We start from the raw sequence: 284,124 nt of genomic DNA on the forward strand, positions 1-284,124 counted from the left end.
GAGCCAGGCACCCAGGGAAGACCCGGTCATGGCCCCAGACCTTTCCCACCCAGCCACTCTCTTCCAACACCCACACATACTACACGCATGTGCATGCACACCTTCAAGATCAGTCAGAATGTCTTTTTGGCCTAAACCAGTTTAGCTCAGTGGATAGAGCGTCGGCCTGTGGACTGAAAGGTCCCTCTTTCGATTCTGGTCAAGGGCATGTACCTTGGTTGCAGGCACATCCTCAGTAGGGGATGTGCAAGAGGCAGCTGATCGATGATTCTCTTTCATTGATGTTTCTAACTCTCTATCCTTCTCTCTTCCTCTCTGTAAAAAATCAATAAAATATATATATATATATTTTTTTATAAAAAGCACACACACACACACAAAAAGAATGTCTTGTTGAATTTCAAATTCACATATTATCAGCTCCAGAGACCTTTTAACCCATGGTATGCCATAAGCATCTTCAGGACCTTCCCCACATGCCACGTGCATCTATAAAAAAAAAAAATGTTTCCCCTAAGTGGCAGCCCTGACCAACTTTAAAATCATTTGTCGTGAGCATTTTCAGCTGAAAACATTCATGAACACCCGAATGGTGAGTGAGATATTTATCTTTATAATATTCATGGCAAATTGATTTTTTAAAATTAAATTCAAAATATCGTGGCGTGTGGGGATGGTTTCCATTCTGGACACGTGGCAGTTAACTGGTTAACCAAGCCCCCCTTTTACAGGTTGGGGGGGAATGAACTTACCCGAAGTCACATGACCAGGAAGTCCCTCTGAGCCCAGCCAGCCCTCCCCTCCCGGGGGGCCTCCCTCAGAGCCCCCACCAGCCCCACGCCTCTTCCCGGCCTCTCCAGGTTCTCCTGGCCACCAGCTCACCTGTGCCTCCGGCCTGGCCAATGGCAGGGCCTCGAAGTTAATAAATCAAGGTGACTTTAGGGACAAGAACGGGCCTCCTTCTCCCCTGTCCCTCCCATTTGCATAATCCTGGCTGGCAATATGATAATGATGTTTGTTAAAGACAGAGCACAATAAATTAATACCGTTAAGTTGTTGCTGCAAAATGCAAAGCAGGTAATTTACTGCCAGCGAGGAACAGAGCCTTTAAACTGTAATGGATTAACTTTCTCAGCAGCAAATGTGTCCCTGGAGGGGGAGCGCTGGGAGGCAGGGGCGGGGCGGGGCCGGTGCTAGGGGGCGCCTGCTGGCTTCCCAGATCGGGTCTGGGGTGTCCAGGCCCCACCTTAGGACAGGGCTGCAGGAGACATGGGGACCAGGGACTTCCTGGGACAGCCCAGGCCCCTCTAGAGGAGGGGCCGAGTCGTCCCATTTGTGTACCCCTCCGTGACCCTCAGGAGGCGCTCCTGTTTGGACCCTTCTTTCTTGAGGATGACAAGAGAGCCCCCCCCCACCCCCACCCCCAGTGACTGAGCCCTCAGCCCCAGAGTCTGCCCAGGCGCAGGCCCTGCTCCTCTTTGGTCCAGACATGGCCAGGAAGGAAGGGCCCTGGGTTTGGTGAGGGGAAGGGGTGCGCCAGGAACTGAGGGTGCGCCAGGACACGATGCCCTCCCAGCTCCTCCCCCTCTCCCCCCCAGGTACTGGAAGGGGAGGGGGAGCCAAGAGAGAAGAGGTTAACTCTGTCTGCGGGGGAGAGAGGGGGTGGCTGAGGGATGGGGAGGGGCTGAGGTGGGAAGGCAGCCCGAGGGAGAAGCTGGGTGTGGACAGAACCCTCGCCAGCACCTCTCAAGGGGCAGCCCCTCCATTGCGGCTCAGACAGCCATGCCTTCCCCTGGAGAACTGCAGCCCCAGCGCAGGGCGGCCCCAGGCCGGTCTGGAAGACCCCGGCAGAATTCTAATTTCCCTTTTATCTCTGCAGCTTCCGCAGCGATGTTAAAGGGGAATGCTCCACCGTTGGCTCCCGGGCTAATTGGATCTGGGCCTCCTCTCTCTCCTGGGCAAGGTAGGTGGGGGGTGGGTGGGGGGAAGGATGGGCTGAGGCAGCCCTGCCCGGAGGAGGTGCCGGGGCCTGGAGGGGCTGGCTCAGCGTTGGTGGCTGTGGTCTTGGAGTCCAGACCCCTGGTCACGGTGACTGCCACGTGGCCTTGAGCAAGCCTCGGCCCCTCTCTGGACGCCCGTATTCCCTCCATCTGACATGATGATGATGAAGAAGATGAAGATCACAATGATGACATCAACAGCACACCCAGTGCTCACCAGCATTTCCTAGGCCCAAGCACTATGCTAAGTGTGACTCCTGTCAGCTCTCCTCGATCCCCGCAGCAGCCCGGTGCGGGACGTGCTATGCTCCATTGTACAGATGCGTGAACTGAGGCATGGAGGCATCGGTAGCCTGCCCACCGTTAGACAGGGCCCACCAGGAATCCTTCAAAGTGCCCAGAGTCCCAACTTTTATTTATTTATTTTTATTTATTTATTTTAAAATATATTTTTATTGATTTTACACAGAGAGGAATTGAGAGGGACAGAGAGTTAGAAACGTCGATGAGAGAGAAACATCGACCAGCTGCCTCTTGCACACTCCCCACTGGGGATGTGCCTGCAACCAAGGTACATGCCCCTGACCGGAATCGAACCCGGGATCTTTCAGTCCCCAGGCCGATGCTCTATCCACTGAGCCAAACCGGTCCAGCCAGAGTCCCAACTTTTAAATCCTAGTTACGCCCTTACAGAGCCAGGTGGGCTGTGGAGAGAGCTCTGGGCCGTTTCTCAAACAGGGACCCCGAGGCCCAGTCCACAGCCACTTTACGTGTTAGTAGGATGCTCCTCCCCGAAGGCTCCCTGCCAGTCCCTCCCACCTCAGGGCCCAGGGCAGCAGGCTGGGTTTGCAGACGGTGCATTTGGTGAGAGGATCTGAGGTGGGACAGGGGTCCATGCCCCCAACACCTGCCTTTCCTCCATCAGCCGGGCCGCTCTCCCTGCCTCAGGCCTCACCCTGGCATCTGCTAGGCCTGCTGGGGCTCCTTGCCCCACAGATGCTGAGCTGGAGGGAGGGCCTCACTTCCTGAGCACAAACCCATCCCTAGGTGACTCCCCAGATGCAAATCCCACGCCTCTACAGGACCAGAGTGGAAAGACAGAGGAGAGAGAGCCAACCTCCATTTGAGCCTGTTCCCCAGCGACCCCAGAAGCAGGCCCATTTTACAGACAAAGAAACGGAGGCTCCGATGCAGTGCTTAGGATAAGGCCTCACGGTGAGGACCTGGGTGTGCTGGGATTCAAACCCAGGTTTGTCTGATTCCGTCAGCCTGAGCTCTTCATAGCGTGCTCTCCTGTGCAAGAGGGAAGTCAGGACTTGGGAGTTCCAGCAATGGCGGCCCTGGACCACGGCCCCTAGGACGTGGCTGCAGTGGAAGGAGTTCTGGGCTGGACACCAGGGGACCTGGAATTAAATCTCTACTCCGCCCAAACTCCCTGTGAGATTTCACTTCTCTGAGATCAGAGACAAATGGAGATAATAACAGTACTTACCTGGTGGGTGTTTGTACGGAATATTACAGGAACTGTAAACAAAGCACTTATCACGGTGCCTGACACACAGTAGGTGTTCAGTCCGGGCTTGTCATCGTTTCCCTGGGCGAATCCCACACCAGCTTCCCAAGACTGCTGGAGCAGCACGTGGGAAAGCACCACGGGCGGCGCCCTCTCCTCTCCGATGGGGAAACTGAGGCCGGGGCTGCAGTGAGTTGGAGTGAGTGGCAGGGCCAGGACTCAGCCGGGGTCTCCCAGCAGCCTCGCTGCCCGGCGGGTTGATGGTTCTCCTTCCAGTCTCCTTCGGCCCCGTGTGTCCCCATCTGTCTGGCGGGGCGTCCCTCCCCTAGGGGGCCAGCTGGATGGCTGACCCTGGCAGCCCGTTCTCGCCCAGCTGCTGGCAGGAACCAGCCTGAGCGAATGCAAAGAGGCCCCCTCTGGAGGCCGCTCTTGCTGTGTCCCCTGTCCTAATGTTAATGTTGCCGGGGCCTTGATAAATCTTCCTGTCGCCTCCACCCGCCCGAGACATAGATCTCATCTCATAGAGAGGTGACACTTCTGCCCTTTGGGACCAGCTATCAATTTCAGGCGGTGACCGGAGTGGAGAGCAATGAAGAGCCAGGCAGGCCCTTCTCACCCCTCCGCCCCCTGAGCCTTCCCTTCCCCCGGGGAGCAGCCCTCTGGAGCAGCCCTCACCTGTCCTTCAGAAGAGGTGCGGGACCAACCCTGGCTCTCAGCATCCCCTGCGCCTCCTCACCTGAGGCCTGTCCGGCTTCCAGAACCGCTGACAGGCTGCGGGAGCCACGGAATAACGTCCAGGGAGCAGCTCTTACCTGCAGACTCTTCGGAGCTGGGGTACCCCAGCTCCCACTCACCCTTTGGGTGAGATGTGAGTTCTTCACCGGCTCCCAGAATTCCCCAGTGGAGTTAAGCATTAGTTGTTAAGGGCCTCGATCCTGTACCCCTCACTGGCTGTCTTTCTGTCCCCATCATTCCCCACCTGACTAGGGGCATCTCCCAAATAAGCCGTTTGCCCTGGATCCCTTTTCCGTGGGTCCCTTCTGCAGAACCCTGACCGGGACACTCACAAAACCCTTGTTGGCAGCTCGCGATGTAATGCACTCTAGTCGGCACTGGAGATACAGCAGGAGGTTTGGCGTGTGTGTTTCCTGCTCCTGGGTCAACTTTCATTCAAGCTGGGACACTTGCCCCAGTTGTACCGATGAGGAAACAGATTCTCAGAGAGGTGCAGTGACTTGCCCAAGGTCACACAGCCAGCAAACAAAAGAGTCACTTTTCAAACTCAGGCAGCACACACAATCTTATTCCCTCGACTCTCCCATCCGGGTAGAGGCATGCATGCAGCCAGGGTTCACCTCCACAGGTGACCATCAGCTCAGTGGACCTGGTGATCTAGTGAATCTTACTGCTGGGCAGCCTTCTGCAGGATGCTCAGGACACCGCAATAAAAAGCTGCAGTTCCTGATCTCCCAGGGTCGAGATCTGGTGGGGAAGAGGGTGGGGTGGGGATGGATGCAAGAAAGATAGCATGGCTGGGGCCCCTCCCAGAATGCACTGCGGTATCTTTCCTACACTACCCTCTCTTAGAATTTTGGGAGATTTGTGCTGGGGGGGCAGCTGAGAGATTGTCTGTTTCAACACCATTATTTTATAGACGAGTCCACTGAAGCCTAAAAGAGAGAGGGACTCCCTGAAGATCATACTCCAGGGCCAGGGCTCTTGTCTGGGAATTCTGCTGTGCATCGCCCGCCATACCCCCTAAGCCTTTGCTGTGGTCTTGTCCTGCAACCCCCCAAGACAGCCGGAGGCCCCAGAAGCCTCCACATTAAAATAAATAAATTTAAAAAAGGAACAGATTTTAACTCATAAAATGTTTAAGTTTTTGTACAACCTAAGGCGGGGGGGGGGGGGGGGTGGTACAGACGTATGTGAAAATATTGGCATATAGCAGATAAAGGGTTAATAGCCTTAACATACAAAGAGCTTTTACCAATCAATAAGAGAAAGACAAACATTCATTTTTCCAAAGTGGACAAAGGAGAAGAGCAGGGGATGCCAACCTAAGGAGATCTAAGGAGTTGGTGCCAGGGCTTTGAACCTCGGCGGCTCCGGAGGGTGGTAAAACTGTTATTACTTGTTAAATAAATGCTTATTCATTATTAAAAGATCCATTTGTGGTGTGGGTCGCACATTACTGCTTGTTAAACCCGTTAAAGTGCTGGAAACCCTCCCAGATGCTTTATTTACAGTTACAATAGCAGAAGAAGGTGGCCAGATGCCAGAGCCAGGCCCCATGGTGGGACCCACTTCCTGCCCATCCCCCAGCCCTGTGCCTCTGGTCCCTCAGCCCCATGCCAGGGACCTGAAAACCAAATTGCCTCTGCAGCTTGGATGGGGCAGACCAAGGAGGAGCATGGCTGGGAAGGGGCTGGGCTGGGATCCTGCCCCTGCCCCTGACTGTCCCTGTGAACTCTGCTAATGCTGGGGGTGAGGAGTGGAGAGGTGAGGGATTGGGGGAGTGGCAGTGGGAGATTTGGCACCTACCATCCTCGATGCCCCACCCCTATTAGGAAGGGCGGCTGCTGACCTCATTAACTGGAACTCAACTAAGGAGGCCTTTGAAGTGACTCAGGACAAAGATCCACTTTACAGATAGAAAGTCAGAGGCTCAGACAGGAGCAGGGACGTCACCCCGCCCGGACAGGACTAGAACTCAGGTCACTGCATTCCTCCTCTTTCTCCCTGGAAGAAGCAGAGGCCAGGACAGCTGCCGAGCTGGGGTCCTGCCTGTGTTTCAGGAGTTCTCTGCCTCAGCGGCCTCACTGTCCTCACGTCCCAGTCTCTTTCTCCTCCTCCTTGATTCCATGCAGGTCCTTCCCCTCGGGGCGGTCTCACCTTGCAGGAGGCAGTCTGGTCCAGCCAGCAGTGTCCTCCAGCCAGCTGGACACCCTTGTCTCTGCTCTGAAGACAGCCCGGGCCCTGAGGGAGCAGCTGGACGCTCTACACTCCTGCCTGACCTATCGGCCCCTGGCCCTCGGCGGCAGCACTGCCCTCTTCAGGAAGTGCCTAAGTACTACTGACACCTGCTCCATTTCACCACGTGCTTGACATCCTTTATCTTTTAAAACAATATTTGTATTGATTTCAGAGAGGAATGGAGAGGGAGAGAGAGAGAAACATCAGTGATGAGAGAGAACCATCGATAGGCTGCCTCCTGCACACCCCATACGTGGGATTGAGCCTGCAATCTAGGCACATGCCCCAACCGGCATCTAATCAGAGGTGGACGCTCAGCCACTGAGTCACACCGGCTGGGCTACATCCTTTATCTGAATGACGCCTCTCCTGTGGCTCAGAGCTGGAGCCTGTGAGCCAGTGAGCAGGTCAGGGTTTGGGCCAGATTCCGCCACTTCCTGTGAGACTCCAAGCAAGCCATGGGACCGCTCTGAGTGTTTCGGTAAACCGGGGTGTGGTGAGCAAACAATTACTAATCCATGAAAAGTACCAGCACAGTTCCGAGGACATGGGGAGGCCAATCAAGAGTAGCTGCTATTTAATTTGTTTTAGGAGAGCACTGCTATTATGACCTGAAAAGTGGGCTTCATCGTGCCTGCCTGAGGAGGGAATGGCACAGTGCGCCTGAAGCACTCGGCAAAAGAGAAGGGCCGCCCTGGGTGAGATCAAACATGGCAGCCTCGACACAGTTCATTGGTGGACAAGGGGCCCACCTGGTGGCTCCCAGTCCCCACCATGGCTATGGCCACCTATTAAGACCCCACCTGGGGTGTGGCTCAAGCTGGGGACCCGGGCACGGCGGCATCCAGAATGGGTGGGAGCCGGGAGCCCTGGAAGACACACATGATCGATACTAAGCCAATCTCTTACAAGATTACCCGGCCTCCGGTATCCAGTCATAAAGAAAATCACTCAGCACGCTGGGGAGATGTGAAGAATGCCGTGGATTACAGTCTGGGATGTTCCAAGTGAGAGTAAGTGAGTCCGGGATTGTTTCCTGCAGTAAATAATTCATCCACTTTAAATTTCGGGGTTTTTTCTTGCCAATGCCCTTCCCCCCTCCTCTGCCTCACTGTCTCTCTGAGCAGCTCCCTCTCAAGCCTGCTCTCTCCCCGAGGCTCCCACCCCTACTTCTGTCCAGGGCACCCCCGCAGCCAGCGAGGAGCTCATAACGCAAATGTTTTGAGTCTGTTAATGACACTAATCGTCTTTCCCAGCTAATTAGCAACGCTGCCAAGAAACACTCCTTTGTTACCAAGGCCAAGGGCCACCCAGGCCGGAGAGAGCTCCGCGGGGCAGCCCTGGAAGAGCCGGAGCCATGCTGGGGAGTCGGCGGGAGCCGGGCGTGGCTGCGGCACCACGAAGGGTCTGCCTGCAGGACTGAGAGCAGCCTGGCCAGGGACGGCTCCTGCCATGGAGGACCCTGTCCTCTGCCCCCTGGCTACAGCGTTCAGGGGTGCTGGGACCAGGCTGTGAACTCAGGGGATCGGAAGCCCCCATGTTTTAACCACAAAAACCTCTAACAGAGAAATGAAAAGATCATTTTAATTCTGTGTGAGCCATGTGGGAATAGGTACTTTTGGGAACCCAGGGAAAGCAGGCCACGTGGTCTTGGTGATCACGAAAGGCTTCCAGGAGGAGGCGGGCTTGGAGGGAGCCTGGAAGGGTGCATTGGTGTTCGCTAAGGGAAGGAAGAGATAGAAAGGAATTGCAAAAGGGCAGGTTCTTGTGAGCAAAGCACAGAGAGAGGTAAGAAAGGGCAGAATTCAAGGGCTAGAGGTGACTGAGGTAAGAGGAACCATGAGAGGCCCAGCTGGGGAGACCGCAAGGACTGGATGTCATGTGGGGGCCATGGGAGCCATGCAGGAAGGGCCCTCCCCTTCTCCCCTCCCCCTCCCCTGGCAGGCACAGGTTGAAGGAGGAGTGGAGTGGGAGACACGGGTGACTGGTCTAGGGAAGGTGCCTAGGCCAGGGAAGGGCTGGCCAGGGGTTGCGCTCAGGCCTGTGCTGCTGGGGTTGGAGAGGAGGCGAATCCTTAGGTGATTGGGAGGTGAGGGTGGGCAGAACTGATGATGGACTGGAAGAGGGGGAGGGAGAGGAGGGACCCAGGAGGGAGGACCCAGCAGGGCCCAGGGGGCCGGGAGGAGGCTGCTCTCCTCCCAGGCACAGAGGAGGCACCTCCAGCGTGGGCGGCAGGGCCCAGCCACCAGGAGCTGATAAGGCAAGACGTGCCCACGCCTGAAAGGCCCCTCAATCCCACCATCCCAGCATGTTCCCCGGGGAAAGCGCTGCCTGCCCTCTGACGGGAGATCGGATTATGCCTGGAACTTCTCTTACTCGGCATTGAAGGCTCAAATTACATATAATCTTTTTTCAGGGGCAGCTTTCCGGGGCCCTCCGGGCAGAATGAACGGCTCCCTCTCCTCTGTGGTAACCGAGCGCCTCGTATGTTTGCACAGTTCTGAGGATGTTAGAATGAGGGTGCTGTTCCTTTGGTGCTGTTTTTCAGTCTGTCCCCTGCTTAGCTTGGGAGCTCCTGGAGGGGCAAGGTGACAAGAAGTCCTTTGCTTATATGTGTTTTACAAATGAGGATAACTGCACGAATGCATTTTTATAGTAATGTTGCCTCTTTTTTTTTTTTTTGCTTCTTTTTTTAAATTTCTTTATTGACTAAGGTATCACTATTTGTTCTCAACCCCCCATTCCAAACCTCCCCCCAATCATGCCCCCACCCTATTGTCCTTGACCACTGGTTAGGCTCTTTTTTTTTTTTTTTGTCTTCAGCTCTGTTTCAACACATATATACATTCCTGTAACCATCTGAATGCACGTGGAATCCACATAAATAGAATTGTGCTATAGATCCCCATCGGTTTCTGACTCCTTTCATTCCACGTTTTAAAGACACCGCTCTCACTGTGTACATGTCTGTTGCACCAACAGCTGCCCAGACCTCCATGGCGTGTCCCCACATCTTCCCTGGGAGGACACCGGAGTCCCCTCCAGCTTCCCTGCCATAGACAACGTTGAGATGAGCGCCCCAGACTTGTCCCCGGGAGTCGTGCCAAACACCTCGCTGGAACTGATACCCAGGAGCAGGATCCCTGGGGCTTAGGGTCCATGCATACGTGATGGTCTCCAAATCCCACTCACAGGAGTCATAGCTATGTAAGGCTGTCCCAGGTGTTCAGATGCTGACACCCTTCCTCTCTGGTGGTAAATAGCTGCTTCTCTGTCATCCAGGTCTCCTGAGGACTCCACCCAACTCCTTGACCCCAGCTCCTCCCGGAACCCCTGGCTTTTCCCAGGATCCAGCAAGGAACGGGTTACATCGGACCCGGCAAGGCCTTCCAGGGTCCTGCTCCAGTTCCCAGCGTCCATTCTTTTTCTTAAAAAAAAAAAAAAAAAAAAAAAAAAATATATATATATATATATATATATATATATATATATATATATATATATATATTATTGATTTTTTACAGAGAGGGAGAGGGATAGAGAGTTAGAAACATCGATGAGAGAGAATCATCGATTAGCTGTCTCCTGCACACCCCCTATTGGGGATGTGCCCACAATCAAGGTACATGCTCTTGATTGGAATCCAACCTGGGACCTTTCAGTCTGCAGGCCAACGCTCTATCCACTGAGCCAAACCGGTTCCGGCCCAGCATTCATTCTTGACGGTGACACATTTTGAATATGATCCTTGTACATGACCCTGTGTAAGGGAACTCGCTGGAAAAGGGCTCCAGGGGTTAAGGTCAAGTCCACCACAGCCAGTCTCTGGCAAGTGCTCCCCCCTTACTATTATAGATTCCCACACAGGAGACCAGCACTTACGGGCCTGCCATGCCATCTGGAAATAGGCTTTCATAATCCTGAGAGCTAGGCAGTGGTTCTCCCCATTTGATAGAAGAAGAAACTGAGGCCCAGGGAGTGACTGTAATTTGCCCAACGTCACAGAGTGAGTGAGGAGCAGAGCTGGGACCCAAGAAAGTCTGAGGGGACTCCACTTCACACCATACCACATGCAGAAAAATGCGCCAACCCCCCACTTCACACATCTTTTATGCATGAGTACGGGAAAGATGAGCTGAATTGCACTTGACTAGTTGGCACAGCGCTGTGTTGTGTAGATATTTAAACACTCAATAATTTAGATTTTGCCGTTTCTTTTTGTAGTTTGGAGCTAATCTTTTTTTTTTTTCCCCCCGTTCGCATCTCGAACTTTTTTTAGATAGGGACTTGACAAGAAGATTTAGGGCTATTCTGAATACCTGAATGTCACACATGGGTCTGGTCCCTGCCGGTCTCTGGGCCAAGGCTGTCCCTCTGTCTCAATGATAAGCCCTGGTGGCCCCAGCTGCAGTCCATTGGGGAGGAGAGGGACACAGAGGTCTGTCAACCTGGGGTCTGGCCCTCTCCGGGCTCCCAGGTCTGCCCTTGAGGCTCAAGATGCCCAAAGGCCCAGGTCCTGCAGCTCCCATGGCCCCGAGCTCAGGCAGGCTGGGCCGAGCGTGCAGGGGAGACTCCTGGTGGAGGCTGAAAGCTATAGGTGGGTGTTTGTTTGTTTTTTGCTTGTTTATTTATTGTCTGTTTTTAAGGTGGAGAAGCAGAGGGAAGAGTGGTGGCCTGGAATGCCAGGATGCCAGGCTTAGAAACCTGGTCCAAGTAAATAATAGTGGCGGCCACTGCCCACATCTGTGGGGCATCGTGCAGACACTAGGCACTAGATTCCCCAGATCTCATTTCACCTCCTTCGGGTGCAGGCAGGGCGGAGCGCACACCATGTCGGAGCCAGTAGAGCATGTGGGGTCCATCAGAACATGCAGGCCCTCGAGGCCGCCTGAGGGGTCACCTTCAGGTTTTGCCTCATAGCGATGGGAGGGGCCCCCAAGAGGGACAGGGGTGGTCACAGGAAAGAGGCTGGACCCACTGGCCATTTGCCGACCACCATGAAAGCATTTACAACAAACATTTAACACGCCGGCGGAACACCATTCACAATAACAGCACTGGCAGCGCTGTGTCCACTTCATAGGCAGGAAACTGAGGCTCGGGGAGAAAGTGGTGACCTGCCCCCTCTCGTCAGAGGAGGCTACCCGACTTCAGGCTCATCCTTTTCATTATTAGGCTCCTAATGTTTAACTCCCCCGTCCCCGCCCAGGGGACTCACGTTCTGAGCATGTCCATTGCCCCAAATGCCTTGACATAGTCCTTCCAGCTACAGCCTCCAGCTCAGAGGTCGGCAGCTTGGGTGGGAGGAAGAGAAGAGCGAATTGGGCCGCAGCCCAGGACAGTCATGGCACCACTCTCAGCCTGGCAGCCGTGGGCACCTGGCTAGCCTCTCCTCTCCCTGGGCGCCAGGTGGAAGGCGATGGAGCCAGGCCCTCCAGGGACCGGGCAGCCTGGCTCCCTTCGACTCCCTACAGGCTGCCTGCTGTGAGCACAGAACTATGAGCACGAGGATGGCCAGTGCTCCGGGGTCCCCAGGATGGCAGCCTCGAGCTGCCCACTCCCAGCTGCCCAGCCTGGGCCTCTGCCAGGGCTAACCCCCGGCCCAGCTCCCAGGCCGGGCCAGAGCAGGAGAGAAGCTGAGGAGGCGCTGGGCCACGGGGAGGAGGGATAACAATGTAAAACCAGGGCACCTGGTACTCAGCCCCAAAGAGGGCCAGGGGTGGGGATGGGGCCCCAGGACTCTGGGGTGGGCAGAGAGCGGGCGCCCTGAAAAGCACAGAGCTTGCACGTGTCCTCTCCCTGAGGGAGGTGCCATCCGGTGGGGTTCAGGTCTCAAGGTGAGAGCTGCGGGGGGCCGGCGAGGAAAAGCAATGAATTTAAAAGGAATTAGTCAGGAGGAGGTGACAGGCCCATTCTGAAGCAAGATGAATGGGTTTCAGTTGGCGAAAATGATTCTAATTTATAATCTGCTTCTTGCTGCCGCTCGCCAATTAATTCTCTATAGATACATAAATAGGCCGCGTGTTTGCTTTGCTTCAAACGTAATAAACATTACACTCTGTCCGCTTCTTTTGTGCCGGTTTCTGTCACGGCATTAGTCCCCACAGCTAATTCCTCACACCTGTCTCCGCCACTCAGGGGAGCGGGGCTGAGCGGGGAGGAAGTGCCCGGCTCCAGACGCTCCTGGCACCAGGAGATAAATGACCAGCCCCGACGCAGTGGGCACACGCAGGGAGCCTGCCCACCCCCTGGCTTAGAAGACGCCCCGGGAGGGAGGGAAGGGGAGTCCCCCAGCCTCCTCTGGGGCTTTCTGTGCCACACTTGGGCACCGCCTCCCAGCAGGGAAGGAGGGGCAGGCAGACCTGCCTTCATTTCTCTTGGTCCTTCCATCATCTGGCCCCAGCTCACCCGCGCCACCCAGCCTGACACACTTCCCTCCCTCCGGCTCTTCCTCAAACACAGCTGGCCCGCCCTGCTCCTGGCTTTGGCACCTGCTGTTCCCACTGCCTGGACAGCGTTTTCATTTTCTTTCTTTTGATATATATTTTTATTGATTTCATAGAGGAAGACAGAGATAGAAAGATTGACGTTGAGAGAGACCCAATGATTGGCTGCCTCCTGCACACACCCTACGGGGGTGGGGGTGGAGCCCGCAACCTGGGCACGTGTCTTTGACTGGAATCCAACCCGGGACCCTTGAGTCCAGAGGCTGATGCTCTATCCACTGAGCCAAACTGGCGAGGGCCAAGGTTTTTTTTCCTTTAAAAGCCATCTCCTTCGTGCCTTTCTTTATATATCGTACCTTGTCGTGCAATATTTTCCTGACCCCCTTCCCCAAACATGGACTCTTTCTTGGAAACTCTGTGCCCCTTTCCTGCTTTAAATGTCTCCTTAGCACTGTCACCGCCGAATGTGCTAATTGTTTTACTAGTTCATCTTGTTGTCTTCCCCACGTGGAATGGCAGTCCATGGGCCATCTATCCCTGTGTTCACTGCCGTATCCTCAGGGCCTGGCACACAGCAGATGCTCAGTAAATATTTGCTGAATGAATGGATGAATGAAAAAGGGGGGATGGGACGGGAGAATGCACCCGATGGAGCCCAGAGATGGATGTGACATCTCACTCCAGCTCATCAGCTCACCAGACCCCTGAGAGGCAGGCAACACTGAGGTGCAGGGAGTTGGGGTTGACGTGCCCAGGTGACACCCGAGTTAATGATGGTGAGGGGCCTAGGATCCCCTCCACCCAGGCAGAATGTTGGGGACACTGAAACTCGGGGAGATGGTGTGCCTCGCCCAAGGTCATACAATTATTTATTCAGTGAAGTGATTGAGTGCCTACCCTGTGCCAGACTCAGTTCTAGGTGAGGATGCACCAGTGACCAAGGCAGGTGAGATCCCTGCCCTCACAGAACTCACAGTCCAGAGGGAGGCCTGGGTATTGGACAAACTAACAAATCAGTGGAAGTGTCAAGTGCTAATCAAGAGCTAAGGAGAGAAATTGACCAGGTGCAAAGACAGAGAGCTAAGTCCGGGGTGAGGAGGAGTGGGGGGGATGCGGGAGGCATAATTTTACTTGAGTGTCCAGGGAAGCCCCTGTAGGGAGGAGCCTGAGCAGAGACCCCACTGACAGAACAAAGCCTTGTGGACACAGAACAGTATGTCCATTCACATCAGTCTGCTCCGAAGTGTGTGATCTCCCTGAACTGTGTTGTCACTGAAAATGAGCATTCAGTGAGGAGTGAGGTGACAGTGAGGAGACTATCAAGGGAAGTCAGAGGCAGTCGCTTTCAGTGGATGACACGAGTTGAGGCCTGAAACCTGGGGGGAGGGGGAGGAAGGGGCGGGGAGAGATAACCAATAGCAAGAGCCTCTCACATAGGGGCCGGCATAGGAGCAAAGGCCTGGAGGTGGGGGCGGGGAGGTCCAGGCAGAGGTAAACTGGCTCTGAGGGAGGGAGGGGAGAAGCACTGATTTGTAGTGTGTGCCAATTTTCATGGTGTAAATACTCTCAACAGGGCCAATTTCAAGGGCTTGGAAAACTGGCTTGGAAAATTCCTGAAAAATCCAATAATTGGCTTTGATGAGCCAGTTCAAGCCAGCTCCAGCAGGGATGGGTATCAAATAAGGGTGCTGGCCAGATGGCATCTGTGTAGGGGAAGAGCAAGAAGTGGTTGGAAGAAGTATGTATGGAGCAGAGAATTTCTGGACTCTACTAACCAGAAGGTCCTCAGCCGTTATGAATTTGCCACTTCTCTTGGACTTCACAGAATAGAAAGCCGATGCCAACAGAGAGCCAGGGACTTATCCCAAAAACATGCAGAGCATTGGAGCCAGAGCCAGGACTGGGAGGCAAACTCAGACTCCTCAGGTTAACCTCTCTGCTGCTGCTGCTCCTTTTCCTAATTTTATTTTCCAATTATAGTTTGCATTCAATATTGTTTTGTGTTAGTTTCAGGTGTGCAGCACAGTGGTTAGACAATCATATACTTTACAAAGTGGTCCCCCCGAGTATTTCAAGTACCCATCTGTCACCATCCATAGTTATTACAATATTATTGACTGTATTCCCTATGCTGTACTTTACCTCCCCGTGACTATCGTGTAACTACCCGTTTTTACTTCTTAATCCCGTCACCCAGCTCCCCAGCCCCTCTCTGCTGCTTCTTTAAGGATCACGATCCTTGATGGCTCCATCGGGCCTGACAGCCAGGGACTCTGCCACCATACGGGGCAGGAAGAGGGGAGCAATAAGGGACATGCATCTCAGGTCCAGTGAAGGGCAGAGGTGGGAGGGAGAGCTGAATGCCATCCGAAGGAGTGATACTTAGGCTGGGTTTTGAAGGATAAATAGGAGTTTTCCAGCAAGAGAAAGGGAGGAGGAGATCTCTGAGGGGCAGGAGTGGCATTATAAAAGCTCAGCGTGTGATGAGCAGACTGAAAGCATTTGGCATTGCCGGGATGTGAGGGGCAAGAAGAAAGCAGCGGGAAATGCAGCCAGGGAGGTGAGGCCCTGCTCCTCGCGCTGAAGCAGTAATGGCGGGCTTTCAGGCAGCCTCCGGGAAGCGATTTCCAGATGCGTCCTCCCGTCTCCTCAGAAGCAGGCGAGCGAGGTCCTCTCCCTGGTGGGTGAGGGCCTGCCATGAGGGAAGGCCAGGTTCCCAGCACCAGGGCCCTTCCCTGCGGGGACTCAGCGAGTCACTCCTCCCAGGGCAGGTCTCTCCCTCCCGGGCCCCTGCGGATGCCCCTGCCCCTCCTGCTGGCTGCTCCTCTCCAGGCCAGGAATAGAACCTCACATCTGACAATCTCCGTGGTGTTTAAATTTAATGGGCCCTCCTCCCTCCTTCCTCCTCAGCACCTGGGCTGGGTGCTCTGCAGCAGCCTGGGAAGAGGCAGTTGAATAATGCAGGGAGAGAGGAGTGTTTGAAGTGTTGGGGGGGCGGGGGGTTGTGGGTGACAAGACTGACTCACACCTTGCACCCCGGGGAAGGGGGTTCAGGAGGGATGGTCCGGGTGCTCAGGGCCTGCTCCCCTCTCGTTGAGTCTGTAGGGCCCTTTAAGAATGACCCAGGAGCCCTACTTGCATCTCCACGCAGCCACCTGAGGGTGAGACTCGGCTGAGGGGAAGGGACGGGAAGAAGGGGAAGGCATGCCTTTCCCAGCGGACTGCCCATGGCTTTGGACTTGGATCCTGCAGAGAGAGAAGAGGGGCAGAGTGTGTGTGGGAGGCAGAAGGTTGGGGAGCCTGTGAGGTTGAGTAAAGCCAGAATGCAGTATTTTATGACAAACATTAAAGCAAGGCGAGGTTCCGAGGGAGGTTTGATCCTGTAGGTACAACATCTCATGATACTCATCTCATGATGACCAACCTGACCGCTGTGGAATGTACCTTCCGGGAACAGACCAGCCTGACCTGTAATTACAGGAGATGACCACCCGACCATCTGGGAGATGCTGCAACGGCAAGAGAGGATTTACGCAAGGGAACGGGGAGGGGGAGCAAAGGGTGCTTGCCTGCATAGCTGGGTTGGAGTATAAAACTTGGGAAAGAAGCTTGGAGCGGGGTCCGAGTTTGGAATGGGGGAGTGCCACTGCGCTGGTGCCCCAGCTCGGACCCTTACCCGGGCTAGAATTGATAAAGACTTTCTGCCTTTGCATTGGACTCTGCTCCCTGGTGGTCTGTGAGTTCCAGAATCTACCGGGCACAACAAGCCCAGCCAGGGAGGTGGGATGTAGGGAGAGGTGGAGGGCTGGGTGCTCCAGCCGCTGGGTGGCTCCAGGTATAAAACTGGGCGCCCTGCCTGGGGCTGTGCCCGCTGTCCATGGTGCTGCCACAGCTTGGGTCCTAGATGGCCACGCCGGACTTGCCCTCCCTGACCTAGAAGTTCCCTAAGCCTGGGCTCCTTCTCCCACCTCAGCCCACTACACTTCTGAAAACTAAGCAGCCTTTCAGTTTTGTAGCTTTGGTGCCTTTTCAGCCATTTTCTTTCCTTCCTTCACACATTCATTCAACAAGTTTTTACTGAGCATCTACTATGTGCCGTACCCACAGGACACAGCAGTGAACAAAACAGACTCAGTCCTTATCCCCCTTAACTGTGTTTCCATCCCTGTGCCCACAGCCTGGAGGAGAAAGATGGAGCACTGGGAGGATCCAGGCTTTTATTATTATTATTATTATTATTATTATTTGAAAGAGAGATTTGCTATTCCACTTAATTTATGCATTCATTGGTTGATTCCTGTGTGATTCCCAATGGGGGATTGAACCCACAACCTTGGTGTATCTGGACGATGCTCCAACCAACTGAGCTACTTGACCAAAAGGGGACCCAGGCTTTAATCCCTGTTCTGAGTTCTCTGGTATGCCCCCCTCCCCCCACTAAATCTGGGTGTCTTACCTGGAACACGGGGCTAATAAGCCCACTTTGTGACGTTGTTATTCTTTTTTAAAATATATTTTTTATTGGTTTCAGAGGGGAAGAGAGAGGGAGAGAGAAAAACATCACTGATGAGAGAGAATCATTGATTGGCTGTGTCCTGCACACCTCCCCTGGGGATGGAGCCTGCAACCTGGGCCTGTGCCCTGACTGGGAATCGAACTGTGATCTCCTGGCTCATAAATCAACACTCAACCACAGAGCCATGCTGGCTGGGCTGGAGTTGTTATTCTTATTGAGGACAGTAGACACTCATTCTAAGTGTCCTACATCGATTCACCCATTCAGTCCTCACCCAGCACTTGGATGGATGTAGGCACTGTAATCATTACCCCACTTTATCTTTGAGGGACTGAGAGGTAAAGTCGCTTGCCCAGGATGACACAGTTGGTAAATGGGTGATGGGATTTGAACCCAGACTGTCTGGCTCCAGAATGCACGCGATGTGTTTAGGCCAGCCGAGAGCGGGGCTCTGGCAGCAGGTGGTTCCCTGCAGGCTGGCTGCTCCCCTCCCTCTGCCCCCTCTTCTGGCAGCCGGTGGGATCGCTCTGGGGCTGGGCAGTCCCCTCTCCCCCAGGGGTTCCGCTGTCCTCGGCACCCCTGTGCTCGGATTCCCAGGGTAGGAAGAAGCCAGGGTTGGCAGAGGTGAGAGCCCCTTGGGGGGGACCTCCATCCTTGTCTCTCTCCCTGGCCCCTTCCTGGGAGGGACTGGGGTGCGCCCTGACTGCCCCCCACTACCCCCCGGCGGGCTGGCGGTCCAGTTCCTGCGCTGACATTTCTTTGGTTGTTCATGTCACTGGCCCTTCAGCCTTCGCGGTTTTACAAATGTGCTGGCTAGATGAAAGCACCGGGAGAGCAAGTTCGGAAAAGCTTTTAACTTCCAGCTCCCACAGACCAAGGGGGAGGAGGGGAGGAAGCAGAGAGAGGAGGGAAAATGCAGGGAGGAGAATAGAGGAGGGGGGGGGGGGAGAGAAAGAAGGGAGAGAGGTGGAGGGAAGGAACAGAGAAGGAAGGGGGAAGGAAGTAGAAGGGAGTGTGGGGAGAAGAAGGTACACAGGGAACAGGGAGGGAGAGAGAGCAGGAGGAGAGGATGGGGGAGGAAAGGGGCAGAGAGAGCAGTAGTAGGACAGGCACTGGAGAGACTTCAGGAGAGAACAGAAATAGGAAGACACAGAGAGGGAGACAGAGAATGGGGAAAGGCAGGCAAATGGAGAAGGAAATAGATGAAGATGGAGAGAGAAGAATGGAGGGACACAGAAAGAGCAAAGTGAGAAGACAGACCCTCAGAGAGGAAGGGCCAGAGGAACCCTGAAACGCTGAGGGCGGAAAGGAGACTGAGGAGGAGGAAGAAGTTGAGACAAGCAGACAGCGGGTGAGAGGGCCACAGACGGGGGGGGGGGCAAAGAGAAGAACAAGGAGCCGAAAGGCAGAGACAGGGCTGCTTGGAGGACGGAGTGAGAGCAAGGGGTAGAAGAGGGGAGAGGAACAAGGAGGGCGGCAGGGCATGGAGCTGTGAGAAGCCACCCATCCATGCCCTTCAGGGATACCTCGTCTAACTCTCAAGGTGACCTGGAGCAGCCCTGCTATTCAAGCGGTCAGGCTATAGCAGGGGTTCTTCATGGAGGAATGTGTGTGTGGGGGGTGGTGGTGGTGGTGGTGGTGGTGGTGGTGGTGGTATGTGTGTGATTTTGCCTCTGCAGGGACACATGGCACTGTTTGGACACATTTTTGGTTGTCACAGCTGTGTATGTCTCTGTGTGTGTGTGTGTGTGTGTGTGTGTGTGTGTGTATGATCTAGTGGGTAGAGGCCAGGGATGCCACCATGAACTGTATAGGGCAGTGCCCCCCAAGCAAAGGATTGGCCCCAGATGCCCATAGTGCCACGGGGGAAAGCCTGGCTAGAGGAAGGGAAACACCCATGGGCCAGGTGACGCTCAAAGGAAGAACATGTCAGAGCATCAGAACGGAGCTGGACTCCCTCCAATGGAGGCGAAAGAGGGACAGAAGCCCCTTCTCCAGAACCATTCTAGCCAAGCCCCCTATCCTTCCTCACCCCACCCCCACCCCTGGAAGAGCAGGGTCTCCCTTACCTGTGCACCCACGCTGCTAACACAGAATTGTGCACAGGTCCAGGCCTCTAAGCTCCTGCAATGTCCCAGGCCCGGTACTTGCCCAGGGGCAGTATTGCACACGGGTTCCGTGTGCAGGCTCCGGCCGCAGCCTGCCTCCGTTTGAATCTCAGCCGTGCCACAAACTGCTCGTGTGACCTTGGGCAAGTTCATGGCCTGTGCCTCAGTTTCCCCATGTATACATATGTGTGAGTTGGTTACTATGAGGATCAAATGAAGTAATCCATGTAAGACACTGAACACATGGTTTGACACATGGCATGTGCTTGCTAAATGCTAATTATGGCTATTATCCTATCATTTTATCTGCACACCAACCCCGAGGGAAGTGGCTTGCCTGATGTCACAGAGCCCGCGTGGAGGCAACGCTGCCCTCAGCCCAGTTCCGCCCGGCGCTTCCCCTGTCACACCACACGGCCCCTGCTGCCCCTGCCACCCTGCCACAGAAGTCTCACTCACCTCTCCCAGACCAGAGGGCAAGGTCAGGCCCACTGGCCACGTACCAGCCTGACCCCACCTCCTGCCAGCTCTGTGATCTTGACATGTCAACCCTCCATGCCTCACTTTTTTTCCATTTGTAAAGAGGGGCTCACACCAGTGTCTGATTGCTGTGAGGACGTACATGGCATACAGCAGGTGCCCAATAATTGTGGGTTCTGAGCCTCACACAGTGCCTCGCACAGTGCCTCGCACAGCGCGGACACTCAGAGAAGGCTCCTTGGAGGAAGGGAGAATGAGAGACAATGATGGAAGTGAGTCTGAGAAGAGGAGATGTTGAGAGGGGAAAATCAAGGGATCTAAAGAGTCGCAGGGAGACGAGCAAAAGAGATATGTGTGTTGTTCATTCAACACACATTTATTGAACACCTACTGTGTGTATGCAGATGCGAGAGCAGCAGTGTCCCAGCCAGAACAGCCTGTGGACCACAAGCAGGTGTGACACCGAAGGTGCACAGCACACTTCCTGGCTGGAGGGAGAGGGCGGGGAGGAGGGAGAGCTGGAGCGATGGCCAGAGTGAGTCGGAGGGGAGGGAGAGAGCAGAAAGTGAGGACATGCATCTGGAAGGGCTGGCCTCCAAAAGCATGAAAGAGTGGAAGCTAAGAATAGAGAGGGGAGGGGAGGAGAGAGGCCGGGAGGAGGAGGACCTGGATACAAATGCAGGGCTGGGAGAGATCAATGAAGGGGAATAAACCCAGAGAAGGACTGAGGGGAGGGAACAGGCTGGCACATGGAGAATGAATCTCAAAATAAATATAAGAGTGATGGAGTTTGGTGGGAGGGCCAGAGGGGCACCCAGCAGGAGAGGAGAGTGTAATCATCCAGGAGAAAGAGAGAAGGACTGGGTGTGGGAACGCAGAGGGAAGTTAGGGGCTGAGGAGGAGCAGGATGGGGTGAGGTAGGGGCTGGGTCCCTGAGAAATCCCAGGAGTCCTGGGCCTGCTCCCTCTTTGCTGTGAACGGCAGCGCTGACCAGGCTTCGCCTTGTGTCGGGTCAGTCCCAGCAGAGCAGGCCGGAGGGACACGACAGTCCTGTCTCCTCTGCTACTTCACCCACCTCCCCGCAGCCCTTGGGGGGCTCCTAAGGGGACTTCCACCCCAAGACAAAGGGTTGGTCTGTGGAAGTCACAAGTCCTAGCCCACCAGCAAAAACTTCGCACAGGAGTCAAGGATCTTCTCCATTAGGCCTCGTCCTAAAGACTGAAGAGGAAGCCATGTGGCCAAGAGAAAGAAACTGGGCCCCTCGGGAAAGACCCCAGGCATCTGGTTGGCTGGGTTTTAAAGGGAATGGAAAACCAGCTGGAAGGTGTTTCTGGGAAGTGGGGAGGGAGGGAAGGACCCTAGTGGGAGGCTCTGTGGGCCGAGGCGGCACTGGGTTTGGGATGGGGCTGTTGTGCCTGCTTACTTTGCTGGCTGCAGGGATGTCCAGAATGACTCCCCCATTCCCCCCACATGAAAAGCCTACACGGTTCTTTTTGGGGGACACCTAATCTGGAAACTCTCTAGAGACCTGCGGTCCTCTTGCGCCCCCCCCCCCCCCTACCTTCCTTCCCTCCCCTCGCAGTGATTGCTTCTGACACCGGGGGTTTGTACAGAGGCCTTTCTGCGCAGCCCCTGGAGAAGCCCGCCCCCACCCTCTCCTGTGTCCCCCTCTCCTAAAGCCAGGTTCCCATGGTGGTGAGGGGGGCGGGGGTAGGGGACCTTAGACGCAGTAAATCCATGCGGCGAAGGGTCTGGAGTCTCCTGGGAAGCTGCCAAGCAGGGAGGGAGCCGGTCCCCCTCCTGGAGGCGCTCCCTTTGTGAGGGTCTGGGGTTGCAGGAAGGAGGGGCACCCCGCCGCGCTGGGTTTCCTGGGACTGGGCCGCTGGTGGGACCCAGAGGCGGACTCCCTCCCGCGGGGGAGGAGCGGGGCCGGGGTGCCCGGCTGCGGCGGCGTCCTGGGGCCCAGCGGCCGCCTGTGGCTGCGCGGCGCCCGTGCCCGGCGGGCGCTGCATTCTCCGAGTCTCCACCAGAGGCTGCGGAGGAGGAAGGAAGGGATCCGTCCCTCGCACGCTCCCCCCCAGCCAGACACGCACCCTCCCCGCTCCGCTCGCTCGCTCCCCGCTCTCTCTCTCGCGCTCGCTCTCTCGCTCACACACGCGCGCACCCGCCGCCGCGGCTCCCGCTCTCGCGCCCGCTCTCCCTCCGGCTCCTCCGGGCGCCGCCGGCTCCGGACTCGCCCGCCCGCCCGCCCGCCGGCGCCGGGGGCCCCCGCCCCGCGCAGCGCCCCGAGGCCACAGGACCGGGGAGCCCCAGGCCGCTCCCCGAGGTAAGCGCGCCGGGGGCCGCGGGAGGGGCGGCCGGATCGCCGCGAGGGGAGGCTGCCCGGCCGGAGGGAGCCCCCTGGCCCGCGGAGCGGCGGGGCGGGCGGCGCGGGGGGCGAGCCTCCGGCCGCAGGGGGAGCCGGGGTGCCCGCGCCCGGCCCCGTGCGCCCCTTCCCCTCGGCGGGGCGGGCGGGGAGGGAGTTCCCCACGTCCAAACTTTCCCCGGCGCGGAGCCCAGCCGCCTCCCGGCCCGGAGCCCGCCCCCCCCCCGGCCCCCCCCCCTTCCCGCCCGCCCGCCCGCGCCCCGGAGCCTCCGGGACCCCCGCGGGCCGAGGGGAAAGCACGGGGGGCCAAGCCCACGCGCCGAACGGGGCTGGGAAGGGGCGCACGGCTCCGACTCGGGCCGGGACCCGGCGTTCCGGGCGCCCCCGCTCCGTGCCGCCCGGGCCCGCGGCGGCCCCTCCCAGAGGCGGGGTCCCGGCCGGGAAACACCGCGGCGCGGGCGTGTGCGCGCGTGTGTGTGCGAGGTCGTGCGGTCCGGGGACACCCGAGGCCGGCACGCGCGGCTGCGGCCCCTCGGGGGCAGCGGGGAGCCGGCCTACGAGGACCCTGCTGCCCGCGGGCCGTCCGGTGGGCCGGTGGACGGGCGGCCGGCGAGGGGCAGCGCCGCCCGCTCCCAGCCCCGGGCTCCGGGAGCTCTGCCCTCCGCCGAAGGATCGGGCCCGACGGCGGCCGCCCGTCCAAAGGCAGCGCCGCCTGGGACCTGCTCTCCGGGGCCGGACGCCGAGGTCGGGGGCATGGGTGTGTGGGCGCGCTGAGTGCGGGGCGCCGCCCGGGGGGCGCTGTCCGGACCCGTCTCTCCTGCGCACTGGCCTGGACTTCCCCTCTCCCCTTCTCTGGCCCGAAGACACCTCCACTTACCCCCTCTCCACCCTCCCCCTCCCTGGCGGGCTAAGACCTGAGTTCCTGGAGGTCTCCCCGAGCCGCAGGGGCACCCCCTGGTGGCGGGTACAGGAGCGCCGCCTGAAGCCCTCGAAGGCTTCGACCCTCCCGCTTCTGGGAACCCTGGTCTGAGTCTGACTCCAGCCCTCTCCGTCCAGGTGCCCGGACTGGCTAAGGTGCCCACAGCAAGCCTTTGGCTCGCTGCCAGCCCTCCGTGGGCCCCTCCAGCTGGATTCCAACCTTCCTCCCACACTAGTCTGCCCACCACCCTCTCCCCTATCTCAGCATCACCATTGCCTCCCTAACCATCATGCCCTCTGTCCCTCTTTAGTTTCCCCTGTATTCGTCCCTCAGTGATCACTCTGTCACCCTTAACTACCCCAGTTCCACAGCCCCCTCTGAATGTGGCCTCCTTTGGTCTTTGCCATCTCCTCCTCCGCTCTCCCATCCTGCCTGCCTCGGTTTCTTTCTGTGGCAGTTGCCTCTCCCCGACCCGTTCCCTGCCCCAGCTACTTCTCCCCTCCACCTCACCGGTCTCTCTTCCTTCCCCAGAGCCTGGGGCGCTCCTCTCCCATCCCTCTGAAAGGAAAGGCCGCTGGACGTTGAAACACGGCTTCCTGGGGCCGTCTGCCTGCCCTTCTGGGCCAGGCGTTTTGCAAAGCCAGCCACGGCTCTCTCAGCCAAGGGACAGCTGCCCCTCCTGAGTGGCCCTCTGGAGATGAGGCACCTCCTCCCCCATCCCTGACTGCGAGGCCATTAGCAGCCACCTGGGCTGGGCTGACGCTGGGCAGGGACCCCAGGAGGGCCAGTCTCCTCCAGAGTTAGCAAAGTTTGAAGCAGCCAGTTGTTTACCACATGGGCTGCAGGAGTCGGCCAATTAAATCTCTCCTCTCTCTGTCTTTGTTTTTTTTCCCTTCCCCTTTTTCTTCCATCAGGAAGCTCCACTCGGAAATGCAGCCTCAGGTATTCCGAGAGAGGATGGTTCCTGTTTATATAACTCGGGCAGCAGCCAGCACAGCTCAGCCTGGGAAGGGGTGGGCACCAAGGATGGAGTCAGGAGCCTCGGGGAGGAGAGGAGACCCTCAGGAGGAGGCTCGGCTGGGGTCTCAGGCCTGGGGTCTCTCCCGTCCTGCCCCAGAGCTAACTCAAGGTGGACAGGAAGGGGACTCGACCCGTGTCAGGCTGAGAGGAGACCCAGGCCTCGGGCCAGCCTCAGGGAGGGAAGCTTCATGTCCCCATTGCGGGTGGCCGTACCCTCACCCCCCTGAATTCCTCAGAGTGCCCTTAAGATGGAGCTCTTGGCTAGAGGCCTCTGCCTCCTGGAACCTTGTGTTTTGGTACAGGCCTCTCTAGAGAAAGCCTCCGTTTCCCCCCACACACCCCCACCCCCATCATCAGGAAAGGCTCTGACCACAACTTCTTCATCAGAACAATGGGCATACCAGGATTTCGACCTTTCTCCCGTGGCAGAAGCAAGGACTAACAAGAAACCTGAGTCTGAGGAAGCGTCTGTGTATCTACCTGAGGGGACACTTTCTCTTTGAGGATGAGGCAGAGGGGCTGCAGGGGGGCAGGTGGACAGGCATGGGGCTGGAGGCAGGGCTGGCGTGTCCAGTTGGGCAGGGTATTGGCTGTCCAGGAGCGCTCAGGGCAGAAGGAACGCAGGGGCTGGGATCCACTGAAGCTCCACGCAACTAATCAGATGCCCTGAAGCAGCCTATGTCCTCCCAGAGGCGGTTTTTCTAATTGGCCAAAAAAGTTCCTTATGCTTCCAGCCACGGGCCTGTGGGGGTGCATGTCCCCAGAGGGGGATGGCTTTCCTTCATTCCCACAGAGGTGAGTTCTACACGCTGCTCGCGCCTTAGCCCAGTTCTCTCACAGCGGGGACACGCCTCCCGGAATAGGCAAGTCTGGGTCTGAACGCACCGGGTCCAGGGACCGGAAGGAATACCCTTCCCCCTCTCCATTTCCTCTGTGCCCCCATCCGCTGGCCGCTTCCCGTGGTGCCACTAGGATTAGGCTGAAAACTTCCTGCTTCCTCATCGGCCACCCGCCTGCCACCGCCTCCCTCCTTTGTGTACGATGAATAACTGGCTGAGAGCATGGGCATTAGGGTTTGTGACTTGAAGGCTGTGTGACTTTGGGCAAGTTACACTGTCTCTCTGAGCCTCAGTTTCCTCCTCTGTGAAATGGGATGTGCGTGAGCATGTGTGGTGCTGAGCACAGTGCCTGGCACACCGGACTCTCCAGAGGGTATCTCCACAGCATGGTTATGGTTATTACCCCTCTACTTGCCTCCTTTGGGCGCTGTTCCTGTTTGGTTTTGCTGCCTGCACCCCCGGCAGGAGAGCGGGGTTGAGTCAGGACCACCAGAATCTGTCTGTGACCTCAGGCCTTTTCAAGGGACTTCCCAGTTCCTGCACGCAGCTGGGGAGTGAGAGCACGTTCTAGAATCCCAGATTCATGTCATCTTCGACTCTTCCTCTAGTCCCCTCCCAGCCACCCCACGATCCCTCCTCTGCTTAGACCTCACCGGCTTTGCCAAAAGCCTGTGGCGGCCTCCTCCCTGGCCTCCCAGCCTCTGGTCCCCTCCCCTCCACAATCCTGCTGCAGCCAGAGCCATCGTTCTCTGACGCAGGTGGGATCATGTCACTTGCTTGATTAAAACCCTTCCATGGCTCCCCATCGCCTACTGAATTAAGTCCGGACTCCGCAACCGTGACATTCAAGGTCCTTGTAATCCGTCTGCGTCCTCCTTTATCGCCCACCGTGCCTCCAGCCCGACTCCCGCCTTCAGCCACCCCTGCCTTCCACCTGAACGTCCTTTCCCCGGAGATCTCTCAGTGCCCTGAAGACCCGGCCCAAGGAGTCCCTGCTCTGTGCACCCACGCTCCCGTCTGCCTGACCGTCCATTCGTTTTCCGGTTTAGAGTATAGATTTACACGGGCGTATTAAGTGTTTACTAGGTGCTAAGCATGGTGCTAAATGAGCAGGCAGCATCCCAGCCGACAGGAGCCCGGTGTTCCTGGGAAGGAGACAATTGAGCAATTCATAAGCCGCGAAAGCACGCGTGCGAGCGGAGGGCCCAGCAGAGGCTGCCTGGAGGAAGTGCTGCAGGTGGAGTGGCAACTGTCTCAGGGGTGAAGTGGGTGAGGAGGATGGCAGCAGGGAAGGAGGCTCCAGGCCAAGGGGTTTGCAGGACCACGGCCCCGAGGTGAGGGCAGGTATTAGAGGAACCTCAGGTTTAGTTGGCTGAAGTGGGGCCCATAGAGCCTGGGGTGCGGGTTGGGAGTTACCGGAAACCAGGCCAGCAAGATGGGTGGACACCGGGTCCTTGGAGTCTTGGAGGCTACAGGAGGAGCTTGGACTTCATCCTGAGAGCAGTGGGAGCCACCGGAGGGCTTTAGGCAGGGGAGAGGCATGGCATGGTTTGCCTGTAGACTCTTCACCCTGCTGCTGGGTGGAGGATGGATGGGTGGGGAAGATGGGGCCCAGCTCCTCTGGGGGCCAAGAGGAGGCCTGTGAGGGTTGGAATAGAATGGGCAGAGCTGGGAGATCCTGTGGGTGTGAGGATTGTGGCGGGGGGGGGGGGGGGGAGGTCTCTGTTTCTGACTTGGGAGGCTGTGTGGGCGGTTTGAGGAGCGGGGCTTTTGAGGGGAGGTGGAGACCAGCTGCGCACAGAGGGCATGCAAGATGCTGGTGGGACACGCCGTGGGGCTTTAGGCAGGGGAGAGGCATGGCGTGCAGCAGAGCTGGGCCCACCCTGAGAGCTCTAGGCCAGAAACAGATCGTGGGAGTGACAGGATGGATGAGATCACCCAGGATAATTCTAGGGAATGAAGAGAACCGGCGAGTTTCAAGGACAGGTGCATCCCAGGAAGCCTCCTCTGGCCCATTCAGGCACACGTGACTGTCTACTCAGCCTGTAGTAATTAGTTTAGGTTTTTTTTGTTTTTTTCCTTTTTTACTGCCTGCCTTTTATCACCCACCAGATCCATGGTTCTCAATGAGAGGCAGTTTTGCCCCCTAGGAGACATCTGCGAAGTCTAGAGACGTTTCCATTGTCACGACTGGGTGGGAAGCTGCTGCTGGCATCTAGTGGGTAGAGGCCAGGGATGTTGGTAAACCTACAGGGCACAGGACAGTCCCACAGCAGAGAATTACGCAGCCCAAAATGTTGATTGTGTGGAGGTTGAGAAACCCAGTCCTGGGTGAGAAGACCCTGAAGGCAGGCCTTGGGTTTTGTTGTGTTTTTGGTCTTTTTCATTTTGGCCTCCCCACAAAGCAAGTACTTGTTGAATTAAATGTGGGCTGGAGGAGGGGACTTCAGACATTGAAGCCTTTAATACCAAAGGCCCCGCCCTCCCCAGTGTTGCCCTGCCCCTCCCCAGCAGGCTGGACCAGCCGCATAGCCAGTGTAGGCCCATGAAGGGAGGGATGACCAGAAGGAGGGCTGGAGGGGCCCATGGAGAAAACCTGCTGAAAAGCTGCCAAACACCCAGGGGTTGAGGACACGTTGCTGCATGCAGTTCGCCCGCCTCATTTTTTCCCATGCCTGTTAACTTCTGTCACTTCTTTATCACCCAAGTAAATATGTTATTTTTTTTTTTAAAAAAATAGGCAAGTTACAGATAAACAAAATGAGAAATGCGACAACCTACTGATTAAGAGTGTGGGCTCAGGAGTCAGAGAGAGCGAGCGAGTGGAAATCCCGGCTCTGCCACTTAGGAGGCTGGTGCGCCTCTGTTTTCTCATCTGTCAAATGGTTTTCATGGACCCACCTTGTAGGATCATGGGAAAGAGTAAATGAGGTTAGAGAGACACACGGCTGAGCGTAGGTGTGTAAATGAGGTGAGCACGGGGCTCGTAGGAAGTGTTCAATCCAGAATGACTACATATGTGTATATGTGTGTAAATTTATATTCATGCATATATATGTGTCTTTTTATATATGAGAGCATTTTTAATTAGCCATAATCCCACCTCCACTTGGCTACCACTTCGGTGCATATCCTTCCTGACATATACAGCTTTTTAAAAAAATAAAAATGGCATCTTGCTTTATATATATGCCTTTGTAACCTGTTTCTTTTCACTCGATAATATATTGTGAATGTCTCGCCATTTCAATAAATATACATCTACATCATCATTTTTTAAGAGCTGCATGCTTCTCCATTGTGTGGCTGGGCCGTAATTTATTTCACCAGCCCCCTCGGTCGGACAGTTGGGCTGTTTCCAATCCTCTGCGATTACAAACAATTCTGTGATGAACATCCTTGTACACACATCTCCACGCTCTTGTCCGATGATTTCCTCGGGGACCACTTGGACATTTTTTGGCAGGAGGCATGTGACCCTGACCAGATTCCTCAAGTAGAAGCCTTTGAGCCGAGGGAGGAGGAGGATTGGGGGGAGGGGAATCCCTGGAGGAGGGAGAGGGTGCTGAATGGCAGAGAATTGTTTTGGCTCCTGGAAAGCAGGTTCTGATGCTAAGAGTGGACTTCCCTGAAATCGAAAAAGGGGAAGGCCCCACCTCGTCTTTCTGTTGTCGTTGTGGTGCGTGCAAAGTAGGGACCCAGGGATGGGGATTCTGCGTGCGTGATGGGCAGAGTGACAGACACCAGGCAGGCGGGAGACACGAGGTGGATGGGCCCAGGCAGACTGATGGATGGGTAGCAGAGGCAGATGGATCCAGGTCAGTGGGCAGACAAGATGATGGGCAGTGATGAGCCCGACAGATTCAGGTGACCAGATAGACGTGGGACAGCTGCACAGTGGGGCCCGCAGGAACCTGGGGCTAAGATGCCGTAATCACAGACTACAGGGAGTTTCTGGGACATGCAGCCAGGCCCCGGGGCCAAGAGGCTCTGAGCTTCTGTCTTCTATCACGGAGCAGCTGTGTGGAGGATTATGCATTTTAGAGCTGAAAGGGCCTTTGGGGGTTGATGGGCCCAGCCATCAATAGAAGCGTTTATATATATAGCTACGTAGATTGATGGGGAACAGAGGCCCGGGGGAAGAAGGGAACTCGCCCAGGACACTATAGTGTCTCAGCAGCACACTGAGTCCTTTGCCCCTATTTTAGTCTCTTTTCATTTCCATTTTTTCCCAAGAAGCCTCTCACCTGGGCTTGAGGGGAAGGGGACAGGGTTGGGAGATTACAGCACCGGAGGGGCGGGGCGCTGGGCAATCTGGAAGAGGCCTGACATGAATTTCTCTGCATACCTCCCTCTGGTTTTATTTATACCACACTATCGAGTACTGCACAGACCCATGGACAAAACTGCCACTACCTTGCGGAGTGATCCAAGGTAGGTTGCCAAACCCCGTGCCTCAGTTGCCTCATCTGTACCTATCTAATAGGTTTGTTAAATGTGTTACTTCTTTTAAATAATTTAATCATTTTATGATTAAATTATTTAAAAGAAGTAGCACATTTAGAACAGTACCTGGCCCGTCGCCACACTCTATAACTATTGTCATTACACTATTTTACCCTGAATGTGTCCTTTGAATTCTGTACGGGTGTGTGCATGCTCGCTCACACCTACGTAGCAAGCTGTCCCTTTGAAGACAGAGATCGTGTCTTTCTAATTTCCTCCCTCTTCCGCCATCAGGGCCCTCTAGCCAGTAGGGCACATAGTAGGTGCTCAATAAATGTGCCTTGATGAAGTGGCTCGCTTGATTACATCTGGTTGAGGGGTTAGGGTAAGTTGCACTGGGGAGGTGGCATTTGAGCTGTGCTGATGTCTACAATGGCATTGTCACGGCTGGAGGTGAGGGGGCATTCCAGGTAGTAGAGATAGCATGGCCAGAAGGGGAGAAGCTAGTGTCTGGTTTGACCACAGCACAGAATAAATGAAGGGAAGGAATGAGAGGCCCAGAAAGGGGAGGGTCAGCTGAATTCAGAAGTGTGGGACTCCATGCTGAGGAACGCAGGCAATAGGGAGCCATGGAAGGTTGCTGACTAGAGTGGAGCTTTAGGAAGATCATGCTGGTGGAACTCTTTTAGGATTGACTTGAAGGAAGGAGAAAGGAACAGTGAGCAGGGGCAGCTGAAATCATCCAGGAGGTAAGTAGAGAATAGAGGCCAGAGGGAAAGGGCACCAAGGAGACAGAAGCAAGAGGACTCAAGCTTGAGGGAGATGAGGAAGAGGGAGGAGTGAAATATGACCAGGTGTTAAGCCTGGATGTCTAGGACAACTTGGGTGCCATTAGCCAAGTTAGAGGACTCTACACTTGGGAAATGTAGGAAAAAGTTGAGGTGCTAGTTGAGATTATTCATCCATCCAACATCCTATCTATTGTAAACCATCCATCCATCATCCAATCCATTCAGCCAACATTTATCCATCATCCAATCCATCCTCCTCCTCCTCATCCACCTTCATTTAAACATATATCTACCCACAGTCCACCTCTCCTTCGCCCACCTCCACCCCTCCATCCATTCACCTGTCAGCCACTACCATGTACCACTGCCTTTCTTTCCGTTTTCTTGCTGCCCATCTGCCCACTCTCATTCATGCATGAAGCCACCAACTTAATATCCATCCAGGATACATTTCTTGTGAGCCTACAGTGTTTGAGATTCTGGTGAGATCTTGCCGCAAGCATTTGGAGATGCCTGATAATAAATATAGTCATTTGAAAAGCCAGTGTGGGGACCAGAATTATTTTTACCTAGAAGGAGACATTTGAGAGGAGACTGTATGTCTCTAAAGCTATGACAGAAGCCCTGATGGAAGGTGGCCTGCGGATCTGCCTGTTCTATTCCCAGGACAGAACAAGGAAATTGGCTGCAATGGCAGCTGGAGGATTGAGGTTAGCTTGGAGGGAGGACTCCCTTACTGATCATCTCTGGTGGCTGACGTGCCTACCTGATCATGTGTTTGGGCTGTAGTGGGATACAAAATCTATAGGGGTGGTTTAGCGGGAATGGATGTAGACTGGGGCCTTCATGAGGTAGTTAGTGGAGGACTTGAGGCTTAGTCTTGAAGGAATGTGGGGGTGGGTGAGTGGAGGAGCAGAGGGACCTCTCGGGGAACAGGTCTGTGTGGGCAAAGGAGACAAGCCTATGGCTAGAATGAGCCAGGCTAAAATAGGGCTCCCAGGTGATGGGCTGGGAAGAAATAGCCTTAGGAGGGGGCCCCTCCATTCTCCTCACTGAGCTCCCATCCCTTCAGAAGCCAGCATGGCTCTCTGAGCCGATCTCTTTCACAGCCTTGGTCTCCTCACTGAACCCACGTTCTCTCCTCTGAGCCTTTGTGCCCTCAAGCCCCCCACGCACATCACAAATGCCAGGCGCCCAGCTGAGCCCCTGCCACACTCCCACTCCCTCCCAGAGCCCACACCTCTCCCCTGGGCCCCTCTCCTGTGGGCCTCTTTTCTCCTGGTGGGGAGCCTCCATTCCCCAGAATCCCCAACAGAGCTCTTGCTCCCCTTTACAAGAGCCCTGGGCCCCTGCAGAGCCCCTAGCTCCCCTCTTCCCCCTACTCCTCCAAGCTCCTCTCAGAGCACCCAGCCTGTCCCCTTTCTGGGAAGCACTTCCCTTCCAGAGCCTCTGCTCCCACAGAGGCTGCCTCTTCCCTGAGCCCTCATCTCCCTGCGCCCTGTTCCCTCACGGAGCCCTCCTCCCTCCTGAGTGCCCCAGACCTCTCACAGAACCTCATGCCGCCTGCTCCCAGGGACCAGACCTTGCTGTCCCCCAAGTGCTGCCAGCCAGCAGGCCGTGGCTCCAGCTCTAAAGCCATCCCTGTGTCTCTACATCAGCCCATTCGTCCCCCAAGACTCTCCTGGCAGCCTGGGGGGCCCTTGGGATGAGCAGATGCATAGGCCCCCCAGTGGGCTAGACTCGGGGGTGGAGACCAGCAGCTTTGGCAGCTCCGTGCCCCTTGTGGGCTGGGAGAAGCTGGAGACTCGCCGCTTCTGGGTTAGGAAAACAATCACAAATTAGAGAGAACGCTTCGGGAAATTGCTCTGCTGTGTGAGAGGGAGGCCGCCTCCGGAGGGAAGGAAAGGTGCTCCTGAGCCAGCAATCGCTCCCCGTGGCCTCACCCATCCACTCTAAACCATCTGCTTGGCATTCGAGGCCCCATCATCCGACATGGTCACCCGCCGAGCCCTGACACACCTGCTCCCACTCAGCCGTTGCTCTCAGGGTCTTTCCTGCCTGCCGAGATTGGCTCAGCTGGGCTGCGCTCTTCCGTCCTTTAGGTCTGAGAGCCCCCTTTCAGCCCTTCAGGGGCCACTGTTACCTGTCTGGTCCCTTTGGAGGTCCCTCCAGGACAGGAACCACCTCTTACACCAATGACGGACAGATCTGGGCACCATATTGGCTGGGTGGCCTTGGGCAGATCCCTTTGACTTTCTGAGCCTGTTTCTTCATCTGAGTTGTTTGTGGGAACAAGTGAGGTCACGGGCTCACAGTGTCCTGCTCAGAGTAGGCATGAAATTTATGAAGTCGTGCCCCCCCCCCCCCCCCACACACACACACACATAAAGAGGCCCAATGAGCTTCAGGGCTGCTGATGCGAGAAGATGCAGCGATAAAAGTTGTGTTTTTATGAGTCTTTGGGCCATGAGGCAAGATTCAAGCCAGACCACCTCCTGTCAGCCCAGAGCTTGGACTCTCCAGCCAGACTGCCTGGGTTCAAGTGCCTGTGCTGCCCCTCCCTTGTCTGACTTCACGCAAGTTGCTTAACCACTTCAGTTTCCTAATCTATAAAATGGGATAATCATCACAGTACCCGCTTCACCAGATTGTGGTGACTATTACACAAACTAATATTTAGGAACTGCTTTAGCACAGTGCCTGGCAACTAGTGAACCCCATATAAGGATTTGTCAAATAAACTTGATGAGATATTTGGGTCACAAGAGTGGACAGCAGGGGAGCTCAAGCAAGATAAGAAAGGGGCTTTCAGATTTGGAATTTCACAGCACTGGAGTCCAGCTAGCTGCCCGTCAAATTGCCCTCATTTTGAATAAGGAGAGCATGGAATGTTGTCAAAGAAAAAAAAATGCTTTTTTTCTGGAGGCCACTAGGGTGCCTCGTTTGGAGAGGGAGGGGCCCGGCGGCGAGGCTGCACGCAGAGGCAGCTTCTGCAGAGAGCAGCAGGGGAAAGGGCCCAGGGTTCGCAGGGGCAACTTCAAGTCCCCACAGTTCTCACCTGCCCCTTCTCTGCCCCAGCAGAGCTCCCGCCATTAACTGTTCTCTCCCTGTCACTGAAAGGTGAGGCTGATTGCCGAAAGGAGACCAAGCCTCCTCTTTGTCGGGGGGTCTCAGAGTATGCCTCCCACAGTCTGGCAGAGCAGGGAGAGAGAGAGAGAGAGAGAGAGAGAGAGAGAGAGAGTGTGTGTGTGTGTGTGTGTGTGTGTCCTGGAACCTCCTCCTCAGCTGCAGCAGAACCTGGAACTAGCCCTGGTCCTGCGTGTCTGCTCTGTGTCCACCACGTTGTCAGGAGGGTACAATGGAATGAACACGGTCCCTGCCATTGAGGAATCTGGGAGAAGTAGCCAATTCCTGGAGTCCCTCTTCTCCTTCGGCCTCAGTTTCCTCGTTTGTCCTCTTCCTTTCTGCCAGGTGATCCTTCCACCTGCACTTCCTTTCCCTTCTCCTCCCAAGGCCCCTCTCCAAGCAGAGGATGGGAGGGGCCCCACGGAGGAGGGAGAGTTTGTACAAACTGGGGGCATGACTGGAACTTCTGATTGGCTGGTCAGACCCATTCTTTTCCCTGGTTGCCATAGCAGCCATTTCCTGGAGTTGTCAGTGATGAAACTCATAACATTGTTTTCAAATAATCCGTGTAATTGAAACAACAATTGAGCTGTTAACTCGTCTCTCACATCCAGGCTAGGACAGATCCTCCTCCCCGAGCACCCAGCCCCAGGACCCTTCCCACCCTCTCTCTGAGCTCGGCTCCAGCCCCTTCCTTGGGTTGGAGGGGGAAAGAGGAGGTGGCTTAATGATAGAATCCTGGAAACTCAGGCCCCTGGAGCCGAACCAGAACTTAGAAACCAGAGCCCCCTCCTTTTGCAACCGGAGGTGCCGAGAAGGAAGGGACTTCACTAGGGTGGCACAGCAAGGAGGCCGCTGAACTGGAACACGCCATTCTGTTTCCCCATAGAAGCTGGAGTTGATGTGTTGCCTTGTAGGGCTGACAGAAAACCATGCAGCTGCTCCCTCTAAGGACTTGATCCTGTATGAGTCCTTACCCACCCAGTTTACAGGTGAATAAACTGAGGCCCTGAGAGGTTACGTCTAACACTAGTGTTCTTATAACTGCTCTGAAAATACCTGTTGAACGGATGGATCCCAAAGAGCAGAGACCGCCTTTTTCTCTCTTCACTCCGCCTTTTCTCCCACCAGGAACTGAGGCCTGTTTTTTTCAGAGTTCTTCCTGGAAGAGGGGATGAGGGCAATTCGGGGTCATGTGGCTAGAGAAAGAGGAGGAGGGATTCCTGGAGGAGATAAGAGAGGGAATGAATGCCAAAGTACTGATCCCCCTGACCCTCAGCTTGGGTCGGAGGCTGCCTAGTCAGAGGCATAAATGTGAACAATGCAGATCCCTGCCCAGTCCTCCTCCAGGGGTGGATTGAAAAATGAAAGAGGCAAGGCCCCTCCCACGACTACATGTCTCTGAGCACACGTGGAAATGCAGGTCTGCACAGACAGCTCCCTGGAGTGGCAGCTCCACGGAGGATAAAAGCATTCTGTAAAAACTGTCTGGTCGCTGTCCAAGGTACTCACTGGGTCCGCAGATTGTGTGGGTGGCAGGGACGGCAGGTGTTTGCTGGGATTGGGGGTGGGAGCAGTCCTTTTCATGTGAGACTGGGTGATGGTGGCAAGAGGTTGGCTTTCTTCCCTGGAGTCTAGAGTGCTGGAACCACTAAGGTCTTAGATTCTTGGCAATCATCTACTCTCCCTCATTCATTCATTCATTCTTATTCAACATTTATTGAGCGCCTACTTGATGCTAGGCACTGTGTGGGCCATGAGGGTATGAGCATTAGGGAGACCCGATCTCTATCTTCAAGGACCCTTTCAGTCTATAGGACTGAAACACACACACACACACACACACACACACACACACACACACCAGTGGCCATCAGTCTTGCAGAGGGTTAAAGGGCGGTCGATACTAAGGGAGCACAGAGAGGGAGTGATTGCCTGCCTGCAGGAATAAAGAAGGTATCCTGGAACAAATGGCTTGGGCTCAGTCTTGAAGGATGAATAGGAGTTCTCCAGGTGGTTAATGAGGGAGAATAACACTTCAGAGGGGACAGTGTAAGCAAAGACAGGGACGTCCTCATTGTTAGGGAGCAGTGAGAAGTTCTGTGTGGCTCCAGTGCCTTTGAGGAGACCAGGTCCTGGAGAGAAACTAACTTGCTTAAGGTGCCACCTTGAGTTGGGGCACCATTAAGACTGAAACACAAGATAATTTACTTTGTCAGAAAAGCAGAAAGATTTTTTAATCAGATTAAAAAACAAACAAAAAACAACGCACACACACACAAAGAGATTTCTTTCTAGTCCAAACTGCCCGTTTTTCAGATGGGAAAACAGAGGGCCAGAGATGATCAGTGCTGCGCCCGGGATGTGGCCGAGTGGGATGTGAAGTCCGGTCTGTCTGACATCAAAGCCTAACCTGTGCTCACGGCACCAGAGCTGGGAGCAGGGGGAGCTGGAGAGCAGAGGGCGCCGGCAAGGACAGGCTGCCCGGTGGAGCCATGAGGTGGGACAGGCAGCCCGGCCAGCTTCCTGTCACGTTGCTGGCACTCGGCACTCGCACAGGAGGAGCACGGCTCCGGCAGGAAGGCTCTTGGCTGCAGTGGACCTGAGTCCTGCTTGCAGTCCTGCCCCGATTCTCAGAGTGACCTTGGGCAAGACACACTCCTCTCCCGGCCTCCATTTCCACAACGATCGGTGTCATAGGGGCATCTTCCGTGCCTGTTCTCTGGGGCAGTTGTTCTTAATTGGGGGGTGGGGGTGACAATTTGGGCCCCTGAGGACACTTGGCAGTGTCCGGACACAGTTTGGATGGCCACCATTGGGAGACACGGGTGCCAGCGGCATTTAGTGGGAGAGGCCAGGGGTGCTGCTGACCATCTTACAGGGAGCAGAACAGGCCCACCGCAGTGCTACCCAGTCAGTGTCCATGGTGCCACGGAGGTGTCCATGGTGCAGCCTGGCGGTCTGCACGTGTGTGTGAAGATCAAGCGAGGGCTGTGCAGAGGTGGTCCCCGCGCGGGAACGCAGAGAAGCAGAGTGGCCTTGGTGTCAGGTGGACCGGCTGTGCTGAGAGGTACTTAACCTCTCTGGGCCTTGGCTGCTTCGTCACTGGAACAGGGCAGCAGTGCGAGCACCTATTCAGAGAGCGCTGAGAGGGTGTGATGAGATAGCGCACATGCAGGTGGAGAACAAGACAGCGCCACGGGGCATCCGGGGACCCCCACGGGTAGCCCCTCTGCTGCCTGGGAGCTGGGAGCCTGTACGCGCAGGCTCCGGAGCCAGCTCTGCCGTTCAGAGCTATTGGATCTCAGACAATGCACTTACCCTCTTTGTGCCTTAATTCCTCCTCTGTATTATAAACGGTGCTCACCGCACAGGGTTGGTGGGAAGATGTAAAATGAGTTAACAGACTTAAAGCATTAGAGTGGCATGGAAGAAGTGCTATGCAAACGTTGGCGACTACTGTTGCTATTATTGATTATTGTTATCGATTCTGTTTCGAACAAGGCACTCACACAAGTCGTCTTAGACACTGGCCTCTCCCGGTGCCATCTCTCTATAGCTCTCCGCCAGTCTTTCCCCCAACCTCATGCATTCCATCTCCGCCCTCACCCTCCTCCTCTCCCATGGAGTCTGCCAGGACCAGAGAGAGCACCGGAAGCTGAACTCATGGAGAGGGGACGTGTGGGCACCCACACCTCACTCTGTGACTCCGGCCCCATCACCCCAGCTCTCAGCCCGGAGCATTCATGTCCTAAGCCCTGGCCCACCTGCACTGGCCCTTGGGTAACCCTTCGGAGAATCACGGGTCAGCACTATTGGCATTGGGGCCCAGGTAATCCTTCGCTGGGGAGGGCTTTTCTGTGCATTACAACATGTTTACCAGCATCTCTGGCCTCTTCCCACTGGATACCGAGAGCTCCCCTCCTTCAGTTGCATCAACCAACAATGTGTCCAGACATTGCCAATGTCCCGTTTGGAACTGGGCTATACGATGTCCGTTTCTGTCGTATGGTGTCCCAGCGGAGAGGCTTTTAAAACCCAATGAATGCCCTCAGCTTGGCCCCCCTGATGCTCCCCTCCACTCCATCCCATTTTCTTACCCAGGTTCTGACCCATTCTCCAAACCAGTTGGCCACGAGCATCAGGCCCAACTGCCAACCTTTCAGCCCGAACCAGAAACCCCGAATCATACCCTTACATCCAAAATGCCGATCTCTTCCCCAAACTCAAGCTTTCATTCAGTCCTCATCCTAAATCCTTGACTTGTTTCCAAACTTCAGATTCATTAACCTCAAAGAGAATTCTAAATCCGAAGGTTAGCCTCAAAGGAAACCTGCACTTCCAGATCCTCCCAGCGCCAGCTCCCCATCCCCATCCCTGTCCCTTCTGGTCTGTGGAGATCCCCGGGCTCAGGCTTCCTGCCTCCTCCCCTCCAAGGCAGCTCCAGGCCCCCCGGGAGAGGCAGGAAGGGCCTGGAGGAGGCCACTCTGCTTCTCTCACCACCCGTTCCCTCACACCACCCCAGGCGGCCCATCTGGAAATTCTGTCATTTATTCCTTGTGGACTCAGACGTTTAATGAGCACACGGAGTGCGGGCTCTGTGTGGGACAGACACCAGGAAACCAGTTGAGAGTTGGACCCAGTTGCCACCTACCGTCTACTGGGGGAGACAGATACATTGACAAGTAGGCAAACACTTAACCACAATGATTTCAGCGTCATCCGAGAAACAGCCACTGAGCAGCCAATTATATGCCGAGCACAAAAGACAAGCCCCTACACACGGAGCTCCCCTTGAAGGCCAAGGAGGCAACACTAAGGAAGCGTATGATATATCAGACAGGGATGAGTCCATGGGGGAGCAGTGAGAGGGGAGGCAGGACTGGCGGAAGGAGGAGCTGTTCTCTCTCAGGTGGTCAGGGAAAGCCTTCCGGGCTCAGCCCTCCAAGGGAGGGGAGCGAGGGAGCCAGGCAGAGATCAGGGGCGAGAGGACCAGCAGATGCAAAGGCCCTGAGGTGGGAACATGCCTGTTGTATTTAAAGAGCCAGAAGCCAGCGTGGCTGGAAGGACTGGATGGGAAGGCTGGTAGGAAGAGGTCAGAGAAAGAATGAGAAGCTGGGTCATAGTGAATCTTATGAGCCGTTTTACTCTGAGTAAGACGAGGAGCTGAAGGAGTTTTGAGAGGAAGCGTGTTATGATCTGATTTATGTTTTAGCACCACCACTGAGAACGTTCTGTAGGGGGCAAAGGCAGAAGCCGGAGACGCGAGAGGAGGCTGCTGCAATAACCCAGTGAGATGACGGTGGCTCGGACCAGGTTGTTAATAACAAAGGTGGTGAGAATGGTCTGGATCTATTTTAAGTTAGAGCTGGCGTGATTTGCTGACGGATCTGACATGGCGTGTGAGATAGAGTGAAGTCAAGGATGATTCCAAGGCCTTTGGCAGAAGCAGTTGGGATAATGGAGCTGCCAGGTACTGAAATGGAGGAAGTGGGGAGAGGAGCCGTTTTAACTTTATTTTATCTCATTGTTACTGGTGTGTGTTGGGAGGGATGCAGAAGCCAGGAGTTCGGTTCTGGACATGATGAGACTGAAGTGCATTTCAGACATCCGGGTGGAGATGCCCGCAGGCCAGTGGATACGGCACCTGGGGCTGCAGGGAGGGAGCCGAGTGGGACCTACACACCGGCTGTAATCAGCAAGCGGATGGGCTTGCCCGTGGCCACCGAGTGAGTGAGTGAGTGTAGACAGAAAAGAGGAGTGACCTAGGACAAAGCTCTGGGACCCTCCAACATACAGGAGGAGCTGAGGTGGACACAGCAGAGGAGACTGAAGGAGCCACGGGGTCAGTGAAGTACGGGGTGCTGGGTGGGGGCACAGGATGTTCCCTTACTCCTGATTTTTTTTTTTTTCAGTTTATCATACCTTTTAATAAGTCATGAGTTAATACAGAGAAGAAGATGCAGAGAGGGGAGCGAGACCCAATCTGGGAGAGCCAAGGCAGGCTTCGTGGAGGTGACGTTGGAGCCTGGCTTTGAGTGCTCACTAAAGAGATGCCCCATCATACACGACCAGGAAGGGCGTTCCAGGGAGAGGGAACAGTACATACAAAGACTCAGAGCCCTGTGACCACGAGGGCACGCAGACTGAGTTCATGGTCCCAGACCCTCCAAATCTGCTCCTCCCCCTCTGTTCCCACGTCACCACCTTGGCACCCCCCTCAACAGGCCCCTCTTTCTCACCTCCCCAGAGCACTCCGCTGTGCCCTCAGGATTCTACCTCCTGCAAAGCTCTAGGGACAGCCCTCGCCTTCCACCCTCCTGCCCCCACCCAGGCCCAGGCCACAGGTACCACTCACCTGGACAACAGCCTCTTCTCCCACCTCCTGCTTCTCTCTCAGCCTCCCTGCGGGGGCCCTGGCACAACGGGGGATCTGTCTGCCTCACACATACAGCGGCCCGGGTGAGTTCAAATATAAAATAAGCTCCATGCCACTCCGCTGCTCCAGGAGCTCGCCACAGCTTCCCATCGCTTTCCAGACAAAATTAAAAATGTAACAAGGCCCACGGGGCCCTGCACGTGGCCCCCTGCCTGCTCCTCCAGCCTCAGTCCCCCTTCACCTCCACTTCTGACCACCAGCCTCCTGCTGCCCTGCGGGTTTCTCAGCTCCACAGCCCATCCAGCCTCGGGGCCTTTCCCAGTGCTGTTCCCTCCATGGGACATGCTCTTCCCTCCCCCTCCAATTCTGTTAGCGCCCACTCATCCCTCTGATCTGAGAAAACGGGACTTCCTCAGGGAACCCTTCCCAGAGGCACAGATTGGGCCAGCCCCCCCCCTCCCCCCCCCCGCCTCCCCCGTTTAAGACTCCCCTAGCTCCCCTGTTCCTTTTCTTGTGGTCATTATCGCAATCTTTAATGAAGTCATTAGTTAATGATAATAATAGCTATTGAGTACGTCATGATCAATAGTAAGTGAAATAAGCATATTATATGTGTTTTTATATATTTTTAGCCACTTAATTCCTTACACAACCCTATGAGATACAGACTATTCATATTCCCATTTTGCAGAGGAGGACACTGAGGCCCAGAAGAGGTTAGACCTTGCACCCAAGGTTGCACAAATAAAGAGCAAGCTGGGGATGTGGACCCGGGGCAGCCTGGTTCAGAACCCATACTCACCTGTCTTTTCCAGTTGATGCTAAACCCCATGGAACCAGGGAGGACGTCTGTCTGGTCCACAGCTTCATCCCCTGCATCATTCAGAAGGCTCAGTAAAGAATGAATGAATGAATGAATGAATGAATGGGAGGAGTTTGAGCAGTATAGGGTTGGTGGTGTGGGGGTGCAAGCACGGAGGCTGGAGCAATAGGATGAGACATGAAGGGCCCTAAATGGCAGCCAGATGAGTCCGGACTTGGCCCTGGGCCGCAGGAACCTCGGGGCCTTCTTGAGCAGAGGAGGGTGGAGCTCAGGGAACGCTCCGGCTGCTGGCTGCGGTGGAGGAGGGCCAGAGGTGGGCTCCCTCCCTGCCCGGCAGCCAGGCAAGACTGGCACCAGCCCCCGCCCACTTGGCCCCATTAGCATTCCACATGTGACTTGGGCTCCACAATTAGCACAAAGGTACAGTCATTCATTCTGACTGGTGGACTCCGGGGATCAGCCGGCCGGGGCTGGCTTCGCGGGGCTTCTGCTGGGAAGGCATGTCACAGCACAGCGGCCACCGAAATGAAAAGCTATTAATAATGATCCTGGAACTTCACTCCCATCAGCTGTTTGTTTAAAGGTGTTCCGTACTCGGAGCCGCCTGATTTATGTGGGCAATAATGTGCCCTGGTCGGTCTGCACTTTTTAAAGTAGCGCTAATGGGGTGAGACCAAGACCCCAGGGGATGCTGGGGAATAAGGCGTGAAAGCCAGACCTGGTCAGGCTCAGACCTCCACTCCTTTAAAAGGCCCCCGAGAGGGCAAAGGGGAGAGCAGGAAGAGCCGGGGGAGCTGGGTCCGGTCCCCGCAGCGCCGCTTGACCGGCTGAAGGATGTCTCTTTCCTCGTCTGCACTTTGAGCAGAAGGACACCTGCGTCACAGGGTTAATGGGAGCACCCGTGAGGAGTAAATGCTCGATAGGGTCTTAGTTTTCTTCCCTTCTCTTTTCTCAGTGGAGAGGCATCCCCACCACCTGCCCAGCCTGCTCCAAAAAGAAGCAGCCACTCCACTCCAATGTTATTGAGGATCTGCAGTTGTAGCTAACATTTACATTTTTGAAGGCCTCACAGCAACACAGTATTGGGCCCATTTTAGAGATGAGAAAACTGAGGCTTGGAGAGAGAGAGAGAGAGAAAGACAAATCTAAGGGGACCTAGCTCAAAGTCCACTACCCTGTGAGTTGCAAATGGGCAGAGATTGGGTCTATTTTGTCCACTACTGTAGACCCAGCACCTTGCTCCATACCTGGCACACGATAGGAGCACAATACAGGTTTGTTGAATTAAAAAAAAAAAGTGTCAGAACCTAGAGTCTTGACTTGGAGGCCCAATGCCCTTTTCACTGTGTAGTCCCAAGGGTAGACACAGTCAGAAGTTAGATACGTAAGCTAAGTGGGGACATTGGGTCAGATGACTCCAGGGAGGTGTCAATGGCACCTCTGACATCTTGGGTCAGATAATCCTCTGTTAGGGGCCATCCTGAGCACAGGAGGATGGTTAGTAGTGTCCCTGGCCTCCACACACCAGACGCCCACAGCCTCTCCCCAGGTGTGACCAGCAGAAAATGTCACATGTGCCGCTGGTCGGGAACCACTGCTCTGAGGGCTCTCTCCACATGCCGCACACATTCTGTTGTGGTCGGAGGTAGGGGGGATTCAAAACTTGAATGCATGACCTGGCCCATGACCCAAGGGGAAATGTCATATTGACATTTTCACAAAGTTCCATTTTCCTGCTTGGCCTATTAGAGAGCAGCTCTTGTCCTTGCCAGGGCCAATCACCTGGCAGCTTCTGCCGATGACACTGACACGGAAGGTCACTGGACATGCAAGGTTGGGCTTCCCAGAATGCACTGCAGCTAAAAGCAGGGACCACGGGGTCCCTACAGAGTTCAGAGGTGAGGGAGAGATCAGAGGCTCTTTGGGGTGAAGCCCAGGGCTGAGCTCCGGGGATGCTCCGGAGAATTTAAAGAGGAAAGAGGAAGCAAGAGGCAGGTGTGGGGTCGGTGCCACCGAAGCAGAGATGAGGAGGCAGGAGGGAGGGGGGATTGGCCTGTGCAGGCTCCAGAAGGACAAACACCAGGACAGCCTCCCATGTTCCCACCTGGGATGACCCCTTTCGGCAGGGGACACCGTTTCTTCTGGCTCCAAGCCATTCCCTTTAAGCCCCCTTCCCTCAGGGACTCGTGACACGGAGGCAGCTGGAGGGGCAGAAGTGGTGTATGTTCTGGAGTGAGGCACCATGGGCTCCAACGCATGCTGGCACTTATGGCCCTGTGGTCCTGGCCAGTCCCATGGCCAAGGGCAATGTTGAAGATAGTTTACCACCAGCACAGCACAGGCACTGATGGGTCACAAGAGACCACTCCTGAGAACAAGCAGTAGGGCTAACTGAGCCTGGAGCAGCCCGGCCACCGAGCCTTCGTCTCCACGTCTATAAAAGTGGCCACACTTGCCGAAACTGGTTTGGCTCAGTGGATAGAGCATCAGCCTGTGGACTGAAAGGTCCCAGGTTCGATTCCGGTTAAGGGCATGTACCTTGGTTGCGGGCACATCCCCAGTAGGGGGTGTGCAGGAGGCAGCTGATCGATGTTTCTCTCTCATTGAGGTTTCTAACTCTCTATCCCTCTCTCTTCCTTTCTGTAAAAAAAAAAAAAAAAAAAATCAATAAAATATATATTTTTTAAAAGTGGCCACACTCGCATCCACCCCATGGGGCGAGGGGGTGAAATGACAGTGAGGTACCCAACAGGCACCTTGCATACTGCAAGCAACCAACAAATGCTCTTTAACTTCCCCAGAGTACCCAGAAGGTGCTCAGTTCTGCATTCCCTGCCGTGGGCCCTGGACCTCAGAAAAGACCTCTCTCTTCCCAGACGTTGAAGAAAGTTGTCTAACAAGCGGCCTCCCTCTGGCCAGGCTGGAGGAGCACAGAGGCTGGTAGGGGTGCCCTGGACCCCGCGTGCATGGAGGAACTGCTCTGCAGAGGCCCCCGCCGAGGCTGCCCCCCATCCCGGGAGGACCTGGATCTGTCCCTCCGTCCTGGCTCGGCCAGGCCCCCTCTCGGTGTGTTTAGGCAGCTTGTCATCACAAAATCTATTTTCTTATCTCCTACCATATCTATTTTACTAATTCTTACTTAACAAGCTCCCCTGAAAATAAGAAAATCATTGGAACAATTTCCCTAAGTGTGAAAGATTAGTCTGAAATCGGCATCAAGGGGACTAATTGCCTCCATTCTCCCACCCTTCCGACGGACGTGTGTTAGCTGAGAGGATTCATTCGTCTGGGGCTCAGCGAAGTCGGTGGGCACCAGGCTGTGGTGGGTTCCCCACTCCGGCTTCCACTCACGGGGTGTGTGTGTGGGGGGGGGGGGAGGGATCCAATTCAGAGTCAGGGTGAGTGGGTCCCAGATTGTGCTGGTGTGAGCTTCCCTGCCTGACTCACAGAATGACTTTGGGGAAGTCACTTTGTCTCTGTGGGCCTCAGTTTCCTGGTCGGTAAAACGAGGGTGGTTTTTCTGAGTTCATGTGTACCGCGATGCCAGCTCCGGGGAGCCCAGGCACTGCACCGCTGACCCCACCAGCTCTTCACCGGCACAGTGGCCCCCAGGGCAGCTATTATCCTTAGCGCCGTGTACACAACAGGAAGCAGAGGATCGGACCGGTTAGGGGACATGCTTCCGTCACGCAGACAGCGAGTGCCCCAGCATGGCACTCCCTGTGAACACGGAGTCTGAAGACCTGGGCTCCAACCCCAACTCAAGCTCATGCCAGTGGTGTGACTAGAGGCACATCCCGGCACCTCTCTGAGCCTCAGTTTTCCCTTCTGTAAATTGGGGACAGTTACCAGGCTTCCTGCTATAGACGAGTGTGGGGAGGCCCGCAGGTTGGAATGCGCTCTGAACATGACTGAAGTGAGGTGGCAAAGCAAGGGTGGCAACGTTGAAGCTCAGGAGGACCCGGGGGAGGGGATGGCGGGGGGGGGGGGGGGGGGTGGCAGAGACTTGCACAGAGCATGCTCGGAGCCTGTGGAAGCAGGACAAGAACCCAGGTACCTGGACAATAGCTCCTCTGGACCTGGCTAGCTGGCCCCACTCCCGTCCTCAGCACGAGGGGCCTCTTTCCTGAACGAGGCTTTGGGAGGCATGGAGGCTTGTAACAAAGGAGCAAGTTGACAAATAGTGACGCCCAGAGCGAGGCCAGGATGAGGGGCTCTGGAGCCGGGGCTTGTGAACTCGGTGTGGGGGAGGGGCCGTCTCCTGGGGGAGAACTCATCGGGGGAGGCGGATAAGCTCCGAGAACATCCTCCATTTTCCATTTAACCACCCAGTATTGAATTATAAATAATTCATACACCTGCCAAACATTTGATTAAAAGAACCCAATTCGCACTGCATTTGTCAAGGGGTAAGAATTGCATTTGGTGTTTTTATTTTAATCTGTCCTTTAACTCTTTTACGAATATTTATTTATACTTGGCTGTCAGGTTTTATTCTATTTGCCCTGATTTTATTCTGGCTGTAGCTGGCATTTTTTCCTCTCCCTTTTTATTTTGTCACTTCTGCCTGGTAGTCTTGCACCGGAGAGCCCAGAGGTAATAAATAAGGAAGCAAGACTCCTTCTTGGCCCTCTCTCTGTACACGAGTGCCCCACCCCCACCCCCGCCCACCGTTTATAGACCCCTCACTCCCCACCGCTGCTCCCCACCCACCAGGCTCATCGACTCGGGGTCTCATCTGCCAAGTCCGGGGTCTCCTGGGCGCACACATCTCTGCCTCCCGACCCCTGCACCTGCCTTTCCCCTTCCAGCCTCCTTCCTCGTTGCCAGCCACGGAGTACGCGCTCCGTAACGATCTTGTGAATGAATAAGTGAAGAAGCGTCATTAAAATCATCAGTGTCAGTGTCTTTGGGGACAAAAGGGAAGTGTTGGCATTCATCAAGTCTGGCGATGAGAATAGGTTGTCACAGTGGACCTGAGAGCTAAGACAAGCCTTAAGCCCCAGCTCTGCCCCTCGCCAGCTGTGTGGGGTTTGGATAAGCGACTCCAGCTCCCTGAGTCTGCGTCCCCCCTGCCGGTAAAAGGCATCTGTAAAAACAGCACCCGCGTCAGAGATTAATGTAAGAATGAGTGCACGTGCCCAGCACGTAGGAAGTATTCAAAACATGGCAGCTGTGATTTTTTTAAGATAAAAACCCCCTCTCTCACGCTGTTTGTATCCCCACCTGCCCTTCCCGCTTCTCCCTGGAATCTGAAGCTTGGGGCCCAGGGGATACGATCTTGAATGCCAGGTGTGGGTCGACAGAGGAGCGTGTGGCAGACCGGGAAAGGCAGAACTGGCCCTTCCCTCGTGCTGGCCGCCTGCTTTCCCAGGAACGCTCCGTGCTTGTCAGAGGGCTTACACGGGTCGGCCCATGAATTGACAGGAAAGCTTGTTTCTGCCAAGCGATTCAGGGGAGCCGTGAGTTAACTTGAGACGTGTGTCAGTCCACGCTCTCGGCACACAAAGGGGCAGGGGCGTAGTTGCCCAAGAAAGGTGTGTATGCGGTTTCTTGGTTTGTTTGTTTACCCAACACATTCCTATATGCCTCGTGTGTGTTTTGTGTCTCAGTCTCCTCTAAAACCCTAGCAGCTTTCAAAATCCAGTCCAGTTTCCTCCAGTTCCCCAGGTATCTCACCAGATTAGAAGGCACCTCGGGGCCCCCTGTGTCACCTGAGCTACCCACCACGGCCTCATCACAGGTCTCCCAGCCTCTCTCCCAAAGCCACGCTTCATGCAGCATCCTCTCTAGGGAGCCACGCTCCTGCTTAAACCTTCAGTGGCTCCTCACTGCCCTAGAGGTCACGTTCAAGATGGCCCCAGGGAACTAACACGGGATCAAGAGGCCCCTGGCTTGTGGGTGGGGTCTGCCACCCCAGCTAGACTGTGGTGACATCTCCTGCTGTTATTGATCATTGTGGGGATACAAACTGCGGCTCGTGAGCCACACGCAGCTCTTTGGCCCCTTGAGTGTGGCTCTTCCACAAAATACCATGGCTTGGGCAAGTCTATTTTGAATAAGTGGCGTTAGAAGAAGTTTAAGTTTAAAAAATTTGGCTCTCAAAAGAAACTTGAATCGTTGTACTGTTGACATTTGGCTCTGTTGACTAGTGAGTTTGCCGACCACTGACTTAAGCCAAGCCAGACTTTGCTGGGCACCTACTTTATGTTGGGTGCTGTGCCTAGTGCAGGTTCTGGGTTGAGTCTGGCCCCTGCTTAGAGTAACAGCTGTGAGATGAGGAATGAGCAGGAACCAACGTTCACGGAGCGCTTACCGTGTACACTTTGCCCACAGCAACCTACAAACTAGGTGTTATTTTGCAGAACAAGGAAGTGGCTTGCTCAAGGTCACCAGCTGGTATCCAAGGTCTATCCTTAGCAACATACTGCCTCCCAGAAGCCAGTGAGGGAGGGTCTCCAGAGAAAGGACGGCCTCCAGGCCATGTGGCCGAGGCCTTCAGGGCCAGCCCAAGTGGGGCTGTGGGACGCCTGCCTGAGGAGGGAAGGCGCTCCTGGGGGGAGCTCAGAGGCGGGTGGAGCCCCTAATGACAGCAGTGGCTCGGAAATGGTTTAAAGGAGCCCGAAGCAGTAGACAGAAGGGCCTGGGCTACTGAACCAGACAGGCCCAAGTGTGACTCCCAGCTCCGTGGCCACACACGTGTGACCTGGGAAAAATCGCGTCCCCTCTCTGCACCCCATTTTCCTCCTCAGATGAACAGAAAATAAAACCCATCCCTCAAAGTCTCTTTGAAAGGATGGAGTCAGGTCACATGGGCAAAAAATACGCCGTCGTCTAGAAAATGAATTACACATTCTCTATGCACATATAATTCAGTCCTCCAAACCGGTGAAATGGGAAAGGCAGGAATTTTTTAAAGTTGATTTCATTTAAGAAATTAATTTTTAATTTTGTAAGAAATACATGAATCGGGACACTTTTCAATGAAGCTTGAGCCTCTTTTCCCTCCTCTCCAGGCTGGTCTCTTCCCCCTTCCTCAGCAGTCACGTGGCCATGCGCTTTGGTGTGCATGATTGCGTACCATTTTTATACTTGAGCATACATTATACATACCCACCGAAAATAAGCAGCATTGTTTTTTTAAAGATGTAAATGGATTCATACGAGATGTTTCATCACTCTGCAACTTGCTTTTTTCTCTCCAACAATGTTTTTGAAAGCTATCATGTTGATATATATAGCGCCGGTTCATTCCATTTAAGTGCTGTATTCCATCGTGTGAGCATTCTCCATTTTTATGCGTCCAGTCCCTTCCTGGCAGATACGGAGGCTGTTTCCCCTTTCCCCTTATCACCAGCCCTGCGTGGTGACTGTCGGTGCACACACCTCCGGATCGCAGGCCGATGTCTCCCTAGCGGAGATTTCCAGGTCCGGTGATAGACCAGGGTGGGGCTTACTAATAATGATAATAGTTATCAGATGCTGAGCTTTGCCCGGGTACTAGGAGCATCCTTTCATCGAACCCTGGAAGTAAAACCACGTGGGAACAATGAGCATGTCCAGTTTTCAGATGAGAAGGCCAAGGCCCAGAGGCATGCAGGATTCACTGGGAGCCACACAGCAGGGTTGGCCAGAGTCTGGACCAGGACCTGGCTTTTCTTAGCCCAGCACACCCCCTACCCCAGCCGTAGTCTCTCCCTCCGCACATGGGGGTTTAGGGCAAGAATATCTGGATAAACGAACCAGACCATTCTGGACCTAGAGTCCAGAACTTATAAAATTCCAAATGGCTCGTGTCCTCTGGGGATAGAAAGGTGTCCATGTCATCTCTGGGCCAGGGCACTCACTGTGTCAGCTGGGAGGACCACCTCTTGAATTTTCCTTGAGGCAGACATCTGGGGCTGAGGCAGCAGAGGCGGGAACCGGCAGGGGCATTGAACCATGGGATCCCAGGATCCTGAGCTGGCCCCACCTATGAGGAGAAGCTGAGGCCCAGGGTAGGGTGGGGTGGGGAGGCTGCACAGTCAGCCAGGGGATGATCAGGGTTGGAGGCTGCCTTGCCCCTGTCCAGGGTCCTGAGCAGTTGAGCAAAGGAGCCTGGAATCCTGGTCCAGAGTTGGTGGCCGGCACAAGAAGCAAAGCCAGGCGCTGTCCCGAAGGCCACAGCCGGACAGGAAAGGGAAGGAGGGATGTATCCTGGGAGCTTCAGCCATCCCCCTGTCCTCAGCACCGGTGATGGCAGAGGAGCCATACTGGTCCCCTTTCTACCTGGGCTCTGGACCCCTGCTCTCCACTTCTGCACCCTCTTCCTGCTGTGCCAGCTCCTTCCCATCAGCACCGAACACAGTCCTCTCTCCTTTCAGAAGTCCCTCCTTCACCCCCACATTCCTCTCCAGCAGGCCCCCTCCCTCCTTCCCTTCTCATCCCAACTTATCAACGTGCCTCCTTTCATTCCCTCCCACTCACTCCTCAGCCTACGCCGATCTGGTGTCCGCCCCCCTCCCCATTACAACTCTCACAGGCGCCACCATGGTCTGTGCTGCACCACGATGCTTCTGTTCCTCCACTCTGGTCCCTGCACTCTGAGGTCACCACCCTTGGTCTCTTACAGCATCAGAAACCTTGGGGTCACTCCATCCTTCGAATCCCTCTTCTCTCATCTCCGTGACCCCTCCCCTGTCTCCTGCTTCTCTTCTGCCTCCTTGATCGCCCATTCGCCATTGCTGTTGCCATTGCCTCCTCCACCTGTTTAATTTATTTAAAAACACATTATTAAGTTAAAAATTACAAAGAGGTATTGAGAGAAAAATGAACACAAATGCCTTTCAATTTCACCAACCAGTTATCCCTCCTCTGATAAGAAACAGATGTGGCACGTGTCTCACATGTGCTCTGGGTACAGACTCCCAGGACCCTCACCCTGCCAGCTACTCTCCAGAGGGAAACCCTGTTTATGATTTCCCATAATTCCTTCTAGAAAATGTTTTGCTCCTACTCCAGCACGTGTGTGTGCTTGTGCATGTGTGTGTGCGCGTGTGTGTGCGTGTGTGTGCGTGTGTGTGTGTGTGTGTGTGTGTGTGTGTTCTTTTTATTTTCCAGGAAGAAATCCTACCAACAGCCTTCCTGCAGTCCCCATTCTTGTCTCAAGCCACAGTGGTGTTTTTGTGGGCATGACGCCCACATCACTTGTTGCCAGCTTGAATTTCTCCTCTGGGTTCCAGACCTACATCTTCAGCTGCCTGGTTGGCATCTCCACTTGGGTGGCTTCCAGAGCCTCACACTTTTGGGGGGTGTCTAGCATCTTCCCTCGCAAACCAGCTCTACCTCTTACTCCTCCTGGCTCCGCCCACCCCTGTCTCCCCAAAAGGCTCTACTACTCACCCACGGTAGCAGCCTGAGAGTCACCCCTGAAAGATGAAGGCCACCCGTAGTCTGTCTGAGTCCAGGATGTACTCAGGTCATAGAGCCCCCTGCTTCAGACTCCTGGGGAGTTCTTGTTGAGTGACAGCATCTGCTGGTGGTCAGAGCCCTTCCTGGCACACAGTATCCTCTCCGCAAATGCTGGCTGTGGTCATTAGTGCTACCCATGACCCCTCCCTTGCCCAACAACCTATATTCAGTCAATCGCCTGCGACTGTCCATTCCCTCAGCCTCCTGGCCAGCCTCCCCCAGTCCTCACAAGCCCCTCCGTTCTGTTCTGCGCTTGGTATCTGGCATGATCCTAAATCCACACTGTCACCCCCCTGGCATAGGGCACAGCAGAGATCCAGCAGGAATGTCCCGGCTGTTTATGACCAGTGTCTTTCCTGATGGGCTGGTGCCCTGCTGAACTGGCCCATCGTATTTTTGACGGGCCCAAGGTTCTGTGCAGTCTGCCACCAGCCTCCTCACCAACCTCTTCTCTCTTTGGTCCCTGATGGCTCATATTTCAACCGGAGCCAACATCTTTCATGTCTCCTAACAGGACACTTCCTCCCTAACCTCTGGGCTCTCACACATACTGTTCCCTGGCCGGAAGCTCTTCCTTCCCTCCTCCCCAGCTGGTTAAGTCCTACTTACCCCTCAGGTCATGGTTCGAAAGGACCCTCGCTCCCGCTGCTCCCACAACAGCCTCTTGTAAAGTTGATCGCATGCCCAATTTCTTGGTGCGGGGTTTCCCTCCATTTCTGGCTTAAAATTCATTCTTGCCTATGTTTTCCTACCACTAAAATGCAAGCCATCCACGGGGCAAGAGGCCTCTCACCCAGTTTACGGCTGTGTGCTCAGCTCCTGGCTGCAGAAAACATTTGTTGATTCACTTATTAGCTCAGCCACTCAACAAACATTTGTCAATCACCTTTCTGCGCCAGGTACACCAGTGAATCAAACGGTCGTGAATTCCCATCCCTGTGAAGCATATATGCGAGGGAAGAGAGAGACCAACAATAAGGGCGCTAAATAAGAAAACTGTGTGTTAGAAAGTGATAAACGCTGTGGGAAAACCAGGAGACGAGAAAAGGGGGTTGGTAGAGCCTCGGAGAGGGGCCGCAGTTTTAGATGGAGTGATATTTGAACAAATATATTACAATGGTCAGGGAGGGAGCTCCGCAGATGTCTAGGGATGCACATTCCAGGCAGAAGGAACAGCCAAGGCAAAGACTGTCAGGCAGGAGCACGTGGGCTGTGCTCAAGGAAAACCCAGAAGGCCAGTGAGCTGGAGCAGAGAGAGGGAGGAGGAGAGTGTGTGTGTGCGGGGAGGGGGGGTAAGTGGGGGAGGGGGTCGCGGGGGGGCAGGGGGGAGATGAGGCCAAAGAGGCGGGGACTCAGATCATGTAAGGCCTTGTAGAAATGCTGGCTTTTATTCTCAGAGAAATGAGAGCCATTTCTTTTGACAGCTTTACTGAGATGTAATTTACATACTATAAAATTCACTTGTTGTAAGCATACAATTCAATGATTTTTAGTAAATTACAGAGTGGTGCAGCCGCCATCACTAGCCAGCTTTAACGTTTATTTTACCCCAGAAAGATCCTTTATGCCATCCGCCGTCCGTCTCCATTCCCACTGCCAGCCCCTGCCAACCGCTCATCGGTTCTCTCTATATATGGCTTGCCTTTTTCTGGACATTTTACATAAACAAAGTCATATAATATGTGCTTTTCCCCCCCATCTAGCTTTCTTCATTGAGTATAATGGTTTTTGAGATGTGTTCATATTACAGCATATATCAGCAGAGTGTTCCTTTTTATTGCTTAATAGTATTCCGTTGTGTGGACATATGTTTTCATTTCTCTTGGGGAGATATCTAGGAGTGGGATTGCTGGATTATATGGTAAATTTATGTTTCCTTTTTAAAGAAACTACCAAACTGTTTTTCCAAATGGGCTGCCATGTGGAGAATAGTCTACAGTGGAGCAGGAATGGAAGCTGAGAGACCAGTTGTTTAATTAACATAATTAATTAAATAAACCCATTTGGTTCGGAGAGAAAGGAGTTAGGATTGTCACCAGGTTGGCACCAAAGACCCTCATGGGGAACCCAGGCCAAGGAACCCCCACCTGCAAACCCAGCCCTCCCAGCTCCCGAAGGCTCAGAGGGCCTGTCTCACCCCCACCCTGCCCTCCGCACCACCCAACCCCCAGACAGCTTCCACGCAGCCGGAGCGTGAAAATCCCCAGTTTGGAGAAGAATCGGCATCAAGCATGACTGTTCGAAGCCACTGAGCCCTCTCCCCTCGGGGAGAAGACAAAATTTTCTTTGCAATTAAAATTCCTTTGAAACTGGGACCCAGGAAAATGCAGAGGAGAAAGCCTTTTAAACCAGGGGAAAGACTCTTCTTAGCAATTACCATGTGTGCATTTCAACAAAAGCAGTTTCTCCTCCCCCCTCCTCAGAAACTGCCCCTGTCTGAGTTCTGCCTCTGCATTCACAGAGGGCCCAAGGGCCTCCCTTGGCTTTCAAAACTTTCCCATGGCTAGTCCTTACTTCTCTGCCCACTCTTAGCTCTTAGATTCTTCATGCATTCCAGCCTTCACTTCGGGCGATTACTTACAATGTGACTTCTTGGGAATCCTTCCTTCCCGATCCAATGGCTCTTCCACTAAGATGCAAGTCCATCTTTGTGCTCACTCTAGTCCTCTCCACTACCTCTGGCCATTGTCCCGGCCACCTCACAGGGTTTTTTCTGTCCTCTGAGCTCACAGCCAGCCTCTCTGCACAGCTCACTGGGCTCTTACCTCAGTGCTTTGTTAGAATCTTGGCCTGGGAATCTGATGTGCAATGCATTAGGAAAAGCAGGGATGTTGGAGACCTGGGTTCACTTCATCCATTCAGTCCACAAAGATTCATTGAGCCATACATTTGCTAAACCCTAGGGATTAGCAATTTCTATGCTTAGAAATAGGAGGCTACGTTTTTTTGGACCAACACTTCAGCTGAAAAGAGCTAAGACTGCTGGATGAAATAGAAAAAGCATCTTATTAAAGCATCAAAGAGCTGACAAGTAGGCTGTTTGTAAGGAATTACCAGGAATTATTAGGTCAAAACTGAAGGGAAAACAGAAACCCAGAGAAGTTACAGAACACAGAATCTGCTTTTGTCCTGAGGGTGTTTGCTGAACTTGGAGATTTTGAATTTGTTTTTGATGATCTCACAGCAAAAAGGGAATCAAAATCAAAGTCCATAGCCTGCAAATGGTATGCAATCAAGTACGAGACCCTCAGTGACATAAGTTGGACTCCAGAGGACTTCACCCTTAGGGTAAGGGTGAACCAGAGGTAACCCAGTCTTGAATAATAGATTGGCAGCCTCATCCACACTACTTGAGATTGTCAGTAAACCTCAAGTCTTGAATTTCTTTTTTCACTTCCAACCTTAAATTTTGTCCAAAACAATAACCCCTCAGCCCAGTCAAATCCTTGTTAGGAGAAAATACCTTCATCCTGGGCTTGAAATTCTTCCTAAATAAATAAATGATCCAGGAACAATGGCCAACACACAGTCAAAGATAACCAGACATTCCAGAAAACAATGAGCTAAGCACTAGAGATATATTGTAAGCAAACAAATGAAACATCCCTTGCTTCATGGGGCTTCATGGGCCTTATATCAAGGCCACTAACAACCCCTGCATTGCTCAGCTGAGTCACTTCTCCATCTTTAATTTACTTGCCTCTCAGCAGCTTATAACATGTTGACCTCTAGTTCCGCTCTTGGTTTCCATGACACCGCAGTCTCTTGGATGGCCTCCAACCTCTCTGGCAGTTTCCTTTCTGCTTCCTTCTCCTCCTCTATTTCATCTTGACGTTGGAATGCCCCAAGGATCACTTCTGGGCCTGCCCTCTATCTCTCCCCAAGTGATCTCATTCATTTCCTCAGCATTAAATATCACCTACAAGCTGATGAACCTCAGATTTATATCCCCTCTCCTTGGAATTTCAGACTATGCCATCCAACTGCTGTGCCGAGCTGGCAAGACCATGGGTGAACCTGAGCGGGGGCAGTGAAGGATGGAGAAAAGACAGACAAGAGAACAAAGCTGGGGCTAGGTGGGATGCTACCTCTCTTGATGGAGAGACAGTGCCATGGCCTGCAAGCTGAGTCTTTATTTTATAGCCAGACTCCACAAGGCAAAGTAAGGGCATGGTCAAGATGTTTATAATGTTCTCACGAATTTCGAATCTACTCAATTATATGCACCTGAACAAGCTTTGTTTACTAGCTGCAGCCTACATCACTTAGCCACATGGGACCACAGGTTCAGACCATAAGGTCATGCTTACAACTATATAGCCTTTGACTATAATTGTGCCGGAATTTGCACGTGGGACTTTGTCACGAGAGGAGCGTGCCCTCTTCATTAGTCCCAGGCTTGAACCTGTCCGAACGCTGTAGCTGCTCTCCACAAACTGCCTGCTACACATCCCTGCTTTCATGTCCCATGAATGTCTTAAACATAACATGCCTGAAAAGCTATTCTTGTTTCCTCCCCCAACCTTTTCTTCCCCAATTCACTCCATGATGGTGTCATACCATCCAGTGTCAATCCAAAAATCTGAATCATCCTGAATCTCTGGTTTGAAGTCAGGTGGTGATAGATATGATCCAGAGTCAATGTAGAGAGTTATTTAAGAATTAAAGTGAACTAGACTTGTGGGGTGCAGGATTGAAGAGCTGTCAAGCATGACTTCCAGCCACTGGTTGGGCCATCTGACAGATATGGTCACTGAGATGGGCACCCTAGAGAAAAGGCAAGTTCTGAGGAAGAAGAGCATATGTTTGACTTTGGATATGTTGGGTTGGAGGTTTCCCAGAGGCATCTCAGTGGGGGTGTTAAGGGGATAACATCTGAGCTTCAGAAGGGAGGTTGAGACTAACTTTGGGAGTTACCATAGCATTGATGGTCATTGAAGCCATTGGCATGGCAGAGATTTCCCAGAAAAGACTGAGGAGTTTGTAGGAGGAATAGGGGAGGATGAGCCTACAAAAGAGCTCCAGAAGGCATTATTACACTGGTAGGAAAAAAAACAGTTGTCTAGTTTTGTGATTCAAATGCTGCTGAGAGGTTGAGGATAAGGAAGGGTGGAGAACATCCATTGAGTGTAGCAAGATGGCGGTCATCAGTGACCTCTGTGAGCCATCTTGATGCCGTGTTGGGGATGAAAGCCAGGTGGCAGCCGGGGGACAAATAGAAGAGATAGTGAGTGCAACCAGTCTTCAAAGAAGTTCTGCTATTAAGAGAAGGGGCTGGGAACTGTCAGGAGGTATGTGCTTCTTTTCTGTTTTGTTTTGTTTTTTTAAGATGGAGTCTACATGAGCACATGCAAATTCTGATGCTCAAGAGCCCATTAGAGAGAGGTGAAAGTCACACAGGAGAAGGGACAGTCAATAGTGTGAATTATCTCAGATGCCAGAAGGCGTCCTCAGGCTCCTGAGCGCAGACAGGGGACTGTTCTCTGACAAGAGAAGGGACATTTTCTTTGTTGCAAAGAGCGAGGATGGAGGCCGGACACAGATGTGTTTCCTCATCTATAAAATGGGGATAATAGTGCGTGCGTCAGGCATTGGGGTAGGGATTTGATGAATGGGTGCTGATAATGGGCTCAGCCCAGGGTGATAATCACAGGTGGCAAAAGCTCTACAAACAGCAGCTGCTGTTATTATCTTTCATTCTCACAGCTCTGATCCACTCTCACTTGTGGATCATAATAAACAAGCCTCACCTGGTTACAGCACTTGATTCTATCCAGAGGATTACTTTCACATTCGTCATCTACCCGAGCCTCACAATAAACCTGGGAAGATTTATTTTCCCCGTCTTATGGACGAGAACAGTGAGGCTCAGAGAGGGGAAGCGCCTTGACCACAGTCACACAGCCGATAGGAGGAGAGTCAGGAGTCCAGCCCAGGTCCCGCTCCCAAGCCCACGCTCTCCCATGCCTTCTCCGTAGAGGGATGCAGAGTGCAGCCTCCCCAACCCTGTGCGGCCCCTGCAGTACAGTTCAGTATGTGAACTCCATTTTCCTCAATATTCACAGTGTCCCTGGATAAAAGGATCGAGGGATCCAAGACTAGAAGCTATCGCTTTAAATTCAGGAAGGTGCGGATTACGGTTCGCATGAGGTGCTTGCCTTCCTGTTCCAGCCTGAGGCGGGAGATTAGGGAAGAAGATGCCCTACCTGCCAGCTCCATTGCTTGTCAGGAGGGAGAATAAAGGCCTGCCAGCAGTTGCTGCCTATCTGTCACCCAGACGGGGCCCTGCTCCATCTTGGGGGACAGTTTGGCCAAACGAGTCTGCAGCCTGCAGCCCCAGCTGTTCTGACCTAAGGATGTAAAACTGTGAGGAATATTCTCTCCCTCCATTCTCCCACCTATTCCAGCAAAATTAGTTCACAATGAGTGTTCCCACCTCCAAAGTAAGACCTAGCTCCTACCCAAGGTGCTCAACATGGCCACACCCTCCTTTCTACCATCTTCCCCGTCTCCTTTACCCTCCTCACCGCATCCACCTGCACTCTGAGTATGTCTTCCTCCAAAACTCAGCTCAAGCAGTTCCTTCAGTCCGGCATTCCCTACCCCCTTCGCTCTATGTGGTGAGCCCCTTCCAGGAGCAGTTCAAGCGTCACCTGTTGCAGGAAGCCCTACTGACTCCCTGAGATAAAGCAAAGCCTTTACTGAGCACCTACTATGTGTTGGTCCCTGGGTTAGGCTCTGGGGTATAGCTATGCATCAGATCCTGGCCCTGACTCCAGAGGTTCAGGATTGCAATCCAGGAGGAAGAAGTGACCAAGCCTGAGCACCCTGGGGGGTGTGGATGGGAAGCTGCAGAGGAAGTGGGTAGTGATTACTCCTGATGGGCAGGCTTGGGGCAGGGCAAGTGCTGACCTCTGGCCCCAGGCCCAAGCACACAAGTGACAGGCAGTTTCCCTGGCCGCCCTCATGTCTCCCTGGTATGTTAACTAGTCTGTCTGCACATCTAACCAAGACACATGGGCTGAGAGAGGCAGCATGGAGCAGGGAGAGCACCGAGTTAGGAGCATGGCTGTGGATAATAATAATCAAGCCTCACTGGTTACAGCACTTGATTCTATCCGGATTGCCTGTGTGACGTTGGGCAAGGCACCTGACCTCTCTGTGCCGCATCTCCCCCACAGAATGTTACTAGAACTGAGACCTGCCTCATTCGGGTTGCTCATAAATTAAGCGGACTTCACATGTGAGATGCTCAGAATGGTGGTATCAAGCATTCAATAGATGTTAGCCATTTTATTACTATGTTTTAATTTACTTGGCAGAAGATTTGGGCCCATTATCAGCTCCCCTGTTCACTAGGAAAATTCATCCCCTCTCTGAGCCTGTCTCCATCAGAAAATGAGGCAAGTAGCAGATTTCCAGCTCTGACATTCAGGGCCAGGAATGACTGGGGGTGGGCAATTGTAAGGTGGTGGGGAATGATACAAGAACCCAATGGCAAGGATGTGGAGAAAAGGGAACCCTCGTGCACTGCTGGTGGGAATGCAGACGGGTGCAGCCACTGTGGAGAACAGTATGGAGGTTCTTCAAAAAATTAAAAATGGGACTGCCGTTTGAACCAGTGGTCCCACTTCTGGGAATATAGCCTGAGAAATCAGAAACACCAGTTAGAAAGAATATATGCACCCTTATGTTCATTGCAGTGTAATTAATGATAACTAAGATCTGGAAACAGCCCAAGTGCCCATCAATAGATGAGTGGATAAAAAAGCTGTGGTACATTACACAATGGAATACTAGGGGGCTGTGAAAAAGAAGGAGCTCTTGTCCTTTGAGACAGCGTGGGGGGTATTATGCGAAGGGAAATAAGCCAGTCAGAGAAAGACATGATCTCACTTACAGGTGGAATCCAATGAACAAAACAGACTGACAAACAAAATAGGTTAGAGGTGTGGATGCACGGGACAGAATAACTGACCTCGGGTGGGGGGACAGGAAGAGATGAACCAAAGAACATACATGTATATATGCATAACCCATGGACACAGACCGCAGTGTGGAGAAGGCCTGGGGTGGGGCAGGGATTAGGGGACAAAAAGAGAGAAAATGGGAGAATCTGTAATACTGTCAGCAATAAAAAAAAAAAAAAAAAAAAAAAAAAGAGGAAGAAGGAAAGAAAGAGGAAGAAAGAGGAAGAAAGAAAGAAAGAGAAAAAGAAAAAGAAAGGAAGGAAGAGGGGAAAGACCCAGGGCAGAGCTGGGCACTGAGTGGGAAGGAGACCTCCCACAGCCTGAGTGTCGATGAACCTCGAAAGGTCAGTTTGTAGAAGGGAGTTAGCGGCTGCATCGTGGAGGACCTTAGATGACAAAACAACGCCTCTGAGGGGTGACAGGGCTGGACCAATATTCACAGACTGTGTCCACTCCTTAGAGAGAGACTGGGCCCCGCTGCTGCGGCAGTGACCTCCCCATCACTGAAGGAATGCAAGCAGAGGTTGAGGCCCAAGAGAGAATTCAGACGTCGGCTGGGTGGGCTAAGGCCTTAGGAGGTCTGAAACCCTCCAAGAGACTCTAGAACCCTCCAAAAGCAGCGGCTGGAGGAAGAGGCAGTGGCTTACATGGGACTTAGGTGCTCCAGCCCTGAAATCAGCTGCTTCCTCCGTGTGTGACCTTGGTGGTTAACCTTGGCCCCAGTTTGCCCATCTACAACATGGGGCTGATGACAGAGTCCGCTTCATGCTGAGCGTGAGGAATAGATGTGACAGCATCCACACGCTTGTAATTGCTGGGGTTGCTATTACCTCTCTGCCTTGGCCTCCGGAAACCCCTCCCTCTGTCTTAGCCTCTCCTCTCTCCCATCCTAGGAGGAAATGGAAATGGACACACTGGAGTCTGGGGCTCATGAGGCTCCAGCCCAAAGCCTCCCTAAGGAGCTTGCCATGGTTACCAGCCTGAAAGGAGAGGCCATAAATCCTGAGCCTGGGTGGCGGGAGGGAGCGAGCCCGTCTGAGGGGCGGGAAGTGGGGCAGCTAAGTGGAATTGAATCTTATTTAAGGAGGAGGCCCACGCCTTCGCGGGGTCTGTAATTTACTGCGAGGTTGACAACATGAAAGCAGAATTTTCAGTGGCATAATCGCTTGGACCTCGGGGAACCGTGGGAGATGAGCCGAGAGGCAGGCGGTGGCAGCCAGGCTTTCAGCCGAGATCCCAGGGCTGATCGGCTGTGATCACAGCAGGTGGCAGCCAGGGGCACAGGGCTCAGAGCAGGGGCCAGGGCCCGGCTTGCTAAGCCCAGGGCTCAGGCCTCAGCTTGTCTGCTGTTGTCTCCAGGGTCGAGGTCAGGCTCTGATTTTTCCAGCAGATTTTATGTAGTGGAGCATGCTGCCTGCTTGAGACAGCGGTGACAGTGGCCGCTGACAGCCCTCAGCCGACCCCTTCTGGGGGATTGCACTCAGCCGGAGTGAGCTGTCTCGCACCAGGCACGCCTCCTGGATGGGGTGAGGGTAACTGGGTTGGGGAGGGGTCTGGAAGCTTGGGGATTCAAAGGCTGGGCCCCTTGCCTGAAAGCTGCAGAGCGCCCCCTGGGACCAGCGGAGGCCTCACAGCTCAGCTTCTCCCTCTGCACAGCCCTGCCTCCCTTGCCCCTTCCATGGTGTGGTCCAGCCTCTCCTCAGTGAGCCCCTGGGAGGCAGGTCTCTGTCCAGGAACCTTTTCCAGGGAGCCAGATGGAAGGCCTTCCATCATCAGGAAGCTGCTGCTGTTGTTGTTAATCCTCACTGGAGGATATTTTCCCATTGATTTTTATTTTCATTTTTGGGGGGGTTTTTAGAGAGAGTGGAAAGGAGAGGGAGACACACCCAGAGAGAAACATCGATGTGAGAGAGACACATTGATTGGTTCCTCCCACACGTGCCTGACCAGGTCCGGGGATCGAACTTGCAACTGAGGTACATGCCCTTAATTGGGATCGAACCTGGGACCCTTCTGTCCGCAGTCGATGCTCTTATCTACTGAGCCAAACCGGCTAGGGCAGGAGGCTTGTTTTAAAGCATCATTTGCATGTCATGCTGGGTCAGGGTCACAAAGTCTTCTTTCCTGGTGGGGAGACTGAGGCGCAGAGAAGGAAGCCCATGATGTCAGGAGCAGACGCAGGAATGTCAGACTCCGGCCCACTCGTCCAGCTCCTCCAATTTACAGATGGGAAGACCAAAGGCCCAGAGGGCTGGGGAGGGGTGTGATCCACCGGGTGTGACGAGGTGCAGGGCAGAGTCGGCAATGAAGGCAGTGTGCTGGGGTGAAAGCTCACAGCTTTGGGGTCGGGTCCCAGCCAGTGGTCTCCGGCCTCTGTTTTCCATCTGGTAGTCGCTGGAAAGACTACCAGACAAGCCCATCTCTGGAGGGTGGTGTGAGGGTTGCCTAAAACAGTGGTCGGCAAACTCATTAGTCAACAGAGCCAAATATCAACAGTACTATGATCAAAATTTCTTTTGAGAGCCAAAATTTTTAACGCCACTTCTTCAAAATAGACTCGCCCAGGCTGTGGTATTTTGTGGAAGAGCCACACTCGAGGGGCCAAAGAGCCCCATGGGGCTCGAGAGCCGCAGTTTGCCGACCACGGGCCTAAACTAATGACAATAAGACCTCTCACTGGCTGTGTGGAAGGAGAGCTTCACATCCCCCTTGATGAATCACTACAAAGACGGATTGCTCATAGCAGGTGCCCAGTGCTTGATCTCCGTTTTACAACTTCCTGACCTCCTAGTCTAGGGGCTCCCCTGTGCATGGGAGTCTGTGAGGGAGCTCTTCCAGACTCGGGGCGGGCTCCGGGCCAGACTTTCCTAGTTCGAGTCCTGGACTCCCACTTTCTGGCAGTCACCTTGGTGAATTACTATACCCCTCGGTGCCCCGTTCCTTCATCTGTAAAATAAGAATAATAATAAAACAGACCGTGATGCAGACGGAACAAGGTAACTCCTGTAAATTGCTTAGTGCTGTGGTTAACAAGCACAGCCTCTTCCTTTGAGCTCATCAGATGCATGAGTCTTAACACAAAGAAGCACCTGTAAATGTGCTTATTAGTATTATCATTGTTCCTGAGTCGGATGCTCCGGGGACCTGGGGACATGCGTTTTGAAAAAGCCCCCCCTTGCAATGCTGCCAGCAGGACCCTGGTCCTCTGACAGTCTCAGGAACCATGGTTTGACCTCCCATTGTACAGAAGCCCAGCCCAGTGAGGGAGGGGTCTGGCCCAAGGTCACCCAGCATGGCTGGATCAGAGCCAAGCTTCAACCTGTCTCCTTGCTTTCCAGCCTAGAGAGCTTTCTCCTGGACCGCAAAGGGACGGATCCCTAATGTCATCTGCTCAGGTTGCAATAAAAATTAATTACCCTGAATATGAGCATCATCAACGCAGCTCCAAGAAAAGGGACTAAGGGAGACAAGTGAAATGTGTGACACCTGCTCCTGGGGTATCCACGCAGGCTCTCCAATGACTCTGGAGGGCCCCCACCCTCTTAGGACCCCCACCCAGCCTGCTGGTGTTCTCTGCTGGGGCCTGGGTGAGACCTGATGCTCAAGATGGGTGCTCCACCAGACTGAGTGAGCAGGGCTGAGGGTGGGGCTTGGCCCTTGTCCAGCCCACGTTCCCGTTTCCCCTCCCCACTCATTTGCGTGTCTAACAGATGCCTGCAGGGCCACTGGAATGTTGTGTTTTACCCTCTGAGGTAATGGTGAGGGGTGAGGCCTTCTCCCCAAGTTTGCTAGGGGCAGAGGGCTCTGCTGACGACCCTCAATCTCTGTCCCCAGGGATCATCTGCACAGATAAGCTTTAATAGACTCAAGTCCGGGGGACCCTCCCTCTGGCGGGAGCTAAGTATTCCAGGAGCTTGGTCAGGGAGGAAGAGGCCCAGAGGGGGCATCCAAGAGCTGGGAGAGAGAGAGAGAGAGAGAGAGAGAGAGAGAGAGAGAGAGAGAGAGAGAGAGAGAGAGAGAGAGAGGTGTGAGCAGATGCAGCAGACAGGACAATGGGAGACAGACAACCAAGGAGTCAGGACAGGGGAGAAGAAGATGGAAGGAAAGGAAGAGACTGACTAGAAGGAAAAGCAGGAGACAGGGAAAGAAGAGGAAAAGGGAGAACGGATACAATCGGCACATCAATTGTGGCGTAGTCATGCAATGGAATACAACACAGCAGTGAAAAGGAATGCAGGCAAGAACAAATCCGAATCTCAAAAGCATAATGCAAACAAGAGGCAACAGAGTGCATGCAGTATGGTTCTCGCTATATCAGGCTCTAACACAAGCATAACTGTATTAAGACTTTAGGAATACATAATTAGGTGGTTAACTGTAAAGAAAGGCCAGGCAATGGGGAGCATCAAAGCCAGGATGGAGGGAAGCAGTAGGTTTTGGTCAAGAAGGGACGTGGTGGGGCACCTCTGAAGAGGAACTGGTTTTCAGTGTTTTGCTCAAAGGGTGGATCTGTGGGGTCCATCTTGTAATTATTTGTTAAAATCTGCATTTATGACTTATGCACTTTCCATTATGAATGTTGAATTTTACAATTCTAACTGATCACAAAAAAAAAAAGTCCAGAAAGAGGAGGAAGGGGAGGGGAGGGAGCGGTGAGAGGGAGAAGGGCCTCCTGGGGTTCTGCTTGGCTGGCAACACAGCGGCCCTGCCCCCCATTCGGCCACGTTTGTAAAATGGAATAAATATTGACACGGCCAGGATGGTATTCAATTTGTCCTGATCACTGGGCTGCAGTGAGTTCTGACAGGGCGCGGTGTAAAACAGCAGCTCGGGATGTAATTTCTACTGTCAACATGATGTACAGCGGGCTCTGCCTGCGGCACGGCAGGCAGGCAGGGCGGGGGCAGGGCTGGGAGACAGGTACAGGCTGGGGGCACCTGGGGTGCAGGGTTCTAGGCGGCCCACCTCTGGGCAGGTGAGCAGTGGCAGTCAAAGGATGTGAGTATGTGCGTGAGTGTGTGTGTGTGTGTGTGTGTGTGTGCATATGCATGTGCATGTATACACATGTGTGTTCATAGCGTGCGTGGGAGGTCAGGCCCAGGAGCAGTGTCAAGAGGTGTTGCAGGAGGGGCATGGCTCATGCTCAGAGCCCAGTGTAGGCCATTCCTTCCTAGCAGCCATTAAGCACCTCTTTGCTTTATCCTCATTGCCCTCCTCCTGCCACAGCCTGTGTGGATGGTCAGAGCCACCGCCAACTGGCTGTGTGACCTTGGGCAAATCCTGCAACCTCTCTGAGCCACTGCCCCTTCTTCTGTAACAGAAATGTGAAGAAGAGCTGTTGTGAGAATTCAGATCTTTGATAGAAAGCGCCCTGCATGGAACGAAGTGTTACCTCTTACGATGAGCTAATTGGATGGCACCATGCCTGGCACACGGAAAGGCTCTATAGATGTTACCTGTCTCACTGATGCAGAATCAGCTCAGTGTACGCAGCCGGCCTCCCTTCCCTCCTCCTCTGTGCCTTTGATCTGCCAAGGCTGTTCCCCGAAGGAACAAAGCTCAGGACAAACCCCACTGTGTCCCACTGCCCCGGCATTCTTATTCAGGTGAAACGGAGTTGTGATGGGGTGACAAACACGTACCTTGGGGGGCTATCATTGTGAGGTGCAAGCAGGGCAGTGCACAGAGAGTGCTCGAACAGTGCCCGGCTCTGAGCAGGTGCTCAGTCCCTGTCAGCTAAGACCAGCCCCCAAACAAGGCCGCCATTCTCGGTGTCACTCCCCCTCATTCCCTCCATCTGATTCATCGCCAAGTCCTGTCCATTTTGCTTCCTAAATATATCAAACCTGTCACCTTTTCTCCTTCCCACGGCTGCCTTCCTGATCTGAGCCACCACCACTCTCTCTGTCTCCCAGACACCGCCACCACCTCCTCACTGGCCTCTGCTTCCGGTCCTGCGAGTAGCGTCTGTTCTCTAAGTGGCAAGCACAGTGATCTCCTTAAAAACACCAATCCGATCACCTCTCCTTTGCTAAAAACCCCTCAATGCCTTCCTACTGTTATTGAGCCAAAATCTACATCTGTAAGCCTCTTTGTAACAGCCTCTCCCCCTCATTCTCTGAACTCCAGCCTTCGGACATTCAGTCCCTTGAGTGTGGCTTTGCACATTCATTACCTGTGTCTCTCACCCTTTTGGTTTCAGTTCCAAAACCCTTTCTCAGGAAATTGCCCCTCACTGACCGCACCCATCCCTCCCTAGTGAGGTGTGTCTCCTATTAAGTCTGGGGTCCCTGGTACTTTCTCCTTGTGGAACTTGGCCTGTTGGTAACTGTACATTTACTTGTGATGTTATTGGACTAATAAATGTATCTCTCCCCCTTGTATGTGTGTGTGCAAAGGAACAGAGAAGGAGGAAAGGGAGGCAAGCTGCATACACACACACACACACACACACACACACACACACACACACAGAATGGAAGGCCTTGGGGGCAGGGACTGTACATCCTCAGCTTCTAGCAGAGTGCCGGCATACAGTAGGTGCTCAATAAATATTTGATGAGTCAGTAAATGGAACAAGCAGGAGGAAGTGATACCAAAGAAAGACATTACAGTTGCAGTAACCAGGCAACTCCATCACCTGTCCTCCATCCACCCATCCTTCTGTCCATCACTCACACATTCAGTAGCACCCACTCTGAGCACGGCATGGACGTGTGAGCTGAAGGCAGAGAGCAGCATGGAGGGGCTCACAGCCAGCACCTCCGTGCTGGGTGCTGAGACCAAGCCCAGGGAGAGCGTGGTTCTGAGCCATGGCTCGTGAGCGAGCTCACTGGGGTCACAGGGAGGAGGCAGAGAGACTAACGGAGGAGAGGGCAGTTGGCCTGGTCCGAGAGCAGGGTCAGGGTTGGAAGTGGGGCAACAGGGAGAAGGACATTCATGGCAGAGGGAACAGCAGGAGCAGAGGCCAAGAGGCATGAGTGGCAAACAGTCTGTAGCCCCATCTGCCCGGAGAGATGGGCACAGGAAAAGAGGGGGTGACAGAAAACAGTGGGCAGGCCCACATCTCGCAGGGCCTTGAGCAGCAGTGGGGGTAGTAGCTAACAGCACTGGCTTTGGAACTCCACAGCCCAGGATTCAAATCCTGGCTCCACACTTACAGTTCGTGTGACCTTGGGCAAGTCACATGAACTCTTTGTGCCTCGGTTTCCTCATTTGGAAAATGAGGGCAAATAACAGTACCCACTCAAAGGACTGTATGTGCAGTCATTGAGCATGCTGCTCTGAATGGTAACTAAGGAAGGCCAGGTTCAAATCTGGACTCTGTCTTGAAGCTGAAAGGGAGCCTAGAAGATTTTAAACAGAAGAACATTACAGATCGAGCGGGGCTTCGTGAAGGCACACCTGACAGTATGCTCAGTGTAGACGGGGCAGGACTGGGAGCCTCGGACAGGCCTTGGCAGGTGGGATAACTGTATATGGGTGTGTATGGCCCCAGTCTGCACATCCCCTCTCCCCTGAACTCCCCCTTTGTCTCCCTGGGTAGTGGTTCAGCTATCAAGCTCATAAGCTATGGCAGATATATCCTGACCGCCACACACAGACACACTCAGAGATGGAAAGCCCATATGGCACAAGGCCCCAAGCAGATACTCTACCCTTACTGAGCACCTGCTATGTGCGGGGAGTTGTTCTAGGTACTGGGATACAGGGCACATGTGTGCTGCCTCTAAAGACATCTCTAGTGACGCGAATGCACACATGCTCAGGCGCACATGAGCTTGTGCATGTTGAGGCACGCCCAGGTAGTGACTGGGGGCAGGGCAATGAGAGGAGAGCAGAGACAGGTGCCTCTGCTCAGCATCCCTCCAAACCCCCACAATCCCATACGGGTTCCTTCTGGCCTGGAGGGAGAAAGCATGGTCCCCCAGGGAGAAGGCAGCAGCCACGCACAGTGAGCTCTGGGCTCAGGATCCAGCGGGCACAGTGCCCTTGGGGCTCAGATGGGGCAGACAGGAGCCAGACTGCCAGGCACGGCTCCCACTGGCAGGCCTGGGAGCCAGGTGAGCATGGAGACATGACCTGCATGTGCCAAGCTAGTATACAGGGAGGGAGTGAATGAACAAATGAATGAACAAATGAATGAACTGCCTCTTCCTGCATCACCCTCCCCCTCAGGCACCAGCACAGCACCAGAGCAGGAGGCAACCACATGGTAAGTCCTATACAAGTCTTCACTCTGCTGGGATGAGGTGCACTCATGTTAGATAAATACATGACCGGATAAATGCATGCCTGAGTAGACAAATATCTGTGAGTCCCTTTCCCCTGGTCACAATACTTTGCACTTAATATCCAATAATATTTGTGATCAGAAATAATAATAACACCAGGAATCATTATCCTTCCAGCAGCTAACGTTTATTGCCAAACACTGAAGGCTCCCTCACACGCATCATCTCCTTTAGTTCTCACATTGGCCCTAGGAGGTGAGCACTATTATTATCCCCCTTTTTCAGGTGAGAAAACTGAGGCTCAGAGAAATGGAACAAATTACCAAGATCACACGTATATACAGTCAAACAGTGGAACTTGGACTCAAATCCTGGTCTGACTTTGGACCCCATCCCATGGTCTTAAGTCCCCTGAATGTTAAATCCTGCCCCAGAGATACAGCTAGGAAGATTACCAGGAAGTTGGCAGAAGGCAGGGATGAGACGCTCCAGTTCTACCATAAAGTCTTTCCTGCCTGGGGGTTCCTCTGCCCAACCCCTCTCTTGGTCTTGGCAGAGAGAGAGGCTGGGAGACCAATGTGGAATGGCTGGGATAAGAAGCCCTTCCTTTGTCCCCAGGGAGACAGCCAAATGACAAAGGAGGGCCTGGAGCCACCGAGCTGGCACTCAGACAGCCTTGGCAGCAGTGGTACCAAGGCACCGAGAAATCAAGAAAGGACATGCTGGCTATCCAGCCCAGACTCTGGAAGGACACAGTGTGGGCAGTGGCGGTGATGCCCAGAGCATGGGCGGGGCCACAGCAAGTCAGCAAGGCTGGCAGCTTCTCGGTGTCAGGGGAGACACGTTGCCCAAGCAGCTCCCCAGATTTGTCTGAGGCAAGACCATTCTGCATCCCTCACAGGCCCCAGCTCTGTGCGCGGCTCTGCCAGGTCAGTGCGGGAAGGAGTGGGGAGAGAGGGAAGAAGGAAGAGGCATGGTCTCTGTCCTCCACAAGCTTCTCATCACAGATGGCAGGGCCCCAGAGGAAGACCCAGCCAGGTCTGAGGCCATTCAGAGGAAAGAGAGGAAGATTCTGCAGGAAGTGGGGCCTGGGACTGAATCTTCAAGGCCCAGACTGGGTCATTTCAGTTGTCCAATAGCGTCATCAAGGACACAGATGGTCCATCTTTTCTTGCTAGGCTCTTTTGGCCTCTTGGAATGGTTCCCTTCATTGTCCCCAAATGGCTGCTGTAGCTCCAATTATCACCTCCTCACACATGAAAAAAAATGTTTCTTCTCAAGATATCTCTTTTTAAAAAGTAGAAAACTTTCCCAAAAGCTTCCCAACAATTATCCCTTTATATTTCACTAGAGGCCCAGTGCACAAAATTCATGCACTGGAGGAGGGGGGCAGTCCCTCAGCCTGGCCTGTGCCCTCATGTAGTCCAGGAACCCTGCAATCAATTGCCCTAAAGAGGTAAGCCCCGCCCACCTGGCCAGCACTCCGTGATGAATTGCCCCTGCAGAGAGAGGCTCTACCCATCCATCACAATGCCACTGCAAGGTAGCCTGATCCTCCCTCTTTGGGGTGATCATGAAGGCCCCCCTGCCAATTGATTGCCCTGCCAGCCAGGGGCCTGGGCCTCCCTCTGTAGGGTGATCATGGGGCGATGGTGGGGCCCCCAACCAATCACATTGCACCCTCCTTGGCTGGCCTGATGCCAGTGGGTGCCATAGCGTGGTCATCCAGATGGTCGTTCTGCTGCTCAGCCATTCAGTCGATTTGCATATTACGCTTTTATTATTGTAGACTAGTGGCCCAATGCATAAATGAAGATTCATGTAAGAATGAGCCTTTAACCGAAACCGGTTTGGCTCAGCGGTAGAGCGTCGGTCTGCGGACTGAAAGGTCCCAGGTTCGATTCCAGTCAGGAGCATGTAGGTTGGTTGGGGGAAAACATCCCCAGTAGGAGGTGTGCAAGAGGCAGCTGGTCGATGATTCTCTCTCATTGACGTTTCTAGCTCGCTCTCTCTCTCCCTTCCTCTCTGTAAAAAATCAATAAAATATATTAAAAAAGAAAAAGAAAAAAAAGAATAGGCCTTTGTTCTCCAGGCTGCCAGCACCGCCTTCGCTCTGGCTGGAGCAGCCTTTCCACTATATCCCAGAGCCACCTTTCTGCCTTCCCATGCTGCCCAGAGGCCTGGAGCTGGCTGGGGTGGTGCGGAATGCCTGCGTCATTGCCATGGCAACAAGGCAAGTGTCCCATCCCATGCTTAGAGCCTATGTATGCAAATTAACTCACCATCTTTGTTGGGTTAATTTGCATACTCGCTCCTGATTGGCTGGTGGGCATCTTGAATGTACGGTCAATTGGCATGTTACTCTTTTATGGTCAGAACTGTCACATGATACTTTCTAATCCAATCACTGGTGAGGAGAGGGGAATGGCTCTTATTGGTTTAAAATTCAGTGTTTCCCAAACTTTTGACATATGTGTACCCCTTCTTAATTTTTGTAACACTGAGTACCCCTCGTACTCATGAGAATGTAGAATTAAGTGCAACTAAGCATGGTGCAGTGCATATCCCCACCAAACTCCGGTGCAACACGTACCCCCACCATACTCTTCCTGTACCCCTGGGGGTACGCGTACCACACTTTGGGAAACACTGGCATTGTTTACAAGGGAGGGGCTGAGCACATGACTAAGCTGAGGTAGAATGAACTGAAAGGAGAAAGAAGATGGGTGATGAATTGGCTGTTTGCCAATCTTTTATGTTTCCCTTCACTCTTACACACCACGAAAGTCAGCTGCACTGTTCAGTGCTCCTGTTCAGGCCCTGAGATTTCCTCTGCTTTCCTCATGTAATTCCCTACCTCATCTTCCCATGTCCAATCCTCCTCACCTTTTAAGAATCACCTCCTGTGCCTCTCTTCCAGGCAGCCTGCCATGGTTACCCAGCTAGACACGAGCTCCTCGGAGTCTTTGTTCATGTTTTCATACTTTATTTTGGCTTGTTTGTTTTTATATATTAGTTTCTCCTGTTCATCTGTGGGAATGTGCATTTAATTCACAGGGCCTGGCACACAGTAGGTCTCCATTGGATGTTGGTCCACTGGGTGAATGGGAGACTTCAGAGATTTCTCTCATTAGAATCTGGTGACTTTGCCACAGGCCTGTTAAGAGCAGGGCAGCAACCTTGGCTTATTAGAACACCAAACCTGCCCACAGCCCAGCACGGGATTTGGCACACAGTAGGAGCTCAACAAATGTTAATTGAATAGATAAATGGGTAAATGGCACATACCAGGTTTTTGTAGTAAGTCCCAAATGAATATTGTCACTATCAGGGGTGGGGAACATCCCGAGAAATCATTTGGTCTGGCCCTGCCAAGGCATTAGGGGTGAGTTAATTAAACGTTTGGCCAAATATAGCAGGCTAATGTTTAAGTTGATGATTTTGTATGGCCCATAACTGATGCATAAATATCCAAATGGCCCTTGGCAGAAAAAGGGTTCCCCACCCCTGCTGGATGGTGAGCCCTAGAGGGAGGAATGATGTCTTTACCTCTCTATCACCCCCAGAGTATCTAGCTCCTTGTCTGGCCCAGGGTGGATGCCCTCTGAGGGTCTGTGGAATGAATGCATGTCTCTACCCGGGCTGTGAGCACCTTGATAACAGGGATCACATCAGGCCTGCCTCTGGGCTGGTGGGCAGCACTTACACATGGTGCTGCTGCCATGCACACGGAAATGTGGCATCACTAGCTGAGAAGTAGCCGCCGCCCCAATTGCCTGAAGTCCATCCAACCCTGGCCACCTGCCACCCTTCCGCAGGGACCCCTGGTCATCCCCGGGTTCCAGCACCCAAAGGGGTAACCCCTGGCTCCTCAGGGGGGCCTCTCAAACCTGCTTCTGTAGCCACGGGGATTGGTGTCCAGGCTGTACCGAGCTGTTCTGTTTCCCACGTTGTCCCTGCACATTGTGTGTACCCACCAGAGCAGCAGAGCCTCCGTGGGGCCCAGAGCACAGCAGGTAACCGAGGACTTCCTGAAGGCTGGCGCTGTGGGGGATTCTCCCTCGGGCTATGTGGGAGCTGGAAGGCAGGTGAGCACAGGCAGGTGGGGACTGGAGTTGAGCCCTCCTTCTCAGGTCCTCCAGCAGAACTCACTGCCAAGCTGCACCTGTTCCGCTTGGGGGCTCAGGGTCCAGTGGTCCTTGGAGGATGGTGGCAGCCGTGTCCCAGCCCCAAGGCAGGAGCAATGAGGAGGGTGGAGGATGGGGTTCCGAGGTGGTGTCTTGCTCACTCATCCAATGCAGCTGGTAGCATTCCTTGGTCACCAATGTGTGTCCTGCACTTCTGTCTTGACCCTCCCTGCTGGTAGGGGTGGGAGTCAGGGAATCAGGCAAAACAAACCTTGACAGATCCCTGGAGGGCCTGGCACCCACCCACACGTAGGTCTCCACCACTTTCCTCCCAGTCTCTCTTGATCACACTGCAATCAAATGGCACACCCACCATTCCACCAAAATAGCTTTCATCAAGGCCACTGACGACCTCTGTGTTGCTAATGTGATGGCCAGTTCAAAGTCCGCATCTAACTTGATGTCTCGGGAGGGTGACCGTATAATTTATCATCCAAGCTGGGACTAAAAGGGGGTGGGACACTCTTAATAGTTACGCCAGACAATAGATGCAAAGTAGAACCATCACAGGCGAAGCTGGACTCCCAGTCCCCCACCTCACAGAGCACTCAACACAGCTGCTGGCGTCCAGGACAGCTCCTCCCCGCCCCGCTCTCCAGTCACTTTTAGTTTCCTTCCCCCTTTCCTCCTCAGCCCCCAACCCATGTCTATAAGCTGAGCCTCTTCTTCATCTAGGCTCACTCCTTGGTGAGCTCAGCCCGTCTCAGCTCCAAATCCCACCAAATCCCCAGATTTATATCTGCAGCCAGGACCTCGACCTTGAGCTCCTGACAGTCGGCTCTGTGGCCTGCTTGGCTTCTCCAGTGGATGTCTGACCGGCATTGGAATGTTGTCATGTCTAAATCTTGATTGTAACATGACCCAACGAGTCCCTGGTCTCCTCAGATCGGCTCTGCCCGCCCTTGCTTTCCACTGGGCAAAAGGAAACCCTGTCATTCCCGGACATTCCGGTTGCTCAGGCTGCAGGCATGGTCACTTCTGACCCATCAACATGTACTTCGGTTCAGCCTCACTTCTCAGCACCTGCGCAGGCCCCCCTTGGACCAAGCCACCGTTACTTCTCACCTGAATGATTGGAATCACCCCCTAGCCGCCATCCAGCTCCAGCCTCCCTCTGTTGTGTGCACCGTAGCCAGTCAGAGCGATCTTTTACAGCAGAACTCAGATCAAGTCATTCGTTTGCTCAAACCTGCTTCAGGGTCCCATGTCCCTTGCAGAAAAACCCAAAGGAGGCCCTGACACTCACCTCCATCTCTCTAACCTCGTCTGCTGTCCCCTGCACTCACTCCACTTCCGCGGCCCTGTGCCTTTGCCATTCCTCCTGCACGCCAAGCAGGTGCTGACCCCAGGACCTTTGCACGTGCGGTTCCCTCAGCTGGGAATGTGCACAGCTCCCTTCTTCCCTCCTCCAGATCGCTGCTCAAATGTCATCTTAGCCATGACGCCTTCCCTTAAAGCCGCACTTACAATAGGTGATGGAGAAAGAAAATCCCCCCATGTCAGCATTTCCTATGCCCCTTGCCCTGCTTTGTTCTTCTCCGTAGCTCTTAGCATCTACTGACATGCTACTCATTTGTTTGTTTGTTATCTGTGTCCCCCTCTAGACTTGCAAGGTCAAGGACTCTTCCTGTTTCCACTGTGCCCAGAACAGCACAGAGGGGAAACTCACAAATATCTGTGGAATGAGTGAATGGGCACCAGGCACACACACACTCATGCTGTTATCTCTGATTGCAGGCACATGCCAGCATGCACATAGAAACCACATGCAGATGCATGGACCTGAGGGCACATGGATTATAGGAGGTGAGGCTGCAGTGTGGGCAGGGCAAAACCAACATTGACTGGTTTGGGCTGCGACTCGGTCTGTAATCCCATTTGGGATTAAACAGCCATGTGGTCCGTGGAGACCTGTGGCCCAGAGAAGGCCACCAACATGCCCAAACCTCATGGCAATGCCCAGCAGAGCCAAAAGCAGCCGCGTCCCCTGAACCACTCTGAACTGAACCTCAGGCCTGGGTCCTGTCATTGACACCCACTCGGGAAAAGCAGCTGGAGCAGGAAAGGGAGGAAGGGAGGAGAGAGGAGGCCGAAGCCTCTGCGGCAGAGCGGTGAGGAGTTGGCACAGGGCCAGGAAGCCCAGCCAGCATGCCCAGGGGAGGACCTGGTGGGCTGCGGCAGGAGAGCCTGCGTGGGAGGAGACATGGGGGCTGTGAGGGCCCCGCCCTCAGACGTAGTGCAGGACGTTCCCTGTGCAGGGGTGCCTGGCCAAGGGGCAGGGAGGCTGAGACACAGCCCCTTTATCCTGCCAAGCATGTCCCCTGGCACCAGGCTGCGTTCCCTCTGGAGGGCATCTTTCCCTGTTCCCCAAGGTTCCCCGGGTTTGAAGTTCTGCTCCATCACCACGTGTGCCGTGCAACCTTGAACAGCACTCTTGGTCTCTGCCCTTCTAAAGTGGGATCTGGCCGCAAGCCTTTGCCCCAGGCAGCCTTTCCCCAGAGCGCTCCCTCTTCCCCCCAGCACCCCAAATTCCCTGTGTCCAAATCCTTTCTGTGCTTCCACATCATGAAGTCCCCGGTTGGCTCTGTACCATTTCAGTCTCCCGTGGCTTTGACTATAAAAAATTCCTCCAAGGGCTTCTCAAAACACAAGGAAATGGAAGCTGCCTTCCCTCCTCCAGGTCCCTCCTGATCTGCCCCAGACCCCTCTCTCCTGCCTCATCTTCAGCCGCTCCCTCCCGCACTCTCTGCCAGCTCCAGGGGCCCCCTTGCTGTTCCTCAGCTGGCTCCAGCCTCTGGATCTTTACCCAGCCGTTCCCTCTGTGTGTGGAACTATTTTGTGCTCAGCTCCTCCTCCTCCTTTCGGATCTGCTAAGTGTCACCTCCTCTGAGAGGCCCTCCCTGATGTCCTGTAACATCACCCCCAACCCAGCCCTTTCGTCCCTTCGCCTCCCTTTTCCCTGCTTTATGCTCCTTCTTAACACTTATTACTCCCTGAAATTATGTTGTTAGATTTCTTCCCTTCGTTACCAAAATATCAGCTCCACGAGGGCCAGGACTTTATGGCGTTTATTGCTTTGTCCCCCGTGCCCAGGGAAGTGGCTGGCATCAGGGAGCTGCTGGTACATATTTGTAGAAAGAGTAAACGAACAACAGAAGAAATGCATCTCTCTCCTGATACAAAGCTGATTGCATCTCGCTGTCTTTCACAGAGAGATTATTCTTAAAGTTGAATAAATGAGTGAAATGCATTTCTGTCTCCCCAATGATAGAATATGATAATGTTTGATGAATGAATGAATGATTGAATCTTAGTGTGGTGCGCACCCCTCCCCCTTGTAAAAGGTGCCACAAAGAAAAAAGAAGGCAGAGAGGGAAGAAGAGAGGACAACAATGGGTGCCTGCAAACACTGGTTCCCACCTCCTGCCCCCCCCCTTGGTGCCTATCCCCCCACAGCCCCCTTCCCATCAGCCCCTCCCCTCTGCATCCCTGCAGGGCTGTGATGAGGCCTGGAACTGCCTGACAGAGTCAGGGGAACAGTTCCCGCCGCACGCAGGGAAGTCATAAGCTCCAGGAAATGAAGGCTCCGGAGCAGTGCCTCCTCCTCACCCATAACTCCAGCCTCATTATGACCGTTCCAGGCCATAATGTGGAGAATCAGAGCCGGATCTCGGGAGGCCCCAGCACAGCTCCAGGACTCTGACAGGGGCCACCAAGGTGGGGGAGGGTCTGTCAACATGCCTTGGTTCTGTCATTTCGCCAGGCCCCTCAGCGTTGGCAAGAGGAGCGGGGAGAGGAGGGGAGAGACGGGTGATGGAGACTCTCACAACAGGGTCGCAGGTGGTCCTGACCTCCATCAGTTCAGGGGCCTGAAGGGAAGGGGGAACAGGCTGCTCAGGACTCCTCCCCTCATCCCCACGGACTGGGCTGTTGGTGTTTCCTCACTGTCATTGCCCTGAAAGGCAGGTTTAACCCCTTGACTTCCAACGGATGACTCCCTACCTCAAAGCCCCTTCCAAAAAGAAGTTCTGGAGCCACTACTGGGAAAGAGCACTGAGTAGTCACACATCCACAAAATGGGTACAAGACACTAACTTTCAGCTCTGACTCACATGTGTTAGTGAGTTAAAATAGTCAAGAGAGCCGAAGCCAGTTTGGCTCAGTGGATAGAGCATAGGCCTACAGATTGAAGGGTCCCAGGTTCGATTCCGATCAAGGGCATGTACCTTGGTTGCGGGCACATCCCCAGTAGGGGCTGTGCAAGAGGCAGCTGATCGATGATTCTCTCTCATCGATGTTTCTAACTCTCTATCCCTCTCTCTTCCTCTCTATAAAAAATCAATAAAATATATTTTAAAATAAATAAAAATAAAATAAAATAGTCAAGAGAATTGCCCACTGTGGCATCCAGTCCAAGGAGGTGCCCTAAGTTTCTTCTGCCACCCCTACCCCCAAATTCCAGCACTTCCTTTGTCCACGGGAGGACCTTGCTGGGCCCAGATCGGTTCCTCCCACGTCCCCTGCCCAGCCGCACACCTCATATGCCTCACGGAACTCCTCAAACCGGCCAAACTGCTGCCCACTCCTTCCTTTGCTGGATGCCCATGCCTTTCTTGCCACCCACTCAGGTGCCCCTTCCTCAAGAGGCAGCCCTGATTCCTCCCACCCACCTGTTCCTTCCAGACACCTGTGCCCACTCTCTTCCCTGTGCCCTGTACGTCTCAGGTGGCACCCCTTTGATAGCCCTGATCACTCTCCACCTGGCGTTTAGGTTGTTATTGGGGGGTCTTGTCTCCCATCCCACTAAACCGAGCTTCCTTATCTCTGTCCTAGCCTCCTGCCCAAATCGGCCACAGAGTCAAAACTCAGAGGAACTGAGCTGTTGAACTGAGCTGAACTGGCGTGGGGAGAGGAGGAGGGGGGTTGAGCCCCTCGCCTCCACTCTTCCCGGTGCCTGAAATTCCTCCGTGAAAGCAGCGTGGCTGTCCCCTGTAAACACCCACACGGAGCTATTATTCATCATTATTGCTTGAGTAGGAGTTAGTCCCTCAGATCCTCGCTTGCCTTGCCGAGAGCAGGATCTGACGGAGGGAGGGGAGGAGAGAGATGGATTGATCTGGGGCCTGCGCGCTGGTCCGGGAGAGAGGGGTGGAGGGGTGTGGAGGCTCTGGGAAAGGGTTTCTGGGAGAATGTGGAGACACCAAAGGCGAGTTCAGAGGGGCTGTGACCCCCAAAGTCGCATGAGGGGCCTCCAACAAGGCCCTGCGGGCCTCTGGTGCCTCGCCCCTGAGGGGGTGTGCGGAGGGACTCCCATAAGATCCGAGGACCCCTGGGCTCCGTTTCAGAAGGAGTGACCTCTCCGTGCTGCCTGCCTGCCGGTGGGGGGGCACAGAGGTGGGCAGCCGGCTGAGAGCCGGACTCTGTGCCCCAGGAGTCTGGTCCGGGAGCCCCTGAGGACCCCTACTAGAGGCCTGCTCCTTTTCGGGGGTGAGGGACTTAGCGGGTGAGGCTCGGCCAGAGACAGGGCAGCAGCTCATAAGGTCCCTGCTCCTGTGGGCCCGGGGCTAGTGCGGGACCCCTGAGAAGGAGCCCGCCAGGGGGCTGGAGAAAGGGGTGGGGGTGGAAGCTGGGAGGGGGAGGGGGAGGGGTGGGGAGGGGAGGGGAGAGGTGTGTGATGGGAGCTGAAAGGAAGGGCTGGGGCTGGGGTGGGGAGGAGGCAGGATTGCCTCACCGTGGTCCCAAGAAGGCAGGGCCCCTATGGGTCTCTGTTGTGCAGCGTTTGAACCCTCTGCACAGTGCCAGGCACACAGTAGGTGTGCAATCAGTGCCTGTGGACAAAAGGTAGGCTCAGCCTGCCCCGCCCTCACACAGAGCCTCCTCTGATGGTCTCCTTTCTCTTCCAGGCTCTCGGACGGGCCGGCCCCTCTGCACAAGGAGCATGGCGCACACCGGCCTCGGGAGCTGCGGAGGCGCTGCCTGGTGACCCCGCCTCGGAGGCTCCAGGGGGGCGCGGGCGGGACCCTGGGGACTGTCCATGCCCAGGGTGCGGCCGCGCCCCCGCCCCCTCCAGCCGGGCGCCCCGGAGGCCTGGGTGAGGCCACCATGTGATGTGGCCCCGCTTGGGGGTGCCACCCGAGCTGCGCGCCTCCAGTCGTTCGTGCTCCCGGGCCCCCGCGCAGGCCAAGCATGAGGCTGCGCCCTGATGGCCGGGCGCTGGGAGCTGCGCTGCCTCCGGTGCTGCTGTTGCTGCTGCTGCTGCCCCCGCCACCGCCGCTGCCCGGGCGCCTGTGGGCGGCGGGCACCCCCGCACCGGCCGCGCCCGGGGCCCCGCAGGAAGGCGCGCTGGGCACCGGCCGCGTGAAGCGGGGCTGGGTGTGGAACCAGTTCTTCGTGGTGGAGGAGTACACGGGCACCGAGCCCCTCTACGTGGGCAAGGTAAAGGGGGGCCCTGCCCAGGACCCTGAGACACCCCAGTTCCCCTACCCCCTAAGTGCCTGGTCTCAACTGCCTTGGCCCGGTGCGGCGAGGAGGGGGGTGTTTGGGGGGAATGAAGGGGGGTACGTGGGAAGGGGAAGTAGAAGGGGGGAGGAGGCAGACACCAGGGCCCCGCACTCTCCTTTCCCCCCCCCCTCCCTTCTCTAGTCCCTCTTCCTGGAGACTTGCAGCACAGAGGGCTGGTAGGGGAGCCCCGTCCATCCTGGAGCTAGATGTATCTAGAATTGAGAAACACATTTGCCAATCATCTGAACATCCCACACATGCTCTCCCCACTCTGCTTAAAATTCTTCCAGAGCTTCCCATGCCCTTGGGGGCAAATCCAGATTCCACCCCACTGCCTGCCAAGATTGGCTCCCCTCTCTGAGATTCAGCCCAGGCCCTGGTGCCCCAAACACTCCTGAGGCACCTACCCCCCACCACCACTTCCTAGGATGCTCCCCTGAGCTGCACCCCCCGCTGCTCCGACTGATTACTGTGTGCTCACCCCAGCTCTCTGCCCAGTGGCCACTTCCTCAGAGAGGCCGCCCCTCCCACACCAGGCGGGGAGAGGCCCGCGTAAGTGACCATCCTCCCTGCTCCAGGCCCTCCCATGTGAGGTGTCTTTCCTTCATAGCACTTCACTATGCATGTGCTTGTTTGGTTGTGCATTTAACGCGTGTCTCTCCTCTTGGGTTGTGTTTGTTTTGCTCCCCATTAAATCCCAAGGGCTCAATGCAGACATTGCTCACAAACCGTTGAATGAATGAATGAATGAATGAGCGAAAGCTATTGTCTCAAACTCTGATGGTTAATGTGCCTGAAGATCTGTGCCCAAGGAGTATAAAGAGCTGAGGTCTTTGTTCACCCATTCAATGCCTAAGCCTCTCATACTTATGCTGGAGAGTCAGAGGCAAGTAAGATCCAGCCTCTGCCATTTGGGAGCTCCCCTGAGTGGCAAAGACAGCCTGGTGCATAAAATACTTCACAGGGTGGCACCCCGGCACCAAGTAGGCATTCAATAAATAGTATCAGTTGGCTGGCTTTATAGAGGAGAAAGCACCTGAGCTGGGTTTTGATGTACAGGTAGGAGTTCATCAGCCTGCCGGGAAAGAGGCCATACCCTATGCACAGGCTGGGAGTCCCGAAGGAGCCCCACTAATTAGTCCTCTAAGTTTGGAGACTTGTCAGTAGCTGAGGTGTTGAGGTGGGAGGTGCCTGTAGGGCATGAAAAGCAGAGTGGTACCCAGGGAGAGTTCTCTGGCCTCTGCCATGGCCAATCAGCTTTCCTGGAAGTTTTGGTCAGCAGAGATGGGGGGAGACCAACTCTGGAGTTTCCCGTGTGTTGAGATACGGGTCTGAGAATTGGCTGCTCAGTTCGGAGCTCAGGGATCAGGACCCTGGACAAGGACGGGAGGACTGCCTTGATAGTAATCTTTCAATTTGCCTGGCAGGAAACCCAGATTTTCTCCCTTCTTGACAGTCATCCCTGGTCCTTGGCTGCTTTCCCCCTCCATACGTGTGGCTGAAGTGGATCTGTGCAACTCAGCAAATGAGGATTTGACAGATAGAGCTCAGAGAGGTTCATGCCCTCGCTCAAGCCAACGAGTGGCAGAACCAACGCTCCTGACTGCTAGCCAGTGCAGTGCAATGGTGGGTCTGGTAGGATGGGGTGAAGGGATGGGGAAAGAGGAACCGGTGCCAGCCTGACAATCGCTGAGGGTGAGGCAGCCAGGGATACAGGCTTTGGAGCAGACACACCTGACGCCGAGGCCTGGCTCTGCTAACCCATGAACCACATTACCTTAATCAAGTCACTTCACCTCCCTAGACCTCAGTCTCTTCATCTGTGAGAGTGGGGCTAAGTAAGCTCAGCTTCCTAGGGTTGTTGAGAGGATTAAAGAAGAAAGCTGAGCACAGAAAGTGTTTTGCCTGCAGCCTGGTTGCTTGTCTATTGTTTTTTATCTTTTCTATATGAAGCACTTAACTCTCGAACTGCAAGATAGAAATCATTGTTCCCTTAGGTAGGCAAGGAAACCGAGGTTCAGAGAGGACAGATTCATAGAGGGGCCAAGTGGCTTGGCCAGGATTTGTGTTGTGTGTTGGAGGCCAGTCCCAGCTGGATTCTCCAGTCCTCTGGGCCTGGGAGAAGGGCTTCGGGAAACCCCAGAGAAAGGGGAAGAGTCTGACACATCTGCCTAAATGTCAGTGGTGGTGGTCTCAGGCACCCTCCCCCTGTTGTCTGCCCAGCAGCTGGGGCTCTGAGAAGGCCTCCCAGCCCAGCCACTCACATCCTGAAAAGATCAGAGAAACCGCTGACTCACGGCTGCATCCATCCAGCCGTACCAGCAACTCAGCAGCATGGGCCAAACCCCACCCATCTCTTAGAACCAGTCCGTCAGTGATGGGAGGGCCCTAGTAAGTTCATTCATTATAAAATGGGGAAACTGAGGCCAGGGGTGGGGACTATCATGCCAAGGCCACAGCAGCACAGTGACAGAATCAAGCCATTGGCCAGACCGCCTGACACCGGCTCCTGGCCCCATGAGGTTTAACTTTTCTGTAGGAACATCTATTATGCTGCAGGCATGTGCCCAGCCAGGGGGTCTTTGCCTCACAGCGACCTCTCCCAGTGTCCCCGCTGCTGTCAGGACTATTTCATCCTCTCCCTTCGTCATCTGCACCCAGAGCCCTCCTCTCTCTCTCTCTCTCTCTCTCTCTCTCTCTCTCTCTCTCTCTCTCTTAAATATATTTTATTGATTTTTTACAGAGAGGAAGAGAGAAGGATAGAATTAGAAACATCGATGAGAGAGAATCATCAATGAGCTGCCTCTTGCACACCCCCCACTGGGGATGTGTCCCCAACCAAGGTACATGCCCTTAACCGGAATCGAACCTGGGACCTCTCAGTCCTCAGGCTGACGCTCTATCCACTGAGCCAAACCGGCTTCGGCAAACCCTCCTCTCTTGCTTTCAAGGCCACCTCCAGAAAAGCACTCTGTGCACGGAGGAAAGAGAACTTTCCATCTGTTGGCAAACCGTTGCCCAGAGCGCACTTTCTTGTGGAAGGTGGTATAGTGTGTGGTTCCAGGGGGCCAACGGGAGCCAGACTGCCAGAACTCAAACCCACGCTCTGCCGCTGGTTACCTCTGACGGTCGGCACGCTGTTTAATGTATCTGTGCCTCAGTTTCCTTATCTGTGGAGTGAGGGCCTAGTATCTCCCCAAAGGATTGTGATGAGGGTTCAGTGAGTCAGCCTATGTCAAGATCCTGGCATGTGCTCATATGCATTTTCATCATCATAGGGCTCAGCCGATATTTCCGCCACATTGAGAAAAAAAACAAATCATCTACACGGACACTGTGAGCCCTGCTCTAAACCCTGAAAGCCTCTTCGCCCCCTGATGGTCTTTCTGGTTTCTCACCAGCGTGGGGGCAGGTGGTCTCTAGCTCAAGGAATATGAGCTTGGGCTTTTAAAAACCCACCTGTCCTTTTTCTAGTCGAATCCCGTGTTTGTACAAGTGGCTGTGTGCATGCATGCACGCATGCGCGCGCGCTCACACTCACACACACTCATGCTACGCTCTCTCGCTCTTCTGGGAGAAAGGACTTCTCCACGGTTTCAGTTAATTCACTGCTTCCAGGTCCCCTGCCCCAGGGAGCCACTGGGAGCATCTGTCCTTGTCGAATTCCAAAGGTAGCTTAGCAACAGCACCATCTCCAGTGAACCCTGGCCCCAGCTGTAACCTATTTTACAACCGCCTCCTCCATCACTCACGCCAGGCTCCTGTCAGCACCCACAGGAAGCACTGGGCTCCGAGGCTGTCACCAGAGCCCCGTGCAGGCCGCTCCCTTCGCCGTCCTGCCCCCTTGGCAGCCTAGTCCACTTCTTCCATCCCACCTTCTCACAAGACCCACCTTAAAGCAACCTCCCCACATTTCCATACAATCTGGGTGCGTGGACTAATCCCTTTTCCAAACTGTAATTTCCCCGGAGGCCTCTTGTCAGTTGCATGTGGATTTTGTAGGATTTTTAATTCTTTTTTTAAAAAAAGCTAGAATTATGGGGTCAGCCCTTACGACTGGCTCCTGTGGGCGGTGAGATCTATTTTAGATATACGGCAGGATTAAAGTGGGAAGGAGAGCAGATTTAATTAAGTTGCTAATATTTAAAGAAAATTGATGAACTCCTGGTTTACGAGTAGCACGGGCGTGAACAGACCCCTTATTCTGGGAGAGGCTTTTTATTTGATTTGCTTTCCGTTTAAATCCTGGACTCGTTCTATTTGCGTAGCTGCACTGTCCATTTAATTGTCTTTAATAAGGAAAACGTACCTCTGCTCGCATTTAATTTTGATTTAATTAGGAGGAAGTAATTAATGGCCTCATAAATCCTGTTTTCAGCCTCCCCCCGCCCCCGGGGAGAAGCACTTACTCTTGTGTGTTTGTGTTGTTTACGATCTGAGGCTGGGGCTGGGGAGAGGCAGTCCCCGCCCGGGCTATCCACACTCAGTGCAGTGGGAAGAACCCAGGATGGGGAGTAGGACAGGCCTTGGGGCTGCCTCTTGTTAGCTGTGGCCTTAGGTAGGCTATGGGCCCTCTCTGAGCCTCAGTTTGCCAATCTATGCAACGGGGAGAGAGTAATCGCTGATTCACTAGACCAGTGTCTCCCAACCTTCTCTCATGATGAGAATCACCTGATGGAGTTGTTAAAACACAGATTCCTGAATCCCAACTAAGAAGTGCTAAACTAGAATTTTTGGGAACATATAGGTAAAATTGTATACTTAACTAGTGCTCTAAGACAGATTTTATATACAGAGCACTAAGTTAGGTATGCAATTTTACCTATATGTTCCCAAAAATTCTAGTTTAGCACTTCTTAGTTGGGATTCAGGAATCTGTGTTTTAACAACTCCACCAGGTGATTCTCATCATGAGAGAAGGTTGGGAAACACTGCACTAGACCACTATGAGATATCAGTGAGGTCATGGTCAAGGGCCTGGAAGTGTGCCCGGTGACTCCCCTCCCTCGTCCACCTCGTGCGCACCTGCATTTTAATGGAGTGCTTGGACCTTCCAGAAAGCCCGGAAGACACCCGGGAAGTCTAATGACAGCTGTTTATTTCATTATTCATTTATCGAGTGTGTTTGGTGCTGTGCCCTGTGCCAGATGCTTGACCCTCAAGGAGCTTGAAATCTCACACTCTCATGTGCGTGCATACTTACACACAGAAACACATTCCACTTTCCCATCTCTGCAGGCATTGTCAGGGCACTAGTGTGTGCCAGGCCTGGGAGTTCAGACAGAGAGTAACCAGTTAGTCCGTGCCCCTGAGGCCCATGGCAGCTGGGGAGACACGTGTGCAGCATTGAGGTGTTACAGAGAGGTGTGCATGGGACAGGGGACAGGGCAGGGTGAGGGTTCTGCGACCAAATTGGAGGGCATCAGAGAGGGCTGACTGAAGAGGAAACAAGCTGCGTTTAAAAGACTCCAAGCAGATAATGCATGGTGGCCCCTGTGTCTCCAATGGGTCAGGATTTTAGCGACCCTCAAATCCTCCTGAGAGTACGGTGGGAAAGGGAAAGGAAGTGAATTTGCATTGAGCACCTACTATGTGCCAGGAGCTTCCACATAGGATCATATGAATCTTTGAAATCTATGGGAAGATTAAATCAGCCCAATGTACAGATGGGAAAACTGAGGCTCAGAGAAGGATTGCCTCTTACCCAGGGTTATGCAATAGGTCCGTGACAAAGCTGAAGCTGGCACCCAACCAATCCAGAAGCCAAAGCTTATCACCCTTCCTGACTTGTGATTCGAAGTCCTTTTCCAAATGATGAAATAGAGGCTCAGACTGAAGAGGCCACCATTGACTGGCCTGCCGAGTACAGGGCAAAAGACTGGCGTCCTGGCCTCCCCCACAAGCCATGCAGCCCAGTGACTGCCCTGCAGCCCACGCCCTCCTCCTTTGTCCCTCTTCCTCAGCCAGAAGCATTGTAAGTGGACTCACCTGATCCCCAGAGGCTGCACAGGAGTCAAACAAATCAGGGCCCATGTCAGTCTCTTCACCTAGAAAACAGGGTACATTCATGTACACCAGGAAGTTAAATGACATTACCACGGAGGCCTGTAGCACACATCTGACGTGTAGAAGGTGCTCAATAAATGAGAGCACCATCCTGCAGCTTCCGTTCACAGCCAGAGTCTTGAGAAATGTCCTCCTCAGGTGGGGCCACAGGCACTCCCTCCCACTCCACTGCAGAGCAGGGCCAGGGCAAGCAGGGCAGGCAGCCCCAGGCCAGCCGGAATCCTCAGCTCCACGCTCCTGCCCGGGCCGACCAGCCCTGTCTGACTCTACAGTCCCCAGTGGGTAGCCACTGGGCCCCAGTGTGAACTCTGTGTCATTCTTCATGGGAAAACATCGATGACATCACCGCTGAGTTCCGCTGATCCCTGTCCGGGGTCTGAGTGAGCATGTCAAGGGCTGCAGAGACATGAGGAAAACCCGGGAGAAAGATAGAGAAGAAAACAGCCATTTTAGTGTTTAGGTCATTACATGTTCTCGTTTAAGCTTCACCACACCTGCACCAGGCGGGGCTGGACCTGATTTCTCAGGGGAGAGGGGAACGGGCCCAGAGAGGTAACATTAACAAGCCCGTGGTCACAAGTCATGGGATCAGGAACTGGCTCCCCTGTCTGTGCCTCAGTTTTCCTATCTGAGAAATGGAAGGATAATAGCGTTCCATGTGGCAGTGACAAAAACGAATAAGAGAATAGCTGTTCAGCACCCCCCCAAGTGGTAAGGAACTATAGGCACACCTTGTTTTGTTGCACTTCGCTTCCCAGATGCTGGTCTTGGTGGGTTTGTTGTTGTTGTTGTTTTACAAATTGAAGGCAAGACCCTTCACCAGCAAAAACAGGTGATTTGCTTCATTGCGAAACTCACCGTAGTGTGGTGTCTGGAACCGAACCCGCCCTGTCTCTGCGGTATGCTTGCATTCTGCATGCCGCTCAGACACGTTGGCGATGAAGGAGGCAGGTGCCAGGGCTGACGGGAACGTGGGTGCAGGCACTCTCAGATGGAGCAGGCCCGCCCTCTCCTGTGGCCAGGTCCCCCGGGCCGAGGTGGAGGAAAAGCATAAACAGCAACAGGAGAGACGGGTCTCCGCATCCCCGCACTGCCGATGATTCAGGGCCGCCGTTCTGGGATAATTTTATGGGGGGCATTAAACTGAGTTATGAGGTTTTTACAATCCAGCCACTTATGAGAAATCTATTAACAGTAACTGGACAGGAAGAAGGCTTCTTGGTGGAGCCCAGGACAGGCATTAATTGGGGCAATCTATAACAGGATAGGGACCCGGAAAGGTTCCACCAGCCGCCTCCATTTACTCCCCGCAATTTCTGCTGAGAATCAGCAGACTCGCCAAAAAGAGAGAGATGCCCATTAATCGGCTAATGAAATATGAAAATGTTTATGGGCCATTCAATCTTCCAAATGGCACTTCTATAATCCACCTTTCAGACACAAAGTTCCACCAGCAGAATTTATTCCCCGGCTCCTCCTGCGTGGCCGGGGCCGGGCTTGCGTCCCCCTCTGTGATGACTTGATCTGGCACCTGTTACCCCACTGAGTGGGCTGCAGGGCACGGGGTTCTGGCCAGAGAAGGGACTTGGGGGTTCTCTCCTTCACACCCCATCCCTGTGGAAGCTCAGAGAGGACTGGGGATCCCCCAAGGTCACCAGCTTCAGGGGATGCGTTTTCTTCTGCTCGGCGCTGGGGAGTGGGACACCGGAGGGTGCGGGCTCCGGTGTTTCTGTTTGGGAGAACAGCCTGCTGGCGGGTGGCTTGCCCAGGGGACCTCAGTGCAGAGAGAAGAGGCTGGGATCTGGAGCCTCGGAGGGCCTGGACTACATCCCAGTTATATATAGCCAGCATTTTGTAATAACATAATAATACGATAGCGGCCATTTACTGGACACTTATTATGTCTCAGGCAGGGCTGATTTTCAGTTCGCACATGCCAGTGCGGTCGTGTGGCTGTGGAGATAGTGAGAAAGCTCCCTGCCTGCAGTAAGCAGTCTCTCCCTGCCCCCGGCTCCCTCAGCCCCGTGAGCCTCGCTGGTCGAGCAGCCACGCGGGTTCCTGCCTGGCCCCTCAGGGTCCTCCTGTGGTACCATCCCTTGGACGGCCCCTCTGCCATGCTGGCAGTTAAATACTGTGCCATGTGGTGCCAGGCAGGTGCTAAGGACCTTGTGTGATGTCAACTCAACTATCCCCAACACCTGCAGGAGAGAGGTGCTATTACGACCCGTGTTACAGAGGAGGCAGCTGAGGCCCAGAGAGGGGCCGTGGCCACACGGGGATGCTGCTCCTCCGCCCGGGCTCCTCCCTAGAGGCTGGAGGATGGAGGGAGAAGGCCAGGCTGTGGACCAGGCCAGGTCCCCCAAGGAGCACATCATCCCGTTTCGCTAATTCTCTATGGGAAACTAAAATAAATAAATAAATCTATAATATCTCTAGCAAAACCTACTCAAGTACTATTTTTTAAATAAAGAACCCTGAACTAGATAAATATGTAAATGGCTTAGCATGGTGCCTGGCACACAGTAAGTGCCCCTTCTATTTGCATCGCCCTTTCCCCTCTCCCCCTTTGTGCCCTGTCCCCATGTGTGCCCCGCCCGGAGGCTGGCTCTCAGGGGTGAGTAAGAGGAGGAAGATAGGAGCCCTGACCTCTGGGGGCTCAGAGCCTCCTCCGGAGATTGGACAGCAGCTTGGAATCGTATTAGCAATGCAAACGGAGGCCCCACTCCCAGACCTACTGAGTCAGAATCTGCATTTTAACAAGATCCTCAGGTGATCTGCATGCACATGAGGTTGGAGAATCGCGGGCTGCAGCCATCCCACAAGCTGAACATGATAATGATGGCTCATGTACTGAGCTGCGGAGATGGTGGAAGGGGATGGAGACGGGACCCAGAAAAGCTGGGGGTGGGGGGAGGCGGCATGGAATGGAGCCTGCGGGAGGAGCAGAGCTTAAGTGAGCAGAGACGTAAGGACAAAGTGCTCAAAGCAGGAGCCCGATGGTGTGGAGGTGGCTCTGGAGTTGTTTGTAAAGGCAACGGGGAGCCACGGGAGAGTTGCAAGCAGAGAAGGCTGGGAGTCCCAGCTGCAGAGGAAAAGTAGATGATGGGGGCAGGGCTGGCACAGGGAGAGCGTGGAGGGCTGGTGAGGCCCAGACAGGGGTGAGGCATGGCTTCCCAGGCCTGTGTTTTCCCTGAAGGATGGGTGTGTTAGAGAAGGGACATGCTCAGGAACAGGCCCCTGGCGGGATTCCCAGGGAGAGGCCTAGAGGACCTTCCTCCCCACCTCCACGCTGTCTTCCTCCCTGCCTCTCCAGATCCACTCGGACTCTGACGAGGGTGACGGGGCCATCAAGTACACCATCTCCGGCGAGGGCGCGGGCACCATCTTCCTGATCGATGAGCTGACGGGTGACATCCATGCCATGGAGCGGCTGGACCGTGAACAGAAAACCTTCTACACGCTGCGGGCCCAGGCTCGGGACCGTGCCACCAACCGCCTGCTGGAGCCCGAGTCGGAGTTCATCATCAAGGTGCAGGACATCAACGACAGCGAGCCCCGCTTCCTGCACGGCCCCTACATTGGCAGTGTGGCCGAACTCTCCCCCACAGGTGGGCTGCGGGATCCTGGGGGGCTGGGGGGGGCCAGGTGAGGAGGGAAGGGAGCTGAGCAGGAGCCCGGTGTGGGGGGGGGGGGGGAGCTGAATCTGCGGGGAGGCACAGGAGCAACAGGATCTGCTAACCCAGGGCAAAGGGCACTGGTGTTAGCCAGGGGACCACACAGGCTCAGGCATAGAAACTGACACAGTCACAGAGGCATGCATGCATGTGACCTCAGGCACACACATGGACATCGTCCCCACATGGACATGGGTCTCCATGTGGACTCAGAGGCACACTCAGACATGGTCTTACACCCACACATAGACCCAGCCTCACGTACACAAGCTCAGCTGTCCACCCACCCCCAGCCCTTCACCAGAGCTGAACTGCACACACACTGTACAGCCGTTGGTTACAATCCCCACCCTGACGCAGGTACAGCAGGACACGGGTACACCGACAACCAAAGACAACAATTGGGCTCTGAGAGTGAGACACAGAGTGAGACACAGCCAAGACAAGGACCAGCCACACAACCAGGCACAGCCCAACAGCCAACATAGCCACATACAACCCTGCCCAGAGAACAGCCCTTCACACAGATGGAGCTGATGCGCAGACACAGTCACCTACACACACACAAGGAATAGCCACACCGAGTGTTACCATCTGGGCCCACTCCACTGGAGGGTGGCTGTGGACAGGCCTGGCCAGCCGGGGGCAGCAGCATTCAGACAGCTCCCTTCACTGCCCTCCGGAGGCCCCTGTGCACCAACATGCAGCCCCCTGGGGACACAGTTCACAGAGACTCTGAGCCCCCGACCCAGGTTCAGGTGCCTGTGCCTGGCAGGCTGCAAACACGCAGGACGCCGGGTGCATGCAGAAAAGGGAGCACACACATCAGAAATCCCATCTGCAAGGAGACCTCAGACGTGGCCACACCAGAAACGCGCATTTGCCCAGCAGGGAGCACAGACGCTAACGGTTGGATGGATCTGCCCTCTCCCTCCATGGGGCCCACATACAGTTGGCTGACCACGAAGACTCCCCATGGCCTAGGGCTCCCCATAAAGCCAGTAGTTGCCATCTCCTTCCCCGCTGTGCTAACCTAAGCACCTGCCAGCCAGGCGGGGCCCAGAGCAGCGACCCTCGGTCCTAGACCCTGGCCCATCCCTGAATGCTGTGGGCTCAGTGCCGCTTCTCTCTGGGTCTTCCAGCTCCTCGGCTGCATGTCAGATGCCAGGGTATTTGAGTTCTTGGAGGAAAGTGCAGTCAACCCCAGCTTCCCCAGATGGAGCTAAACTGGCAGATTGGCAGAGAATGAGCAGGCAGCCAGGAACTGAAGAGGAGGAAGGGAACCAGAGAAAATGATGGGCACAAAGGGATGGTGGGAGAACAGGGAAAAGTGAGGGTGTGAATGTGGGTGCCAGCAGGGATGCACACACACACACACACACACAGTAGGTCCACATGTGTCCCTGGTGAGCACATTCGTGGCTGGTCAAATGGCACTTTAAGGCCTGTGCATCCATGTGACGTGCTGTGTGTCTGTTTGAGTGTCTTCTTTCATTCGTTTAAGAAATATGTGTGAGGATCTGCTATGTGCTAGGCACTGGGGACACGGCAATGAAAAGGCAGCCAGGCCTCCCTGCTCTCAGTAAGCAAATAAGCAAGTTAACGTCCAGGTCTCTGATCTGGGAAGGCTTCTCTCTGAGGAGGTGACGTTGAGCAGAGACCTGATGGGAAGCATGGGCCCTGGGAGGTGACATGAGGAGGTGACATTGAGGAGGAGACATTGAGGAGGTGACGTTGAGCAGAGACCTGCTGGGAAGCATGGGCCCTGGGAGGTGACATGAGGAGGTGACATTGAGGAGGAGACATTGAGGAGGTGACGTTGAGCAGAGACCTGATGGGAAGCATGGGCCCTGGGAGGTGACATGAGGAGGTGACATTGAGGAGGAGACATTGAGGAGGTGACGTTGAGCAGAGACCTGATGGGAAGCATGGGCCCTGGGAGGTGACATGAGGAGGTGACATTGAGGAGGAGACATTGAGGAGGTGACATTGAGCAGAGACCTGATGGGAAGCATGGGCCCTGGGGTAGAGCATTCCAGGCGAGGGGACTGTACATGCAAAATCCCTGAGGAGAGATGGAGCGGCAACCAGGTCTGGCAGCCATGTAGACCATAGTCGGGGCTTTGCCTTTTATGCTCAGCAAGCTGGGAAGTCAGCAGATGGGCTTGTTCAGAAGAGTGACATGATCTTAGTTTTAATGGAATCCCCTGGCTGTTCTGTGATGGTTAGGTGTCGGGGGATGGGGGAGGGCCGGAAAGGGAAGGGGGAGGGCAGAGGCAGAGTGCCCATTGAGGAGAACACTGCAATTACCTAGACAGGAAATGATGGTAGCATGGAACAAGGTGGTATCAGTGAGGGTATTGAAGAGAGGTCGACTTATGGATAGATTTTGAAAGTAGAGCTGAAAGCATTTGCTAATGGATCAGATGTGGGCTGTGAGCAAAAGAAAATTCAAGGATCGCCACTGAGATTTTGACCTGGGCAATTAAATAGATGGAATTTCCATTTGCCAAGGTGGAAGGGGCAGATTTGGAGGGTGGAGGGAAACCAGAAGTTTGGTTTCAGACGTGCAAAGTTGGAAGTCCTCATCAGCTTACCAGGTGGAGATCTTGGGAAAGGCAGTTCCATATACAGGCTCAGGGAGAAGTCTGGGCCACAGAGATAAATCTGGAAGTTGTCAGTAGCAAAGACCCCCTGGACTCTCAGAGCCCAGCAAGGACTTAGAAATCAATTTTGAAAATGGGGGAAACTGAGGCTCAGAGGGGCAGTAATGTGTCCAAGGTCACACAGCAAGTCAGAGGTGGCTCAGGCCCCTGACTTCCCAGGTCCAGCAGCTCCTACTACTGGATTCAAACTCTGGCCTAAGAAAGTGTATGGCCCTGTCTCTCTTCACCCAAAACTGACCTCTTCATTCCCAAATGCAAAAGACTGTAAAGGAGGCTGGAGAAGGAAGCAGGAGCCATATCCCAAGGACCTGAGGGAAGGACGGAGCCTGGGAAGGCTTAAGCAAGAAAGTAACATGGGCAGACTTGTGTTCTAGACAGCTCCCCAGCTGCTACATGGAGAATGGATGGGGATGGTGGGGTGGGGGCTCCAGAGGGAGGCCCAGCCCCGTATCCACCGGGATGGCTCGTCCATCATTACTTCACTCTCTCTTCAACCCAAAGAGGCAGCAGGACCGATGGTAGCACCCCCGTTACACAAACCGGAACACCAAGGCTCAGAGAGGAGAAAGTGTGCTCACAGTCACATCACAAGGCAGTGGCCGAGCAAGTCGCTGAGCTTGGCTCCCAGGCTGTCGGAGTGGCACGGGTCCTGAAACTGAGATGAAACTGAGACCAAGAGAAGGGCAAGGACTCTTTCAAGGTCGCCCAGCCAGTACGAGGCAAGAGCCAGCCCCCAACTTCACAAGCACGGATCTAAGGAGCCCCAGCCCTGCCTCACCTCCCTCTCCCAGCCACTCACTCTGACATTCCACTCGGGGGAGAAAGTCAGGCAGGGGACTCAGCCAGCCAGGGACCCCAGGAGGGGGCGGGAAGAGGCAGAAATTAAACGCGTTTATTTTATTTGAGCAACTTTTTGAAGGGGAAGCGAATCTGACACCGGGCGCTTGCGGAAACTCCAGGCGGCTTTGAAAATCAGTCACAATTACCGAGCCTCCTGTTCTGGGCCAACGGGGGCGGGGCGGACACGCGGCACCGGGTCCGGGCAGCTCCGGAGATCAGAAGGAGCAGGGACGCAGATTGGGACATGAAAGGCAGCAGAGCTCGCACATTAAACCACTCACAGCTTAAAAGGGAAGGAGAGTGTGCCGGGGGCCTCCCACACGCCGCCACGCTTCTGCTCCCTCCCAATGAGGGGCACGCCAGCCCAACCGAGCCCCGGAACAGGTCCTGCAGCTGAGTCAGGAGGCCTGGCTCTCCTCATGACCTTGGCCAGGTTTCTGCCCCGTTCTGGGCCCCCAAGTTTTGTTCTGAGCATTGAGGGGTTTCGTTCATGCCACAGATATTTATTGAGGGCCTGCTCTGTGCCAGGCACTGGGGATTCTTAGGAAGCCTGTGCATAGAGCAGGGAGAGAGTCAGGAAACAAATAAACAAGCCAATATATTATATTCCCAGTGGCATAAGTGCTGTAAAGAATAGGGGATTGGGAATTACACAGGGTGGGACAAAAGTAGATGTAATTAATAAATAAGAAAACAATAAATTCTGTGTTTCTGTGTTCCTGCAAACCTACTTGTGTCCCACCCTGTATTGGGAGAGTGCTATTTTAGAGAGAGTTAGGGAAGGCCTTTATATCTATATCAATATCGATATCGATATAGATATAGATATAGATATAGATATTTCAAAGAGGAAGGGAGAGGGAGAAATATAAACATCAATGATGAGAGAGAATCATCCATCAGCTGCCTCCTGCATGGGGGTCTAGCCCACAACCAGGGCATGTGCCCTTGACCAGAATTGAACCCAGGACCCTTCAATCCGCAGACCGACACTCTATCCACTGAGCCAAACCGACTAAGGCAGCCCTTCTTTTTTAAGATGACATTTGAACAAAGATCTGAAGGAACCAAGGGAGTGAGCCAAGAAGCCATGTAAAACAGTAGTTTTCATGCTGTATTGTGCGTCCACATTGCCTGAAGGGCAAAACACAGATGGCTGCCTTCCCCCCAGGCTTTCTGATTCAGTAGGACTGGGCTACTAGAAAGGTGCGCATCTTTTAAAACAAATCCTGAGGTGATGCTGCTAGTTTAGGGACCACACTTGGAGAAACACTACACTGGGGGAAGAATGTTCCAGATTGTGAACAGCAAATGCAAAGGTCCTGAGGCAGAGTGTGTTTGTCTTGTTTGAGGAATAGCAAGAAGGTCAGTGTGGGCGAAGAGAGGAATAAGGGAGGAGGAGAGTGTCCAACGAGATCAGAAGAGGTACCAGGGCAGGGTCGCTTAGGACTCTGCAGCCACTGAAAGGTTTTTAGTTGCACTCTGAGAGAGATAGGGAGTAGAACAGTGACATGACCCAGCTTACATACTTACACGATGAGTGTTGGCCACCATGTTGAAAATAGGCTGTAGGAAGCGAGGTTGGAAATGGGAAGATTAGTGAGGGGGCAATTGCAGTCCTGCGGGCAAGAGGTGATGGTGAATTGGCCCCGTGTAGGCGGTAAGAAGATACAGGTTTATGGGTGGATGTTGAAGGTAAAGCCAGCAGGGTTTATGAGGGATTGGATGTGGGGAGTGAGAGATGAGACAAGGATGATGTTTTTGGTCTGAGCCTCTGGATGGATGCAGCTGCTTTGCTGAGGTTGGGAATGCTCCAGAAAAGAGCAGGTTCCCAGTGCGAAATTAAGAATTTGTTACTGGTCAGGTTAGGATGGAGATGTCCGCAGAAATCTGAGTGGAGTTGGGTCTCTGAGTCTGAAGGTCAGGAACAAGATCGGGGCTAGAGACACAATGTTGAAAGTCATCCACACACACAGGACATTTCAGGCTTCAGGCTGGACGAAATTAACAAGTTTTGAGGAGAAGAATTGGACTAGATAATCCCTTGATGTCGGGGCACCAGCCCCCTTCCCCAGAGTGTCAGACCTGACCCGTGGGCAGCAAGAGTATTTCATAGGGCTCCTGTGCCCAGCTCCACCCCACCTACTTACTAATGCCAACTGTACAAGACAATATACTTGGCACTGCTGAGGATACAGAAATGGGAAGTTCAATCCAACACACATCTATTAGCTACTACTTTATTCTGGGCACTGCCGGGGACATAAAGATAAGTAATTGAATTAAACCCACGAATGTTTATTAGCACCCGTTCTATACAAGGACCCCCATGTACTTGGCCCTGTAGAGGTTGCAACTATGAGTCACCCAACTTAGCAAACATTTATTAGCATCTATTTTATATAGAGCCCCAAGGGGATAAAGAAATAAGAGGTTGCTTTCAATTCAATTAAACACAGACCCATGCCCACTATGTGGGGGTGCAAAGAGAAGCGCGACACGGCTGCTGACCTCGAAGTGGTGGCAGATCCGTTTCATTTCTGGTGACAACCCTAATCAATTGGTAGTGACTGTGGGGCTGTGTGAAGAAGGAGTCTGCAGGTTCGTTCAGGCTCAGCAGAAAAGGAAGCCGCAACTGATTAGTGATGTCTGCCGTGAGCAGAGGCAGGAGGACGTGGTGGCTTATGCGCCATAGGCTTGACATCGCTGGACCGTGGAACTGGGGCTCCGCAGATGGGCAGGGGCCCTGCCACAATGAGTTCCCGTTCCTCTGCGTGCAGCATCTCTAATAGATGGGGAAAGACTGTTCTGTAGGCGAGTTTGCACTGGGATGCTCACTAAATAATAGCTATCAGCCAAGACTGCTTTCACGGAGCTATTTTCCTTGATTCTCACAATCCTGGGGGACAAACAAGGCAGATATTATTTGTCCTCGTTTTACCAGGGAGGAAATAAATTTAGAGGAAGATAAAGTAACTTGCCTGAGGTTCCAGGGGAAGAACTAGAGCCAGACCCTGAAACCAGACTCTGAGCGACTTCCCTTGGCCGGCCTCACAAACTGCCACGACTGTTTCTTTAGCTGGCAAAGCACTTCTTTCCCAGCCCTCATCTCATGTCACCCTCCCGGGTACTCTCTTGGGTTAAGTGTTGACACCTCCGTTTTACAGCTGAGGAAACTGAGGTTCAGGAGAGGGAGAGGAATAACATTGGGATCGCGTACTGTCTGATTGCTGAATCCAGTGCTGGGGCAGAGAGGACGGGGGAGGGCAGGAGGCAGCGTGTTCCCCAGGGCCCCATTGGGGAGGATAGCAGCAGGCTGGGAGCTTCCGAGTGTCCCATCTGCAGCCGAGAGAGTGCAGCTCAGCAGCCCTCAGGCCCAAGCCAAGAATCAATCGCTGGCCTCTGCAGAGACAACTTCTAAAGATGTTTTTAATTAAAGTCCAGGAAGATCTATATGTGCAATATCTCCTTGCCTAGCAACGGCACTGGCTCTCTCCACCCGGATGGGGATGGGCATAGGGGGACGGGACAGGAGGTTTCTGCTGGGAAGAGGTGGCAGCGAGGAGCAGAGGCCCTGGCCCTCAGGAGCGCCCCGCAGCCCCGGTGATCCGGACAGGAAGGAGTGTACCAGTGTCTATCTCTGTCTTTTCCATCAACAAATCGCTCAACAGGCACGAGCACACTCCCTGTGCCAGGCCCTGTGCCCACTGTGGCAGGGGGTACAAAGGTGATAGAGCCGCCATCCTGCCCTCAAGGACCCAGCACACAAAGGGGGCTCTGTGGGTGTTGGGGGACTGGATGGAACTGAATTATAAGCAAAGACAAATGTTCGCTTTCTGCAACTGGCAGAGGGATGCTCTTGCAGAAACTTAGAATGTCACCAGACAACTTAACCGAGCGCCTCCTTTAAATGTGGAGACAACCGAAGGGTGTACTGGTCTCAATTTAGGGTGGCAGGAGAGACCTTTCTCTCTGGGGGATGGCTTGGACTCTCTCTCTCTCTCTCTCTCTCTCTCTCTCTCACACACACACACACACACACACACACACACACACACACACACCAATTGCCTACACGGTTGAGTTCATGGCTGGGACCCATGAGCAGAGAAAGAGTAAGGGGACAGTGTTTGGAGTCCCCTGGAGACTCTGGAGAAATGTTTGTGACATGGGCCGGGGGGGGGGGGGGGGGGGGAGGGGGGGGGCGGAGGCCTCACCCCATCAAGCCAAAAATCTCCTTTCTTCTCCTTTCTTCTTATCCCCTTCCCACTCTCTCCTACTCTCCTCCTGCTTCATATGGGTCTCCGTCTGTCTCTGCTTCTATATAACTTGACTTTCCAACTTTATCTCTGTATTTCTACCTCTTTCTGTCACACGGTCTCTGTCCCACTTCTATCTCTGCCTCCCCAAACCTCACCTCTCTGTCTCTGTCCTCATTTCTCCCTCTGCGTCTGGGTATCTCTGTCTTCCCACTTTTTCTCTGTCCATCTCTCTGAATCTCTGCCCCTCTGTCCCTTGTCTCTCTGTCTCTGACCCACTTTCTTGTCCCATCACTTTGTGCCACGTTCTCTGTCAGTCGTCCCTGGGCCTGCCTCCTCCCCCTCCCTGCTGTGACCTCCCCCTCCTGGGCAGTCAGTTCCCCGCATCTCCAAGGCATCATTCATCTGCATTAGGCTGCCCTGGCTGGGCAGCGGAAGCCGGTTTGGGGCCAGCCCAGCAAGTGCATTATAAGTGATGATCAAAGGTGGAGCTGGGGGGGTGAAGGGGGGCAGTTTGAGAAAGGCCTTGTTTCCTGTGTAATCTGAGCCTTCCCAGGGACTTGACAAGTGGTTTTTAATTTTTAATAGAAAGCATTCCGAGCAGTTCTGGCAGCAGCAGGGGGTGGGACTCATTTTTTATAAATGTTTGAGAAGCTAAATGTGAGCCTAGGGTTTCCCAGGCCCAGCAGGGAAGTGCAGGGAGGGAGGAGGAGGCAGGATAATCATAATTACAAACATCTTCATAATAATGACACTCGGTCATCTCCATGGAGGACTCCGTTCTTTTCCAAAGGGTTTCATCTCTTTCATCTCATTATGGCGTCTCCCTCATCCGGTGAGGCAGGGAGGATAAAGCCTTATCTCCATTTCACAGAAGGGGAACTGAGGCCCAGTTAGCTCAGACGGTTTTTCCACACCCGAGGACAGGGCTAGAGTGAGAGTTTATGTCTTCAATCCCTGAGCTCCACTCCCCATACCTCCTTCCTCCTCCCTGAGCCACCTGGGGCTTCTTCTGAGGGCCCTGGAGCACAAGTTTGGGTCTCCGTTGAACCCCATAATAGCAAAGGTTAAGTGATAAGAAAGGAAATAATTCTGGCCTGGGAGACAAGACATGGGTTGCAATTCTGACTCCATGAGGAGCTATGTCAGAACCACCCAGGTCAACCAGAGATGAGGGTGGGCAAGCCCCCTCCCTCCTGAAACTGGTGCTCTGGGATATCCTACTCATGGCCAAAGACACGGCCCAGAGACCTTCTGACCAGACAAAGAGGTGAAGGGAGTAACTCTGATTGAGCACCTACTACATGCCCGGCTTCCCCAGGTACTTAAATCCATCACTCTAATCCTCATAGCATCTCTGCACATTTCAGGCAAGGAAACAGATCAAACAGAAGGCAAGACTTGACCAAGGCACAGAGTGAAGAAGTGGTGGGACTAGAACCCAAGGTTCTCTGGTGCCAAAGCCCATACTGTTTCCATGGAGGTGTGAGGGGCATGTCTTCCCAGGATGTCTAACTTCTCCTGCCGATTTTGCCTGGGAGGAACCCAGCGTCATCCTTGCTGCTCCCTTCTGGTGTCAGCCTCAGCACAGGCACAGTGAGTCGTGGAGGGTGACATTAGCTACACAGAGCAGGTCTGAATATCTCCCTTCCACACACTAAGATGTAACCTGGGGAAAGTCACTCAGCCTCTTTGTGACTCCGTTTCCTCACCAGTTCAGTCAGGGATTGTGTCTAGGGCATCAGTTCTTAGCCTTGGATTCTCTTTAGAATCACTGTGCTCCACCCCAAGAGAGTACTTTGCCTGTGCTCCACCCCAAGAGATTCTTACTGTGCTCCACCCCAATTCAGTCTTACTGAATTGGTCTGGGGTGGGGCTCAGCACCCTCTTTGTTTTACAGCTCCTAAGAGGTTAGCATGTGCAGCCAAGCTGAGAACCACTGGTTTCTGTGTTCTCCCAGGACCGGCCTTTCTACATCTAACATTCCACATGGAACCCTGGGCGCTGAGGTGCTGTTGGTCCAAGAATCACTTTGGCAACCCTTCCTATGCCAGCCTAGGTAGCAGAAGGGCTGGCTGGCAGCACCATGGACAGGGGACACTTCATCCTAGCTTCTGGAAGTCTGGAATTGAATTTAACTAGCTATTGGGGTAGGATACATGTGGGTTTTGACATCAGGTCAACCTGGGTTTGAATCCTGCCTTTCGTATGTCCTTGCCAGGTGAATTTAGCCAGATACTGTCCTTAGTTCTGAAAATAGAAATCTGAGTTCTCAGAACAATCCTGAGAGCTTGGTAGTACTATCACCCTCATTTCACCAATGAATGAATTAAGACACACAGTGTTTCATTGCTTTATTTGGCCTCCATTTCCTCAGATGTAAAGTGGAAATTTTAATAGAGCTTACTTCATTCAAGGCTTTATTATATAAATCCCATAAGATAATAAACACACAGGGTTTACCAATATCCAATGAGAAGCATTCAATAAGCACAACATGTCATTATCATCGAATAATGATATATAATGATGGGTTTCATGTTTACTCATTATTAATGTGACATTTTCACTCTTCACTATGCATAGCAGTTTTCTCATCTGTAAAATGGGAATGGTGCAGGATTCTGCTGGAACCATCTCATATCAGCTCACAAGAGCCAAGTATTGATCTTCAGAAGTTTTGTGAGCCTCTTGATATCACATTGGTAGCTTGAAATGGGCCATGGTGGGAGTATTTACACCATGAAAATCAGCCAACACTACAAAGTAGGGCATTCCTTCCCGCCCCTCCACCCCCTGGAGCTGATGGTTAAACATAAACCAGCACACCACTGCATCACATCACAGAGGGCGTGAGGACTGTAGGAGGGAGTGGACTTAATGGTGCATTGTAAACTGCAGGCTTCTGAACCTAGAAGGGATGACCTGAAGGTGGTCCCCCAGCAACTACCAGCCTGGCACCCTCTGTCAGTTCTGGGGAGCTGCTGACTTGTGAAGAAGCTAGGAGGGGTGTGGGTCCTGGGGAACCAGTTGTGAATCACTGACCCTTCACTATCCCCACATGTTGGCATTAACTGTAATGGCTGCAATAAAGAATCCCAGATTGGGGAAATGATTCTATCATCCCCGTGGGAATCCCTGGGATGCAGCCAGGGAGAGAGAGAGAGAGAGAGAGAGAGAGAGAGAGAGAGAGAGAGAGAGAGAGAGAGAGAGAGAGAGAGAAGGAGAGAGAGAAGTCAGCCATATCCATGGGGAGCCACTTGCCCAGAGGGTGGAGGGAAACATGCAGAGGGGAGGGACAAGGGGACCCTCTCTGATAACAGTTACAACAGCCAGTATCTATTGAGCACCCACCGTGAGCCTGATGCTTTATGTATCATCTTCCATCTCAGTATGCCCACGAGGGGGGGCGTAATTGTGCCATTGTGTACTGGCATGCAGTGCCTCCTGACTCGGCAACAACCTGCATTTATTGAGTCCTTAGCATGGGCCAGACACTCTGTGCTGAAAAATTGAAATCTATTTGAATTCTCAAACCAATCCCAAGAGCTTGGTAGTACTATCACCCTAATCTCACAAATAAGAAAATTGAGGTACAAATGGTTTTGTGCTATAGCCAAAGTCAAACTGGTAATAAGTGGCGGAGTCGTACAGATTGTGATTCACCAGGCCACCATCCCCAGAGTCACCGTGCCGATGCTGCCTCTGACAACCAGAAGGTCTTCGGCCTCCAAGTACCCTGAGGTCAAATCTCACTCCTTCCTCAGTCTGTGCCTTCAGTCACGTCTTTTCTGTTCTTTTGCCTGTTTCCTCACCTGTAATTATGAGGGGCCCATTCCGCCTCTCAAGAGATGCCTTGAGAATTAGAGATGATGAATGTAAGTGGCTGGTGAAGCCAGGCGTGTAATAGGTACTCAATAGTTTATTCCTCTCTCCTCTCTGTAGAGTGGGGTGGAGGTGCCTGGGACCGTGCTCTTGGCCCTGAGCAGGAAACCCCTGAGCACCGAGCACCAGGATGGAGGGGGTTTGCCCAGACCCCTTCCCCAGCTTCTCCCGGGAACTCTGGCATGGATGGCGTGGAGCTGGAGCCACCAAAGAAAGAGGCGCATTGCAGAGCAGGCTTAGGAGGCTTGTGGGCGGGAGGGCGGGAGAGGGAAATGAGAAATGCAAAAGAGTGAAAAATAAATACACGTGTCTGTCTGGAATGATGGAGGGCCCCGGGCTGGAGGCGGAGAGGCTGGGCTTAGCAGAATTGCTGCAGTAGCATTTCCAAAGCCTCCTTCATTAGCCAGGCAGTGAGCTGGCCTCCCCTCCCAGCACACTGCCCTACTGGCCCAGAGAGCCGAGCCCAGGCCCAGGAGGACCCCACTCAGAACCCCGGGAGGCCCTGGCCTCTTCCCCTCACCAGCATGACACTCAGAAGAGGGCATCTCCTTGCAGGGAGGTCTGAGTCTTATCCCCCTTGGGTCATATCCTAGGCCCCCTCGCCTCCCTCTTGGGTCTTTCACCTCACCCCCTCCTTCCTGAAAAGGTTCAGAGAGACCAGATGGCTTTTCTGTCCCCCCCCCTTAAACCCTTCCTTCCCACCCTAACCCTCAACCCCCAACCTGTCCAGCCTCACGTCCCAAGCCCTGCTCTTGTCAAATTGAACATGATGTCAAATTAGAGCCATCTCTGGGACAGGCCGAGAGAAGCTCCCAGTTTAATGAGGCAGCGTCGAAAATCAATAACTTAATTGCCACTGTTTGATGGACTTTTATCCAATTTATACTCTCCCCAGCAGCCTACGTGCGGAGCATGAGGAGAAGCGCGTGTGTGTCTGGGGGTGGGGACCATCTGCACCGGGCCTGGGGAGGGGCAAGGAAGGCACCAGGGCCCACAGCCAACGATTTCCCAAAGGGGAGGCTGGGCAATGCCGTTCTCCGTCCACAGGGGCCAAGGGACAGACACTGGCCTCCGAGTCCCAGTGAACTTGGTTGTCCTTCTGAGCTGCCCCTCATCCTGCCACAGAATGGGGGGTGAGGGAAGTGGGGGGTGAAGGCATGGGGAGGAAGGAGGCAGAGTTCCCTTGAGAAGTACAGAGTCTGTACAAACCAGGTGCCTGGTTTCCAGTCCGAGCTCTGACTCTGACTGCTGTGGCCTTCCCTGGTGACAATGACATGACCACACCCACTGAGCTGAGCAACAGCTCTGAGCTGTTCTGAACTTGGAGTTTAGAATGCATTCCTTCATGAACCAAGGACTAGGATCCCCCCATTTGGCTGAAGAGGAAACGGATTCAGAGGGGCTGCCTTCTGTTGCCAAAGGCCCACAGCTGGGAACCAGGGACCGGAGGTTTGACTAGAGGTCTGACTCCATGTTCCTTGTGCCAGTCACGAGGGAGGCCCTTGATCAGGAGGCAGGTCGGGACTCAGTGAGGGGATGGGGCCTGGTTTCGCTGTTCCCTGGCCTGGGCCTCCTCTCCCAGAGTCCTTCGGGGGAGGGAAAGGTGGGGAGGATGAGTTCAGCGGCCCCCGGTGACCCCTGTATCGCTTGGTCCCCCGGGCCCAGGCACATCGGTGATGCAGGTGATGGCCTCGGACGCGGATGACCCGACGTACGGCAGCAGCGCTCAGCTGGTGTACAGCGTGCTGGATGGAGAGCACCACTTCACAGTGGACCCCAAGACCGGTGAGGGCCCGGGCCAGGCCAACAAGGGGCGGGGCCTGGAGGGACCAGAGGAGGGACGCAAAGTGGGGGCCAGAGGGGTGGGCCTGGGCCGAGGACCACACCGTGTTGTGTGCTCTCTGCCTTCTAACCACAGGGTGCTGAGGGTGGGATGGAGGACACGGAAGCCTTTTGCCAGCTCCAGGACCCAAGGGAGGGGGAAAGGGGCAGCCAGACAGGAAGAAACAGAAAGGAATGGGGCGGAGGGCACCTGCAGGACTGGCAGGAAAACAAAAAGCCCACTGTGGGCGCCCAGAAAGGACTTGGGAGGTCTGAGCAAAGCAGCCCCTTGTCCTGGGAGCTAAACTGAGGCAGGTGTGTCATAGTGGGCTGGTGAGGACACCTTTTCAGCACCTGGGAGAGCTCTCTTCAGATGGCAGTCTTTAAGGATCAGACGAAAGACAGAAACACACTGTTAAGGAAGAAAAGGTTCTCTGCCCTTGACCCTCCTCCAACCACACCAGATGATGCCCCCCTTCACTCTGAGGTCAGAGCCTGGCTCCTTCTCTGAGGGGCCAGAAGGAGGAGACTGCGGCTCCCAGGTGGCTCGCTGGGGGTGGCTGCCAGTTCCAGGATTGGGGCCGGCACTGTCCCTGGGATAGGAGGGGACAAGTGCTATCATGGGGGTGACAGTCGGGTTGGGACAGGGCCACAGGCATATGCACAATGAAGATGTAAGATACAAGGTTCCTGGAGGTGGTAGCGGCATCTCCAAAGGATGAGAAGGTCTTGGCCAGACGGAGACTCGGAGAAGGGCATGCCAGGCAGAGGGCATGGAGCAGGCACAGCTCGAAGGAAGAGAACAGCCTGAGGCGTGAGAGGAATTGTAAGCAACTGCCGACTGGAGACCGGGAGGGCGTGTTGAGAAGTGATGTGAGAGGCTGGCAGGGACCTGATGGCGCCGTGTAAGCAGGTTGGAGAGCTGGGATTTTAGTCTCCGGGCAATGGGGAAGGGACGGGTATTTGATGGATTTGCATTTTGGGTTTTTGTTTGTATTTTTGTTTTGTTGTGTTTAAAGAGGGTTGAGTAGTCCAGTCCGTGAGCACAGTTATAATTGTATTTTCTTACACATAAAATCCTTATTATTTTCCTCCTTGCAAAGCTAATACATTTTAGAGAACATTCGAATATTAAGAAACGTTTTAAAAAAGAAAGTGCGTCCTACCCCCACCCCCAACAATTTCAGCCCCAAAGGAAGCCACTCAGTGTGTAGACCCTACAAGATTCTAGACTCATTCTTTTGAAAACTACGCTATTTTTTAAATAGAAAATGTGTCAAGGTTCAAAATTCAAAAAGTCCAAATGGATATTTAGTGGAAATTCTTTACCCCTTCCAGTTCCCCAGCTACCCAGTCTGTGTCTCCAAGGCAACCAATGTAATTTTCTTGTGTATCTTTCCAGAGCTATTCTATACATGTACAAGAAAATAAGTACATGGATTTGTTTTATTTATTTATTTTTTTTACACAAATGGTAGCTATAACACACTATACACACTGCTTGTCTTTTTTGCTTACCAATACATCTTGGAGATTATCCCGTGTATCAGTACATAAAGAGCTTTCCCATTCTTTTATTTAACTGCTGTTGTGGATACACAAAAATTTGTTTCACCAGTCCCCTCCTGATGGACACTTATGCTCTTTCCAATCTTCTGCTACAACGAATAATGCTACAGTGAGTAACCCCACACATACATCATTCTGGGGGCCGGGGGTTATCGGCAGGATAATTTTCGGGAAGGGGAAAAGCTGGGTCAAGGAGCATATGGATTTATTAGGGATCCGGCTAGATAATGCTGGCATGTACCAGATTGCACTCCTGAGAGCCACATGCAAGGGAACTCAGCTCCCCTCCTCCTCCTCCTCGCCAGCACTGTGGGTTCATTGATGACTTTGAAGCAGGGAAGTGACATGCTCAGGTTTTCATTTTAACAAGATCCCTCAGGCTGCTGCCACAGAGCGTGGCTCGGAAACAGCGATTGAATTCAGGGAGACCCAGGAGCGTGGGGTGCCCAGCAGAGAGCCCCGAAGCACAAACCCCAAAGCCTGCAGCCCTTCTCTGCATTCACCCAGACTCTTCCACCTGCTTCATCTAGCTATGGGGCCAGAGATGACGTAGGATTGGTTGTGGGGGCTAGTTGTGGTGCTGAGGAAAGAGTCTGAGAGTGCGATCCTGAGAAGGGGGCCTAGAAATTATAAGGGACTAGATTGAGGGGGGACCCAGGGGTTCCTAGCTGTGGAGCCTGAGATGGGCAGGGACACAGAGGGAGGAAGGTGGAGTAAGAAAACTATCTAGATGCTGAGGAATTAGTGGATGGCCACTGCAATCCAGTGCAGAGCTAATAAACTCAGTTTTAACCATACTGGCTTTAAGATGAGAGAAAAGGAGAAGAGAAACATCTAGAACCTCTAGCAGATTGTCTGAAATATGGACTTGAAGGTCCAACATGGTTGGGGTTCTGTAGACTTTGATTTCCCTATGTCCACAAGAGGGATAATAATACCCACCTCACATGATTGTTGTGAGGATTCAATGGAGTTCATTCATTCACTCATTCAGTCATTCAACAACTCTTTATGGAGTGCCTGCTGTATGCCCGGCTCTGTTCCAGGCTCTGGGAACACAGCCGTAGGCAAATCCAAGAGCCTCCCCTCATGGAGCGTTTATTCACGTTGGGAATACAGAAAACAAGCACATAAACGTACAATATAACGCCGTGAGTACTAGCAGGGTAAGGGAGAGACTTAGCTGAAGAAATCAGGTCAGGACTTTCTAGGGGCAAAGACCTGGATGAAGTGAGGGTGGGAGCCACTCAGCATGTAGGAGAGAGCTTGCAGGCTGAGGGAACAGTGAGTGCATGAAGACCTCAATGCAATAGTTGGTACATAAATGGAAGCTAAGGGGATGAAGAAGATGATGCTGATGGTAATGATGGTGATGGTAAAACCTGAGGAGGTGGAGCCCTTAGAATTTACCAGCTTTTGTCAGGGAGGGGAGGAAGAGACAAACATGGAAATAAGGGAAGGGCCAAGTCTGAGTCTGGGGGGTGGCAGGGGAGGGTAGGTAAAAACTCAGACTCTAAGAGACCAAGGAGGATGGCCGGGTTCCGAGGAAGAGCACGCCCCGCTGCAGAGGGTCTGGAGGATGGGGCATGGGGGAGCCATGGAGCCTGGAAGGGCAGGAGGAGTTAGTCCCCAAGAAGCCAGAGAGTGGGCACCAGGCAAGGCAGGCGAAGGCGCCCCCGGGTCCTTGTTCGAGGGCCCCTCACCTGGCTTAGCCTGAAAGGGTCTCTGTGGACACTTCCTAGGAAGGGCCGTGTTTGTCCTCCCTTCCCTTTAGCCCCACCGCAGGAGCCACTCGGTGCCTCTCCCAGCCCAGCTCCATCTCCCCAGCCAGGAATATTCCGCTGATGCGGGTCTATATTTAGCAGCTGCTGTGAGGTACAGTCTGTTCTCACTGTGCCGATAGCAGGGAGCAGAGCCCGAACGGGCCTGAGAGGAAGGTGTGAGGGACGGGAGGGGGCGGGGTGCCACAGAGCCCAGTGCCGGAGGAGAAATTAATGTGTGTTTTAAAGGCCAGGCCTGCCAGCAAGCCCCCCACGGGGGCGACAGGGATGGCATTTGCAGTCTAATGAGGCATCACCTGGGTTCCAGGGCCCCTGCTGCAGCATTTGGAGGGGACAACAGGGCAGAGAGAACAGCGGCTGGAACTGGGGGTGAGCAGAAGGCGGCAGGGAGCCGTGGCCGCGTTCTCATTGCCAGCCCCGCCCGTCACAGCCCCAATGAGAATAGAAGGACTTGCTTAGAGACTGGAAGGGACCTGCTGAAAATTCCCCAGTGGGCCAGAGACGTCCGTTTTCCTGGGAAAGAATGAAACTAGTCTTTGCTGAGCACTTCCAGGTGCCAGATGCTGGATCAGGATGAGGAACCAGATCTGGTTTCTGCCCTCATGGGGCGTTTGTTCCAACAGAGAAGCAAGACACAAATAGACAGCCACACCAGGGCACCACGAGGTGGGACCGAGAGTCTGTGGGCAGTCAGAATTGTACTGAACACCTACTGTATGCCAGACCCTATAGATAAGGTGGTGAAGAGGGCCAGGGTGGATTTCTGCCTATATGGAAGTTATTTATGGGACGTCCAACCCAGGACCCGAGGCGGGGGTCAGTGAGGCATCCCCAAAATGTCAGACCTGCTGCTGGAAGCTTCATCTCATTTAATCCTCCCAACAGGATATCAATCCTATCAACTGGATATCCCCACCCATTTTACAGAATAGGAAACTGAGGGTCAGAGAAACCAAGAGCTTGTCCAAGGTCAGATACCACGTAAAAGAAGGAAAGAAATCTCAAGCCATATCTATCTGACTTCAAAGTCCCTTCTTTTTGCACTACCTCGTATCTGACTCTGTAGCCCCTGCACATAGTAGGCCCTCAATAAGGGTTTAATAAATGAATTTGCAGGGTCAGAAGGTTCCAAGAACAACTTCATGGACTGATGGTGCACCAGCCTCCAAGAGATGCTTCTCCCAGCACCAGGAGGCATATGGAGTAGATAGAAAGTGATGTTGTCAACTCCTCCCATCCCTACACTGGCCTCAGAATGAGTGGCTTAGCCATTCCACCCACCCCTTAAACCTGGGTGGGTCCAATAGAATGTGGCAGAAGTGATGTTTCTAAATTCCCAGAGTGGGCTTTGAGAGACCATGAAGCTTTCACGCTCTCTCCTGGAACGTGGTCCAGAGGTCCCCATAAAAGGAAGCCGGCCCAGCCTGCTGGGGCATGGAGAAGGTCACACCACAGAGCCAGGCCAACTGCCAGGCAAGGGCATGAGGCCATTGCGGGCCTTCCAGCAGCTGATCCCAGTTAAATGCATGAGCCAGGGGACTCAATTTCTCTATCCGCTATCTCCTGCTATCTAACAGACTGACCCAAAATAGTTTGGCTTAAAACAGCAGTGGTTTATTACTTGTCATAATCCTGTGGTTTGCTGGGGTCACTCAGGGTGGTGAGCCCCTGATGGCCACCTCATTGCCAATCTGTCCATCAGCTCTCTCTTTTCCTCCCTGCCCCCACCTTTCTTCACTGCTTCCTGTCCCTCTGCCTCGCATTGTCTGGTGGCCTCAGTTCTGAGAGGACAGGCCCCAGCACACATGGCTTATCAAGCCTCTGCCTTAGTCACACTTGCTGATGTCCCATTGGCCACAGCAAGTCAGGTGGCCCAGGCCAGAGTCCATGTGGGAGGGGATGACCCATGGTTGTGGATTCCAGGAGGTATGGTTCATTGGGAGCTGTTACCATAGCAACCTACCATGGAGGGTAACCCTGAGGCAGGGCCCAGAGGCACCATGGGTACCCACCTCCCAGTCACCGAGAGATGGCACCTGATCATACACTCAAGGCTTCATCACCAGTTTCCAAAAGAGAAGAGTGCATATCCTCATTTCTCCTGGAGCTGCAAGTGGCAAGGCCAGCAAGGAGGCGAACCCCGTGCCCATGGCTCCTTACCCACAGGTGCGGACCTCAGCCGGACCCCTGCTCCAAGCCCTTGCTGAGCTCTTTGTAAACAAGCTCATGGGTGAGAGCCCAGATGCAAAGTGACACGCCCAAAGCTTAGCAGACAGTGCTCAGCTGGTCAGCTCCTGGCCCTGCCTTTCCACCTGGTTCACTCAGGGCCCCCCTGTTCTGGCCTGGTGGCCCCTCCACTGTCCACCTGTCCATCTGCCCTCTCTTTTCCTCCCTGCCCCCACCTTTTTACCGCTTCCTATCCCTCTGCCTCACTATGGTCTGTTTCACTGTCTCTATTTTTCTCTCTCTCACTGTCTCCTCCTGGGTGTGATTTCTCTCTGGCTCTACTGCTCCCCTCTGTTCCTGTCTTTATAAGCCCTTCACCGCCCCTTTCTCTGCCTCTGTCTCCGTGTGTGTGTGTGTGTGTGTGTGTGTGTGTGTGTGTCCCTTTCCATGTCTCTTTCCCTCCTGACTCTCACTGGGTTTCTGTCCATCTCTTTCCCCAGGTCCCCTTTTGTCCTCTCCTCCTGTCCTCTTCTCTCCTCTCCTCTCTTTCCCTCTATGCTGCCTTCATTCTTTATCTTCTCCTCTCTTGTCTCTTCTGCTCTTTCCCTCATTCCACAACCCCACCCCCCCGAGGCAAAGGAAACAACAGCCCCTCATGATCAGTGTTGAGATGCAGGAATAGGGGGGTTACGTCAAGAAGGACTTGCTGCCTGACTGAAAAAACAGCTTTCCTGGTTGGGACTGAGAAGAGCAAGAAAGTTCCAGGGGCTTAGACAGGACCACATAAATGGCATCCCTCTATCGGAGGCCTGGGCCCTACCCTGGTGCCATGTGGCAGGGAATGCAAGGCAGGCTGGGTAGGGACCCTCCTTCCTTACTCCGTGCCAGCAGAGCAGGTCAGAGCAGGGACGCGGGCCCGGAGTTCCTGCTTGGATCCTGGCTGTGTGCCTTCTACATGTAAGGCCTTGGTCAAGTGCTTAGCCTCTTTCTGATTCCATTTCCCCTTCTGTAAATTGAGGATAATCACAGCACCTTCCTCCTAGGGTGCTGGAGGATTAAATGGGACAGTTCACTTCAGGTACTTAGTACAGAGCACATGCTCATCGATGGTAGGGACTGGCATTGTCACATGGAATTCTCATGAGATGAAACCCTACACTCGTGGTTCTCAACTGACTGTGTCCTTAGGACCATTTGACAATGTCTGAAGACATTTTTGGGTTTGGTGGGGAGGGTGCTGTTACGGCGTCTAGTAGGTGAATTATCCTGCCAAAACATCCATAGTGCCCCGAGAGGGGGAATCCTGTTCCCTAGGGAGGCTGTCCCACTTTACCGATGAGGAAACTGAGTTTCAGAGAGGTGGAGGGGTTTGCTCAGGTCACATGGCCCAAAAATGGCAGATTGGGGGTTGATCCCAAGATCCTCTGCTTCCAAGACTCCCCTCTCCTCGGGGAGACCTGTTCTGACAGAGAAGTCAGCAGGGGGACTCCTGAGCTGTCTCCAGGCCACGTATAAGGGGTCTGTGTGACCTTTGTTAGAGAGAATACACAGACCATCTCTCCATGTGGTTCCACAAAAACAGGGCCACCCCTCCTCCCCTCCTCCCCCTCTCCCCCCTGTTTCCCCAGCTACACACGCAAACACACAGACACACGCTGCAGCCTCCTCTCCCGTCCCATTGCCTTTATTGGAGTCTGGAGGCTGCTTGGGGACATCAGGACTCGGAGATTGGGTTTTATGGGGCACATCATGGGGCTGCTGGTGCATGACTCCACCTGGCGCTCAGGCCTTGGGTGCCACCTGTCACCACCTGGTGCTCGGCAGGTTGGAGTGAGTCACGGGGGGAGGCTCTGAACGCCTCATCGACTCCCCGCTCCACCCTCGTCTCCACTGGCAGAGAGACAAGAAACTCGGCCTTCCCCTCTGCAGAGGCCATCTTGCAGTCACCCTGTTCCTGCGCCCCTCTACCCCCGCATCCATTAACCGCTTGAAGGGTTGTCTGTTCGGCCATTAGCTGGTGCCTGGACAAAGAATCTGCTGCCAGGCTGGGGGCCAGGGCCTGGGGCTCTGAGGACACAGGATGATGTCATCGTGGAGGGGGAGTGAGAATGAGTGTGTGTTAGTGTGCATGAGTGTATGTGACCATGTATATGTGCTCATGTATGCAGCACATGCGTGGATGAGACATACCGAGTGTGTGACTCCACAGTGAGTGCACCGAGGTGGGGGCGAGTCCAGTTCACTTAAGCACTCACCACGCTGTGGCTCCGAGCCTGGCTCTGGGCGGAGTGCCATGCACAAAGGCCATCAGGCACAGGCCAGGCTCACACAGGGAACAGCAGGGGTCACCCTCACATGGGGAATCTGAGGTCCCGGGAGGGGGGCGCACAGTGGCAGGTTCTAGTCCCTATGCCTCTTTTCAGTAAACCAAATTGACCATTCTGTTACTCTTGTGTTGTGTGTGAGTGTGTGATTATGGATGTGTATGCTTATATGGGTGAGAGTGTGTTTGAAACTATATGTGTGTGTTTGAAAGTAGGTGTGTGACTATGTCTGTATATAAGTGTGTGTGTGTTTGAATATATGTATGAAGCTGAGCTGTGTGTATGTGTGACACTGTTGTGAGTGTGTGGAGTACAGAGTGCGAGTTCACTGTGTGAGCTTGTGAGCATATTTGTGTGAGTGTGTGTGTGTGTGTGTGTGTGCTGAGCTTGCACCTGGACTGTGGCCAGGACTGTGCCTTCTGCACTCCCTGCTGAACCTGAGTGCGCCAGCCGGTGCCTGTGGAGGGGTCTCCATATCAGCTGGCAGCCGATGTGGGCATCCTGGGCCTCACCCTGCCGCGTCCACAGGCGTGATCCGGACCGCGGTGCCTGACCTCGACCGCGAGAGCCAGGAGCGCTACGAGGTGGTGATCCAGGCCACGGACATGGCGGGCCAGCTGGGTGGCCTCTCGGGCTCCACGACGGTCACCATCGTGGTCACCGACGTCAATGACAACCCGCCCCGCTTCCCGCAGAGTGAGTAAGGCCTTCCCAGAAGGAGGCACTATCTGTGCATCTGTCCGTCAGCTCGGCCAAGCCGCCCACTGACCCCAAGTTCCCTTTTGGCTTTCCACCCAAAGAGGGACTCCCATCTATCTGTCTGTCTACCACCCAAGCCAGCCACTTGCCCCATACCCCTTCCCATCATGCTTTGTGCAGAGGAGGGCCCCAAAGTTGTCTGATTTCCCATACATCCAAGTAGCACGGTGACCTCCTCACCCCTCACCTTGGTTCCTGCCGGCGGGGAGTTCCCATCTGTCCACCCACCCAACCCCTCAGGGCCCTTGCACACACCCTATGCTGATTACTGCACACGATCTGCCTCTGACCCAGCTTGCACAGGGGTGGGGGCAGACCTAGGGATATGCAAAGAGGCGGCAGCCGTACCCAGGCCACGGGCCATAGTTGTGCCTGGAGACCCTGAGGTCTGGAGTGGCAGGTCTTCCCTCCTCTGAGCCGGGAGGGCAGGACTCTGTGCTTCTGAATTATGAGGCCTTCTCATTCTCTGCCTCTCCTGGCACAGCAGAGGGTGGGGTTATCTGGCCCAGGCTCCCACCTCCCCATCAGCCCAGCTAGCCCCTCTGTCCCAGGCTCAGGCGAAGAGCTATGCCGGGGAAGCTGGAGCCTGGCAGAGACTAAATGCCGCAGGGAGCCGGGCTGATTCCTATCTGGCGAGTCATTACTCAAGGTCTGCTGCTCTCACATTAGGCCCCGCCACAGGGGACTGACCCCCAGGAGATAAGGGAATCCAATCCCTTAGCTGAGCGTGTGCCGGCGGCTTCTCAGCCCAGACGTGGAGCGGTGGGCACAGTCACCAGGCAGCCTGGCACAGAGCCCAGCCCCACCCTCTATGGGGAAGCTTCGAAGCACCAGGTAGAGGAGTGCGAGTCGCCCAGTCTTCTGCCAGCTGTGCCAGGCTCTGTGCCAGCGCTGAGCTGGAAGGGGTGGGGCAGAGAAAAGAAAGGCACCAGGACCCAGGAAAACTCCTGTTTATTCATCCCTTTATTCATTCTCCATCCATCTTTAGCATTTCTTTGTCGGGAAATAAAGCACACAAACAGAAGGATGTAAAGTAGCAGTGTAAAGCGGACACTCCTGTAACCACCAACCAGGACCCCTGGACCCCCACATGCCCCCTCCTGATCATAACCCCGCCCCTGCCTCCCGCCCCCCCCCCCCGCCTCCTCCAGAATTAACCAGAATCTGTCTGCTCGAGGTCTCTATCGCCTCGCTTTTCCTTGGGGTCAGTGCATCTCCTAACATCAGAGCTCCATTCCACCTGCTTTTAACCTTACCTAAATGGGATCACGCCATACAAAGTGTTTGTCATGCCATTTGCCTCTCGAAATTACATTTATGGAATCATCTGTTGTTACCTATAGCTGTCCTTCATTCGTTTTCATTGCTATACCGTAGTCCGGAGTCTCGCTATTCTACTGCTGATGGACACTGGGGGTGTTTTCCTTCGAGGCTGTTATAGAGGATGCTGCTTGGGACATGGCTGCACAGCTCATCATGCCACTTTGCACACGTGGCTCAGTGAACATACAGAGGAGCAGAATAGCTGGCTCATGAGATATGCTCATCTTCAGCTTTGCTAAATAAAGCCAAACTCTCTTCCCCACGAAGAAATGCCACTGTGGTTCAGTGGATAGAGCCTCTGCCTGCTAACTGAAGGGTCCCAGGTTCAATTTCAGTCAAGGGCACGTGTCTGGGTTTCGTGCTGAATCCCCAGTAGAGGGTGTGCAGGAGTCAGCCAATCAATGATTCTCTCTCATCATAGATGTTCCTATCTCTCTCTCTCCCTCTCCCTTCCTCTCTGAAATCTCAATAAAAAATATTTTTTTAAAAAAAGAAATGCATGTGTCCATTGTACCACATCCTCATTAGCTCTTTGTATTATCAGATTATTTCATTTGTGTTAATCTGGGGAGTCAATACTGGTAACTCACTGCTGCTTTTCATTCATTCACTCACTAGTCACTCACACATTTCTTTTATGTGACAGTCTGGTGTTCTGCCAGGTACTGAGAATGCCTGATGAATAAGAGATGTGGTCCCTGCCCTCTGAGAGAGAGAGAAAGGGAGAGAGAGAGAAAATATGAGAATAAACAGAGAGCAATAAGCAATAGGGAAACACGGTAATCCTTACACTGGGATAAGCTTGGGGGCCCTGGGCACACAGGAGCAGAACCTGGCGGTCTGGGAGTGTTCCCTGAGGAGGCCACATTCTGTGAGACTACAGGGAGAGTGGGAATTGAGGAGGCAAAGGCAGGGAGGAGAATACTGAGCGGAATGCCCGGAGGTGAGACGGAGCAAGTCATAGTCAAGGAATTACAAGGACTGCCGCCTGGCTGAAGCTAGAGTTGGGGTGGGGGAGCAGGGGGGGGAGGCTGCAGGTGTCAGTAGGATCCAGCAGCAAGCTCTGGTAGGGCCAGCCAAGGGACTTACACAACTCCACCCCGAGGCAGGGGGAACTGTGCGAGGGATTAAAGCAGGGAAGTGGCATGGTCAGCTGTGTCTTAGAGAGAGAGAGCCGCCCCCTTTCCACTCCCCCCACCACCACCACCACCACCAGCTACTGTGTGAGAATGAGAGGCACCCAGTTTACACACGGGCTATCCAGACCTGTGTGGGGACCTCAAGAGACAGCGCCCACCTCCACAGGCCCTGCTTCATCTGCTCTGGCCCGTCATTTAGCAGATCACCCTCCCCTCACCCTCAGCTCCGGGGAGAGGACAAGGTGCTGTTTGCATTCCGTCTGACCTCATTCCTTCTGGTTTTTGGTCTGCTTCGCTCCTGTAGCCACAATGGTCATCTCGCCATTCTTCAAGCATCCCGGGCATTGCACCCGCCTCGGGGCCTTGGCACCTGCTGTTTCCTCTGTCTGGGATGCTCTTTCCCAAATATCTCCTCGGCTCGGTGTTTTGCAAAAATGTCACCTTCCCAGAGGAGCCTTTCTTGATCACCCCGTTGGAACACCCACACTCACCCTCATCAGCCCTCCCCCCTCCCCCTGCTTCATCCTTCTCCCACGTACCCATCGCCATCGGACACATGCCTGTATCGCTGATGTGTTTAGTGTCCTTCTCTTTCCATTAAGAGGAAAGCACTGTGAGCACTGGGATGTTGGTCTGTTTTATTTGTTGCTGTAAACCCCGGTGCCTAAAACTGCATCGGGGACATCATAGCCGCTCAATAAATACACAGAAATCAGTGTCAACAGAAAAATCAGCATAAACCCTCCCTGTTCTAATATAATTGGTTCCATTTACTAAGTAGCTACCGTGGGCTAGGCAGTGCAGTACGCACATTGCAGGCATTGCACCTAAGTTCATGGTGATCACAATGCTGCCAGGGAGACACTGTTACTCCTACCCACAGAGGAGGGACTCAAGGTTCAGGACTACACAGCCAGGACTGACCCCAGAACGTTAGCCTTGGCCATGGTTCTCCTCTCTCACCCTCCCCTGGCAGGTGGGGAAGCTGAGGCCCAAAGAACGGCAGGCACATTCCCAACTTAATCAGCAAGTAAACCCAGCGTCCAATTTAGGATCCTCCACTTTGCGCTGTCTCCTGCATTTCTGCAGAGGACATGCCTCTGCCAGCCCCTTCCTGGCCAACCGGGGAGCCCCTTGCAGACATCGCCCTCCCTGGAGCCCATCTGTGTGTGTGTGTGTCTCCCTCCCCCCCCCCCCCCGCTCTCCCCTAAGCTGGTGGAAGCTGCCCCCATCCCTGCTCACAGCCGTATCCCCTACAGAGATGTACCAGTTCAGCATTAAGGAGTCGGCCCCCATCGGCACCGCCGTGGGACGCGTGAAGGCCGAGGACTCGGACGTGGGTGAGAACACGGACATGACTTATCACCTCAAAGAGGAGAGCGGCACCGGCGGCCACGTGTTCAAGGTCACCACGGACAGCGACACGCAGGCGGCCATCATCGTGGTGCAGAAGGTACGGCTGGCTGCCCCGGGAGGGATGGGGAGGCAGGCTGTAGGGCAGGGGTGGGGAATGTCCAGCCCGCAGGCTGTATAAGCCCGGGAAATCATTTGGCCTGGCCCTGCCAAAGCATTAGGGGCGAGTTCATTAAATGTTTAACTAAATATAGCAGGCTAATTTTTTGAGTTGATAATTTTGTATGGCCCGAGAATGATGTTATAAGTATCCAAATGGCCCTTGGCAGGAAAAAGGTTCCCCACCCCTGCTCTAGGGGAAGGAGTAAGGGAGGCCGCTGACAGCCAAATACTCCCACCCCACTCCATTCCGGGGATCAGGTCTTCACCTGGAAAATGCTGGCAGTTTCCTTCCCAGTTTACAGATGAGAAAATGAGGCACAGCAAGGTTAAATGACTTGTCCAAGGTTGCACAGCTAGTAGCCAGGGCCAGGGTTCAATCCAGATTTGAATCAGTGCTTTTCACCACTACTAAGTGCTACTTCAAGTCCACGCCAGGACCGTTACCGGCATCATTTCCTTTCATCCTGGCCTTTCTCGCTGAAGGAGACATCATTAATGTGCAATTTTGCAAGTGAGACGACAGGCTCAGAGGGGTAAAGGGGCTTGTCCAAGGTCCCACCTATAAGGGGTAGAGCTGGGATTTGAACCCAGGTCTTGTGACTCCAAGCTCTCTCTTTCCTGAGTCTAACCGTCTTTCTTGCCCATTGGCTTGTCCAGAAACCAGAAGTCAAAAGTACACCCTCGATGAGTCCTTGAGGAAGATGAAGGTCAAACAAAGAAGCAAAATCCATTTTCCAAGACATGTTCATGGGCGTGGCCATGCAGGCTTGTGCAGGCCTTTGAGACTGTCCACTCCACCCTGCTCCCCCAGGAGGTCTGAATCCCCGCACTGGCTCTTGGGTGGTGGTAGACCTTGGTGCACCTTCAGGGACAGGACACTCACTCCTTGTCGTCCAGCTCTTCCTCCTCCCATTAGCCAGAGCCTGTCTCCCTAAATCTGTTCCTGTCAGCCTGGGCTTTGCCTTCTGGGACCCACAGAAACATCTACCCCTGACAACCCTTCACTCGCTCAATAAGTACATTCAGACCCACTCTCCAGCTGGCCTTGAACATGGAGAAAACGGCCAGTTTCTTCAACTACCTCCCAGAGGATAATAATATGATAGCCGGTATTTACGATAAAGTGTTTACCATGTGCCAGGCACCCTTCTCCTGCTCTCCACGTATTAACTCATTCCATCCCTACAACATCTCTCTGAGGGACTATTGCTGTCCGTTTCATAGGCCCTGAGGCGTTCCGTAATGCACATCCAAGGTCACGCACCTTGCAGAGCAGAGGAAGAGTCCCAGGCAGTCTGGCTCCAGAGTCCACCCTTCCAAACAGCATGTGGTTTTCAGGCTTCTGACCTCACTGTACAGTGAGCGTCCTCACTGTAAGAGGAGCCCATTTCACAGATGGGGAGCTGGAGGCCCAGAGAGACACAGGATCACAGAGCAGTAGGATCAGGCTCCACCCCCAGCCTTGGGGCTTCAGCATATCCCTTGCTTACTCTCACCCCCAGTGCCGCTCCCTGGTCCCCCCCTCGGGGCCCCTCGCACCAGCCCCAGCACTGGCGCCCTAGGTGTCCCTGTGGAGTCGGCGCTGGCTCGGGGAGCAGAGCCCTGCCTGATGGATGACCTGGCTCCAGAGCCCATCGCTCACGCCCAGGCCAGGCCACTGCCTGCCTCCCTGCATCCTGATTTCCCAGGCAACAGGAAGGAGGGAGGACAGAGGTGGCGATTTTTGCTGCTGGAAAAGGTGGGGGTGGGAGGTTCTGAGTGGAAAGTCAGGTCCCTACACACAAGGCTAATCTCCAGGAAGGTCACCCTTGTCCTGGGAGAGCTCCCCCACCACGCAACTGAGGTGCCTGCAGCCCCCTCCCCAACCCGACTCCCCCATTGCAATTTCTCCTCCCACCATTGCAATTTCTCTTTGCTGTAAGGCAGCGATTTCCAGCCTTTTTCATCTCACGGCACACATAAACTAATGACGAAAATTCTGCGGCGTACCACACAGCAACGTATTATAATTTCTGCCGATCTGACAGAAAGATAGGTATACCCTTAATTCATTCACACCGGACGGCTATTGTTGCGATGGCCCTTGTCGTGTTTTCCTTTGACAGTCTAAGGGAAAAGAGGCCGGTGCCCCTGACTAAACAGTCAGGTACTGCCGGCTTTAAAAAATGCTTGCGGCACAGCGGTTGAAAACCACCGCTGTGAGGCATTGTCTTTGAGAAGGCCAGAGCCAACCCAGCCACGGAGCTCATTCATCAGAGGGTCACCCATCAGCACTCCTGGGGAGACGCGGGGCTCAGGGTGGGCTTAGCCGGATCCCCGGGAAAGCTCTAAGGCAGCCTGGCTTAGCCGGCTCAACCCGCATTAGCTGCCGCCGCCGCCTATGTACCAGGGAATAGGGCACCTAATCCTCCCGCCGGAGGCCCAGAGAGGCGAAATACATGCCCGCGAACACACAGCGGGGCGGCAGCAGAGCCACTGTGGCCCCTTCCTCTTGTGGGGTAAGGACTTGGGAGCCGCACTGCCTGGGTTCGAATCCAGCCTCCGCCAGGGACTGCCTCCGTGACCTTGGGCAAGCTACAGAAGTCTAGAGCTCCGTTTCTCCGTGTGTGAAGTGAGATAACAATACAAGCCTCTAGGGGATGTTGTGAAATTAGATGCGTTAACACGTTCAGAGCTCTGACACACAGTAGGTGCTTTGTAAGTTAATAAATAAATGCAATGCCCCAGCATGCCGTGCTGAGTAGTGAAAGCCAGGATGTTAGCACAGCTTAGCCCTGACTGGCTGTGTGTCCCTGGACAAGAGGATCCTGCTGCCGAGTGAATAGAGCGTCAGCCTGCAGACTGAAAGGTCCCAGGTTCGATTCCGGTCAAGGGCATGTGCCTCGGTTGCAAGCACATCCCTAATAGGGGGTGTGCAAGAGGCAGCTGGTCGATGGTTCTCTCTCATCGATGTTTCTAGCTCTCTATCCCTCTCTCTTCCTCTCTATAAAAAAATCAATAAAATATATTTTTTAAAAAAGAGGGTCCTGCAGGGACCTGTAACCAGAGAGCGTGGGTCTGCACGTGGCCCTCTGCGTCCACCTGTGGGGAGGGGGGACGGGGGATACCTCGAGGTCAGCCTCGGGGTCAGCCAGGGCCCATGTGGACCCCGCCCTCTCACGGGCCCACCGCTTCCTCCCCCAGCGCCTGGACTTCGAGTCCCAGCCGGTGCACACGGTGGTCCTGGAGGCGCTCAACAAGTTCGTGGACCCCCGCTTCGCCGACCTGGGCACCTTCCGCGACCAGGCGATCGTGCGCGTGACGGTGACCGACGTGGACGAGCCCCCCGAGTTCCGGCCGCCCTCCGGCCTCCTGGAGGTGCAGGAGGACGCGCAGGTGGGCTCCCTGGTCGGCGTGGTGACTGCGCGGGACCCCGACGCCGCCAACCGGCCCGTCCGGTGAGACCCCCGCCCGGGGCCACGCCTGCTGCCTGCTCTCCAGCCGTCGCCCCTGCGCCCGTGGGCCGCGTGGGAGGGGGGCCGGGCGGGAGGGAAGGAGGCGCGCTGGGTGGGGAAGGGGGAGAGAGGGGCACAGCTGGAGCTCTGAGACAGAGGAAGCCGTGTGAGATCCGTCACAGACAGGCAAGGAACTCAGGACCCCGTGGAGCTGCCCCTGAGTCCCGGCTCCACTGCCTTGCCCCACCTCTCCCTCTCAGCAGCTCCCTGGTTGCCCCTAGACACCTCAGGGAACTGAACTCTGGGCTGCTCCCTGAAAAAACTAAAAATAGCAAAAAACCCACTCCTTCCTTCCCGTTCCATCAACACCCTCCACTCCAGTCCTTCTCATCGCCCTGCAAGCCATCAGCCGACTCTGTCATCCCCACTTTAAAAACATCCAGAATCTGACTACTTCTCACCACCTCCTACCCCCATCACCCCCACCCCCACCCCACTCCTACCCCTGAGCCTGGACCCTCTTCCTCTCGCCAGGATTGTCCCCTGCTGGTCTCCCTGCTCCTGCCCGGTCCCCTCTGGAATCTAGAATGGGCACAGGGCCAGATTGAAACAGCTCACACGTAAATCAGAACACGGCCCTCCTCTGCCCCACGCCCTCACCTCTGTGGCTCCGAACCAGAACAAGCCCTTCCAATGGCCTCCAGACGCTGTGGGATGTGGCCTCGCGGTTAAACCTCTCAGACACACACACACACACACACACACACACACACACACACACACGACCCTCCTTCCCCTGGCTCACTCAGCTCAGCCACACTGGCCTCCTCACGGCTCCACAAACACACCAAGCCCCGTCTGCCTCAGGGCCTTTGCAGCTGCTGATCCCTCTGCCCAGAATGCTTTCACCTTAACACGGCCGTGGCTGGTCCTCTAGTGAGAGGGGTCCTCCAGGTCTTGGCTCAAGAGCAAGGCCTTCTCAGCGTGGCCTCCCTGACTTCTCTTGTTAAAGCTTCAGCCCCGCCTCAATCCCCAACCCTTCAGCTCGCCTTTCCTCAATTCCCATTGTCTTCATTCACCTTCTTCACCACCTAACACACCACCTCTTTTCTAATCATTGTGCTTGTCCCTCCCGTGAGAAGATAAGCTCCGTGAGGGTGAAGACGTGTGCCTCTGTGGTCACCACTGTCTCCTCAGGGTACACACACTGAATGTGTACTGAGTGGGCGAAATGTAGAAACAGACAGACGGGGGAAAGAGACAAAGAGAGACACTGTGGATGTGTGGGAAGGCGAACAATGAAAGGAAGAGTCTGAGAGAGAGGAGAGCCAGGAGAAAGAGGACAAGAGTAGCTGAGAGAGACAGAGGGGCAAGATAGAAACAGACAAGGTCGAGAGAGAGGCAGAGCAGGGATGGAGACAGGAGGCAGAGGGGAGGGGAGGCTGGGCTTGGAGAGCCCCGGGCTGTGGCTTTGGTTGGAAGAAGGTCAGGTAGAATAGAAAGGGGAAAGGATTGTACGAGAAACTGACCTAATGGAGGAGGTCAAGGGTGGAGGGAATGGCGACCATTAGACAGATGAGAGAGAGTTTCTGGAGCCCCCTGTGTCCTCCCTGCAGCCCTTGTACACAGCCCGTGAGTGACCTCTGAGCCCACCCTATGCCCAGCTCTGCGCTGAGCGCTGGGGAGAGTGGGCAGGGAAGTCAGTCTGCCACGAATCCAGACGGGTGACATGCCCTCGTCATCTGTGTGAATGGCTGAGTTGGAGTTGGACGGTGCACATGCAACCTGAGCAGCCTTCTGTGGCAGCCCCCGGGGAGGACAGACTAACTGCCCAGGGGCTCCCAGGCTGGGAGGCACCCTCAGGGCTCTGGAACTGAGCCCCAGAGGCGGCAGGAATTGGCTGAGGACCTGGGTCTGGTCAGATGTGAGCATGAGGGAATGAGCGCTCCAGGCAGAGGAACAGCGTGTGCAGACGTGTGGAGGCGGAGGAGTGGCTGTGTGCTGGGGAAGAGCGGCTGTGATAGACAGCTCCCGTGGAGTGAGGGGGCGAAGGTGAACCGGACGGCCTCCAGGGCAGGCCGAGGAGCTCAGACTGTCCCTGGGCTGGCTGTACCCTTCTTGTGGCCAACACTCTCCTGCCTTTGAACCCCTCCACTGCCCTTCCCCCCTGGCTGTTGGCACAGTCTTTCAACTTCCCCCTCAGCCTCTGGCTGGGCCCAGCCCTTGGGGCAGGGGCAGATGGGAGGGGCATTGTCGCCATTTGCCAGGAAATGGAGGCCCAGAGAGAGGAGGAGGCTTCCCCGGCTCTCACCGTGAGTTAAGAGCCAGGAGCAGGAGCCGACTCCTTGCCTCCCAGGTCAGTGCTCCCGCCCGCCTGCTCCCCTCCTCTCCAATATCGCTCTCCGTGCCCCTCCAGTCATCTGCCTCCTCCCACCCCTCCCTTCCCTCCTGCTTTTATCCACACTGGAAGGGCCAACTTTGAAACCTTCTTTCATCTCTCCTGCTGGCCCCTTCCCTGGGGCTCCTCAGATGTGGAGGCGGTCAGAACCTTGAGACAGGTCCAATTTAACACCATAACATTTACCCGACTCCTCCCCCGTGCCAGGCCCCGAGCCAGGCCTGGGGACACCGCCGAGATGACTCAACCAAGGGCAGAGCTGGAGAGGGGTACCCAGTCTGTAGAGACAGACGTGGAAAAGGAGGCCCCGTGAGAGGCAGGGGAGACAGAGACAGAGACGGGTCCTCAGAGGCCACCTGTGCTACCGAGGGTCTGGCTTACATCCCGGCTCCCTAGTTTCTAGGGTCATGGATTCAGCCAACACCTACGAGTTGAGTCAGACCCAGCATTATTCCAGGAAAGGCAGAAATGGTGGTGACAAGACTCTATCCCTGACCACATGGGCTTTGCCTTCTCCCGGGGGGGACAGTCAACAAGTGCTTACGTGGGATCATTGCCTATAAGAGCTCTGCAGAAAATAGAGTCGTAGGAGAGGGGGTTTGCAGGCCCCAGGGAGCTGCTTTGGATTGAGGTGTCACGGAGTTGATAAATGCGCTGAGATCATAAGGAAAAGAGAGCCAACTGTGCAAAGAGGTGGGAGAGTGCGAGTGCAAAGGTCCTGAGGCAGGAACAAGCCTCGCGCGTTCCTGGAAATGAAGACGAGACGTGGTGTCCTGGGAGGCTGGGCCCAGCACAGCAGGTGCCTGGGGAATGCAGAGCTGCGTGTGCACAGAAAGGTTTCTCCGAGTCCCTGCCCTGGGGAGAGTGGGAGACGCCGCACAGGGTTGCCTTTGTGCTGCAGAACCCATTTTTACTCATTTTACAGATGAAGGTGCCGAAGGTCAGAGAGGAGGAGTGACTCATCCAGGGCCCCTCATCTTGAAAGGGAAAGGAACGGGCTTTCACCCACGGTTGTCCCTTCCTCAGTCCAGCCCCTGCCGTGTCCCCCTGCTTGTTCCTCTCTCTGTGGCTAACGCGGTGGCCAAACGTGTGCCGCGCCTTCCCCAGGGTGTGAGGCACAGAGATGAGTCAGACATGGGCCAGCGGGAAGACTGGGCTGCCAGTATATGAATCGGGTGCTCTACGTCTGCATGGGTTTGGGCTGAGACAGGGGTTTGAGGACTAAGGAGCTCCAAGGGGAGATATGAACACAGGCTTCCCCCAGACGGCCCCACAGGGCCCGAAAGGATGTAGTTGGAATCAGAGGAGGGCACTCGGGGTGGAGTGATGGTGAGGGCCAGGGGGCAGCAACAGAATCATAGAGTCAGGAGGTGAAGTTCAGGAGCAGGTGAGCTCACGTGAGAGGGGTCGGGAGATGCGGACAGAGGGACAGGCTGTGAAGGACCTTGATGTCAGGTGAAGGATGGGACTTGATCCCTAGGCCATGGGCAGCCTTGGATAAAGCTTCCGAGGGAGGAAGGACAATGTTCAGATGGGCCCAGCTCTGGAACAGGCAGCCCTGCAGAGAGACTGTCCGTTTACCCGCCCCGCCGTGAGTCTCCTGTGAACATCAAAAACAGGAAGGTCCACACAGGACCGAGGGAGAGAACGCCCCCAGCGCTCCACCGTGCGTGCGGCAGGACGTGCGTGGGCTGTGGGGTCACGCAGACCTGGTTTCAATCCCCGTTCCGGTGTAGAATCGCGGGGAAATCACTGCGCCCGCTCCCAGCCTGTTTTCCCATCTCGGAAACGGGCTTTGTGATGGCCCCTGCCTCGTTCATTTATTCGAAGAATGGGTATTTAATGTCCACGAGGTTCCCGGTTCTGTGCTCGGTGCTGCCAGGGCCGGAGGGAGGATTATGGCTTTGGATATGACTGTTTTTTCTTGGTGGTCTGCACACTTTCTCCCCTTCCTTCTGCTGCCAGTACTAACACTGGCATCATGGGCAGGCTTTGAATGTGTGCCTTAAGGTGATGGGGAAGCGGAAAGAGTCACGGACAGGATGGAGTGCGCAGAGAGAAATCCCTTGTTTGGGGAGGCAGCGCTTTCATAGCTAGAGTGCCCATGCTTGTAGCCCAGGTAGGGTCTGCATAGTTCAGCCTGCTGTGTGTGTATGTACACGAGCCCACACGCAGGCGCACCGGGAAGGCTGTACACGCCAGGACCTACAGACTTTCATGTTTATTATGCCTGTGTGCACTATCTATGCACATAGGTATGTGATGCCCATGAGTGCATGTGCACCCGAGCCAGAAAGCAGTGCCCTCCCCACTTCCCCGCCATAACCTGGGCAATTTGTTTGTGGGATGTGGGCGCTGGCAGGTGTGCCTGGGTGGCCCTAAGAAGGCTCTCTTAGCCCTGAGGCTCTGGACAGACCTGGCGTTGGAACTTGACTCTGCCACTGACCAGCCCTTTTGCCCCAGGGCTAGAACCCTGGCTTCTCTGAGCCTCAGTTTACTCATCTATATAATGGGGGTGATGACAGTGTCTTGGGGATCTTAACACATAAAGCCTTTGCACAGGCCTGGCACCACGCCTTGCTTGGCAAATGAAAAGAAGAGCCCATTGGTCCATGCCATGGCTCTTTTTGACTACTATTGTGACTATTGGTAGTCACTTGCCTCATCTCATAACCAGCCTGTGAAGTGGGTACCATCACCGTTATCACCATCTCCATTCTTAGGAGGAGGAAACTGAAGAAGGGAGAGATTAAATGACTTGCCCAAGGTCACACAGCGAGGTTTCAAACCCAGGCAGGTGGAGCCACATCTGCACTTCTGCCCTCTCCCCTCCACACACACACACACACACACACACAGGCCTCTCGTGCACACTTGTGTGCGCCCACACTCCCTAGCTGACGTGCCACATTCTCTTGCTGCACTCTCTCACTCAGCCTGCTCTGGTTCCCCTTCCTGCTTTCCCGGTCCTGGCTGACCAATGAGAAGCAGGATAATGAGATTTGAATAGAATCTTCCAGACCCATGGGGGTCTCCAATCTTCTCAGGCCACTTGGCAATACTCCAACGTCCATACCTGGGTTTCCCACTCCCAACACGCAGACCACACGCTGATTGCGGGGGGGACTTCTGTGTACCCCGTGCCAGACATTTCTGAATAAAAATTAGAATAGCAATAATTCTCACTCACGAAGTAATTTTCCTGGAACTCCAGCTCCACATCTAATCCTCCCCACTGGCCAGGTAGGATCATCATCTCTATTTTGCTGAAAATGAGGCTCAAAGGAGGAGGTGACTTACCTGGGTCAACCCGGGCCTGGATCCTGACTCAGGGCTGAGTAGCTGCTTCTTAGACCTTTGCTCTTCCGACTGTGACTCAGGATCTCACGCACACAGACACACACACCACTCACCGAGGCAAGCCACACACACACACACACACACACACACACACACACACACACACGCTTTCCACCCACCACGCAGACCAGACACACAACTCACACTCCTGCACGCGTGGCTCCCCAGCCTCTGCCCGCCCACCCCGCCCCCAGCTTGTCAGCCACACTCCTCGCCATGCGCTGTGCCCATCCCCCGACCCTCCCACTCACTCCTCCGGCTCCCTGAGCTGGAACAAAACCACCTGGGCCCAGCCAGCCACAGTGACCTGCAGCCTCCAGTCCTTCCCTGGTTAATAGCGGCCCCTCCCCCTTGGCCTTGGGAACAGCTGCCTCCACTTAGGTTCCAGCCCCCCCCCGCCCGCACCCCCCCCTTTCCCCTCTGGGAAGGAACAAAAGAGAAAAGCTGGGGGGGGGCAGGAGGACTGGAAGAGGGAGAAGAGTGAGTGAGCAGAAAGGAGAGGCGAGGAGAAGCAAGAAGGAGGCAGCGGGCATCCTCCTGCCAGCCCCGCCTCATGCCCAGCCCTGACCCCCCATCAGGACCCCCAGGGGTGCCATTCCCCCCGCCTCCCTGGACGCTGTTCTCCTGCCTGAAAATCCAGGAGGGGTCTCCACGGTCCCTTCCAGCAGAGCCCACACGCAGAGTCTGGTTCTGCCTCCTCAGGATGCAAACACCTCACAGGCCCACGTGCGGCAGCTTTGGATGGGGAACAGCTAGAAGGAGCTCTGGGTCTGGAGGCCCACATTTTGGGTACGAATTCCAGTTCTGTGACCGTCCCTGTGCAACCTTGGGCAGGGTCATCTCTAGCCCGTATGGCACTCTTGAGAAGATGCTCGCTGGGCGAGGACATGTGACTGGGCAAGCAGGACACTGGCTGGACTTCACCCCGCTTTTCCCTTCAGCCTGGCACCTTTGCCGGGACACAACCTTCACAGCCACTCCTGGCAGTCTTAGCTGGGCGGGATTCCTCTCTGAGCCTCGGTGTCTTCATCTGCAAAACGGGGAGATCCTACCAGCCTTATGGGGTGCCAGGCGCGACCTCATTGGTCTCGTTCGCCCGTTTATCCCCAGGGCCCAGCACAGAGAAGGCACTCCCTCATGGTTGGGCGTAAAGGAATGGACGGAGGGATGGCTAGAGGAAAAGCAAGCTACAAACTATTTGAACCTTCCCACACACACTCACCCGCGAGGACTGAGGCTGCTCAGGGGCAAGGCCGGTGTTGGCTGAGCCGTTTAGGGACAGGAAAGGCACTGAATGGGACTCGGGAGACTGGCTGTACTGCCCACTATGGCCATGTGCACAGCCCTTCAGTTTCCCGCAAGCCTTTCCGTACCACAGGAACTGTGAGAAGCTAGCACTGGCCGGTGTGGCTCCGTTGGTTGAAGCATCGTCACATACACGTGATGAGAGGTTGCTGGTTCAACTCCCAATGAGGGCATGTACCTAGGTTGCAGGTTCGACCCCTGGTTGGGGCACAGTACGGAATGCAACTAATCTATGTGTCTTTTCTCTCTGTGTCTCTCTCTCTCTCCCTCTCCCCCACCCCTCTCTCTAAAAATTAAGCATATCCTCAGGTGAGGATTAATTCATTGTTTTTAATAATACGGGCTGTCACCTATGCCCAGATCTGTGAATCACCTCCTACAATCCACACCAGTGGGAGGTATTAATCACACCCTTTTCCGGATAAGCACATAGAGACCAAGGAGGCCCAGTGACTTGTCCGAGGTCACCCAGACAGAATAAGTAGCGATGGACTCCTCTCAGACCTGTGCAGTCCCACTGGGTGCCATTGTCCCCATTCAGCAGATGAGGAAACCGAGGCCCATAGAAGTTTGTTAATGCAGCCAAGGCCCCGCTGGAGGGTCGTGTCAGGGCTTTGGGCCCCCGGCAGGGTGTTTCTGGTGGCCTCGCCCCCCTGGGCCTTGGCTCCCCACTCGGGGAGGTGGGGAAAGGGCCCTCCTCTCCTGTCAGGGAGGGCCGGAGCCTCGGGCTGAACCCTGCCCACCGAGCTGCTTTGTCTGTGCACAAAGAGCCCTTGCTTGGTGCTCGGGCCTTTGTGGGCCACGCAGCCCGGCGGCACCCCGCCTGCGTTATCAGCTCGGGAAGCGTCAGCCAGCGCTGGCGGGCCTCTCTGGGCTGCCGCCCGAGACATGTGTTGGACACGGGCCTTTCAGGCCTGGAGCCGCCACACAAAGGCCCGGGAAGAAGGCAGAACAAAGGGCTTTTTCACTGGGCAGCTGAAAGCCGCAGATTAGTTCCTGCGTGCTGTGCAGGAGGGGCGGGAGGGGGCACCAGCGGCGGTTCCCCCAGACCCACCAGGCACAGCATCCCTCGCCCACGCCCCTGATCTGGGGCTGCCAGGCCCAGGCAGCCAGTTAGGGCCTCCTGACGCCAGAGCCCACCCCTTTCCCTGCTCAGAATTCCTCTTGGCCCCCAGCCCCTGTCCAACCTCTGAGTCCTGTGCCCTGCGTGTTCCGGTGCCTAACTCTCCCCTTCCCGGTTCTAACCATTTGGCATCATTTTCCATTTCCTGGCTAATTCTCACCACCTACCTTTGCACCCTCTGCACCCCCTGCCCCATAAGCAGCTCCCCCTTCTCAAGCCCAGTTCCAGGGTCACTGCTTACAGAAAGATAAGAATCATATATCCAGCGAGTGTTACCTCTCTGTCAGGGACTCTGCCTCCTTCCTGCTAGCCCAGTTACCCAACCGAAGAGACTGAGGCTCAGAATCGCTGAGGGCTGCCCGTGGTCACACAGCAGGCGCCCAGGGCAGCTGGGATGCAAACCCAGACCCTTTCCACTCCCCCTCTGTCGGAAAGGCTTGCTCTGCTCCTGTATCTCCCAGGCAGGAGTCCTTCTTTGCGATAGGGCGGGGCGGGGTGGGGTGAAGGACATGGGCACGGGCTCCATCTGGTGCCAGGGCACCTTCAATCAGCCCCGCCCTGCCTCCATCAGGTACGCCATCGACCGAGACTCGGATTTGGACCAGATCTTTGATATCGATGCGGACACAGGTGCCATTGTGACGGGCAAGGGCCTGGACCGTGAGACCGCCGGCTGGCACAACATCACTGTGCTGGCCATGGAGGCAGGTAAGCCGGAGGGAGGGGGCAGTAAGGAGAGAAGGGTGAAGGCTGAGGCAGGGCAAAGAGGAAGAACCCTGCAAAGATGGCAGGGTGGGAGGAAGGCAAAAGTCAGTTGGCAGCCACTGTGGCTCAGTTGTTGAGTGTTGACCTATGAACAGGAGGTCATGGTTTGATTCCCAGTCATGTCACATGCTCAGGTTGCAGGCTCAATCCCAAGTAGGGGGCATGCAGGAGGTAGCCACCTCATCATTGATGTTTCTCTCTCTTTTCCTTCATATATATATATATATATATATATATATATATATATATATATATATTTTAAGTCAATGAGCAGAAAAAGAGAAATGTGAGAAGGATCAGGCCAAAATAGCAGGGCCAGTCTTGAGAAGCTGGTTTTCTTCCCTCAGCATTTATTGAGTGCCCACTGCATACCAAACCCTGTTTTAGAGGCCGAGAATACAGCCCTGAATAGCACAGACAGGCTTCTGTCTTCATGGGGGAAAGCTAGCCTGTGAACAAATGGAGAGAAAAGATGTACATCAAGTCAAGGGAGAGAAGAAAGCAGGGGAAGGGGTGTGTTTCTCTTAAGAGAAGGTCTCTCTGGGAAGGAGGCATTCAGTAGAGACCTCAATAAACTGAGGAGTCATGCTGGTATGGAAGGGAAGGGTGTTCCGGCAGAAGGAACAGCCAGTGCAAATGCTCTGAGGTGGCAGTGTGCTTGGCCTGTTGGAGGGTCAGCACGGAGGCCAGTGTGTAGTGAGGCGCAGAGTGGTCCGTCTTTGTAGGGTCTTTGGCCTTGACTCCAAGTGAGGTGGGAGTCGGTGGGGAGAGAAGGGACGAAGTCTGATAGCAGCCTCTGACTGCTGCGTTGAGAATGGAAAGCAGGGACTCTGCTAGCCAAATGCCATGGTGCACGGAGGACACGCCAATGGCCTGGCCCAGGGCAGGAGCCATGGAGGAGGTAGGAAGTGGCCAGCTTTGAGAGACAGGGTGAAGAGAGAGCCAGCTGGACCTGCTGCAGGGCTATGTGGAACTAAGAGGCAGAGAGAGGTCAAGGAGGACTTCCAGGTGCTTGGCCCGAGCTTCTGGAAGAGTGAAGAGTGTGTGTGTGTGTGTGTGTGTGTGTGTGTGTGTGTGTGTGTCACAGGCACGCTTTGGTGCAGCTGGGAAGGAGTGTGAACTGGGAGAGACACGGGGTCCAGATAAGCAAGGCCATTGAGGTGAGGAGCTAAGAGCAGAGGGGTTCACGGAGCCGCAGGAGAGGGCCGAGCGCAGCTGCAGGCCCCCGCCATAACCACGGGAGGCTGCGCGGGCCTGCTCTCCAGGCCCCCATGCCCTGGCAGCTCCCAGGGTCTCAGGAGCCAGCAGAGCCGCCCGTCAGCAATCATGGCAACAGGAATCCTCGGTCTCTGAGCCTCAGGCAACCGATTTTCAAACTACCCTCCGCATCTCCTAGGCCCCAAGCCCTCCTGGCCCTGTGAGGCCTCCTGCCTTCTCCTCCTCCCGCCGCTGCCCTCCCACTTTGCAGGCCCCACCAGCCATCCCAGGGCTGGGGCCAAGGAAGTCCCTAGGCTGAAGTTCCCTTCGTCTCTTTCAACTCCAGTTTAAAAGAAAATACAAAGCTGGCTCAAACCTCAGTGCCTGCTGCTCCCAAGCCTTTGAATCCACTCTGCCACCACATGAAAGGCGGATAACAAAGGTGGCTGCAGAGGAAGTGGCGGCTGGGCTGGGGGGAAGACAGCTCCCCGCCTCTGCCTCCCTGAACCTGCTCCCTGGGCAGCCAGGGGGACTGGCCAGGCTGCTGGGCCGAGATGCCGCCTCTCCCTCCCACAAATCCAGCTCCTCCGGCAGCCATCCCCACCCGACGGCCCACCCCGGCACAGCCCTCCGGGGGTCAGTGGGTCCCTGTCAGAGCAGCGAGAGGGGCACATAATGGCTGCGTTGCTGCCGTTCCGCCGGAAGAAGAATGTGGGGGACTCTCCGCCATAAACATTTTACCGTGTTTACCTAATATATATTCAGTCACTTTCTAGCAATTACTTTTCTGGAATCATAATCTGTCACAGATCAGCACCCGTTTTTCTGTTGGGAAAACTGAGGCTCAGAGAGTTAAGAGACTTGCCCAAGGATGTGCAGTGACAGAGCTGGGATTTGGTCCAAGACTTCCCAGCTCCCAACATAGAATTGCTGTGTGAGCACCCCTTCCCTGACACTCACTGCTCACCCCGTCCCACCCACCAGTCCCCAACTGACTGACCATGGGGAAGAGGAAGACTGGTCACTGGGCTAGAGACACCCCCACCTCTGAGCTGCACCCCATAACCCCTGCCCAACCTTCACCAGGATATCAATCCGTGGGGAAATGAGTGGCTCCCGCTGCACAGTGCTGGTGTGTGTGTGTGTGTGTGTGTGTGTGTGTGTGTGCGGGGGGGGGGGGGGGGGGGGGAGGTCAGTAGGGAAATGCAAGGAGAGAACTTAGCCCAGTGCTTACTGAGTGCTCAGTTCGTGGGACATATTGGCCTTGACTATGCACGACCCTGAAGCCCCGACTCTGGGCCAGGCCCTGTGCAGTGACATGCTCACTGAATCTTCCCACCGAGGAGGTGTCGAGTCTGCTGTGTCCCCAGGATGTGGATGAGGACACAGGCTCAGAGAGGTGAAGGCATTTGTGCAAATCTCCAGCCCCAGCCATCTGACTCCAGAGCCCAGCTCTCCCCCATGGCCCCCTCAAGTCATAATTCCTCAGTGCCCAGCAGAGGTTCGGGGGGAGAACAGCAATGGCCCCAAGGTCACAGAGCAAGTCCATGCGGGGCCAGGGCTCCAGCCCAGGCCCGTGCTGGCAGCCTGCGGGAGCCCCAGTGCAATGCCGAGGGGTCTGCATCCATCAGACTTCCACAGAAGCAGGGGATGCTCAGGGGTCGCCATGGGCACCGCCTGCCCTGAGTGTGACAAACATAAGGTGACAAGCATCAGAGGGGAGATATTTATACACAGCGGCCGGGCTTCCCGAGCCCCTCGGAGAGTGCGGCGTGGGCGGCGGGAGGGCCGCTGTCACACCGGATTACCTCGGGCCTCCCAGGCCACTTAGTATGCTGTCTCCCCGCTCCATCCCGCCCATGCCGACGCTCCTTCCCTGACATTATCTTTAACGTTTTGTAATCATGAAATATTAATGACCGATATTGAATTTAAAGTACAATTTGTGTCTGGATCCTCTGGTGGAAAGGGCAGTTGTAAAGGGACAGCCTTCAAAGAGACTGGGCTGGGGGCGCCGGAGACTGCACCCCGCTCCCTCCCCCTGGTCGGCAGGCCCCACGCTGGTCTGGAGGGCAGGCACCCGTGCCCAGGAGAGCCCAGCCTTCGCCAGATTACCAGACCGTCCCCATCGGCGCCACCCCAAGCCGAGTCACAGCTCACGGCACCCCGGTTTTTTTCTTTGTGCCGTAGAGCGTGTGCTGTGACTTCTAATGTGCTCTCAGGGCAGGGTCTCCTCTGTGTCTGCAGCGCTCACACCAGGCCAGGCAGGCAGTAGGCGGTTGTAAATATTTAATGAATGGGTGGCTCAATGGGCGTGCCCACCAGCTAGGACAGGATGGAGAGGAACTGGCCCCGCTGCTTGCTTCCCACTGTGTGAGTTTGGGCAGGTCACGCCCCTCACTTTGCCTTTGTTTTCTCATCTTCAAAATGGCGCTGCACTGGGTGATGGTAAGGGTAACTGCTAGTGATAGCCGTTTTTGTTTATTTGAAGCTTATGATATGCCAGACGGCATGCTGTAGGCTTTATCACGCCGAGTGCTTTATGTAGCACATCTGGTACCGTGTGCATTGGCAATCCCGCATGGAAGGAAGGGGCCTAGCACAGGTCCTGGCACACGGCAGGTGCTCTCACAGCCAGAGGAAGGCTGGGGGGAGAGGGGTGTTGGAGATGATGGTTTCCTGCCTCCTCACCCCCAGCCCATTTCATTGCTGGGGAGACCGAGCCCAAGGAAGGGAAGCAACTTGTCCAAATCCACCAATGAGGTGGCTGTCTGGCCCCCAGGCCAGTGCTCCTCAGGGGCTGGAGGAAGGACCAGGGATGGGGTGGGGGGGGGGGCAGTGGTTTGAGTGTCAGAGAGTACTTTTTCCTCCAGGGATAAGCCTCCCACGCCATGCCTCCCCTCAGCCAGTGTTCTCTGGGGCCCCTCACCCCCCTGCTTGGGGTAGGCACTGAGATCTGGTGGTCCACAGGGCCACTGACCTTGGGAGCTCCCAGTGGGCAGGGGAGGACATGTCAGCAGTGAGTGGAATCAAGGGGCAGAGGGCACTCAGGAGGAGCGGGCAGGGGTGCCCAGCCAGAGGGAAGAGGCAGGAAAGCTTTCGCAGATGAGGGGATGTCGGAGCAGGGTCTCCAAAGCAGAAAGGGGGGTCGCTGCTCCCAGAAAGAGCCCCCTGTGTGCACAGGCCTGGAGGCCTGGCAGCCCAGTGCCCTGCTGCGAAGGAACGCCCCGGCTGTGCCCGGAGGCTGGGCTGGCGGAGGCTGGCGCAGGCAGGGCGAGGGGGCACACAGGAGTCACTGGGTGTGCCGTGAGCTGGACAGCTCCTGGAGGTGGCAGGGGTCAGTGCAGGTCCTAGAGTAGAACGCTGACCTCGCCAGATGTGCAGTCCCCAGCATTCACTGGGGTTCATAGGGGAGGGCAGACAGGAGGGGACCAGCCTGGACCAGGAGAAGGATGGAGCTGTGAGGAAGACCCGGCTTAGATGCATGCTGGGCGCCCCGACCGGGCAGGGCCAGGCCAGGTGGAGGAAGTGCCAGGGAGGCGGGGCGTGGAGAGGAGGGTTGGCACAGCCCTTTGGGAGGCAGTGAGCTCCCGTCACCAGGGGGGTGTAAGTCAGGCCTGGGCTCCTCCTGGACTATGGAACTTCTGGGATCCTCTGCCACCTCAGCTGCCTAACATGCCAACAGGAACAGAGATGTGGTGTATCCAGAGTCTCCGCAGGACTGCCCAGAGCATGGGACCAGCTCAGCCTGGGGAGGAGCGCCCCAACCACCCACTTCCACCGGAGCTGAGCGGGGACGGGGCGGGAGCACACCGAGTCCACTCGTGACAGCCCGGGAGCCCCTCCCCCAAGCACCCCACCTGCTCACCCGCCCCCTCCCGTCCCGCCTGCTTGTCTTGGCCGGCTGGTAATTGGGATGATAAATCTTCCTGCCCAGCTGGCCAGCTCTAATCAGAGCCCGGTGTTTTCCGATGCAATTTAATTCCTTGGGGAGGAGGAGGGGCTGGTAGATGGTGCAGGAGAGGGTCCAGCCCTGCTCCTGCCCCCACCACAGCCCGAGAGCCGGAAGGAGGTACCTCCGAGCTGCCCCTCCCTCCCTCCCTCTCCCCACCTCTCTCTCTCTCTCTCTCTCTCTCTCTCTCTCTCTCTCTCTCTGTCTCTGTCTCTGTCTCTGTCTCTCTCGGCTTCTCTCTTTCTCTCACAGCCACGAGAACTTCCAAGTCCAACTCCATTTGTTTTACTGATGAGAAAGCCTCGGTCCAGCAGGAGAGGCAGGAGCAGGGTCACGAGCACATGGGTGCCGGGGTTACATCAGTAAACAAAACAGACAAAAATCCTGCTGACTCCCTAATGGGGGAGGTGGGCGAGTGGAGCAGGTGGAGACATGGAGGTGTGGATGTGTGCTCCGGGGGAGGGGGTGTCTGGTGGGACAGGAAGGGGCATTTAATGAGTTTAAATGAGGTCATCAGGGCAGGTCTCCTGCCCTCCGCCTGATGGGTTTAACAGTGTGTTTCTCATTACTTCCCTTACTTCCTCGTTGGGTCTCAACCTAAAGGTCACTTACTCCAGAGAACACTTCCCTGTATGTGCCCCCCCCCCCCCCAAGGGCGGGACCCCCTGCTCCATGCCCTCACAGCTCCTGAGCTTTTATTCCCTCAGCTCTTCTCAGGGTCTGGAGTAACATCTGTCCCTGCCACCAGCCTGAGAGGCCGCGTTGGTCTAGCTCAGTGTCGTGACCTTGGTACACAGAAGGTGCTCAATCCGTGATTGTCAGCAAAAACCAGAAGTCTCAGCTCCACATTGCTCCGTCCGATCCTCCATCTGTTGTGCATAAGGGACTCGGGGCGCAAAGTATATGAGACCCGCCCACACTGCGCAGCCATTCTCTGCCCCAGTCCGGTCTCTTCCTGAAGCACCCACCGGACCGCTGGGCCCCTCAGCCCCCCACCCCCAGGGCATCACCTGCCATCGCCCAGATTAATGGGGAGCCGGCGTGGGGAAGAACCACCCGGCCGAAGCACGTTTAATTTTAATTTAGGAATCGCTAAGGCTGCAGGCCTGCTCCGCGCTGGGCTGTCAATCAGCCTTCCTCAAGGCTGCATCAATTAGTTTAAAAATATTGAATGTAATTTTGCCTGACACAACATATTGCAGCTACTGCAAAATATAATTTATTTTAGAAGAAGAAATAATTAAACTAATTTGCATGTCAGTCAGCTGAACTGAGATGCCAAACGGGGAGGAGGCCCCGGGGGGGACCTGGCCCCTGGAGAGGGCACCTGCTGCTGGGCGCTGGGTGAGGTCACCGTGGGCCTGGGTCTGCGCGGTCGGTGCCGCTGGACAGACAAACATCCAGGCAGCTAGAGGGCCCACGGACAGTGTATCAAGACCGAGCACTGGACTTGGAGTCAGGAGACTTAGAACCTAGCCCAGATGTGCCGCTGACTTGCCTGGGGCTTTGGATAAAGCCCTGCCCCTCTCTGGGCCTCGGTTTTCTCACCTGCAAAATGGGTTTAACATGACCTCCTGAACACAGGGTGTTTCGAGAATGAAATGAGGTCATAGACGAGAACTTTGTTATGCATTGGAAAGTCCTGCACAGAGGTGAAGATTAATGAATGGGTGGATTCCTTGCTTCATACCGGAGACATTTAAGGTGGTAAAAGTGTGAATCATTATTATCAATCCTTACTAATGATGTTCACCTTGGAGGAAGGCAGTCCGAGGTGAGACATCCAGGCTGCTCTCCCCCACCTGCCAGTCACGCCAGGGCCGTGGTTGGCAGCCCTTGCTACTCATTCGGTTCCTGGAGCTGTTAAAAAAAAAAAAAAAAAAAAAAAAACGCCAGTGGCCAACCCTTGGGCATCTGAGTGTTTTAAAGGCTTCCCAGGTGACGAATAGGCAGCCGGCTGGAGACTGCTGTGATGTCAGGGGCGCTGGGTCTTGATTTCAGGGCGGCCCACAAGCCCTGGGGGTTCCCGGCCAGCCCCCAGTTTCGGGGTCCCCGGGGTACGCTTTGCAGGTGGCGATGTTGGCAGAGCAGAGGCTCGCCTCCTCAGGGCGTGTTCAGCTGCCCTGCCTCTTAGATCGGGAGGCCCTCACTCACACCCAGGGGTTCAGGGCGCTCTCGGGAGGCGACCTGTGACGTTTTCGGAGAGAAGGCAATGACGTGGGGAGGAGGGTGTGTTAACGAGCCGTGCCGTGTAAACAATTCACAATCTATACCGGTATCGGCGCATCACACGCTGTGCACCTTCCGCTCTCACCACGTCGTACGACAGTGATAGCTCAACAGAGCACGAACGTCTTAACAAGAAGAGGGAGGAGCTACCCAGCGAAGCTAAAGAAATGGTGCCACATGGGGGTCTCTCTGCAGCAGTGGCCCCCGTCCTCCCGCAGGGTGGCTGCCCGCGGACAGGGGCTTCTCCTGTGGGCTCCTTTCTGCGTGCCCACAGGACTCCGTCTCCTCCCTGGTGCCTGGGCCGCCCCCACGGCAGGGGAGGGTGCCCCCTACGCTCTCTCTGCCTCCGTGGGTAGAGAGGTGCCTGTTCCTGGCACAGCCTCACCCTCCCCGACTCCCGAAAGCACCACCATCTGTCTGTTTAAGTTCTCCAGCGCCGCGCTCTTAAAAATAACGGCTCTCCCGGCATTCCCAGTCACGACTCCCATCTCCTGCCCTGGAAGAGCCCCCTCTGATCGCCGAAGCGGCAGGTCCGAGGGACTGAGAAGATATGGTGCCCCCCGGCTAAGGGGAGCCCCAGAGAGGGGTCAGCCTCTGAGTTAATTAAAGACTCACCCCTTCGAGGTGGCTGCACCTGCCTCCCCATCTCCCTTTCTCCCTATCAGCACACAGGCACCTGCAGTCCACATCCAGTGGGTCCTGCGTTCAGAGGAAGAGGAAGCCAGTTCGTTCCACTCCCCCAAAACTCAAGGGGTTCCTGGCTGCCTGGAAACTTCCCCGTTGCCCCCAGAATAGCTCCCCGCCAGGCAGGCCGGAGACCCAGCCGTCGGATCCCTGCTTGGAAGGGGTAGTTTCCCGTCCCAGAGGATGTCCTTGAAGAGGGATGAACTCATGGCTAAGGTAGCAGAGGACCGGGCACCAGTGAGCGCTCAGAGGTCTGGGGAGCAGCTAGAAAGGGCCAACATTCTGGGTGTTGCTCAGAGAGGATAGACCTAGTCACTTGATGCCACTGCTGAACAGCCCTGAGACGGTGTTTGTTTATTCAACAGATCCTTATGCAGCACTTGCTGTGTTGCATACACAGTTTCAAGGACTTTACAGATAGTAACTCAGTCTGTCCTCTTAGCCAGCCCATAGCTACTAACCCCCGTTTGCTGGTGAGAAAACTGAGGCACAGAGAAGACAAGTCACATCGCATGGATCACACAGCGGCTAAATGACAGTGTTGGATCCCAGCTGGTTTGGCTCGGTGGATGGAGTGTCGGGCCAGAGGGTTCCAGGTTCGATTCCAGTCAAGGGCACGTACCTTGGTTGCAGGCTCCTCCCCAGCCTGGGCACTGGTTAGAGCTCATGCAGTAGGCAACCAGTCAATGTGTTTCTCTCACATGGATGTTTCTCTCTGTCTTTCCCTCTCTCTTCCATTCTCTCTTTAAAAAATCACAGGAAAAATATCCTCAGGTGAGGATTAACAGCACAACAAAAAAGTGATGGCGTTGGGATCAGAACCACTTGCTAGATCTTAATCACTATGTTCTGCTCGTTTTCTGGTGTGGAAACTGATATCAGAGAAGGAAAGGTCTTACCCAAGATCAAGCACTGGGTCAAGGACAGAGCCCTGCCAGGAACTCAAAACTCTTTCCATCTGAATCCTTCCAGTTTCATTCATTTGTTCAACACATATATTAGAACCTGCTGTGTCGTATCCCACAATGTTGAAGTAATACGGTGGAGGCCTTGACCTCAAAGACATCACAGTTGGAGGAGTGAGGACTTTATGGTTTTGCAAAGGACCCAGGCCAAGACCAGAGGTGGTATTGTCATGCCCTCTCAGGATCAGGTCTTGAAAGAGCAGAGATTTGGGGCTCAGTTGCCAGCTTCCCAAGTCTTTAAACTTTTTCATGTTTGAGTTTCTCTTCAGCAACATGGGGGTATAAATTGTACCAAACCACAGGGTTCCTACAAGGATACCTGAAACAATGGGCATGAATGCTCCAGGTGTGTCCTACTCACTCTGTGGTGAGGGGACAGAGCTGGCAACAGTGCTGGCAGTGCTGCTGGAGGTGGGAGTGGGGTAGTGATGTGATGGTGATATGGGTGATGATGGTGGGACTGATGATGGGGTGGGGATGATGTGGTGTTAGTGATGGCCTCAGTGTTTGTGATGATGGTAGAGATAATGAAGGCGGTGGTAGTGGTGGTGATAATTCTAATGGTGATGGCAGAGCTGATGGTGATCTAATAGTGATGGTAATAGAGCTGTGGTGATGGCATTGACGAGGGTAATAGTGATGAGGGTAAAGGTGGTGGTACTGATAGTTATATTAGCAAAGGTGGCAATTATAATACTAATGGTGGTCGTGGTAATCATAATGGTGATGTTGACAGTGGCACTGATGGACATGGTGATGGTGATGGCGTTGGTGATGGCGTTGGGTGGTATTGGTAATTACTGTGGTAAAGTCTATGAGAATGATGCCAGTGGTGCCAATGCTGTAATGGTGATTATCTAATGGCGGTGATGGTCATAGCAATGGTGATGGTGGCAGTGACAGAAGTGATAAGTCACTTATGCCAGATGCCTTCAGTTCTCATCCTGGGACCAGCTTGATCACCCCACACGTCTCTCTCAGCATGACTCCACCGCCTAATCTTGTCCAACAGCAGGTGGGGGGGCTGTCTAGGTCTCTTATTGGATACCTGTCACCTTCCTCCGTGCTCTTGTTACAGACAATCATGCCCAGCTCTCCCGGGCATCCCTAAGGATCCGAATCCTGGATGTGAATGACAATCCCCCAGAACTGGCCACTCCCTACGAGGCAGCCGTGTGTGAGGACGCCAAGCCAGGCCAGGTACCGCCCAGGGGCTGGGCACTGCAGGCTGCTGCTGGGGGCTCCCTGCCCAAGGGGTGCTCGGCCTCACATCAGCCCCTGTCCCTCCTCACCCTTTAGCTCATCCAGACCATCAGTGTGGTGGACAGAGACGAGCCCCAGGGGGGGCATCGCTTCTATTTCCGCCTGGTGCCTGAAGCTCCCAGCACCCCTCACTTCTCTCTGCTCGACATTCAAGGTGAGTCACTTCTGAACCCCCAAGTCCTAGGGTGTATGGAGGGAGAAGCCTAACTTAACTGCCTTCTTTCCACATTATTTATGGAGAGACTGAGATACCCAGAGGGTAAGCATTGGGCCCAAGATCACACAGAAAGTCCGGGCCAAGCTGGAGCTGTTGTTACCCAGTCACTGGCCAAACCCTGCGGAACAAGCAGGAGGTGGGTGGCCCAGGGGAGAGGTAGCATCTCAAGGGTAGAGGATGAGAGATGAAATATACAGAGAGCCAATCCATGAGGAAGGGTGGGTCTGAAGCCAGGGCAGGAAGAGCCTCTAAGTCAGGGGTTCTCAACCTTCCTAATGCCGTGGCCCTTTAATACAGCTCCTCATGTTGTGGTGAACCCCAACCATAAAATTATTTTCGTTGCTGTTTCATAACTGTAATTTTGCTACTGTTATGAATCGTAATGTAAATATCTGTGTTCTCCGAGGGTCTTAGGCGACCCTGCTAGCGGTTCTCAACCTGTGGGTTGCCTAATACCATCGGAAAACACAGATAGTAGGTGTTCAATAAAATGTATTAAGCGGAACAGGGGGGGAATAAAACAGGCTCATTTAAATAAGACGGTCTGGGAAGGCCACCTGAAGGAATCAGTAGTGAGTAGGTATCTAGCGGAATGAGGGAGGGAGCCATGCAGAGAACGACAGAGAATGATCCAGGCGGACAGAGCAGTGAGTGCAAAGTCCCTGAGGCGGAAACGCCAGATGCTCCAGGAACAGGAGGCCTGCCAGGCTGGAGCGAGCGAGTGAAGGGATGTCAAAGAAGAGGTGCCAGGGGCCCAACCACGGTGGTTCCTCTGACCCCGGACAAGTGTGGGACCATCCCCAGTGCCTTTACACCCCTTCCCTCCAGAGGGAGAGACCTCGGGGCCTCGGTAGCCAGACCCATCTGTATTTCCAGGAGTCGGGGTAAAAATATTGCACGCCTAGTACACTCCGGAAAGGGCACTGACCCTCACTCACCCGGAGCAGGAGCCGGGAGCCCTGGCTGGGCCAGGCTCTCTCCCCTTGGTGGCTTTGATTGTGACAAGGTAGGGAGTGCCTGGGGGAAAGGCTGAGGCCTCGGGAAAGGACTTGAGGGGCTCAGAGTTGTGGCTCTTTAAGTCTTTTGGAAGTATTTAAATATTTTAACAACCGGAATAGCCCTGCCCTCTCCTTATTCCAGTGGCATCCTGGACAGGCCTCAGGAGACACCAATAGCCCTGGCTTTGACCTTTCCAAATCCATGAGCCTCTCCAGCCCAGGGGCCTGGGGTTCTGTCCCAGATGCCTCTCTCTGACTGGAGGCCGCCAGAGCTTCTCCCTGGTGGCACCCCTGGTAGGAGCGAGGGGAGGGCCCCCCCTCCTGTCCCCAGTCCTTCCCGCGGTGTGCCAAGCCCACTCCTCCTCCTCGCCGTATAAATATCCAGGGTGACAAACGGCTACCCCAACCCATCTGTTTCTCTGTACACATTTGTAGCCAGTTTGGAAACGTGATTTATAAATATTGCTTTTGCAGCCAGGGACTGACACTGATGTATGTCAGGCCAGATGGATGGATGCGGCGCTGGCCGCCGATTCCACCTAGAAGTTTGGGATCAGGGTCTGGGCTGGCCAGTGGCTTCCCCAGCCGGAACCAGCCAGTTCCCTTGGAAGGCAGCTCAGGGGTTCGGGGACGATGCTCATGGAGCCCCTCTTTATGGGGTGAAGGAGTGGCAGGGACCAAAGCTCTCCAAACGTATGTCTCCACGGCCAAAGACAGCAGCCCTGGGAAACAAATATCCCTCCTCTCCTCTGTTCTTGCTTGGAAATTTGAAGCGGAGCCAGAGCCAGCCACTCATTTTTCAAATCTGTCTAATTCTCGGTGCCTCCACTGCCGCTATTATCTCACACCTGAAACACACAATAGCTTCCTACTGGTCCTCCACATCCACTCTTGTATTTTACATTAGAAACCTCCTTGTCTGGAAGAGAGGCTCAGCAAGGGCAGGGACCACGTCTGTGCTGTTCATTACTGTAGCCTCAGGGGCCAGAATAGTCCTGATAGGTAGTGGGTGCTCCATTAGTCTCTGCGGTTGAATGAATCAACGACATGTCCCTAGACCACTTCTTTGCTTAAAACCCACCAATCCATGGCCTCCCATTGCTTTTAAGAAATTAAGCCAAGTTCCTTACCACGGCCTCTAGTACTTTCCATGGTGGGCCCCTGCCTCTCCTCCCAGCCTCATATTGACTCGCTGTAGCCATCACCCTCGTCCCTCCAGCCACAACGAACTGCTTTCGGCTCCTTGAGTCTGTAGTGTTTGTTCCAACCTCAGGTCCTTCACATGGCTCTTCCCTCTCCTTGAGCTCATCATTCAGGGCTCAGCAATAACATCGCTTCTTCCAAGGAGACCGCCCTGACCTTCCAGTCTGAGTCCAGTCCTCTGTTAGGTGCTCTTCCTATTCTTTTCCTCCTTAACCCTCACCGTGGCCCGTGGTTTGTAATTGTAGACTAACTTGTCTATTTGATTAATATTTGTTTCTCACATTAGAATTTAGACTCACATCCAGTACTATTGGTTTAGCTCTCTATTATTCGTCCCGCTTCCCATCCCCACCCCCCAGTAATAGCATGGTGCCTAGCACATAGTAGTAACTCAATAAAGAGTTATTGGATGGATGGATGAATGGGTGAATGGATGATGGATGATGGATGGATGGATGGATGGATGGGTGATGGAAGGATAGATGGAGGATCAGTGGATGAATGTATGATAGATGGATGGATGGATGGATGGATGGATGGATGGATAGATGGATAGATGGATGGACGGATGGATGTAAAAGGTAGCTATGCCAACAATTCCCTGAATACATTCAGATAAGTCACCAATTTCCACATATATTAGATGGGGATAATGTCAACTCTTGGTTGTAAGGATTAACCATTACTATGTGTTTAAAGTATCCACACAGTCCTTGATGCACAGAAAGCATTCGGTACATGCAAAGGAGCCCCGCACCGTTCCCTCTTTCCCCATCTTGCTCTTGAGCCTCCTTTCTTCCCCGGGGAAGGCAGATGTTTTCACAGCTGGGGTTAACCAAGCCTTTGACAAGAGGGCTGGAGTTCAAGCCGGAGCTGGAGGAACTAACCAAGGACCACAAGCGTTACCCCGAAAGTTGTGGTTCACTCAGGCGTCGCCGTTCACGCCTGGCTCGGTGCCAGGCCAGAGACAGGCACCCGCTGCGGTACCACAAAGTGACAAGTGCTGTAACAGAAGTGAGCACGGCACCTCCGTAGTCAGAGCAGCGAGAGGGGAGTCATAAATCCTTCCTTCCCCGGGAAGTGGAGAAAGGAGGCCACAGAAAGGAGGTGACATTTAGCTGGAGCATGACGGATGAGGAATTTGCCCAGGCAGGGAGGTGGAGAGGGTGCTGCAAATAGCAGGGACTTGGTGAGTAACGGACAGAGCAGCCTGGGCAGGGAGCGGGCACTCCGTGCAGCCCCGGGAGCATCGGGGTGAGGATGGGAGGGGGGGAGGGGAGAACCGCCAGCATCTATTGTGAGCTCCTGGGTGCTGGGAACTATTCTAAGGGTGATGCGCGCCTCTGACCATTTAATCCTCACACCCACGTGCTTCTATTTTCCTCAGCTACAGATTAGGAAACTGATGTCCTTGAGAGGCCACGTTTCCCAAGCTAGTAAATCATCAACTTGGCTTTGTTTTTAACATCTTTGTGAAAAGTTTCAAATGGATAGAATCATATCACCAGTTCCCATGTGCCTATCATGTAAGCTTCAAACGGGACCAATCTTATTTCAGCTAGATCTCAATCCGCTTCCTAGATGTGCTCAAGGTCACACACGGCCCTCCAAAGGCTCTTTTTCCTGCTTTGTATCCAATACTAGAGGCCCGGTGCACGAAATTCATGCACGGGAGGAGGGGGGTGTCCCTCAGCCCAGCCTGCACCCTCTCCTATCTGGGACCCCTCGAGGGATGTCCGACTGCCCATTTAAATGGAAAGCCAGGCATCCCTCTCACAATCCAGGACTGCTGGCTCCCAACTGCTCGCCTACCTGCCTTCCTGATTGCCCCTAACCACTTCTACCTGCCAGCCTGATCACCCCCTAACCACTCCCATGCCAAACTGACTGATGACTAACTGCTCCCTTGCCAGCCCATTTGCCCCCAACTTCCTTCTCTGCTGGCCTGGTTGCCCACAACTGCCCTCCCTTGCAGGCCTGGTCCCTCCCAACTGCCCTCCCCTGCTGGCCATCTTGTGGTGGCCATCTTGTGTCCACATGGAGACAGGATCTTTGACCACATGGGGGCAGCTATCTTGATCTTGTGTGTTGGAATGATGGTCAATCTGCATATTACTTTTATTAGATAGGATGGGGAAGGCCTGGCCTGGGTGAGGGGGGCTGAATTGGGGGCTGCAGAGAAGAGGTTGGGTTAACTGAGGCTGGGAGAGGGACCCAGGCTGCCAAAGTCAGAGGTCAGTGAGACCAGCTGCATGACTGGGAGGGCAGGGCCCCCTCGTGTGGAGTTGGCTGTGAAGTGAGGGGAGTGGCCAGCTGGGCTCTGAATACCTCTGCACCACCACGTTGGCAGCGATCAAAATGGTGAAGGCTCAGGGATGGCCTGACCCATCCAGGAGAGGTGTAGAGGAGGCAGAAAGGCCAGGGGAAGTAGGTACCACATGCCACGTGAGCCCTTGTTCCAGGACCAGACACCCACCCCTAACTCCTGCTGGCATTCCCAGCAACAGGCTGCAGCAAGGTAATGAGTCCGTGTGCTAGTGCACCATCCTCTCTGGCCACATGTGTTTTCAAAAAAGAAAAGAGGTGGTTGAGGGCGCTTTGGCATGATCAGGCCCTCTGACCAGGCCCTGGAGCCGTGGCCCTGCCCGCTAGACTCGGTCTCTTAGACTCCTGACGGAAAGCTTCTTCAGCCAAAGGCAGCTGCTAGCCAGTGTCCCCAGTCTTTTCTGATGACCCAGGACTTGTCGGGGCCCAGCAAGCCACAACCCTGGGGCCACAGTTCCCCAGGTCAGGATGCAGTGGACAACTGGGGTGGAATCTGGAACAAAAACAGGGTGTTGAGACAAATGGGGCGGGGGGAGAAAAAGAAAAAAAACATAGCCAGGGACAGGACCTTGGATTCTGGGGACAGAATCTTGGAATAGCTCAAATAAGAAAAAGAATCTTGAGATAGCTGGGAATAGAATCTTGGGACAGCTAAGGACAGGACTGCGGGCTATCTTGCTGGGAACAGGATCTCCGGGCAGCTGGGGACAAAATTTGGGGACAGCTGGTAACAGAGTTTTAGAAGATCATCGGGAAGTAGACCCCTTGGTCAGCTGGGAGGCTGGCACCTGGGGCACAGGGAGGCTCTTCCCGGAGGTGAAATCAGGGGGTGCCTGGGACAGGGGAAGCTGACCCTGGACCCCAAGTCACACGCCCCTCCCTTTCTCTGGCGCAGACAACACCGCAGCAGTGCACACGCAGCACCTGGGCTTCAACCGGCAGGAGCAGGACGTGTTCTTCCTGCCCATCCTGGTGGTGGACAGCGGGCCGCCCACGCTCAGCAGCACGGGCACGCTCACCATCCGCATCTGCGGCTGCGACAGCTCCGGCGCCATCCAGTCCTGCAACACCACGGCCTTCGTCATGGCCGCCTCCCTCAGCCCCGGGGCCCTCATTGCCCTGCTGGTCTGTGTCCTCATTCTCGTCGGTGAGTCCGCTGAGAGCCAGCACCCTCCCCAGGGGCCCACATCCTGGGGCACCGGATTTCCTTCCCTGGAAGTCCCCGGGGCGCCTCAGTTTCCCTCCTCCTACAAGGAAGGGCTGGCTTTAATGATCTCCGAGCTCTAACATGACGTTCCCTTGAAAAGTCTTCTCAGGACGGAGCAGCCCCACCGTCTCTGCAGACGGTGTCAACCCCCACCCGAGACTAAGTCATCCTGCCCTACCCTCTACACAGTCCAAGAGTCCCCTAATTTTGAAAAAAATAGGCACGTTTTTTAAAAATTCTCTCACCTGCGGTCCTAAATTATTCTCTATGCAGGACTTTTAGTAAAGAGCTCTTGTGAGCCTCACCACCCCTCAGCCAGGTGTATTACCCCATTTTTCAGATGAGGAGACTGAGGCCCAGAGAGGTTTAGTGGCTTGCAGAAGACGCACAGTCAGTCCTCCGACTTGAAACCACGTCTTCGCACCCCGGGTTCCCTGCTCCTTTACCCCACCTGCTAGGAACCTAAACTGGGGGCAAAACCTTGGGGCAGCTGGGGCAAAATCTTAAGAATTTGGGGTCAGAATTTAGTCTGATGTCAGTCCCACCGGCGGCCCATTGAACCCCCACCATGTCCCCAGGGAAGAGGTCAATTTCCAGGAGCCAAACTGAGTCCAGTGACCGTGATGCCGCCTTTCATCCTGGTAGCAATAGGCCTCGTCTCAGCCCTGATTTCTGGGCCTCACGGGACAGCAAGAGCTAGAGGGCCTCAAGGGAGGTCCATGTTGCAGATACCGGCTTTGCTCAGTCCCCCGGGAGATGTCAGCTGCCCCCCACCCCTCACTGCCTTCCACTCCTATGGCCACTGCCCACCCCTCTGAGGACCTGCCTGTGGCCCAGCTGCACCTCCTCAGGTCCCTGCAGAGCCCTGGACAGGCTCCTCCCAGCTGGAAGGCCCCGGCCCCCCCCTCTCTCCCCTCCCCAGCCCACGGCTCAGAAACCCTTTTCCAGAGGGTGCATTTTACAGCGGTCTCATTTTCTGAGGCAGTGCAAACAAATTTCTGCCTAATTGCCCACAAACGAAGAAAGTGCACATCAGTGCTCTAAAGGTGACGGCGGAAGCACTGATCGGGCCTGGCACATCTGTCGCCCGCCGCCTGCGCTCCCCGCCATCTGCTCTCACGGGCATCCCCCTCCGCAGCCTCCAGCCTCCGGCTCCTAACGCCATCCATCCATCTTCCCCACTTCCCTCCTGACACCTTCCCTCCCTCCGGACCTCTCCTTGGCCCCCATCCCCTTCCCTGTCATGAGCCACCTTGTTAGGCCAGGAGCCAGCACCCAGCTTCATGGCCCTCACAGCTGCCTCTGGCCACTGGCCCCGCTGGAGCTGTTTGAGAAGAATCCAGGGCCTGGCATGGTACCCAGGACAGCTGTCCATCCATCCACCCACCTATCCATTCAGTTCTCCCCTTCGTCCATCAGTTCCTATTTATCCATCCGGCGAGCTCCCCCGGTGATAACCTGTGCTAGGCACTGGAACTCATCGGCGAACAGGAGGCTAAAAGCCCTGCGTAACTGCAACGAAGGAGACTGAGGAAGGCGGGAAGAGGGTTATTAGCTCACATGTGGGCAGTTAAACTTGAGATTCTCTTGGTCAGCCCAGAGCACTGCTTACATGGGAAACTGGACATGCAGTCTGGATTTCAGGGGAGAGGTCCAGGCTGGAGTTTGCGATACAGGATTTGCCAGCCTCTAAATGGAGCTCTTAGAAAGCCATGAGGCTGAAGGAGAGCGCAGAGACGGGGATGGCGGATGAAGGTCCAAGGACTGAGTCCTGGGACATCTGAGGTGAAGAAGTCGGAGAGGAGAAGCCCGCGTAGACCGCTGAGTGATCAGAGACATGGGAGGAGGCAGAGCACAAGGAGTGCGGGAAGTCAAGTGAAGAGAGCCAGGAAGGGCTGATTCATTCATTCACTCATCCTTTCACTCACCCAGGTTTCCATCCACCTCATTCACTCATTCATTCAACAAGCATGCTTCACTGCTCACTGCACGCCAGGCAGAAGGTTGGGGGAACACTGCCCAGGTCCTCCAGGGTGGTGGAGCGTGTATATTTGGGGTTTGGGGGGGTGGGGGGAGAGACCGACATGTTAACCCAGCAGGGCCGATGGTATGATGGAGCAGTGGCTCTCTAACTGGCAGGTCTAAAATGGGACCTGAGCATCCACATTTCTAAGGAGCTCCCAGGAGCTGCTGGCTGCTGATAGTCCGGGGACGGAGGTTTGAGAACCGGTGTGAGGGAGGGAGGAACCCCTCACCGAGGGAGCTGGGAGGCGATGGCCTGGAGCTGAGACTCCAGAGGCTCGGAGGGTGCTCAGGACTTCTGAAGTGGACAGAGGAGGGCGAGGGCGAAAGAGAGGTCAGGGCCAAGGACATTTTTCACTCCTGCAGCCCTCGGCTGCTCCCTCCTAAACCCCCAGCACCTGCACCTTGGTGTGTATCTCTTCAGAGAGCTGAGAATGAAGACCTCAGAGGTTGGGTTCAACCCTCGACGCCCTTGAAATCTCTTCACACTGCCCTCTGTGCCCCCAGAGCCTGCGGTGGTCTGGCCCCAATTTGCACACCTCCCAGGATGGACATAGCTCACTGCTTATCCAGGTGGCCACCTGGGCGGCTCCCAGGGGTGGGAGGGGAGGCCCTGGGCGGCCCTCACTCCGCATTCTGTCTCCCCGCAGTGCTGGTGCTGCTGATCCTCACCCTCCGGCGCCACCACAAGAGCCACCTGAGCTCCGAGGAGGACGAGGACATGCGGGACAACGTCATCAAATACAACGACGAGGGGGGCGGCGAGCAGGACACCGAGGCCTACGACATGTCGGCGCTGCGGAGCCTGTACGACTTTGGAGAGCTCAAGGGCGGCGGCGGAGGCGACGGGGGCGGCGGGGGCCCGGGCGGAGGCAGCCCCCCGCCCTGCCTGCCCCCCTCCGAGCGCCACCCGCTCCCGCAGGGGCCGCCCAGCCCGCAGCCCGACTTCTCGGTGTTCAGGGACTTCATCAGCCGCAAGGTGGCGCTGGCGGACGGGGACCTGTCGGTGCCGCCCTACGACGCCTTCCAGACCTACGCCTTCGAGGGCGCGGACTCGCCCGCGGGCTCGCTCAGCTCGCTGCACAGCGGCTCGTCGGGCTCCGAGCAGGACTTCGCCTATCTCCGCGGCTGGGGCCCGCGCTTCCGGCCCCTGGCCGCGCTCTACGCCGGCCACCGCGCCGACGACCAGGCCCCGGCCTCCTAGCCCCCTTCCCACCCTGCGTGGGCCCCACCCAGGGCCCCATGGGGCCCGAGGACACAGCATTCCCCTTGCTCACCCTCTTCCCCAACTCTCCCACCCTCCTCCCGGGGCGGCTGAACGGGAGGGGGACTTGCCGGGGACGTGAGGGTGCAACTTTGGGCCCAGAGGTGCGAGAATCATGATCAACGTGATAAAAACTGCCGCGAGACCAGGCACTGCGTGGATCTGGGGTTAGAAAGGGAGATCAGGGTGTTGTCCCTGCGAGAAGGAGGTTACTCACACTCCTGGCTTGGGGGGGAAATCCTGGGGGGGTGGGGAACGCTGACAGACGCCCCCCACAGGTTTCCCCCGTAAGAGTTAAGAGGAAAGAAGGGCTGTTCATTTACTAAGCACCTACTGTGTGCTGGGAGACTGGAGAGTCATCTTAGTCCACACAGAAACCATGAGGTGGGGCCCGGTGGGAAACAGATAGAGAAAGCCACCCAGCACAGTGGCGGTGAGCTGTCCAAAGACACCCAGGCAGCGAACAGTGGGGCCTCTGGGACTTGCCAGCTGCCTGGCCTCCGGCACAGAACCCCACTTCTCTGGACCACAGTTTCCTCAACTGTCAACTGAGGCCACTCACAGAACCGGCCTGGAAGGGTTGTGAAGATAAAAGGGTTCAGAAGTCAAGGGGTTGGGACAGTGCCTGGCACATAGTAGGTGGTCAATAAATGTTAGCCTTTGATACTATTACTGTCTTTGTCGTTATTGGAAGCCCAGCATGTCTGCCTCCCAGGTCTGAGCTCACTCCCTCGCCCCAATGGCCCTCCCCCTTCTCCCACCATCTCCAAGGGAGGAGGGAAGGCCCCAAATGCCTGCTGTGGTCCTGCCCTGCCGGGAACAGGGATGTTCCGGGACTGCAGAGACTGCCGAGCCACAGGAACAGTGGGAGAGGACACCTGCCAGGGGTGCCGAGAGAGGCCAAGCTGGATGGCTCTGGGCATTGGATGAGGTGGGCTGGTGGAAGATGAAGGGATCGGTGCCAAAACCGGTTTGGCTCAGTGGATAGAACATCAGCCTGCGGACTGAAGGGTCCCAGGTTCAATTCCGGTCAAGGGCATGTACATTGGTTGCAGGCACATCCCCAGTGGGGGGTGTGCAACAGGCAGTTGATAGATGTTTCTAACTCTCTATCCCTCTCCCTTCCTCTCTATAAAAAATCAGGAAAAAATATATATTTAAAAAAAAAAAAAGGTGAAGGGACCGGAAGCCACTGAGTACACTGGGGACATTATCTGTCTGGTCCCGGAACCCATCAGTCTCCCCATTCATGGACCCCCCCAAGTTAAAAACCGAAGGGGCTAAGTCATCTCTAAGCCTGCAGCTCTAAAGCCATTTGATGGTAAGATACAGGCTCTTTGTCTTCCCACCCTCCTCCCAAGTGACTCATTCATTCCACATTGATCTGCTGTTAATGCCACCTCCTCCCTGGGCATCCTTCATCACGGTCCTCGACTCCTGAAGCCTTGGTTTCCTCACCTAGAAAGCAGGGCTGGTGACAGCCCCTCCCTGAAGGGATTGCTAAGAGGCTTAAAAGAGATCATAAGTGTTAAGCTCTAATCTCAGTGCCTCTTGACACATTATTGAATGTGATCAATAAGTACTCATTAGCTTTATTTCTTCACCCTCCCAGGAAGCATTCACTCATTCCCTCCACTGTGACAGATGCAGAGATGGCCGTCGTGTCCTGAGTGCCTCATCGGTATTGTTTCATCTAAGTTAAATGCTGCCAGCCCCTGTTCACAGGTGAGGAAACTGACGCTCACAGAGGAGTAACTCACCCCAGTTACACAGATCTTGTCGTTCCTGCCTTCCAGCTGGGCGGGGTGAGGAGGCAGTGGGCAGAAGTGGCCAAGAATAATGCATTTGGTAAGGGTTGTAGCAGAATGAACAGAACAAGGTCCTGGAAACACTGGCGGGGGAGGGGGGGAATAGTTAAATGACTCCTGGAGTGCTTCCCAGTGGAGGTGACTCCAACTGGATCGTAAAGAATGAGTGTGAGATGTACGAGTTGGCCAAGCAAGCAAACGCATGCCAAGCAGAAAGAAGAGTACCTGCATAGGTTGGAGAGGGGGGCAGGAGTGGGGAAGAGAGTGGTGAGAGGCAAGAAGCATGTGGTGGCTCTAGGAATGGTGTCCCAGGCAGGGGCTGGGTCACTGCATGGAAGACTGGTGAGCTGTGAGGCCGGGAAGGCTGCTCAGAGGGAGGTTAGGGAAAGAACGTGAAGGCCAGGCCAAGGAAAACCCGGTGCTTTGCTCAGGTTGAACCTGTCTCCTAAAGTCACAGAGGGTGGCTGATGGCGGGGCTATGAGGCTTGTGTGGTAAGCCCCCGTCAGAGGCTACTGGGACCCTCCTGGCTCCTGTAGCTGGTGCTATAACTGGGTATGGGGGGGGGGAGGTGATCTCCTCTCCCACCCATGTGTGCCCAACTCGCACATACGGAACCCCAACAATTGGCAGTTGGTTATGACATCTCCACTTTAGAGGGGGAATCGGGACCTAGGGGAGTGAGGTGACTGGGCACCCATGGAGCAGGGCTGGGACAGCACAGAACGACGGATTCTAAGTCTGTTCCTCCCACACCTGCGGTTCCTGGACAGACTGACCCTGCCAAGAAGCAGGTTGCAGGCAGGGTCGGTGTCCAGGACATATAAACACGGAGTCACGGAATGCTTGAACGTGCTGTCCAAATCCCACACGTGGAGAAGGACTTTCCTACGGCCACACTGAGTTAAAGATCTTGCCAGAAATAAAGAACGGTTTTCATCCAGATTCACCCTCTGAGCCTCTGGCTCTGCCATTTACCAGCTGTGTGACTTCAGACAGGTGACTGTGGTCCTGTCTTCGCTTTCTTCTGCATGAAGGGCAGGCGCTCAGAACACCCCCGCAGGGCTGCAGGGAGGATTGAGGGCGACGGTGACCACTGACACTGACTGGGCCTTTCCCACCTGCCTGACACTGCTCCAAGCAGAAATTAAGGTACTCATTTAATCCCTCAGTGACCCAATGAGTGGCCCTCGTTTAGAGGTGAGAAAATGGAGGCCCTGACCAGTTTTACTCCGTGGCTAGAGCATCGGCTCTCAGACGGAAGGATCTCAAGTTTCATTCCAGTTCAGGGCATGTACCTCAGTTGCAGGCTCGATCCCCATCCCGGACAGGGTCCATGCGGGAGGCAACCAATCAGTGTGCTTCTCTCACGTTGATGTCTCTCTCTCTCTCTGCGTGTCTCTCCCCCTCCCTTCCACTCTTTGTAAAATTCAATGGGGGAAAAAATATATATCCTCCAGTGAGGATTAACAAACAAAATGGTGAGAAACTGAAGCACAAAGAGGTTAAGTAACTTGTCCAGGATCAAACAGCTAATATGTGGTGAGGCCGGGATCTAACAGGGCCCCCGGCCGCACACAGTGAGTAGCACACACGGTGTCTGGCGCCCAGGAAGCACTGAGCTTGTGGCCTGGGTGTGTCCCGTGTCACTGTCTGCGCCCGCCCTGGGAGCTCTCACTGCTCCCCTCATCACCACACCCACAGCCTCGGGCTCCCCGTGGTTCCTGCCAATCCCGGGGTGGGGCGTAGAGGGAAAGGCAAGGCCTCCTTAGTCCCCTGTGTTCCGGCTCCTGCCCTCGCCGTGTTCACTGGGTCCTGGTCAACCCAACAGTGCCATCCGCTGAGTCCAGCTCCTTCGCTGAGTCCTACAAGGTGCCCGCTGATGCCAAGCACTGTGGGAGCTTTGTGCACTTTCCTGACAGTTTGGGGTCACGGAGAAGGGTCTTGTGGAAGACACAGCCTTTGGCCATCTGTCTGGTTTGCGTCAAATTCCCCCAAACTGCAAATCCCCTCCCTATGCTCTGCAGAGAGTACGGCAACCCCTGCCCCAGGCCCTTCCTGGGCACCCCCAACTCCATCCAGGAGCTCAGAGAACACCATGCCTGCCCTCCTTACAAGGCATCTGGGACGACAAAAAGAAAACATTTCTCTCGCCGTCATCATGGAATAAAAGAGTATTCGGGTCATGAGCCAGAATGAATGTCTCATTGGCCAAAAGTGTAGAACCAGCGATATTCATGTCGATGGCATCATGCTAATACGGCTGGTGATGGGGACAGCACGCCTACAGGGGGTGCTGTTCTTCTCACTGTACATCATTCTCACCCGTACAGCCAAACCCACGGGAGGGGGGCTTGATGTTTACCGTGCTCAGCGCTTTACACAAGTTGCCTTGTCTCATCTTCAACAGGAAAAGCACTTGCCCTGTTTTGTGGATGAGGGGCCCCGTGCTCACAGGTGAGGAGGACGCGCTCAAAGGCAGAGGAACGCTTGTCAGGGTCACACACCCCACACGAGTCTGCACAGGTCCGAGATGACTGTCTATATATCAGTAGGTTTTAGAGAGAGAGACAGGGATAGGGAGAAAGAGGAACTTCCATGTGAGAGAAACATCTATCCGTTGCCTTCCATAGGGGCCCCAACCAAACCCACAACCCAGGTACGTGCCCTGACTGGGAATCAAGTTGGCACCCTTTCAGTGCACGGAACAACGCTCAACCGCCTGAGCCCCTCTGGCCGGGCGACTCTGCTTCTGAGGGGAGTTTCTGGCGAGTGTGCGGAGGCCAGAGGAGCAGCTGGTGAGGAGGGAGGCACTCCGGACAGATGGCAGAGCTGAGGAGCAAGGTAGAGGTGGGGCCCAGGCCTCTGCCTACGCCGGGGTCCGCGTGTCTGCTGTGTACCCGTATGCATGCGCCTGCACGTGGCTGTGGGCACCCACTGGGAAGTGAGAAGTCAGTGCGGAGCACACAGGTCAAGAACCAACCCCCCACGTCCCACTTCAGGCAGCCGAGAGAGACGGCTGCTGTCACAGGGGCGGCCGGCACCCGTCAGCCAGCCATCACTGCTGCCCACCCCCGGGTCACGAATCAGCAGCGCCACTTACCTCCTGCCAGCAAGCACTCAGGCCAGCTCCATCGCTGGTCGCTGAGCCTTTGGAAAATGTAACCCTGTCAGCCCTCGCTGTGAGGCAAGAGGGCTCACGCTTCAGTGCACGCACAGCGGTGCACAGCACGCCCACAAGCTCATGATGCATGCACATGTGTCCCCTAAGACACGTTCCCGCCTCGTGCCCAGCACAGACACATGCGTGCTCACAGCCATGCACCCAGAGCATACCCCTGCAGGCCTGCAAACGTGCTCACACATCTGCACACCATGCCTGTACTAGAGGCAGGCTCTCACGTGTGTACTCATATTTGTACACAAAGCATATACATGCCACCCATAGATGTCTTCTCCTACACGCATGTACGTGTGCATCCAGTGATACGTTTCTGTGAGCCAACACATTTCCCATCCAAGCATGCACTTATGTGGGTTCCAGACACTCGCAGGCAGGCACACAGTACATGTGTGTGTATCCTGCAGGCAGGCATACAGTACATGTGTGTGTATCCCCTCAGATGTGCTTATGCACATGAACTCATAGCTCCATGCACACATTCCTAACCTATACACACCCTCACGCACAGGAAAGCATGTGTAGCCTTAGGGACAATCAGTTACAAACTCTGATTCCAAGTGCATGAGGCCCACAGATGTGTCTGCACTTGGGGCACCTGGGAGGTCTGTCTGTGTGTAATACACATGAGGACTTACAAGGATCTAACTAGGCACAGCCAACAAGCATCTCCAAGAAGTGCTCACACACGTGTAATGGCACACCCCCCTGTGCATCTGCCTGTCTGTGTACTTCCACTTCCTCACCACGTGTCCTCAAGCACCTAACCACCTCTGTCCACGTGCTCCTTCGGGCAGGCCCGCCATGACTCACCCGCAGCCCTGTCACGTGTGCCAACTCTGCACAAGCATGCACGCAAACAGGCACATGCCGATGAAGCTTGTCTCCCACACGTGTGTGGGGTCAGAGCTCCGGCACGTGGGTGTGCGCACGCCCCCGGGGGCAGCCTGCCCCCGCTCCCGATGGTCAGGTGTGCCGGGGACAGCGGGAATGGTGCCCACACGCAGAAATCGCCACTCGTGCAGAATTGCATCCGCGGCAAGCTTCTCATTTGCTGTGCAAATGATGATTAAATGTTATTGTGCGGGAGAAAACAGCAAGGGAGATTCATTAGCTTTATTGTCAGGGAGGACTCACAGGCTCCAGCTCCCCCCTCCTCGGCCGGCTTAACCCCCTGTGTGCTGGGCGTGCCACACTCAGATGTGGGCTGTGGATCATCCAGGCCAGGGACGTAGATCCCCGCCCGGGGACCATGGGAGCGAGCCGGGGTGCAGAGAGCACTGGGGAGGGAGTCAGGGGACCGGGGGCCACTCCCCTGTTCGCTGAGCAGTCGTGGGCTTGTCGTTTCGTTCATCAGATCATCCCTCACCCCTCTCATGTCACAGGAACATAGAGGCCACAGTCCCTCCTGGACACCTGGGGCTCTCAGATGGGGAAGGGCATCCAGGCTGCTGAGACAGCTCCAGGGGACACAGCCGCAGTGCAGGGCTTGTCCGGGAAGACAGGTTGTCAGGGGCCCAGAAGGCCCTTCCAGAGAACTTGGACCTTTTCCCAAGAAGATGAGGAACTATGAAAGGCGTATGATAGAGCTGACAGATAAAATACAGGGTGCCCGGTTAAATGCGAATTTCAGATAAATAACGAATAATGGTTTTAGCATTAGTATCTCCTAAATATTGCCCAGACATACTTACACTAAAACACATAGCCATTATTTATCTGAAATTCACATTTAACGGAGAATCTTGTATTTTTATTTGTCACATCTGGCAATGGTAGGAATAGATTTGCATTTTTACAAAGATCGCCCTGGCTGCTGAGTCCGGGGCAGATCAGAGAGTGGGAGGAGGGAGAAAGATCTGCACAGAGATGAGGAATTCATATCCTCCCCTTTTGAAATCAGAGAACCCCTCCATTTTCAGCAGGTCACATGCCATGTGTTACAAGGACCACATTTTCCAACCCCTATCACAGCCCAGTGTTACCAGGATGAGTCCCAGCCCGAGCGAGCGAAGCAGCGTTGTCTTGTGGCAGCTTCTAGGACCCCTCCTTCCAGGACGGCTGCCCCAGGCCTGTTGCTTCTTCCCATGCTCCTTTCTCCTTTCTGCGGATCCATCGCAGCTGAGCTGCCTGGAGTTCACGCAGCCCCCTTACACCACGGGGACAAAGGCTGGTCAAACAGTGAACTCGAAATAGTTGTGCGGGCCCTTTCAGTCTCATGGAGTCACAATACCAGACCCAAATGGCCCACTTCCACCCTTGTTTTACAGGAGAGAAAAACTTCCAACTGTTGAAATCACTGTTATTTTGGTCTTCTGCCCCAAGCAGCCAAGCAAGCCTAAGTGTAAGCTGATATGAGAATCTGATACAGGAACCTCAGCGAGAGATGTTCAGGCTTAAACTGGGTCAGCAGCAGTGGATTTGAGAAATGTTTAGGAGGCAGACCCAGGAGGAGGCAGCAATTGACTGGTTGTGGGGAGGGTGGGTAGAAAATGTCAGAGGCTTTCAGGCTTGAGTGACAAGGACGGTGAAGCTGGTAATGAGCCGGGAAACCCAGAAGACACTTCAAATCTGGGATCATGGGAAGTCGGTTTGATTGGGGGCATGTGGAGCTTGAGGGGCCTGCATGCCATGGGCACGCGACGTGGGAGTTCAGGACAGAAGCTCCACAAATCTTGGCTGGTCCCCCTCACCTACAGGGCAGCTAAAGTCATTAAGAGGCAGGGAGGTGCCGAAACCGGTTTGGCTCAGTAGATAGAGCGTCGGCCTTCGAACTGAAAGGTCCCAGGTTTGATTCTGGTCAAGGGCATGTACCTTGGTTGCGGGCACATCCCCATTAGGGGGTGTGCAAGAGGCAGTTGATCGATGATTCTCTCTCAACGATGTCTCTAACTCTCTATCCCTCTCTCTTCCTCTCTGTAAAAAATTAATAAAATATATTTTTAAAAATTTTTTTAAAAAAGAGCCAGGGAGGCCCATGGAGAGGGGAGACGGGTGGGGTCACAGGGTTAAGGGTGAACTCTGAGGAAGCATCAGGCACAGGTGGAGGGAGAAGCGCCACGTGGGCCTCCATTTCTCCAGCTGTAAAATGGGGGCAGTGAGAGGCGTGACCTAACTGATCCCTAAAGTTCCTTCCTGATCTAACATTGAAGAGTGCCAAGGAGTGACCTTAGAGCACTTATTCCTCCTCCCTGCGACTCAGTTTCCCCTTTGGAAAAATGGGGCCAAACACAACACCTACCTCCTGGGGTTGTTTGCAGGACAAGGTGGCCGAGACTAGCTGTTCGCTCAAACCCGGCCTAGAGTAAGAGCAAAATAAGGGACAGCTGTTTGGTCATGGATGTGGGAGCTTGGCATGCGTGAAGGAGGGGAGGCGTGAGCCCTCTTTCTCACTCCAAGCCCAGAAAGAGGCTGAAAGCCGGGGGTCCCTCACCGAGACCTTCCGTGGGCCCCTGCTGTGTGCAGAGCACAGTCAGGTGGGGAGAGGAGAACACGGGGAGAAGAAAGGGTGCTTACTCTTGAAATGGTGATGAAGCGCAGCCTTGCCAGGAGAGTCTGGAGAACGTTACAATTCAGGGGCAGGAGAGGGGCTGGGAAAGGGGCAGCGGTGGGGATGTCTAACCCTGGAGGGGCTGACGGATTCAGGTGGCGAGGGCAGAGTGCTCTGAGCTGGGGAGAGCCGAGGGGATGCCATGGGCAGAGCAAAGGGGCCGAGCCTGCTGATGACAGCCCCGGCGTCCGTGAAATGGGTCTTCTGGGAGCAGAAGGAGCTGGAAGGGCTTTCACACTCCGCACTCCCGGCACCAGTTCGCTCAGGCTGCCGTGACAAAGCCCCAGAAGCTGGGCGGTTTACACAAGCTGGGTGATAATACACAAGTGTATTATCTCTCAGCCCTGAAGGCCGGACGTCTGAAATCCAGGTGTCAGCAGGCCTGTGTGACTGTGGGAGGGCTGTGCAGGCAGGACCCGCTCCAGGCCTCCCTCTTTGGCTTGTCGATGGCCGACTTCTCCCTCTATCTCTTCACGTCTGTGTCTCTGCCCAGCTGTCCCCTTCCTAGGACACTAGTCATGTTGGACTAGGGGCCTCCCGGACTCCACTGTGCCCTCATCTCAACTACTCACACCTGCAACGGCCCTATTTCCAAATGAGGTCCCATCCGGAAGTGTGGTGGGTTAGGGCTTCAACATGGATTTTAGGAGGACACAATGGGCCCATAACACCCCCTGTTTCAGTCCCAGCACCAGCTGTCTCCACAGAGCCCCGCCAGGCTCCCTTCGGTGGAAGCTTATACAGTCTGAGGGAGGAGGCCTTCGGGTCCAGCTCACAAGCTGGGATGGGGTGAGGATGGGATAGCTCCTTCCCTTCCTTTTCCTTCAAACCCATTGGTTCACGTAGACCCTCACAGTTAACCACACGCACACACACACACACACACACACACATCCTGTTCTGGAAAAAGCCCAGTGACCCTCCCATATACATAAAGGCAACATGCCCATGCAGAGTCCTCACACACAAAGATACATGCAAACACATATATGCACATGCTCCCAGTCATGAGGACATGCACTGATACAGAACACAACTCACATACACACACACTGCCCAGACACACAGATGCATGCTAGCAACTCACACAGGCACAATGACAGCCCCACAGTAGGCACACAGACACCTCTATAATCACACATGCTACATGTGCATTGTCATCGGCCCCTAGACCCACACACAAAGATACAAAATCCAGGGACATGGGCATTCACATGCACACACCCAGACAGACACAGGGGCCATCTGCAGACATGGGACTTTTTAATCCCGTTGTGGTTGGCAGATCCTGGCAGGCACACACCATCCCTCCGGCCTCACAGCTCACCATTCACTCCCTGGTAATTGGAGGCAATTTAATCCTCATCCCGCCCAGCCAATCACAGGCTCCACAGAACAGGCAGCCATCAAAATCCCCCCATCAGGAGGCAGCGAAGCAGAGTCCCCCTTCCCACACCCATTTCCCCTTCTATTTTCATAGTTGAGATAGATTTACACACACACACACACACACACACACACACACACACACACTGAAGTCCTGAGATTACATATATTATACACACACAGTCACATATGCCAGTACATAGAAACTCACACTATAACACATGCACACACAACTACACATAGTCTCATGGTCAGTTAATGCGAATGTATGGACATCATTCCAGGAGTTCTACTAATGTGTGTGGACACACAGACATATGGTGACACGTGCAGATGGAGGACACATATACGCAGATCTCAACCTGTGCTCACTGAACGCCTTCCCTGAGTGTCTGCGCACTCACCCACCAGCCCACAGTGACAATGAAAAGGTGTACAGGCACCAAAACACGAGAGCTCACAACACACACAGGCCCTCTCTGGCCCATTGTTTGTCCCCCACAGAGGCCCACAGTCCCAGCCCACTGACCCCAGAGGCGGCCCAGCTCCCTCCCCAGCCAGGGTGATTTCCCAAGAGAGGGGCGCCGAGGTCCCACCTGCCAACCTGCTGTTTGTAGCTCTCTCACGGCCGGTGCGCTGACATTCAGAGCCTGGCACCAGGATGATCGCTTTCGCTGTAATGTACCACAGATTGCACTGACATTTGGAAAATATTCCACCTCGGGACCCATTCAACTTCAAACTTTTTTCTGGAAGAGGAGAGAAATGGCAGAGAGGGCAGCGAGGGCCTGCAGTGTTCTGAAAAGGAACTGTTTCCAGCACACACACCCGGAGCTGAGCCCTCGGGCCTCTCGGCCTCTCCTCCCAGAGACCAGGAGCACCGGCTGCCTCATGCCCCTACCTTAGGGCAGGAGACTGGGAGGAGGAATGCAAGTCTTCACAGAGGATCGGCTGGGAGTCCCTTCATCGAGTTTGGGAGCCGGCAATAGCTGCCTGCTCATTAGACCACCTACTAAGCGCCAGGCCCTATCATAAACATGTTGCATACATGAGCTGATTTGCAATCGTAACAACCTTGTGAGGTAGGAACGGTTATCGACTCCATTTGAATGATGAGGGCTCTGAAGCTCAGAGAGGTGAAGCGACATACCCAAGGTCACACAGCCAGGGAAGGCTGGAGCTGAGCTTTAAACCCAAGTCTGTCTGGCTCAGAGCCTGCTCTTTCGCCACCGGGACACGGTGGACGGGTACGATGTGTCGTGGAGTCAGGCAGGTGCTGACTCCTCTCCAGGCCTCTCACCGCCTTCCCCCTTCCTCTCTCTGGCTTCCTTTCTCTCTGCCTCTCTAAGCAGCGCCAATGTTCCCAGAACGATGGCACAGTTTGGGACGGCTTCCTGGAAGGGAGGAGGAGGAGGGCCCGGCTGCACCTGGAACTCGGCATCTGCAGAATCAATGTGCAAGCCTCGCAGAAAAGCCCGTGGAAGCCACCGCCTGTCAGTGAATGGAGGGCTTGGACCCTTCCTGTGTGACAGCTGCAGAGAGCCGGGGCTTGGATGGGGAGACTTGCTCAGGGCGGCCCCGCCCTTGCTGAGGCTGTGCCCAGACTGGGATGTGGGCAGTGAAGCCATCCGGCTAACATAATGGCAGCCAGAGATGTGCCCGCCATCCTCCAATGGAACCCTGCAGAGGACCCTGCTTACCTGAGCTGGGCGGTCGTGGTGGGAAGACAGGGAAACAGATATTTTGAAGGCAAGGTAGGAATGACATGGTCCCAGCAAGTCCACAAAGAGGAGAGGTCATTACAGTCTGGTTCTCTCGTGAGCTGATTAATCTCCTAAATAACCTGGAGTCCAACTTCCCAAAAGGCAACAGAAAGTTAGGTTAATCTACTCTAAATGATTCCTGAGCTTCTCCGGGGTGGCAATCAATACGCGCGCGCGCGCACACACACACACACACACACACACACACACACACACACACTTTCTCTCTCCATAAGTAATTCTCGGTAATTGTAAGAAAGAGGTTTTTGTAGAAAATGACATTCTAGCCACAGAGAGAATCCTGGGCAAAGGGATCAATGGGGCTCCAGCTGGGGAGCCAGTCCTCCTAGCGGGGGGAGTGGATGGAACAGCCACCTTCACATCACGTTCTGGCTGCAGGGTCATCCCAAGGCCTGTCTGCCTGCGGGAGCTTTCATTGATTGGGGGAAGGGAGACTGACTGGGGAGGGTGAACTGAGATCTTCAGCAGATGCAAAGGATGGTCCTCCCAGTGCCCATCACTGATGCCAGTGAGAGCACCACTACTCCTCAGCACCAGTGCCCTTGCAGGTTCACCACCTATGTTCTCAGGGGTACCCCTCGGTGTCCTCCCCCAAAGCCCCAGGTTGGCATCTTTACAGATGCCCTTTGAGCTTAGGGACTATATATCCTCTAGCCATGGTGCCTAGTACATAATAGGAACATAGTAAACACCTTTGGAATAGATGAATAAGTGAGTGAATGCTCCTGGGAAGGACACACCAGCCTGCCAGCCTACCCTCAGGACCTTACTCAGTCCTGGGTAAGGAGAGTGCTCCATAACGATCTGTTGGACAGACGAGTGAGTAGGTGGATAGATTGATGGATAAGTGGATGCATGGATGGATGAGTGGATGGATGGATGGATGGATTGATGGTGGATGCATATATGCATGATGAATATATGGAAGGAAGAAAGGATGACCTGGGAGCACAGTTGATGCCATCTGTAATTCCAGGCAATCAGCCTCCAAGACCAGAGTTCAACATGATGTAATCCCGAGAGGGAAGAGAAGCCTGTCTGCCTCACCCCTAGTGGTTCTAGGCCCCTTGTGGCCTGGTGGCTTCACCTGATTCTCTCCTTTAGAGTGGGGCTGGGGTGGGAGATAGAGGTGGGCAGAGGCTGCCTTTCTCCTACTGGTCCTACTTCCCCCTCCCACTTTCCAACCCAAATACAATTTTCTCGAGTGTCCGAAGTCCTGAGGGAAAGCTTATTACCTGTGATACGCCTGTAAAAATGCCCGTAGCTGCCTGCTGTTTGGAGAGCCAGTTGCCATCAACTCAGCCTGGCAGCGGGTGGGCAGGTAGGCCAGGGTCAGAGTGCCGGGGCTGTGGGAGCCAGCCCGCCTCTGTAGGCACCAGCTTTGTGGGACGCAGCCATGACCCGCAGCAGAGCTGACTCCCCTGCCCCCTCCCAACACCTCCTAGAGGGCCACCCCAGGATAAGGAATGCTCAGTCCTCCTGCCATTGATTCCACACCCACTGTGTGCCACTCACGCCCCTGAGCCACCTCATCTTTGCCCTCAGGACAATCCTAGGATTCAGGTCCAATCTCAAAAGAGCCCCATGTCACAGCTGAGGGAACTGAGGCTCTTTTGAGAGGTGAGGGAAGTTACCCAAAGTCACATTGCAAGACTGGCAGAATCAGCACCTGAGCCCAGACCGAGCTGACTGCAGGGCCTGCCTGGTTCCTGTGGACGGCAGTTGGCAGCATTGCCACGCAACAGCATGGCATGGGAACAACCTCACTCAGGAGGGGATGACCACGTGGTAACGGAGTAGCCGCCATCTCGGCAGCATCTAACCTCTGACCTCTGCCCATCACCTGGCTGTCTCCAGGCTGTCCCAGCCCCATGGGGTTTGTATCTGTCAGAAGAGGCAACGGGACCTTGCTGGGGCACCAGCCAGCCCATAGCGCACTTCATGTGAGTTAGAAAGAGCCGCGCCTGCATCCCGGTGAGGGCCAGGCGGCCCTGTGCCGCGGCCAGCCTGCACCGCCATGCATGGCAGCCCTAGCCTTGTGTTGAGATGCATGTGCTCTTAAATCACAGAACCTTGAAACCTCAGTGCTGAAATATTATTGCATCCATCAGTGTTTTTCCAGTTTCAGCCACTGAAATACCAAAGTCACGATTTCTGCTGTATCCAGTACCAGTGCACTATTATTTACAGAATGTTTTTCTTCCAATAAACCCCTCTTTATACTTAATTTTATTTTTAAAACGAAACTTACATCAGCACATTAAGTGGAAAAGCAGTAACCCAGGACATAGATGGTGACCTGGAAGAAAATACCCTCAAGTAAAACAGTGGTATTAATGCCTGCTCTCCTGTCGCTGCCTGCTGAGGGCTGCAGCCTGAGTCTTGCACCCTTTGTTCCAAAGGAAGATTACTAAGTCCGAGAGAGATGTTACAGACTCACTGGCACCAAACCCATCCTTCCTCTCTGGCATAGGAGAATGAAAGAGAACTGAGTATAAGTCACCTTTCTTTTTTCTTTTTTTAAACATATTTTATTGATATCAGAGAGGAAGGGAGAGATAGAAACATCAATGATGAGAGAAAATCATTGATTGGCTGCCTCCTGCATGCCCCTCACTGGACATCAAGTCTGCAACCCAGGCATGTGCCCTTGACCAGAATCAAACCCGGGCCCCTTCAGTCTGCAGGCTGAGGCTCTATCCACTGAGCCAAACCAACGAGGGTAGGAGTCACCTTTCTAACCCAGTGACAGTTTGGCGTTGTTTAAGGCTATTTATGGGTCCTTGCGCCCATGCAAACCACAAGTTTGGAAGCACCCGGCTTGATGCTAACTCTCAGGGTTTCCTAGAGTTGACCCGCCTGGCCACTCCGACCAGCCAAGTGCTGATGGTTCTCACCTCGATTCTTTCACCACTTGCTGGGTGTCTCTGGGCAAGTGCCTTCCACTCTCTGTGCTTCTGTCAGACAGAAGACATCCTCTACGGATGCTTTCAGCTCAGAGACTATAGAATTCCGAGATCTAAATGAGACAGATGTATTGTCTAGGATAAGGGTTGGCAAACTTTCTATAAAGGGAATGATACTTTTGTCTTTGTAAATGAGTGGGCATGGCTGTGTTCCAATACAAGTTGATTGTATTGGAAAAAATAAGTTTCCAACTGCTTGGTCTAGGTCCAAAAAGTATGAAAGAGGCCCCAGGGTCAAGGACAAGTACCACTAGTTCCAGGTCTGGAATGGGTCAAGTGTTGGTCCTCCGTGAGGCCCCAGCCTCCCCTCCAGGAAGCGACCCCACCCCCAAGACTCCAGGCAGCCATGATCCACCTGCTCTCTTCCCTCCTCTTTCAAGACATGCTCACAGGAAAAGATGCCAATCTCTGTGGTGAAAACCGGGGACTCCCTCCGAACTGGAAGGGCCTTTGAGGTCCATCCTCCCAGTTCAGTCTGGGGAACCCTGGCACACACAAGTTTTGGGAGACGAAGAGATCTGGACTTGAAATCTCACTCTGTATCCTGTACCAGGGTCTCCACTTAAAAAACAAGAACTTTGGGGTTAGGGTCATCATGTGGGACTAGCTTTAGTTCTTCAGGCCTCAGCTGCACTCCTTGGGGCTGCCCTAGGCTCTTAGGGGCGAGGCTCCATCCTTCGGGGCTAAGCCAGGCTCTTCGGGGCTGGGCTGGGCTGGGCTCTTTGGGATTAGCACGGCTTTCGGGGGCTACGCTCGGCTCTTTGGCCCTAGGCTCGGCTCTTAAGAGTCGAGCCTACCTCTCTACTCCTAATTGCAAAGATTAAGAAGTTCACCGTTACAAAGCACTCGGCAAGTACCTATGACAGAACAAGCCCTGAATGCGGTGCCTGTTATTATTTTGAAGAACCACATTGACAACTCAGGGTGGGCACCCCTGGCCCGGGCGCCTCCTGGCCCACCTCCCAGCACGCAGCCCAGCCCGCTGTCTGCCAGGGCTTCCCCCACGGCACATCCGCCGCACAAATCGCTGCCATTGATTTCTCGCAAGGCAGCTTTAGGGTTTTTGTGATTTTCTTCTTAGCTTGATTTTTATCCTGATTTATTCTTAGCGCCTTAAAAGAGGAAGTGGAGGTTCGGAGGCAGGTTGGATCCCTTCCTGACTCTTGAGATCTTCCTGCTCTTGCCCCTAAACCCAGCCCACCCCTACCACCTTGAGTAACTTGTCTCTTCCCCAAAGGGGGCACCAGGACCACTGTTCACCCAGGAGGTGGGAGGGTTGGATGGAGATGGTGATTGGAGCCCAGGCACTGTCCCCTGATCTAGTTACTGCCCAACCCGAGCCTTATTCAGGGTATATCAGGACCTCCCCTTCCTATCCCCACTCCGGGCTTGGCCCCAGGTCCTTGGGCACGCTACTAGAAATCTCAAGAAGTCTGTCGTTTCCTCTGCGAAATGGGTAGAGAGGTGTCGTCTCCCAGACTGCGGGGGGACCCAGGAGTTAACCAGGGCGTGGGGGCGCCCCGGTGTACGAGAGGTCTCGGTGGCCAGTGCCTCTCTGGGAGACGGGCTGTTTGCCTCCCAGGGCCCGGTTCCGGGTGGATCCCGCAGAGAGGCCCTCCCAGATGTGTGTTTCAAGCTCAGTCTCTGGAAATGTTGCAGCTGCCACTCTTCTACGACCCAGCTGGGACCCACTGACAGCATCTTAATTTCAGCCCAAGCGCTTTTCCAGACGGGCTGCTAATTAGGGCTAAAACGGGCAGCTCTCCCGGCTGGCTCCGCCGCCTCCTCCTCCTCCTCCTCCTCTTCCTTCTCCTCCTCTTCTAAAGAAGCCACTGAACAGGGTCTCTGGGCTGATGCCCCAGGCCCCCGTTTGTGAGTCAGTCCTCTGGGTTAAGCATCGCTCTCCAAAGTCACTCGGCAGGGGTGAGGTCTTTTGATGCTTTTGCTCCTGACAAATGGGAGGTAGGGGAGAGGCAACGTTCATCCAGCCAGCCAGGCATCCACTGGCCATGTACCCACTCCCTACTTCAGCCAGGTCCCTGGAAGGCACTGGGACATACAAATAAGCTAAACCAGAAGCCAAACACTCCTGGATTCAAATCCTCGTATAATGGAGTTCTGGCTGTGTGCTCTTAGGCAAGTTACTTAACCTCTCTGAACCCGGGTCTCTGTGTGGATAAAAATAATCCCTGCCTCATAGGGGTGTTATAAGGCTGAAATGAGATGTGGTGGGCTGAACACAGTAGCCAGAACTGCAGCCATGAAGCCGGGCAAAAGTCAGAGGGATCATGGGGCCTTGAGTGCCATTCTGAGAAGCTGGAACTTCATGCCCAGAGAACAATACACAGTAACTATTATTACCGTGTTTGCTGCTGTTCATCGCTGGTTAAGTACCCCAAAGTGCTGAGCCTATGATAATAGCTACAGTTACACAGCCCTTACCGTATGCCAAGCACTGTTCTAAGTGCTAACTCATTTATTCCCACGAGAAGCCTACAAGGCAGGTGCAATTGTTATCCCCATTTCACAGATATGGAAAGGTCAAATCACTTGCCCATGGTCACCCCCTATTTCATTTCTACTGCTGCGTAAGAAATTAGCTCCAAATGTAGCTGCTTCAAGCCGTAAGCATCGTCTCACATTTCTGTGGGACAGGACTCCAGGCACAGCTCAGCTGGTGCCTCGGGTCCTCAGTGTTCTTGGCTGGAAGTCTCAAATCCTCCTGTGTGGGCCTCCCCAGAGGCCAGGTCTCAACACAGCAGCCAGCTTCCCTCATGGGCAGCAAGTGGGGGGGGCGGGGGGGGCACGACGGAAGCCTGTGTCTTATTATACCTCCTCTCAGAAGGGACATCCCATCACTTCTGCTGGACTGTGTTTATCAGAAGCAAGTCACCAGGCCCAGCCCACACATAAGGTGCTACACAAAGGCAGGAGTCCCAGGTGCCATTACCTCCTCGGGGGCCACCTTCGTGGAATCTAGCTCAACCAGTACTTGGTGGAGCTGGAGGATAGAGCCAGGAAGGCCGGCTCCAGACCCACGTTCTTGATCCAGAATCTGATTGACACCCCAGCTCCATGACTGTGGCCTGAGTGATGGGCATCAGACACCATCCCTGCCTTTCGGAAGCTCTCAGTGGCAAAGCACAAGACTGAGGTGAAAGGTGCCTCAGCAGAGGGAGGTCAGGCAGACCATGCAGGAGGCCGTCCGGGAGGAGGCGGTGCTGAGCCGAGCAGCAGCAGACCCGGTGCAGTTGGCCAGGCACAGAGGCGGGTGGAAGAGAATTTGGCAGCGGGAACACTCAATGCCGAGGCTCGTGTGGCAGACTGCCGCTCTGTGGGAAGGCCAATGTGTGTCTGGGAGGAAGAGAGCTGGGATGGATGGAGGGGGAGCCGGAGAGGTGAACAGAGGCCAGATCTTAAAAGAGCAGGTGAGGAAACTTGCATATTATTCCAAAGAACTATGGAGCTATGGAAGTTTGTCCACAGTAAGATTTGTGTTATTTTTATTTTTATCTTTAATATATTTATTTATTGATTTTAGAGAGGAAGGGAAAGGGAGAGAGAGATAGAAACATCAATGATGAGAATCATTGATCGGTTGCTTCCTGCACGCCCCCTAGTGGGAATCAAGCCCAAACCCCAGCATGTGTCCCTGACCAGAATCAAATGTGGGCCCCTTCAGGCTGCAGGCCGATGCTCTACCCATTGAACCAAACTGGCTAGGGCGGATTTGTGTTTTCAAAAGACTATCCTGAAGGCTGTGAAAAATGGAAGACAGTGGCTAGGGACAAAGGGAGGGGTGAGGAGGCCCTTTTTTTTTTTCTTTTTTAATTCATTCAGGTCGTACATTCAGCAAGGGCCACCTCTGGTGCTAGTCTCGGCCCTGGAGATACAGCAGCAAATAAGCAGCAAGGCTGTTCTCTGTGAGAGTCACATTCTGGTGGGAGAAAGAAAGAAACTCACAAAAGTAATAGATGTAAAAGAAAAGTATCCAAGGGATTGGTGCGATGAGAAAATGTAATTAAGCAGAGTAGCATTCAAGCAAAAGTGACCACATCAGCTACATTGACCTTAAACCTGACTGGCAGAAAAAGAGCTGGCCAAGCGAACGCAGCATTCCGAGCCGAGGACCAGCCGGTGCAAAGGTCCTGAGGTGGAGCGGGTTTGGCCGGAGGCCAGTAGAGCTGAGGCATAGGAGCCAAGAGGGAGAAGGGCAGGAATGGGGCTGAAGAAGCAGACAGAAGTTAGAAGGAGGGAAGAGAGATGGGAACTGAGCAGTGAGGTGAAAAAGGCACAGTCCACTGGCCTTGGGTAAGCATTTCAGAGTCACGGTGCTAGGCCCAGGGGACCAGGGGAGCCATAGTACATGAGGGCACAAGAGAGGAGAGGCTGGCCCGGCCCCAGCGCATCCTGCCAGCAGGTCCCCACCCGCCGGGCCGGCCGCAGATTAATATCCCCAAGGCAGACCCGGGTGAAGACAGCAGGTTAGGCATCATTTGCATATTTGTTTAATAAAAAGTTATGGATGTACAAAGAAGGATAATTAACCACCCAGCATACTCTCCCTCGGCTCCCCTCCTCCACGCATTACCACCTTGGCCGTGATCACCTCTCCTTCAGCTGCGTCAGCAGAATCCAGGGGAGGGGCACCAGGCCCCCAAAATGGGCGCTTTCCAAGTGTATATTGTGGCCAGTCAGGCCTGTGCAAACGGCAATCCCGATGGTTCTGCCTGAAGTATTTATGCCAGTACCTAGGGCCACGTTAGCTATTTATTTTCGCAGAGAAATTAAATTAGATAGTTAAATAGCTCTCTGTGTGATTATGAAAGAAATTTACATGAGATGTTTATGAGGAGAAGGGGGATCATTAGGCACCCAAACCCCATGGATATCCATTAGTTGGGAGCCCCCTTATTTCCTCCCGGATACTACAAGGGTGTGTGGGGGGGAGGGGCCCTCCAGGGAGAGCCAGAGGGGTGGGAATTCCTATGGCTGGAACATGCGCCCCCAAAGTGTGGGAGCTGTCTGTCTGTCTCGGCAGTGACTCGGCACATGGTAAATGCTCCGTACATGCCCAGCATGAAAGAATGTCAGTTCTGCAAAGCAAGGGGTTCCTCCTCTCTGAGCCTCAGTTTCCTCATCTGTAACAAATGCCTCCCTCACCAAGTTGTTCTGAGAATTAAAAGACATAATGCAAAAATAAATACATAAAAATGTGAGGCCATTTATTGATTCCAAGTACCATATCGGATCTTTGAAACCATCACTTTGAGGGGTGTTGGTACTTTGACCATATCCCCACTTAATGGATGGGAGAATTGAGAGCTGACCCCAGAGCTAAGGGCAGGGCCAGGTTTTAAACCTGCTCAGGAGCTCTGCAACCACCTAGCTTTGTTGAAGGTTGACTTCGAGCCTCTCTCCCTTGCACTTCAGAATTAAAAGCCTCGCGCCTTCACGCAGGCCTCTGTGTAGCCAGGGAAACCCGGGCCCAGAGAGGAAGTGCTGTGCCAGTATCCCACTGAGCAGGCCGGGTGGAACCCTCCCGGGCAGCCACACTCTCCTCCCCGGGGCTGAGCAATTAGCGAGGGCTGATTAGCTCTGATTGCAGCCCCCTGTGGGGCGCCCTGCTCAGGGCTGGGCCTGCAGGGCTGGGCCTGCAGGATGAGAGTGCAGTGCCCTGGGGGTCCCTGTCGTCCTCTGGAGAAGGCGGGCTGCCAGGAGATCTGAGCCCCAGAGGGAGGTGCGGGAACCTGAGGCCAGAAGAAACCTACCTTCATCCCAAACTGGGAAGCTGAGGCCAAGCTGAGGGGACTTGAGGTCCGGACCTCCTGAGTTCGGATTCTGGCTCTGCTACTTGAATTAGCTGTGTGGCGACTTAACCTGGCCCGCCTCCATTCCTTCTTCCATAAAATGGGAAGGTAACAGCAGTCCATTCCTCCCTGGGTTGCCAAGAGGACAAAGTAAGATTCTGTAGGTGACACGTCCGTCCGGCAGGAAGTGAGCACTATTGTTCCCCAATCCCTGAGAGTGGGAAGGCAGTGAGAGCTGGGTGGTTGATGGGTGCGGAGAAGGCTCTGCCCTCGGGCATGCAGGCAGTGTGGGGGGCCTTCTTTCCCCTCTGGGAAGTCCTCCCATCTTGGCGGTGGTCTGAGGAAGGAGACGCCTTGTATTGGTCGTTGGATGTGCCCAGAAATGTCATTCTGGTGAACCCCATTACTAGATGCGGACCTGGGTGCCGCCAGCAGGGTGCCGTGCACTGATCACCCATCCAGGGATCAGAGCTGAAACCCCTCCCTGGGCCACCTGGACCCCAAAGCCTCGGGGGAGCGGAGGCACCAGCCTGAAGACCCTTCTCTGCAGGGCGGTCACCTGGGCTCCGAGGCGGCCCTAACTATCCCCCACCTCCACCCCCTCCCTGCCAGGGCCAGGAGCCTGGCTAAATGGGGCAGGGAAGATTTAATGGAGGATGCTAATCAGGGAATCCTAGGGAAGATGCCAGACAAGATCCAATTAAAACGCCAGCCTCTGCGTTCCCCTCTTTAATTTTCCACAAATTAGCTTAAAAGGGGAAATGGAAATAAAGATATTAGATATATTCTCTTTTAGCCCAGAGGGAAAAATCCTTTGAGGATTATATTATTTGTTTCTCTTTTTTTTTAAAATAAATAAAATTACTTTCAGCTGAGGGATCTGTGTTCCGACTCTAACCCTCTTGGAGGCAATCTTCAGAGCCCGCTTGTTAGCGTGTGTGCACGGTAACCCCTTCATAAAACACAGCTCCGTTTCCTGGCCGAGCACTTCCTGCTGGGGAGTGGGAGAGCCTGGCTCCAATAAGCGTGAGCTCCCCGCTGCAGCCAAGGTCTTGTTCAGCCCCAGGCCTGGTCCCACAAGAGCCTGCAGAGTTAAGGAGGGGGACACGTGGGGGGTCAGCCTGCCTGCTGCATGGACAGGCCGGCCTGCGGTGTCTGTTCCAGAGGCCCCTGGATCTCCTGGCCTGCACTCAGGGTGGGGCAGCCCGCCCTCCTGGCTTTGCCCTTTGACCCAGCTCATTCATCACTGTCTCCTGGCAAAGGCCAGCTTCTGCCCCCACCCCCCAACAGTGACTGGCCCTGGTAACTGGTACCCTTGATCTCACTGCTGTGTCCTCTACTTCTGTCTCTCTCTCCTCTGTCCACTGGAAGTACTATTTTGACAGTGTGCAAACAATACAAGCTGAGACTCCATGACACAAACACACACACACACACACACACACACACACACACACACACACCCAGTCTCCCACTTAGGCAACAGCCCCCTGAGCTGCCCCAAAGCCTGAGGCACTCCCAAGCTCTCCGCCAAGTCCTGGGCAGGATCCTCACAGAGACAAAGCTCCACCCTCTGGGCTGTGTGCTTTTGGACAAGTAGCTTTGCCTCTCTGGGCCTCCATTTCCCTCTCTGCAGAATGGGTATAAAAAATATCCAGCTTGAAAGATTGTGGTGAGGGTTCGATGAGACCAGTCATGCCAGGCCCTGGCACACAGAGATGCTCAGTAAATGTTCCCCTTCTCCCTCCAAAAACTGGGAAGTGAACTGCCCAGGTAGAATGAGGATCCCAGGAGGAAGGAGAGGCAGGGAGGCTGAAAAATGAGACAAGACTGCCCTTGGTGAAGTCCCGAGTCCACTGAAAGGGAGGTCAGTGAGGCACAGAGGGGCTAGTGGCGGATGAGACTATCTCGGCTGCCTCCTTACCTGGCAGAAAAGGCCAACCTGGAGCGTCCCAGGTCATGGCCAGTGAAGCAGCATCCCTGCACCTGGGCGCCGGGCAAGCCAGAGCCCGCAGTGACCCCGAAGGCTCATCCAAGCTTGTTGGGTGGGATGCCTGGATCAGAGAGTGACCCCCCAGACCTTGGGTGGTAGCCCCAGGCTGGGGGTCCCCAAGTTAGGGGTTGAATTCACATTTGGAGAGATGTCTGAATCTGGGGTTGTGCAGAATGTGTGTGGAAGCCCAGGTTTGGGGCTATCAGTACTGGTGAGCTCTGAGCGTGGGGCCAGCTCTGGCTGTGAGCTCTGGGTTTGGGAGTCTGCAGATTCACGTTTGGCATTATCAAGACTGAGCGGAGCCCCAAGTCTGCCTGTGAGCCCCGCCTGGAAGATTTCAGAATTCAAGGTAAGCTCCGAATCCGGAGTATGCTAACAGCGAACCCCAAGGTCTCAGGGCAGTGGTTGGCAAACTCGTTAGTCAATAGAGCCAAATTTTTTAAATTTAAACTTCTTCTAACGCTACTTCTTCAAAATACACTTGCCCAAGCCGTGCTATTTTGTGGAAGAGCCACACTCAAGGGGCCAAAGAGCCGCATGTGGCTTGCGAGCCGCAGTTTGCTGACCACGGTCTTAGGGTAACTGTGAACACTGCATCAGAGGCGTGGGGTCTGTTTAATAGAGTTCGCCAACCGATGGCCCACGGACCACTGGTGGTTCGAAGGGTTGGCGACCGCTGGCTTAGGAGACCTGTGTGTGAGGGCCGGCACCCACCCCGGAGGTGTGTTTAAGAAGTAGCCAAGCACCTCAGAGCAGGGAGGAAGGCATCTTGGAGGGGATCCCTGGGCAGCAAGCGAAGACCCACCCAGTTCCCCGTTCTTATATTCATTCCTCGCCCTTCTTTCCACGCACACAGTCCTCACTCGTCTCTGTGGTCTCACCCTCCACCATCTGCCCCACCCCGCACCCCCACCTCCACTCTGAATTGCTAACTCTCTGGGACCCGCTGTTCTGAACCCCAAACCTCAGGCACCTCCACAGTCCCTCCCTGGGGTGAGGAGGATCAAGGGATGAGGGAGAGAGAACCCAGCAGCACTTTGTTCCCCCAAAAGAGAAAATCCTCCCAAATCACCCTTCAGGGCCCGGGAAAGGCGGATCAGGGAGGCCTGCTGCCTTATCTAAGTCTCCGGAGCAAACACTCTGCATTGACTCCCCCAAACGTGTTGCCGAATTGCGTTCCAGCCCATGGCTTCCAGCCATCCGCAGAGAGAAATCCAGTTAGACCCTGTATAATAAGTCCCTGACAATCTTGCCGAGGATGCTGGGTCATAAAAGTCTCCTGGTTTTATCGCCGGTAACAGACACAGAGGGAAATTAAGTTGTCTTATCAAATTTTGATAATATATATATATATATATATATATATATATATATATATCCCTCTGGAGGGGAAGTCTCTGCCTGGGGCTTCCAGATGGGGACGGGGAGTCGGGGTGGGGGGTCCCTGGGGATGCGGCACAGGCTGCGGGCCAACCTGGAGAGCCTGGTAGGACTGACCCCAGGAGGGCAATTACCGGCATCCTAAGTTTCAGCATCAGCCAGGCCTGGATGTGAGACCTGGCCCTGTCACTTCCATGCTGGGCGAACTGGGACAACTTACTTTACTGCTAAGGGCATTAGACTCCTCCTCTATAAAGTGGACATGATGATAAGAGTGCCTGCTTCCTGGGGTGGTGTGAGGTTTAAATGAGATGCTACATGCAACAGCTTAGCCCGGTGCTGGGCATGAGGTGAGAGCTCCGTCCATGCCTGTGATTTGGTGACAGGAAAAAGAAAAGGAGGGCTGGGCACTGATACTATCCGGTGTGCAGGTGGGGAAACGGAGAGGGAGAGTCAGCGGATAGCGGTCACACAAGCAGAGCGGGTACCCACGTTACTCTTTTAGGACGGAGCCATCCCCACTACCTCCCGCCCCAGCTGGGCCTCCTAACGAGGCTGGAGGCTGCCTCTTTTCTGCCTCTGTCTGCGGTCCCACCCTCCAGTGCCTTGACCCAGGGGACGGACAGATGTGTCAGGACGCCTGGCTGTCCCTTTGCTAGATGAATAGATTTCCAGGACCTTGACCAGTTAACTGGTCCTGGAAATCTATTCATCTAGCAAAGGGCTCACTACCTTATTAGGGAATTGTTTCATTTCTCCAACGTGTCTGACTTCCAAGCTAAGACTCATTCATTCTGGAACCACACGTACCACCACAACTTGCTTTCAGCACAGCCTGAGCCTCTGGGTGTTCATGGATTTCTCTGTGTGTTTTCCAAACTGTGAGTACTAAAGGGAGAGGAAACCGGACTGGCACAGCTCTGTATGCCCAGAGGCCAGGGCCTGGCATATAAAAGGTACCCAAAAATAACAATAGTTAGCATTCATTGGGCACTTACTGTGGGTCAGACATGAGTTACATGCATTAACTCATGTAATCATTACAATAACCCCGAGACGCTGTTATCATTATTATCTCTAACCTGTAGAGAAGTGGCATAGTTTGCCCAAGGTCACACAGCCAGGACGTGGGAGAGTCAGGGTTCGAATGCAGGTGCTGAGTGCAGAGCTATTACTCTTACCTCCCAGGTATTCCTAAAGATTATCTGGAATGAAGGAAGGAAACGGGAAAGGAAGGGCAGACCCAGATTTGCAAATCCATCTCTTCCAAGTAGTCTGTACTCCTGGAGGGCAGGAAATGTATATTACTCACCTCTCTCTCTCAGTCTCTCCCGTAGCACAGTGCTTGGCAAACATTAGGTGCTCAATAAATGTTTGCTAAATGACTGCTTACTCCTCGTAGGCATCTCTTTCTCCCCCACCATGCCAAGGGCCTGTGGACGAGGAACTGCAGTACATTTGTCTCCGTAGAGCTGTCACTAGCCTGTTCTGTGTGGGCACAGTCCCAGGAATATGGCTTGGCAAGCTAACGGCCCGTTTTACCAAGAAAAGGAGATCCTCTTCCTCTGCCGCCAGGGGCCCAGGGATGTGCCTTCACTCAGCACACAACCTGAAGGACTGTCCTTGGAAACCCTGCTCTGGCTCCCCGGGCCTGGAGCTGAGCCTGCACACGCACTAGGCATTGTGGATGTTTGTTGAACGACTATTTGCCAGTACTTGCCTGTCTCCTACCCTTTCCGCCCTCCGCCAGTCTGAGTCCCTGAGTCCCAGGGGATCGATTGGTGGAAGAGCCACCAGCTGGGTGTCATGTAGCCGCGGTGCTGACGGGAGAGTTTGCAGACATAAGAGGGACAGACAGGGCCAGGCATAATTGGTAAATATTTGTCTATCTAATCAGAGGGCCTTTTAATTAGCAATTTCATCCACGCAACTGGTTTATTTTTTTTTTTTCTTTCTGCGGGAAGTCAATTAAATGTAACAGATGGAGGAGAACATGGGGTTTTCCTTGTCTCCCACCATCTGTCCTATCCCACCACCACCCCCAGCTGCTCCCACACCTCATTGGTAGAGCTGCCTGCCAGTCACCAGAGGGGGCGAGGCTAGGGGACTGATGAGCAGGAGCAGGGTCTCTGGCACCTAAAAAGCCCTCCTGGTTGCTTCTGTCTTGCCTGCTTCCCACGCCAGGCTGATCCTGAGGCCCTCCAGGTCCTGAGACCCTTTGCCAACGGGGCACCTCCCCTTCCTGGCTACCTGGGAGTGAGTATCGAGGAAGATGTGCTTGTTTTAGAGTCCACTGCAGGCCTGACAGGAGCCCCCATCCAGAGAAGACCCTTATTGAGTTCCAGTAAAAAACTCTGTTGACTGCTCTTGGGGATATAAATCGGGCAGTCCCTGCCCTTCAGGAATGTAAGGTCCATTGGGGGAGATATTCGTTCATTCATTCATTTATTCTTTAAATATTCATTAAGCAACAAGCTCTGTGCTAGGCCCCGACGACACAATGATTAATGTGTCCTGACTTTAAATGACTCCGTTAAGCAGAGGAGACAGGCATGTAAATTCAAGCACTCGATAAGTATTTATTGAGCGTCTAGTGAGCCAGACACTGCTCTGGCTGCTGGGGACACAGAAGTGAGGGGCACAAGCTCCGAGTCCTTTCTGGTGGGGGAGAGACAGTAAACCGATGGGTGTATAAGGACAGGGTGATGGGCGGTCTGTGTAGCGTGGGGTCTAATGGAGCTCTGGAAAAATCCAGAGCCCTTTGACATGGCCTACAAGGGCCCTGGCCACCAAATCCAAATGTCTCTCTCAGATCATTCCTCCCCAGTCCCCACCTCCCAGGCTGCATTCCAGCCACATGCACCTTCGGATGATCTCCTCCCAGACTGTCCCCTCTGCTTGCCACCTTCTTTCCCCTCGTTTTGCCTCGCTAACTCCTCAGCTGAAATGTTCCCTTATATCCCCTCTGGGTCTCACAAGCTGTGTTATGTTTTTCTGCTACATTCCTGCAGCCCCAGCACTCCCTGCATTCCAGAACCTTCTTCGAGCTTGGTGGTTGCCAGATACTCATCTGTCTCCCTCAGGCTGTCTGGGAGCCAGCCCAGGGTCCAACCAGGTGTGTCTTGCTGCTCTGCACTGTCTCACCAGCACCAGGCATGGGGCCTGGCACGCACCTCATCACCTGTCATTCCTATCAGCATTGGCTGGACTGAATTAAACCAGTGGACAAGAGGAGAAGGGGCATCCCACTCGGGGGTCAAGACTTGCAAAGACAAGGGAACTTGAAAGGGTCCTACGTGTTTCAGAGATGGGGAGCAGCCCGGAGTGGCCAAATGTAGGAGAAGAGCCGGCACGAAGCTGGAGTGAAGCCTTGACTGCCAAACTAGGACGTCGAGACTTTATCCTGATAAGCCTATAAGCCACCTTCAATCATTCACATTCTCCTTCCATGCGTTTGCGAGAGATTCATGTATCTCTCCTCTGTTTTAGCTTTTTCCTTTAAAGTGCCCCTTTTTCATGTTGTTTTTTAATAATAGCTTTATTGAGATATGATGCATGCAATGTAAAACCCACCCTTTTAAACTGTACGATTCAGTGGTGTTTAGCACGTTCACAGAGTTGTGCGACCAGCACCATTAATTTTAGCACGTTTTCATCACCCCAAAAGAAAGCCTGTTGGCAATCATTTCTCGTTCCCCCTCCCTCCTTCCCCTGGCAACCGCTAGCCTATTTTCTGAGGACTCATAGTATCAAGCGCATACTACAGTGACAGGGAGATAGTGATAGACACATGGAGAAAGGAATTGTATGTGCAGGAAGAGAAAGGAATCAGGGGAATTCCTACACGTTTAGCCATCTACTGAAATGGCAGGCCAGAGGGGAGGTGGGGCCCTCGAATAACTCGGGCTGCATTTTGAACTTTTAGGGAGACATCCAAGTGGAGATGTCAAGCTGGGAATTTCTGAGCCTGGAGCGATGCACTGGGGAATCCCTGGTGGTGTTTAAGGCCCCGGGACAGGATAGAGTCCCGTTCTGAAGGGAGAACCCCCTGGTGCACCAGCCTCAGAGGGCCAGGTGCAGAGGAAAAGCCACACAGGAGACCCGGGCGGAGCAGCTGGTGGCAAGGACGCAAACCAGGAAGCATGGCGTTAAACCACGAGGCATCGCCGTTTGAGAAGAAGGAAGAGTGGAGAGATGAGTTTTCAAACACCCCGGTGCTACTGAGTTCTAGCAGATCCAGTTTTGTGCTGATGGCTGAGCCTGAGCCTGGCTTCCCTTTGACAAGAGCGGTAAAGACAAACCACCGAACCACCTTGGCACTGAAGGAGAACTGGAAAATCCCTGGGACACCCGACCATGTACCACCCAGGTCTTCCCCTACCCTCTGGGCTCTCCTGGCACACCAGGGGGACCACTTCAATGGGTAAGGGGAGTCGTTGGTCATATCCATGGGGTGGAGTGTGGGCTGGTGGAGAAGAGACTAGGCGGGAACCGCGAGGGGAAGGGAGGAGTGGCCATCCCGTGAGAGAGGTGAGGTCTGGACTGAAGCAGAGGAGACTGAGCCTGGAGATCTTCGGGAGCTCAGCCCTGCTCAGCCCTTCAAGCCTCAGACTCAGTCCCTGAGTTTCCATCTTGCTTTTTGTTCCTCTCTTCAGGGTCTCTCTGACCTCCCACACCCCATTTATTCCCCCTCTACCCCACATTCTAAATAATGCGAGAACTTATCGAGGGCTTACTATGTGTCAGGCACTGTTCTAAGCACTTTCCATGCATCTCCCATTCAGTCCTCACGCCCTTCCATTTTACAGATGAGCAAGCTGAAGTGCAGAAATGGCTGGCAAGTTGCCCAAACACGCAGAGTGGGTGAACGGTAGAGCTGGGATCTCAGCCCAGCGGCTCTGATTCAAGTCCACACGACAGCGATGGAGACAATGGAACCCCACCTCCTTTCCTGCAAGAGGCCCTTCGCCAGCGAGCCCTCCTTGCTCCTCTAGCGATGGGCATTTCACCAGCTCCCAGGTCAGTCTGCTCTGCTGCTCAGGTTTATTCGTAAATCCTTCCTTGGCTGTCCCTGCGATCCATCTCCCTGTAGCTCCTCCCACTGGCCAGGCAGCAGAGGGCTGGGGAGGGGCACGGTGGCATATGGGTGAACAGAAGGGCTCTAGCGGGCCTGGGTTAGTAGCTGTGCAGCCCTGAGCAAGTCGCTCACCACGCTGGGTGCCTGTTTCCTCAGTTGGGAGCCTGGCCGATGACAGAACTGCCTCTGTGCTGTGAGGTCGGTGTGGCAGACGCTTAGTGTGTCTCCAGGCCCACTGTGAGCTCCGAGTAGGTGGGAGCTGCTAGGATGAGGTGGTGTCTGCCCACGACAGACAGTCCCCTCCTTCCCTGGGACCCCTAGCTCCTCCCCTCAAGGTCATCACTGCGGGTCCTCAGCCCAGACCTTGGTGCAGTTTGTCCCTGGCTCATCCCTGGGCTTCACCCTCTGCCCCTCCTCTGCCAGGCCCCCTGCAGCTCAGGTGAGCCCAGCTGCACCTGCTTCCTAATCAGGATGCCAGTCCCCCCACCACCCACGGTCCCCCACCTCCCTGCAGGCTCCCAGGAGGCTCCTCGATAATTTCTCTTCCTCAATCAGCCAGTACTCTTATGGCCTCTCAACTGATTGCCCCTTTGTTCCCTGCCAGGCTGGCGTCACCTCCAGGGCCCAGCTTGCCCCTGACCGCGCACCCCTGCCTGCCCTGCCCTCCTGGCTCTGACCTTAGGCTGTGCCTAGGCCTGTGGGCTTCTGAGGAGACAGCTGTGACTGAGGCATGTCAACAAAACCATTTGGAGTGTGTGATTGTACACAAAACACACACACACACACACACACACACACACACACACACATACACTAAAGAGAAATATCAACACACAGGAGCAGGAAGCAAAGCACTTACAGGCACATTCTTTTAAAGGACATTCACATTAACCAGGAAAACACACATATGCTTTTGGAGACAAAAAGACGCAAATACAAACCACCCAGGAACACGCACATGTATGCGCACACACACTCCAGCAGGCCCTCTATCCATTTCAGCTCTCCTCACCCCTGCCCCCCACATTCAGGCCCTCCCACTTTTTGTCTCTTTGGATGGGTTAGTTCATGCCCAAGACCTTGGCCTGAGCGAACACAGATAACAAAACAAATCTCATTTCCAGAGTGAGTCTGCATCTGGCTCCCGCCCCAACCCGGCCTGCCGCAGGCCTGGGGCTGCCCTCACACACCAGCCCCCAACCCGGCCTGGTTATCATCCCCCAAAGTCACCGTGCTCCTTCCCGGGGAGAGGAGGCCCAGGGGGACCAGAGCGAGCTGCAGAGGGTCCTCCTGCCCAGTGACCCGGGAGATCCTCCCCTCTTCTGTTTCCTGTGGCCGGGGCTGGCCTGGCTCCAGAGGCTGAGTGATTGCATCCCGGCACGTTGGCTGCATCGACTTCCAGCTCAGCGCTCAGGGTGGATGGGGTCCTCTGGAGCCAGCTGAGGCGGGGAGGGGGAGGCAGGAAGGCCATGGCTCCATATTCCTGTGGGCCCATCCCCTGGTTCACCAGCCTAAAGGCCCTTCGTCAGACAGGGTCTCTGCGGGAGGGGACACTGCTGGCTAAAAGGGATCGAAAGGGCCACGGGGGCTTTTGGGACCTGCAGCCCAAACCCTTGCCCTGCTCCAAGGCTGTGGTTCAGCTGGACACACCAGTCCTGCTGTAAAGGATGTAAAATGCTGAACTATTTCCAAGCTTGTTGATGCATGGCGCTACCCAAGCTCTCCAAGCAGCCCCAACACACTGGTCCCTTCCCTGGTTTTCTCCTCTTTTCCAGAAATTCAAGAATCAACACCTGGCTCAGCAGGGGGCCTCCAGGGACCCTGCCCTGCTGAGGGCCAGTCTGATTGGTTCCCGGCCATGATTACTGGTGGGTAACCAAGATGTAGAGTGTTGTCACCCAGGTTCTGGTCCCTGGCTCTGCTGCTCCCCCTCCAACCCCAGACCCATCCCAACCTTAGTTCCCCCGGCTCCAGCTGCCCTGCTCAGTTTGCCCCGCCCTCTCTCTGACAGGGGAGTCCTCCACGTCAATCACAGGCTGGAGCGCCTGTGTCCAGCGCTTTAGAGAAGAGTCCTGCTGGGCAGGAGGCTCCGGGGAGAGTTGGAGGCATAGAGGGACACAGCGTCCCCGCCCAAGTCCTCACACGGAGAAAAGTCAGAGGGGTCCCTGCTTGGGGCCTCAGCCAGGGGACAGTGGCGAGGGCCAGCCCACCTGAGTCTCAGCTTCCCCTGCCACTCAGGCCGCCGCAGCCCCATCCGGCCAGTCCCTCCATTATCTGCACAGATTTACCTCACGATAATTTCATTTCATCCCCAGCTCCAGAAAGATGGATTGGCCGGCGAGGGGACTGCAGATGGTGCGTTGGGCTCATAAATTGGCTGCCCCTCTGCGAAGCTTCCACGGAGGGGGCCGAGGGCGGCCTCATTCATCTCTCCCTGCCACCTCCACCGTGGGCAGGAGAACCTGGGGAAGGGGACATCTCCCAGCCCTCCAACTACCAGGGTTCTCTGTCCACCTTTGTGACAAAGAAGGCTGTCTGTCACGTGGCTGGCAGGATGGCCTGCCTTCCCCTACCGGGAGGGTGGGCCCTGGAGCTGGCTGGGGGAAAGGGAACGAGAAACAGGGGCTGGTGCCCCTTCCTCCCTCCCACCGCTGGCCATCAGGGGGCAGTGTGCTGGGCAGGAGAGGGAAGCTTGTCCACAGTAGCTCCTTTTACAAGCACACAAGCACACACACATCTAGCAGGCACGCACACATACACACACAGAATAGTAGCACGCCCACACTAACACCTGCTAGAGAAGAAATCACAAGTGCAATCGCAGAATCAAAGCAGCTTAGGCGACAGGAGCCTGGGACTTGGAATCCAGGAAAGCTGGAAAGCTAGAAAGGGATCTGGCTGTCCTGTGTTTCCTGGGGCCACTCACTCAACCCTTCTGAACCTCACCTTGTTCAGCTGCAAGAATGACCAGTATTCCATCAAAGGGTTGTTGCCAGGATCAAAAGAGCTAATGTGTGAGAAGCACCTGGCACATGAATGGTAGGCAGAATCATGATTACTGTGTCCATACGCGTGCATACACACGCACATGCACACACACACACACACACACACACACACACACACACACATCCCTCTTCACTCTCCATAGCCTGATTCTGTTTCTCCCCTCTTTCCATTTTCGCACAGTTCCTAACTGACCTCTCACCTCTGACCTCCAGGAAATGCCCAGATATGTGTAGCCCAGAGCCCCCAGGGGCCACATTCAGGTCTTTCCTGGCTCTCCTCCCAGCCTTCCTCCCCCACCCGTCACCTCCCTCATCCTGCTCCACACAGTTCCATCTGCCCCCAACCAGCACAGCCCTGGATGTCAGGAACCCAGGTCCCAGCAAGGCTAGAGCTCGGAGCTCATTTGGGACGGGATGGACGAGAGGACAGAAGCGAGTGGAGGAAAGGATGTCATGGACGATGTAAAGTAGGAGCAGACACCCACATAGAGAACGAGGACTCAATCAGTGGTTCCCAGTCCTGGTTGGATGTCAGAGTCACTGGGGAAGTTCCAGAAAGCAGTACAATGATGCCTGGTCAGCTACCAGCACACCCCACGGCACAGACTCTTATTTAATCGGTCACGGGTGGGACCTGGGTCGTTATAGGGGTTGGGAACCCAAGCTTGGCAGCTAAACGGGCCTGAGCCCCAGCCTGGCTGTCTGACCTTGGATGGATCACTTCCCCTTTCCAGCCTGCTTCCCTCATCTCCGATGAGAAGCACGCCGGCCCACCCCACGAGGGCTGCGGTGAGGACGGTGGGGGTGAGGTTGGTCTGCAGCCCAGGGCCTGGCCCTGGTTGTGCTCCGGAGCAGAGGGCACCCTCCCAGGGGCCAGTTGAGCCCAGGCCTCCGGGGGGACTGAGGTTTCTTGTCATCCACCCCCACCTGGCGCATTCCCTCCAGGGCTGCCGTGCCCTCCTGCTCGTCTCCATATTAAACATTAGCCCCTGCCTTCCTCCAGCCACAGGCCCCGCAATTCATCCCCCCAACACACACACACACACACACACACACACACACACACACACACGAACACTTCCCTGGGGTCCAGAGTGGGGTCAGCCTCCAATTAGATTCACACAAGGACTCATCTCTCCTCCCCACTGGGTTCCAGGACCAGAGGGGGGCCGATGGGCACCTCTGCCCCTGATCCTATCCTGGCGTCACTCCGGCCTAATTAGTATGCCAGGGAGCGCCGGCTCCGCAGGCCCCGGGATCTGTTTGCCAGCCGACCAGCTCCCTGTCTCCCCAGTTCAGAGTGAGTAATTCCGTCCCTCCCAGGCCCATTTAAGGGAGTGAATAATTAGTTACATTCAATTAGGCCTCGCGCTGCCACCGTGGCTCCTGCCTGCCTCACTCGGGGGGACGGGCACACTAATGAAATGGCACATGTCTGCCACCGGGGAGCGAGCGTTAACCACCGACAGCCCCCACCCGCCGCGGGGGCGGGGGCGGAGAGGGAATGGGTTGGGCAGGAGAGGAAAAGCAGGGGGGTGGACACTGGGGATGAAGGCAGCAGAGGAGAGGAGGGCGGAAGGGGTGAAGAGAAACGGGGAGACGCAAGAGGAGGGGTGGAGAGAAGGAGGAGAATCAGGGGGGACAGAAAGCGGGAAGGGACTCGGGAAGAAAGGGGAGAAGAGAAGAGAAGCAACCTAACAACCATCACTATGGAGCCCCGACAGGAACCGGCTCCAGCTGTACAATGGACTCCTATGCAGCAATTAAAAAGCATGTTGTCGATCTATATTTATTGGCCTGGAGAGACGGCTGCCATATACTGCTAAGCCGAGAGGGCTGCTTACAGAACAGTGTATGTAATAATAGCCCAAGTTTAAAAATATATTTCTGGCGCAGAAGCGAAGTCTGGAAGGACCCGTAACTTGCTGGTGGGCGTGGTGCGAGGCTTAAAGGTGATCTTATTTTCTTGTTTATTGCTTGGATGGGGCGTGCAATGCCAGGCCTGACTTTCATAATTAGCCAAAACAGTAAGACTTGGTTTTAAGAGAACAAGGGTGAGATGAATGGCTGGGAGGAGAAAGAGGTGGTTGGTCAGGGATCAAGGCAGAAAGCAGGGCTGGGTGCTGGAAGGAGGACACAGCAAGGAGCTGGCTGGGTACCAAGGCCCAGCAGGATGTGCGTGTAGGTAGGGAGAGAGGCAGAGAGCCCCAGGGATAGGGAGAGGGGGTCAAAGCAGAGGAGTGATTCACACCCCCCCCCCCAATCTCCCCACTCACAGGCCCCATCTGCCTGGGCCAAAGCTGCTCACTCACCTTGCTGAGCCCCTCCCAGAGCCAGCCCCCCAGGAACAGTGCTGCCTGCCCCAGGGGAGTCCCCCTCCCCCATGAGTTTCCGCCTTCCCCCAGACACCAAGACCACAGCATGAGTGTGCTTTTCCTATTTTTATAAATTAAAATTCTACCTCCCCACCCCTGCAGGTAGGTTTGTAATTTTCTGTGCCAGATTCTCTCTGGGGGGGAGAAACCCTTCTGGGAAGAGTCTTTAATAACTTCTGCCGCCCAAGGAATTAGCTGCAGGCCCCGAAGGCTGAAGGGGAGGGTATGTGCGTGCGTGCACGCCAGGGAGCGCACGCCTGGGGAGCACGGGAATGCGAGGGGGCGTCACACAATGGGGAGGACATCTGCCCCCAGCCCAGCCTCAGCCCCAAGGCGAGTCCCTCAGTCCTGGGGCTTCGATGCCTTGACCCCATTAACCAGGCTTACACAGGGGGAGCCCAAACCCCAGGGCTCTCTCCAGCCTCCTGGCTGGGGTGCAAGGAAGGAGACAGCCTGTCCATGCCATGTTGCCTGTCTGAGCTCTGGACCCTTCCAGGGCCTCTGTTTCCCCATAAATAAAACAAAAGGGTTAGACACAATGATATTCCCAGTCTCTCTTTTTTAAAAAATAATTTTTATTGATTTTGAGAGAGAGAGTACAGGGAGAGCGATGGAAAGAAACATCGATGAGAGAGAAAGTCATCGATTGGCTGCCTCCTACAAGGATCTCGCTGGGGATAGAGCCCACAATCCAGGCATGTGCCCTGACCAGGAATTATGTGCCCTAACCAGGAATCAAACCGGCGACCTCTTGGTTCCTGGGTCAATGCTCAGCCGCTGAGCCATACCAGCCAGGCCCCAGTCTCTTTTAATCCCAAGCCTCTCTGACATGCTTTCTGGGGCTCTGGCAAAGTTTTTTAATTTTTGGAATTGGTGGCATTGAGATGTTGGGTGGTTTGTCTTGGAAATCTGGGTTCCCAGCAACATTCCTATAGAGCAGTTTTTTTCCAAATTTTTGACATATGTGTACCCTTCTATAATTTTCGTAACGCTGAGTACCTCTCATACTCATGAGAACGTAGAATTAGGCGCAGCTAAACATGGTGCAGTACATATACCCACCAAACTCTTCTCTTACCCCTGGGGGTACGCGTACCACACTTTGGGAAACACTGCTGTAGAGCAACCATTGGAAGGCACTGATGGATGCCGCCCCAGAGGTGAGCAGAGCCTCTCGGTCTTGCCACAGTGTCTCTGTCAGGCAGCCGGGCCTGCCTCACCCTCCGGCCCTGTGTGTGAGAGTTTTTTGCCCTAAAGGTTAGCTGCTCCTGCTCTGGGCTCTCCCGCTGTCCTGGACAGTCATGCTGTCTTTTAAAGGCACCTTAACATGGACCTGTTTCTCTACCAGGGGTCCTCAAACTTTTTAAAGTGGGGGCCAGATCACGGTCCCTCAGAGAGCTGGAGGGCCGGACTATATGAACTACTAATTCCTACTGTAACACCTCGGCTGCGCTCACTGCCCAAAAAACCTGGCAGGCCGGATCAGACTCCTCTGCAGGCCGCATGTGGCCCGCGGGCCGTAGTTTGAAGACCCCTGCACACCCTAAATGGGTAAAAACCCCAGGCTTTTAGGTCATCCAATTGGGTCCAAATCCCAGCTCTGTCCTCAGGCCTGGCAAGCCATTTAGCCTCTGAGCCCGATCTGTGAACTGGGTGACATAAGAGACTGTGCCTCGCGTAGGGTTGTGCTGTGGACTAAAACAACACAGAGCAAGCTCTGAGCGCTGTGCCCAGCAATGATGAACACCCGTCTGTGCGCACTCTCAGTGCACCTGTGCACAGCCCTCGCTCAGGATGGGACCACGGTAGCAATGCAGTCGATGCTGCTAGATGAAGGAAGCAGTGACCAGGGAGACCCGACAGAATACAGGCGGCAGCAGGCCAGACCAGTGTGTGGAGGGAGGAAAGCCTTGTCTCCGTAAGGGCAGGATGTGGAGTGAGAGCTGGCAAAGCCAGCCACCTGGGTCTTCAGACGTTACCTTGGCGCCACCCTCTGGATGCAGTGTGCCTCACACCTACCCTCCACTCAGGATCCTAGTGGGTTTTATCCTCTTACACTTATTTGTAGAATCGGCAAGACCCTTAGCCCTCCTAGGGCCCCAGGCCTCCATTACACACCTGGAGTGGGAGGTTGAGGGGTGGGGGCGACCCAGAACCAAAGAGTAACTTTCCCAGGGTCCCAGAACCCTGGCTGGTTCCACTTACAACACAGAACTCGCTACAGCTGCCAGGAAGATCAGCCCCGGCCTGCCCCGGCCAGGTGCTCAGTGGTTAGAGTGTCAGCCTGCCGACTGCAGGGTCCCGGATTTGGTTCCGGTCGAGGGCAGGTACCTCCATGACAGGCTTCATCCCCTGCCTCTGTCTGGGCACATGAGGGAGGCAACCAACCAGTGTGTCTCTCTCACATCAGTGTTTCTGGCTCTCCCCCTCCCTTCCACTCTCTCTAAAAATCAACTTCAAAAAAATATCCTCAGGTGAGGATTAACAAAAGGAAGATCAACCCTGTCCTTTGGTCAGAGACCCCAAGATATACAGCAGACCCCCTTATCACAGGGGACACACTCCAAACCCTCAGGGGACTCCTGAAACCACAGGTAGGACCAAACCCTGTATATTCTATGTACTATTTTGTTTCCTATATATAGACATATATATGCCTGTGATAAAATTTAATTTATAAGTCAGGCACAGTAAGAGATCAACAACAATAGCTACTAATAAAATGGAACAATTTTAACAACCTACTGTAATAAAAGTCATGTGAATGTAGTCTCCCTCCCTCTCTCTCTGATAATGGATCTGATAACGGAGACAGCTTCTGATGAACGCGCGGAGAGCGTCCACAGGGTGAGTGTGCTGGACAGAGGGATGATTCATGTCCCAGGAGGGATGAAGCAGACAGCGCAAGGTTTCATCACAATGATCAGGACAGCACGCAATTTAAAACGTATGAATTGTTCACTTCTGGAATTTTCTATTTTTAAATGTTTGGACCACAGATGCCACAGGTAACCGAAGCCACAGATAAGGAGGGCTGCTGTACAAAAGCATACTTTTTTAAATATATTTTTATTGATTTTTTAACAGAGAGGAGAGTGATAGAGAGTTAGAAACATTAATGAGAGAGAAACATCCATCAGCTGGTTCCTGCACACCCCCCACTGGGGATGTGCCCACAACCAAGGGACAGGCCCTTGACTGGAATCGAACCTGGGACCTTTCAGTCTGCAGGCCAACGCTCTATCCACTGAGCCAAACCGGTTTCAGCAAAAGGATACTTTCCTAGGCGTGCACTCTGCTGGCTCTGAGGGGGGCTTCTCCCAGAAGCAGAATCGGTGCCGAGGAAGGAATGCAGGTAGTGTATTCGGGAGTTGAACCCCCACAACACTAGTGGGGCTGGGGACATGAGACCAGGAAAGGAAGAAAGCCAGTGCAGAGGGGCAGCTGGGGCTCCATCCCTCTAGGGAAGCCACGAGACACTGCAGACCACACGTCAGGTCTGTCCCTCCCCGGGGCAAGGAGGCTGGGTCCCTCAACCTCCAGCTCTCAGTGCCCCGTGATATTAACTCCCTGGGCATACCTGACCTGCCCTGCACCTCTCCCAGCCATGTTTTCGAGACCAGGGAAAGCCCCGAGGCAGATGACCCACGTGCTTGGAATAGAAAACCAACTGCTGATCTCCAACTCTGAGTGGCAACTGCAAGTTCTCTGAGTGCGGCCCCTGGACCGGCGGCGGCAGCATCACCTGGGACACCGGTCAGAAATGCAAACCCTTGAGCTCTACCCCAAACCCGTTCCATCAGAAACCCTGGCCATGGGGCCCAGCAATCTGTCCTCTGGTGACTCTGATACGTGCTCCAGACTGAGAACTCGGGCCCAGAGGCAGACAGCGCTGTCTCTGTTTGCCTGACGGGGAACCTGAGATGCTAAGAGATGAAAAATGACCCGCCGATGAGCGGTGGCACAGGTGGGGGTCTTTGTCTCTGTCCTCCACGCTGCCGTGCACAGAAGGAACGCTAGAGTTTGGACTCAAGGTAGGGGACAAGGGTGAGGTCCCCACCCCATGGCACTGCCACTTTGCTCCACTTTCTGAACCAAACTCTCCACCTGGTGCCTCCAAATGGTTCTCGGAGCTCTCCCGGGAAGCCTGCCAAGCCAGGTGCCCTCTCTGGATCCCAAGCTGCCCCCACAGCCTTCACCGGGGACAAGCCCTCTCCACCCCCGCCCTCCAGGCAATAGGACACATTGGGAAAATCAAATCAGCTTCTTAAGGGGGTGGGGGCAATCCCGGGGTTAAACCAGCCTGGCCTCATCCACACCAGGAATCTCAATCCTTGTGCCAGAGCTTTGCATTGCTCTTCCTTCTCCTCCTTGTCCTACACCCTTCCTTCCCTCCCACCGCTCCCCTTCCATCCCCTCCCCTCTGCTCCTACTCCATCTGCTGCTCCTCCTGGCCAGGCTCCCCCTCAGTTGGCACAGCAAGAAAAGAGAACAGGGTGTTTATTTTTATCCTAAGATGCTGCTGGGGGAAGGGGTGCCATCTGACTGAGAAGCACAGCTCCTGTAGCCGTTGGGAGGTCAGGAGGAGGTGGGAGGCCCAAGAACTCCCTGGGAAGGAGCCACAGACCTGGGTTCCAGAGACCAGGCAGGTCTGGGAGATCCAGTGCGGGGAGCTCTGAGCAGCACCACCACAAACTGCTGTGCAATCATAACACACGTCGCTTGATGTCTCTGGGCCTCTGTTCCCACCTGTTCAGGAGGGAGGGACGGCAAGCCCTGCCTGTCCCCAAGGCTGTTCTGCGCACGTGAATGAAATGGAGAGAATCCTTTGCAAACACAGTGCCAAATGGGAGCACACATGGGGGGTGGGGGGCAGCCTGGGGACATGCTTCTTCAGCCTCCGAACATGCCCTCGTTCTGTGAGACTGACAGCAAACGTAGACGCTCATGTCACCCAGCGTGTCCACCCCCGGTTTTTTTCACGTTTGGTGACTTCAATTACATAAGCAGTATGTGAATTCACTCTCCTTTTCAGGGGAGAGGGGAGGGATAAGGCCTTCGGAAAAAGTCAGATCTTCTTTACCAGCCCTCCCCACGAGCCTTCTTCCCCAACCCGGACGTCACAACTGCGAGCTGCATCCTTCCAGAACCGTGTTATACCTGCATCGACGGCCTATATTGTCTGGACACATACCCACACGTGATGGGTCCCTATTGTTTAGGGGTATGTGCTTTAAAAAAAAAAAAAAAAAATTCCATGCCCGTCATTCTGCAGCCTGCTTTTTTTTTTTTTTTTTTTTCCATGACAGTGTCTTTGAGATGCTGTTACATAAATATATTACCATTTTATTTAGCCAGCCCCCTGGTGGTGGACAGTTAAGCTGCCTCCAGTTGTTCCCAGTCCCAAACGACCCTGCAGTGATCTTCACGTAGATGTCCCCTGAGCTTATACAGACCACGTGGGCCCCGGACGGCTGGGCTGGAGGGTTCGATGATGTTACTAGATGCCCTCCTTCTCTCCCCCCGCCCCTCCCAAAAAAAAAGTTTTGCTTCCATCTTTAAAAGCAAGTAGGAAGACTGAAGGGCTCCGGGCTGGAGTAGGGGGTTCCCCTGAGTGAACTGTGCAGGCAGAGGGGGCCGTGCCCGGAGCCAGCCCCTCGCCCTCGTGTCGCAGCTGCAGCTCCAGGCTCCGCGGCCACGTCACGTTTGTCCATCTGCTGCCGTGCTCCTGGGCACGCGCGGCCTCACTGTCTCTCCTGCACGGAGATGCGGCTCTCTTTGCCGTCCTCCTGCGCCACCGGCTGGCACCAGTGCAAGGTCTCCTGCACGGGGCAGGTGCCAGGAAGGTACTCCATCTCCACGGGAACTTGCCCTTTGCCCTCGGGGTCCTTAGGGCGGGGGCGGCCGGCCTGGTGAGCCAAGGGGTGAGGTTATCCTCAGCAACACCCCTGAGGAGCTCTCCCCACGGAGGGGATGCTCCCCAGGCCCTCTCCCCTGCTTCCCCACTCAGGGCGGGTTCCATGGGCGCCTCCTGCCCCCTGCTGGCCACACTGAGGGTGTCAAGAAGCTTCCAGTGGGTTCCAGGAGGTGCCCCTCCGGTCTGGCCCAGGGCCTGCACCAAGGCCCCAAAATGGTTCCCCACGAATGGGATGCCAGGAAAGCATAGCAAATGACACCATTGGCTTTTTGGCGCCAGGGCAGCTCTGTGGAGACGTGAGCTCTGGGGATGACAAAGGCTGGCCCTGAGGGAGGGGATGGGTGGAGCTCTGGATCCCAGGAATGGGACTGGGGGGTCAAGAGGCAGAGTAGCCAGTTCTGCTGTCACCCCACTGGCCACAGGGCAGACCCCGCGTCAGTTTTACTGCCATAAAGGCAACAGCGAGTCCATCTTCTTTCCAGCTTGCCAAATTCAGAGCCAGTGCCCCGGGGGCGACCTACCTTGATGAGGAACTTCCCTAGAGAGAAAAAAATAAAGGGGTGGGGACTTAGTGGAGAGGCCGGATAAGGAAACAGGCAGCCAGGTCTACCTGACCTTCGCCTCCCTCCCAGCCTTCCCATCACCTCCCTGGGGACTCACAGAAGCAGGCCGACACCAGCAGGAGAGTCACCAGGACGGCTGCGATGGGGATCACCACCAGGAATCTCTGCCGATGCTTGGTGACTGGAGAGATGGAGACTGTTCCCACCCCCGTGCCCAAAGCTGCTGGGCCCTCCCGGACTCTACATCCTCCTGTGGCTGAGCTCATCCGCTGGGAGGCTGCCAACAGGGGGCCCCAGGGGAACGTGACCAGCAGAGGTCTTTAGTGTGACCAGCACATCTTTAAATCATGTTAAACATTTTAATTGGGGGGCGACTGCAGAATTAAAATCTAGAATTCTGGTTTCTCTTAGAAGGGTGGAAATCTACCCCCATTGGACCAGCTGCCACTCCCCTCCCCCCCCCCCCCACCCCAACTCCCCAACGCTCAGCACTCACTGGCCAGAACTGAGTGCTGGGGCTCTCCACTGCTCACCATACTCCCCCTCCCTCCCCACTCTGGGCCCAGTGCTGAGGACCTGTGTCCTCATCCTCGTCCTCCTTTATGTCTGCACTGTTGCCTGTGCTATGGAAGAATAGAGGAGAGATTAAAGTGTTTCTTGTACCTAACTTTCCATTCCAAATGAGAGAAAGTGAAAGAAAGACTAGGAGTCAGGGCAGGGACTAGGGTGAGGTACACACCTTGGGACAAAATTTAAAGGGATACAAAAAAAAATTCAATAATCAAGATAAGTAATATTTTAATGTCATGTTTTTAAAAATCAAATCACCAAATTATGGCCCACAGGTTGGCTGCCTGGTTTTTTTAATAAAGTTTGTTTTTTTTTGTTTGTTTGTTTTTTTAAGCCAGCGCCAAAATTAGGCCCAGGCAAGTCAGGCAGGGTCATGCAAATGCAAGGTTGGACCACAGCATTCGTTAAAATTTTATAGTTTGTTCATTATGGATTTTGTTTTGTGTTGAATTTTTTTTCAATATTACAAGATATTGCTTATCTTGCCCTAGCTGGTTGGGTTCAATGGATAGAGCATGGTCTGCAGACTGAAGAGTCCCAGGTTTGATTTGGTCAAGGGCACATACCTCAGTTGCAGGCTCAGTCCTTGGCCTCAGTCCAGGCGTGTGCAGGAGGCAACCAATCGATGTGTCTCTGACACATCGATGTTTCTCTCTGTGTGTCTCTCCCCCTCCCTTCCACTCTCTCTAAAAATCAATGGAAAAATACCCTTGAATGAGGATTCACAAAGTTATTTATCTTGATTACTGCATTTTTTAGGCACCCCTTTAAATAGTGTGTCCAAGGTAAATGCCTCGCTCACCCAGCCCTACCAAAAGGAAGATGAATGTTTAAAAAAAAAAAAAAAAGCAAAGAGTGCATTTTTCTCACCTCTGACCTTTTTCACTTATTAATATGACCTTCCTAGTCCCTGTAGGTATTTGAGTCTGTGATCTGTGCTGAAGGCCAACCCCCTCCCACTCATTGTCTCTGTAAGCCTCAGGCTCCGCTAGTATTTCCCTACCTCCCTAGCCTGCCACCAGGACCCATTCTCCAGGACTCACCACAGACAGCATCCGTCTTGTTAGTCCCTGCCCGCAGCTCCACCAGGCCTTTGATCTCACAGCTGTGTGGACACACATGTGCACACACATACATACAGAGAGTGAGAGAGAGAGAGAATGATATTTTAATATATACAGAATAATTATATAAGCATTTATAAACATAGATTATAAGTATAGAGAGCAAATCATTTGTAGATTATAACTTGAAAACAAGTCCATCAACTCAGACTTCAAAAGCAAGGCTAAATAATGTATGTCATAGCATGTATCATGTGCTTTTTCTAAAAACATTACTGAGTTTGCCCTAAAAATAGAAAATAAATTATTCAAAAAACCTTTAAAAAAGAAAGGGAGAATGAGACATTAAGTTTCCCAACCATAAGATTTCCAAACCCAGAGGGAGACCATCAACAGCCAACAAGTCCAGGTTCACTCAGCACCTATGTTATGCACCCTCCTGTGCTGGTTACAATGCAAACACTGTTCTATGCACGCGTGAGGCCAGAGGAAAGATTATTATGCATCTTGAAGGGGTAATATTTGGAGTGTCTAATGAGTGCCAAACCTTGTGATATAGGCTAAAGTGAACGGGGAATTGTTCAGAGAAGAGGAAATGGAATAGGCAATGGCAGGAATGGAGAGATGATCCATTTGGTTTACAACAAGGCTTCTCAACCTCGTAGGCCCCACTAACATTTGGGCCACATGACTCTCTGTAATGGGGTCTGTCCTGTGCACTGTAGGATGTGTAACAGCATTTCTGGCCTCCACCCACTAGATATCAGTGGCATCCCCCTTCCAAATCTCGGCTCCAGATATTGTCAAAATTGCTTAGTTGAGAACCTCGGGTTTAAGGGTCGTCCAGAAAGACTCCCCTGGAGAAGTGAGGTCTGAGTCGGCCTAACTTAGAGCAGCAGTACATTCCCACTGAGCAGGACAATGTGATACAGAGATCAGGTGGGTGACATGCCAGATGCGTTATGGAACCATGGAAAAGCTGTGTCTTTAGAACCAGATCACTGATAGAATCAGATCATTTCTAGTCAGCGAGGAAGGTTTCAACCGGATTCAGCTGTGAGTCATATCAGCATCTAATCAGATGACTTAAGTCACGGGAGGACTCAGCTGGCCAGAGAGCTCACAGGAGAAATCAGAGAAGTGGCCATCCAGGAGGCCAATGAAGGAGTCCAGATACAGAAGAGCAGGTCCAACATGTTCGGAGGAGGAGGAGGAGTGGGAGGAGGAATGGTCGGAGAAGGACGTCACAGAGAAAAAAAGCATCTCAAGTGGGGGGAAGAGAAAGGCACTTCAAAGAAAGCATATACATGAGGAGCGAGTTTATGAGCTCACAAAACACTTCTACAGGTCTTTCCCTCAAGCCTCTGAGACGAAGGTCATTCCCAACTTCCAGCTGAGGACCCTGAGGCTCAGAGAGATGAGGGTCACACACTGGCACAGGGCCACGCCCTTCCTAAGCTGCAGTGCTGATTCTACTGCCCCAACGTGCCACCGTTCGTCAGTCAACATACCAGTACAAATGTATTGAGCACCTACTATGTTCTAGGCACGGGTCTACGCATAAGGGATGTATCAGTGTTAGGGGAGGAGAGCAGCCACATCTCTACATTTAAGGAGTTTGCGATCTATTAGAGAAAGGCAGACAGCAAACAAATGACCAAGTGTATACGAGATGCTACAATGCGTGTGGACAATAAGCGTTCGCACATGAGCACATATGTGTTTGTGTGTTTGTCTGTGGGAGGACATGCTAGGAACAGTATCTGCCTCCAAGAAGCACTGGGCAAAAGGGAGACATTGCTGTAGGCCTTTCTGCGCCTTCTGTCTGAGGTGCCTATCATACCCATTTTTTTTAATTAAATGTAAAAAGTTAATGGGGCATGTGTTAAAGCGTATTCCAGGTAGAAGAGTCTGATGTGAGAGCATGAACAGTATGTTGAGGAGGTTACAAGTAGCAGGATGTGGGAAGATGTCAAGATATGGAGCTGGACGGTCAGAAGCCATGCAAAAGAGTCTGGGTTTTGACCTAAAGGCCCAGAGAGCCGTGAAACATTGTAAATAAGGAGTACTATTGATCTAAAATGAACTGCAGAAAAGCACACGTTGGCAAGTGAAGGGAGAAGCAGAAGAAAAGGGGAATCTAGAGGTGGGGAGGTCAATGAGGAGGCTAAGGCACCGTTCAGACCCCGGCGATGAGGCCCAGGCTAAAATGGCAACACAGAGATAGTGAGCAGGAGGAGTCTTCCAAAACATCTGGAAGGCAAGGAGGTGACTGATTTGGAGGTCGGGGGGGGGGGGGGGGGGGGCGCCACAATGGGACAAGTGCCCAGAGGCACGGTGGTGGCTTTCACCGAGGGTGAGGGGAGCAGGAAAGTGAGCCCATTTGGTGCCTGTGGGTCCCCTGCATGGAGGTGTACCCTCAGCCATTGGATGTGACAGTCTGGAGACAAATCTAGACAAGAGAAGTTGATCGAAAACCACCCGAGAGAGAGATGGTAGCTCGAAGCCATGAATATGGATGGGGTGGTCCAGGGGAGGCAGGCAAAGTGATTAAAAAGCAGAGCAGAACAAAGGCCTAAGAAGCCAGTTAAGGAGGACCAGGGGAGGGAGAAGGAAAGGAGGAGAGGTGTCACCATGCACCTCTCTTTTCTTGGGTAAGAAAAGAGAGTTTCACAAAGTTGGAGAGATCAACAGTGTCTGTTACCACCAACCGACAAGAAAATGCTAAAAAGTGCCCACTTGGCCAGTTGTCCATAAGGTCACTCTGATGTTTTACACATATGTAGTGTGTGTGGACGTGGGAGCTGGGGCTGAAGGGTAGATAGCAGGATAGGATGGAAGCAGATCCCATGTCCCTCTTGGGACAGAAAACGCCAGGGATGCGTTCTTATACCTCGTCCAAGGATGGCACTTTTCCTCGGCGGATGACACATTGGAGAAGAAGCCAACCGGGCAGGGCTCGCAGATGGTATCAGAAACCCCTGTAGCTGGGAGGGAGGAGGGGCCATTCATCATCACAATGGACTACCTGTCTGGCTCTCGGTCTCCCTGCTTTAAGCCTCTTCCCCAGCGTAGAGCCTCCACCACCGTCACTGCAGTCCCTAGGAAGGCTTCTCACACTGCCCCCCACCCCAAAGGCAGATACCCTGGCAGGAGCCGGAAGGAGAGGGTTCGTTTCCTGCTCACTCTAGGAGACATGCAGGTTGTAGTCTCCATTCCCTCCACCTCTGGGCTGAGTGTCCATTGCCCAGCACCTTCCCTTAGGCCCTCAACTCTTCCCGCCTGTCTCCAGAGCTGATTCTCCGACAAGCCACTCACCCATCTCCTTGACCCCAGAGCCAGGGTGGCAAGAGCTGTGTGGGGTGCAGTAGTCACAGGCCTCGTTGGCACAGTGTAGGCCTTTATCGCACACGCAACTCGTGTCTGTTTCCAAAGTGCCTTTACTCTGGACCCGGAGTCCTGCGTCTGCGCAAAGATGGATGGGAAGGATGGGGACCCTTGCTGGGGACTCTATGAGCCCCACTCCTCACACTTCCTGCTCTTTTGTTTTTCGTCTTAGACTCTCTTCCAAGTAGGGATAGCAATCAAATTATTTAGTACAGCCTGGACTCCAACCAATCCAAACAGACCCTGGCTGTCTATTTGGGGGGAAAAAGGAATGGCTGCATTGTCAAGAATGAGCTGGAAGTCCTAGCTGGTTTGGCTCAGTGGACAGAGCATTGGCCTGCGGACTGAAGAGTCCCAGGTTCGATTCCGGTCAAGGGCACATGCCTGGGTTGCAGGCTCAATTCCCAGTAGGGTGAGTGCTGGAGGCAGCCGATCAATGATTCTCTCTCTCACCCCTGCTGTTTCTCTCTCTCTCTCCCTCACCCTTCCTCACTGAAATCAATAAAAATATATATATATATTTTTTTTTTAAAAAAAGAGTGAGTTGGAAGATCAGCCCCCTTCCCAAGCACCGGTCCCCCACAGCCCACACACTTGGTTCGCAATAACTGTGCGGGTGGCAGTGCCTCTCGCTGCTCCAGGTCGCCATGAATTCGCCTTCACTGCAAAGGACACATTCTGTGTTGGTCAGCTCCGTGCAGTCACTCACCAGTTTATGTCCTGGAAAAAGCATCAGGAAATGAGGCAGCTCTGACCAACTCTGGGAGTCAGACACTCACCAAACATGGATCAGGCTGGGCTTTAGGGCAGAGGATTCAAAGGTGACCGTCTCAGGCCCTTCCAGCCTTCAGAGTCAGGTCAGGGGTTGGGGGTGAAGGCCAAGGAAAATACAGGAACCTGAGTCCCAAGTAGGGACATTCTGACAAGCAGGGCAGGGATGGGAAATCCCAGGGGTCATTTGAGACTCGAGTTCCCAGATGGTTTATGGAAGCTGCATCTGCCAGCAAACCACGAGGGGTCCCACGAGGAGGCTGGAGGTAGGCGTCTCACCTGGCGGGCACAAATTACAGCACTGGTCTTTTAAGAGGTATTGCTTTCCACTGCATGCAGTAGGTGGTTCTGGGTGGACCTAAAAGCAGAATTGGGCCATGTGAAGGGATCTGGAACTCTCTGCTGCAGCCGCCTTGGCAGGAAGGTGACAATCAGCCGGGAGAGGGGTTAGAGCGGAGGTGGAAATCCAAAGCAGAACAGTGGGGCCTGCCTCCTCGTCGGCATGCTTATTTTTAACTAAACTGCCAACGGATGCGACGGTAAAAGCGCCCAGAGAATCATGCTGGTCTTTTACAAAGCGGCGGTGCTTGAACCTCACAATCGTCTGGGAACTACACAGATCTTCCTTTTGTCTGGACTCCTGGCACTTTCCTCTTCACAAAGATTCAAAAGCACGTGAGGGCCCCAGGACCTCCCCTGGAGCCCAGAGACCGGAGGCTTCAGCTGGTCCTAGGCCTCGGGTGGGGCTATATTTAGCACCTGGCCTGCTTCCTTCTATTATTCTTCTCTCCCCACCCCTTTCCCTCTCCAAGCCTCATCGCGTTTTCCCCCTCGAAGCCCTCCCGCATGAAATGCCAGAAATTTGTGAAGCTGGGAAGATAAAAATCCAACACTCTCACTTTACAAATGGGCAGACTAGCCCAGCTGGTGTGGCTCAGTGATTGAGCACTGACCTATGAACCAGGGGGTCAGGGGTTCGATCCTTGTTCAGGGAGCACGCCCAGGTTTCAGGGTTGCTCCCTGATAGGGGGCATGCAGGAGGCAGCCGATGGATGGTTCTCATTATTGCTGTTTCTGTCTCTCTCTCTCTCTTCCTTTTTCTCTGAAATCACAAGGTTTCACATTGATAACATCTGAGTGACAAAGCAGATCTCAGTACTCTCCCTCTCTCCATCAGCTTGGCTCTCACCCGCACTTTTACTACATCCAGGTACGACCCATGTTATGAATTACTTCTCACCAAATCAAATACATTTCTTTTCGATGTAAACCTCCTATTATTGCCATGAGAGAGAACCAGTCTCATGCTTCATAAATAAAAGGTAACGGTAACCCTAAAAATAAAATTCAACAGCAACTAAACAACGTTATGAACCACCAGCTGGTTGCTTTGCTTGCTGGTGCCCTCCACCCCAGGCCTGCTCTTCATTTTTGGTTTAAAGGGAGGATTCGCAAGCACTGGGGAAGTATAAACTAACTATATGCTAGTTCCAGAGATTTCCTCCTTCAAGGAAAAAAAATCAAAGGATTTAAAACAACCGTAACGCGCATCTCTGCTGTTGAGTTCTGTGTGCGTGTGCTCCCCGCAATCACCCCACGCTTTGGGAACGGCGGTGAAAAGGGCACAGGTTCCAGAGACAAACAGCTTAAGGCTCTTTGTCTTTGCCACACTTACGAGCTATTTGCTTCTCTTCCTCCCTAAGATGGGGGTGATAACACGTGCCCCACAGTTCAGGTTGTAAAGATGAGAACGAGCATTTGTGTGTGGCCTAGCACCGGGTCTAGAACATAGTAGGTGCTCATTAAATCACAGTTTTCACTATCGTACATTTGTGAGGATCTGCTTGACTGTCCAGTGTCCTGATTCAATGGCTGGCTGTTCAGGATCCTGCCTAACGGTGGCTCTCGGTCAGCCATTGCTTACAGAAATGTGTCTTACCCCAAGTGGGGGCAGAACCAGAAAAGGCTGCTGCCCCCATCATCACACCCCAACATTCACCTGTGACAGTCTCCCTGCAACACCGAGGACCTTCCCCCACGCCCCAGAGCCATGAGAGTCCGTCGTGCCATTCTCAGACACATGAGAAATACGGTTCCTCCTCTGAAAGGTGCTCAGACCCCAGCTCCCACCACATAGCTCCAGTCCTTCTGCTACAAAGGCGCTCGGGACCAAGGCCGGGACACTCTCACCATCTGAGAGGCAGGCTCAGGTCCAGGCAGAGGTAGATTTATATCCAGGTTTATAGCCTAGCTCTGAGAAGTTTGCCAGGACATTGAGCCTGGGTCCTTGTTAAAAGAAATGGGGTGTTAAAAGAAACCGGACAGAGAGCACACGGAAAGCATTTTCCTCAGAGCCTGGCACACAGGAAGCTCTCGATAAGTAGCCGCTGCCATTGGAGTTGTCACAGCCCAGTCTCCACCTGGAGCCAAAATTGGGAATCTTCTCCTGAGAAGCCAAACCAGCTTCACTCCCTCCCCTGGCTCCTCTCCCTCCTGCACAGCCTCTCTTCTTTCCAGCCCCGCCCGCCCTGCCCCCTGCTCCTTTCTCCCTGGGAGTTTTGGGACCAAAGTAGCTTCCCCGTTAGCTCTTCCCTTACCAGCCATTCCGTGGCTCATTCCTGCTCAGACTTCACCAGAAACTACAGCCCCTGAGAGCAGGGGGAGACCAGAGGGGTTGGGATGAGAGAGTAAGGTACTTGGGGGATTCCGGCCACCAGAATGAGGAACTACAAAAATACACTTAAACAAAAAGTGAGACAAATGCAGGCTTCTGAAAATCCCGGAGATATGCTTGACTGGGCATAGCTGAGCCCAGAGAAGCCCTTTCTTGGGTCCCCTGAACTGTTCATCTCCCCCACAGGCCCCCTAGGTCATCTTGAACTCGGATGCGGAGACATGGCCTTGAGCGTTCCTCCTAGGTTGAATCACCCCCTGTGCCCACAAGATGCCCTGGAAGAAGGCAGCCCGGCTGGCAAGCAGATGATAACCACTCTAAGAGCTGGCATCTGTCCACACGCGAAGAGACAGGAAACCAGCCGGACCCTCCCCTTCCCTCGGCCGCCTTCCTTCCCGCTGCTGGCCGGCCCTGGAGGCAGACCAGACGCCCGCCTTTCCTGATGCAGGCTGGAGGCTCCCCAAACCCGCAACCCCATCCACGCTGTCCAGGCACGCTTCCTGCAGCGCGCCCACGCCGCACCCCCTGTGGGCTCCCTGGAACCCCAACCTGGGAGGAGAGAGAGGCTGCCCGCCTAATGCAGCCAGGACTCCAGGGAGCCAAAATTGGAGGTCTTCTCCTGAGAAGCCAAACCAGCTTCCGTCCACCCTTCTGTCCTCAACAACATCAGGTGGGAAGATCCCTCCCCCGAAGTATTGCTGCTCTTCCCATTCCCCTCACAAACCCCAAACTCCCCCCCCCCCGGCCCGTAGGGTCGGAACAGACATCCAACTCACGGCGGCTAGCCAGCAGCCCAGGAGGAGACTCTGCAGAGGCAGGCGGACCATGGCGAGGTCAGGAGCGGGCGGCAAGGGGCAGCGCGGGACCCGACGTCTAGTAGCTCCCGGGCCGCAGCGGTGGCCCCGCCCACTGAGGGGCGTGGTCTCCTAGGGCCAATCGCGGCCGGCCTCGCTGGGGAGGGCGGGGTCCCGGCGCCCCGCAGGTCTGGGTTTTCCCCAGGATCTTCCCCGGTTCAATTTCCCCCGGGAGTTTAGGACGCGCTGGGAAAGGGGCACGGAGGGCCCCAGGGACCGCCCTTTCTCCTGAGCACCTGGGACTGCGAAGGCCGCGCTGGAGAGAGGAAGGAGCCAGCAGGCTTTCCAAGGGACCAACGAGGGGAGGGGAGCCCCACCGGTGCTGGGAAGACACCCCAGGGACCCCCACGGCTCTCACCCGGCTGCCGCCTCCGGGAGTCCCAGCAGAACTGAAAGCGTCCCCACCGCAGGCGGAGAGGCCTAAGGAAGTTCCCCCTCCCCATCCCCAAAAACAAAACGGGAAGGCCACAGCTGGCGTGTGGGGAGGAGGACTGGGGAGGCGTTTCAAGGAAAAGAGTTTCCCTCTGAGAGTTTCGCTCTTTCAAAGGAAATTCCCTCGTATATGCCCAGCGTCCCTGCCTCCCATCCATCCATCCATGCATGCAACCATGGGCCACCCCACCACCATCACCAGATTCTGTTCCATCCCAGTTTCTGTCCCTAAGCACTAGGACCCCTTGAGAATCTTAGGAGACTCCGACCCTCTTGTTCTGCAGAAACTCGCACAGACCTTTGTGCTCACCTTTCTCCAGTCTGGCCCTCCAAGCCTTTCCTGAATCAGTGTGAACAGTCTCTGCTCTGCAGCTCACCTGGTTTCCTGGGTTCTACTCTAGGCTCTGCCTCTGATGGGTCTCCAATGAAACCTGAAAAACTAGAACTAGACAGTGGTTGAGGTTATAATTCTCCAAGCTCTGAATTTCTGGACCAGGCCAAAAGACCAGGGTGTGCAGAGCTGGGGGGGGGGGGGGGGGGGGGAATGGGAGAGGAGAGGGCTGCTAACCCCATTCTCCTGGCTTCTGATGCAAAGCGCCCTGTGGATTTTACTTCTGGGAGCCATCCTCTTTTCCATCACCTCTGCCACCACCCTCATTCAGAGGCTCATCATCTTTCACCTGGACTGTCCCAACAGCCTCACTCAGTCAATAAATATTATTGAGCCCCTGGCAATTCTAACAGCTTTCCTCTCTCCGTCTTCCCCCTCCCCCCACCCCCACTCCATTTATACTGCAATTCCTTTTATAAACTCCAGATCTAATCTGATCAGGACACTGCACTGCTTAAAAACCATTTTGGGCTTTCCCAGCTGGTGTGGCTCAGTGGTTGAGCATCGACCTGTGCACCAAGAGTTCCCTGGTTCAATTCCAATCAGGACACATCCGCACTAGGGGGCTGGATTCCCAGCTTCAGGAGGCAGCCTATAGATGTTTCTGTCTCTCCCCCTCTCTCTCTAAGATCAATAAAGACATATTTGTTTAAAACAAAAACAACAACAACCTCTTTGGGCTCCCCTATACCCTCAGGATAGTCCTAACTCCTTCTTGCAGAGCGAGCCCTTCTCCACTGAGCCCCAACCTCTGTCCCCACTCCCCACTCACTCCCAGTCATGTCCTCCCATGCATACTGGCTTCAGCATGCTCACCTCCCAATTTTCCAAACACACAATTGTCTTTTCTTACTGTGTCTTGCTGTTTTCTTCTTTCCCTTGTCCTTCCTGAAGCCAATTTAAATATCGCCTCCTCTAAAATCTCCTCTTAACAACCTGAGACATGGGTAGAAACTCTGCCCCACCTTCCCCCCTCTCCCGTGTTCCCACAGCATTATGGTACTGGGCTATAACTCCACCTGCCGGCCCACATTGGACTGCGAATTCCTTGAAGACAGGACTAAATCCATCCCAGTCCTGGGCACATAATAGAATACCAATACACGATCACTGAGTGAGTGAGTGATTGAGTGGGCTCAGTAACTTATTCTAATCACAGCCTCCATCAGGAAGGACACGGAGGCAGGAGCTGCAGAGCTGATGGTGGTAGCACAGACCTCAAGCTGGTGGTCAGATGCCAGCAGTAGAGGAACACTTGAAATCAGTGTCCAGGGGATTTCATGAAGCCACCCAAGCTGGCCCAGAATGAAGCGAATATTAAAATATATTTTCCTTTTTTAAGCCGCTTCAAAAAAAACAAGCACACTTTTCATTCCCTTTGGGTGCGGGGGCATCACTATAATAACTTTAGTCATTATTTATTCTTTATTTGCTTGATTTCAAAATTGGGCCCTTCACAAGACAGCCTTGGAAAACAAGCACACAGAATTAAAAACATGAATTATATTATATAAAACATATCAGAGCGGCAATTAAAGCAGCTTAAATTAATGTGTGAAAGAATAAATAGTAATCTTCGGTTACCCCATGGGGTGAAGACCAGATAGAATAAAAGGAAGATATTTTAGTATATGCATATCCCGAGAAAACATGTGCTGGCAGCCACAGACTCAAAGAAGGCATAGAATCTACTTGGGCTGGGAAGAGTGTGTCGGAGAAAGAAAGAGAGAAGATGATTTATGGGGGACGGCAACATTTCAGAGTCTATCAAAGAGAATTATGAAAGGTTCAGTGAGGGGAGAAGGGAAAAGGGCAGTAAAAGAGTGGGAACCCAGGATTTTGGAATCTCAGAGAAAATGGCCTTCATGGGGAAGTTGGGGGTCATAGGGCTGGGGGAACGGGTAAGAAGTGTGCGTGAGGGTTAAGTCCATAGCGCTGCCACAATCTGGCAACCAGAAGGTTCTACTATGCAAACCCCATCGTGCTGCTCCCAGATTTGAAACAACTCCCCCAGAACCCTCACAGGGCCCGAGGCCATGGACTGCATGTCTAATCGTCCTTCCTGCCTTCAACTTGCCGCTCCTGACTGTGGTGTCCCCTCTGCCTGTAAAGCTCTTCTCCACTCTCCTTTTACTGGACCAACTCCTTCTTGTCCTTCAAGGCTTCAAGGCTCAGCTCAGGTGCCCCTTCTTTGGAAAGTCCTCTCCACCAGCCAACCTCCCTGGGCCCTTTCAGCTTTCTGCGGCTGCTTACCTATGCAAGACGCTACATTTCAATTATTCTGTTTACTCATGAAACCAGTGTACCGCAGCGACTCAACTCGGTGGGGCATAATAATGAAGCTTTCCCCCTAATCTCACCTTAGTCCTGTTGTGTTGAATCTCCCTGTTCCATCCCTTAATGACATCTCCAGCAGATTGCATGATTTTTGGATCACTTTCTGTTGTTAAACCTTCATCTTTGAGAGCTTTATTCTCAAACTCAATTTAAATCTCATTTTATCTTCTCCCTTACTTACCCAAAGGTTGACTGGAGGCAGGTCCCTGCCTGTTTGGATAAAAGGTTGTTTTGTTTTGTCTTGTTTTGGGGAAAAGCATGGTCTGGTTGAGAGATATGCCCCAGCACCTTCCTCCTTATTGACTGACATTGAGAGGAGGGAGTGGGAATAGCCCTCTGCCATAGCCCTCTCCCTCCTGTCAACACTGCTTCCCTAGCCAACCCAGAGTGGCAAGTGTCCAAATATGGTTTCTCCTGGGGCACGTTAAGTTTCTTGGAGGCTTCCCCGCTGCCCAGTTCTTTGACAGAGGACATCCAGCTCGGGTTTGAGCTCTCCTGCTTTACCTCACTACCTAGGCTCCTGCCACTGGGGAGACCCTGGTCCACAGCAGTCAGACTGCTTGGTGGGATATCAGAAAGCCCAGCTAACTACTGCAGGTTCCACTTGACCCAGAGAAGTTCACGCATTCTGGCCAACTGCTCCATAGTGACTCCTCTCTCCATCTCTCTTCTCCCCTGCTCAGATCTGCAGGGGGACATCAGCAAGTCAACAACCAAGTAGATCCCACTGGGGAACAGCATCCTAGCATCCTTTCCTGCAGTCATCCCTCAATCTCCATGAGAGACTCCCGATTAAAGTAGGAAAGATTGTCTTTCACCATAACATACAATATATTCCTCAATAAAACCAGAGAACTCCTCCCTCATCAGTATTATTAAATGGACAAGGAAAAAGAATGTGATGTTTTGACTAAGATAGAGGGTCAACTCTGCCCCCGTTAGCAAACATTCGAGGGAAAGTATCGGGTTCCCAGTTGGAATGCAGAGTACATAGGACATGTTTGCTTGGCCATGGGCTAGAGTGCCAACTCCTAAGTAACAGGAGCTCCCATTCAATATCCTTTGGACTGGGGCCATCGATCCTACCTAACTTGATTCCTAAAAAGGAAGATCTTTATAGCCCGATGCCCACAAAGAGCCCATGAACATGATGGATGCTGAACACGTGTTTGTTGAGTGAAGGTGGGACTATGAGACTGAAGGGATCCACCTGCTCATTCCATGCTGTCCTGGGTAGCTGCCAGTCTTCCTCTCCAACTGGGATTCCCGGGTCCAACTGGGACAAAAAAAAAAAAACATATTTTCCTTCAGCTCAGCAGAGTAGGGTTGGGATTCATCAGAGGAAACTGAAAAACTCAGGAAATAACCCAACCAGAAATTAGGAAAACCCAAGAGCCAGCAAATCAGATAGGTGGAAAAAACAACAGATGGGTGAGTTTACAAAGTATAAATCTTCATCTTGATCATGGCCTAATCATGATTTGATTGATCCTGATTCCTAGAGAAGGAAACCCTGGGTCTGGTCCTCAGCCTTCAAGGGCTCTGATGTCTGGAATAAGAAATAGCTTTGGTTGGGGGAAGGTAACTCAAATTCTTCACCGTGGCCTCAAGATTCTGGGTGATCTCTGGTTTCTACTGACCGCCCCCTTCACTTGCCCACTTGCTTGCTACACCTTACCCATTCAGACATCTCAGTGCTCACCTCAAAGCCTTTGCCGTGCTGCTCCCTCTACCTGAAACGCCCCTCCCCCCACTCTTCATCCGCTGACTCTGCCTCTCACCATTCAGGTCTCCTGGCAAATGGTACCTCTGGCCCTCCTGGATCACCTTATCTAAGGTGAAGTTCCTCCACTACCAACCCACCTTTCCCACTGCTGTCTTCTCTCATAGCTCCTGATCTGGTCAGGGTTGTCATTTGCAAGCAAGAAAAGACAGAGCTGGTGAATTTAAATATGTAGAAGAGAACATTATTGAAAAGGATCAGGTGGCTCATAGAATTGAAAGGAAGGCTGAAGGATCAAGTTCAAGCAGGAATTGAAAGGAAGGCTGAAGAATCAAGTTCAGGCAGGAACCACAGGATGTGGGACATAGACAGGGCCCTGCTACAGAACAAGTCTTACAATCCAACTCTATGCTAGCCAGCCTCCAAGAGGGTCCCCCCCAGTGAGCCAGCCTCCTGGTCTTCACAGCTTTGTGTAGTCACCTCCGCCATTATACCAGGGTTGTTCTACTAGTATGTGACCAATGGAAACCAAGAGCAGTAATAGTATGTCACCTCCAAGATTAGGTTGTATACTACTGAGGCTTCGTTCTTATGTGCTCTGTCACATGTTCTCTGTCTCCCACTCCTTCCCTCCTCCTACCCTCCCTCTTCGTCTTCCCTCCTTCTCTCTCTCTCCCTCTCTTCTCCTCTCCCCCCACCCCCCTGCTCCTCATCAGGCTCTCTGGAGAAGCCAGCTGCCTTGTTATGAAGATCCTAATCAGTCTTTAGAGAAGCCCACATGGTGAGAAACCAAGGCCTCTGGCTATTAAAAGTGGATCTTTCAGCCCCAGCGAAGCCTTAGATGACTGCAGACCCACCTGCCTTGCCTCACTATGAGGCTCTTGATCGCAGTCAGGTGAAAGGCCCCAAATCAAAGCCACCCCGCTAAGCTGCTCCTGGATTCCTGACCCATAGAAACTGGGAGATAAATGCTCATCATTTCAAGTCACTAAATTTTAAGCTAATTTCTTATACAGAAACTTGAGCATCGTTCCCTCAAGGTTCAGAGTCTTGGGAAGAAACATCAGAAGGGTCACACCCCATATTCTGCCAGCCAGGAGGTAGGAAGAACTATCTGCACCCTCTTGTCCTCCTTGGTGGGTCCTGTCCACCCCCTCTACTCCTGTCCAGTAAGAAGGTGCAAAGGCCCAGCAACCCAAACAATCCACTTGCCCTGCTATATCCCTCAGAACACTTGCCATGAGTGGCAATTCTCCATTCAGGATGGTATTTTTCTCCTTACCTCATCCCTCATCCTCTTCCTAAGTTTGGGCATACATCGAAGTCTAAAATTAGGAAGCAGATATTCTCCAAGCCCAATAATATGAGAAAAATATCCTCAAAAGTCAAGTCTAATTTCTTTTAAAATCCCAAACTCTGAGGAAAGACGTAAGAATATGAGAAAGTGACTTTTTCTCAGTGAATTAACAGAAAAAATATATAAAGTTTGGGAATTGAGATCAAGAGGCATAATTCTGCATCTTTTCCTATAGTCAAAGCACAGTGAATAATCAAACCTTTTCTACTAAAGATATATGTATGAAACAGATACTTTATTGCACACCAAAAAAATTATCCATGGTCCCATTCCCAAATTAAGACAATTTTTATTTATACATGTCACCTTTTTGTCCTTGTTTGTATGTACTTTCAGATTTTTCTTCCCAAGATACCATAGATATATTTCCTGTTTTACATTCTCCTATAACATTATACCATACTAGAGGCCTGGTGCACGAAATTCGTGTACAGACAGGGTCCCTAGGCCTGGCTGGTAATCAGGGCTGATCTATGGGGTGACCAGTGGGGTAGTCAGAGCCCCTGCTCACACCCGCCTTAGCTATCCTGGCATGGCCTGCTCGCCAGCGCCACCCCAGGCCTGTGGGCTGGGGGCAGCTCCTACATTAAGCATTTGCCCCCTGGTGGTCAATATGCATCATAGTGACCAGTCGTTCCACAACTGATTGTTCTGCTGTTCAGTTGATTTGCATATTAGCATTTTATTATATAGAACTAGAGGCCTGATGCACAAAAATCTGTGCAAGAATAGGCCTTCCTTCCCCTGGCTGCTGGCACCGGCTTCCCTCCAGCACCCAGGACCCAGGCTGCTTCCCTCCAGGTACTGCTGCCACCCAATGGGATCTGGGCTGCTTTGCTCCAGCCAGTGCCAGGCATCTGGGACCCAGGCTACTTCGCTCCGGCAGCCACTGCCACTCACCTGAGGCATGCTCTGAGGCATGCCATGGCTGCTCAGAACACACCCCCACTCCTGGTGTGTGTCCGCTGGGGCTGGGGGCAGCATGCAGCCCCCTCCCGCCCATCTGCATGCACAGCTCCTCCTGAGCCCGTTGTGATGCCTTAAGGCGACCTGGATAATTTGTATATTACCTCTTTATATATATGAATTATTTACACTTTTTTAAATATTTATTTTTTCTTTATCTTTATATCTCCCTACCCATAACAGCCTGGCAAGTATCCTTATAACTACTCAATTATTCATTTCATAAAAAAAAGGAATCTATCATTTTTTTTTGTAGTTACTTATCTCACTTAACAATATATTATGGAAATCATTCTAGGTTAGTCAATACAGTTCTGACACATTCTTTTTTTTATTTTTTTATTGTTGTTGTTAATCCTCACTCAAGGATATTTTTTCCATTGATTTTTTTTTTTTTTAGAAAGAGTGGAAGGGAGGAAGAAATAGAAGGGGAAATAAGAAAGAGAGAGAGTAATATCGATGGGAAAGAAGATATGGACCAGTTGCATCCCCTACAAAGCCGGGAATTGAACCTGCAATCCAGGTACCTGTCTTTGACCAGGAATTGAACCTGTGACCCTTCGGTGCTCAAGCTGATGCTATAACCCCTGAGTAATACCAGGCAGGGCTGACATTCTTTTTTAATAACTATTTAATATTCCACCATGCAAACTTGTTACAATTGGTTCAAACATTCTTCTGTTGCTCTATACTCAGCCTACAACCAAGTTTTAACCACTATGAAGCATGCTGTAACAACACACATCCTTAGACATTTGTGCTTTTATTTCTGGAGATTTCTAAGAGTGGAAGTTGGTGAGTATATATATTGCATATGCTAACAGGTATTTTCAAAATACTTTACAAAAAAACTTGGAAAATACTCATATATAAAAGAACTTTACTTTGCATTCTCTCCATCTGTAGATGCTATCGTTCATTTTAATATTTGACAATTGATGAAGAGGCATAGCTTATTGTTGCTTTAATTTACATTTTCCCAATTATTCATGAAATTTAATGTCCTATCAAATGTTTATTAACCATTAGGATTTCCTCTTCCATTAAGAAACATTGCTTTTTTTTTTTTTTTACTGAACTGTCTTTTCCTTATCAATTTTATTTATTCAACAAGCATTCATTGAACACTTACTATGTGACACATGTTGGCATTTTACCATTGACTAGACAAAGTTGTAGCCCTAATGAAGAGCTCTTTATATAATAACTAGAGGCCTGGTGCACCACATTCATGCACTAGCAGGGGAGGGGTCCTCAGCGCAGAGGATCAGGCCTAAACCAGCAGTTCGACATCCCTCTTGCAATCCAGGAACCCTTCGGGACGTCCAACTGCTGGCTTAGGCCTCTGAGAGGTCCTGGATTATGAGAGGGATGTCCAATTGTGAGAGAAATCCCGGCCTGGTCTGCAGAGATTGGGCCTAACCTGGCCGTTGGACATTCCCCCGAGGGATGTAGCAGTGCACCAAGTGGTAGGTGGCCAGGGAGGAGCCAGAACCAGGGCCAGGTGCCACGCCACTAGTGCTTATCCCAGCCCACTGCACCTGCTGCCACTGCTTAGTAGTGCTGCCACAGAGTTGGGAGAGGCTCCCGCCACCGCAGCTGCACTCGCCAGCTATTCGTGAAATTGACTGTTAGCCGGCTTCTGGCTGAGCGGCGCTCCCCTGTGGGAGCGCACTGACCACCAGGGGGAAGCTCCTGCATTAAGCATCTGCCCTTGGTGGTCAGTGTGCATCTTAGCAACTGGTCGACCAGTCGTTCCAGTTGTTCCATCGTAGCAGTTGCTTAGGCTTTTATATATAGATAATATTAACCCTTTACTTTGTCATCCATGTTGAAAATCAGCTCAGGCCCTAACTGGTTTGGCTCAGTGGCTAGAGCCTTGGCCTGAGAACTGAAAGGTCCCAGGTTCGATTTTAGTCAGGGGCATATACCTTGGTTGCGGGCACATCCCCAGTAGGAAGTGTGCAGGAGGCAGCTGATTAATGATTCTCTCTCATTGATATTTCTAACTCTCTATCCCTCTTCCTTCTTCTCTGTAAAAAAAAAAAAAAAAAAAAAAAAAAAAATTCAATAAAAATATATTTTAAAAAATCAGCTCAGATGTTTAATTGTACCTCGAGGCTCTCCCATCCACATTTTCTGGCGGACAGTTAATATTTATTGTTTTGTATTTTATGATGTAAAAAGACCTAATACTAAGTGCCTCTAGCCATTAGTTTCTTAGAGTAGAAGGAGCACTTAGTCCAATCTCTTGTGTAGCACCTTGTTGGGACCCCACTCTCATGCCTGACCCTACTTCCAAGTACCTGTGACCTTGGGGGGCGTTTTTATGGCCACAAGAGCATATTTAGCTCATGAGGGAGGCAGAATGAAAGTGCAGAGTTAATGCCCCTGGGAGCAGCCTTCTACCAGTGATAGACGAGGCGTTGTTGGAAACCCCAGTTCCCTCATCCCTGAGATGAACTAAGTCAGAGGTGTGCGTTCTATACTGTCTCCTGAGTCAAGTTAAGCAGTGGTTGCCCACAGTGTAACCTGCTCGTTAACCCATCCTGTAATGGCTTCCTTCCTCTCTGTTTCACTTCCACACTTCCTTTTCAGTGCTTCCTGGGGTCACCTCCCAAATAAATTGCACTCAAATCCTGTCTGTTTCTGTTTCTGGGAGACTCCAACTAAGACATTTTGATTTTGAAATGAGGAACTAGCAGCAGGAAGTAGTGTAGGAGTATGTCATCTGCACTCAGAGGTCTGGGTCTAAGTTTGGTTCTGCTCCTGGGTGGCCGTGTGTGTGTGTGTGTGTGTGTGTGTGTGTGTGTGTGTGTGTGTTTCAGAGAGGAAGGGAGAGAGAGAGAGATAGAGACATCAATGATAAGAGAGAATCATTGATCAGCTGCCTCCTGCATGCCCCCTACTGGGGATTGAGCCCACAACCCGGGCATATGCCCTTGACCAGAATCAAACCCCGACACCTTCAGTCCATAGAACAATGCTCTATCCACTGAGCAAAACCAGCTAGGGCAGCACATATGTTCTTTAATCTTTGGTTCCTCCTCTGTAACATGGGCCTACTAACTCACATTGTTATTACATAGAGATAAAAAAATCATGCAAATTTCTAATATTCAGTAAGAGGTGGTATCAAGCATTCATATTAGACTGAGTCCTAGAGCGCACAAGTAGCTCATATAAGGTCATATGAGAACCGCGGACTTGTATGTCCCATCTCAGAATATTCTTCTGTCTTTCCAGGGGCCAAGGATATAGTCATAGGATATTATAGTCCCCCATTTGTTCTGCACTCTGAATACCCTGAGACTTATAAGTGGAATCAGATGGTTCTCAGTGCTGTCCAATAGAACTTTCTGTGACGATGACCATCCAAAACAGTAGCCACTAACTTCATGTGCTCATTAAACACTTGAAATGTGGTTAGTGCAATAGGAGATAGATTTTTTTTTTTTTTTTACTTTATTTGCTCATAACAAATGTAAATAGTCATGTAGAGCTAGCGGCTGCCACATTAGACAACTCAGGTCTAGAGAATGGAGGATGAACAAGGGTTGGAAGAATCTCTTAGTTCTTCTCTTCTCCCCCTATTCTCCCTTTCCTCCTGTCACCTCTTTCAGCCCCAGATATTCAGCCCCCACTGGATAGCACTCTCTCTTCCGTCCTTGGCTCTGTGGAAGAAAGCATGGGGATTTTGACAATCCTTGTATTTTTACACACTCAGCAAGGTAAAACAAACTCCTTTGTGATTCCTGTGTTGAAACATAAGATGAATATCTGCTATAAATGAAGCTGAATAAAGATTATTTTCTTAATGGCTCCCATTGTTCCCTGTTCCTTTATGGTATTCATGCTGAGATAATTTCCAGCCACTCAGATCCTCAGTAGTTATAAAACATAACATTACCTCATTTTCATTTCATTAGATTTACAGGTCACAAGACTACTTTGATCCTCACCAAGTTCATCATTAATGGTTTCCAATAATGGTTCTTCCCGTTTCAGCATGAGCCCCATACAGAATTTCCTACTTCTGTATTCTTTTATTTCCTGCTTCCTACTTTTAACTCTCTGCTAGAAATAGTGGGAATGGAGTTTTCCAAATGCTGGTGTGTATTTCACAGCCATGAAGATGCTCCCTGTATTGCTCTGTAACCCCACAGCAAAAGCAATAAAAGTAGTCATTTCTCTCCAAACCATCTAATCCTGATGGGTGGCGTGGAAAGGTCTGCCTGAGTCACATATTTGATCCATAATCAGCTCTCCCAGGCTATATTCCAAAGGCACCTTTAATTAACTTCACAGGGAACAATAGGACCCAGAGGCTTTGGAGCCTGACAGACATGGGTTTAAATCCTGACTATGTTGCTTAACAGTGAAAAATAAATAGCATCCTCTTTGAGTCTCGGTTTCCTCATCTGTGAAATGGAGAAATGGGATATCGATATTTACTTTGTGCAATAGTGGAGGGACCAAGAGGATTTATATGGGAAGCAGGATATTGAAGTCATTGAAAAGCATGGATTCCACCACTAGTATACCAGTACTGCTCTGTGACCTTGGGTACCCTGCCCACCACTCTGAGTCTCACTTTTCTCATCTATAAAGTGAATATATAATAATACCTACCTCTTAGGGTGTTGGGAGATTACATAAATCACCTTTTAGCATGCCCCGAGGAGCGCTTCTCATCCCAGTTGTTGAGAAAGTTGACTAGTTTCTTTAGAGCAGAATTGTTTTTTAACATTATGAACTCCTCTGAGCATCTGGAGAAGCCTACAACCCTGCTCAGAAAAAAATACTTGTAAATGCACAAAATATGATAAGTAGACTTACAAAGAAAACCAATTATAATGAAATACAGTCATCAAATTATTAAAAAGACAAATGTGTGATGTAGCACTCTGTGTGCTTCTTTACTAATGGATTAAATAATAAGATCTAGTGGCAAGTCTAAAATTTCCATAATTCCTAAGTAATGATGAGTGCAAACAATAATTCAAGACATCCAATGACTGTAATGTGATATGAAATATCTGTGCTTTCTATGGGAGTCAATGTACCAGGCTCCAGTAATGCTATTGTTTGCTGCCTACGTTCATAATTAAAAGAAAGGCTTCATTTCAGTTAGAGGTCAATGAAAATAAGGAAGTAGATTTTTCCCATCCAAGTTCATGAACCCCAGGTCTATAACATATTTAGCACTCCTTTATCCTCAGCTGTCACAAATTAAGAGGTAACCCAGAAATTCTCCTCAAATCCCATTACATGGACTTCCATTGGGAAAGTAATTTCAAAACACAGTCTTACAAAAGAGTGTAATGGTTTGACAAACGACTGCTTATTGAGCAGTACATGGAAGGCAGTGGTTTACGTATGTTAACTCAGCACTATTCACAGTGAACCTTTGATAGGTCCCATTGCTATTTCTGTTTTCCAAAGGAGGAAAATGGAGCGCAGAACACTTAGGTAACCTACCCAAGGTCACACAGTTTAGTAAATGGTAGAGCCAAGATTTGGACCTAAGTAGTCTGAATCCATAGTCTGTGCTCCTAGCAGTTTTGCTATACCATCTCTCTACCCAGAATGTGGAGGGAAAGTGAGATCTTAATGAAAACCTTTGGGAAGAATAGTAGTTAACTAAACAGGTGACAGAGAAAGAAAGAGAGAGGGTGATGATGTAGAAAGGAGTCTGGGAGAATATTTTAAGCAAATGTAATGTCTTAAGGGTATTACTTGGTGTTGAGATAGCTTGGAGAGAGAGGGAATCTATTATACCTACCTGTGATCCCATACTTCAAAATCAATTTTAATTGGATTAAACATTTAGTTATTTTAATATTTGAAAAATCAATCATGATAAAATTAGAAAAGAAAGATAAATATTTATTAAGTTTTCATGGAGGGAGGAAAGTAAAAAATGGATCAGCAAGACTGTGTTCATTCTGGAGGCTATAGGGAAAAATCTGTTTTCTTGCTTTTCTCAACTTCTATAAGCCTCCTGTCTTCCTTGGTTTATGGCCCCGTCCACCAGCGGTGTAGTAACATTTTATAATTTCTATCTCTCCACTATACCCCCCCAACTTGCTTCGAGCATCACCTCTCCTCTGACTCAGACCCTCCTACCTCCCTCTTATGAGGACCCTTGTGATTACATTGGGCTTACCTAGAAAATCCAGGATTCCCACCATCTCAAGGTCCTTAACATAATGACATCTGCAAAGTTCCTGTCACCATGTAAGGTGCTAAATTCACAGGTTTCAGAGGATATGATATGGACATCTTTGATTGCAGGGGGGCAGGGAGATCATTATTCTGACTGCCAGAGTTGTACAGGCTATACTGACATAGTGGATATTTACTTATGTCATAGAGGCTGGGCTCCCTGATGGCTGGGAGGGACTTTAGAGTGACCATTCTGCAGTTCCCTTGGCTACTTCTTTAAACATACAACAGAAATTGCCAAGCAGGGCAGTCCTATTCTGTTCCATTTTGTTGGTAGAATCTTAATTTGAGTTGCTATTAGCTGTTGGGGCTCACAACTAACTCAATATCATCACAACAAAGTCCCTTCTAACCCCACCCCCATTGTCCTGGGACACAAGGACTCACTATTAATCTTCCAATGACACTGATTCCATATACCTGTGAAGAGAGTAGTCTGTGAAAAGCCACGGGCCTCTGTGTTCTAGGGATGGTCTGTTAGCACAAGTATATTTACAGAAAGACAGGCCATGGTGTCATAAAATAAACCAAAAGAATATGAGATATATGAGTTAATGAGTCCACACGACGAGACAGACTTTCTAAGAGCTTTAAGCATGATGTGCACTACCTCATTTAATTTAACTTACTTTATATCGACCTACTACATACTATTCTTACCCCCATTTTACAGATGAAGAAATGAGGCACAGGGAGGTTAAAAAACAAGCTCAAGCTTTCCCAGCTACAAGTGGAGAGTACAGTTGTGAACTAGGCCAGTCTGATCAACTGCCTGTGTTCTGATCCACCAAGACTTCATAAGTGGTAAATTCCTTTAGTAGACTTGAGCCAAGCAAGTTGAAGCATCAGAGGTCTGTTTACATGGTGCACTGCGTAAATTTCCAGAACAGCATAGGTAGGTGTGGGAGTGGGATATGGGGGGTTGGAATTTTGTGAAGCCTCTGAGGTTAAGCTACAGGCCCATTTGTCCACACTCTCAAAGCCTCTCTCCTTGCCTCTCTCAGATGGTCCTATTGGCCAAGGACTCCACAAAACAACGTGGGGAAACGGAAAGGAAAAATTCCTGAGAGAAGTCCCTTATCTTCTTCTAGGAGCTCTCGGCAGAAGTGGAAAAAAACCACCCAGCTTCCTTCCCAGGTGCCATAATGTATTATGGTAAGGATCAGAAGACCAAGCATATCTGCTCATAGGCATTGGACACATCCTGCACTATTCACAAGAAGGAAAGCTAGACAAGGGAGTGCACCCCTCTGTCTTTCCTTCAGTATTTACTTGTTTACAATTACAACTCAAGTGTGACTATTTACCTAATTCCATCACTCTACTAGACAGTAATTCCCAAGATAGCAGGGATGTACTTGCTCATAATAGTGCCTAGCAAGTAGGTATATGATAAACATTCCATTTGATGAGTAAATTAGTGAAAGAGTGAACATATGAGTTAGTGTCAAAGAGATCTGACTTCCCCTAGGGTTCAAATTCCATGGTCACTATTGTTACCTGGCAAAGAGAAAAACTAGACCCCATGGGGTCAAGGCATTTCCTAATTAATAGAATAGCCTCCCTGATTCATATAGTGATAGATGCGCTAAATCAAGTGTATTTACAACGAATTCCATTTCCAGTGACAAATATATTCTATAGATTAAGTAAAAAATACATCATTATACATGCTTCACAGTCAACATTTACATTCTGGGAAATTTTTTTAAAATATATTTTTATTGATTTTACACAGAGAGGAATTGAGAGGGATAGAGAGTTAGAAACATCGATGAGAGAGAGTCATCGGTCAGCTGCCTCTTGCACACCCCCCACTGGGGATGTGCCCGCAACCAAGGTATATGTCCTTGACCGGAATCGAATCCGGGACCCTTCAGTCCGCAGTCAGACGCTCTATCCACTGAGCCAAACCGGTTTCGGCAAGGGAAATTTATTTTTGGCATTGAATATTCCAAGAAAAAGAAATAATTCAAAAAGAGCCTGTGACTATATCACCAAAGTCTTTTGCCTCTTGTCAGTGAAACGAATAGGGTACATAAACAGCATACTTAATTGTAAATCCAAATAAAACATTTTTTCTATTATACTTTCTATCTCTCTGCTCTGTTTCTTGTGATCCAGAGGTTACAGGTTACAAGAATTAGTATCTACATATACTAGTGTAAAAGGCTAATATGCTAAGTGTCTGACCATCTGACCAGTCACTATGACATGCACTGATCACCAGGGGGCAGACACTCAATGCAGGAGCTGCTGTGAGGCGCACTAGCCATTTACAGAAAAATGGCACCGCAGACCTGGCACCCACAAAACAACACTCAGCTTCCCATAAGTAGGACACAGGCCCTGCCACCCTGGAGAGACACCCCACCAAATCACAGACAATGCTGCCAAGACCTCATAGTGCAAAATGCAGCCCACAGCCCAGCTCAGCCCATCCCAGAAAATGTGGCTATGGGCATCAGGTAACGATATCACGTAACAACACCCAACTTCCTCTCCCTAGTGACTAGCCTCCTTGCAGTTTCTTTAGCCCAGGAACACAACTAGCCTTATAACCAGGTAGAAACATTTTACTTTAACCAAATGTCTGTGAAGCATTTCCCCATGCCTCATCTCATTTGATCCTCACAGAAATCCTGGAGTAGGTAGATAGACTTGGTGGAATCCTTTGTCATTAGCTGGAAAACAGAGATTTAGAAAGCTTAGAAACTTGACCCGACTGAAAAGAAGTAAGAAATGGCACATCTTAAAAATGACTTCAGGTTTTCTTAATGCGCAGAATATAGTCAACCACTGCTACTTTTAAATATTTTACCCTTTGCCAAAACCGGTTTGGCTCAGTGAATAGAGCATTGGTCTGTGGACTGAAAGGTCCCAGGTTCGATTCCAGTCAAGGGCATGTACCTTGGTTGCGGGGACATCCTCAGTAGGGGCTGTGCAGGAGGCAGCTGGTCGATGTTTCTCTCTCATCAACATTTCTAGCTCTCTATCCCTCTCCCTTCCTCTCTATGGAAAGTCAATACAATTTTTTTTTAAATATAGTTTATTGATTTTTTACAGAGAGGAAGGGAGAAAGATAGAGAGCTAGAAACGTCGATGAGAGAGAAACATTGACCAGCTGCCTCCTGCACACCCCTACCGGGGATGTGCCCGCAACCAATGTACATGCCCTTGGCCGGAATTGAACCTGGGATCTTTCAGTCCGCAGACCGACGCTCTACTGCTGAGCCAAACTGGTTTCAGCTCAATATAATTTAAAAAAATATATATTTTACCCTTTGTTCTCCCTGCGTGATCTACAATAATAATCTGCTTTGTGTTGATATTTACTGCTGTGTTGCTAACAATTACCTAAAAGAGAAGCTGGGGTGCTTCACTGGGTTGGAAAAAAGTTTAACTAAATCAGAAAGCAGGTCTAATTAACCAAGTTTATTCTATATACATAAAAGGCTAAGTTGACTCGTGCATACATGATACATATACAGTTCTTGCTGGTGATGTCATTGCTGATCATGAATTTGGTTGGCACTTCTATTATAAAGGGGGAATAACAATATTAAAATACTTCTATTTCTTTTCAAGCAAAACTAAATCGAAGTATTTTAGGGTTTACATTATCTATTTTCACAAAGAAGGAAGACTCCCTGAAAATTAGAAGAATAGGGGAGCCCTTTCGGGTGGGAAGGCCTGGCTGGGGACGCTGTTACTAAGCAACCCCTAGCGCTCTCAACTGCCCTCAGAGCTGAGGAAATCCGTGTCCCAACACAGCCCTGCCGTAAACCCGCGCGCTTTTGCGACATTGCCGTGCCTGTCGATGCGTGCGCGCCCTCTGCCCCCACTCTCCGCCCCAACCGCCATTGCCTCGTGCCCGCGTCGGTTGGTGGCGCCTTTGTCCTACGGCGGGCAGGTGGGCTGAGGCGGAGGCGGCGGCCGCGGCGGCGGGCCTGAGGCCGAGGAGCATCGGGGAGCCCGCCGTGCTGGTAGCGGTGAGTGCCGGGGAGCGGTGGCCGTCCGCCGAGGCGTGGGACTGACGGGCAGGCGGTTGAGGCGGACCCGGGCCGGATGGGGAGGCTGAGCCTGGAGGGCCTGCCTGCCTGACGCGCCACGGCGGCCGCGGCTCCCGCTGGGTGCGCGCGGGGCTGCGCATGCCCGGTGCGGGGCGCGGCCTCCTCTGGGCGCTCGTGCGGCCCAGGCCCGGCCATTCCGGGAGGCCGGTGGCGGGCGCAAGTCCCGCGGCGCCGCACTGCAGCCGCCTGTCTGCGCGCGAATCGCCGACCATAGCCCGCAGGCCTCTCTGTAGGATAGGGATGCACATCTCGCCCTGCTTCTCTTAAGTGGTGAAATCGCTCGCCTGCGGGTCATCAGCGAGAGAGGTGGCGCAGTCGGGATTCGAACCCGGGTCGAGACTGGCCGCCTCACCCGGCCTTCTCCGTGGGCTGCGGCGAACCCAGCGGTGTCCGGGATCGCCGCAGCCCCGCGGCCCCTTGACAGCATCCTCGAGGCGTCTCCTTGTCCTATGACAGCCCAGTCTAGTTTATAACGCGGACCCCGGGCCCGGAGAACCGGGAAAGAAACGGTGCCGAGGTTACCCCGGAATTAGCGACAGAGCCAGCACCCCAACTTGCTGGCTCTCCTGTCTTGTGACCGATAGCACTTTAGACACCGGGACAACCCGCCGGGGCCTTTTTGTTAGGACTGCGTTCCCCAAATTCCAGGCTCTCGCGTTGCACCTTTACGTCCGGGGACCATCTATACTGCTATTTGTTTTACCAAATGTTAATTTTTCCCCCTTTAAACTGACTCTCCTTCTTCCCCTACCCCCTTTCTTACATATATTTGTTTAGGGTGGAAACGTATGTCACAACCGTATAATGGAAGTCAGTTATCTTTCTAATGATCAAAAAAATAAAAATAAATACCTATCCATTAAAATAAACAGTGCGTTCTTGTTCTTGCTGAAATTACTCTGCACTCCACGCTTTGGGAAACGCTGCCCTTAGGAGTATGGGGTGAATTCTGGCCTTTACCCTGAGCACAGAATTTTTCCCCGAGGCATAGCAGATTCTGTGAAATGCCCCCAGGATTTTGGGGGTTGGTAATTAATATCATAAAGGTTCTGGTTGTAAAGTGTTTTTATTATTGTCTTAAAAATGATAGGAGGGATGCAGGAACTCTGCGCTCAAGGGCATCCAGTGTGCCTTAGTTTTCTTGTGTGGTGGTGTGGTGGTCACCTGACAATTCATAAAAAGATGTTTCTGCAGACGTTAATGGAGCAGTTTGGGGTTTTGACAGCTCAGGATTTAATGTTTGTTTTTTTTTTATTAATCAGTCTGGATGTGAAAACTAACTTTCAGTGGTGACTTTTGCAAACCAGTAAAGCCCAAACTTGCATTGTGGGTATTGGAGATGACTTGACTGTGTAAGATCAGATTCTTCCTTCATCCTGGTTTCTTTGCCTTTCTTTTAGCTCCAGATATTCTTTGAAACTTCTGACAAAAACCTTTTAACCTAAAACATAGAAACAGTGATTCCTGATAGAATGTGCTGGAGAAACCACACTGCAAAGCCCAGTGGAAGGAATTTTTCTGGGTGCAGGTTACCCAATGTCCCATGCCTGTCAACACCACACATTTAAAGGAGGAGTTGACAAATTAACAAGCTAACAGTCTGTTCTATTTGTAGTCTGTTCATAACCTCTGTTGTGTGTGAGCAAGCACATTCACTTTAATTTATTAAAAGGTTACTCTGAAAAGTCAGCTCAGGCTACTCAAAAGATTTTTTTCCTCGGGCTGTGTAAAAAAAAACCCTCCATATTTCTTGGGATAATTTTGGTATGAGCATAATGTAGAAATTACATAAGGCTAGGGTCATTTTCTTCACATTTCTAAGCAGCAATTCTTAGAGAAAAAATGATAATTTTTTTTACATGAGTCAGTTTCAGAACTTCAGCAAATGGAGCCTCATCTACCTGTGCTCAAAAGCTAAGAATAAACATCTTTTGGAAAGGCTTTAGAAGTCTGATGAGAAAGTGCCTATGGTTTCATTTTAAATAACCATTGCAAGCATTCCATCTCTGTGGCCTGCAGATGGCAGTACCTTTTTACGGCTTGTTACTACTGTGAGAATTACTAAAATTTAGTTGTGCTTCTAAGAATGGAAAACCTTTGGAGTAAGTATATTTAGTATTTTAATCGCTTCAACAATTTTTGTTTTTGGCTTCCAGGAAAAATGAAATGTCTGTTTCTAAACTCATATTATTCTTAATGGTAATGATAACATATAACGAGCAGTGCATATGGTTTATGAAGCAGGTTTACAAATACCTATCAATCATCTTGTGAGATAGGTAACTGGTAGTATGTCTTTTTTGCATATGAGGAAATAATGTCTCAGAGAGGTTAGATTTCTTGCTCAGATCACATATTGAAGATAAAAGATTTCATGATCAAGCAAAATTGGGACATGTTGAGGTAAAGTGGTGTCCTTACTCCAGAACTTCTCAGGGGCTTTTAACATGTTAAACATATGCAATGTAGATGTCCAAGAGAGAAAAATACCATAATGCCTTTCTCTCTATACCCCCAGGAACATCTTGAAGTACCACTATATCCCAAAACTTACTCTTTCTGCTACACTTTATTTCCTCTATATACCTATGGTTTACTAATGATTACTGTGTGTCTTTGAGACAAGTGTTTTTAAAATTCAGTTAGGGGAAAGAAAAAGAAAAAAGTTCAAGTAGCTTTTTTGTGCCAAAAGGTTTGCCTTGTGAACAGAATATATGTTTTGTCTAGACCAGTGTTTCCCAAAGTGCGGTACGCGTACCCCCAGGGGTAGAGAAGAGTATGGTGGGGGTACGCGTTGCACCGGAGTTTGGTGGGGATATGCACTGCACCGTGCTTAGCTGCGTCTAATTCTACGTTCTCATGAGTACGAGGGGTACTCAGCGTTACAAATTATAGAAGGGGTACACATATGTCAAAAGTTTGGGAAACACTGGTCTAGACTATTCAGTTTATGCAGAGTTAAAGAAAGTCAAGAATTAGGAGAGGAGTACCAATAGAAAGTTACCTCTGTGTCAGTTTCACTAATGAGAGACTTTAAAAGGATCAGGGTAAGGCCACTGCCTGAAGCAGCAGCACATTAGGGAAATATGAAGTACACTGACAGCTAAATATATAATACCAGCATGCCTGCTGCTTTTAAATGGTGGTTTTATTACCACCAGATAATGAATATTTATAAGGATGGTCATTTTCATTCTTCATCCTATCACTAAAAAAAATAAACATAATAGTCAACTGGACCAATTACTTTTATGATAAGAAAGTAATCCCCCTCAAAGAATTAGAACTTTTTCTGTTCCTAAGACTCTTTTTTTCTTTTATTTCATGTTCAAAACAATATTATTGTTGACCAAAGAACAACAGCTTTAGGCAAAGATCAGGGCAACTGAAGTTGCATTGGAGAGCAGAGAGTGTCACACTAACTTTATAAAATATCTTGAGTGATCCCCTGGTTGTCATCTGGAATGACTGAGTTACTGGAGATTTGGTTGATCCTGCAGCAAATGGATGAGCTTTGGAGAACTTTAAATTATAATTAATTTGATTTTGCCCTAGCCAGTGTGGCCCATTTGGATGAGGATTATTCCATGCACCAAATGGTCCCCGGTTCGATTCATGGTCAGGGTACATGCCTGGGCTGTGGGCTTGATCCCACTAGTAGGTATGCAGGAGGCAGGCCATTGATGTTTCTCCCTCTCTTGAGATCTATTAAAAATAATGAGAAATTTGGTTTTAAGTGAGTATACTTAATTTTGTAATTGGGTCAGAAATGATGCAAGAAGTTTATTTTTAAACTGTTTAAAGTTCTTTTTGACATACAATAGAAAAAAAAATAAGGGGGGGGATGTGATTTTTGGTCAGTTTTAAAATTAAGGATTATAGATGTGTAACTGAACCTTTTGCAGTTTTTGGGAAACTTACATTAGAACATCATCAGTCACTTGAACAGCTCAATGGAAATACAGATCCTTAGATACAGCTCCCAACCCCTTACTGGTATCTGGAGGTGATGCTAAGGAATCTGTCTTTCAAAACCCAGTGCTGTGATTTTTTTTTTTTTTTAATGTACATTAAAGTTTGAGAACCCCTGATTTAGGACTTTAAAAGATTAGTTTTCACTGGTTTGTGGTTGGATTTACATTAATAGATTTGTTTTAAACAAGACCGTAACTATAAAAATGTTTTGGCTTCATAATTTGAACTAGAGGTAATAAGAATAGTTATGATTTCTGTTGGTCTTCAATACTTTTAATTTTTTCCATTTGGTAGGATGCTTTCACCTTCTTGAGAACAAAGAAAGCTGACCTACCAAGAGTTCGTGGTCTGCTTATGGATGTAAAATTATATATGTGGTCATTTTTCTCTTTCTGCAGAGAGTTGCATTTATCGATAGATACAGCAAAATGCCTCAGAATTAGATGTTGTAGCCCCTCCCAGCAAAACAATACTGACTGCTCTAATTTGCCCATTAGAAGTGTATAACCTGCTAAAGTGGCAAGGTCGGTGTCTAATATTTTTTCTGCCATTTTATAGCTAGGTAATTGAAAAAAGAAGTTTAAATTTTTGGGCTACCTTTTAAATGGTCAAATATAATTGAAGAGAAGTTGCGGGGGGAGACAACTGACCTTAGAATTGGACATTATTGTTACCTTTAGCACTATGGAAACTTGGGCTCATGATTCCATTTCCTTTGGAAGGAGCTGTGTGATTAAGCCTTCTGAGCTGTTTGCAGGGATTAAACTTTTACAGATGTAAGCCATTGTCATGATATTTTTTGTGACAGATTATGAGTTATTCCTCCTTGAACACAGGAGAGATTTGTGAGTGGAGGACCTACGAATATTATGTTATTGGTATATTAAAGTGCACTAAAGGGATAAATAGATAATAGAGTAGTAATTCCCAAATATTGGGTCGGCAACTAAGTAATTGCGGATTTTTTAAAGAAAAAATTTTTTCATGGAACTAAATAACTTTATTCTGTAATGTATTGCCCATTTTGATCAATGACCTTTTGCCATCTTTCAGGCAGCATCATAATCCCACGTTCAAAAAACTTCTGGTTTTTATTAGCAAAAAACTGAATCAGGTACGATTTGACATCATCATCATTATTGAAATTTTTACCATTCAAGGAGTTTTGTAAAGATCGAAACAAAAAGTAATCAGATGGTGCAAGGTCAGGACTATATGGTGGATGTGGCAAAACATCCCAACCAAGCTCCATTAATTTTTGCCGAGTGACCAAAGATGTGTGTGGCCTTGCATTGTCATGATGGAATACAACACCTTTTCGATTTGTCAATTCGGGCCGCTTTTCTTCAACTGCATTGTTTAATTTCGTTAGTTGTTCAATGTAGACATCAGAATTGATTGTTCGGTTGGGTGGTAAGAGTTCAAAGTAGACAATTCCTTTGTAATCCCACCAAACTGATAACAAAACCTTCTTTTGATGAATATCAGCTTTTGATGTTGTTTGAGTTGGTTCACCTGGCCTGCTCCACGATCTTTTCCGCTTGATATTGTTGTAAACAACCCATTTTTCATCGCCAGTTATCAGTCGTTTTAAAAATGGATCATTTTCATTACGTTTCTTTAGCAAATCGCAGCTGCTAATGCGTTGTGTTAACTGTGATTCTTTCAGTTCGTGAGGAACCCATGTATCGAGTTTTTGAACATAGCCAAGTTGTTTTAAGTGATTTTCAATGCATGTATGTGATACATGAAGCTTCTCTGCAATCTCACGTGTTGTACTGTGACAGTCCGAATTGATTATTGCTTTGATTAGGGCGTCATCAACTTCAACTGGACGACCAGAGCGTTTTTCATCTTTGAGTGAAAAATCACCAGAACGAAATTTGGCAAACCAATTTTGACACTGCCGTTCTTTTAAGGCTTCGTCACCATAAACAGCACATAACTTTTTATAAGCTTGCGATGCGTTTTTCCCTTTGCGGAAATAAAAAAGCAAAATATGACGAAAATGTTCCTTTTGATTTTCCATTTTTCAACGAACGCCAAACGAAAACTACAAAACAGATCAAAAAACTTTTTTTACTGATTAACAGCTGAATAGCCAACTATCAAATAACAAAATGTGTTTTACATTTGTACTACGTCTGCAAACCTAAAAATTCAACTGAAGCCATATATGTGTGAAACCCGCAATTACTTAGCTGCCGACCCAATACCTGCCAAGAATCACCTGAGAAACTTGTTAGAATACAGATTTTTAGGCTTCATTGTCAAATTCTAAAAGTTTGAGATGGGGTCTGAGAATCTGGTTTTTAATCATCTTACCAGGTAGTGCTGATACAGCTTCATTAAAGAAATATGGAGAATGAAGAGAATCTCTCTATAAATAAAAGGCTAATATGCAAAGTGTTCCCTCTGGAGTTTAATGGGAAGACCAGTTTGATCAAAGGCTATAATGTGTGCTAACCACCAGAGGCAGCATAGAATGAAGGAAGGCCCCAGCTGGCAGCTGGAAGGCCCCAATTGGCCCTGATTGCCGGACAGGACTAGGGACCCTACCCCTGCACAAATTTTGTGCACCTGGCCTCGGAGGGGGTTGTCGAATGAGTATAGAGTGTTTTAGTTTTGCAAGATGAAAAGTACTGGAGATCTGTTGTACAACAGTTTGAGTATACTTAACCCTGTTGAACTGTATGTTTAAAAACAGTTGTTGGGTGAATGTGGTTCAGTGGTTGTGCATCAGTCCATGAACCAAGAGGTTGCGGTTCGATTCCAGTTCAGTTTTATTCTGGCTCAATTTGATTCTGGTTCCATTCCTGGTAAGGGCCTGTGCGTAAGTTGTGGGCTTGATCCCCAGTAGGGGATGTGCAGAGGCAGCCAGGTGATGATTCTCTCTTATCATTGATTTTCTATCTCTCTGAAATCAATAAAACCTATTAATAAAGCAGAGCATTCTCTTATCCCTGATAGTTACAATATAGCTCATTATGTTATCCCTGATGTTACAATATATCATCAAAGTCATCTTCATAAATATAGTTAGAGAAGTCAGTATGGTTTTTCAAGTGGCATTTTTCGTTTAGTAGTATCTGGTTTTCAACTAAGCTTTTTAGGGAGTTTTATTTAATTTGTAGTTCCTTATTGAAATTGTATATGTTTCTGGATTCATTCAACGCCAGTAGTGGTACTGTCACTAAGTGCTGTGATTGTGATTCATACTGCACTTGTTCAGAATAGTTTACATTGCATTGGTGTGGAGTATAACAATGGGTTTTGAGGTTTAAAAAAAATTATTTTATTATGGCACAATTAAAAAACAGAGCAAAGCAATTCTTGATGCTGTGAATGAAATGTGTATTTATTTATAACATCCAAGGACCATTGTGTGAACTTTGTCTGGCATATTAGTCTAAAATAAAATTGTAGATCAGGCATTGTGTCTTCCTTTGGGAGTTCTTTACCTGAGTCTTTTGTGCCTTAAAACAACTCTGCCATTTCTGTATAACACCATGTTTTCTAAATTATTTTCTGGGATTTTTTTTTTTTTCTTTTATGTAAATCCCTTTAGTTGGTACTGTTTTTCTTACCTAAAAGTCCTTATTTGAAAAGTGCTTTTAACTGTTTTCTGAAGACACTTGGAAATTATAGATATTCTGGTCAAGGTTAAGCACCTTGTGGTGATGGTGATTTTGAATGGCGTCCACATTGCTGACATGACTAAATTGGTTGAAGTAGCAACCAAGCTGAGGTGGAAGGGACACTGTGTCTGACTTTTGGTCTTAAGAGTATGTGGCAGGCCGGGACCGGTTTGGCTCAGTGGATAGAGCGTCGGCCTGCGGACTGAAAGGTCCCGGGTTCGATTCCGGTCAAGGGCATGTACCTTGGTTGCGGGCACATCCCCAGTAGGGGGTGTGCAAGAGGCAGCTGATCGATGTTTCTCTCTCATCGATGTTTTTAACTCTCTATCCCTCTTTCTTCCTCTACTTGAAAAATCAATAAAATATATTTTTTTTTAAAAAAAAGAGTATGTGGCAGGAGGAGAGAAAAAAGGCACTATTCTCTTTTTTGTGAGAAGAAGGATCATTCTATCCTTGGAACGTCCCACATTGCCACTAACTTCTTGATTAAATTCTCTCCAATGATGGCTCTCCTTCTAATTACAGAAAGAAATATCTCTTCTCGTTTACATTATTACTATTATTATTATTATTATTATTATTATTATTATTTGTGTGTGTGTGTGTGTGTGTGTGTGTGTGTGTGTAGCATATACACAGAAGCCTGGTGCACGAAATTCATGCACTCTTGCGGGGGTTGGGGGGAGTCCCTTAGCCTGGCCTGCACCCTTTTGCAGTCCAGGAGCTCTCAGCAATCAGACATCCTTAGTATTGCCATGGCACTCACCAGATATGAGCCCAGCTCAGGGCTCTGGCTGAGCGGCACTCCCCCTGTGGGAGTGCACTGACCATCAGGGGGCAGCTCCTGCATTGAGCGTCTGCCCCCAGTGGTCAGTTCGCAGCATAGCGACTGGTCATTTCACTGTTTGGTCAATTTGCATAATAGCCTTTTATTATATAGGATATATTAGTATATATCTGTAAGAATTTAGGGGGAAAATAATCTTATTCAAGAATTAACACAAAAGCTCTCTTTACCAGTTCCAATATTTGCATTTCCAAAGAAAAAACTTGTTGAAATGAACTTCAACCTGCAATGGATGGGTTTTCAAATTGTGTGACAAAAAATTAGGATGAAGCACCTGACCAGCATGGCTCAGTGGTTGAGCATAGACCTAATGAATCAGGAGGTCTTGGTTTGATTCCTGGTCTGGCACATGCCTGGGTTGCAGGCTCAATCCCCAGTAGGATCGATGATTTTCTCTCATTGTTGATGTTTCTCTCCTTCTCCCTTCCTGTCTGAAATCAATAAATATATATTTTTTTCGTTTTATTTTATTTTTTTAATTAGGATGGCAAGGTATTTTTTCTTGACTCTAAATTTTTACTATTTTGTGATCAGCTCCCTGAAGTTATTTATATTTTTGATTGTTTCTCTATTAATCCTTATTATTGAACTAACAGGTTTTCCAAAAGTTCTGTGTGCACATATGTAAGGATTTTTTTTATGTTTGGGGATTGGTGGTTGTTGACAGTTTTGCTTTCCTAACTCTCACTGAAAATTTCCAAAACCCTATCAGAACCTGAGTAATCCTCTTGTATGGCAATAAGATTATAAAAAATTGCCAAAACCGGTTTGGCTCAGTGGATAGAGCGTCAGCCTGAGGACTGAAAGGTCCTGGGTTCGATTCCGGTCAAGGGCATGTACCTTGGTTGCGGGCACATCCCCAGTGGGGGGTGTGCAAGAGGCAGCTGATCGATGGTTCTCTCTCATCGATGTTTCTAACTCTCTATCCCTCTCTCTGTAAAAAATCAACAAAATATATATTTTTTAAAAAGATTATATAAAAAATTTCCAGGTCTCATTTTATCCGTATCTCACCCAAGATGGAACTTTAAGGAACTCTTAAATAGGGGTGAATAAACAAACACTTGGCACACTATACTAAAATTTTACTGCTAAACTTTAAAAAATGGTCTAAGAGAGCTCTTTTGGCAGAAGAAACATAAGATACACCACTCAAGTAGAATTGCTCTGGTCTACTCAATGAAAATAGTTATAGGAGGCACATTACAATTAAAATGGTTTAGCCGGGACCGGATTGGCTCAGTGGATAGAGCATCGGCCTGCGGACTGAAAGATCCTGGGTTCGATTCCGGTCAGGGGCATGTGCCTTGGTTGCGGGCACATCCCCAGTTGGGGGTGTGCAGGCCGGGGGGAGGAGGGGCACCTGGTCGATGTTTCTCTCTCATCGATGTTTCTGACTCTCCCTCTACCTTCCTCTCTGTAAAAAATCAATAAAATATATTTTTTAAAATCAATAAAATAAAATGGTTTAAAGATATAATCTTGAATTTTAAAATAATATTGCAAGTAATTTTCCCAACTTCAAAGTAAAATACTTACCTCCTTCATTCTAACTGGAATCAGTTTTGCCCGAAAGGTATATAATGCATGACTACTTTTATCTCCCCAGTCTTCTGTGTAGGAACTCACAGAACTAGATATAATTATACAGTGTAAAAATCCTTTTCATATGATGAGGGCAAATTATAACACAGCATTAATAGAAACTTACCAACTAAACTAATACCACATATTCTATATTCTCACCTAAATGTTAGGTCAAGTCAGAGTTTAGATGAGTATTCTTTATTCACAAGACTATTTAATAATGTTTGGAACACTGCTAGAAAATAGAGTACTTATTTAAAAGAGATTTTTACACTAGCACTACCCCCAGTGTCTTCCAGAGATACTTTGAAAACTACTTAAATAATCAAAGACATCACATTTCTCTGAATCACACTCACCCTATATTAGAAAGCAGTACAAAGTAAATGAGTGCCCTAGGTCAGTAGGCCCTTCTAAACCTGAATTGATATTCTTCACAATTATATATAAAAGAATTATGTATTTCCTATAAGGACTATATTAGTGAACCTGTAAATTGTGAAAGTGCCACATACAGTACCAAAGCATGGTTAGATTTTGCTGGCATGTCCTACATAGAAAATATTCTCTGATTTTTTAAAAATAGAGGGATTATAGCTTGTGTCTGCATAATTGAAATCATAAGAGGCAATTTAGAATATGCTTCTCTGGCTATTTAGATTTATGCTACCTTCAGTTTTGTTCGTAGCCATTTTCTTGTAGGCATACTGGAAAGAGAATTCTGATTCAAAATGGAATTAAAGATTGTTCTCACTAGAATGGGACTCAGAAGTCAATATAGCAGGATAAAGTCTACACCAGCCCTCTTAAGTTTGTTTGTTGTGCTACTTTATTGTGGTCTTCATGTGATAGGACTCTAGTTGGAATTTCGAAAATACATAATTGCTATTTTTAAGCACTCTGAGTGCTTAATAGCATTTAATGTCATTAAATATAATATCAATTGCTTAATATGAAACAAGGGCAATAAACCTACACTGCAGCAGGAAGCAGTTTTATTTCTCTCTCAATTAAAGCATGAAGTTTTTAATGCATTTATATATATTTGTTATATAAAGTTGTCAGGTTATCTTTTGGGTATATGGTAGGTTGGTACGTTTCTTTAGAAATTTCATGAGTTCTTATTTGTACATGGTGTTTTACTTCAATTTTTACAAAACTAGTTTGTTTTGTTTTTAGCAACCAGGCTTTACCTGCACAAATTGGCTTTTCTATAAGTTTGTATCATTCTCTCCCCAACCTAGATGTATATGTGAGGTTTCTCTAATGAAAACTTCTTCTAAGGAGTGTTTTGTTACCTAATGCTTCTATACCAAATGCCAGTTCTTACTCTCAGGTACTTATCTATGAGGGTCATATATATATGAACATGTCAGATACTTTGTTTAGAAAAAAATTAATCCATTTTTCCCCCACATCTCATTCTGGAAGAGTCTGCCCAATGGAATACAGCACAAAGCACACTAAAAGGAGGCCCTACTTCATGGAATATTGGAAGTTTCAAGACAATGGAGTTCAGCTCATACTTCTTTGTAACATAAAATGGGATTACTTACCTTTACTCCTTTTGTTTTGTTTTGTTAACACTCCTTATTTTTCTCCCACCCTTTTCCCCTCAAAAAACAATCTTCCCTTTGGAGGTGGGGGGTGGGAGAGAGTTAGGTTTAGGACTTGCAAAGTGTTAAGACGTTGACGTAATCAGCTTTACACAAATTGTGGGTTAGCTAGAAAACAGGACATTCCTTACCAAACCATGACAATGTACTGCCATACCTTAATAAAAACTGCCCAAGTGACAGTGTGTCTTCTGAATGGATTTTCTTACACCATCTGGTTGTCATTGTTGTTCTTTTGTTACTACTTTCATTTGAAATATGCTGATGATCTTGTTTTTATTCCGTAGCATTGAACAGATGGGTTGATTATTCTTTTCAGATATTAATAAGGCAGCGGAAAGAAGAAATATGAATACGGCTCCATCAAGACCCAGCCCCACACGAAGGTAAAGTACCCTGAAGCAGTGAGTTACGTTGGGAGAGTTGGGCTCTGGGGAGTTAAGCCCAACTTCGTACCTCAAGGGTCTTTTCTTCCCCCCAACAAATCAGAAACACTCAAGCAAATAATAAGAACATGAACCATGTGTGAAGGGCCTTCTGCTTTTTTTAAACATGCATCAGGAGATACCGAGGAAGCTTTGTGTTTTCGGTGGCAAACCCAGCAAGTTCAGCTTGCAACATGAGTTGCAGGCGATTGGAAGAGGATAAACCTCTGTTTGTCCCCAGCTCACGTGTCAGTGGGAGCCTCCACAGCAGGAGTGCCCCAGGGTCGTTGGCGTGTGCCATGCTGCCTCCGCGGGCAGCAGAGATTCGACACTTCATTCCAAATGGCTGCCAGTCCAGATGTTAAACCAGGTTTACGGAAAGTGCTGCTTGAGAGATTGCTGCTATACCTGTGCTGCAGATCACCGGTGTGCTCACATGCTTGGGTTACCCACTGAGGAGAAATAAAAAAGCATATAAACACGCCTCCTCTCAAAAAGTCTCCCTTTTTCTTAGCCTTCCTGGAAATAAAAGTATGATAATTTCATCTTTAAATCTTCCCTAAACTAGTCTTTCTTCCAGCATATACAAAAGAGATAGTCCTGATGTGTACCCTGGAGATAGGCATTAAATTGGCCTCTTCTGGCAAAGAAGAGCCTTATTAATGTTACCATTTACACCAAGATGAGTATATTGTGTCCAAAAGTGTCACTCTGCAAGTGGATGATATCTGGTGTCTCTTCATGGCTCAAGTGGATACTTAGTGTGGATTTTGCCTTTGTCCCTAAGTAAAAATGCCAACTTTCTACTATAAACTACATATCAAAACTACATGCCACAGTAAACTATATTTCCTACAATGAATTGAACACTGCTGAGTATAATGAATCCTAGTCTGTACTGGTAGCTCCACAGGTCACCTGGGGATATACCCAACTGAGCATTTACATGTAACATACAGCTATCCTGTTTTGGGACAAAACATCTTGCCTACTTATAGGAGAGAATGGCTGCTGTATGTTTGGTGTATATGCCCCCACTGGATATGAAGGGTGGGTATTTTCTAAGCTACCAGGAATAGATTGCACATGTCTGCTACAGAGTTTAACAGACCCAAGGTTAATGCTGCCAATTTCAGTTGGATTCTTTGAGCACTTTGCCAGGCCGAGGAGTTGAATCTGATACCACAACTACCGCTGTCAGGTGGATACCCTGGTCCCACTGCAGAAGTGTTAATATACATTGGTATTCTATCTGTTCTCTCTAACACTAGAAGAAGTACCTGCAGCTTATAGGTAAATACTTTGTTGATTGATTTTGTGAGTATTCTGAAAAAAACATAAATGAATCCTGCAGAACTTCCAACAGTTCCATATAATTGCTTCCATTATGCTGCATCTAACCGTGCTTCAGATTTGGGGCAGTTCCATCTGTGTTACATCTCATTGCCCCAATAAACATGAAATACTGATGGCTAAGAAATTGCATCTATCTAATGGTTAAAACTATGGGACTCCCATTGGAAGCTGTGGTTGCCAAATGGCTTGAAAGAAGTATCTATTTTCAAGGAGCTCTAATGTGTGTGTTGCTGAAATAGGTAGCTTACAGGAAGGTGTCCCCATGTTTATGATTTCTGGATAATATCTGTGTTTCTGCAGACAAAAAGAGGGGGGGGGGCAAACTGTAGCTTCTATTTGTCTATGAATTAAAAATATTTTATGTCATATTAATGATACTTAGTCAAATGCTTTAAACATTACCAGTTGATTGTAGCTTTCAACAAACATTGTCATTGTTGGGGAAATAACCATCTCCACTGTTTAGAATCCTATATAGCCATTGTCAGTACATTAAATTTAAAAAATTAGTTTTACACCAAGCTAAAATGTAATTCCATAATTTCATCTTTATTGGGAGAAATAGCTTTATGCCTTTTTAAAACTATTCTCCCCTAAACATTCACACACAGAGACACACACACACACACACACACACACACAAATAACAGCATACAGGCAACATTGCAAGGGGCCTTTTAAAATGTTCTTCTTACCGGATATATAAATATATATCACTTTTATATACCTTTTAAAATATCACCTTTCTCAGAAATAAATTTTAAAATTAGGTTGTTTAGATATGGTTGGGGCTGTGGCTTCCTCCTTTGTTTATAATACCCTGTTTCCCCGAAAATAAGACAGTGTCTTATATTAATTTTTTTCTCCCAAAGTTGCGCTAGGTCTTATTTTCGGAGGATGTCTTATTTTCGGGGAAACACGGTAAATAGAAGGGACAGCTAGGCTTTTAAATTTCAGTAAGACACTCAGTCTTCCCCTTGGTGATATGCCCCTAACTGGGTTTCTTGGCATGTTATTTAACATGCTAATGTTTCATACAATCATGTTTAATAAGGTTCAGGGAAGAGGGATGTTCACATTTAGTAAAACCTATTCTGAGCCCCATCTAAAAACTGAGCAAATAGTCCCACTTTAATCATTGCTTTGATAATGTCATGCATTATCTCTTAAGATATATCAATAGGGCAGAAATAAAATGCAATAAGTAGGCAAGATGGGTGAGTGGTTAGCCTAAAAGGGGCTGATCATTTCTTTGAGGGTGAACACTTCATATCACATCACCCTTTAGGTGCATGCCTCTAGTCAAAGCCTTGAATTACAATGTACCAGTATGATTACAACAACCACACTGCCTTCATTTGACAACCCTGATTTTTTTATGTTCCCTAGCCATGAGGAATGCATTGTTCATGGGAGTGAGGGTGATCACTAAACCTATGAAATATTTCCCTTAAGTTCATGTGTTAAGTGCTGCTACTATTAAATTGTTTAAGCATGCTGGAAAGACCTTTGTAACACCTTGTTTTGCTCGACTTTAACCTTAAGTGTCAAAACGCCTAGGTATCTTTGGGAATTTTCACAGGATTATCACCTCTTCAAATGTCTCTGCAAGGCACAGTTCTGCTGGCATTGCTCTCGGTTCAGTAATGTGCTTCCCTAATGATTCCAACAGTCAGTATGTAATTCTGACAATATTTGTCCAGTCAAGCACAGTGCTTTGCCTCGGAAATCCCTGCTCTGGATCAAATTTCAGCCTGAATTCTCATCATTTAACCCTTGGACCACTTCATTTGACTTCTTTATGAGTATATTATATAGTTACCATGCAAGTTGCCTGGCATTGGTGCTAGGCATTAGGCCTTCTTCAAAAACTGGACCATAATTCTAGTTGTGCCTCAGATGTTCTCAATTTTCATCTGTAGCTCACCACCTTGATAATCCAGGTCTTGAAACACCCCTACGTAGATGTGGCTTCCAAGTAAGACTCTAGTACCTCATCCTTTCCATATAACCTGAAGAAAAGCAAATAGAATTAATTCATCTACATCAAAAGTTCTACAGAGAGTTTTCCTCATATTTTTAAGGATTTTTAGGCCTGATTCCTCTTCAGTGAAAGTCATCAAGGACTCAGTTCAATCCAAAATAACCTAGCCGGAGACAAGTTTCTTATATGGCCTAAGATGGTTTCTACCTATCCACAATGTTAATTCCTTTGATAACTGCTTGCTCCTTGGATATGATACAGCTTAAGGTGGGCTTCACGATTAAAGATTCCAGGATGCGATTAACCCTGTTCTAACGCTTAAGAAGAACCTTCAGTTCTCAGCAAGTGCCATCTCTACCATCAGAAAAGTCATATTTGTGCTGGAGAAAATCATCAGAGTGCATGCTAGGGAGACATATGGGCACTTAAAAATTTGAATCTGGGAGGTATATCATTGTGTGCCATATCCTATGTTCACCTAATGGCAAAATCCTGCTCAAGTCCTTTGTCTTCATTTCTGACAGCATGGAACCATTGTCGTGGGGGATCAACATCACATAACAGCCAGCCATTTCAATAATTATTTGTGGACACTTATCTGTGACGGAACAGAAGTATGAAGAGCTGGTGAAGGATTTTTTTTTCAGGGGGAAAAAAAGGCTGGATCTCCCAAGGAAAATATTACAGTAACAAAAAGATGTTGACAAAGAAAAGGACAAAGGCCTCCTCCCTGATCTGTTCACCAAGGCCAAAGAAAAACATCCTGAGCTTGAGGTTTCAACCTCTGGCTGAAGACAAGTTCAAAGTCCCTCACAGTCTTCAAGATGATCAGCTATCAGTTCTTACTCTGTGTAGACTCTCAAATGAACTCTGTAGACTCTCAAATGTAGACTCTCAAATGAAGGGGTAGGTGAAGGGGTAGGTGACACTACCCCTTCAGTGCCCAGGAAGAAAAGCAATTCTTCCAGAAGCACATCTGAGCCATGCATGGCTTTTCCCTTCACCCACTCCTCCCTTACCTCTCAATTGTTTCCAAATGATGGCTATATTTCTCTTGAGGCAAAAAGCATTTGGCTACCAATATTTCCCCCCTGCTGAATAGATGAGGAATATTTAACAGAATTTTAGTAGTGTTTATCACCTGCCTTCAGTTGTGGACTCGAGTGCTGAAATTTATTTAGTAACCACTTTCTAGTTTCATTTTAGCCTCTACTGACCTGGTACTTGAGGGTACACTGCATTTGGTCTCCATTTAAACACCTCTTGTATGGTGGGAAGATATTATTATGCTCCAGAAACTTGCTTCTAACACACTGGCTGTCTGAGGTCAAGCATCTCATTCTGCAGCCTTTCTCCTTGCGACACTCTGAATCCTGCACACTGTACCACCCTTTTGATAGCTGGTCTTGCTTTGAGAAAGATGGGGCCGGCAGCTGGAGTCCTGAAGTCCTTTGCCCTGGGAAAGTTCTTTGTTTGGGTCCTGAAGTGACCCTAAAGGGGTTTGTCTTTGTCTTCAGAGGAACAGCAGTCTGCCATACTGCTCATCTTTTGAGAAAGGAAAAGAGCCTGGCCTTTTCATTTTAGAGAATTACTATCTTCTCTATCCCTTCTTCCACCACTTTTGTTCTTTTCCCCCTTGTGAATGAATATCATCCCTTCTACATTTTTAAACAGAAAGCAATTGAGGAGGAATTAGTAGTTGTGTTGCACATGAAGTTCACATTCATTGAGGGGAGGGGGAGTGTTTGCCTTTTCAAACTGGAAACGTGAATCCAGGCTTTGGGAATTTAGGATTATAGTCAACCTCCAGGGATGGACTCTTGACAGGTAAGTATTTCAGTGGGTTCAAAAGAATGAGAATCAAATAGGCATTTATAATTATCCTGAGGCCACGAATAACATGCTGTTCCACCAGCCCAAAGCTTTGTGTGTGGTCTGTGGTCTGTCAAGCTCATGATCTCTCTCAGTCCTGATTGCCAAGAACACTTGAAATCTGATTCCACCTCTAATGACTACTTCTAACTGCTCCCTAAGGCAGCTTTATCTAGCAATCATTAATCCAAAAATACTTTACAGTTGTCCCTTCCCATTGGGATTCTGGGTGTTTGCCCACATTATACACTACTTCAGATGTTACACATATTAGGAGGATTATATGACATAAGGAAAATTGAAGTAAGAATTTTGGTCTCTATTCTAAGAGGAGAAAAATGTTTAGCTGTCATTTAAATTCCCTGGTCTCCCATATGTTTCCACAAGTTAGGGGTTCTTATGAGCCTTAAAACATACGACAAGGATTTTTCATAGAGGCAAAGTTGTCATTTAAATTGTTTTTGCTATGTCCTGTAGATGAATGAAATTGGAGTTTTCTATCAAGCTGCTGGCATCATGATGAATGCTTAATATGTGTAACCACGATAGATGCAAAGGTATCAACAAAACATGGCTCCTGCTCTTGAGAGGCTTATAGTTTAGTTGAACAATTAATTAAACATTTCCTAAACTTGGTGCTGTGTCCTAGGGATACAAAGCCTTCTACTGTTCAGTAGGGAGGCGCCCTGTAAACAAATAATTACGGAACGTTGTGATAAATGCAATAATAGAAATATGTCCTAGAGGCATGTACCTTGGTTGCGGGCACATCCTCAGTAGGGGGTGTGCAAGAGGCAGCTGATCGATGATTCTCTCTCATCGATGTTTCTAACTCTCTATCCCTCTTCCTCTCTGTGAAAAATCAATAAAATTTATTTTTTTTTTTTTTAAAATAGAAAGAAAGAAATATGTCCTAGAGCAAGATTCATTCAACACGTTTGTGGATCATCTCATTGCAGATATAGTGACATTTATAGTGGAGAGTTTCTGATAGCCCTTGCCCTCGTGGACTTGCAGTCTAGGAGAGTGGACAGACAAGTAAAGTGCTATGAGAAGATGTGGCCAGGATTTAGGGGAAGAAGATAAACTTTTAAACTAACAAAATGAGGGAATAATATATTTATGCTGAGACCTAGAAAATGAATATGCATTTGTATCTGCTGCTCTAGTAAAGGCATCAGGAAAAACATTGGCTAGTCATAGCTTAAAGGCCAGCATGGCAAGAAAGTAGTAAATGGGAGAGGATGAGATGGAGTGGAGGAAGATGGGAGCCAAGACACTAAATATCTTATTAGCATTAGAGATTTTGGATTAAATTCTAAATACTGTGGGAAACCAATAAAGGATTTTACTTATTTAAAAGATCACTACAGTAATGTGGAGAATGACTAGAATAGAGAGGCAAGAGTAGACGTGGGGAATCTACTTTAGAAGGCCTTTGCTGTGGTTTTAGGGAGATGATTATGGGTTGACCTGCAGTGATGCCATTGGGAATAGAGAAATGTGGACAGAATTTCAGAGAAAGGATGAATGAACTTTGGAAATGTGATTGAAAGAGTAGATGACAGCCAGTTTCCTGGCTTGAGTAACTGAGTAGGTGGGTGTAGCATTTATTGAGATAGGACTAGAGAAGCATATTTGTTAGGGAAGATCGAGTTCAGGGCAGGTTTTATGGAGGAGGTAGTACTTAATGTGGGACAAACAAAAAGACATTGTTGTGAAAAGGTAAATTCCAGCCCTAGCTGGTTTTGCTCAGTGGATAGAGCATCAGCCTTTGGACTGAAGAGCTCCAGGTCAAGGGCACATGCCCAGGTTGCAGCTCGATCCCCAGTAGGGAGTATGCAGGAGGCAGCCAATCAGTGATTCTCTCTCATCATTGATGTTTCTATCTCTCCCTCTCCTTCTCTCTTCCTCTCTCAAATCAATAATATATATATATGAAAAAAATGGTAAATACCAAATCAAGATGGGTAATAGAAATAGTAAGTGCTCTAAGAGTTGATCAGGAGATGATCAGCAATTTCTAGGGAGATTAATCTGAGAAGATTTCTTCAAAGACATGAGACATGAATTTGCCTGAGGATTGGGTGATACTTGGATTAGTGCAGGAAAAACATTCCAGATTGAAAAGCCAAAAGAACAAATACTGTGGTAGATGTCATGTAAGTTAAGTCTTAAGAACAGCTTATTGCCGAAACCGGTTTGGCTCAATGGATAGAGCATTGGCTTGGGGACTGAAGGGACCCAGGCTCGATTCCCGTCAAGGGCATGTACCTTGGTTGCGGGCATATCTCCAGTAGGGGGTGTGCAAGAGGCAGCTGATCAATGACTCTCATCTATGTTTCTAACTCTCTATCTCTCTCCCTTCCTCTCTGTACAAAATCAATAAAATAAAAAAAGAACAGCTTATTAAATAAAACTGAGGAAGTTGAATTGGGAAATAGAGGAAGTGTAGCAGTTGGAAGGGGCCAGATTTGTTGGGGAGGGTACCCAGAAGTGCAATAGTGAAGCTGCAATTGGAACAGGTTGTAATTTGGGTAGTTAATCTGTTTTTTATGTGTTAAGTGAATTGAAGTGTGGAAGGTTGGTTATCATTTTGTTTTTGGAAATTTATTGGTGCCAGCATACGGGTTTGGATTGAATTCATAAATCCAGTGAAGAGGGAAAACAATCAGGATTGAAGTTTCTTAATGGAGATAGGAAAGGAAGAATCAAAATTAACTTTCAAGAACTTAGACCTTGATAACTGGGAAGACTTTTTAATACATTTTACTGATTTTTTTACAGAGGATGGTAGAGGGATAGAGATCTCTAGTTAGAATCATTGCTGAGAGAAACATCGATCAGCTGCCTCCTGCACAACTCCTACTGGGGATGTGCCCACAACCAAGGTACATGCCCTTGACCGGAATCGAACCTGGTACCTTTCAGTCCACAGGTCGACGCTCTATCCACTGAGCCACGCCAGTTAGGTCTGGGAAGATTATTTTTGTCAAAAATGAAAATGTCAGGAATGTGTGGGTTGAATAAGTTTATTAGATATGTTGAGGTTAAGTTTCCAGTAGAGTAGACTGTCTCCTGAAGAATATTGAATCAGAGCAGACCAACAAATCTGTGACTTCAAACATTTTAAAAAACAAACATTGGCAAAAAGGAACTAGATTCTTCATAAACCTCAAATTGAGAAAGACCACTACTCATTATGTTGAGAAGACAGTGTGTTCTTACACTTTACTATGTGTATCATATTGTAATTTTTCTTTTTTTCTCATAACTTGGATTATCCTGCTAGATATTGTAAGTGAAGTTTTCTGCACTTCCAGGACAACTCTTTTATCACCATTACTTTGTATGAAATTGTGCATTTGTTTTTTTCTTCATGAGTCTTGCTCCTTACTGTGTCTCCCCAACTTTGTCCCCCTTTTAAAGTCTCTTTCAAACAGGTCTGGTAGGAGAAAATAGGTTCTTGGAGAAAGACAGTTTTACCTTGAAAACCTATTGAGATTGAGATGCTAGATTGGCATGCATAAATTATGCCGAATTACTACTTACTCCCTGAAGCCTGATAAGTACTATGACTTCAGTCAAAACCTTTGATTTTGGGTCATACATTCTTTGTCCTGATCTTTTGAGATTGTTAGAACCTACTAGTCTTTATTTGCTGAACAGATGGTGACTGTTGTTCAAATTTTAGTCTTGTTCTCACTGTTTTGCTACTATGTTTTCTGGGGGGAGTGGTTGGAAGGGGAGGGGCCTTCCTCTAATAAAGAGCTGAAGGGTTAGCTACCTTCGATTTCTTTGTCTTAGCATCTTCTCGCTACCTCCCACAGAGATCCATATGGCTTTGGAGATGGTCGAGATTCAAGACGTGATCGATCCCCAATTCGAGGAAGTCCAAGAAGAGAGCCCAGGGATGGGAGAAATGGCCGTGATACCCGCGATAGCAGAGACATGCGAGACCCCCGAGACTTACGGGACCACAGAGATAGAGACGTTCGGGATCACAGAGACAGAAGTATGCGTGATGCTCGGGACATGAGGGATCTTAGAGACTTCCGTGATCTAAGAGACTCTAGGGATTTTCGAGATCATCGAGACCCCATGTATGACAGATACAGAGACATGAGAGACTCCCGAGATCCCATGTACAGGTAGGTACATGTACAGCTATTCTGCTTGGCATTTTTTTTTTTGGTAATAGTATTATTTATGTGTTCTGCTAAACTAATTGAAAGCTCTGAAGGGCATGATTTTATATCTCCATTGTCTATCAAATGGCAGGTATGCTGCTCAGTAAATATTTTAGCAAATTAATTTTGGTCTCTCCCCATGACCTATGAAAGATAACATTGTGCAAATGGAAAAAAGATGAAGTGCAAATTGTTTTGGCAGTGCAAAAGCACAGGGAAGATACACTTTGTCAGGAAAATGCACTTTATACCCACTAGGGTGGCTATAATGTATTTTTTAAGAACACAGAGCTCTAGCTAGTTTGGCTCAGTGGATAGAGCGTCATCCTGCAGACTAAAGGGTCTCCTGGGTTCAATTCCAGTCAAGGGCACATGCCCAGGTTGCTTGTAGACGCAATCTCAGTATGGGGCATGTAGGAGACAGCCAATCATTGATTCTCTTTCATCATTGATGTTTCTATCTCCCTCTCTTCCTTTCCCTCCCTCTCTGAAATAAAAATGTGTTAAAACACACACACACACACACACACACACACACCACACACAATAGCAATTGCTGGTGAGGTGTGGGAAAATTGGAACAATAATTTACCTTGTTGGTAGGAATGTAAAATAATGTGGCAACTGTGGAAAACAGTTTGGAAATTTCTCAAAAAGTTATAAATGTAGTAGAATTACTATGATCAATTCCACTCCTGACTATACCCAAAAGAATTAAAAAGAGGCAAACAGATACTTGTACATGAATGCACAGCAGCATTATTCACAGTAACTGAAAGGTAGATACAACCCAAAGTCCATCAGTAGATGGATAAAAAACGTGATGTATTCATGCAATAGAATAGTATTCAGCCATAAAAAGGAAGGTAATGCTGATACCTGCTGCCACATGGATGGGCCTTGGAAACATGCTAACTGGCCCTGGCTGGTTTTCTCAATGGTTAGAACATCAGCCCAAGCACCTACGGGTCTCTGAGTCAATTCCCAATCAAGGGCAGGTACCTTGGTTGTGGGTTTGATACCTAACCCTGGACTGGGCACTTGTAGAAGGCAACCAATCAATGTTTCTCTTTCCCCCGCCGCCTCTTTCCCTCCCTCTCTCTCTGAAAATTAGTGGAAAAAATATCGTTGTGTGAGTATTTTAAAAAATACATTATGCTAAATGAAATAAGCCAAACAGACACAAAAGACAAATGTCACATAATCCCATTTATATGAAGTGTCTAAAAAGGGCAAATTCATAGGCAGAAGTATCTTTTTATACCCTATTCCCTTCTTTAATGGGTAGAGTTTCAGTTCAGAGTGTTCTGTTTTGAGTGATGAAAAATTATTGTGTGTGTGTGTGTGCATATATAATATATATACAGTGTGTGTGTGTGTGTGTGTGTGTGTATATATATGCATGCATATATACACACACTGTATATATGCATACACATACATATACATGGAACAGTTCCTCAAAACTAATATCAGTAATTATAACCAGGCCCTGGCCAGTGTAGTATAGCTCAGTGGTTAGTGTTGGCCTGCGCACCCAAGTTGATTCCAGTCAAGATGGCATTACCTGGGTTGCAGGTTCAATCCCCAGTTCTAATCAGGCCAGTGCAAGAGACAGTTGATGCCTCCCTCTCTCCCCCGCCCCCCTTTCTATCTTCTCTCTCCCCCTCCCTCCCTCCCTTCTTTTTTCTCCCCTCCCTCCCTGCCTTCCACTTTCTAAAAACCAATGAGAAAATATCCTAAGGTAAAGATTAACAAAAAATAATAATAATTACTACCAGTTACTTTATGTTTGCTTTATGCCAGGGGCTCATTTGCAGTCACAGAGGTAATAAGCAGTGAGTCCCAGATACCCGCATACCTCATTTATTATGCTTTACAAATTGAAGGCAAGACCCTCCACCAGCAAAAAAGATTACAACTCACTTTATTGCAATACTTGCTTTATTGCAATGGTCTTGAACCAAACCTACAATATTTTCCAGGTATACTTGTACAAACCTCATTGGTCCAATCCCAAAGTCATATGCCTTACAGTGCTTATTTCCTCACAGGGGACTGGGTCTTGAAGAATTCTTTGTATCTGATTTTTTTCAGGATAGGACGACAGTTTTCATTTTGTGATAATTTCTTTAACTTTACAGGAGAGAAAGCTCTTATGACCGATACCTGCGAATGGATGACTATGGCAGGAGAAAGGATGACTCTTACTTTGACCGTTATAGGGATAGCTTTGATGGAAGAGGCCCCCCAGGCCCAGAAAGTCAGTCTCGTGCAAAAGGTAAAGTAGCAGAGACACTTTACCTTCTATTACTGATAGAATACTTGACCAAAAATAGAGGAAACTAATAACCAACTGAAAGGGGGCAAATGATGTGGCTAACAATTTACAAACGGAAAAAATACAAATAGCCTATTGATATGTAGAGAGCATTTTCAATGCAAGTTAGTATTATCTGGTTTAGTAATATAAGAAGAAGAAATAAATATGAAATTTCATCCATAAGAAATAAACTAAAGATTGGAGCTAAAGAGGTTGCTTGCATTTTGCCCATTATACAAATAACTAATCTGCGTTATCTGTGAAGCATGGGGTTTGTGGGCTTGTTTATTTGTTTGTTTGCTTTATAATTTTTACCTTACAGCATCTCTTTAAAAAGACAAACATGCTTTTTAAAAGTATGGTTTTCTCAATACATCTTTAAAGGTTTTTAAATTGCTTCATATCCAGTTGAGTAATAGCAGTAGGTGATTCACCCCTCTGGGTAAAACCTATCTAATAAAGAGGGAATATGCTAATTGGCCCTCATACCATTGCAAAGATGGCAGCATCCACAGCCAGTAAGGAGGGAATATGCTAATTGACTGTCCCATCCTCAAAGATGGTGGCTCCCACAGCCACAAGATGGCGGTGCCCAGTCTCCCCAGCCCCGCCAGAGTGACAGATGTGTAGCAAGGCCAGGCCTGCCCCCAGGTGGGCCCAGCTGCTCCCTGTTTCTGCCTCCAGAGTCCTCCAGTTCCCTCAGCCCCCCAGCTGCCCAGCTGCCCAGGACAGCCCAAGATGCAGGCAAGCCTCAGGTGGCGGCTGCCCAGCCGCCAAGGGCCACCAAGGCTCAGGTAGCCAGGCTGGCTGAGGCTTGCACTGACAGCAGTGGTAGCAGCAGAGGGGTGATGGGGTGTCGCCTCCCACCCCACCCCTGAGGGCTCCTGGACTGTGAGAGGGGGCAGGCTGGGCTGAGGTTTCCCCCCTCTCCAATGCATGAATTTTCATGCACAGGGCCTCTAGTAAATTAATAAGAGCCTTTCTTAATAAGTCTTTTTACACACACACCACACGTCTACACACTCTCCTTTTACTCCCTCACACTCTCTCCATCACTCCTAATGGCTATTTTTAGGAGATAATCTAGAGCAGTGTTTCCCAAACTTTTGACATATGTGTATCCCTTCTATAATTGTCGTAACGCTGAGTGCCCCTCGTACTCATGAGAACGTAGAATTAGGCGCAGCTAAGCACGGTGCAGTGCATATCCCCACCAAACTCCGGTGCAACACGTACTTCCACCAAACTCTTCCCGTACCCCTGGGGGTAGGCGTACCACACTTTGAGAAACACTGGTCTAGAGGATTGAGAGAGAGAGAGTTATGATCTTTGCCTGCAGGTAGTTCAGAATTCAAAGTAAAGCCTGTGACTTATTTTTATAGAAAAAATAAGCACAATTCATATTTTAGTTTTCCCTGGTGGTATCTTCCAGAGCGTTTGAAACGTGAAGAACGGCGTAGAGAAGAGCTTTATCGTCAATATTTTGAAGAAATCCAGAGACGCTTTGATGCTGAAAGGCCTGTTGATTGTTCTGTAATTGTGGTCAACAAGCAGACTAAGTAAGAACCCTTTGGATATTTCTCCTGAGTAAGGGGAAGGATCAGAATTGAAACTCAGGCTCCCTCTTGGCAGCTCTACCCACTGAATGTGGTCTGTGTATTCTGGCATTGCTGTGCTGTCTAAGACAGAAAAAGCATTCCAAACTGGGTTGGGCCTCAAAGGGAAATGTTTAGTTTGCTTGGCTTGGAAGTTCAGGAGTGGTCACATCCAGGGTCAAACCATGCTACCAATTTTGGGTCTCTGTTGCCTCATTATTAGACAGGCATTCTCCTTGAAAAGGCAGAATGGCACTGGCCCTAGACATGTATCTTCCTGGCTTAGCAAATACAATGGAAAGAGAGTTTCTCCTTCTAGTGCTTCCATCTAACATCCTGGAATTGTCTTTCATTGGACTAAACTGGCTCATTTTCCCATTGCTGGACTAGTCACTTTAGCCAACAGTGCTGGGATGCCCTGATTGGCCAGGGCTAGGTCGTATGCCCATCCCATCCCTAGAGCTTAAGGTGACTTAGTCCTGTGGAGCCATGTGAACTGAGTTAGAGAGAGATGCCTTCCCAAAGGAAAATCGAAGCAAAAATATATGCTGGTCATCCAAGCAGTAGAGCCCCCCTTCAAGGGACAACCCCTACTCCCCAGTACCATAAGAGGCATGTCTCTGCATTTGTCAGCCAAGTATGAAGTCTTTTTTGTGAAGTGCCATGGCCTTGCAGAAACGTTAGGTGACCCTGCTAGTCAGTCCAGAGTTCACAATGCTGTTTTACTCCACCTGTTTTACGTTCTTTCCTTCAAGAGGCAGAGCGGAGAAGCAGAAGGGAGTATAGCAGCTTGCTGGCTTGGCAGTAGCTATGTATTCTTTCCCTTGGTGATTAGTAAATAACTTCATGTATTTCTAGCAGTTTGGGGTTTAAGAGCCAATTTCAAGGCGGAAGCTAGGGAAATAGGGATTGACACTAAGCAGCAGACAGAGTTCACAGGCTCTGGGCTGTCTTGTTTAGAAATAGATGCTGCTTTAACTGTAGAAATGGGGGTTTTATTTGTTTGTTAAATTGGTTTGTTTGCTATCATTTTCTAAACACCTATTCTGTACTATCCCCCATGCAGACACTTTATGCAAAATATTTTTAATCTTCACAGTAAGCATGGCACATGTGTACTCATTCAATTTTTTTGTGCGAATGGCAGATGCTAGGTACTGGAGCTCTAATGGTAAACACACACAGCAGCCCCTTCTTATGGAGCTTACTCCCTAGTTGAGCAGATGTATTGGTGATAGACTATGAGGAGAAATACATCAAGGTCCTAATTTTGATTGGAGAGAAGGTCAAGGAGATGAAATGGCAGCTGAGCATATTATTCCTGTTTTATTGGTAAAGAAAGTGAGATTTGTAAGAGGTAAAGGAATCTGCTCAAAGCTTCACAGCTTTTCAAGTCAGTGTTAGAGCTGGGATCCAAACTGTCTTTCTAGGTGAAAACCTATGCTTTTCCCACGATTATGCAGCCTCCCCAAAGACAAGTCTATTTAGGCAGTGAGACGGTGAAAGAAAGGGCTGCTGTACTAGAGAATCAGGAGAAGGACCTGGCTACTAACTACTGCGCTGCCAGCAACTTCATATAGAACCATTCGGAGCGAGGATAAAGAGAAGGAAATCTAGATCCTTGGAGTCTGAAGAGGGCACTGGGGAGACCTTGGGTTGAACTCTCTTAAGTATTGATAGTACACAGCTGGCTGGGATGCAGCAGTGTGCAGATGGGGAGTGCTCACCTGGATTCTGTTTGTTTCTACAGAGATTATGCTGAATCGGTGGGGCGGAAGGTACGAGACCTAGGCATGGTAGTGGATTTGATCTTCCTCAACACAGAGGTTTCGCTGTCACAAGCCCTGGAGGATGTTAGCAGGGGAGGGTCTCCTTTTGCTATTATCATCACCCAGCAACACCAGATTCACCGCTCATGTACAGTCAACATCATGTTTGGAACCCCACAAGGTATGGGGCCCAAGTGGGTCAGAATTCCAGGGGTAGTCACTTAGTCCATTAATTCTTTCATGCCGAAATCAGAAGAACCAAGGTTGGAGCAAATGACTCATATATTTCAGCTCAGATATGGTAGGATCCTTTGATAAGTGCACACTGGTGGGAGATTTTATGGTCATTGCAGTGTTTCCCAAACTTTTGACATATGTGTACCCCTTCTATAATTGTCGTAACGCTGAGTACCCCTCGTACTCATGAGAACGTAGAATTAGGAGCAGCTAAGCACGGGGCAGTGCATATCCCCACCAAACTCCGGTGCAACGCGTACCCCACCAAACTCTTCCCATACCCCTGAGGGTACGCGTACCACCCTTTGGGAAACGCTGTTTTAGTGGATACAATTCTACATAAGACATATGTTTTCCCCTTACATATGTACAGGGGTGTGCTGGCAAACGTTCAACAACCAGTTCTGGGTGAGGAAATGAGGGCAGTGTGGTTTGTAGCATTTGCTGATTTTTGTGGTGCAAATGCTCTGACTGTGTCCTACTTCAAACCATCCATGTGAAGTCACTTCAGGCAGAGTTGGGAAGAGATGCGCAGTCAGCTCTTGCCAGTGGTCATGAGTGTGATAGAAAGCTTTCACCAAACTTTCTAATGGCAGACAGAAATACAATGGAAAGAGAGCTTGTAGGATGCTATTTGTAAGTGTGCTAAGCAGAGGGACTGTGAGAACAGGGAGAGGGCCTTGACCTCCTTCAGGTCCAGGGGAGGAGGTTCTTTGAAGTCCTTCCCTGAAGTGACTTTTAGTACTTTGTGCCCAGAATGTGGAGAGTCAGCCAATTGATGCCCTGCTCTTTCAACGCAGACTTTCCCTCTTCCCACCACACACCAGATCTCTATTTGTCTGACAGGTTATACCCAAACCATAAATACGTAAGGCTCGCCTGTGTGTCATTTGTCTCTCTGAGGAATAGTCCTCAAGATACGTGAGTTCATTTATATAAAGTTTTGAGAAGTCTTCTCACCACCCTGTAAATCGTATTGCCCAAGGAGAGGAGGTTCCTTAGGGTCACCATTTAGTCTTAATTCGTTACCTTTGAACTTAGGAATTCAAAAACAGTAGGCCAGCTCTATCCCGAGAAGCACCGTGGAGAGCCAGGCTTTACAGACGGGCTTTTGACCCCCAGCAGCCACCCCTCCATGGTTACCCCACGAAGTCTCTCTGAAGCTGGGAGAGGCTATCGTGTTTCTTTGATTTTTACTACAAGTCTAGGAATTCTGAAAAGAACCAGCTCTGTACAAAGATGTGCATTCCCCACCAAAGAAATGCATTTACCTGTCTTCCCAGTTCATCTCCTTCCCCTCCCTTCCCCATCCCAAGCTTTTTGTTACTGTTTCTTGCTGGCTTGAGATTAAGAAAGGCGTGGTAGATAGAGTTCAGGAGGTGGGCACTGAAATCTCTCTTGGGAGAAAATAACTCATGTCACTCCCTCCTGCAGAGCACCGCAACATGCCCCAGGCAGACGCCATGGTGCTGGTGGCCAGAAATTATGAGCGCTACAAGAATGAGTGCCGGGAAAAGGAACGCGAGGAGATTGCCAGACAGGCAGCCAAGATGGCCAACGAAGCCATTCTGCAGGAAAGAGAGCGAGGAGGCCCCGATGAAGGAGTACGCGGGGGCCATCCTCCAGCCATCCAAAGCCTCATCAACCTGCTGGCAGACAACAGGTACCTCACTGCCGAAGAGACTGACAAGATCATCAACTACCTGCGAGAGAGGAAGGAGCGGCTGATGAGGAGCAGCACCGACTCTCTGCCTGGTGAGCTACGTGGCAGGGCCGAGGTGAAGTTCTGACTCTGCATTTCTCTAATTCCCAGGCTCTGTTGGGAGGGTGGGAGGCCATGGCTCTTTGGGGTGGGTAAGGGAATGAGCCCACCCCTGTGTTTGCCTCGTGGGCCTTTATACTGATAAAATGATAACTTAATACTTGGGCACAGAATTCTGATCCCTGTAGTTAATCTGGTGATGGGTAGACTAGTATTACTGACTCCCTGGTAACCAGCGTGGATGCCCTTTTTCCTTTAATTAATTCTCTGGGGGAACTAGGCTGTCTTCTGTAGACAGCTCATACCAAGGAGTGGCCCCTTTGGGAAATTGTTGTTATAGTCTGTGTACTGTGTGATTGATGTGATCAGTGATTGTTGTTCTTCCCTGGGCTGCCAAGCCTCCTGCCCATGGAGGGTACTTTCAACCAGATACCTCCTCCTCCTGTCTTGTAGGCCCGATTTCCCGCCAACCACTCGGGGCGACCTCGGGTGCCTCGCTGAAGACACAGCCAAGCTCCCAACCGCTCCAGAGCAGCCAAGTGCTCCCCTCTGCTACACCCACTCCAGCTGTGCCCCCCACCTCCCAGCAAGAGCTTCAGGCCAAAATCCTCAGCCTCTTCAATAGTGGCACGGTTGTGGCCAATAGCTCTGCATCTCCCTCAGTCGCTGCCGGAAACACCCAGAACCAGAATTTTTCCACACCTGTAAACAGCCAGCCTCAGCAAAGATCACAGGCCTCTGGCAATCCGCCTCCAAACATTTTGGGACAGCCACCATCTGCTCGGAACATGGGCCCCAGGCCTGGGGCTCCTTCCCAGGGGCTCTTTGGCCAGCCTTCCAGTCGCCTGGCACCTGCCAGCAACATAGCTAGCCAGAGGCCGGTGTCTTCCACAGGTATCAACTTTGACAATCCGAGTGTACAGAAGGCTCTGGACACCCTGATCCAGAGTGGCTCCGCTCTCTCCCACCTGGTTAGCCAAACCACAGCACAGGTGGGGCGGCCCCAGGCGCCCATGGGATCTTACCAGAGGCATTACTGAGGCTCAATCTCAACTGTTCCCGGCTCCCTCATCCCTGGCCGCCTCCCATCTATTGTGTTCTAAGTAGTTATTTGGAGGATGTTCTTTGCGCCTATCCAGGTCACATCAAATGTCCTAAGTTTCTACCACCTGCTCTCTCTTCTGCCCAAGGCTGTGTTGCTTATTCCTTCCAGAGTCAGAGTTTATATTGCATTTGGGGTTGTGTATTTTTTTTGTTGTTTTTGTTCTTTTTGTAGAAAATAAATATTTCTGGGGTCACTTGGGTGGCAGTATGGGTGTCTGGGCTCAGTTGATATTTTATGGGTTTCTCTGGTCTCTGTCGCCTGGATTTGGGGGGTGGGGAAGAAAAAGCCAAGCCCCAACTGGTTGAGTTTGGAATAGCATTTTCATGTTAATAGCCTTTGTTTTCCAGCCTCACAGGCCGGTCAGAGCTCCAGTTCCTATCTGCAGCTCCTGCCCAGAGTTGCATAGCAGACTAGGCTCAGCAGGGTCATTGTGCCCACCCTTGTGTTGGGTCTGCTCAAGGATGTATAATTTAGCTACTCTGGAGTTTAGGAGTGTCCATGGCAGCCGCACAGACAAGATACTCTTCTGCCTGACACAGTATTGTTGGTTTTGGGTTTTCTTGTTTTTCCTTCTTTTGCTCTCATTTCATTGGAGGATCTCCAGTAGACTGAACAATTCCAGTCACCAGCAGTTTAACATAAACTGGGAATCTGGGCCCCAACCATTTTTACCCCCTTAACATTTCCATCGGCCTCTCCTTCTCCAGTGGTAGTTTGATGGAATCCATTCTGAGAAGGCAACTCTAGACTCTGGCATTGAACACTCATTTTTTCAGTGACTGTTTGAGTTTTTGGCTTAAAAATCAATCTCTTGTTTTCTGAGTAGCAGGAGGGAGGGACCATTTTGATGTCAGACTTTTGGTAGCTGGACATGTTCTTGATAAGGTGGCTGTTCCTAACTTTTGAGCCAGAATGAAATTATTAGAGGGAGGACTTCTGGCTGCTGCTCTGGAAGGAGCCAAAGGAGGCTGCCCTCTCCCTAGGGTTGGAGCTCGTTAGAGCCCCGTGGATCTTAGTCTCAAGGGGCCTCTGGCAGGGAGAACGTGACTTCAGCTGAGTCCCTGCCAGTGGCTAAGCAAACAATGGTTTAAAAGACTCAAGGTCCCCAGATGGCAGCATTTTATGTTCTGATCCGTTTGTGTTCTATAGTGTTTTTCCCTCTTTGGAACTTGTGTTGTCGATAAGATGATTACTTTTTAATTAAAATGAAAAAGGAAATGTGTCGTTTCCTTGAAGTGTGACTATCTGCAGGACCTCTTTTTGGGGGTATTCCCTCTGAGGGTTGGAACGGAGGGTCCCTGGAAGCACTGACTAGTTTCAGTCTGCTGTGAGGCCTGCCCCCTCTTGTCCTCAACCTATGCTCAGGCCTCGAAACCTCTTAACCCTAGCTTCTCTTCAGCCCACCTCGTTAGCAGCTTTAATAACAGTTCAGAGCAGTCGCCTGCTGGCTAATTCCAATGCTGTGTGAAACATCCTTGTCTGTGTAGACTCTCAGTGTGTCAGAGGCTTGTCCTCTTATTCTAGGAAAGGAAAGCAGGGCCCTGGCCAGTGAAGTTGGCTACTCTCCTGTTTTGATTTCATCTCAGTTGCCACCCTCTGTTCTGCCCATTATGCAGGGAGTTGGGGGAACCATAGTTACAGAATCTGTAAGAGCCTTCAAGAGCATTTAATAATAGCCGGCCCCATCGGAAACGGTGTGCAGTGACTGGCACAAGGCCTCCAGTGGGTTAGGGGCCAAAATGCAGACAGCACTGAACCTGACTCATCCCCGCTCACCACCTCGAGGGGTGATTAGCCCCTGCTGCCAGTTCCTTCGTCCCTTGAGGACTGTCAGTACACTAAGGAGGCAGACACACCTGGGGCTCAGTCCATCCCTCCTCAGGGAAGGTCAGTGTTTCTGAAAGGAGTTGGGTTCTCCTGGAGAGCCCCCTGAGGAGTCCTCTCCCCGCTACTAATTCCCCCTCGCATGTCCAAACAGCACACCTCAGGCTGGGAAGGGTATAATAAAATTATTTTTATTGCATTTTGTGCAGACAGGAGTCTAAAAAATACAGTAAAAGCTGTAAAGCATTAAATGGGAGCATTCAACAGTAAAGGAAAGACCAACCCTCTCCTTTTCATATTGGCACAAAAAAAACACAAGGTCGGTACTGAGGCAGAATGCGGAATACTGAAACACTGAAAATTAAAGGCAGGCCTAATAATAGTAATAAATACTCTTGATTTGGTTTGCAATCTCTCCTATTTACAAGGGTTTTCAACTTCATTGCATTGCCCTGCACGTAGATCGTCCAAAACAAAAGCAATACTAGTTATCACTACAAGGCTATTGAAATATTGCACTCAGAGTAAAAGTCACTTGGACATGAAACATCTAGCTACAATGATTATAAAGATAATTTGATGAATGACATAACATTCATAACAAATATTGCACATGTAGCACAGAAAACTTGGGGTTTTGTTGTAGGATGTTTGTTTTCAACCATGGAAACTGCTCTTGCCAACCTGACAGTCTGGGCCCAGATAATGCAACTTTGGTTCCCTAATTGGTGTTGATACAACCCCTCCCCCTTCTGCCCAGCCCACCACTTCAGCCTGAGTGCTCAGGCTCAGGAGGCTAGACCAAGTTGTGATTCTCAGAGGTCTTTTGGAGGAAGGGGGCAGGGGAGCTGGTGTCTAATATCCGACTTTCTGATTACTGCCTGGAAGAGCCCATCCAGCCCCCTCAGCAAGTGTCAGATGGGCCTTGGCCTGTCAGACACCCAGACCTACCTCTAGCCACAGCTGGCCCAGTCAGGCTGGCACCAGCTCCAGTTCTTTGCCTACAGCTCAAAGGAAAGGAGGTGGTGAGGTCAGGAGTGCCAGTAGCCCCAGCTCTGGGAGCTGGGCCGGATGTCTAACAAGGTGTGAAGGTCAGGGCCCTGGCGCTGGAGGTACTGGACCCAGTCAGTCCCGGGGGGCACCGGAAGGAGCATGCAGTGCCTGTCCCCCTTAGTGATGTGCCCTGGGAGAAGAACCTGGCCAGTGTGCCTTCTCTACAGAGCAGAAGTGTCGAGGACTGCAGCTGGAGTAGCCAAAGGCCTTGGGTCCTAGTGGGAGGGGGGTAGAGAGGCGCTCAGAACAAAGCACACCGGACCGCAGGCCCCATCCAGCTAGAGGCCGCTGCTAAACAGCGAGGGCCCGCCCTGGGGCGCTCAGAAAGGTGGCTGGGTCTGCGGGGCTGGAGCTGCCTAATGGGATGGGGGAGGAGGGCAGACTTCAGGGGCAGCGCTGGGACCACCCCGGTGGGTACGCACCTGCACCGAAATCGCTCCCCTCCTCCCTCACCAGTCCCAGAAAGAAAACTCCGGGCAGGGACCGCCCTCCAGCTCCCAGGTGTGTCTTTGGCGAGGAGCCACGGGATAGGGGGAGCAGCCGACTGAGGAGAGGTGCCTGCTCCCAGGGAAGGCACCGGGCCGGGGCTTCCTGGGTGGGGCGTGGCCCCCTCTCTGCCCTGAGAAGCACCCCCGCCCCCAGTCCCGGCCCCAGCTTGCAGAAAAGCCGCGATGGGGCCGCACGCGTCTCTACAGCCGCAGGGCAAGCTCCGGTCCGCTGGGATGCGAATCCAAGAAAAGCTGGACGCTCGTCTCCCCTCACCTTCTCCGAAAAGAGCCGGAGGGAAGGATCGGAAGCCGGGGGCGCGCGGAAAGGGCGAGGCGAGAGGGGCCGGGGTGTGGAGGGACCAGGACCAGGACTCCCGCCCGGGCCTAAAGCACTTTTGCTCCCAAACGCTCGGATTCCAGGAAAATGCAGCCGCCCGAGGCTCTGCCGCCGCTGCCGCCGGGCAGCCGGGCGAGCGAAGTCCGTTGCGCTTCTAGTCACAGGGATGTGGGGACGTTAAAAATACACGCGATGTCTCCTGTACACTATGTATAGGCTCAGCCGGCCCGCGGGAGGCTGGAGCGGCGGCCACCCCACCCCCGCCCGCCGGAGCCCGGCGCTGTGCCGGCGGAGGGCAGAGCAGGACCCGCCGGGACCGGGCGGGGGGAGGGGGTGAAAGAAGGGGCCACGCGGACCCCTGGGGGTCCTCAAAGCCCCAGCTCCTCGCCGCGCCCCCTCCCGACCTTTATTGCAGCGTCTCCTCCTCCAGGGCGGCCAAGGCCCGGCTTAGGAACCAGGCAGCAGCTGCAGCCGAGGAGACCGCGCGCCTGCCGGGCTCTGCCCTCCACGTGGAGGCGGTCCCCTCCGAGGCCCCGGCGGACGGACGGACGGACGGGGCCTCGGACCTCAGGCGGCGGGGGAAGGGCCGGGGCGCGGGCGCGGGGTCTGAATGTAAACGGTGACGGTGGCGGGGGGCGCGCGGGGGCTCCGGGCCGCGGGCCGGGCGCGCTCGGCCCGGGGGGCAGGTCCCGGTCCTCAGGAGTAGATGGTGATGACTTCGCGGCCGCCGCCGCGGACCAGCATCACCCGGTCCAGGTGCTCGGTGAGGACCTCCAGGAACTCCATGTCTGAGCGCCCGTCAAGGAGAAAGACCTGACCCCTTGCCTCCGGATGGAGCTGGACACCGTGGGCTTCCGCCCTGACCCGGGTGCTGATCCCGGAGCAGGACCGGCTGGGCTTCCGTCCCAGGGCTAGGACCCAGGTTCCCTGGCGCCCACCTCCCGCTTCCCCCCAATTTTAAGTCCAGGATACAGTTTTCATCGCCGTTGCGGTTGCGGGGAGGCCCAGGCATGTTGAGCAAAACAAGCTTGGCATCCCGGGATTTCTTCACGATGACCTCGTTCAGCCGCACGGCCGTGTGCATGCGCCGCACGTTGGACTGGTTCCTGCGGGAGGAGGGCGCCCTGAGCCTCCGGAGGGGAGAGTTGGATCCAGGCCACGGGGGCTACGGGGCCTCTCAGTTCTTGCAACCAGGAACCACACACCCCAGACCCCTGCAACCCGGACCCTTCAGAGACCCCAGAGGTCAGGGGCAGGAGTTGAGGGGTCATGACAAAGTGAGGAGAGTAGGGACTCTGGCCAACCCAGCGAAGAGAATAAAAAAAAAAATTCTGAAGCACACTTACAAGTTCTCCCACTCCCTTCAGGAAACACAAGAGAAGCAAAGAGGAAAAAAAGAGAAGGGTCAGAAAAGGCAGGGGAGGCTAGGGACTTGAGCCACCAGCACCCACCCTGACTGCACCCTGGTCCTGCTCCCCCAGCCTTCACCTTTCCTGTGCCCGCACCTGGGAGTTCTGACCCTTAGCAACCAGGTCCGACCCCCGAGTCCTCAGATGGGGAAACAAAGACAAGGTGTGGGCTGGGTCTTCCAAACTGCCAGCCCAGGACCCACTCTGCATGCTTGCTCTGCCACGGGGAGCAAAGACCCTGTAGGTTCACCCCAGACCCCAGCCCTTAGCCCCCAGACCCATACGGCTTCATGTTGAAGAAGTCCTTGATGCCCTCGGTGGAGACAGGGCTGGGGCCCTTGTTCTTCTCTGCCGCGGACTTGTCCTTGGTCCAGGTGAGATGCACCTTCTCAGGATCTGCCTCTCCCTCCACCTCAGGCTCCTCCCCCGGGGATGGTGAGCTGCTGGGGCAGCTGGGAGCACTCTGGTCATGGATCAGCTGCACCTGAGGGAGGACCAAAGGGACAGCACAGAACTCCTCCTTTGGAGGCCAAAGGTTCTGCCCCGCTGGATGGGGCCAAACCACCCCAGTTGCATACCTCCTCTTCGGGCTTCTCCTCACTGTCACCAGGGGTCTCTTCTGGGACGTTGAGGCGGAGCCGAGTGTTGGCTGGATTCTTTCTGCGGATGGAGCCACGGGATTCGTCGGTGATACTCTGGATCTAGGGAGCAACAAAGGTCGGTGCCAGCTCTGCTGTGAGTTACCACCACCCATGCCCTGCAAAGAGCTACCACAGGAGCTGATGTTCTGGCAGGGTGTGCCCTTTAGGGACTGTGCCGTGTGAGAGTACTGCTTCCATACCAAGTAGCTATTGCCCGCTGACCTGCCATTGCAGCTCCCCTCCAGAGCCCCTGACCTCCCCGCCATCCGGCAACTGAAGGGTTAACACTGGGCCTGCAGGGCTCCACCTACCATAACACTGTGGTCAGTGTCCGATTGGTCCGATTGGTCAGTGCACATGCACAATTTTTACTATCGCCTCTGATTAGCATGCTTGGGGGTTCATCCCTCCCAGCTCAAATGGGTACCCATCACTCATTCCCCCGAGGATCCTTCAACCACTATCTGAGAAATACATTATCCACACCTGAGAGACCCTTCAGCATGGTCTGTCATCCTCGCCTATGGGGTCCGCTACCCATTCCCCAGGCAACTTGTCACCCACCTCTGAGACCTCTCCTGTCCCCAGCTCCTGAACACCACCTTTCATTTCCCCAAGGATCCTACTCCCTGGGGTGGACTAGTGGCCCCACATTACCCCCCACCAGGAGATCTTACACCCGTACCCCATAGAGCAGTGGTTCTCAACCTTTCTAAGACTGCGACCCTTTAATACAGTTCCTCATGTTGTGGTGACCCCCAGTCACAAAATTATTTTCGTTCCGATGGTTTTAGGCTCTACAGCAGCAGCTCTCAACCTGTAGGTCACGAGCCACAGGTTAAGAACTGCTAGCAGGGTCGCCTAAGACCACCGGAAAACACAGATATTTACATTATAATTAATTACAGTAGCAAAATTGCAGTAGCAATGAAAATAATTTTGTGGTTGGGGGTCACCACCCATATGAGGATCTGTATTAAAGGGTTGAGACATTAGAAAGGGTGAGAATCACTGCCATAGAGGCTTACCATCATTACCCCTGTGAACCCATCCACCACACTCTAAATACCCATCTGTCACCTGCTCTCGGAGGGGCTGTCACATGATCCCTTATCCCCCACACTGGCAGCCTGTCCACCATCTATATTTAGGACCCACTATTCTCCCATACGTCGCATACAGAGAGCAGAGTCAGTCACCCATGCCACAGCCCCTCTGCCTCTTGGCTGGAAGGCGTGGTAGGGGCAGCTGCGGTGTGTGACTCTGATGCCGGGGAGCCCGGCGATGGAGGTACAGGGTGATGAGTAATGCTCTGGGCGAAGCATGCCAGCCCTGAGCCACGCCAGACCAGTGCAGGCCCAGAGCTGGCAGCAGCCTGAGGCTCTGAGAGCCCAGCCCGGGCGGCCTCACCTCCCGCTCCCGCTCGTTCTTGGTCAGATGCATCTGTTTGAGGATCTGGGAACGCTGCTCCATCACCAAAGTCTTCTCGTAGGTGTAAGCGGAGATGTCGCTCTCGTGCTGCAGGCAGGCAGGGTGGGGCCGGGGTGGTGAGAGAGAAAAGCATGAGCTCAGGTACAAGGCCAAGGGGCAGGAGGCAGGCCCCCTTCCTGCTGCCAGCTTGGAGCTGCCCTAGCAAATGACCTAATTTAATCAACAGTTGTGGAAGGTAAGAACGACGCTCTTTGAAAGCAATGCAGCTCATTCCCTCCTCGGGTCAGCACGGGACCAGGCATGTGAACTGGTGAATGAATGAATGAGTGGATTTATTAATTACCCAGGTGAATGAGAAAGGGGAACAAATAAAAAGGAACAAAGAGATGAATGGATACACACAGAAATGAATGGATGGGTGAGTAAATGAATACATTAATGAATATCTGAGTAGATCAATGAGTACACGGAAAGATGGGTAGATAGATAAACAGAATGGATGAGCCAGCATGCCTGGGTTCAAATCCTGGCTCTGTCACTTAGTGAGCATTGTTGGGAAAATTATATAACCTTTCTTTGCCTTGACTCCCTAATCCATAAAATGGAAATGCTGATGATTGTGTCTGTTTCATTGGTTGCTATGTTGTATGTAAAGTACATACAACAGTGCCTTACATATCATGAGCACTATTAGACATGACTTTTATTCCTTTCTTTCTTTCTTTTTTATTAATCCTCACCTGAGGATATTTTTTCGTTGATTTTTTTTTTTTTTTTTTTTTTTTTTTTGAGAGAGTGGAAGGAACGGGGAGAGAAACATCAATGTTAAAGAGACACATCAATTGGTTTCCTCCTATACTTGCCTGACTGGGCCCAGGGATCGAGCCTGCAAATGAAGGTATGTGCCCTTGACCAGAATTAACTTGAGACCCCTCAGTCCGCAGGCCAATGTTCTATCCACTGAGCCAAACCAGCTAGGGCTGACATGGATATTCTTATAAAGAAGAGAGGGAGGGAAGGAGAAAGGGAGAGAAGGAGAGAGGGAGGAAGGGAGGGAGGGAGGGACTCTTGGATGAAGATGTGGGAGGTTAAGAAGTAGATGGGGGAAGGAATCCAGCATCATAAGATGATTGTTGTTGGGGTTGCCCTAACTGGTGCTGGGGCCAAGAGGAAAGAAGGCCCAGAGGGTGGGACTCCAAATCTTTAGGGGTGACTCTTGGGGACTCACCATTTCCACCACCTCGACCTCCGCAGTGATGCGCAAATGGTACAGAAAGGTGGTCAGGTCCTTCTTCATCTGGATGCTGTTGTCGTCCATCTGGGCCACAGTGAAGATGCGCATCTTGCACTTCCGCCAGACCTGGAGGGGAGAAGAGGACCAGAATGGTCCAGCCCAGATGTGGTGAGGACCCTAGAGAGGACCCCGATCTCACCCTTCCCACCCACCTTGCCACACATCCACGCAGACCCGTACCGCTAGCTCAGCGACCACGCCCTACACAAAGTCCCTGCTCAGGTGTGGGTCCCCCATTAAAGTATCACTTCTCGGGTTAAACATGCTCTCCTTATGATGCAAGGGAGACAGTCAGTTCCTAACATCTCAGAATGAAGGAGGTGATCATATTCCTTCCCAGGAGCTCACACGAAGGCTGGCCCTGGCCAGAGCCCCTGAGCCTCGCCCACGGATGTACACGTGCACACGTTCACGCACACACGCTCACCTTGTGGTGCCGCAGCAGGAAGGGCAACAGCATAAGCATGCCACCATCGTGCACAATCCACCAGACGTCGATGCTGCCCTCCGAGAAGCGCTCAGGGTTCCCGGGAAACATGGAGACGTTCTTGGTGACCAACAGGGCCAGGTGGCCAGCCGTGGTTTCCCGGACCAGCTCTGGGGGAGGCCAAGGAGAGGGCCGGATGGGGGACAGTGACCCTGGTCCCTTCCTGCACCAGCAGCAGCCACAGGGCTCCCCGCACCCAGCACCCCATCCCATCCGCTCTGCCTTGGCCTTGGGCTGAGCCGTCAGAAAACCAGCAATGACCTCAGCCTCATCGCTTATTTGCTGTTTGAACTTGGGAAAGCCCCTCCGCCTCTCAGGGGCTGTTTTCCCAGCTGCCTTTCTGGTCATTAAAACCTCTACCATGCACGGCCTCACTTAACCCTCCCAACCACCTTGTGACTAGGATCTACCGATAAAGAAGACAGAATAGCCTCGAGTTAAGAGTGTAGTCTCGCCCTGGCTTGGCTCAGTGGGCAGAGCGTTGGCCTGTGGACTGAAAGGTCTCAGGTTCGATTCCAGTCAAGGGCATGTACCTTGGTTGGGGGCATATCCCCAGGAGGGGGTGTGCAGGAGGCAGCTGGTCAATGTTTCTCTCTCATCAATGTTTCTGACTCTCTCTCCCCCTCCCTTCCTCCCTGTAAAAACTCAATACAATATTTTTTTTTTTTTAAAGGAGTGCAGTCTCTTGGTTTACCAGCCGTGTGACCTGGAGCAAACTCCGTGCTCCCTCTGTGCCTCAGCTTCACACCCCACAAATGGAGATGGCAGTGCCCGGCCCGCACGGACTGCTGGGAGAATCAGAGACTTAGAGAAAGCCTCAACTTGTCTGGCACACAGATCAGTCTCTAAATGTTCGTTACTCTATCACAGTTACCAAGGACTCCGATGCTCAGAGAGGCGAGTTACTTGTGAACAATCACTCAGCTAGAAAGGACCAGAAGTGAGATTTAGGCCCGGGCCTCTGTGGTTTCAAAACTATAGCTCTCACCACTGCCCCGCACTGACTTCCTCCCAGGGCTGTGAGCCCTGCGGGGTTCAAGACTGTCTCCTTCACCCCGGAGTCCCCAGCTTTAGACACTGTCCCCTGAATGCAGAACCACATTAGTCATCCCTGGAAAACGACCCCAGAGGAGGAGAGAGAACCCACCACCACCCGCCCGCCCTCCTGCCTTACCGATGAAGTTCCTCCAGGTCTGATGGTCTTCCTTCTGCCTCCAGTTGCGGGGCCAGCCCACCAGCACGGTGTTGTGCTGCAGGCCGCCGAGGCCCCCAGACTGAATCAGGTGGGACACGCCGTCACGCAGGTTGGAGGAAATCACGACCTGGCAGAAGCCTTTCACCTTCTCTGCCTCCATCAGACGCCGGATGGACTGGGGGGCGGGAAGGGGTCCTCAGATAAGGACCCGCCTCAGGCCTCCCTGGCCGCCCAGCTCCTTGCAGCCTCCCTTCCTCCAGGGTCCCCATCTTTCCGAAGCTCAGCTCTGAGCATGTCAGCTCTGGTGCCAGCACTGGGCATGGCTCCCCATCCTCTGTGGCCCCCATTCCTTGTGGATCAATCAAAACTCTTCAGGATGGAACCCCACACCTCCCACCAGCCATTGCTCATACCTGGCAAGGCTGTAGCTCTCACCACTCCCCCATCCCCTCCCCCCCACCCCTCCCCCACGGACTTCCTCCCAGGCTGTGAGCCCTGCAGGAGTCAAGACGGCTAGCTCTCCTCCACCACCCAGACCCCGCCCACTGCCCCGCCCAAGTCAAATGTCACTTTCTTCAGGTACCACCTCCTCTCACCCCCCACCCCCAGACCAGCGTGAAACTGGGCTCCTCCGCACCACCAATGTGTTTAACAATGTTTTAACGTTAGCATAATGATACACATTTTAAATGCACATTCGATCTGCTCTGTGAGGAAAGTTTTATCACTCTCATTTAACAGAGAGGAGATTGAGGCTTAGAGAAATTAAGACTTGCTTTAGGCCATACAGCTAACAGATGCTATCACAGGGGTTCAACTCCAGGGGTCTGACTCCATCCACTGCCCTAATGTCAAACAGACAGGCTTCGATTCCTACCTCTGCCACCTCCTGCTGTGTGACCTTGGCCAAACTGCCTAACCTCCATGAGCCTCGGTTTTCTCATCTGTCAGATGGGACTGTGACAGCTACCTTATTTAGGAATAGGAGTATGACATGATATGATGGCATAGACCAGTGGATGGGGACAAGAGCAAATAGCATGGGGAAAAGAGCAGGGAGCATGGAGCCAAGGACCTGGGTTCAAATCCTGACTATGCTTCCAGCCAGCTTTGTGACTTTCAGCAAGTTGCTTTCCTTTTGCGCATCAGTTTCTTCCTGTTTCAAACATGAATACTCATCCTGCTGTCTCCACTCCGTAAGGGAATAGAAAGAACCCATGGATGTGGAAACACCTCAGAAGGTTTAACTTCAGCAGGAAGAAGTGTAGAGTAGCAGTCCAGCAGTTCTAATTAGACAAGTGATCTGACTTCTCCATGCCTCAGTTTCCTTATCCATAAAATGGGCCCTTCTGGCTCAGATGGTCTTTGTTTCCGTGAGTTGGATTCTAAGGAACTCACTCCCTGAGCCCTTAGACCCCTCTTCTCAGAAACAGGACAGCAAAGTCTGAGGCCCCATTGCTCCCAAAGGAGGAAAGAAAGCGTGAAGGGTCAAGGACTGTCTTCCTGCGTACCCCGTCCTTCCTCCCTCCCCACCAGGGCCTCCGCTCACCTCCTCTGCCCGCTGGGCCTGTGGATGGTTTTCCAAAAAGGTGCCCTCAAGGACAGAGCCCACAATGGTCAGGCCTTTCCCTGCCTTGAGCTGGGAGGTCAGGGAGAGCAGCTGTGGGTGCACCACATTCTGGTCTTGGTCCACACGCACCAGCACCAGCAGCTGTGGCCTAAAAGGGATACAAGGTCACATCATCCATCCACCACCCACCATCACCACCACGATACACCCGTACAACTACACACCATACACCAGTGAATTCACTAACCATCTGTCCTCTGTACTCCCATCCATTTCCTCACCTATATCCCCATCCATCCATCCATCCATCCATTTCCTTGAGTATCAACCCATCTAACCATCCACCCACCCTTCCATCCATCTCTCCATCTACTTCTCTCATCCATACATCCATTCAACCACCCACCCATCTATTTTATCCTTCAGTCATCCATCATCCACTTACATGCAAATTAACTTACCTATACATGCATTATCTACTTAAGTATCCACACATACTACCACCTTTCATTCACAAATCTATCTATGCAGCCAACCACCGTCATATATATATATATATATATATAGATAGATAGATAGATAGATAGATATAGATATAGATATATATTGATATATATATATTGATATATATATCCATCTTTTTATTTACCCACCTATTTATCCGTTCATTTATTTATTTCCTTTAGCTGTCTCATCCATCCAACCACCCATGAGCTTAATAGCATTCTCTAAGCATCTACTCTGGCTAGACCCTTTGCTAAGCATTTGAGAACTCAGACAAATAACGCAAAGGTCTGGTCTGAGGGAGCCTGGGTTAGTAGACACCATCAAGGACCCGTCGTGGTGTCGGGGCACAGTGCAGAGTTCCAGGCTTTGCTCTTGGCAAAGGGAGGCTGAGGGGGTGAGAGACAGATGGGCTTGCCCAGCAGGCAGTGAGGAAGCACCGTGGGCTGCGGCGGGCGGTGAAGGTGGCGGCTCCAGCTCTGCCTTCCCTGGTCTCTGCGACCCTCTCTGGTCCCTGACTTCCACATGAACCAAATGGAGATATTGCTATGAATCTAGAGGTTTCTAAGTGCCCCATCCCTCTCAGCATGGAAGGTTCCTCCTCTCCCAGAGCAAATGCTACATGACGTTATGTTCATCTGTCTCCGGATGTGCCTTCATGGAACTGTGAGCTCAACTGTGTCCCCAGAGACCAGAAGACGCTTGGCACATATCATGCACTCACACATTAAAAAAAAAATAACAATGGAATAAATGAATAGATGAATGAGTGGATGAATGGATGGTCAGGAGGCTGGCATGGGAGTCAGTTTTGGAGAACAAATGTCTGGAACTCGGCCCAGCCTTGATGCTGTAGGTGGGAGGTTGCGGACGAGGGGGAGCTGGAGAGGACACTCCATTGTGTGGAGAACACCATTCAGCAGAACAAAGCAGGGTGAGGCAGGTCAGGGCCTGCTCCCTTCCTCTCCCTCCCTTGAGCCTTCACACCTGTGCTCCCGCCGCTCACCTCCAGTTCTTGGTGTGTGGGGGCCCTTCCTCCAGGCGTAAGAGGGCATAGCGAGCAGCGCTGAGAGACAGGCCTCGGATCCCATCGCCCCACTCCTTCTCCGCCCTGAAAGCCAGGAAGTGTCAGGGCGGACGGTTCACACTGAAGTGGCCAGTCCCCAGGGCAGAGTCTTCTACCACAGGCTCAGAAAGGACGTGCATGTCACTCCTGACACTTGCATTTCTCAAAGCTTCAGCCCCTCCTTCTGCTCTTGTCCCCTGTCTCCCCATCCCACCCCATGCCACCCCTCTTCCACTCTACCCCCACTGCCTGCCTCATCCCCAGCCCAGTCCCCAACATCCCATCACCAGCACTCCTACCCCGCCTCACCCCTCTCATCCCTCAGTCCCTCCCAGCCCCCCCACCCCCAGTCCTCCTCACTTACCCCCGGTACTCGATATACTTGTAGATGAGCCCCGCAATGAGCATGGCCACCAGGGCGTAATACCAGGAGCAGATGAACATGAGGGCCAGGCAGAGGCTCATGCCCAGGAAGGAGAGTGTCCTAGACGATGGGAGAGAGACCCGGCCACTGAGCTCTGGCGGGGCTATCACTGGTGCCAAGGCTCAAACAGCAAGACTCACACGGGGCAGGGCCTGGGCATGACCTGGAGACTATGCCCAGGTCTAGAGGAACTCACACCATCATCCCCATGAGCACCACAGAGATATGGGATATGGGACCTTCTGAATGAGTGAGCAACCACAGACAGGGCACCAGCCCAGGCCCCACCCAACTCCTGAGTCACCCCTCCCTGTCCCAGTGCCTTAGGCTCTGCCAGACTGCCTCACCAGAGGGGCTCTGAGACAGGTTTCTCTGGGGAAGAGTTGGAGAAGTTGGGAAGGGTGTGCCCTTAGGAAGAGGCACTGGCGAAGCAGGAGCACTGAGATAGGAGTCGGGCAGCCAGGGTTCTAGTCCAGATATGCCATAGCCTTGCTGAGAGGCCTTGGGCCAGGCCCTTCTCCCATTTAAGCCCGTTTCCTTTTTGGTAGCACAACAAGCATGACATTCCTGCCCTGTCTATCTGTGGGCCTATTGTGAGGATGAAGGGCCTTAAGTAAAATGATCAGAAGAAGCCCAGGCTGTACATGAGGAGCATCTTCTGTGCACTGAGCACTGTCCTGTTCACAAAGGGCCGAGGCAGTGTTGGCGAGGTTGCGGAGAAAAAGAAACCCTCATGCACTGCTGGTGGGAATGCAGACTGGTGCAACCACTGTGGAGAACAGTGTGGAGTTTCCTCAAAAAACTGAAAATGGAACTCCCATTTAACCCAGTAATCCCACTTCTAGGAATATATCCCAAGAAACTAGAAACACCAATCAGAAAGGATATATGCACCCCTATGTTCATAGCAGCACAATCTACAATAGCCAGAATTTGGAAACAGCCTAGGTGCCCGTCAGCAGATGATTGGATCCAAAAACTATGGTACATCTACACAATGGAATACTATGCTGCCATAAAAAAGAAGAAATTCTCATCATTTGCAGCAACCTGGATGGAATTGGAGAACATCATGCTGAGTGAAATAAGCCAATCAATGAAAGAGAAACACCACATGACCTCACTCATTTGTGGATGATAAAGAACATTATAAACTGATGAACCAAGAGACAGATATAGAGACAGTAAAGCAACAGGCAGACTGTCAAATTACAGTGGGGAGGGGAGGAAGATCTGGGGGAGATAATAGATCAACCGAAGGACTTGTGTACATGCATATAAGTACAACCAATGGACATAAAACTCTGGGGAGGGAGGGTATGTATGGGAGGGAGGGAGGCAAAAAAAATCAATAAAATATATTTTAAAAAACAAACAAAACGACAACAACAACAAAAAAAACAAAGGGTCGAGGCAATGGGAACAGGTGTTACCCCGTTACATAGGGAAGGAAATGGAGGTTTCCTCATCCACATGGCAAGCTGGTGAGCATTATGCACAGGACGGGGGTACAGCTGAGACCACTTATGACTGTGCTGTATTATTATTTGTGATTATGAGGAAACCCGCTCTAGGACCTTTCTCATGGCAGTTGGGCTACGGAAGCTGGAGTTTGGGCTGCTTAGACCTGGAGGGGATGGGCTAGGGCGAGGTGGACGTCAGGATGGAGATGAGAGGGCTCTCTGGGGTGGGTAGGGGGAACGAGGCACCCACCAGTGGTAATATCGAAAGCGTGGCCTCCAGTTGGGTGTCCTCAGCAGCGTCTGTACCGCACAGGCCAGGTTCACGAACATGTAGCACATCAGGAAGAACCTAGAACGGAGAAAGGCCCGGGACAGACAGAGGTTCAAGGAGGGGCAGAATCAGAACGGGAAACAGAAGGGAAGAGAGGGAGAAAGGGCAAAAGAGGTTGGGGAGGTGTCTGGATCATGTTCTGGTGCTTAGAAAGGAGTTCAAAGGACAAATCCCCCTTCAACACACCCTGCTGCTGGGAGGGGGGAGGGGGGGTAAATCACTACATAACAAAAGACGGGTTTCTGTGACAGTGGGAACCTTCTGGGGTTGTGAAAGTGTCGGGGGGAGGGGGGGGACTGCTCAGGGTCACAGCTGCTGGATCCAGGCAGAGAGACCCCAGAGCTGTGGGGAGGGCAAGAGGCCAGCACGCACATAGACAGGATGGGGGCGACCTCATCGAGGGATGCAATGAGGATGCCGATCTCGCAGATGCAGGCGGTCAGGAGCAAGGCCCATGTTGGCTCTCCGTTGGCTTTGCCGTGGCCGAAGACCTGAGGACAGAGTAACCGTCATGGGAGCTGAGACCTTAAGGACTTCTGGTGTCTCTCCCAGGCTTGGGGACCAGTGCAGTAGAGGCAGAACCCCCTAATCAATGAGGAGGTGGGGACAGGATGCTGTGTGTCTTATCTTTTAGCAATATCCAAGGAGATACCGGGCTTTTGCTGCATCTTACCCACGCTGACATTGGTACCCAAGTGCAATGAAGTTCAAATGCTCCCTTAAGGGGAAAAAACAGATGGGAGAAGAACTACAGGAGGCCATGACTATGTGCTCCATAAATCTTTTTTTTAGCATCATGGAGAGAGCTGCCCCCTTCTTGCCCTTTGGCTGCCTCCTTGAGTCCCTGCCTGATCACTAGGCCAAAGGAGGGCCATTTATTTTTTCCCCTAGGAGCAGACAACTCTGTCCAAAAAGATGGCATTGACCATGGGCCAAATCCCAAATACGGCACAGCCATTCTTCTTCGTGGCAGCACAGAGCAAGAGGGCCCCAGAAGGCAGTTCAAGGCGTGCTGTGGCCCTGCCTCGCCGTGTAGCCTCCCTGGGCAGGGGTCTGGCTGGCTGGTATATGGAGGGACTGTTCTCTCCACACCCTGCCCCCACTGACCTGTAGGAAGGGCACTATGCCATCACGGGAGATGGCCTGCAGCAGGCGTGGGGCCCCCGTGAGGCTCTGCAGCCCAGCCCCGCAGGTGGAGAAGAAGGATCCGATGACGATAACCCAGGGGGAGGGCCAGGCCAGCGTACCCACCACCAGGTTGCCACTCACAGCTTCACCAAACCTGGAATGAAAGGACAGGAGATACTGGGTGAGCGATGCCACCTGGATTTCCAGGGTGGGTCTCCCACACCAACTTCAGAACCAGCTCTGTGCCCACCGCAGAGCTGGGCTCAGTAGGGGCAAAGGGAGAGACAAAGCACTTTCTGTCTGCATGACCTTGGGCAAGTCACTACCTCTCCTTGCCTTACTTTCCTCAGCTTGTAAGACAAGGCTCATTATAAACCCATCTCACACAACAGGTGAGAGGATAGGAGGAGACAACGCACGTAAAATGCTTAGCACGCTGCCTGGAACGTGGTAGTAGTGATGACTCCAGTAAAGGTCCGTTGTGACATTTTCTGTTATCCTGGGCAAATCGCTGAGCCTGTTAGAACCTCTCCATCTGAAAAATGGGGGTTCTAGCCTCATCATCTGGTGATGGTCTGTGATGTGAGAATCAAAGAGAAGCATTTTCTAACAGTGATAGTGAATAAAAATGGAAGGTGCTGCCTCCGTAGGTACAGAGCCCTGTCCCTGAAATGTGCAAGCAGAGGGATGCTCAGGTGGGCCGCTGCTGAAGGACTTCAAGGATCAGATGATGGCCAGTGTTTCTCAACCTTTCTAATGCCGCAGCCCTTTAATACAGCTCCTTACGTTGTGGTGACCCCCAACCATAAAATTATTTCGTTGCTACTTCATAACTGTAATTTTGCCACTGTTATGAATCATAATGTAAATATCGACCCTGCTGGCGGTTCTCAACCACTGCTGTAGAGCCTAAGACCATCAGAAAACACAGATATTTACATTATGATTCATTAACAGTAGCAAAATTACAGTTATGAAGTAGCAACAAAAATAATTTTATGGTTGGGGGTCACCACAACGTGAGGAACTATATTAAAGGGTCTCAGCATTAGAAAGGTTGAGAACCACTGGGTTAGACTGATGGCTCTTGCAGTCTGTGGAAGGTGTCCAATTATATGAGATGAGATAAGTGGAGGTTAAGTTGCCCTAAAAGCCAAAGGGACTAATAGAGCAAATTGTCTATTTGGCCAGGTCACTCCTCTACTTAAAACCCTCTGGAGTTTCCTCCATTTTTTGTGAAATAAAGCTCCAGTTTACTGGTATCCAAAACCAGGCCGTTAGGACTGGGTCCATCCTAGGTCTCCAGCCTCATGTCCCCCTTTCCCCACCTTACTGAGGCCAGGAAGGAAATGCAGAAACTGGCTTCTGGGATAGGACTGCCACTTGCCCTCCTGGTACGTATGCACACGGCCTTCAGAAGGGTATGCACCTGAAGCTCTAACAGCTCACACCTACAGGCACCCAAGTGTGCAAACACAGGTGTGCGCACGCACACACGCATGCACACGTGTGGCTCTTTCTCTCCTCCATCTTTATTCATGCTGATCTCCCTGCCTGGATTGCCACCTGCCCCCAGCCCCCAGCCATCTAAGTAATCTCTGCTCCGCATTTAAAGTGGGAAGGATAAATGAGAAAATGTGTATAAGGCATTTCTAGAATCGCCTCCTCCTCCCGCCCTCTGAGGACTGGATCGCAGCCTCCGGAGCCGTGTGCTTTATTTTCTCACCACCCCTACTGCTCTGCAACCCAAGTCTGTTAAAAGTACAGCTACCATCCCCAAAGAGCTCCTTCAGGGTGAAAATCCTGGGTTATTTATCTTTGTTACCCCCGGAACCCTGGGCAGTGACCAACACATAGACATCCAGGAAACACTAAATGCATTAATAGATTTTAAAGAAAAAGAAAAGGAAATTGTCATTATCCTAAAGGAAATGAGGCACCATTCAAGCTTCTTGAGCTGGAGTGACATAAGAAAGATAAAATACTATGTAAGTTGGCAAGCAATTGTCCTTGACCCCCATCCCCACCCCCAACACACACACACACACACACACACACACACACACACACACACACACACGGCCCCTTGCACAGGTCTGTTTCCCAGAACGTGGCCCCTGTGCCCACCCCCCAGAACAGGATCAGCCCTGATTCCCTTACTTACTTGTCCCGCAGGACGACCCCCTCAATGCAGGCTCCAAACAGAACAACGGAACTGATGTCTGCAGCAGAGAATGAAGGAGAATTCCCAGCGTGGCGCCCCCCTTCATCACCACCACTCCTGAGCCAGCGGATGAAGTAGCAACTGCCCCCTCTATCGCCCTCCCTGCCCACGGTGGCCCCAGCCCAGCAGCACAGGATACACACAGCGGAGGTGGTGGCAATGGCCAGGATGGTGCCCGTAGGAATTGACTTCTGGGCATCCCGCAGGTCCCCGGAGCGATTAGACCCAGCCATGATCCCTGTGAAGAGAGCAGCTAGGACAGGAGCCATGGGAGACCAGGCGAACTGGGAAGAAACTACCCCAGTCTCGGAGTCAGGAAGCCTGGGATCTTGGCTTGGCACATGGATTTGCGCGAGGACTTGGGCAGTGTACTCGGCTTTCCATGGCCTTAATTCCCACATCTGTCCATTGGGAACTGAGTTGTGACTTCTGCCTGTGTGATGGGGGTTTTAGACTAAGAAATTCCCCCACATTATCATTGGCCATCCCCTACACACTCATTCCCAGGCACAGTCCTCCCTGTCCGAGCTCTCCTTCACCTGTGACGGAGGGGAAGTAGATTCCAACCAGCAGAGTGAAGTAGGAGGTCATATCACTGAAGACATAGGGTTGGTCCATGTTGATAAGGGCACCTTCAGCCAGGCCCACGGAAGGCATCCCACGCTTCTCCACAATCACCCCCTTGGTCAGGTAGGAGCTCCAGAGGTTCTCTGTGGGGGAGACAGGATGCTCAGGCAGAAGAACAGCTTGCCTAAAAGTCAGAGTGTCACAGCTCGGGGCCAGGAGGTGGGGTGGGCAAAACCAGGGCTACCTCTCATTCCCCTTGGCTCTGTTTTATTTTTACTAACATTTCCTAAGATTCTGATTGGGACGAGGCCATATGCAGGGGCTTTGCACCTGAGTCAGATTTGGTCCTTGCTCTCCAATAGCACTGTCTACTGGGGCAAAAAGACATGCCTATCTCAGACTGATTCAATATCCCAAACTGATCACACACACACACACACGCCAAACCAGCTCTTATCCTGGATCCCTTAGTTGGGTAAGTGGCACTCGCATCCATTCAGACACCTTGGCATTGCCTCAACTTCTCCCTCTCCCCATCTCCATTTCAAACCCATCACCAACCCCTCCTAAATATTTCTCAAATATATTCTTTCTCTCCTTTCCAGGATTCCTCCATTTTGGCACTATTGACATGTGGGGACAGTTAATTCTTGGTTATGGGAGGCTGTCCTGTAGAATTGTAGGATGTTTAGCAACATCCTAGGCTCTACACACTAGGTGCCTATGATAAGCCTCCAGGTGTGACTAGACATTGCCACACGTCTCCTTGGTGCACAGAACAGCCTTGGTGGAGAACCATTACTCCATTCCAGACATCCCTCCATCACTCCAGGTCAGAAAACCTTCGTCTCTCACCTGGACTCAGTGCAGCCTCCTCTTGGATTCCCTGACTCTGTTATCTCCCCATTTTAGCCCATCCACATTAGCAGCCAGAGTGAACCTTCAGAAATGACAACGTTACCATGTCCCTCACTTACTCCAAACCACTTGGTGGCCCTTCATTGCCCTCAGGACACAGTCCAAACTCTTCAACATAGCTACCGAGACCCCCACACAGTCTGGCTCATGCTGGCTTCTCCGACATCATGCCTTGCCCCTCCTTCTTTTTCACTTTATGTCCCAATCATTCCAAATTACTTGTGGTTGGAAGGACACAATATGCTCTTCTGTGTCTGCACGCTTTTAGGCAAGCTGTTCTTCAGCCTGTGATGTCTTTATTCCCCTAATATCACTGAAAATCTCTTATTTGTCCTTCAAAAGCTTTCTCAGATGAGTCCAGGAAGCCTTATCTTACCACTTTATATGTACAACCACTCCCTCTCCTGGGAGATCTCTGTTCATTGAATGTGCATCTATGCATAATTGCTAATTCACCTGTGTTTGCCTTTAGGCTCCTTGAGGCCAAGGCCTGTGACTTATTTATGTTGCATTCCTGGTGCTTAGCACAGTGCGAGGCTCTTGGTAGGTGCTTGTTAAATTGATGGCTCTCTTTTCTATTAAGTGATGGGCTACTCAAAGGCTTCTTTTCATCTCTACCCCTTCATGGTGCCAAGAACAGAACATGACCAGAGTAGGAGATCAATTAAAACTGATTGAATTTAACTGAATCCCAAGTAGAGTCTCTTAATCCTAACATTTTAACCCACAATCCCTGTAGCGTTCCCTGGACACCAGCCCTCTTCCGTCCCCCAGACCTTTGATGAGGCCACTAGCAGCGCCAGGAATGCCCTGGATCTCCGTGACGTTGTTTTGGGCGAAGTACTCATCACAGGTGGCATTGAGAAAGCGAGAGGAACAGAAAAGGCCCCAGAGCTGTGTGGTCACTGTCTCATTTCCTTCCCAAGCCAGCTTGGCACAGACATCAAAGCCATGGTGAGAGAGTGTGCGGTTCCCCAGGAGGCAGATCCTAGGGAGAGAAACAAGGGAGGAAGGTGGGGAGGGACATAACCTTGCTCTGGCTTCACAGTTGAATTGCCAGTGGAACTCTAAAAAACACAGATCCTGGGGCTTAATATCCAGAGATTCTGATTTTATTGGGATGAAGCCCAGAATCGCTTATTATTATTTTTTTTTAAAGACTTCACCCCCATCACCCCTCCAGCCCCAGCACATAAGTGATTCTAATAGCAGCCAGGGCAACAAACCACCTTAGTGCCACGCTGAGTTTCAGCACCATGGACAGTAGTCTCTGTGTGCCGCCCTTCTGGGCAGTGGAATGTAGGGAAACCCGTCCTAGTAAAGAGGCAGGACCAACAGAGATCTGAGCTCCTAGACCTTCCCTTCTGTGAACCTTCCCATGATGGGAAAGGTATTTAACACTAACTGGTGGCCCCATTCCAGGAGCTTGTCGCTACCCGTGAAATGTTTCCCCAGCACAGTGTTTATCCCTCCAGTAATCACTCCACTTGGTTCTTTGTCAGTTCACTCCCCACAGCAAGCATTTGACTCTCATAAGGGAAAAGGTGCCCAACTCCAAGAATATTATCCCACCCTGAACAGACTTCCCCAAAACTAGGAGGTATTTTCCCTCTTACGGGAGATTGCTCTAAATTCACAACCACTCTGATTCTGAGAGATGGGAACAAGGGGTTGGCATAGGGTGGTGTGCAGACCATGAAACTGGGCCATGGAGGAAGAGGACAATGCCTTAGGCTCAGAGTAGCAGCACTTACGGGAAGTAGGGCGGGTCAAAGGCAGATTTGATGACCCCAGCATAGATGGCCAGGATGGAGAGGATGACACAACCCAGGAAGACTAGGGCAAACTTGTTGACATACTTGACACCCACAAATACCACAGTGGCCATACAGGTGAGTACACAGGTGCCATATACACGCATATTGTTCAACATGGCTGAGGCCTCCCCGCTGGCATCTTCTGCCTTAAAAATGGCCATAGCTGGGAAGAGGTAAGCCTGTGAGAAAGGGGCAAGGAGGTCAGGCAACTAACCCAGTAAGAACCAACTGAGAATCACCCCAAGAAAATAACCTGATGTGCAGTCAGAGATTTGGAGAAAAGATTCCAGTCACGCAAATTTACAGTAGTGCAAGACTAGAATGACATCCACTGATAAGGGAATGGTTAAGAAAATCATAGGCTAGCCTGCAAGGATTAATTACCTCGTCATTAAAAATGATATTGCAGCCCAGCTGGTGTGGCTCAGTAGTTGACCTATGTACCAGGAAATGATGGTTCAATTCCCTGTCAGGGCACATGCTCAGGTTTCGAGCTTCATTCCCAATAGGGGGCATGCAGGAGGCAGCAATCAATGATTCTCTCTCATCATTTATGTTTCTGTCTCTCTCTCCCTCTCCCTACCTCTCTGAAATCAATTAAAATATATTTTTTTAAATGATATAGTGAAAATATTGGCAGTAATTTTAATTTCTATTATTTTGTGATCAAGTATAAGTCTTAATAGTAATATATTGTTTTTATTATTTCTAGTAGAAAGGCAGAAACAAATTAGATAGTCATCATTAGGAGATTGGGTGAATAAATTATGATATTCCTGTATATACTATGGAGCTATTCAAAAGGATAAATGGATTTACATAACTGACTCAAAAAGCTATTCATGTTATATTAGGTAAAAACAATCAAGTTTTAGAAAATGTGTTTATGATCTCATTTTTGTAAATATATGTATGTACGCATATCTAAACACATAAATATATGCATAATAGTGTGTGTGTGTGTGTGTGTGTGTGTGTGTGTGTGTGTAGATACAGCAAAATGTTAGTAGTAGTTTCCCCTGAATGGTGAAAATGTGGGGAATCTTTATTTCTTTGCACATCTGTATTTTCTATAATTTCTCTATTAAATATTAATGTTTATATTCCTACAAAAGTTTTTTCATTTTCAAATTATATTTACAAAGAGAGTTTTGAGTTATTTAGGAAAATCTGTACAGTTATACAAAGACAGAATACAATATGACATAGGAAAAAAACACCCAAATGTTAATGACTTTCTTTGGGCAATTGTTATTTCCTTTTTAACATTCTTTTATATTTTTCCAATTTATGCAAGGGGCAAAGTTGCTTTTATTTAATTTTGTAAAAGTCATCATTCTCTCATAATGTGGCTCCTCAGGTCTTTCGTTCTCCATTCTGCCCCCAAACCAGAAGCTGCGACTGCTTCTAGCCCTCGTTCTCCAAGACAGTGCGGTAGAGTGAACAATCCCTGGCGTGAGGGTCAGAAAGACACAGGTTCACACCTTCCACACGTTCATACCCCTTCCTTAAATTCTCTGAGCCTTGCTTTCTGCATCTGTAAAATGGGGACATCTTCTAACCCACAGGAGAGTCAGGGATAAAATAGAATGATACATGGCAGGCCACGGGGCCTGGATAAAGTAGGAGCCTGGAAAATGTCAGCCTGACTTTTTATCTACCAAGGAACCCTCTTCAGTTCCCAACTCCTCCGGGAGGGGCAGGAAGAATGGAGACCAAAGTCAGCAGCCGTCTCCTTTAACACTGTCCAGCAATCTGACTTCTCATGTCTCCCCCTGATAGATGTCTACTCGGCTCCCTCTTAGCCTTCTTCCCTTTTGCAATTGACTGGCCATCAGCCCTCGATAATGAACATTTGCAGGGGACTTAGCACAGCCCCTGGCACGTGGTCGGCAGCCACTAAATAGTCAACTATTGTGTGACATGACTATTACCATTTCTGCCATGATTTTACTCTTACCCACCCACTTCTGCCACTTGGTAGCTGAGTGACCTTGAGCAAGTCATTTCATTTCTCCGAGCTTCTCATTTGTAAATGGGTGTAATAATACTTAAACTTCATGAGGATTCAAGATAATGACTGTGAAGTACTTGGAACTCTGCTGAGAGCACAGTGGGTGCCTGATAAACGGCAGCTGTTCATGTTACATAATTATTGCATCTTGTCTCCCCAACTAGACCGTGAACTCTTTAACAACAGAAGCACATCTGATTTCCCCTTGGCCTCACTGAGTGGCCTACAGGAGGCGCCCAGGGAGCATTGGTTAACCGAAAGCCTGGGGCCCCACACCTCCTCCTCGGTCCCTCTCACCAGCAGGATTTCGATGGTGCCCAAGATGTACATGGCCCCAGCAAAGGTAGTGCCCAGGTAGAAGCAGAGGCCCACGGCGCCCCCAAACTCTGGGCCCAGAGACCTGGAAATCATGTAGTAGGAGCCGCCAGCTGCAGGGAAAAAAACAGTATCAGTGAGAGGTTCAAAAGCCCTGGGCTATCATTGGGGGTGAGGAGGACTTAGGAACAGAGGTGGGAAGGTTATTGCTCTGAGCCTCATGCGCCTTACAGGCTGGAGTCCTAGGACTGGTGGGAGATCAAGCTAGCCACTCTGCGTAGATTTTGCAGCACTAATTTCCCCTCTAAGGAGGTCGTGGCTCAGAAATAGGATGATGGAGAAGAGAGTCTCAGGCAAAGGGAGAGCTTGCATTGCCCTGTCCAACACCATAAATTGCCTCCCCTTAATAAAATTGTCCCAGGTTACACCCCAAACAGCATAGCCTAGTCCCATTTCTACAATATGGCCTGTCTTGGGTCCTGATAGCCCCCAAATTCCAGGGCACTATCCTTCCTTCCAACTATCCAGGCCCCCCTCTCTTCCATCCCCTGTAAGAAACCCCAATTACATACCAGGCACAACGCCATTGGTTGCAATTGCACTCATGGAGATGGCTGTGAGCATCGTCTGTGAGGAGAGAGATCATCAGAGTGGCGGCTGGAATGGGGGACGCAGTGGCCTGGGTGGGGGCCAAACCTTATGCCCCATAAACATTGCCAAACCCACAAGTCCTCTTCCACTGAGCTTCTCCCTGGTCCCACTCCAACTTCCACTCCTGCCAAGTCCTTGTCAGGAAAAGCTCTTATTCACCACTCAATGGGCCTACCAACCACAAGCTACAGCACCAGAGAGCTCTGGAAACCCCAGCCTGGCCTCTGACCAGCTGTCTGGCCCAAGACAAGTCACTTCACTCTCTAAGCCTCAGTTTCTTCATCTACAAAATAGGGTCCAGGCTTTAGCACGGATTACCTCACACGCAAAGGTGGTTCAAAGGTCACAGGTAAAGAAACAGAAATGTGCTTAGAAGTAGGTGTCTAGTGAATAGTTGATATTTTAGAGGAAGTAGGAAGAATTCTATTACAAAACTGTCTGTGACACACATTCCCATTTCTTTGTGAGTCTGGACCTACCAAAATGTTAACTAGTGTGTGATTATAGGTGAATTTTATTTCTTTCTGTACATCTATCTTTTTCATCAATGAGTTGGCATTACTTGTGTAATTACACACATACACACACAAGACACATCCAGGTGAAACCTGGTTAAGAGCTGTCAGGGACCAGCCTGTGAGAGGCAGGAAGGACCAGTCAGACCTAATTTACTCTCAAAGATCATATGCAGTGGTTCCTATAAAAAGCTCAGGTCTCATGCTTCCCCCCTCCCTTTCCCACCCCAGGGCTCTGCTCAGCCCAGCTGCCAGGGCATGGGAGAGGGGAGGGTGTCACTCACACAGGAGCAGCAGATGAGGACCATACAGAAGGACTCCATGATGCCTGCAATGCCCACCACCCAAGTGAGCCGCAGGAAGAGGATGACACCAAAGATGTTCTGTAGGCACGGCAGGTACACGCCCATGAAGGTGCCCATACGTGGGGCCTGCCAGGGAAGCCAGTATCAGTTTCTGTAGCCCCTAATCACTACCAAACCCACAAGCCCACTCCTCCTCCCTTTTCCCTTCATCCCCCACTTTCTTATTCTCTCCATCTCCACCCCTTCATCCCTCTTCCCCCTGATTCCTCTTCCCATTTCCCAGCCTTCATGCCTGCATCACCCCTCCTTCAAACCAACCCCACCCTCCTCCCTTCTATCGCTATCCCTCACCTCCCTTACCTCTATCCCCAAATCTTATCCCTTCATCTGAACCTGTTTTCCTTCCCCAATCTTTTCTCCCTTCCATCCTGCCTTCCTCCCTCTTTGTTCTTCCCAAGGCCCTCACCTGTACCGGCTTCTTTTTCCCACCCTCATTGTTTTCTGCTTCTTCGTGCTCCCTACTTCCTTGGGGTAGGTTGGTGTAGTTGGCCAGGCCACTAAGCAGGGAGGACACCATGGGGCTGGTGTCCATCTCCTCCTGTGGAGGGAGGTGGCGGTATTAGGATGCTAGAGCCTCAGGAAGTGGAGGAGTATGAGCTAGGTGGGAGGAGGCAGAGAGATATGGGGACTAGAAAGACAAACCTTTGAGGATGAGTTAAGATAAAAAAGGAGGAGGAGGAGGAGGAGGAGGAGGAGGAGGAAGAGGAGGAGGCAAGGAGAACAGGAAAAGAGGATGGTAGAAGAGGGGTAAAGGGAAGGAAAAAGAGCTGAGGGAGGCTCAACAAAGAAGATGGACCTGACAGCGAGATGGAGAGGAGAGAGGGAGGGAGGATCTGATAAATGTGGAGATGAACTGTGGATGGAGGCCCAACACTCCTGGCAACCCACCTCAAACAGGGCCATGTTCTTGCCATCGTACTCCTTCCCCTTCTCGGTGTCGGTGCTGTTGATGAATGGACTGCTCTCCTTGGGGTTGCCATCACCTGAGAAGGCAGGGGAATCAGTGGTCTGGCACCAACTGGTTGTCATCCATCTACCCGGGCCAATGCAGCTGTATGGCCACTTTAACTCTCTAACCCTCCACATACACATGGGAAACATGGAGCTAATACTGCCTCCCTTGAAGATTTTAATTTATTTATTTGAAAAAAATATATTTTTATTGATTTCAGAGAAGGAGGGAGAGAGAGAGAGAGAGAGAGAGAGAGAGAGAGAGAGAGAGAGAGAGAGAAATAAAAATGATGAGAGAGAATCATTGATTGGCTACCTCTTGCACATCCCACACTGGGGATGGAGCCCACAATCCAATCCGGGCATGTGCACTGACCAGGAACCGAACCCTGACTTTCTGATTCATAGGTCAATGCTCAACCACTGAGCCATGCCGGCTGGGCCTCCCTTGAAGAATTTTAGTTGACAGAATGTTTTTTTGTTTGTTTGTTTGTTTGTTTGTTTTTAAATATATTTTATTGATTTTTTACAGAGAGGAAGGGAGAGATATAGAGAGCTAGAAATGTCGATGAGAGAGAAACATCGACCAGCTGCCTCTTGCACACCCCCTACTGGGGATGTGCCTGCAATTCAGGTACATGCCTTTGACCGGAATCGAACCTGGGACCCTTCAGTCTGCAGACAGACGCTCTACCACTAAGCCAAACCGGTTTCGGCATAGTTGACAGAATGTTTGAAGAGCCTCATGTACTCCTTGGCACATACTAGGAACTTAATAAATGAGTGAATGCTTCCTTGCTCTTAGGGGTCCCATCTCATTCATCAGGGTACCCTAGATTCTCCAGGGCCCCTCATTGACCATAACTGAGCCCCTGTGGTGTTTTGGGATAGAAGCATGTTTTTTTCCTGGGGAAAAGGCAGAAAAAACTACAGCCTGAGGCCCCAAGGATACTCTACCTCTTAGAAAAGTGACCCCCTTGGGCACCTCCGATGCCCCTCATTCACCTTCAGTCAACATGTATTTGCTGGATATCTGCCATGTGTCAATATCAGCACGGGGATGGAGGAAAAGTAAAAAGCAGAATAAGACACCACTCCTGCCCTTGGGTTCCCTGAGATGAACCAGTAACCAGGAATTTCCAACCCAGAGTGGTAAGTTCTGTGATAGAAGATGAATAAAGGGACTGAAGGAACACAGAAGAGGCATTCGGCCCAGCCTGGGAGGTCAGGGAAGACTTCCCAGAGGAAGTGACGTGTTAGCTGAGAGCTGAAGGATGAGTAAGAGTTAGAATGGGAGGGAGGCAGGAGGAGTTCCAGGCAGACAGAACAGCAGAACAGCATGTTCAGTGGCCCAGAGGCGAGAGTGAAGAGAGTGGGTTAGAGGAGCTGAAAGAAGTTTGATCTGGCTGGAGTCTGAAGGAGCACGGGGGAGGGAAAGGGAGGAGGCGGGCCTGAAGGATGGGGCGTGCATAGGAAAAGATGAGCCTGGTACAATACATGTGGGCTGGGTCCTTACACAATCAGCAGGCCCTGTTACAGATTTTGGACCTCACTCAGAGAACAATGGGAAGTCATTGAAGGCAAAGAAGTGCCATGTAGACTTGTATTTTAGAGCAAGCACTCTGGCCTTTAGATGAAGAATACAGATCCTAGTTGGGGACTTTCAGTAATCTAGGCGAGGGCTGATGACCCAGACCTGAGCAACGCAGGGCAATGGACAGACTCAAGAATGATTGGCACATATCTCCATGCCAGATGTTTGGGAATGGGAAGGAGCGATCTAGAATAGTGCCTGGGGTTTCTAGCATGGACAAAGGGTTGGATCATGGTGTTATTTACTAAATGGGAAAGGGGGAGATTAGGGGTGGGGAAGATGTTGGATTTGATTGAAAGTGAGGCACTATGGGACACTCAACTGAATAAGTCTAGAAGCCACTTGGATATTCTGATCAGTCTGAGACACAGGAAAGAGGCTAGGCAGGAGAAAGAGGTGGCGGTAACTCATAAGAAAAAACATATAAATAAATGTAAATATGGTAAATACGTGTGAAGGAAGTATGTGAAAACAAGTGCCTGGATGAGATCACCCAAAGAGAAAGTCTCTTCAGCATCCAGGAGAGGGCCCTTTTAGAGATATAAGGGCCCCTAAAGGCACAGTCCTTTAGCTCCAGCCTTCCCCTTCCTCAGTGCGAGGGCTGAGTCCCACTAGCAGATTCCTCTCTGGACCCTGCAGCAAGTCCCCAGTGACCAAAGTCCAAGGGAAACTGAGGCCCTGTCCCTCGCCTCCTGACCCACCCCCTCTCTTCCTCTCACTTTCCTTCTTCCTCCTCTCCCTCTGCCCAAATCCTCCCCATCCTCCTTACCTCCTGGGAACTTTAGTCTCCCAGTCAGGGTCCTTCCTAGAGAATGACCTGCTATAAACCCAATCTCATCCTGACTCAACATTGTAAAAGGGAGAGAGATGATGCCTCCCCGGCCCAAAGGAAGCCCACCACCCACTAACTCCCGCCACCACCTCCTTCATCAAGCCAGGTACGACTCCTGGTCCCCAAACAGGGCCCACCCCCTAATCTTTCTTTTGATCACATGTTTGAGTTCCTGGGAAGAGCAGACCCTCCTCCCAGGGGAAGCCTGGGGCATAATTGTTGCTCAGGAAAAAGCCTTTGGAAGTGAATTTCACCAGGCTCCCTTCCTGACTCCAGGGTCTCAGAAGAGCTGGCTGGGGCCAGAGAACAGGAGACATAAGAGTGAAGTGGGTTCCTCCTCCTCTTAAAATGCTGACAAGATGCCTCATGTTCTCACCTCGGTATCATAGGAACTAGTGGGTTGTGGAGGGAGGGGGATGGGAGGGTGAAACGAGAACAAATTTCTTAGTGGTTAAGAAAACAGGCTGGCCGAGACTGGTTTGGCTCAGTGGATAGAGCATCAGCCTTTGGACTGAAAGGTCCCGGGTTTGATTCCGGTCAGGGGCATGTACGTTGGTTGCGGGCACATCCGCAGTAGGGGTGTGCAGGAGGCAGCTGGTCGATGTCTCTCACTCATGGATGTTTCTAACTCTCTATCCCTCTACCTTCCTCTCTGTAAAAAGTGAATAAAATATGTTAAGAAAAAAAAAGAAAACAGGCTGGAGTCAAAATTTAGGGGTCAGTCACAGCTTCACTAGCTGTGTTGATACAGTTGAGCAAGTCACTTGAACTCTCAGCCTCAGTTTCCTCCTTTGCAAAGGGGGCACTAATCGAGCTTAACGGAGAGGACTGTTTGGGTTGAGTGAACTAATGTCTGTAATGTATGCCTGGCCCAGAGCGGAGCGCTGGCTGCTGCTGTCACAGTCTCGGCTGTCATGAGTGCACGCGGAGCGCTCCCTGTCCGGACTCCCCAGTCCACTCTCTTCCGCAGCCGCATGCTGCAGGGGCTGCTGTCTCCCGTGGGGCTGGCTCCTCTTCACGCAGCGTCTGCTCCTCCTCTCTGCCTTTCACGCCCCTCCAAGTCCCCCTCTTCCTTTGTGGGGGCCCGGGGCGCGCGCGGGGCAGGAAGAGGGGGGCGTCCTGACTGGAGGCTGCAACTGGGTAGCCCGGTACCAGTTTCCAAGGCGACCGCGCGGGCCGGGAGCGCCGCGCAGAGCCGGCCACGCGCCCGCAGCCGCTTATGTAAGCGACGCGCAGCGCGGAGCCAGACTCCAGGCAGGATCGCAGCCAGGAAATGAGAGCAGGGGAGGGGGCGGCTCACTGGGCTGGTTCTGGGTCCTGCCTCTTTGCACCTGCCCACTGGACCGGACACCAGGCCCCCGGCCTCCCGGCCCAGAGCTGAGTGCCCCTCCCTGGAACGCCAGGCGCACTGGTTGGGGCGGTGCGGGGCGGGTGAGCCTCAGGAGTTCTCCAGGGGGCAGGACCGCGGAGGGGGAACTCGTCCTGATTCCCCAGAGCGAGGAGTCAGGACGGTGGGGGAGCGCCTAGTGGAGCGTGCGAGGGAGGCAGGGCCAGACTGAGGCTGAGCCTTCTCCGCCCCCGCCCCCTGGGAGCTCTCAACCCGAATCGGCTTTCAATTAAGCTGCGGCGGCCAGAGGGAGACCAGCGGTGCGGGCTGAGGAGCCTCCTCCCTATGGGCCTGGGGCCAGGCCCGGGGGAATTCCCAAGCAAGATTGGGGGTGTGGGGGAGCGCGTCACACCCCAAGGAGAAGGGAGACCTGGAGGCCAGAGATAACACCTTTGGGTTCTTCTTTAGTCCAGAGAAGCCCTTTTACTCGGGCCATTCCCATGTACCTGAGTCAGCACCCAGGTTTCCCCCACCCACATCCCCAAGAACTTTGGATCACAGATGCCAGGGGCTCTCGCCTGAGGGTCCCTCTTCCCTCAACCTCAGCAGGTTCTTAAAACCCCCAACCATCAACTCCATTTGTCTCTGAGAGGCCTTCTGTCTCTCTGGGACCCAAAACGCCTGACCCAGGGCCTGGACACTATGGAAAGAGAGAAGGGGGCTGGGCCCACTGCATTCAGAGTCTAGAACTAATGGGGCAGGTGCAGAACTGAAGGGAGTTCCTAGTTCCACTCCTGCTCTGCACCCATAGGCCTCCTGAGACCCCATGGAAACCCCAAGGCCCAGTGAGGCCCTCGGGGACAGACCATAGCGGCTGTCTGGGGGAGCAGAGAGAGTCTCTCTCAGGCTGCGTTCCTGTCCTCAGAGTGGAGACATCTGAAGGGGGTCCCAGATGAGAATGGGCTCCCTTCGTTGCCTGCGCACCGCGTGTGGATGTCTGATTCTGCCGCAGACTCCACTTAACCAAACCCCTCCCCCCTCCACACACACAGTCTAAGCCTGTGGGAGAGGGGGGCGGCTTCGAGATGAGGCATCCCCAGTGTAACTGGAAGGTGGATGAGATGGCCAGCCAGTGCTTCAGACCCCTATAATCCACTCAGACTCAGGGAGGAAGAGCGGGTCTCAGACAAAGGATGGGTGCCCTGGTGTCCACAGCCTTCCTGAGCGGCCACTTGGCTCTGACTCCTTTTCAGGATCTGAAGGACTTCAAGTCAAGGCGGCCGGTCCCTGGAAGACCCCGCTCTTTCAGCCCCTGGGGCCTTCGGCCACCCCCTGGGGAGGTCCTCAAGAGGCTTGGCCCAGAGGGTCAAGCTATGCTCAGGGGAGCGTTTGAAGGCGCTGAGCGCAGACAGCTGGAGCGGGAGACGCGCTAGTGCGCGAGGGACGCAGCGCCGCTGGAGGGTGGGGGTAGGAGCGGCTGACAGCGGTGATGGATGGCTAAGGCCGCTGGGGGGCGGCGGGGGGCCTGGGAGCCCAAGTGGGTGACTGGCCCCTGAGACCTCGGAGCAGGGAAACCGCGGGGGAGGGCGGGGGAGAGCCGATGCTGCAAAAGGACTCGTTCCAAACCCTTGGGCTCCTAGCGAGTCTCCGCACCCACCGCAGCGCGTCCGCAGTGCCCGCGCCGCGGCGCCGGGATTCAGCTGCTGGAACCCCATTCCCGGGGCCTTACTGAGGAGGCTAGCAGCACCGACTGGAAAGACTCCCCCCACCCCCCGCCCCACCCTGGAGACCTCACTGCCACCCCAGGGTGCCGAGAGGAAGGAGAAAGAGGGAGGAAGGAGAGAGATCTTGCTTCCCGTCCTGAATAGGAGCCCACGGGGACGCAAGAGGGAAAGGCAGATTCCGCAAAGTGGAGCTGAAAATCTCCGGGGGAGGCACGCTCCATTCTGAGGTTGGATCTTGGGCAGCTTTGGGGGAGGGGGCCCGGATTGCACCAAGTGTCCTCTTAAGGAGACACCGCAGCCCGGACGGGGGCCGTCATGTGGCTCCAACCCCTCCTAAGTACCTTCCCCTCATCTTCCAGCCGGAAGTCTCAGAGAGAGGGATGCAGCAGGCTGTGCCCTCGCCCACCCCCCACCAACCCCCCTCCACACCAGTCAACACTCTGCGCCAGGACGCCAGGGTCCCTTATGGGGGGGGGAGGAAAGGAGCCCTCCTTCCGCCCGTCGAGCTCCACGTCAGCCCATTCTAGCTCTCCCACCCCCTTCCCACCGCCTCCCCCGCTCGCTCGGTTAACCTACGTCTGCCTCCCAGGCGGTGGGCAAATGGCAACCCCTCGCCCCCAGCCCGGCCCCAGACGAAGCGCATTCCAGAACCTCGGACAGCGCCTGGCGCATTCCAATGGAACCGGGCTCCAGGCCGCCGCCGTGGGCGCCCACCGCCCCGGTCACCCCAGCCTCTCCTCCGAAGGAGGCGGCCCCCACTCTGCCTCTCACCCCGGAGCTGCCGCCTCCCCTCGCCGCCCCCTCCCTCGCCGCCCCCGGGCCGCTGCTTACCGGGGTTGGCTCCCCCATCGCCGTCCTCGCAGTCCGTCAGGTTGTTGAGCATGGTGGCGGCGCCGCGCCGGGCCCGGGGATGGCTGCGCCGCCTCGCCCGCGCCCCTCTGCCCGCCTTCTGCGCTCACTCGCTCGCTCTCGCTCTCGCTCGCCCTCCGCTCCACGGAGGAAGGAGCTGCAGTGCCCGCCCGCCCGGCGCACACACACTCGCACACGGACACACGCTCACACCCGCGCGCGCCCCCTCTCAGCGGCGGCGCTGCTCACCTCATCCCGTATGCAGGAGGCGTGAGCCACCGGCGGGGTTTTGGGGGGGGAGTGCGGGAGAGGAGGAGGAAGAGGGGCGGGCGGAGCTGGCCTGGGGGGCCCCCTCGCCCTAAAACTGAGGGCTTGCACGGGTGGGATAGAGAGGGTGCTGCAGGGGACAGGGGCCTCGCCTCCCTGCAGCAAACGCAGCTCAGCCCGCCCCCCACTCGCCGGCGCAGGCGGGGCCGGCACGTGGGCAGGTGCCATCCCGCGCCCTAAAAATAACGGCAGGGAACTAGGTCGCGGCCGTGGGGAAGCGGCCCCGCAGCGGCTGCCTGGCTGGGGGTCTGGGGCGACCCCTAGGGGGGGAGATGAGATGCCAAGGGTGGGGCACCAGGGACTACGGGTCCCTGGAGAGCCTGTCTGCAAAGCTGGGGAGGCCAGTCCGGAAGAGGGAGGGAGAACCAGACCTTTTCCCATCTCGCCGTTCAAGAGGTGGCACTGAGGATATGTGGAGAGGCCAGAGGCCTTATCTGAAGCACTGTGCTGCCCCCACGGGGGGGGACGCAGGGTCTACCTGGCCATCCAGTCTTAAAACGGGAGGAATGGAGCCTGCGGAGTTGCAATGAGCCCTCTCACTGTGCTTGGCTGGCAAGAGTCACAGCATCTCACCCCCAAGACAAAGCCCTGGAGTCCATCCACAGACAGGGACCCTCTGACTGTGGCGTGACCCTGGGAAGGAGACGGTGAAGAGGAGAGAAAGCAGCAGTGAGGTTCTAGGGAGCAGGGACTCCCCACCAGGGAGGTGCAGGCTCTAGGGGAGGCAGGCCAGTCAGAGGCGGGCCAGCGACAGAGTGGGGGAGGGGGAATGAGGCCGCCTGTCTGTAGGGACAGATTTTCTCCCCGGGCAGGAGTGTCTAATCCCCTAATCCAGGATTGCTTTCTGAGGATTCCAGAGCTGACATGCTGTCTGTGCTCCTCTCCCTCACCTGACACAGGTCCCCCAGAAGTGTGATTGTCCTGGGGCCCCTCAGCACCCCTAGATCCAGGCTGGAGCCTGTGGTGGAGACATCTCAGAGAGCAGCATCAGAGGCTTGGGCCCTTTGAGTCTCTGGAAGATCTAAATATCAAAGGGTGAGAACAGATGAAGGGGAAATGCCTTTCAGACTCACCCTAGCAGCCACCAACACTAGCCCTCTGGGGTCCAGAAGAGTTCTGTGGTTGGAAGGGATAGCACCAATCATCTTATCCAATGCATGGCCCTCATTTTGCAGATGAGAAGGTTAAGACCCCAAGAGGAGAAATAAATGACTGTGTGTGAATACAGTGAATACAGTGCCAGTGATTGGTAGAACGCGGTCTGGGAGCCCGGTTGCTTTATTCCAGCTTAGGACTCTGCTCCTCAACACAACCTCTTTTGAAACTGCCCCTGCTTCCTGGAGAAAGGACCTCTGATTCTTGGCTTCTAACAAAGAAACTGGGACTGGGTCTGAGATACTCTTTCTCCCTTTTCTTGTGTTCGGATTTCCAAGTCGCCATGCTGGAGTGACCTCCTGCCTTGCAAGTGAAGGTGGATCCAGAAGACCTTCAGGGGTCCTAAAAGCCTGGATCCATGTGACTGGGATGTGACCTTTCAGAACCATGGACAGGACCTGCGGTTCACCTCCTCTGTACACATTTGTAGGTGATGGTTTCACATTGAGTCAGAAGAGAGTCTTCCTCAGCTGACTGACAGGGGACTCTGAGGGATCCACCAATAAGGTATCAGAACCACTGGGCTCTGTGGATGCTGGAAGGACTCTGGGGGGGGGGGGGAGAGGGGTTGGGAAAGAGCTAGCTATTCAGACAGGTATGAAAATTGAATTCGGCTTTCCCAGAGGAAAAAATAATACACCGCCCCCACCACCAAAAAAAATTTTTTAAAATAAGTTTGGATTGGTGACAGGATTTAAAAGAGAGTAGTAAGTTAGGCTAGTGTTCAGGAGCTCCTAAGCACTCCACTTCACATGCCCCAAGCAGCAACAGCATTATGGATTTCCACTACTCTGTAGAGACAGGTCACATAGTAAAGCAGGTAGTAGGCTTGCCTGGGATATGCTGTGAAACAAATTAAATGCTGAGATTTTTTTTTCCAACAAGCCCAGGTCTGGAATGGTCTCCTGGGTGTATTTCCCTTCATTTGTAGCCCAGAGCCTTAGCCACTCAGGCCTGAGCCCACCCATGGGGAAACCTAGGTCCTGAGGGAGTGCAGGCGAAGGCAGGAGTGACCCCTCTTTCCCTCGGCGTCCCGTATGTCCACCATCACCACAGCTCCTCGCCCATGAGGCATCTGGGATTCAGGAAATAATGCTGCCATCCTGTTTTCTGCCCCCAAATTCTGCATATCCGTGGGCAAGACTAAGGTCCTCTCTTGGGGATTCAGTATCCCCACCTTCAAACTGAAAGGGTGAGGCTGCATAACCCATGGAACTTCTTTCCTCTCTGAAAACTCTTGATGTTCTCTCCATTTACTGAGACTAACATCATGGAGCCCAGGTCAAGTGAAGTCGGAGTCCCAAGGGTAGACCCCAGACCTTGGATTCACACACCCCACCTTTCAAGGAGACTGGTCCCGATTCTGGCCTCAGGCGAGTGCTCTGCGGCGAGGCTTTGAGAAAACACATTGCAGGCATCTTGTGCACGGCCAGGTTGGCCTTGGCCAGGTGACCAGCAAGACGTCCCTCATCTCTGAGCCCCAGGAATATGGCTGCCAGCTCAGCACCCCATCCCTACCCAGAGCCCTAGGGAGAGGGGAACCCTCTCAGGAAAGCACACAGGATGCAGAGCTGAGCACGGTCCTATTTTTGAATTCTCAATCTGTAAAATTGATTCCTTCTCCCACCTTATACTTCTCAGAGAGAAAAATATTCTGAGAAGCTGCCTCCGAAGTATCAGGATTTTGGAACTGAGACTTTTATAATTTTACCTTTTATCACTCTCCATTTATGGGAAAGTTGGTTTAGAAAGATGCAATTTTCTTCGGGGGGGGTGAACTTGTGGCAGAATGGGGACTAGTATCCAGATTCCCGATCTCCAGTCTGGGGCTCCATCCACTGAACCAGAATTGGAGGAAGCTGGAGCCACCTGATTGGTTCCTCCTTCCATGGGAGGCAGACCTAGTGCTCCTCCTCGTGACTCAATCCCTATCCATCCTTATCCCATATCATACTCCCAGGACCAAACCCACCCACCCCCAGTTCTGACCTCACGGAGCCACGGCCCTGAATTCCTCCTTCGCTCTTCTCTCCCGACCTGCAATCCCCATTTTCCAGACCCCAAACCCTCGCAGTGAATTGATGAGTCCAGCACACAGCACACCCCACACACAGGGCTCGCTGCAGAGCATGTCAACCACCATCGTCTCCGTGGCAACCAGGGGCTTAATTAACAGGCTGCAGCCCCGTCACCATGACAATGGCACCCCAACAGTCTCCCGTTCCCCTACAGATTCAGACCATCTCCCCTCTTTCTCAACCTGGACCCCCTTCTCACTGTACCCACCCCCACCCCCATCCCACCTGGAGGGCTGAGGCCAGAAGATCTCTCTGGTTCATTGAGAAGAGGGGAGGGGAGATGAGGGGGATGAGAGAAAGAGAGGGGGGAAAAAAAAAGAAAGAGAGAGAGAGAGAGAGAGAGAGAGAGAGAGAGAGAGAGAGAGAGAGAGAGAGACCCGTCACTATGGCAACTGCAGCCCCGTTCATAACCAGTTTGTTGCCATGGAGATTCCCAGGGCTCACCTTGGGCTGAGGTATTGGGCAGTGAGGTTCTGAGCCCTGGCTTAAGGATGGGGTGACTGGAGAACTCCTTGGACAGGTTGGAGAGCTATAGATCTGATATTTACAGCAATAATCCAGTGTCATTCTTCCCAATTTATAGGCAGACTGAAACATGGGGTATGGGTATGTGAAAAGCAGAGAACATCCCCCTTGTAGATCACCAAAGAATCTTAGCCTGTGTGTGGCTAGAAAGACCCTCATAAAGTTTCTTGTCCCTCATAAAGACCCTCATCAACTCCTTTACATATAGATGAGGGAATCAGGGTCCAGAGAGGGTAATCAAGGCCACACACAGAATCTGAGCACGAGTGTGGATGGAGTATATTGTGATCTTGCTCCAACCCCCCTAGCATCTCTCACCCCATGGGGATACTCCCAATTCCTCTTCCTCTTAGCCCAAGCCCAGGGCTCTTTCTACTACCCTGCCTTCCTCCTTGATAGCTGAGGCACAGCAGGGAGTGGTATAAAGGGGTGAGGGAGCGGTTCAGAGTTGTAACAATTGATCAGGTCCACTTCTCTCCAGCCAACTCGCCATCAATCTCCCCATGGAGCAGATGAGATAACTGAGGCAAGGGGGCTACAGTGCAGGGTTACTGGTAGATTTGAGAGCCTCTGACTTGCTTCTTTCACCCCTGCATGTCATGTTTCCACCTATACTGACCCCCTCCAGATACAAACTCCACTCCCTTAGAACAGAATGAAAAGTAATGCTCATATACAAGTGACCTGCAAACCCTCCCCAAGCCTTCCCCCACCTTACACATGCTGTCACCTCTCCCTGTGGGCCTGGGTAGGGATAAAAGGTGAAAAGACTACCTCTCTGGGGCCAGAGGGCTGTACAGGAACAGCTGTGGGAAAGATACCATCAGATGTTTGGTCTCCCTAGGGAGCCCTAATCCACTTCCCCAGAGGGTGGGGACGAGACGTATCAAGGATGAGGTACCTAGCCCATTTGGTTCAGTGAATAGATCATTGGCCTGCAGACTGAAGGGTCTCAGGTTCGATTCCGAGTCAGGGCACATGCCCGGGTTGTGGGCTTGATTCCCCAGTGTGGGGCATGCCGAAGGCAGCCAGTCAATGATTCCCTCTAATCATTGATGCATCTCTCTCTCTCACTTTCTCTCTCAAATCAATAAAAATATATATTAAAAAAAGAGAGAGAGAGAGAGAAAGAAAGGAGGACGTACTGGAGGCTATTTCAGGTCCTTCACCCAAATCATTCTCCAGATGGAATTTCCAATAAACTCAGCACACAAGTACTCACCCCACAACTAGACAGAAATACACACATCAACATGCCTATCAACACTGTCATACAGTGACACACATAAGTACTGACTCATTGACCACCCCACAGGTCATTAGAGTTGACATAGGATGCTGCTCCCTCAAGAAACACAAAGACATATACTCACTGCCTCTGTCACAGGCACACAGCTTTCCAGATTCACACACAGCTTGCACAGACAGCTGCACACCCAAAACTGAAATTTGAGGTGAGAGAGAGGACCATCGTATTCTCAGGCCAGCGGGTGAGGAATGGCAGGGAAGGAGGCAGGGATAGGTGAAGCAGGAGCCTACAGCCTTTCCCCCCTCTTCTGATGAGCATTAAGTCGCTGCTAAGTGCCAGCTTGTGGGCTTGGCACTCAGAACACAAAGATAAAATAATAGGGTCCCTGCTCAATCATAAAAAAGGATGAAATCTTGCCACTTGTGACAACATGGATGGAGCTAGAGGGTATTATGCTAAGAGAAACAAGAAAGACAGAAAGGTAAATACTATGATTTCACTTATATGTGAAATCCAAAAAAATAAAACAAACGACCCAACAAAACCAGACAGAAACAGATTCACAAATACAGAGAACAAACTGATGGCTACCAGAGGGGAGGAGGTGGAGGAATTGGTGAACAAAGTGAAAGGGATCAGGAGGTTCAAACTCCCAGTTACAAGATAAATAAGTCACCAGAATTGAATGCACAGCACAGGGAATATAGTCAATAATATAATAATTTTGTATGTTGACAGATGATTACTAGACTTATCGTTGGGATCACTTTATAAATTACATTATGTTATATACCTGAAACGAACATAATATTGTATGTCAACTACACTTCAAAAATAAATAAGTAAATAAGCTAAATAAAAGTAATAAAAACAAATTTTTAGAAAAGAATATGATTCCTGCCCTTGAGATGCAGAAGACACACACATAAGTAACCTCCATCCATTGGGACACGTGCTCCCATGATGCAGTGGCTGGGCGGAATGACTGCCTCTGCCTCAGAGCCAAGGAACGAGAAAAGCGTTTTCAGAAGGAGCTAAATGAGCTACAACTTACAGGGTGAGTAGGAGGTTCCCTGGCTACTGGAGGTGGAGAGATGAACACAGACAGGTATACCAGAAGTCCAGGAGAAAAATGTTTGATGACGGTTTGGCCTTCATCCTAAAGCAATGGGGAGCATGTTGGAATGGAGTTAGGATAGGATTGGAGACAGGCAGACCATAGAGGAGGCTATAATGGTGGCCATGTGGCAGATGATGGAAGTATGGACCAGGGTAATGTTGACAGGGGGAGAGATGTGGTCAGATTCAGGAGTTTTGGAGATGGGGTGGTCAAGATGTGAGGACCTCCTCATTGGGCAGAGAAAGGGAGGCATTGAGAATGGCTCCTGAAGTTCTCTGGCTTTTGATTCTGGAAGGATGATAAGGCTATTTATGAAAATCAGAAAGCAGACAGACAGACTATGAAAAAGATGAAGAGTGGAAGGAGTCCAAGAAATCTGAGTGGCCACTTCCAGTAAGTTTTTGGTTCATGGACTGGAGCCCCGTGGAACTCTAGGTCTCCGTTCGGTCATCTGTACGATGAGGGGATTCGCTAAAGAAACCCCTGAAGTATCCTTCTAAGGTCAGGGGTGCTTAGTTTTGCTGGAGTCAGGGTGAGCTCACCTGCAGCTCAGTAGCGACCCCTGGCGGCCCCGGGAGGCTCTTCCTTCTCCCGCCACGGGGCCACTCCAGGCTGATTTGTCAGGTTCCTTCCAGACAGACCTGAGTGCCAGGGAAGGAACCCCTGACAAGGGCCCCCTGCGGAGTGTGTGCATCCAGGATTCTTCACCGAAGGCTAGTAGGAGCCTGCCCCTCCTCTCTCTTCTATACCCTGCCTGTAACTCCATTACAAGATGCCCCCAATCCCTCCTAAACTGGCTCCACCCAACACTTCTGGCCCTGGAATCCGCCCCCTTCTCCCCTCCACCCCCCCACCCCCCCAGCATCCTTCTAGGATCTAGCAGTCCCGCGTCTAAACTAACTTCTCTCTCTCCCATCCCCTTCCTGGGCTACCCGGTGCTGACCACGAGGCCTCCTGGGAGGCCGAAGATTGGAGGATCTGCCGGGCAACAATGACCAAGGAACCCAGCACCTGCCTCAGAGACCCACGACTCATTTTTCCTCCCATCCCTACCCCCACCCAGATCTCTCTCCTGTCTCCTGGCCCAACCCCTTTCCCTCTGGCTCCGCCTTTATCTAGCCCCAAACCCGGCTAATCCTATCTCCTTCCACTGGCTCGGTACCCAACCCTTAATCACACCGCCTTCTGCATTCCCTGCTTCCACCTTTTCCTCCTGGTCCAGCCCCCGATCCGGAAAACCTCTCCCTTCGATTGCCCAGCAGCCCAGTCCCCCTAGACTCGATCCCCTTCTTCACCAGATTCACCCTTTTGCCTCAGACTCCCTCTCTTCCCGTGGCCACTCCCCCCTCGAATCTGGCCCCTCTTTCACAATTTCCCATCCCACTTTCCTGCACCCCCCCACTAGGTCCCAGCTCCTCTCCTGGGAACCCCTGCCCCTGACAGCAGAAGCCCCGCCCACCAAGGCCCCGCCCCCGCACCGCACCGCCCCCTCCTCCAGGCCCCGCCCCTGCGGCCTCTACCTTTGGCGTCTTCCCCTGAGAGGTGGCGGCTGTCCGCGGCCGGGTGCCTGGGGGACCCTTGGTCAGGGGCGCCGGCGTGCCCCGCGGAAGGCAGCGAGGTGACAGTGAACCTGCGGCTCATGGTGCCGAGGGGCCCGGGCGGCCGCGCTGC

The 284,124-nt window shown here is 52.2% G+C and overlaps 4 protein-coding genes across 9 annotated transcripts; 2 read left to right on the forward strand and 2 right to left on the reverse strand.

Annotated features, from left to right (window-relative positions):
- The first annotated feature begins 22,043 nt into the window (after positions 1-22,043).
- CDH22 (cadherin 22) lies at positions 22,044-145,456 on the forward strand. 2 transcript variants are annotated; one of them, XM_084886954.1, is made up of 12 exons: positions 22,046-22,365; positions 76,492-77,023; positions 86,469-86,763; positions 100,145-100,264; positions 108,669-108,836; positions 112,621-112,814; positions 116,060-116,313; positions 125,068-125,204; positions 135,367-135,488; positions 135,588-135,705; positions 141,190-141,441; positions 144,174-145,456. In XM_084886954.1, exons 2-12 carry the CDS (start codon positions 76,775-76,777, stop codon positions 144,725-144,727), a joined length of 2,463 nt encoding a protein of 820 aa, XP_084743080.1. In that variant the 5' UTR covers positions 22,046-22,365; positions 76,492-76,774; the 3' UTR covers positions 144,728-145,456. The 2 variants fall into 2 exon arrangements, with proteins under 2 accessions (XP_084743081.1, XP_084743080.1); XM_084886955.1 differs by lacking the exon at positions 100,145-100,264 and having other exon boundaries at positions 22,044-22,365.
- Positions 145,457-184,428: 38,972 nt separating this feature from the next.
- Positions 184,429-194,975, reverse strand: CD40 (CD40 molecule). Of its 3 annotated transcripts, XM_084887777.1 has the most exons (9): positions 194,826-194,975; positions 191,655-191,733; positions 191,199-191,324; positions 190,536-190,682; positions 190,111-190,204; positions 187,197-187,258; positions 185,681-185,764; positions 185,542-185,558; positions 184,429-185,012 (listed from the first exon to the last, which is right to left on the reverse strand). In XM_084887777.1, exons 1-9 carry the CDS (start codon positions 194,874-194,876, stop codon positions 184,848-184,850), a joined length of 825 nt encoding a protein of 274 aa, XP_084743903.1. In that variant the 5' UTR covers positions 194,877-194,975; the 3' UTR covers positions 184,429-184,847. The 3 variants fall into 3 exon arrangements, with proteins under 3 accessions (XP_084743903.1, XP_084743902.1, XP_084743904.1); XM_084887776.1 differs by lacking the exon at positions 185,542-185,558 and having other exon boundaries at positions 185,665-185,764; XM_084887778.1 differs by lacking the exons at positions 184,429-185,012; positions 185,542-185,558 and adding an exon at positions 185,449-185,541 and having other exon boundaries at positions 185,665-185,764.
- A 17,192-nt stretch (positions 194,976-212,167) lies between these two features.
- On the forward strand, positions 212,168-243,909 carry NCOA5 (nuclear receptor coactivator 5). 3 transcript variants are annotated; one of them, XM_084888697.1, is made up of 8 exons: positions 212,168-212,329; positions 224,393-224,459; positions 233,541-233,861; positions 236,045-236,181; positions 237,656-237,782; positions 239,569-239,768; positions 241,259-241,579; positions 242,040-243,909. In XM_084888697.1, exons 2-8 carry the CDS (start codon positions 224,422-224,424, stop codon positions 242,624-242,626), a joined length of 1,731 nt encoding a protein of 576 aa, XP_084744823.1. In that variant the 5' UTR covers positions 212,168-212,329; positions 224,393-224,421; the 3' UTR covers positions 242,627-243,909. The 3 variants fall into 3 exon arrangements, with proteins under 3 accessions (XP_084744823.1, XP_084744824.1, XP_084744825.1); XM_084888699.1 differs by having other exon boundaries at positions 212,169-212,329; positions 241,259-241,602; XM_084888698.1 differs by lacking the exon at positions 224,393-224,459.
- A 776-nt stretch (positions 243,910-244,685) lies between these two features.
- SLC12A5 (solute carrier family 12 member 5) lies at positions 244,686-276,432 on the reverse strand. Its single transcript, XM_084888696.1, has 26 exons — positions 275,982-276,432; positions 269,611-269,705; positions 269,129-269,260; positions 268,642-268,788; positions 267,764-267,818; positions 267,174-267,304; positions 264,800-265,041; positions 263,822-264,033; positions 262,100-262,270; positions 261,700-261,798; positions 261,501-261,558; positions 259,316-259,490; positions 258,581-258,699; positions 258,128-258,226; positions 256,355-256,474; positions 255,931-256,035; positions 254,400-254,568; positions 252,830-253,025; positions 251,596-251,765; positions 251,103-251,234; positions 249,854-249,961; positions 248,381-248,503; positions 248,087-248,286; positions 247,740-247,754; positions 247,366-247,499; positions 244,686-247,181 (listed from the first exon to the last, which is right to left on the reverse strand). Exons 1-26 carry the CDS (start codon positions 276,031-276,033, stop codon positions 247,090-247,092), a joined length of 3,351 nt encoding a protein of 1,116 aa, XP_084744822.1. The 5' UTR covers positions 276,034-276,432; the 3' UTR covers positions 244,686-247,089.
- Between the last annotated feature and the right edge of the window lie 7,692 nt (positions 276,433-284,124).

This window comes from Pipistrellus hanaki, assembly GCF_964339955.1.
Source record: "Pipistrellus hanaki genome assembly, chromosome: 6".
Lineage (NCBI taxonomy): Eukaryota > Metazoa > Chordata > Mammalia > Chiroptera > Vespertilionidae > Pipistrellus > Pipistrellus hanaki.

Excerpts from the sequence above, each read along its gene's own strand:
- SLC12A5 (XM_084888696.1), bottom strand. The coding sequence starts at position 276,033 with ATGCTCAACAACCTGACGGACTGCGAGGACGGCGATGGGGGAGCCAAC. Across the intron at positions 258,700-259,315 it reads GCATAGTGCCCTTCCTACAG|GTCTTCGGCCACGGCAAAGC; the intron begins GTCAGTGGGGGC and ends CTCTGTCCTCAG. Across the intron at positions 248,287-248,380 it reads AGGAGAAGCCCGAAGAGGAG|GTGCAGCTGATCCATGACCA; the intron begins GTATGCAACTGG and ends GTCCTCCCTCAG.
- CD40 (XM_084887776.1), bottom strand. The coding sequence starts at position 194,876 with ATGGTCCGCCTGCCTCTGCAGAGTCTCCTCCTGGGCTGCTGGCTAGCC. Across the intron at positions 187,259-190,110 it reads AAGTGCCATCCTTGGACGAG|CTGTGAGATCAAAGGCCTGG; the intron begins GTATAAGAACGC and ends GTGTCCACACAG. Across the intron at positions 185,013-185,664 it reads TTCTGTGAGTCCCCAGGGAG|GCCGGCCGCCCCCGCCCTAA; the intron begins GTGATGGGAAGG and ends TTGGCTCACCAG.
- CDH22 (XM_084886954.1), top strand. The coding sequence starts at position 76,775 with ATGAGGCTGCGCCCTGATGGCCGGGCGCTGGGAGCTGCGCTGCCTCCG. Across the intron at positions 100,265-108,668 it reads CACAGTGGACCCCAAGACCG|GCGTGATCCGGACCGCGGTG; the intron begins GTGAGGGCCCGG and ends CCGCGTCCACAG. Across the intron at positions 116,314-125,067 it reads GCCGCCAACCGGCCCGTCCG|GTACGCCATCGACCGAGACT; the intron begins GTGAGACCCCCG and ends TGCCTCCATCAG.
- NCOA5 (XM_084888697.1), top strand. The coding sequence starts at position 224,422 with ATGAATACGGCTCCATCAAGACCCAGCCCCACACGAAG. Across the intron at positions 233,862-236,044 it reads TCCCGAGATCCCATGTACAG|GAGAGAAAGCTCTTATGACC; the intron begins GTAGGTACATGT and ends TTAACTTTACAG. Across the intron at positions 236,182-237,655 it reads AAGTCAGTCTCGTGCAAAAG|AGCGTTTGAAACGTGAAGAA; the intron begins GTAAAGTAGCAG and ends GGTATCTTCCAG.